The sequence below is a fragment of the Aquila chrysaetos genome, chromosome 6 (genome assembly GCF_900496995.4).
Source record: "Aquila chrysaetos chrysaetos chromosome 6, bAquChr1.4, whole genome shotgun sequence".
NCBI classification, from domain to species: domain Eukaryota; kingdom Metazoa; phylum Chordata; class Aves; order Accipitriformes; family Accipitridae; genus Aquila; species Aquila chrysaetos.
Genome location: NC_044009.1, coordinates 35,471,255 through 35,708,814, shown reverse-complemented (window position 1 = coordinate 35,708,814; position 237,560 = coordinate 35,471,255). Strand labels below are relative to the sequence as shown.

The 237,560-nt window shown below is 62.7% G+C and overlaps 12 protein-coding genes across 29 annotated transcripts; 7 read left to right on the top strand and 5 right to left on the bottom strand.

Moving 5' to 3' along the window:
- The first annotated feature begins 1,749 nt into the window (after positions 1 to 1,749).
- On the top strand, positions 1,750 to 41,765 carry SPEG (striated muscle enriched protein kinase). 6 transcript variants are annotated; one of them, XM_030017933.2, is made up of 43 exons: positions 10,178 to 10,458; positions 13,665 to 13,704; positions 15,047 to 15,076; positions 15,508 to 15,597; positions 15,852 to 16,233; positions 17,346 to 18,877; positions 19,899 to 20,042; positions 20,764 to 20,946; positions 22,619 to 22,830; positions 23,109 to 23,197; positions 23,398 to 23,579; positions 25,720 to 25,980; positions 27,297 to 27,455; positions 27,604 to 27,793; positions 27,940 to 28,169; positions 28,350 to 28,469; positions 28,886 to 28,990; positions 29,091 to 29,297; positions 29,431 to 29,554; positions 29,964 to 30,136; positions 30,939 to 31,051; positions 31,262 to 31,430; positions 31,514 to 31,607; positions 31,945 to 32,145; positions 32,305 to 32,365; positions 32,565 to 32,642; positions 32,780 to 32,952; positions 33,057 to 33,083; positions 33,326 to 33,478; positions 33,693 to 33,735; positions 33,831 to 33,899; positions 34,032 to 36,216; positions 36,328 to 36,480; positions 36,554 to 36,670; positions 36,752 to 36,919; positions 37,200 to 37,322; positions 37,516 to 37,680; positions 37,858 to 38,536; positions 38,629 to 38,868; positions 38,941 to 39,164; positions 39,602 to 39,677; positions 39,931 to 40,080; positions 40,382 to 41,765. In XM_030017933.2, the coding sequence occupies exons 1-43, from the start codon at positions 10,426 to 10,428 to the stop codon at positions 40,587 to 40,589; spliced, it is 10,155 nt and encodes a 3,384-aa protein (XP_029873793.1). In that variant the 5' UTR covers positions 10,178 to 10,425; the 3' UTR covers positions 40,590 to 41,765. The 6 variants fall into 6 exon arrangements, with proteins under 6 accessions (XP_029873792.1, XP_029873790.1, XP_029873789.1 ...); XM_030017934.2 differs by having other exon boundaries at positions 15,042 to 15,076; XM_030017932.2 differs by lacking the exons at positions 10,178 to 10,458; positions 13,665 to 13,704; positions 15,047 to 15,076 and adding an exon at positions 1,750 to 2,601 and having other exon boundaries at positions 15,852 to 16,047; positions 17,349 to 18,877.
- A 935-nt stretch (positions 41,766 to 42,700) lies between these two features.
- GMPPA (GDP-mannose pyrophosphorylase A) lies at positions 42,701 to 47,508 on the top strand. Of its 4 annotated transcripts, XM_030018991.2 has the most exons (14): positions 42,701 to 42,815; positions 42,887 to 42,984; positions 43,096 to 43,199; positions 43,599 to 43,791; positions 43,962 to 44,021; positions 44,171 to 44,301; positions 44,438 to 44,452; positions 45,039 to 45,173; positions 45,351 to 45,448; positions 45,562 to 45,608; positions 45,706 to 45,798; positions 45,890 to 46,058; positions 46,149 to 46,245; positions 47,188 to 47,508. In XM_030018991.2, the coding sequence occupies exons 1-14, from the start codon at positions 42,773 to 42,775 to the stop codon at positions 47,285 to 47,287; spliced, it is 1,383 nt and encodes a 460-aa protein (XP_029874851.1). In that variant the 5' UTR covers positions 42,701 to 42,772; the 3' UTR covers positions 47,288 to 47,508. The 4 variants fall into 4 exon arrangements, with proteins under 4 accessions (XP_029874851.1, XP_029874852.1, XP_029874853.1 ...); XM_030018992.2 differs by lacking the exon at positions 44,438 to 44,452; XM_030018993.2 differs by having other exon boundaries at positions 46,149 to 47,508.
- Positions 47,509 to 48,365: 857 nt separating this feature from the next.
- Positions 48,366 to 53,090, bottom strand: LOC115342945 (rac GTPase-activating protein 1-like). Of its 3 annotated transcripts, none has more exons than XM_030018221.1 (16): positions 53,006 to 53,090; positions 52,689 to 52,891; positions 52,466 to 52,602; positions 52,163 to 52,241; positions 51,912 to 51,965; positions 51,220 to 51,297; positions 50,803 to 50,923; positions 50,372 to 50,532; positions 49,983 to 50,144; positions 49,740 to 49,835; positions 49,466 to 49,667; positions 49,285 to 49,390; positions 48,992 to 49,124; positions 48,814 to 48,916; positions 48,590 to 48,707; positions 48,366 to 48,514 (listed from the first exon to the last, which is right to left on the bottom strand). In XM_030018221.1, the coding sequence occupies exons 1-16, from the start codon at positions 53,088 to 53,090 to the stop codon at positions 48,460 to 48,462; spliced, it is 1,893 nt and encodes a 630-aa protein (XP_029874081.1). In that variant the 3' UTR covers positions 48,366 to 48,459. The 3 variants fall into 3 exon arrangements, with proteins under 3 accessions (XP_029874081.1, XP_029874082.1, XP_029874080.1); XM_030018222.1 differs by having other exon boundaries at positions 48,814 to 49,124; positions 49,466 to 49,472; positions 49,554 to 49,667; XM_030018220.1 differs by having other exon boundaries at positions 48,814 to 49,124.
- Positions 53,091 to 61,140: 8,050 nt separating this feature from the next.
- ASIC4 (acid sensing ion channel subunit family member 4) lies at positions 61,141 to 127,052 on the top strand. 2 transcript variants are annotated; one of them, XM_030018628.2, is made up of 10 exons: positions 61,141 to 61,810; positions 121,825 to 121,969; positions 122,171 to 122,298; positions 122,390 to 122,549; positions 122,964 to 123,020; positions 123,125 to 123,278; positions 123,671 to 123,762; positions 124,081 to 124,160; positions 124,503 to 124,607; positions 124,848 to 127,052. In XM_030018628.2, the coding sequence occupies exons 1-10, from the start codon at positions 61,157 to 61,159 to the stop codon at positions 124,965 to 124,967; spliced, it is 1,695 nt and encodes a 564-aa protein (XP_029874488.1). In that variant the 5' UTR covers positions 61,141 to 61,156; the 3' UTR covers positions 124,968 to 127,052. The 2 variants fall into 2 exon arrangements, with proteins under 2 accessions (XP_029874488.1, XP_029874489.1); XM_030018629.2 differs by lacking the exon at positions 61,141 to 61,810 and adding an exon at positions 96,699 to 98,036.
- On the top strand, positions 120,963 to 121,817 carry LOC121233401 (acid-sensing ion channel 1C-like). Its single transcript, XM_041124524.1, has one exon. It carries the CDS (start codon positions 120,963 to 120,965, stop codon positions 121,674 to 121,676), a length of 714 nt encoding a protein of 237 aa, XP_040980458.1. The 3' UTR covers positions 121,677 to 121,817.
- A 4,613-nt stretch (positions 127,053 to 131,665) lies between the features above and the next one.
- On the bottom strand, positions 131,666 to 138,458 carry CHPF (chondroitin polymerizing factor). Its single transcript, XM_030018939.1, has 4 exons — positions 138,050 to 138,458; positions 136,248 to 136,812; positions 135,869 to 136,051; positions 131,666 to 135,364 (listed from the first exon to the last, which is right to left on the bottom strand). The coding sequence occupies exons 1-4, from the start codon at positions 138,358 to 138,360 to the stop codon at positions 134,102 to 134,104; spliced, it is 2,322 nt and encodes a 773-aa protein (XP_029874799.1). The 5' UTR covers positions 138,361 to 138,458; the 3' UTR covers positions 131,666 to 134,101.
- A 2,920-nt stretch (positions 138,459 to 141,378) lies between these two features.
- Positions 141,379 to 146,890, top strand: TMEM198 (transmembrane protein 198). 2 transcript variants are annotated; one of them, XM_030018679.1, is made up of 5 exons: positions 141,379 to 141,425; positions 143,638 to 143,888; positions 143,996 to 144,571; positions 144,808 to 144,998; positions 145,471 to 146,890. In XM_030018679.1, the coding sequence occupies exons 2-5, from the start codon at positions 143,726 to 143,728 to the stop codon at positions 145,615 to 145,617; spliced, it is 1,077 nt and encodes a 358-aa protein (XP_029874539.1). In that variant the 5' UTR covers positions 141,379 to 141,425; positions 143,638 to 143,725; the 3' UTR covers positions 145,618 to 146,890. The 2 variants fall into 2 exon arrangements, with proteins under 2 accessions (XP_029874539.1, XP_029874540.1); XM_030018680.1 differs by lacking the exon at positions 141,379 to 141,425 and adding an exon at positions 142,593 to 142,862.
- A 10-nt stretch (positions 146,891 to 146,900) lies between these two features.
- Positions 146,901 to 163,835, bottom strand: OBSL1 (obscurin like cytoskeletal adaptor 1). 2 transcript variants are annotated; one of them, XM_030018671.2, is made up of 27 exons: positions 163,748 to 163,835; positions 161,449 to 162,549; positions 160,416 to 160,685; positions 159,938 to 160,198; positions 159,309 to 159,614; positions 158,929 to 159,210; positions 158,560 to 158,835; positions 158,152 to 158,424; positions 155,352 to 155,624; positions 154,719 to 154,994; positions 154,361 to 154,636; positions 153,745 to 154,020; positions 153,239 to 153,514; positions 152,874 to 153,149; positions 152,324 to 152,605; positions 151,293 to 151,568; positions 150,875 to 151,150; positions 150,506 to 150,772; positions 150,073 to 150,342; positions 149,724 to 149,990; positions 149,156 to 149,422; positions 148,686 to 148,798; positions 148,366 to 148,519; positions 148,102 to 148,263; positions 147,843 to 147,947; positions 147,447 to 147,713; positions 146,902 to 147,202 (listed from the first exon to the last, which is right to left on the bottom strand). In XM_030018671.2, the coding sequence occupies exons 2-27, from the start codon at positions 162,488 to 162,490 to the stop codon at positions 147,195 to 147,197; spliced, it is 7,077 nt and encodes a 2,358-aa protein (XP_029874531.1). In that variant the 5' UTR covers positions 162,491 to 162,549; positions 163,748 to 163,835; the 3' UTR covers positions 146,902 to 147,194. The 2 variants fall into 2 exon arrangements, with proteins under 2 accessions (XP_029874532.1, XP_029874531.1); XM_030018672.2 differs by lacking the exon at positions 154,719 to 154,994 and having other exon boundaries at positions 146,901 to 147,202.
- LOC115343123 (gap junction gamma-1 protein-like) lies at positions 155,677 to 179,617 on the bottom strand. Of its 5 annotated transcripts, none has more exons than XM_030018677.2 (3): positions 172,792 to 172,915; positions 169,198 to 170,399; positions 155,677 to 155,693 (listed from the first exon to the last, which is right to left on the bottom strand). In XM_030018677.2, exons 2-3 carry the CDS (start codon positions 170,372 to 170,374, stop codon positions 155,686 to 155,688), a joined length of 1,185 nt encoding a protein of 394 aa, XP_029874537.1. In that variant the 5' UTR covers positions 170,375 to 170,399; positions 172,792 to 172,915; the 3' UTR covers positions 155,677 to 155,685. The 5 variants fall into 5 exon arrangements, with proteins under 5 accessions (XP_029874537.1, XP_040980311.1, XP_029874535.1 ...); XM_041124377.1 differs by lacking the exons at positions 155,677 to 155,693; positions 172,792 to 172,915 and adding exons at positions 168,066 to 169,070; positions 178,281 to 179,617; XM_030018675.2 differs by lacking the exons at positions 155,677 to 155,693; positions 172,792 to 172,915 and adding exons at positions 168,066 to 169,070; positions 173,211 to 173,233.
- On the top strand, positions 165,160 to 167,521 carry INHA (inhibin subunit alpha). Its single transcript, XM_030018678.1, has 2 exons — positions 165,160 to 165,530; positions 166,242 to 167,521. The coding sequence occupies exons 1-2, from the start codon at positions 165,164 to 165,166 to the stop codon at positions 166,973 to 166,975; spliced, it is 1,101 nt and encodes a 366-aa protein (XP_029874538.1). The 5' UTR covers positions 165,160 to 165,163; the 3' UTR covers positions 166,976 to 167,521.
- A 97-nt stretch (positions 179,618 to 179,714) lies between the features above and the next one.
- LOC115343133 (serine/threonine kinase 11 interacting protein) lies at positions 179,715 to 199,638 on the bottom strand. Its single transcript, XM_030018702.2, is given in 25 exon segments — positions 179,715 to 180,620; positions 180,622 to 180,699; positions 181,018 to 181,244; positions 182,756 to 182,838; positions 183,330 to 183,414; positions 183,716 to 183,894; positions 184,086 to 184,183; positions 184,375 to 184,490; positions 185,998 to 186,492; positions 188,005 to 188,200; positions 188,988 to 189,098; positions 190,042 to 190,232; positions 190,414 to 190,779; positions 190,888 to 190,969; positions 191,274 to 191,441; positions 191,949 to 191,990; positions 193,043 to 193,132; positions 193,773 to 193,876; positions 194,061 to 194,190; positions 195,180 to 195,251; positions 195,459 to 195,566; positions 196,513 to 196,608; positions 196,924 to 196,998; positions 199,067 to 199,269; positions 199,392 to 199,638. Coding segments are annotated over 25 exon segments (3,513 nt in total). The 5' UTR covers positions 199,447 to 199,638; the 3' UTR covers positions 179,715 to 180,557.
- A 285-nt stretch (positions 199,639 to 199,923) lies between these two features.
- Positions 199,924 to 233,290, top strand: SLC4A3 (solute carrier family 4 member 3). Its single transcript, XM_030018513.2, has 23 exons — positions 199,924 to 199,978; positions 205,257 to 205,397; positions 206,615 to 206,771; positions 210,330 to 210,664; positions 211,115 to 211,257; positions 211,840 to 212,051; positions 217,993 to 218,144; positions 218,783 to 218,963; positions 219,517 to 219,652; positions 219,756 to 219,930; positions 220,343 to 220,439; positions 222,209 to 222,393; positions 224,496 to 224,709; positions 225,037 to 225,258; positions 225,589 to 225,737; positions 227,191 to 227,385; positions 227,833 to 228,039; positions 228,698 to 228,787; positions 230,372 to 230,538; positions 230,908 to 231,161; positions 231,489 to 231,658; positions 232,141 to 232,314; positions 233,101 to 233,290. The coding sequence occupies exons 2-23, from the start codon at positions 205,344 to 205,346 to the stop codon at positions 233,176 to 233,178; spliced, it is 3,747 nt and encodes a 1,248-aa protein (XP_029874373.1). The 5' UTR covers positions 199,924 to 199,978; positions 205,257 to 205,343; the 3' UTR covers positions 233,179 to 233,290.
- The last annotated feature ends 4,270 nt before the right edge of the window (positions 233,291 to 237,560 follow it).

Below are 237,560 nucleotides of genomic sequence, written 5' to 3'. Positions count from 1 at the left end.
CCCCACAGCTGTCCCCTTTCTGCCCTCAGCCGGGCCAGTCCTGCCACAGACCCACACCCGCCTGGGACCTCATCAAGCCCCCCCATTGCCACTGACCTGCAAGCAGAGCCCCCCTCATCCCAAATCTACCTCCTCCCCAGTACCCCGTGGGCATCAGCCCCACCACCCCACACCTGCCCCCACCCCACACTCAACCCCTAGCCTCAACCTGGCCCCTACACCCTCTCCTCCCCAACACACGTGCCCCCCTCCCTGTGGTCGGGGTGTGGGGGTCTTGGCTTCGTCTCCTTCGCCCCAGCGATGGGCGATGCAGCAGGGGAACCCAGGGTCGAGCATCCCACAGGAGAGAGAGATTCAGGGCTGCTCTGCCCGGGGAGGCGTTGGAGGGTCCGTCCCCCCGGCAGGCAGCAGAGCCCTGGGAGGGCTTGGCGGGGGGGGCGTTTTAGGGACAGGGCGGGTGCTGCTGCCAGCAGTGGGGTAGGGGCTGGGGAGTCCCTGATGGAAAGGCCAGCGTGGCGAACCCCAGTTTTGGCTGCGGGGCCGGCCAGGGCCGGGGGGGTGTCGGATCTCAAGGGCTGTCTCCAGCAGGTGGCCCTGTGACATCGAGGATGGTCCCCAGGGCCGCCCTGGGGAGGGATGACACCTCCCTCCCTGTCCGGCCCGGGCTGGCTGGGCCAGGGCTCTGCCCCTGGGGCGGGGGGCAAAGGGGGGACAGGCAGGGGACAGGGCAGCCCTTTGCCCGCCGGGCAGCGCAAGCAGGGGAGAGCCCCCCAAGCCTCTCGCAGGCTTCTCCTCCAGCCCCCGGAGACCCTGGGGCTTGCTCAGCTGCTCTGCAGCCGGGCCGTGGGTCTGGCAGGGCATCCCGCTCCGGCTTACCCCAGCCACCCAAGCTGCGGGGATCCTGGGATCTTCTCCTCGCCAGTGATGCTCCACTGATGCCAGCACCCTTGGGCTGGTGACAACGGGCTGTGCCAAAGCCGGCGGGGCTGGCCTGCAGCTGAGAAGCGGCTTGCCCTGTCGCTCGCGTCCTGCTCACCCAGATTTACGGCCCCCGGCGAGGGCGGCCAGGGCCAGGTGCCCAGACGTGTGCCATCGCGCCGGGAGCTGGGGAAGCCCTGCCTTGCCCGGGGGTGGCGAGGCAGCGCATGACACAGGCAGTCCCTGGTCGCTCGCCGCCTGGAGCACAGCATGTGGGAGCTCTCGTGGGGCACCCCAAACCCCAACAGCGAGGTGGTCCTGCTCTAAGCAGGGCTTGAATGGGGGCTGGCCGGGACCCACACTGCCCGGGGCAGTGAGGCGGGGGCTCGGTGAGAGAAATGGGGTTTTGTTGTGCTTGCGGCCTCCTGGCAGGTTGGATTTGGGGTGAGCAGGGATGCAGGGATCCCTCTGTCCGCTGCCTGCTGGGGATGGGGCAAAGGGGCCCCGTGGGGCTGGCTCCTGCCCGGGGTCTCGCGTTGCAGGAAGCACGACGGTGTCCTTTCCCTCCACATGCCACCAGGGTCTCTCTGTCCTGATCCGGTGACACCGTCGGAGAAGGGGAAGGGGGGGAGGAAGGCTGGGTCCCCCCCGAGTCTCGCTGCTAATATGGAAAGGCGCTGGCCCCTTTCTATCTTTGCAAGCGGAGCTGGGCTGCAGGGCCCGGGCGGCGGGTGCGGAGAGGGGGAGCCCGGCCAAGGAATGTGACATATCAGAGGCAGCTGCCACTTCAGGAGAGGGGGCAGAGGGAGCGCAGCTCGCCGGGGGCCGCGCGGGACGGGACGGGCGAGGGGGGGGACGCCACGGCCCCAGTGGCGGGACAGCTCAGGGAGCAGCCGGCTCCCGCAGGACTCGCACCCAGGCCGGCGGAGGAGCAGGTGCCGAGGCGCTGGGCGGGCTCGGGGTCGCAGCGGAACATGGGGTGTGGGTGCTGCGCCGCACCGGGTGCTCGGTGAGCGGTGGCTCGGTGAGCGGCAACCCGAGCCCCCGCCTAAAAATAGCCCCTCACTTGCCCACGGCGCTGCGACCTTCGGGGCTGCAGCCGGTGGGGGGGAGGCACCGAACCGGAGGGCACCTGGACCGGGGGGCTGCCTCTGCCCCGGCACCCCTGGCAGGCACCCAGCACCCCCAGGCTGCAGGCAGGGGGAGAAGAGGGGCACGGCGCTGCTGGCTCGGGGCAGCGGGGGTGGCGGGCAGGGGTAGGGGAGCTGCAGACCATGCACCGGGCACAGGGACGCGGTGGCACGAGTAGGGCCGGTGGGGAGCCCCGGGCGGCCCCGCCGAGCCCCGGCATCCCCCCGAAGCGCGCCAAGGTCACGGCGGAGCCGGGGGCGCCCGAGGAGGGCCCGGCTCGCCCGGCGGCACCGTTTTTTGCGCGGAAGCTGAAGAACGCGGCGATCGGCACCGGCTGCGACATCCGGCTGCGGGTGGTGGCTGTGGGCAACCCCCGGCCCAGCCTCCGCTGGTACCGAAATGAGGAGCTGCTGGCCCCACGCGAGGAGGAGTACGGCACCCTCTGGATCCGGGACAGCAAGAAGGAGGATGCCGGCGTGTACACCTGCATCGCCGAGAACGAGAGGGGAGAGGCCATGACGAGTGCCGTGCTGGCCATCATTGACATGGAAGGTAAGGGCGGCTTGGCCGCTGTCACGGCTGTGCTGGCACAGCCACGGGCGCGAGTTCGCCGAGGGTGGCAGCGGTGCTTTGCAGGCTCCTGCCTCAGTGCATGCCTGGGGCCGGCCAGGGCTGAGCTTTGCTGTGCCTGCCGTGCTGCAGGCTGGGGTGAGCATGTGGCTGCTGTACCTGCTGCCAGGCCAGGCAGGGTGCCAGGGCCGGGCACTGAAGTGTCAGGAACATGTGATGCCAAGCCTGCTCGGGGCAGGAGGAGAGAGAGAGACGTGGCTCGGGTGCACGTCACCGGTGGTGCCACCTCCGCAGCCACCGACACGGTCCCCGGTACCCCCCGGTGCCCCTGCACAAGCCACTCGTGCGCCAGATGCCTGCGGGCAGAGCTGCCCGTGGCATCGCCATCACAGCTGTACCAGGCACTGGGACTGCACTGGGAGAACTGGGACCCTCCGGGGGTGGGGCCGGGGGGAGGAGCCTAACACTGCAGGAGGCGGGGCTGTCAAGTAGGTGGGGCCTGTGCCCTGCAGTGGGCGGGGCCTGATGGTTAATTAGCAGGGGTGGAGCTAGCTTTTGCCGGCCCCTTAGAGCCATACGGCTGCCCCTCGGCTCATCGCTCCTGGGTGCAGCAGCCAGGCATCCTTGTCTGGTGCACAGGGAGTGTATGGGGGCTGCTGTGGGCCCTTGCATGGGTGGGCCTCATCCTGCACAGGAGCCAGGCAGGTTTGGGGCTCGGCCTCTCTGCCCCAGGATGGATGCCACCTCCCTGGGGTGTTGCAGACCTGAATGTTGGGGAGCGTGTGGTGCTGGCTGGTGGCACAGCTCTGGGATGTGAGCTGTGCCATCTGCGTGGGCACGGCGAGGGCAGGGAGTGAGGGAGGTGGTGCTGGGCTCTGGGGAAGGAGCTGCACCTGGGGCTTTGTAGCGCAGGAGGCGAGCTGGAGATGCTGCACCTTGAGGTGGGAACAGGGTGGCGGTGGGGGGGGGCAGAACGAGCCTTCGCGGTGCTGAGGGGAGCAATGGAGGAAGAGGAGGAGTTGCTTTGTGTGAGCCAGGAGGCTGGTGGAGCAGTGTCTGGAGGATGGAGGAAGTTGTATGTGCTGCTCATGGGCCTGAAGGGAGGGCAGGGGAAGCGGAGAAGTGTGCAGGAGGGGTCCTGCCCTATGGTGGGTCTGTGCAAGGTCACCGTGCATCACGCTTTGGGGACCATGGCACTGTGCAGTCGGACGCGTGGCACTATGTGTGCAGAGAGAGTGGGAGACGTGCACAGCCCCACAGGGTGCGAGCAGCCTGTCCCGAGGTGGGGGAGGTCACCCTGTTCTCACACTCTGGTGTACAGCTGCACCTCTCCATGGCACTGCCGGCCCAGACCCCCCTGCCTCTGCCCAAGGGCGCAGCGCTGCCTGATTTCCCCAGGTGCCCGTTCCCGTTGTGCTGACGCACTTGTCCCTGCTCCCGATTCCCAGCCACTGGCCCTCGCTGCTGCCTTTCTGGAGCAGCTGAGGGAGGGATGGCACAGCCAGGACTGCCTAACACACGGGGTGAATGTCACCCCGCTCCAGGCGCTCCTCCCGGCTGGCCGTGGGTGCACAAAGCCAGCCCTGGGGCAGAGATGCCTCCGGAGCCACGCAGGCTCCAGGGCACCGGGCTGGGCAAGGAGCGTGGCAGCCTCCAGTGTGGTTTTTGCCCCTGCCCTGGGGCAGAACAATCTCTGAGGTGTGCTGTGGCAGCGCCCGGGGCGCACCAAGTCCTGCCGGGTGCTGGAGAGGGGTGCTGGTGTGGAGGTGATGGGATGTGGTAGAAGGTCCAGCCCTATTGCCTGGCCCCGTTGCAGGGCGCAGGCACTCAGCGTGTTGTTCCCCTGAGGCCATTTTCTCCATGCCGGCAGCGGAGTGGTGAGATGGGTCATCGTGTGAAATGGAGGAGCCGTGCCACCGCTCTGCACCCGCCTGCCCTGACACCCTGCCAGGTTGTGTGCTGTGGCTCACTGGCCTCTAGCATGGAGGCCCCTGCTGCTCAGGGGCTCCCCACGCTCCCTGCTGAGACGCAGCTCTCTGAGGACTGTGGAAGTTCCACTGGTGGCTGCACTGTCCCTGTGCTGGGCAGGGACACCCCGTCCTTGTTCCCTGGAGGGGCCCTGTGAGATGGGTTATCAGCCAGTTATGGGGTAAGGGGGACGGGTGCAAGGTGCCCTGGGCAGGATGAGGTCTTTCTCTGTGTTCGGGGTCCTGGCCCCCTGTGTCTGGACGTATTGGGATGCCCTTGCTCCATTTGTCTCTGCTGGGTCACGGTCTCCAGTGGGCACGGAACCTGGTCCTCCACCTTCTTTCCCCGGCATGCGGGCCAGACTGCAGCTCTCTGTGGGGCCAGCATCAGCTCTCCCCAAGGTGGCTCAGGTCACTGCTGGTGGTGTGGGGGGGCTCTGTGCTGCCCAGCTCCATGCGCAGCCCCGGCAGCTCCTCCTGCACTAGCTCAGCATTCCCTCTTGCTTGCACAAGCCTGATTTAGCTCCTCTAATCCCTTGCCCTGAATCTGTCGCTCCACCCCACTAATGATTTTCTCCTGCTCTTCTCCCAGGTCCCCCGTGCGCGTCAGTGCCTGGCATGGGGAGCGCACGTGTGGGGCTGGCTGGGCAGCCAGCCGCAGAGGCTCCCAGGGGCACACCATCCCCGCTGTGTCCCACTGCTCTGCCCCACTCCTGCTGCAGGTTCGCCCTCATGCTCTGGCTCCTCAGGCGCAGGTGGGGTGCGTTGGCCCTCCTCACACCAGCACCAGGCTGGTCCAGGGGCTTCCCAGGTCCATCCAGACACCATCCAGACCCTTCCAGCCAGCCCTGGTTCCCACTGTGGCTCCATCGCCCCCAGGCTCACTAAAGCCTCTATCACCTCTCAGCTGCATCTCCTGATTTTTTTCCCTGTAAACCAGATTAAATCACCTCTTAAGAACCCAAGCTAATCTCCTTTTAGATCCCAGCCCTCCCTCGCCATGCTGGCGCTGCCTGGTTCTCCCTGCCGGGACTGCCTCTTGTTTCAAGGTTGCATGTGTCCGTCTTGGGTTCCCAGCACAGGGTCTTGCTCCACCCGCCTCCACCTGCACTCAGCAATCAAACTGCCTTGGAACTATTCCTCTGCCCAGGGAACAGCCTGCACCCGCCTGGATTTGGGGGGCAGGGAAGGGGGCAGGAGCTGCCTGTGCATGGCGGCACTGCACGGCCCCTTTCCATCCAGCCCAGAGTTACAGCGGGACAGCGTGGGCATGCTTTTGCAGCTGGTGGTGCGTGGCGACAGCAATGGCACCCTGGTGGGGATGGCTGCACTGACGGTGTCCCTGGTGGCCCAGCACCTCTGGCCGTTTCACTCAGCGCCTAATTTTAGTCCCTTACTTTGCAGCGCAGCGCCCATGATTAATGCCAACTGCCCCTTCCCTCTGGAGCCCCTGCCAGCCCTGCTCGGGGACCGAATGGGACCTAAAGCCTCCCTTTGCCATCTCCTCCCTCCTGTGGGTCTCTCTGGGGCTGCCTCAGTCTCCCCTTGCTGTCCCCAGCTCTCGCCCCAGCCCCAGGGCACAGCAGCGTGTAGCATCTCAGAGGAGCCTGGGATGCAGCAAGGCTCCAGCCCAGGCTGCCATGCCCCACCGTGGGGTGGGCACCATGCCCAGCAGTGCCAGCGCAGGGGCTGCCTCTGCAGAGCTGGGGTGCCACCCCAGGTGCTGGTCTCAGCTGGTGCAGGGACAGGTCCCTCGGGCTGGGCAGCGCAGGGGGGGACAGGGCTGGCCCTGGCCCTCAGGATGCCCGCAGCCAGCAGGGCCGGCGGCTGGACCGGCTGTGCCGCCGCCAGTCCCCAAGCACAGCCGGGCGCCCTGGGACTGTGCCCGTTCCCTGGCCCTGGGGGTGGCACCGGGGCCAGCCCATGGGCAGCTGCCGGAGACCTGGGCTTTCAGCTCTGCCCCCAGCCACCTGGGCAGGGGGCCGGTGCGGTGGCCATGTGTGCCAGCTCCCCGTCCCGGGGCACTGCGGACCGGGAGGGCTGCTCCCTGGGGAGCGGAGCGGAGGGTGCAGCTGTCCAGTCAGTCACCTCCACCCCTGCCCTCTCGCCCGCTGCCGGGGGGTTATTTTTGCCACGGAATGTGCCGTCCCCTTGGATTCTGGCGGGCTGCAGGGCTTGTGTTACAGGCGAGAGGCTGAGACCCAGGCCTGCGGGTAGGTAAATATAGCACCGCCGCTCGGGGCTGTGTGATGGGGCAACGGCCTCTTCCTCCTCCCAGGGCTGCCCAGCGCTCCCAGTGCTCCTCCTGCCTCCTGACACCAGGTTGCTGGCTTGTGCCTTGACTCAGTGGCACTGGGAAGGGGCTAAGGGGCTAGCTGCTTCTACCCTGCTGCCCACCATCCCGCTCCATGCCCAGGCACCCGGAGCCAAGGTCACGTTGCTGTCCTGCATCCCCGTGTCCTCCACCTGCAGCGGGCACCGTGTGCTTGGGCATCCTTCTAGTGGTGGCAAGGGGAGGTGATGGTGGGGAGGGCACCTGGGGTGTCCCTGGCCCTTGGGAGAGGGGTCACAGCAGACCATTGCTCTTCCCCAGAACCAGAAAGCTGCTGCGGTGCTGCCCTGCCCTGTGATGAGGGCCATCCCGCTGCATTTATTTCCCCCTGGGGACAGGGCTGGGGATGGTCCCCACCTCCCCAGGCTCCCAGCACATCCCCATGTCCTGCAGACCCTCCCCAGCAGCTCCAGGAGTCGCAAACACATGAAAGATTCATGCCCAGACCTCCTGCTACCCGAGATGGCTGCACACACCCGCTGCCATCAATTATTCAAGCGCCGAGACAAGGGGGCTGGTGGCTGGGGCCGGGTGGCCAGTGCCCAGCTGGTGCTGCAGTGCAGGGGCAGGATCCGTGCAGAGCTGCCGGGGACGCCCAGCAAGGTGTGGGGAGCCGAGGCTCTCTGAGCAGCGTAATTAATGCTGCATTTTGAGCAAGTGTTTGCTATCTGCTTCGCTCGGGGCCAGTGCGTGTCCAGCAGGCAAAGCTGGAGCTGGGTGGCAATGAGGCCACCTGGTCTGGCTCTGCCCCTTGTCCATGGCGTGGCTGCGCTGGCCCCCCTCCCCTGCCCTGTGTCCATGTCCTGCAGTGGAGCAGGGCAGTGCCCAGGCTGCCCCCGGGCTAGGGCATGGCAGAGGGGCTGCGCTGGGTGCAGACTGCCATCACCTCCCACCGGACGCCTTCTGCAGGGACTCCGGCTTTGCCCTTGCGGGGGGATTTGCAGGTGCTGCTGCCTCTGGAAAGGATTTTTGGGCGCCACTGCAGCCACAGCCCCTCAGAGGTGACCCAGCTGCTTCCAGGGGTACGGCATCTCTGGGGCAACCCACAGCCACTTCTGGGGCTTTCGCTGAGGGATAGCCGAGCAGCAGAGCCACAGTTGCTGGGAAGGGCTGTGTGCCCCGCCAGCCAGGAGCCGTGGCCAAGGGGGCAGCAGACATGGCAGTCGGAGGATACCCAAATGACTGCGTTTTGGCTGGGCACTTGTGGTCCCTCCCTGGGGCCAGCCCTGGGGCTGTCCCTGCAGGTGCTGCGGTGGCAGCACCCTTGCCCTGGCACCACTGTGTGCCAAGCCCAAGCCTCAGTGCTCCTTCCCGGCATCCCTGACCAGGCTTTTATCCCACTTGATTGTGAAAAAAAAGGCACAGGCTATGCAGGTCTGCGGCAGGACCACAGGCATGCACAGCCTGGGTGAGAGCACCTGGCAGGGAGACCCTGGGTGCTGGGACCCTGGCAGACATGAGCCCCACAGCCCAGCCCTTTACCCATCCCTGGCTCAGGGGTACCCATCTCTGTCCCCACTCAGGGCTGGGGGGGGGGCCCAGCAGAGTCCTCTGGCTCTGACAGGAGATTCCCTTAGTGCCAGCTCTGGCATTTGTGGGACTCGCTTGACGTGCAGGGTCTCCACGGAAACCCCGCAGCATCACTCAAATTGTGGGACTGTCAGAAATGTTGTATAAACAGCTCCTTTTGTACTGGGTAATTTGCAAGTTATTATGGAGCCATGAAAAGCCTCACGTTGGGAGTCATGGGCTGGGAGGGGAAGCGGAGAAAAGCTGCTGGAGCTGCCAGGCGTCGTGGGGAGCGTGATGCCTGTGTGCAGCCCCGCATGGGGTGACCGGCTCCCCAGGGGACAGGTGAGCAGCACAGGGACACGCGCTGGGTGGGGAGGCTTCCAGCAGCGTCCCTACGGATGCTCTGCAGTGGGAGGGGGCAGCGCAGACAGCCGGTGGGCCTGGGACCTTGGCAGCCTCTCCAGGAGCCTGGAAAGGGGGCTGATGGGTGCCGTGGGGCTCAAAGGCTTGGTGAGCTGGCGATGCAGGGTACCGAGAGCTATGGGAGCATGGCAGGCAGGAAAGGCCCCATTGAGGCTGTGGGGCTGGGACTGCCCCTCTGGCTTATCTGCAGCGTCACCCAGAGAACAGGGACAGGCCAGCAGGGCTGGGGACGCTCGGCTGGGGAAGGCTCGTGCCAGCACCCCGGAGCACTAATAGGTCTTTATGGCCCTGACCAGCCTCACCGGGGATCCCCAACCACAGCTTCTGCCCACGACCCGGGAACCCCATCGCAGCTCAGTTCTGGGCACCCAGTCCTGCCCTGAGCTGTGCCGTGGGTCCTCACCCCAGCACGACGGGAGGTCTTGTGTGTGTCATGCAACATGGACGGGGACAACGGCCTACCTCCCCCGGTCAAACCTGCGTCCCCACCAGCCACAAAGCATTGATGCTAGCCCAGGGCTGACCAGTCCAGCCCTGCCATCCCACGTGGGTCCTGAGGCACCCGAGGAGTGGGGTGCAAGGTCTGCCTTAGGGCACTGGGTGCCTGGGGCTGGAGGCTGCGTGGTTTGCAAGGGGGGCTCATGCCGTGGCGCGTGCTGTGCTGGGCCAGGGCGGTTGCTGTGAAAGACTGTGCCTGTATTAGCTCTCGTTCGTGTGCAGGCAGGTTAGCAGCGCTCGGACCCACACCCGTGTCTTGGTAAGGGAACCTTTCTGCATTGCCGATGGCTGGAGGATGTGGGGGACTGAGCGGAGGCTGGCAGAGTGCTGGTGAGCCTGGGTCTTGGCTGGGCCGTGCCATGGCACACCATGCGGCTGTGCTGCTGTGTGCGGGGTTCTGGCAGCTGTGGCTGTGGAGCTGCCCCATTCAGGGGCACTTTGGGGGCAGCGCGTGGAGGGCAGTCGCGTGCAGCGCTGGCGTGGTGTGTTGTGTTATTCTTGTCCCCGTCGGGTTGCGTGTGGGAGCCGCGGTGGTGGGCTGTGCCCCACGGTGCTGAGCACGGGAGAGAAGAGCGGCCCCCGGCCCAGGCGGTGGGGCAGGATGGACGGATGGCAGGGGACAGTGGTACAGCCGCGTTGCCGGGCAGGGGGCTCGCACCCCTGGGTGCCGTGGAGCCAAAGCCGGCGGGGGGGGAGGACGTGTGCCCGCCCCAGCCGCGCCCCCCCCCCGCCCCGCGGCTGCCCTCGCCCCCCGCCACCTGTGCCCTGCCCGTCCCCCGCCGCTGTCACTGTGTGCCAGGGCTGGCGGGGAGGCGGAGGCGGAGGCAGGCGGGGGAAGGATGGAGGGAGGAGCACTCCAGTGATGCTTCATGCTCACAGCTCCAGCCCTCCCGAGAGCCCAACCTGGCGAGCCCCTTCCTCTCCCCTCCGCCGTCCCCGGCTGCCGGCGGTGGAGGATGCTCGGAGCATCGCTTGCCCCCCCGGCGTGCTGACAGCGGGGACCCCGCCGGGAGCGGGCTGGCGTCCTGCCGGGCCTGAGCCGGTGTGACCGGGCCAGCGGGGCTCTGCAGAAGCATGAAGAAGATCTGGGTGAAGAAGCGTTTCCAGGTAAGGGCTTCGGCGGGTGCCGGGAGGAGGGGGCAGTGCCGGGAGCCGGAGGGCATCGGGATGGGGATGGGGATGGGGGTGTCCCTCCGGCCCTGCCGCTGCCGCCCGGGGCTTCCCAAGGCTTTGCCCGTCACCGGCTCCAGCCCCGCTCGCAGAGCCGCCAGCTGCCTGTCTGTCCTCGCCAGCCCGGCCAGGAGGGGCAGAGGGCAGGTGCTCAGCACCGCCTGTGCCAGCAGCCGGGCTGGGACCCCCGCCGGGGCCTTCCCCCCACGCCACCCTCTCCCCTCTCTGCCCTCCGGAGCCGGGGCAGCAAATGGAGGCTGCTTCATGGCTCCCCCCGGCCCCGCTGCCGGTGGTCACGGAGCTGGAGACGAGGCTTTGCATGCGTCATCCCCTCCGCGTCAGGAGCATGCCTGGCACAGGCAAGGCTCCTCCGCGGGCCCCGCCGCACGCTCCGCCGCCGAGCAAGGAACAAGGACGTCACTTGGCCTCGGCGGAGGGGGGGACGATGGGGGGCATCCTTCCAGGAAGGCCCCCACCCCCCGGCTCCCCTGGGTGCACAAGCCCACCCCGCTGGGCGCTGGGCCCCTGGCCTCCCCGCTGTCACCCTGTCTGGTGGCCCAGCAGGGGCCCGGGAGGGGCTGTCACCCCCCCCGCCCCTTCCCAGGGGTGCGGGATGCTTTGGGGGACACAGGTCCCCAGGGATGCTGGGAGCCGGGCGTGGTGGGGGGTCCCTCCGGGGCAGGGTGGATTGCATTGCCCGGCTGCCCCTTCTGCCCTTGGGGGCAGCAAGGCCAGGGGCTTGCCTGCGTGGTGGGGCAAGGTCCTGCAGCGCTGCCCGAGCACCGGGGGTATCAGGACACCCACAGCAGCTGTCCCTCTGCGTCAGGCAAGCCACCCACTGCCTCCCCACCACACACCATCCCTGCTCCCTGTCTGCCTGTCTCACACCAGTGGCACCAGTGCCGTGTGGTGCTGGGCTCCACGTGCCAGGCCGTGGCAGGCTGCAAGGGCTGTGCTCCATGGTCCCAGGAGCCCCTTTTTCCCCCTGACTCCCCTTGGCCCCGTGGCCGTGGTTAGGGATGGCCAGGGCAGGACCCCAGCCTGGGCAGGGAGGATCTGTGCCTGGCACAGGGGAAGGAGGCAGCACCAGGTCTCACCCTGCTGCCCCATGGGTGCTGATCCCAGCCAGCCTTTCTCCCCGCCCCGGGCTGGCTGGGCACAGAGCGGGGTCCTGGGGCTCCCCTACCCCTTTTCCCAGGGTGCAAATGAAATCCAGGCAGGGAGCACACCCCCAACTCTCCGGCTGGCCCCTTCGCCCAGAGCCCAGCCCCGCAGCGAGCCCTGAGCTGCTCCTGCCCCCTTTCCACCTCCTGGTTCGGAGTGACCCTGCATCACCCAGCACTTGCTCCCTGATGAGCTGCGGGTGGGTGCTGCGCCCGAGGGGGGTCAAGGCTGTGGGGTGCCCCGATCCCGCAGGGACCTGTTGCGAGGCAGAGGGGAGGGGGCTCAGCCACCCCGTAGCTCTGGGCGATGGAGCCCGGCCCAGGCCCGCTGGGTGCAGTCACCATATTTGATGGGGAGCTGATGGCGCCAGTCCCTGGGGAAGCCACAAGAGCACCCGATAATGGCACTCAATTGCATTTTCATTTTTTAATGGGGGAATTATCCGCCGATGGTGCAGTTAATCACTCATCTATCTTTCCCTGGCCTGGAAGACGGGCTGCCAGCCAGAACCAGCACAGTCAGCCGAGGAGGGGAGGTGAAGCCTGGCTCAGCCTGAATACAAATGTGTCTCGTGCAGCCACTGCCCTCCGGCCAGCACCGCATGCAGGCAGGGGGCTGGTGGGAGCCCCCAGGCGTTGCCCATGAGCAGGGGCTACCGCTGCAGTGGCAGCAGCTTTGGGGCACGCAAAATGATCCAGTGGCTCTTCCAAGGGCAGCTAACTGCTGGCCACGCTTGGCTGGCTGTCCCTGGGGGCTGGCTGTCTGTGACCCTGCTTGGATGCTGTGGGGAGGCAGGACAGGCTGGCAAAGCCAAGGGTTTCAAGAAAGCTGGGTGTCCAGCCCTGGGCTGCACACTGGGGAGATAGCACATGGGGCGTCAGTGTCCTGGGGAGACCCTGTCACCCAGACTGGCTGGGAAGGATGCTCAGTCCTGGCAGCCCAACCCTGCCTGTCTGCACGCCGCATCCCTGCTCCTGCCTGCCTTGGAGATCACCCCATCCCTCTGCTTTCCTGGGCAGCGGTGGCATTGGTGCACGCCGGGCCTGGCAGCCGGGTCGCTCTCAGCTGGTCCCTCCCTTGGCAAGCGGGTGCCCGGCCCTGGGCTGCAGCGTAGAGGGCAGCCAAGCTGGCAGGGAGCTCCCCGCGCCTCTGCCGGTGCTCGGGTCCCTCCTGCCTGCCTAGACGGCGCGGGCGAGTGCAGCCCCCACGCCTCCAGCCCCGCACAGACGGGCCGGTCCCATGCCGCTTGTGCCAGGCAGCCTCTCTCGCAGCTGGCACGGCCTCCGCCGGGGATGGGGGATGCTGTCCCCGCGCTGGGCCGGTGCCCATGGTGGCGTCTCGGCCAGCGCCTGGAAGACGCTTTGCTGGCCCCATCCCCACGCTGGCGTGGTTGGTGGCTTCGAAGAGGCTGTGGAGCATTTGGGCACCTGCCCGGGCAAAGAACTTGCTGCAGGCGGTGCTGGCTGCAGGCAGTGGTGCCGGGGCAGCCAGGCTGCCCAGGGCTGTCACTCCCCAGGCACGGGCAGTGGCATAGGACTGGGGGGCACAGTGTCACCCCCCCTGGCACAGGTTGGGGTGCACAGCACCATCACCACGGGGGGGGGGGGGGGTGTGCACAGGTGTGTGTGAGTGTGTGTGTGCATGGCTGGGCATGCGCTACACGTGTCCACCTACACCCATCCCTGTCTGCGTGCGCGGGGGTGTGTGCCTGTGGGTACCCCGTGGGTGTGCAGCCGGGGGATGTGTGTGTGTGAGTGTGCGTGTGAGCGGTGCCGGGTGTGCCCTGCCAGCGGGAGGGTGTGAGCGGCACCACGTGTGCCGTGCCAGTGTGCTCGTGTGAGCCATTGTGGGTGTGAGCGGGGCTGCATGTGCCATGATGGGGTGTGTGCGTGCGGGTGTGCCGTGCCAGCAGTGTGCGTGCGTGAGCAGGCGCGTAGCGCCATGCCATGGGTAACACTCTCTTCTCTTTTCCTTTGCAGAAGACCGGCCACTCGCGGCGCTTCGGGCGCTTCACGCATGGTGCGTTGAGTTACCAGGACCCGGCTCCCCCCGCCGCCCCAAGTGCGCGGAGACGGGGTCCAGCCCCACCGCTGTGCCGCGGGAGGGCAGCGAGCAGAGGCTGGGCAGGGCTGGGCTGCATCTCGCCAGCCCCGAATGGGGTCCCGGTCAGCCAGGGGTTCCCAGTGTCCCCCGCGAGGCTGGGCTGCTCCTGGCCCTGCAGCTCCGGTTCTTCAGGGGCTGCCAGCTGTCGTGGCCGGGCTGGGGACCCTGGTGCGGTGGCAGTGCCCGGGGCAGCTGGCAGTGTGCCGGGCTGCGGAGGGGTGGCTTGGGGTTGAGGGGAGCCGCGTGGCCCCCCCACCGCCCCATGGCAGTGCAGTGGAGGGGAGCGGTGGTGGGCAGGGGACACGTCCCTTGCCGCAGGAGTCTGTTGCAGCAGCTTGCGAGGGCTCGGGCAGCGGCGGGGAGGAAAGTCTGGCCCTCTCTGGCTGCGCAGCGTCGGCTTTCCGGGGATGGGACGTTAGGGTGGCACTGATCTGGCCTGGCTGCATCCTGTGTGTGGGGAGGCTCTCACTCATGCCCTGCCCTGAGCATCCCTGCTTTATCAACCGGGGCCGTGCTGTGGGGCATGGCCATATCATGCAGCACTTGCCAGCGATGGAGTAGGGGATGCACTTGTACATGCCAGAGAGAGGGTGCTTGCACATGGACTCATGTGTCCGTGTGCCCCAGCACCCCCAGGAGCACCCAGCTGGGGCACGGGCTGAGGGGTCCAGCCCCGAGCTGCAGTGCCCTGCGGAGCACGTGGATGTGTGGATGCTACAATGGTGATGCCATCCTGCGGGGCAGCTCCAGCAGCTCCGGGGACAGGAGGTGGCTGTCCTGCCGGGCAGGATGTGGCCATGGCATGGGGAGGGGATGGTGCCATTCACTGCGCAGGTGGGACAGTGTGTGGGTGAGGAGGGTCTGTGTGCAGCGCTGGAGTGGCGTGCAGTGAACATGGGTGTGGAGTGGAGATGTGGTAGGGAAGTCTGGGGGTGCCAAACCTGTTTCTACACTCTGTGGGTGCTTGGCCCCTGCCATGGGGCTGGGCAGGGCATGGGGTGCTCCTTGTGGAGTCCTGAGATGGGCAAACGCCCAATCCTGGACCCATCCCTGGACCTGAAGCCTGGCACAGGGTGCCAGGCTCTCCGTGCTGGCATGGCCCACACAGGTGCTGCCCTGGCAGGTCCCTGCCCCATGGCAGCGTGGGGAGATGCTGGGGACAAGGTCCCGCCCCGCTGCCCCCCCGCGTCTCTGCAGGCCGGGCAGATAACCGGGTGTTGATGTCTCTCTCTCTCTTGCTGCCCCTATGGAAGCGAAGTTTTCCGCTCCTGCAGGAAACAAAGCTACGGTAGGAAGACCTCTGCCCAATGCCAGCCCCATCCCCAGAGCGGGCCCTGTGCCCCAGCCTGCTACCCTGCCCCATCACTGCCACCGTCCCCAGCCCTGCCTCCCCATCCCCTCGCCGCCTCTGCCAGCCACATTCCCACTGCCGGCACCATCTCCCTTCCTCCCATCATCTAACGCTGCTCCTGCCCGCTTTGCCTGCCCTCCCCTGCCTGCCCTTGCCCTGCTGGACTTTCCCACCTCTGCCTTTCCCTGCTGGCAGCTTGTCCCTACAGGTCACAGTCATGCCCCCTGCCCCGGCGCTGCCTCCTCCCGGAGCTGCCCGGGAACTGCTCTCCTGCCCCTGGAGCCGGTGGGTCTGCAAGGGGCAGCACCAGCCTGGCCTGTTGTCCCCGTGTCCCCTCACCCCCTGCTCTCCCCCCCCCACCCCCCCAGACTCGGAGACGGGCGAGGATGAGCCCAGCGACCCCCAGGTGACGCAGCGCAGCGAGCTCCAGGATGAGACGGCCTTCAGCACCCCCACGGGTGAGCAGGGGGCACCCGGCTGGCACCGAGCCCCGGCACCAGCTGCTGGGCATGGCCCCCCCGCAAGGGCTCTGCTGGCCCAGCCTTGGGGGTCTCCACTGCGGGGGGAGCTGTGATCCGCCCGTGCAAAGGGGAGAGGGCTTGGGGCAGCAGGGTGCTGCTCGGGACACCCCGTGGTGGCTCAGCCCTCTCCGAGCAGGGTGCTGGGCTCATCCCCGCAGGCACCCCGTGTCGGCTCACCCCTCTCCTTCCAGGTGGGTCCGACACCCTCGTGGACGCCTCCATGAACACGACGCCAACCTCGGTGCTGGCCCTGTCACAGGCGGAGGAGCGCTCCAGCTGGTCGGGCAGCCAGCAGACCGTGGTGGAGAAGGAGACGGATGCCAGCCTCCCCGCACGGGGACCCTACCTCCGCCCTGCTGCCTGGCAGCAGCCGCAGGGAACCCCAAGGCAAGCAAACGCGCCGGCCCCGCGCGGCGCCGAGGTCCGGCACCTGGGCGTGGAGCCGCTGGTGCGGGCATCACGGGCTAATCTGGTGGGCACGAGCTGGGGGTCAGAGGATAGCCTTTCGGTGGCCAGCGACCCGTACGGCAGCGCCTTCAGCCTGTACCGAGGACGGGCGCTCTCGCTCCACGTGTAAGTAGCCGGGGGAAGCACACGGAGGGGACATCGCGCTGGGGCCATCTCCTTCCAACCCCCGCAGCCATCTCCTCCCCTCCGCCTGGGCTTTCTTTGCCTTCGTCATGCCCGGATGAGGAACGGGGGCTCTGAGCAGTAGGCAGCCTGTTACCTGGTGAGGAGGTGGGAGCAACCCGGGCCAGGGGGGCAGGCCTTTGTGTGAGGCAGGGGACATGGAGTGGGGTCCCTTCCTGCTGTGGCCAGTTTGGGGCTGGGGGTAACCCCTGTGCCGCTGCACTAGCTGCAGCATCCCACCCGCAGGCTGTGCCATGGGTGTCCCCCCGTCCCGCCCAGCCGTGGGGGCTCTGCGCAGCCCAGGCTGTGGGGATGTGGGGGTCCGCAGCCGCCTGGGACACCCGCTGGCAAGGCTCTGCCACCCGTGGTCCGCACCGCACAGGGGTGGCAGCAGGGACCAGGGACATGCTGCCTCCCCAGCACCAGCTGACACGCTCAGAGCCCCCCTCCCTCCCCACCGCCTTTGGTCTCCATCCTCGCAGGCCTGCTTCCTTCGACCTCCATCCCGCCCCTTTTTTTGTTCGACAGCTGCTTCTTCCACCAGAACCTCATCTCCACCTTATGATTTTTGCACCGCGATTGCCGAGCCCCCCCGGGGGCAATGGGGTGGGGGGATGCAGCCACAGCACCATGTGCATGGGGAGGGCTTGTAGCATCTGGGACCCCCTCCGCCTTGCAGAAGAGCTGGCCTGTGCCATGCTGCCCCGGCACACCAGGACACCCTGGCAAACTGGGGCACCCACCCAGCTCCCGGTCCTGTCTGCATGGCAGCCCTGGGGAGGGGACTCGCTGGGTATCCCAGCATCATGCCACTGTCCCACACGGGTATCCCTGGGCAAGGGGACACCCCTGTGTCACAGCAGCCCAGGACTCTCACCCAACCCAGCCGGATTCACTCTCCGGGGCCCCTTGAGGCTCCCCAGTCCCGGGGCTGCCCTGGCCGCCTGCCCCCTTGCCGTGCCCCATTGGGCACCGTGGTGCGGGCTGGGAGCAGGGATGCAGCCAGGAGCTGAGGGTGGGCTCTGAACTGCGCTCCTCTGTCTCTCCCCTTGCAGCAGCATCCCCCAGGGGGGCTACCGGAGAGATGACCCCCACAGCGGCCCCGTCTCTCCGAAGCCTGGCGCCGAGGCCCCGAGGTCCCCCGCTGCCCTGCCACTGACCGCCAAGCCACCCATCCTCCGCTCGCCATCTCCCCGTGCCGGCCCGTGCCTGCCGCCACCCGCCGGCACCGCATCCCAACCTGTTGCCCGTGGCTCTGGCGTCCCCTCCTTCACGCCCGTGACCCCCCGCAAGAAGTCCTCGGTGCCGGCCGAGTACCAGGACACCGTCCCTGAGGAGTACGAGGAGAAGATCAAGAAGCCCAAGTCCTCGGGGTACTCGCAGGGCAGCACGCAAGAGTCCCGTCCCCAGACACCCATGAGCGACGCCTCCGGCCGCATCTCTGTCCGAGCATCCCCCAAGCTGGTGCGTGCTGGCTCCAAGATCTTCGAGAGGCTGCAGTACTTCGAGGAGCGGCGGAGGAGCCTGGAGCAGGCAGACAGCCCCTTCCCCGCACACTCCTGCCTGCCCTTGCGCAAGACGCGCTCCTTCGACCAGCCCGGCTCCGGCTCGCGCCGTGCCAGCATGCTGGGCGGCTCGCGGGAGGACGTGCGGGAAGGTGGACGCTGGGAGCCGGGTGACACGGCGGCATGCCGGCGTTTGGCTTTCCGGCAGAAAGCCGCATCCTTTGACGAGCGGGGCAAGTTTGCCGGCCGCGTCTACGCCATCGAGCACAAGTTTGCGGAGGAGCTGACCCGCATCAAGCGGACGGTCTCCAAGCAGCAGCTGCGGCGCTCCCAGGAGCTGTGCAAAGCCGGGCTGCCCCCGGCACCCTCGCCCCCGGCGGCCAGCGAGCCTGCCGCCCCCCGTGCCCCCCGCACCCCCTCCTCACAGGGCGCCGGCGGGCGCAAGGCGCTGCCGCCAAAGACCTTCCCACCGGCGGAGAGCACGCACGTCATCCAGCACCTGGCACTTTCCAGCGTGGCGCTGGTGGGACCCGACGGGGAGCTGGAGTCAGGGGGGCAGCGTGGGAGGAAAGCCCCGGCGTGGGGCGGCGTGGTGGCCGGTCAGCCCACCGAGGTGGAGGATGCGGGCGCCAGGAAGGGTCTGCAGCAAGAAGGCACTGGGGAAGTGAAGAAGAAGGAGCAGTGGCCGTTAGCACAAGCCACCCCACAGGGTCGGGTGGCCCTTTCACAGGCGGGTCCCGCCGAAGGCAGCCCGTGCCCGGACGGGGGCCCTGCCGGTGGAGCCCGTGCCCCCGGGGCGGTGAGCGAAGCCCTGGCCGCCCGGCTGGCCGTGCCCCACGGGTTGTACCGGCGGCCGGAGGCACCTGCGGAGGTGCGGTTCCTGCCCTGGGCGAAGCCGGGGATGGAGCAGGAGGCTCGCCTGGAGAGGAGCTCGGCAGGGCAGCACAGTGTGGGCAGGGAGGTGGAGAGAAGGCAGACGAAAGTGTCGGAGAAGAAAGAGAGTGGCCGGATGGCTCAAGAAGGCAGGAGCACGCGGAGCAAGGGGAAGGGGCGCCGAGCCAGGCCCACCTCTCCAGAGCTAGGTAGGGGTATGGCTTTCTGCTTTCCTGCAGGCACAGAGTTGGCCCGGCCAGCCCCTGAGTTGGATGGGGGACCCCCAGCCTGTCCCTGGGAGGGGTGGGGATCCCAGGCTGTACCAGAGAGCGCAGAGGTGGGGCAGGGGCACATGGTTCTGGAGGCTGGGGATGTTGGCACCAACCGGTGCCGTAGGACAGACCAGCCTGAGTACCAGTTTGCTGGGCCTTGAAGTCATGACACTTGCTGACGTCTCCGTCCCTCCTGCCTGGCACAGGAAGGACGCAGGGTGCTGACCTCTGGCACCCAGCCCTGGGCTGGTCCAGCCCCCCGGAGCACAGGGCAGCCATTGCAACTTGTCCCAGCTGGACTATGCTCGTTGCTCCAGGCAGGGTGTGCAGCTGAAGCATCCCCAGGGGATGCTGCAGTGGCTTGGCCATGGGAGAGGTGTCCCTGCCCATCCCAGCCCGCAGGGGTGAGACCAGACTGCACCTGGGCTGGGATCTCCTTCCAGGCTCTGCTCTGGCCGGGGCAGTGCCAGGCTCAGATGCCTGAGGCTCCTGGCGCAGCCCCAGGACCTTTGCCCATGTGCTGGGGCCATGGGAGGGGAGGGAGCTGGGATGCTGGTGCTGCTGTGGTGGAGCAAAGCAGCCAGCACCCCATGGGGGGCTGGGGGAAGCTCGGCGTGGAGGCTGTGGTGGGCTGTACAACCCTCCTCCTTCCACACCCTGCTGTTGCCTCATCCCTTATGGTGTATGGGGATGTACAGCAGGCTGTACGCTCCCTGCCCTGTGGTCCCCTGCCTCGTCCCACTGCAGGCACTGTGGCTTGTGGCCCCTGATGTGGCCCTTTCCTCCACTACATGGCCCGGGCACCTGCTAATGCCCCAGCGAGGGTGTGGGGCACCTGGTGGCAGGGATGGGCAGAGGGTTGCAAGGCCCCTGCTCTGCCTGCACGCAGGCTGGCGCGGCACAGGACCCGCTTGTTCCTCCCCGCTGACAGCCACGGGGTCTGTCTCTCCCTGTCCAGAGTCCTCTGATGACTCCTATGTCTCAGCGGGTGAAGACCCACTGGAAGCCCCCATCTTTGAGATCCCCATCCAGGACATGGCGGTGGCCGTGGGGGCAGAGGTGCTGCTCAAGTGCATTGTCACAGCCAACCCCCAGCCAGAAGGTGAGTGATCGCAGGGCTGGGGGGTCGGGGGTGCGAGCATGGCGGAGAGGCTCTCTGCACGTCCACTTCCCTCTCGCTGAGCCGTCCCTTGGGGCCACCTGAGCTGTGCGGAGTGGGACACGCAGCCCGGAGCTGGGTGTCTCAGGGAGGTGATGTGCCCACCCCGGGAGCACCCCTTTCACCCCGCCTCCTGCCAGGCAGGAGTGAAGTGCTCGGGCACTGCCTGCCGGGGCAGGGCGCAGGCAGGGTGTCTGCCCTTCCCCCGTGCTGGGCTGGGCTGTTGGGAGAGCGGGACAAGGGCCGCTGAGCACTGCGCGGGCAGGGACGGGTGATGCTCTGGGCTGCCCTTGGGACAGTTCAGGTGGTTTCCCGGGAGCAGAGCCCGGCTCAGGGCCGATGGGCTCCGGGCATGCTGTAGGCAGGACGTGGGCAGGGGCGGCTGGGCAGCAGGAGCCGGTACCAGGCGCCAGAGCCGGACAGAAGCGAAGCGGCATCGATTCCCTTCTCCAGCCTCCACTGGAGGGCAGGAGGATGCCAGGAATCAGGCAGCGGCCAGCCCCGCTCTTTCCCTCAGGGGCCGTGGGAACCCGGGGCTGCTCCCCGTGGCAAAGGGGTCCCCGGGCCGGGCAGGGGAGCGCCTGGCCTCACCGGGACCCTGCACGGACCCCCGGGGGAGCTTGGGCTCTCCTGCCCCACGAGTGACCCTCGCCTCTGCCGGCAGTGTCCTGGAGGAAGGACGGGGTCCCGCTGCGGAGCAGCACGACGCGGCCCATCAAGGCGGAGGGCGAGCGTCATACCCTGCTGGTCAGGAGCGCCCGGGTAGCCGACGCTGGCCTCTACACCGTCACCGCGGCCAACGAGGTGGGGGCGACCTGCTGCAGTGCCATCCTCAGCGTGCGGCCCGGTGAGTGCCGGCGGCGGGAGGCCGGCGGGGAGGGCGGGAGGGCCGGCGCCGCGGCAGGCTGGCTGCCAGCTCCGGCCGCTGCTGTCACTGGGAAGAAACCGGCTTCCTTACCCTACAAGGCTCTGTCTGAACCAAAGCAGCTGACGTGCTCCCGGCAAGCACGGAGGGATCCTGCCGGGGGGGGGGGGGGGGGGAGCGGGGTGAGGCTGTGAGCATCCCCCGGCACCCCGCGAACAGCCCGGTGTCCGGCCTCCCCCACACCTGCCCTGCGCCCCGCTAGCCATGGGGATACCCCAGCCTGCCCTCCAACCCGCGAACCGTGGGGGCACCCCTGCCCTCCAGCCTCCTAGCCCTGGGGATACCACCGCCCCGCAAGCTCTTCGCTGTGGGGACACCCAGCCTGCCCACCAAGCTGCTAGCCGCGGGGTACCCAGCCTGCCCCCCGCCCCGCCGGCCGTGGGGATGCCCAGCCCGCCGCAGCCCCTAGGCGCTCCCCATCCCGAGAGCGTCCCTGGGGAGCGAGCAGCGGCTCAGAGCTGCCCTGGGGGCTGGAAGCACCCCAAAAACCCCCACCCGCTCCGCGGTGCAGCGGGGCCGTACACCCAGGGGCAGCGGGGGCCGGGCAGGGCCAGCCGAGGGCACAGCGGCGGGGGGCCGGGCCGGGGCCCGGCAGCCCCCGGCCCCGCGGCGGGCCCTCCCCCGCTCTGCTGGCCCAGCCCCATGGGCCGGCCGGCGCTGGGGCGGGGAGGGCTCAGCGGGCCGCCGGCTCTGGGGGCTGGAGGCGCGCACGGCACCGCCGCACCGGCCCCGGCACCGGCCCCGGCCCCGGCAGCGGCGGCTCGGCGGTGCGGTGCGGCCCGGCCCGGCCCGGCCCGGCCCGGCAGCCGCCGGGCCCGCGCCCCGCGGTGAGTTCGGGGAGCGGCGGGGGGATTCGGGAGGGCGGACGGGGGGGGGGAGCCGGGGGTCGGGCCCTCCGCCGCAGCTCTCCGCCCTGGGGCTGCCCGCGGGCAGCGCGGGGACGCGGGGGGGGGGCGCAGCCCTCGCCCTGCACCGGGCAGCCCGCCCGCCTCCCCCCGGTAAGGGGAGGGGGGAGGGCGCTCCGGCAGCCGGGCTGGAGGGGGGCCAGCACCCCCAGCGCGGCGGCCGGGTTCTCCCAGCACCCCGCGCCGCTCGCCGCTCCCCACCTCGCACCACTCACCCCCGGCCCCCGCACGCATCCCGCGCCCCGCGGGTCCCCCAGCCCGGCCGCGGGTGGGCTCCCCACGCAGGCGGGTCCGGCCCCCCGGGGAGCGGGCAGGCGGCCGGCCGGGCTGCTGGGGGAGCGCAGCTGCCAATGTCACCTTCAGCCCTCGGCGGCTCGGGGCAGGGGCAGCCATCCCGGGAATCCGGGCGGCTTAAGGATGGGAGCGCGGGCTGCTGCGTAAGAGCCACTTGAGCCCTGCTGTCGCCTTGCGGGATATCGCGTCCCCTTATCGTCCCGTGGAGTGCTTCTCACCCCCTCCCCCGGCGCGGCCCCGCACCCCTTCGCTGCTGGCTGCTGCCGAGCTGGGATGTGCCGTGGGACGGCTGTGCCCGGGCACCCCTGGGGTGCAGGGTGGCGGGGAGGGGTGTCCTGACCCGCCCGCCCGGCTCTGGCTGCTGCTGGCTCCTTATCCAGCCTCTCCTGTGCTAGCCCCCGCCGTGGAGCGGCATGGGAACTTGGCACCCCCCCTCGGCCAGGCCAGCCCCATCACCTCGGACGAGGAGTACCTGAGCCCCCTGGAAGAGTTCCCCGAGTCCGGCACCCCCCAGCACCGACCGGCCATGAAGCTGCAGCCTAGAGCCGAGCATGGGGCTGCCCGCGGCTCCCCGGAGAGCACCTTCAAGGCTGCACCCACCTTTGAGGTGAGCCGACACCCCCCCCCCCGGGACCTGGCAGAGGGGGAGCAGTGCCCTGTGACCACAGCCCTGTGGTCCCCAGTGCCAGGAGGTGCCCCGTCAGGCTTTCCTACCCCCTGATCTGGGGTGCCCCTGGCACCTGGGCAGCCTCCACCCCACCAGCTCCCCTGGTTCTCCAGGGCTGCTGTTGTGATGGGGGACGCGTAGCCCTGGGTGCAGTGGTGGGCATACATGGCCCTGGGTGCAGGTGGGTGCTCACTGCTCTCTGACCCCTGCTTCCCCAGGTGTCCCTGTCGGACCAGTCGGTGCTGGAGGGACAGGATGTCAGCATGAGTGTCCGCGTCCGTGGGGAGCCCAAGCCTATCATTTACTGGTAAGTCCCGGTGCTCGCTGGGTCACAGCTGGGCAGGGAAGGAGGGGACAGGCACAGTGACCTCCCCGTTTGGGGATGGCCAGCTCGGATCTCTGGTCCTTAGCAGGGTTGGGAGTGGAAGAGAGGGGTCCTTTGGGGACGGCCAGGCTGGACATACAGGGCCAGGCGTGACCATGCTGTTCTGCCTGTGTCCCGAGCAGGCTGAGGAACAGGCAGCCAGTGAAGTATGGCCGCCGGCACCATGCAGAGGAGGCGGAGGGGGCGCGGGGGCTCTTCACGCTGCACATCCTGGCAGCGGAGCGCACAGACACTGGCTTCTACACCTGCAAGGCCGTCAACGAGTATGGCACCAAGCAGTGCGAGGCCAAGCTGGAGGTCAGAGGTAAAGCTCCCCGAGCGCGTCTCCCCCGGCCCTGAGGGGCCAGCTGTCTCCAGTACCCTGCATGAGCTGTGTGGGGAAGGGGCTGCTGAAGACCCCCCCCTTGGTGGTGCTGCAGGAGAAGGCAACAAGCCAGCCTGCCCTTCCCTGCTGCAGCGCAGGCGGGCGCAAGCCAGGAGCAGGAAAGTGAAGCTGCGTGCCTGGGTCTGCCCGCAGAGGCTGGCCCTGCAGCGGAAGGCAGGCTGCACTGCTGCCCCATCCAGATGTGCGGCCCCACAGCCCAGGGTCCCACCACCCAACTGTGCCAGGGCCCCCAATGGCCTGACCCAGAGCCCGCTGCTCCCCGCAGCCCAGCTTCTCCCCACATTCCCCTGTCTCCCCATGTACCCACTGGTGGGGCCGGTTGCTGCCCCTGGCTGTGCAGGGAGGGCTTTTGCCCTTGGTGACCCTGCAGGGGACATGTCCCCCTGCCCTGCCGTGCCAACAGCTCCTTCCCTCCCCATCCCAGGCAGCCTGCAAGCTGTGTGCCAGGCACAGGGCAGCTTGGAGAGGTACCCCCCTGCCCGTTTCTAGCAATAGCCTTATGCATGGGACTGGGCTGTCCAGCCCCCATCCCTTGCCGTTCCTCCCCAGCCCTGCTGTGGTCCTCCTAGGACCCCAATATATGTGTGCAAATGGGGGAGGAGAGCTCAGGACTGATAGCCAGGCTCTGCCTGGCATCTCCCGAGGCCAGGGAAGAAGCCTGCGGGAACGAGTGATGCTGCCTCCCTCCTCTTGCCCTTTGCTGTGTGTCCCTGCTCCCCCCCCAGCCCTCCCTGCTGACGGCTGCCTGAGCCCCCCGGGCTGCGCCCATCCCGCCCCGGCCTTGGCTGCACTGCTTGTACCCTGCCGGGACCCCGCTCCCAGCCTCCGGCAAAGCGCGGCGGCACTGGGGTGGGAGTGGGAGCCAGCCCCGTGCCCCACGGCCAGCAGGAGCTGGGCTGCGGGGGTGACGGCCCAAGCCCCGGCCCCTCTCGGGGGGCTCGGCGGGTGGCTCCGTGCCTTGGTGCGCACTCGCACCCTTCGTGCCGGCGCTGGCGTGTGCGTGCGTGCGTGCCGGCCCCGTTGCTGCTGCACTAACCCTTCCGCTTGCTGACTGCGGTTTTTGTCTGTACGCAGGGGGAGTACGATAAGGGGGTGCATCTCTCAGAGCCGCGGCCGCGGGGCTCTTAGTTGGACACCTCTTAGGCAGTGGACCTCACCTTGTGTTATTACCTTCTGCTCCATCCGCCGCCTCGTCCTGGATGCACCGCGGGGACGTGCGGGCCCTCGACTCCGGGCAGGGGCTCGCCGGATGGCCGGGGGAGGCGTAACCGAGGCGGGGTGGGGGGAGCGGCAGGGGAGCACCAGGCACCCCCTCAGCCGGGCCAGGGCGGCCATATGATGCTGTCTTGTCTCTTGCTCCGTCCGTCTGTCGCTGTCTGCGTGTCCTGCCGCTCCTCTCCTTGCTGCCCAGGGAAGGGGAGCAGGGAGCTGAGCCCACGGTCGCCGCCGTGCCGGCCGGGGCTGTAGGGAAGGGGCTGCGGCATGGTGGCAGCTCTGCAACAGTCACCTCGGAGCACGGGGGACAGGAGACCCCCGGGACCCCTGCGGGGGAGCACCCTGCCCCAGCCGCAGCAGGGAGGGAGAGCATCTGCCCCTTTGGCCCGCAGGCAGCCGCCCGGGTGCCGGCCTGGTCACCTTGAGATGTCCCTCGCAGCCCCAGGGCTCGGGGTCCGCCCGGAGCACCCCCCAGCTCTGGGTCTCTTCTCCCCGGGGAGGGGGCTTGGCGGGGGGGCGGGCTGCGAGGCCGTGACCCTTTTTTTGTAGCTCTAATAAAATCTGTTTGGTAAAGCGCTGTGTGGTGTGTTCCTGGCACGGACACCTCCCCTCACCCCCGGCCCCCTCCCTGGCTCAGCTCCGCTTTCCACATCTCGCCCCCTCTTCCCACCCTTCCCCGCTGCACTCCCTGCCCGCCGCGCCGGGCCCCCTCCCCGCATGTCCCCCCCCCCGCCCCGCACGTTCCCCCCCCCGCCAGCTCCATCCCTGCCACCTCTCATGGTTGCTTTTCAGTTGCTGAGACGCGTCTCTCTTTCTTTCTCTCTCTCCCCCCCTTCCCGGGCAGCTCGCCCCGAGTGCCAGTCCCTGGCCATCGTGGTTCCCCTGCAGGACGTGGTGGTCGGGGCGGGGGAGCTGGCACTCTTTGAGTGCCTGGTGGCTGGCCCGCCAGACATGGACGTGGACTGGCTGTCCCGGGGCCGGCTGCTCCAGCCCGCCCTGCTCAAATGCAAGATGCATTTTGACGGGCGCAAGTGCAAGCTGCTGCTCACCTCCGTGCATGAGGACGACAGCGGGATCTACACCTGCAAGCTCAGCACCGCCAAAGGTAAGCGGCGGTCACGCAGCTCCCCGGGGGGGCGGGTATCTCTCGGGGCTTGGCCCAAGGGGGGTGCTGGGGGGTGGGCAGCCCCCCCCCCGTCCCTGGGTTCGGGGCTCTGGTCCCCCTGGGATGTAGCTGTGAGTGCTGGAGGTGGGGACCAGGGGGCCAGGGAGTGGTTGCTGCTCCAGGAGCTGGGGAGCTTTCCCCAGCTGGGAAAACTGGGGGGCATCAGTCCTCAGGCTCCAGCACCCTGAGCCCTGCAGCCCTGTCCCACCCCACTCAGCTCCTCTGCCGGCATGCATGCAGCTCCCAGGAATGTGGGGAGATGCATTCGCACTGTGGCTGCACTGGCTGGATGCAGCCCTGGAGCACAGCTGTGCCTGTTCCCTGGCTCCAGAGCCTCTGGGCACCCGGCTCCGGTACCCACCTGTCCCTGCTGGCCTGGGAGGTGGCAGGGGCAATGGGCAGGTTGGTCAGGGCCACCCACCCTCTCCCACCGAGCCATCACTGGTGGCATCTGAGGAAGTGCAACAGGACACGGCCTCTGTCCCATGGCTCTGACACCCCCCTGTGCCTGTGCATGCTGCACACAGCCTCTGTCCCCCGCAGTGGGGCAGGGACAAGGGTCCCTTTCAAATTCCCCAGCCCGCCTGGGCAGCCCCTCAGCAGTAACCCGGGCTGCGGTGGGTGCAGGGGACAGCGGCATTCCCGGCACCCTGTGGCTGGTGCCTGGGCATCCCTCCATGGAGGAGGCTGTACGCTTGCAGGGATTTGAGGGCAGCAGCAGTTTTGGGTGCAGGTAGGTGAGCATGGTGTCAATCCCTGCCCGGGATGGGTGACGACACCATCGTTGCGAAGCGGTCTCTGCTGCAAACCCCTCATCTGGAGCATCCAGCCTGTGCCTGTCCCCATGCTGCCCCTGGGTGCTGCATGTGCTGGTGCTGCCTGCTTCAGCATCGCCTCCCCGTCCCCAAGGCGCTAGGCCAGCTGTGACCCCCTGCCCTATGGGAAGGAGAGAGCATTCTCCCGCCCCACCGCTGCTGGCATCTGTACCGCTGTGAGGGGAGGAAAGAGGCACCCCGCTGCCCGCAGAGTACCAGCCCTGGGCATAGGGACCTCACACACACTTGTACCCCCCCTGCCCCATGCAGGGACAGAGCTTGGCACCCAGCACACCCGGGCTTAGCCCCCACCAGGCGTGGGGTACGCTCAGCTACAACCACGTTGGCTGCTGGGGCTGCAGGTGGGGGGGTGGCAGGCTGCCTCCTGCCCTGCACGCAGGCGTGCTGCGTGGGGCCCACTCCTACCTCCTCTCCTTGCAGACGAGCTGACCTGCAGTGCCCGGCTGACGGTGCAGCCCTCTGTGCAGCCACTCTTCACCCGCAAGCTGGAGGACGTGGACGTGGTGGAAGGGCGGACGGCGCGTTTTGACTGCATGATCAGTGGGACTCCCCCCCCGGCGGTCACCTGGACCCATTTTGGTAACCCCCAAGCCCAGAGAGCTTGCCCAAGGCCCTGCAGGGAAACCTCTCCCCATCCCCTTGGGGGCTGCATCCAAGGGCTCGTGCCCAGCTGGGGCTGGGAGGGGTGCTGATACTGATGCTGATGCTGGTGTGTGTCTCCGTGCAGGCCAGCCGGTGCAGGAGGGGGAGAACGTGCGGATTCAGCGGGATGGTGGGCTGCACTCTCTGGTCATCGTGCACGTGGGCAGCGAGGATGAGGGGCAGTATGCGGTGACAGCCAGGAATGCCCACGGCCACGTGGAATGTTCTGCCGAGCTCTACGTGGAGGAGCCGCGGCCGTCTGCTGCCTCCCAGATGTGAGAGCCAGGGGTCTCTGGGGTTTGCATCCCCCCTGCTTGCTTCCCCCTGGGATCTGGGGGACAACGAGTTTGTGCAAAGCCTGGGGTCAGGGATGGGCTGGGGGCACTGTATTCCCGCTGCAAGTGTGCGTGGGCTCTTGCAGCTCCAAGCTGGAGAAGATGCCATCCATCCCGGAGGAGCCAGAGCAGGCAGAGACGGAGGCAGAGTGCTTCACCATGCCTGATTTCCTGAAGCCGCTGCACAACCTGGACGTGGTGGAGTCAAAGGAGGCCGTGCTGGAGTGCCAGGTGGCCGGGCTGCCCTACCCCTCCATCACCTGGTTCCACAACGGCTCCCGCATCGACAGCACAGATGACCGCAAGATGATGCAGTGTAGGGCTCCTTGCCGCCCTCCTCTCACCCTTGGGGTCCCTCCAACTGGGGCAGAGGAAGGGGGGACACCCCGGGAGGAAGCATCATCCCCCAGACCTTCATGCCCCATGAGGCAGGGAGGGGAGCCCTGCGCGGCTTGGCTGTCGGTGTCTTACCCGTGTGTCCCTGTTCCCCCCTCAGATAAGGATGTCCATCGCCTGGTGTTCACGGCCGTCAGCCATGCACACGCTGGTGTCTATAAAAGTGTCATCGCCAACAAAGTGGGGAAGGCCACGTGCTACGCGCACCTCTACGTCACTGGTAAGCAGCAGTGGGCACCACCGGGGATGTGCGGCCACTCGCTGCCACCCTGCTGGGCTGTGGCCCGGGGCTGGGGGTCGGTGGCCCTGTGTAGCGAGGTCCTACATTGATAGGATCACAGGGCAGTTCAGGTTGGAGGGGAGCTCAGGTCTCTAATCCAACCTAAAAGCGGGGTCAGCTGTGCAGTCCTCACCTTGCGGGGTCAGGGCCCATCCCTGGACCCCCAGATCCCACGTGGGACTTGCTGGCAGCACCAGCCCTGCAGGGGCTGCCAGGCTGAGCCCCCGCCAGAGAACCAGTGAGGGTTGCTGGCCCCATCCATGCCCTGCAGCCCGCGTCTCCCGGGTCGCGAGGCAGATGCCCTGAGGAGCTGTGGCAGAGGCCATGCTCACACCCCTGCCCTCCTCCCCACACAGACGTGGTGCCGACCCCCCCGGATGGGCCCCCCACCGTGGCCTCGGTGACCGGCAGAGCCATCACGTTGACCTGGAACAAGCCCAGGTGGCTGGACACCGCCATAGGTGAGGAGGCTGGGGCTGGGCAGGGGGTGGGCAATGCCGTGATGGGGCACAGGGGCCAGCCCGATGCCGGGGGCTCTGCACCGACCCTCTCCCCCTGCAGACCCCAACTCGGTGACCTACGTGGTGCAAATGCAAGTGCTGGGCACAACACAGTGGCTGGTGCTGGTGGCCGGCGTGCGGGACACAACCTACACGGTGCATGGGCTGACCAAGGGTGCCCAGTACCTCTTCCGCGTCATCACCGCCACCCCCAAGACCAACAGCAAGCCCTGCCCACCTGTGGGGCCCGTGCAGCTCCTGGACCGGGGTGAGAGGGGCAGCGGGGAGGGGACGGGTGGCTGGGGTGGAGGGGTCTCTGTCCTCTATGGGGTGGTGAGCTGCCCAGGGCTGGGCGACGTGGGGTCCGGAGGTGGTGGTGGTGATGATGATGCGTGTGGCAGGTCCCTACCTGGAAGAGGCCCCGGTCATCCTGGACAAGCCAGATGTGGTGTACGTGGTGGAGGGTCAGCCAGCCTCCATCACCATCACCATCAACCACGTGGAGGCCACTGTCACCTGGAAGAGGTAGGACATGGCGCTGTGCCTGTTGCCTGCCCCATGCCCAGCAGCGCCCCACAGGGTGCACAGAGAGGGGCTCCTGCACCAGCTCCCCGTGGTGGGTGGGGGTCCTTCCTTGGGGCTGAGCTGGGCATGCACCCAAGGTTGATGTCCAGGGCTGTGCAGAGCTGCATGCGGGGGGGAGCTTTTTTTTGGGGGGGGTGCTGTTTGTGGGGTGCTAAGGGTTGGGAGCCAGTCAGGAGGCAGAGCTAGCAATGGGGTGCGAGCTGTTTGCGGGGGCTGTGGGGTGGGAGCCGGGGCCAGGGGTGTCTGTGGGTCAGGAGGTGGCCATGGGGCTGTGAGGTGGGAGCTATCGATGGGGCAGTGGGTCTGGGGCTGCCTGTGGGCCGTGATGCGGCAGCTGGTGTTCCCGCAGGAGCGGGCAGGTGCTGGGGGAGCAGGAAGGCACGTGCGAGGTGGTGATGCCGGACGACGACCAGCACTGCCTGCGGCTGCTGCGTGTGGGCCGGGGGGCGGCGGGGCCGCTGGCCTGCGAGGTGAGCAACCGCCACGGCACTGCCCGCTGCACCCTCCGCCTCCGCCTTGCAGGTAGGTGCGCCCGCGCCGGGGGGCCGTGCCCCTCTGCCGAGGGGTGGCGTCGCCCTGTGGTGCTCCAAGCCCGTGTGCCATGGAAGGGGGGGGGGGGACATTGCCCCGCAGGGTGGCACTGCTCCACGGTGCTCACGTGCCATGGGGGCACTGCCCCATAGCATGGCACTGCTCCTCAGTGCTCCGTACTTGTATGCCATAGGGATGCTGCTCTATAGGGTGACAATACCCCACGGGGCTGAAAAGCCATGAACCATGCGTTGATAGTGCTGCCCGGTGTCCCATACCCATATCTGACTTGGGTAAAAGTGTCCCATGTGCCCCATGACCATGTGCATGGGGTGGCACTGCCCCACGGTGTCCCTCAGCCATGTGCCACGAGTGGCACTGCTGCAGGGTGTCCTATATAAGTGTATAATGGGGTGGCACTGCCCCACAGTGCCCTATGGCCAAGAGCCATGGGACACACCTCCACAATGCCCCCCAGAGGTGTCATGGGTGGCACTGCCCTACAGTACCCCATATGCATATGTAGCGGGGAGATGCAAACCCACAGTGGCACTGCCCCGTGGTGCTCCACACCAGTGGGTGACTGCCCCACGGTGCTGCAGGCACATGCCAGTGGTGGCCTGCCCCGTAGTGTCCCGCTCCCGTGTCCGTTGGGGTGGCACTGCCCCATGGCACTTCATGCCCCTATACCATGGGCTGGCACTTCCTCGCAGTGCCCCACAGCCGCACACCCCATGCCAGTGGCAGGGGGTTGGCACTGCCCCATGGTGCCCCGTGCCCCGACTCTTGGCAGAGGCACCGCGCTTTGAGTCCATCATGGAGGACATCGATGCCCAGGAAGGGGAGACGCCGCGCTTCGCCGTGGTGGTGGAGGGGAAACCGCTGCCAGACATCATGTGGTACAAGGTGGGCTGGGACCCTCCACCCCCTTCCTGACCCACAGCCCCCCCAGACTCACGCCCTCCACAGCCTCACCTGGGTTGCTGTGTTGGGGCTTTGGGGTTGTGTTCACCCCCGATGACGCGGGATGCGCCCCGTGCCCCATCCACGGGGAAGGGGTGGCAGGAGCTGTTCAGGGATGGGACGACACCCCCCTGACGCCCCTGCCACCCCCAGGATGGGGAGCTGCTGGAGGAGAGCAGCCACCTGAGCTTCGTATATGAGGACAACGAGTGCTCGCTGGTGGTGCTGGGCGCCGCCGAGCCCGACAGTGGCGTCTACACCTGCACGGCCAAGAACCTGGCCGGGGAGGTCTCCTGCAAGGCGGAGCTGGTGGTGAGGGCAGGTACGGCCGGCCGGCCCCCCGGCCCCGGGGGACAGAGCCCGGGTGCCCGGCTTGCCCCCCGCCAGCGCCTTTCCTTCCCCCAGCCCAGCCCGCTGCCGATGCTGCCATGGAGGAGGATGCGCTGCACAAGGCGCGACGCCTGACCGACTACTACGACGTGCACGAGGAGATTGGGAGGTACGGAGCCGCCGCCACGGTGGGCAGCGGGGCACCCTGGGCACCACAGGGACAGGGGTGCTGGAGCCAGGCTGCACCGTGGGGCTCTGTCCCTCGGGACTGAGATCCTGATGTGCTGGGGCTGCTCTCAGCCATGGTTGGATGCCCTGGTGCCGGCTCAGGGTGGGGAGCCGGGGCAAAGCCAGGCCTGAGCTCTCTCCATGGATGGTCCTGGAAGGCTGCTGGGGCTGCGGGCAGCTCCCTGCAGAGCAGACGCCTGCCCCAGCTGCTCAGGGAAGGGGAGGTCTCCTGCTCCCCCACCTTCTTAGCCCCCCTCGCCCCCATTGCTGAATTGCAGGGGGGCTTTCTCCTACCTGCGGAGGGTGACGGAGAAGAGCAGCCGGCTGGACTTTGCCGCCAAGTTCGTCCCCGGGAGGACCAAGGCCAAGCAGTCGGCACGGCGGGAGCTGCACATCCTCTCGCAGCTGGACCACGAGCGCATCGTCTTCTTCCATGATGCCTTCGAGAAGAAGAACGCCGTCATCATGGTCATGGAGCTGTATCCTCCGGGTGCTGCTCTGGGAGCGCGTGGCACGGGGGATGAGGGGAGGCTTTTGGGGGGGGGGGGGGGCAGAGCAGGTGCGGACGAGCTGTGTGCCCAGGAAGGTGCAGGACACATCAGGGCATGGAGTTTCTGTGCTCCTTGACTGGGGCCCAGCTGCGCCGAGGAAGAGCTGCTGGACAGGATGGCGAGGAAGCCCTCGGTGTGCGAGTCTGAGGTGGGTGAACCCTGAGGGGGGCAAAGTGATGGGGGAGGGAGGGAGTCTGGGGACATCGGGGTCTGTCCCAGCCCAGAGACGTGCAACACTCATTGTATCAGCCTAAAAAGGGGGCTACAGCCCACACCTTCCTCTGCACAGGGCCAGCATGGGGCTGACCCGTGCTCAGGGTGCCCACCCTCCCTCTGCTCTCTCGCAGGTCCGGTCCTACATGCGGCAGGTCCTGGAGGGGATCTGCTACCTGCACCAGCACAGCATCCTGCACCTGGACATCAAAGTGAGTGGGGGGCTTTCTGGCCCCCTCCCTCCTGCCGTGCTGCCGGGGGGCTCAGTCCTGCTGACGGGGGACATCCCTTCCCTGGGGGGAGCCCCTGCCTCCTGCCAAGCTCCCCTCCGCCCCGCACTGTCTTGTAGCCAGAAAACCTCCTGATGGCAGATTCGAGCAGCGAGCAGGTCCGGATCTGCGACTTCGGCAATGCACAGGAGCTGACGCCCGAGGAGCCGCAGTACTGCAAGTATGGCACCCCTGAGTTTGTGGGCCCCGAGATCGTCAACCAGAGCCCCGTCTCCAGCGTCACCGACATCTGGTAAGGGTGGCCCCGGGGTGGATGGTGGGCTCCCCGCTATGCCGGGAGAGACTGGGCGCCTCGGAGGCTCATGCTGTGCAGTAACCGCAGTCTCCTCTCCGCAGGCCTGTGGGGGTCATCGCCTACCTCTGGTAAGTGCCCCGGTGGGCCCCCACGGGAGGGACACCCTTCCCACCCCCTTACCACTTGCAGCGCTGGGGCTGTGGCCATGCACATTGCTCCTTGCAGACTCAGCCTCCTCCCCAGCTGCTCTTGCCTCTACCCTCCCCATGGCACTGGGGCTGGGGTCCAGGGTCTTGTTCTTGGTCCCCTGTATTTGCCATGCTGTTCCCCATGTCCCCACGGCCCGATGACAATGTCTCTTCCTCGGCAGTCTGACGGGGATCTCCCCCTTCGTGGGCGAGAATGACAAGACAACGCTGATGAACATCCGCAACTACAACGTGGCCTTTGAGGAGAGGATGTTCCAGGGGCTCACCCGGGAGGCCAAGGGCTTCGTCATCAAAGTGCTGGTCAATGACAGGCTGTGAGTGCTGTGGGGTCCCCGGCCCCTGTGCCGCTGGTGTGAGCCTTGTGGTCAAGGGAGGGTGGGGACCCCCGTGCATCGGGGTGCCCGAGGGCAGGCTGGCTGCACAGCCCTGCTGGGGTGCAACACGGGCAGCCAGACCCTCCTGCCTTTCCCCCGGCTGGCCAAAGCCCCCCAGCCCGGGCGGTTCTTACCTGGTGGTGTCGGTTCACAGGAGACCCAACGCGGAGCAGACCCTGGAGCATCCCTGGTTCAAGGTGAGCCTCAGCAGGGACCCAGTGCCCGGCGGCAGCGGGGTTCCGCTGAGCCTGCTATAGGCTCTGTGGGACACCGCTGTCCCCTCGCCCCACAGACGCTGGCCAAGGGGAAGGTCATCAGCACCGACCACCTAAAGCTCTTCCTCTCCCGTCGGAAATGGCAGGTGAAGGCAGGAGCTGGGGAGGGAGGGGGGCAGGCAGGGCTGTGTGCTGGGCAGGATGGGGTGATGTGCACTGGGCAGGATGATGCCGTGCCACCCGCCCGGGCCTGATCCAGCCCTCTCCGCCGGCTGCAGCGCTCGCAGATCAGCTACAAGTGCAACATGGTGCTGCGGCCGATCCCGGAGCTGCTGGAGGACACGTCCAACCACCTCTCCATCGCCGTGCCCCGGCACCTCAAGGAGTCACCGGCGCTGTCATCCTCCTCGGACTCGGATGACCTGGACGAGCTGCCCTTCATCCCCATGCCGCACCAGGTGGAGTTCTCTGGCTCCCGCATGTCGCTCAATGAGATCCCCACAGACGACGAGGCCATGGGGCCGTCCGAGGGGCCGCGGCTGGAGGGGGTCACGTCGGGGGACGTCTCCGCCATGGAGTGGCAGAGCCAGGGCACGGGGAAGCCCGGGGTGGCCTTGGGGAAGCGGCCGAGGGGCGCCGGGCCACGGCGGCCATGCGCAGATGTGGAGGCACCCGGCTCCTCCGACGAAGAAGCCCCTGAAGCCCAGAAGCGGCCGGAATACCCCCGCAAAGCCATGAGGAAGGGCTCCAGCCTGGAGTCCCCGGGAAGTGCCCGGCGGGGAGAGCTGAAGAGGGGTGGTTCAGCCGACAGCGCCCTGCTGCTCCACCAGCCTCCGGGGGCCGAGGAGGGGGCCGAGGCGGGACGGGACCCCCGCCGGGCCCTGGCCAAGGCGGCCTCCATGGAGCTGCCGCGGCGGAAGGGGACCTGGGGGGAGGACGATCATGCCCAGCGCCTGGAGCTGATGCGCCAGCGGCTGCTGCGGGGCAGCTCCGGGGACGGCAAGGTCAGCGGTCTGCGGGGTCCCCTCCTGGAGACCCTGGGGGTCGGCCCAGACAAGAAGGTCCCGCGGCCGACCCGGTTGGAGCCGCCGGCGCCGGCGGTGCCACGGCTTGTGCGGGCGGCCTCCAGCGAGGCCACCTCGCCGCGCCTCCTCCCTGCTGAGCATCAGCTGCAGAAGAGCAGCTCCTTCAGCCACGGGGACGCCGAGCCTGTCGTCCGGCACCGCCGCTCCGGCGCACCCCTGGAGATCCCGGTGGCCCGCCTGGAGGCCCAGCGGCTCAAAGAGTCCCCATCGCTCTCAGCCCTCTCTGATGCCCGGCCCCCGGCGCCGCCGGATGCCCCTGGCCCGCTGACACCCCCCGTGGTAGAGGTTGCCGTCCCCCGGGCTCCCGCCGCCAAGGTTGCCTTGGGGAGGAGGCGCGTCCCTGAGGAGCGCAGCCAGCCCGGGGCCAGCACGGCCACCACCACCATGGGGAAGAAGCCCATGGCCAGGGGGCAGGAGGAGAAGATGCCCACCAAGGCCACTGGAGCCAGTGGGGAGGGAGCTGCCAGGACGGGAGCACCTGCCCCACCGCAGCCCCCAGTCCCCGGTGCCCAAGCCCCCAAAACGTCTTCCTACGCTAAGGTCATGCAAGCCATGGGAGCTGTGCAAGGTGGGGAGCCAGCTACCGAGGAACCCCCCCGGCCCCTGCTGGCCACCCCCACCGAGCCCCGCACGCCGGCACCAGCACCAGCATTGAGGAGGGAGGCGAAGCCCACCGGCTCCTCCAGTTCCCTGCTCATCCAGGACATCGACTCGGAGGAGGTCTTCGAGGCCAAGTTCAAGCGGGGCCGGGAGTCGTCGCTCAGCCGAGGGCTGAAGCTCCTCACCCGCTCTCGCTCCGAGGACCGGCACCTGGCCAGCCTCCCGGCCCCCGACGAGGGCATCTACCGTCCAACGCCGGCCGGCGTGCCCCTGGAGCTGCGCAGGGACCGTGCCACCGGGCTGGCAGCCAAGTCCAAGTCAGTGCAGGACCTGCACGAGGTGGAGAAGGACCGGGGCTTCCTCCGGAGGATGTCCGTGCTCCTCAAGCGGACCCCGCCTGCCGAGAGGAAGAAGAACAGGGGGGAGGATGGGGGCAGCGAGACCCCATCCAGCAGGCGCCGCTTCTCCTGGAGCCTGGCCCTGGGTGGCTCCAAGGAGCGGAGGGACTCGGAGAGCCTCAAGTCGGAGCCGGGGGGCGGCGGGGAGAGCGAGTCGCCCGTGGTGGCCGTGCGGAGGAAGATCAGTGCCACGGTGGAGCGGGTCTCTGCGCGGCTGCGCAGCCTGTCGGACGAGCGGCCGGAGGGCGAGGGGCCCGGGGAGCTCCGCCGTGCCAGCTCTGAAGGGGAGAGCCTGCAGCCGGGGCCCCCCCCGGCACCCGCGCCCTCCTCTGAGTCCCTGCGCTCGGAGGGCAGCACCCGCTCCTCTGCCTCCACCAAAGGTGAGCGACGAGGGGGGGTCCCACCGGCACCCCGTGGCCCAAACACCCTGGGCATGGCAGGCATGGCCATCCCGGCTTGGCCCTGCTCTCAGTCACCTTGGGTGCCCGCAGGTGGGGGTGAGAGCCAGAAGCGGTCCCGCTGGGAGCGCTGGGGGCTCTCGCGGGGCAAGAAGGAGAAGATGGCCTCGCAGCCCAGCATCCCCTCCAGCCTGCTGTGGGAGGAGGGACCCGCCACCGGCCGGCCACATGCACCCAGTGAGTCGGGTAGGTGCAGCCCCCAGGATGGGATGGCGGCTGTGTGTCACTGCCCCAGCCTGACCCCACCTCTGCTTTCCAGATTTCCCCCCTGTTTTCCACATCAAGCTGAAGGACCAGGTGCTGCTGGAGGGCGAGGCGCTGACCCTCTGCTGCCTGCCTGCCGGCAGCCCGACCCCCAGGATCCTCTGGATGAAAGGTGGGGGGCTGCCCGCGCTGCCTCGGTGAGTGGGCGCCGGGGGAACACTGTAGCATCCCTCTCCTCTGCTCCCCCCTGCAGACAAGAGGTCCCTGCAGCCAGACAGCGCACTGAACGTCATCTCCTGCAAGGACGGCCGGCAGATGCTCACGATCACCAAGGTCTCCAGGAAGGACGCGGGGCTGTATGAATGTGCAGCCGCCAACACCCTGGGCACGGCCATCAGCTCCTGCACACTGGCTGTGGCACGTAAGGAGGCGGGAGGGGGACCTCGGGGGACAGAGGTGCTGCCCCACGGGGAGAGAGCACGTGCCAGGCACAGAGCCCGGGGCTGGGGACCGGTCGGAGCAGGTTATTTGAGCTCCGCTCTCCACATCTACAAGAGACTGGGACTTTTGAGGGGGGACAGGCTAGTTTTGCATGGGCACTTCCAGCATCTCTGAGCCCACGTGTTGCGCTGCCCTCACGCCGCAGCAGCTCTGCCCTGTCCCTGACTGGTCACCCAGCCCACGCTGCCTGTCCCTCGCAGGGCTCCCCGGGCGGCCGGGCACCCCAGAGATCCCCCAGAAGTACAAGAACACGGTGCTGGTGCTGTGGAAGCCCGCGGAGAGCAAAGCCCCCTGCACCTACACACTGGAGCGCAGGCTGGAGGGTACGTGGGGCTGCCTCCCATCCCCCCGGGGGCCGCAGCCGGAAAGATGGGCTCACACGGGAACACCAATCCAGGACAAAAGTGCCCAATGTCCTTGCTGTCCCCTGGGGCTTGGTGGGGTCCCGGGTCAGGGGTGGGGGACAGGGGGCTGCCCCAGGTCTGCTCTCGCCTCACCTTGCTCCGGTGCTGGCAGGGGAGCACGAGTGGAAGATCGTCAGCACTGGCATCGCCGACTGCTACTTCAACGTGACGGAGCTGCCCCCCGGGAGCGCCGCCAAGTTTCGGGTGGCCTGTGTCAACAAGGCCGGGCAGGGGCCCTACAGCAACCCCTCGGGGAAGGTGCACCTCGAGGCAGCGGGTGAGCAAGCCCTGTCCCGCGGGCGTGGGGCAGCTGTGGGGCTGAGGCCTCTGGGGTGCTCTGGGGGTCCTTGAGTCCTGGGGGTCTTCTCCCCAGGGCTTTGGGGAACAGGGCACCACTTGCACCCCACTCCTGGCTTACCCCCACCTGGCTCATACCTCCCTTTGCTCCCCACAGATGCCCGAGCTGCCCCAGCCAAGGACATCGCTGTCGCTGTCCCTCTCCCCGAGAAGGTGGCTTCCAGCCGGTCAACCCAGACGCCCGTGGGGCAGCTGGAGCCGCTGGCCACGGGGGCCCCCCCCACACCGCCGCTCCACAAGCACAAGGGAGTGGTGCAGAAGGCAGACGGGGCAGCGCAGGCGGACGTCCCCCCGGGGGTCCTCCAGCCCCCTGCACCGTGCGAGGAGGGGCCGCGGCCAGACCCCGAACTCCCACCCAACATCACAGTTTGCGTGCCCCCCGAGCTGATGTTCACCCCACCTCGGACTGTCACCTCGCCCCACACAGACACTCCCACCCAAGGCTCCCCCGCGCCCCCCACGGACACGTCCCCCCCACCCCAGGCTCCATCTCCTTCCAAGTTCTCCCCCACTTCCCCAGTGTCAACCACCCCCAGCTCAGCCCCCACGCTGTCTCCCACCCACAACGCCGCGCCCACGCGGAAGATGCCCCCCTACATGGTCACCTCCTTCGTCTCCATGCCCCCCGCATCGCCCCTCGCACAGGAGTCGTCCCACCCCACCCCGTCCTCCAAGGAGCCACCAGCTGAGAGTGGGGTCCCGGGGGCAAAAGACAGCACGGCGCTGAGGCAGGGCGTCCCCCAGAAGCCATACACCTTCCTGGATGAGAAGGCGAGGTGAGTAGCAGTGGGACGGGATGCTCTGCCGGGGGTGTCGTCCCCCCCCAGCACCCCACACTGGGGATGCTGAGCGCCGCCCTGTGCCGCAGGGGCCGTTTTGGGGTGATCCGGCTGTGCAAGGAGAACGCCACGGGGAAGCACTTCATGGCCAAGATCGTGCCCTACGAGGCGGAGCGGAAGCAGAGCGTGCTGCAGGAGTACGAGATCCTCAAGGCGCTGCACCATGAGCGCATCATGGCCCTGCACGAGGCGTACATCACCCCCCGCTACCTGGTGCTCATCTGCGAAAACTGCGCCGGCAAAGAGATCCTCTACAGCATTGTGGACAGGTACGGGCAGGCGCAGGGCCGCCGGAGACAGCTGCCGGCACGGGGCCGCCCACTGATGCCACTTGCCCCCAGGTTTCGCTACTCGGAGGACGACGTGGTGAGCTACGTGCTGCAGCTCCTGCAGGGCCTTGAGTACCTGCACAGCCGCCGCATCGTGCACCTCGACATCAAGCCGGACAACGTCGTCATCTCAGGCGTGAACGCCCTCAAGATCATCGATTTCGGCAGTGCCCAGACCTACAACCCCCTCGTGCTGCGGCAGCTGGGGCGGCGTGTCGGCACCCTGGAGTACATGTGTGCGTGGGGCACTGGGGGTGTGGTGGCATGGGGACGGGGACAGGGGCAGATCTGGGGCACGCTTGTGCCAGAGGTGTGCATGCGTGCCTGTGCAGCTGGGGGCTTGGGAATGGGGAGGATTTGAGATGTCCTTTGGGAAGCTGGGCGGGTCTTTTGGGTGCTGGGGGTGTCTGCTGAGGGTTTCTGTAGGGTTGCTGGGCTCAGTGGGAGAGTTTGGGTGCTGTGGGGCAGTTGGGGTATCCTTGGAAGTGCTGTGGTCTGTCAGGGTATTGGGGTGTCAGGGAGGGGTGCTGGAGGGTGCAATGGTGCAGTTCTGTGGCTGGTGGGGGTGCTGTGGGTGCTGGGGATACTGTGGGTTCTGGAGGTGCTGGGAGTGCCGTGGGTGCTGGGGCTGGGCCCCCCGGTGCGTATGACAGACCTGCTTCCCTGCCCACAGCACCAGAGGTGGTGAAGGGGGACCCGGTGGGCTCCGCAGCAGATGTCTGGGGTGTTGGCGTCCTCACCTACATCATGTAAGAGAAGGGGCCGGGTGGAACAGCACCCTGAGGTGTAGTCAGCCCCACCGAGGGCTCGGTGCCATGGGGGACACCAGGCTGGTGGTGGGCTGGGGGATGCTGTATCCCTGCAGACCCTTCCCAGCTGGACACGAGGATCGAGACACCCTGGCAGCTGTGGCTGTCCCAAACCAGGGATGGGCGGGTAGGGGGTGCTGGGTGCCCTCCCACCGCTGCACCCCAGCCTGTGCCACCCCCTCCACCCTTGCAGGCTCAGTGGGCGGTCGCCGTTCTTCGAACTGGACCCCGTCGAGACAGAGAACCGCATCCTGGCAGGGCGCTTTGATGCCTTCAAGCTGTACCCCAATGTCTCGCAGAGTGCTGCCCTCTTCATCCGCAAGGTCCTCGCTGTCCACCCCTGGTAAGTGCCCAGCCCAGCCAGGGAGGACACATGGCCCCAGACTGCGCCTGCGACCGGGCCAGGCAGGCAGCTGCCTGCCCCACGGGGCCCCTCCAGACATCATCAGTGGGACCCCAGGGCCCATCCCTGCTCCTGGAGAGGGCTGGGATCTCCTGAGCTCAGGGCCCTGGGATCCATCCCTGTTCTTGGAGAGGTCTGGGACCCCCCTGGGTCTTGCAGGGGAGGGGTGGTGGCCAGGTTTGGGAGGTGCAGCAGCGGCAGGCACCCTACGGTCCCTGACGCGGCGCTGCCCCTGCCCCAGGAGCCGCCCCACGGTGAAGGACTGCTTTGCCAACGCCTGGCTCCAGGACGCCTACCTGATGAAGCTGCGCCGCCAGACCCTGACCTTCACCACCAACCGCCTCAAGGAGTTCCTGGTGGAGCACCAGCGGCGCCGTGGCGAGGCCGTCACCAAGCACAAGGTCTTACTCCGCTCCTACCAGGGCAGCCAGCCGCCGGGGATGCAGTAGCTGGTGCCTCGGCCGCGGCCGCAAGAGGCCGAGGAGCCAGAGGAACATTCCAGGGGCCGCAGGACGGGGCGGCCGAGGAGGAGCCGGGACGTGCCGGGATGAGCCCACGGACCTCACGCGCCGCAGCCGGGGATGCTGGCGGCTGGCATCATTTTGGTGGTGCCGACAGAGAGGGGAGGTGCTGCCCCAGCCGGCCCGGCGGTGGGGTCCGGCAGCAGGCGGGCGGCAGGAAGCCTTGTTGCGAGGAACTGAGAATGTGGCAGAGGGTCAGGAGAAGGATGGGATGGGGACAGGGGGCCAAGGGAAGCCCCAGGAAGGAGAGGGAGAGACACCAGCACGCCAGCCAGCCCTGGCCACACGGGTCTTGTCAGCCGTGTGCCTTACGCCGCAGCCTGCAGCTGCCCCCGGCCACGGCGCGGGGGGTCCCCGCGCCCCCTCCAGTTTGCACGCCACCGCCCGAGGACTGAGGCTGCTCCAGTGGTTCCTGCAGAGAGGGGCCCGCTCGCAGCCCCCTGCCCCCCCCTGCCAGCCGGCACAGCCCTGGTCCTCACGGCTGGGAGTGGGGGCCACTAGCCCCCCACCTTCCACTCCTCCCAGCCCCGGTCCTGGCAAGCGGGTTTGCGACCCCAGGACCGATGCCGGTGCCTTCCCCGGGGCTGTCGGTTGTGCCCCACGTGGGAGCGGGGGGCTGGCCGGCATCCCTCCTTTTGCAGGGGGGGCACCCACGTGCCACGCACACCTCCTGCGCCTGCTCAGGCCGACGCTGCTCACGCTCTGCCTGCCCAGCTCTGGCCCTCGCCCTGTGCCCCGCTGCCTGTCCCCAGCCCTCCCCCTTCCCTGCACCCCTTCCCACCCGACCCCCCGGTGCCACGGCACAGCCCCGGAGGTGCTTTGCTGAGCCCCGCACCCCTCTGCACCCCCTCCCCGGCTGGCAGCAGGATGCTCCAGCGTGGCCGGGGTGCCCTGGGCAGGGGGGGACGGGATGGGGGCAGCCGTTGGGCACCCACCTTCCAGATGCTGCTGTAGCAATAGGGCTTTATTTATTGACTTTGGGGAGAAGGCGTCTGCCCGTCCCCATCCCCGTCCCCTCCTCTCTGCCGGGCTCCGGAGCCGCCAACGTCCCCACGGTTTGGAGCAAGCAACGCGCCAGAGCAGCAATAAAGACCCTGAGCAGCCGGTCCCGTCTCCGTGCCTCGCTGGGAGGTGGGGGGGGACGGGACACGGCAGAGCAGCCCCCGCCCGCCACCCAGGGCTTCGCGCCTCGGGAGGGTCCCGTCCCAAAATCCAGGGACCCGAAGCCAGTAAGACTTCCAGGTGGGGCCGGGCTGGGAAGGGTGTCGGAAACTTGGGGAAGGAGCCAGGAAAGCTGCGAAGCGCCGGGGCGGGGGCGGGGTGGCGGGGTGGGTGGGCTGGCTCACGGGGTGCTCACGTCATGGAGCGAAAATACCGGGTGCTGGAGGGGCCGGCGGCGGCGCGGGGCAGCCGGAGCCGGGCCCCTGCTGGGGACACGGCGGGTGCAGGTGAGGGGCACCCCGCGGCGGGGACCCGCCCCCCCCCCGCGCTATAAATACCCGCTGCCCATATGAGGCCGGGCCGGCCGCGCTGGCGGGGGCTGCTCCGGTTACAGCCCGGCCTGACCCCCCCCTGTCCCCCCCCCGGCTGCACCCACGGGCTCCTCGGTGCGCACACGCACCCCCGCGCCCGCAGCGCGTGCCTGCGCGGGTGGGCGCGGCCACACGCGTAAAGGCTTGTGCCCACGGACCGTCACGCTCTCACCCTGACACGCGCGCGCGCCTCTGCCGGCACGCGGCCCCCCCGCCCCGCCCCGCCCCGGCACCGTGCCGCCCGTCGCCCGCCCACGCAGAGGCACGACAGCCCGCGGTGCCGCCCACGGCTGCACGCGCCCCCCGCCTGCGCGCCCACGGCCGGCCCCCTTTGCCCAGGCCGGCGGGCACGCGCCCGCGCGTTCCCCTCCTCCCGCCGCTGCGGCGCCCCCTGGCGGTCGGCGGGGCGTCCCCCGGTAGCGCCGCCCGGCGCGGTGACGCTGGGGGGGGGGGGGCGAGAGCCCTGCGCGCTGACGTGTCGCAGCCACGTGTGCGGAAGCGGCGGGCGGGCCGGGGGAGGTGGGAGCGGCGGTGGAGGGGACGGGGCTGCGGGGGCCGCCGGAGCGGAGCGGGGTCGAGATGCCGCTGAAGGCGGTAATCCTCATCGGGGGCCCGCAGAAGGGTAAGTGCGCCGGGCCCGCGGGGCGTCCCGCCGGCGCCGGGCCCCGCCGACCCCCTCCCTCTGCTCCGCAGGGACCCGGTTCCGGCCGCTGTCCTTCGAGGTGCCCAAGCCGCTCTTCCCCGTGGCCGGGGTGCCCATGGTGCAGCACCACATCGAGGCCTGCGCCAAGGTACGGGGGGCCTGGGGTGGCTCGGGGGGGGGGGGGCGGCGGGGCTGGGGGGGGCCAGGGCCGCCCTCCCCACGGCCGCCCTCCCCACTCTGCCCCCTCTCCCCCCTCAAGGTGCCCGGCATGAAGGAGATCCTGCTGATGGGCTTCTATCAGCCCCACGAGGCCCTCAGCCGCTTCCTGGTGTCGGCGCAGCAGGAGTTCAAGATCCCCATCAGGTGGGCAGGAGACCTCCCACCCCCTCCATGGTGGCACAGGCTGGCTCAGCCCCTCACCCGCCTCCCCCGGGGTGGCAGCCCCCAGCCAGCACCCGGGCGTTGGGCAGGTGGGCACTGTCCCACCACAGATGGGCACAGCTGGCCTCCCGCATCAGTCTTGCCAAATTTCCCTTGCCCTGGGCCCTGCCCTGGCTGGTTCCTGCTCCAAAGATGCCTCTCCAGCACAGCTCCAAGCTGCCGCAGCCTCCTTACCCTGTGCCAACGTCCACGTGAGCCCCACTGCTGCACGGCAGGATAATGTCTCCAGCCCCTGCCAGCCCATCTCTCTGCCCTGCTGCTGGTTGGTGCTAACAGACACCCGCTTCCCTAAGCCCTCGCTTTTCCCTGCTTGGCTCGCAGGTATCTCCAGGAGTACGCAGCGCTGGGCACGGGTGGTGGCATCTATCACTTCCGAGACCAGATCCTGTCAGGTGGTGCTGAGGCCTTCTTTGTCCTCAACGCGGACGTGTGCTCAGAGTTCCCCTTGCAGGAGATGCTGGAGTTCCGGCAGCAGCACGGGGACGCGCACAGCTTTGTCATTCTGGGTACCACAGTGAGTGGCAGTGCTGGGGAGCAGAGGAACAGCAGTGCTCTGCCGTGGGCTTGTCTAGAAGCCAGCGGCTCCTGCGGTGGATGAGTCCCTGGGTGTGAGCTCTGGGTTTCATCTGCTCTGCATTCGCATGCCCACTGCTCCACCATTGCTAACACGTCCTTGCTTCGCAGGCCAACAGGACGCAGGCGCTGAATTATGGCTGTATCGTGGCAAACACAGACACGCAGGAGGTACTGGAGGGCCTTGGGGAGCCGGGCACAGTGTGGGCAGTGGGTGCTGCGCTGCCTGTGTGGGCGCATGTTCCCAGCGTGCCACAGCAGGCATGATGCCAGGTGCAGGGGCTGCATCCCGGGACTCACATATTTTCTTTTGCCTCCAGGTCCAGCACTACGTGGAGAAGCCCAGCACATTTGTCAGTGAGATCATTAACTGTGGCATCTACCTGTTCACGCCTGCCATATTCCAACACATCGGTGAGGTCTTCCAGAGGAACCAGCAGGAGCTAGTGCTGTGAGTGCCTCTCTCTGCCCCGCGTCCTTCCCACCCCACTGCTTCCCAGGGCTGCAGCGGCACGCTCATCCTCCATTCTTTCTCTATCTTCTCTCTTCCTCTGCCATCACTTACTTGTTTCCTGGTCCTGCACCAGCTGTCCTTACCTTGGGTAAGTCTCCCTCTGTGTGTGCACTGGCTGCTCTCCAGGCTGGATCGTCCCTAGTGGTAATGCGTGCTTTCCTCCCTGCTCTAGGCTGCTTTGCAAGGCTGCTCTTTCCTCTGCTCGTCTCCTGGCCAGCTTGAGACTCCCCCTCTCCCTTCCTCTCCTCCCACCCCATCCTCATTCAGCTCCAGACAAGGGGCTGAGCAAGCCTGGGAATGCTCCGCTCCCTGCTCCGGCTCTTTGCACTAGTCAGCCTGTCACCTGACATCTCTGCCACCACCCAAGCAAAAATCCAGCTGGGCAGAGCTCTGGAACAGGGCCAGGATCTGTCACTCATACACCCATCTGGACTGGGCAGGGCTCTTGCACCATCAACTTCTGGCTCAGAGCTTATTTCAGCTGGCAGAGCCCCCTCCCTCTGGGGCTCAGTGGGGCTGGGCAGGCCTAGCCTGACAGCTGGGGCTGTCCCCACCTTTGGGGAGAAATCCATGTTTAGGTAGGAGTCTAGGATCACCGTAGCCCCCAGATTTGGGGGAGGTAGCTCTTGGGGTCCCTGGCTGAGGCAGGTGTCTAACGGGCCTCTCGCTTGCAGAGAGGAGAGCTCCAACGGCTGGCAGCGTGCTGAAGTGATCCGGCTAGAGCAGGACGTTTTCACGGCGCTGGCTGGGAGTGGCAAACTCTATGTCTACAAAACTGATGGCTTCTGGAGCCAGATCAAATCAGCAGGGTAAGGTCTAGAGCTAGAGCTGGTGCAGCAGGCGCATCAAGCAGTCCGTACCAGAGATGGGAGAGGAGGGCGCCCAGGCAGGGCCCTGGGGGTGGGTGGGGTGCGCTGAATTCAGAGCCTCCTCTGCCCTGGTAGTGCTGGAGAGATAATAACAATCATTTGCTTTTCCTCCCCCAGCTCTGCTATCTATGCCAGTCGCCTTTACCTGAACCAGTACAGCAAAAGCCACCCAGAGAGGCTGGCCCAGAACAAGGCTGGAGGCCCTATCATCCGAGGTACCCCTCTGATGCACCCCACTGCCTTGAGGGCTGCCCCAGGACCTCCCCTGATCTGAGAGGTGGGTGCTTCTGTGAGCTGCCTCCCCTAATGCAGCTGCCTTGTGTTGCAGGGAATGTGTACATCCACCCAACAGCCTCCATCGACAGCACTGCAGTGGTGAGTGCAGGCCTGGGGGACCCCGTGGCAGGGCGATGCTCGGGGGTGCTGAGGGTGCCGTTGTCCTCAACCCCATCACCTCCCTCTGTCCTCACAGCTGGGCCCCAACGTCTCCATTGGGGAGGGGGTGACGGTGGGAGCTGGTGTGCGAGTGCGAGAGTCCATTGTCCTGCACGGCGCCTCACTCCACGTAAGTAGGGTTTGCCTGCGAGTGTGGGTGTCAACCCCCACCCCTTCCAGGGAGGCAGCAGCACCCTTCACCCCCCTCTTCTTCACCCTAGGACCATACCTGTGTCCTCAATACTATCGTGGGCTGGGACAGCACCATCGGGCGCTGGGCCCGGGTTGAAGGAACACCCAGTGACCCCAACCCCAATGATCCCTATGCCAAGATTGACAGCGAGACCCTCTTCCGGGACGGGCGCCTCACGCCATCCATTACAATCCTGGGTACATCCTACCCGCACCCAGATGCCCTGGCCCTGCGCAGTGGCGCAGAGTCTCTCCCCTCCTACTAACCCACTCGCACTCTCCTTGCAGGCTGCAGTGTCACCATCCCTGCTGAGGTCGTTATTCTCAACTCCATCGTCCTTCCTCACAAAGAGCTGAGCCGCAGCTACAAGAACCAGATTATCCTGTGAGTCAGCTGCTCGCTGGGTTGGGAGGGGGCCAGTGCCAGCCCCCCACTCCCTGCTGTGCCCCACCACAAGAGCCTGTGCTGGGGCTTCACCTCCTGGGAGGTTCCCAGTACCCCCAGAGATAGGTGCAGGCCAGGAGCCCTGCAAGTGCCTGACTCCTTCTCCAGACAGACATTAAAGCTGGTGAGCATCAGCCTCGTGTGCTGCTTCTCTTGCAGCCCAGGGACCAGCCCTGGGGCAGGGTGAAGGCTTCAGGGACAGCATGTGGCCCTGGCACCAGGCTGCATGCCTATGCAGAGGCTGTTGAGGGAGCACTTGCTGCCTGCAGCATCTCAGGTGCTGAGCTTTGGGTGTTTCTCCACCAAAGGGCACTACCAGCACGGTCTTGCCACCCCTCACCAGGCTCTCCCCTGCTCTGCAGAAGCTGCTGTCTGCAACTCCCTGGAAGGTCTTGGCCCATCTCACAGGCTGGGGAGCTTTGAACGTGCCCATCTTGGATAGGCAACCCGTCCTGCAGGAGCCAGTTGTGAGGATCTCAATTTCAGCACTGTGATTTGGAACAGCCTGAGCTGGGCTCCTGCCTACTCCTGGGAAAACAGAGCAGCACCAGGCTGTCCTAAGGGCATTGGCGCACAAGGGCTGGGTTGGACAGGCAGGCTGCTGGCCCTGGAGGGAGCTGTAAAAGCACCCCTTCCCCCAGCACCACCTCCACCCCCAAGGGCTCTGTATGAGCTAGGAGAGCTCCTGTCAGGCTGAGACCTGCACAGGCTGCCTAGGTAGGGCTAAGGGTGATGGCAGCAGGCTGCACCAGCATGAGCGTAGCTTGGGGGGTTCACTGCATGTCTCCCCTTGCACCAGCCACATCCACAGGGCACCTCTGTGCAGGTGGCAGAGATCTACCACCTCGCTCTGTCTCAAAATTCTGTTTTTATTGAAAGCAGCTTCCTGCTGATCCTGGCAGCATTTGTCTACAGTAACCAACACTGCCCTTTATCCACTTACCTCCCTGTCTTCGCCTCTGGTTTTGGAGCTCTGTGCTAAAGCCCTGCACTCCACTGAGGGCCCCATCACGCCTCTCACCTTAAGCAAGGCACCGCATTAGGGATTCTCCATCTATCCAGTACCACCCCAGCTCGATGGATTTGCAGTAAATCCTTGCTCCCAGCCCTGTGCCTTCCTGTACCAGTTCTCCTGTGGTCCTGGGCGAGGATTAGCTGTTCCCTGGCTTTAAGCACATTAAACTCCTTCAGTTTTGCCTCTGCCTTGGATGTGCTAATTTCCTTGCCTGCTGGTGAACACCCCTGCGCTGGGGGAAACTGAGCCAAAGTACTTGCTTTCAGGATTGTACATGAATTTTCTCCCGTGTCCCACATCTGGCCTGGCTTTTAGTACAGACAAAGGTTTCTCAGCTGCTGGACGTGGCCCTAGGGCAGTTCTCAGCCCTGTTGTGCAATGCCCCTTTTCCCCAAGTTCCCCTTGTAGTGGCTGTCCCCTGTGCAGAGTTATCTGGGTGACAAGCCCTTCCTGAGCCCTTGCTCCATTACAGCTTCATCCAGCTTCCCCCTCTTGGAGAGAGCGAGCTGTGCATCCCAGCCCTGCTTGGACTTTGCAGCTCCAGCGGTGGGGCTGGAGGGAAGGAAGGAGTTAAAGGGGCCTCTGCTGAGGTGCCAGGAAGTCTGGAAATGCTTTAAGGTTGTCCTGCCCTGAGCAGCAGCAGCTCTGATTACTTGAGGCCAACATCTGGGCTGAAAGAGGGGCCTCCCGCATCCTGGGCTCCAGGGCAGGGAGAGCAGGGCTTCAGCTAGGGCAGAAGGGGGCTCTGCCTGCCCTCCCCGCCCAGCAAAAGCAGAGTGTTTGGGGAGCACTGCTAACCCTTGCTGTCAGTACAGCTCTTGTCCACTGCACAGCCAGGCTCCATCATGCCAGTGAACCCCGAACGCTGGGACCTGGCAGCAGCAGGGAGGGACAGACAGCAGCCACAGCCAGGCTCGTTTTGCTGCAAACATTTAATACAAACCTGCCCCTAAGTACAGCACTGGGGCAGTGTCCCCACCACCACAGCTGGGCAGAGCCAGCCCTGCTCCCCAGTCCCCAGGGAAGCAGAGCAGGGCCTGGAGCTCGGCACCACCGGCCCACAGGCAGCTGCCTGGTCCCGCGAGCTTTGTTCCTCCTCCAGTGCCAGCTCTGTGCCCCCAGGGAGCCGCTGCCGCAGGCTACAAGGGAGAAGGGAAGAACCGGCCCACCACCTTCCTCGGGGCCGGCCCCTGCCTGCGTGGGGAGAGATGAGTCAGGGGTGCAAAGCGAGCTCCCTCGGGCCCCCCACCCACCCGCGGCAGCACTCACGGGGGCCGGGTGGCTGTGCCCACGCAGCTCCGCAGGGTGCTGGGGAGGCAGCAGGTGCCAGCTGGGCTCAGCTGGCCCGGCTTGGGCTCCGGGGAGGCGATGGGATGGAAGAACGGCTCTGCAGGACAGAGAGGGGGACACCTATTGTACCCCAGCCCAGCCAAAGGCACCCTTCAGCAGCCACAGGGCAAGGGCAGGGAGGGGCCAGGGCTCCCATGCCTCACCACGTTCACCTCCTGGGGCTGGTGTTGGCACCAGGTTCTCCTGCTCTGTCCCCACGAAGCCTCTCCAGAAGTCAGGTGGCAGCGAGAGGAGCCGAGCCACCACCTGGGCAGGGAGGGATGGAGTATGGGGATGCTGGCAGCACCCAGGGTACACCCCACGGCCCAGGGATGCCCTCACCTTGGACTGCCGCGGTGTGTCCTCCATGATGGCGAGCGGCGTGGGGTTGGCCGAGCTGTGTCCCACCAGTGTCGGACCAAACACACGGGACAGGTTGAGCACGTCCATCTTGCAGTCGGGGCTGCGCGACACCCTGCGAGGAGGGACAGACAGTGTGAGCACACTGCCTGGCCAAGGGGCCTTTCATCCTCAGCCCGGGTTCCCCACTGTGGGGCATGGAGCCTGGATGAGGGGCAGAGAGCCAGGAGATGGGGACAGGCCCAAGAGAGCCCCTGCCAGGATGAGCCCCTCACCTGAGCAGATGCAGCATGAGGAAGGCCAGGGTGTCCCTGTTGGCTGGGGGCAGCTTGCTCACCACGTGGCACAGGGCTGTGCTGCAGGCGGCATCGTCTGGGATGTCTGTAGTGGCACCGTGGAGCAGTGTTAGGGGAGAAGCAGCCCCTTCCCTTCCCAGCTTGGGACCCCCCCACTCACCAGCAGCCTGCAGAAAGGCAGGGTGGAGGCTGAAGGTGACCAGTGGTTCCTTGAGCCCCCGCAGAAAATCCTTGAGCACCCCACACACCACATGGATGTCAGCCACGCTGCTGAGGGCAGGCAGCGCACCTCCAGCCCGCAGCAGCCTCCGCTTCCACTCCCGCACCAGCTGCTCCGCACCCGGCACCCGATACAGCCCTGTCTGGGGCACAGGGAGAAGGGCTCAGCCCCGTGGGGACCATGGCATCACTGCCTCCACCGCCCCGGCCCCTACCTCTGTCAAACCTCGCGTCTCCACCTCGGTCACACACTGCACCACCAGCGCGGGCACCAGGGGCGGCGTGGGGGGGGCGAAGTCAGCCAGCACGCCCTGGGGAGGACAATGCCGACTCCCGCTCTGTACCTGCCACCCAGCCCTGTGGCCGGGGCAGACAGAGCCCCAGCGTCCCAGGGCCAGCAGCCCAGCAGCCCCACAGGGACACAGAGCAGCCCCCGAGCACTACCATGCCCCCCTCACCTCACGGGGCCAGGCGTGGCGGTGAGGCCGGGGCGTGCAGAGGCTGGGGCACTGCTCCCGGCACTTGGGGTGCAGCAGCAGCTGGCACTGGCGGCACTTGACGGCAGCCTTCCCGAAGCGGATGCGGGAGCCACAGACGCTGCACGGCTCAGGGCGGATCACCTGGAGAGAGGGGAGCAGGATCAGGGCCCCCACTTCTTGCAGATACCCAGTACCACTCCTTCATCCCTCCCAAACCAGCCCCCACCACCTCCATCCATCTCTTGTGCGTGCAGAGCTGGGGTGGGGAGGATGGCGGAGAGCTTTGCCCCCCTCCCCAGACCTGGTCCCCCTACCCAGCTCCTTTCTCCATAGCAGCCAAGAGGAGGGAGAGAGGCTGAGACACACACCGTTTTGGAGGTGAACTGGTGCTGGAGTGGTGGGAAGCCCTGTGGAGGCGAGGGGAAGGCATCTGGCGCTGGCTGCCCCACGGAGCTGCCCTCGGTATGGCTCTCCTGCCCCAGAGCACGGCAGCCTGGATCCTCACTGGTGCCCCACACTGTGGTCAGCTCTGCAGAGAGAGGAGGCAGTGGAGGGGGCCCCAAAAGACAAACCACCCCAGCTCCCAGCTGGGATGTGGGGAGGCTTCCCACCTGCCAGGGAGCCCCTGCAGCACCCCAGCTTCCCTGGGACAGTGGCATCTGGCATGTCTCGAGGACCCCAGTACTCCCATGGTAGAGACAAGCATCCCCCAGCAGATCCCCTCCCTCCCCTGTAATGGAAGCACCCTGAAGCTGGTCCCACACCACCCATGAGTCCCCTCCCTAGCCCTTCCCGTGACCTGCACGCGTGGAGACACGATGACCCTGGCGAGAGCGGCGTCGCGGCACCAGAACAGCAGGCAGGAGGCTGCCAGCAGGGCCTGGAACCTCTGCAGGAGGGGGCACGGAGGGGACACTCGCCTGCTGAGGTGGGGGGCAGTGAGAACATGCCTGGCTGCAGCCGCACAGTGCTCCAGCATCTCCCCATGAGCTCTGCTGTGCCTGCTCTCTGGCCCTGCTGTCCTGCACAGCCAGGGATGCCATCACCATGGGTACAGGGGGATACAGGTTGCAGGGCACAGGCACCCAGAGAGGACAGCTGAGCACCCCCAGACCCCACAGCACCCACAGGACTGAAGGTTGCGGCATTGCCGTCTGGCACTGGGGCAGCCCACACACCCCATCCCCACCCAGGGCGCACTGGGGTCCCTACTCACGGTGTGGTGGGGTGCCACAGAAGAACGGTGCCGCTTCGCCACCACCACGGGGCCGATCTGAGGGGCCAGGGACACGCGCTGGGGACAGAGCAGATGGGGTGAAGGGTAGGCAGGGACCCCCTCCCTGAGTCTGCTCCCCGCCCCAGAGCACCCGAGCCAAGTGGTCTCAGCCCCACAGAAGGTCTCAGTCTCACCCTGCCCCACAGCATTGCCTGCCCTACACCAGGCATCACGGGGACCCAGGCCCCCCACCTGGGTTGGAGCCAGCCCAGGGGCTGGGGGAAGCCAGGCCAGGCCTGCAATGCAGAGGTGTGAGCAGAGCGGGGTGTGGGATGCCCGCACGTGGGGATGAATTATTGAAGAGTCCGGCTGGGCCACAGTGGAGGGTAATGGAGTTTCTATTGATCGCAGGAGGTTTGCTGAGAGACAGCACTCCTAGCCCAGCATCCATAAATTAAACCCCCTGCCAGGCTCCTTGCAGCCTCCTGTGCTGGGATGGAGAAGTATCTGGGTGCACTAACCCTGCATGGGCCAGGGCCAGCACCCCAGCCCAGGCCGCTGACCTGTATGGGTAGAGGGTCCCAGGGGCAAAGTGCAGAGCAGAGCCGGGGGATCCTCACCCATGCAGAGGCGCAGACCCCACCTCCACACTAGGCCCCACGGGCTGCCACATCCCAGCATTTCCCTCGTACCTGCCTCTCCTGGGCTTTGCGTTTCAGGGTCCGCACCACGGTCATATCAACATCCTGAAAGGCAGCGGGGAAGCTGAGGGCTGGCAGGGCTGCACGGGGCCAGATACACCCCCAGGATCCAGCTCCAATGGCAGCCTGCCCCTAACCATGGCCATGCAAAGGGGCTGCCCCACTGCAGGAGCGGGACAAAACTACGCCCTCACTGCTGGGGAGAAGCTGAACCTGGGGACTTGCATCGGGTTGCTCCTTACCACATCATCCTCGGTGCGGTCGTAGCTGATGTCCGAGTGGGACAGGAGGGACTGGCATGACTCGTCCACTGCAGACGACCTGTGGAGCAAGCTGGGTGTCAGTCCAGCTGGGGCAACCCCCCCCCCCAGCCAGCACTTACTCATACAGCTACTCCTGCGAGCCCATGGGTGATGCCTCTGCAGAGCCCAAGCACCCCCCTGCCCAGCTAGCCCCTCGAGCCCAGCAGAGGTGAGGGGGAGAGGGGCACAGCCAAGCCCAGGGCTGCCCGAGGGGCTGGGGCGAGGACCACCAGCCCTGCTCACCTCCTGCCCGATGCCAGGGCTGTCCCGAGGCGGTGGCCAGCCAGGGCCCTGAGGACAGAGCACTGCTCCCGGCTCAGCACCCCGCTGCCCCATGGCTCCCGCATCAGGGACTCGAAGACCAGCTGAAGTTTGCGCTCCTGCGAGCGAAATGAGGTGGCAGTGAGCTGGCTGAGGTCCCCAAAGCCAGCCCCACGCAGGGTACCCCTACGGCCAGCTCCCAGACCTGCTTCTCCAGCTCAGCCTCTGCCCGGTGCCGCTTCTTCATCTCCACCTCCACCTGGTTGCGGGCGTGCTTGAGCTTCACCTCCAGCGCTGCCCGCTCGGCCTCCACACGAGCCAGCTGCTCGCGGGCCCACCGTCCATCCTGCTCCAGGCGGCAGCATCTCTGGCGCGTCGCTTCGAAGCACTGAGCAATCTGGATGTAGTCTGGGGGCAACACAAGCGGGTGGCCAGCCGGGATGGGGGCCGGTCCCCAGCCCCCGCTGGCCGCAGAGCCGGGGGTCCCTGGGTGCCCCAGGCCGAGGGGCTGCGCGCACCCACCTTCCTCCACGCTACCGCCGAGCTCCAGCAGCTGCAGCGCCCGCTCCAGCCGGGCCAGGAGCCGCCCGCAGCGCTGCCGCAGCATCCCGCCGCCCTAGGACGGGGTGAGACACCCCCCCCCCCCCCGCAGCCAGGCAGCACGACCCCCCCTTCCCAGCCCGCCCGGGGATTCGCTCCCCAGCCCCCGGAGCTCCTGCCCCGCGCTCTCCTCCGGCCGCCGGGATCCGCCGTACGCCCCCGGGACGGCGCAGGCTCCGGGGGCGAGGGGCCCTCCCGGCCGGCCTATGTGGGCCGGGGGCCGGGGTGGAGCCCGTCCCGGCTCCGCCTCCGCCTCCCGCCGCCACCGGGGCCCCGACCCGCCGCCCCGACGGCTGCCGGCTCGGGGGAGCCCTCCCGGGAGCCTTGGGCGTGGGGTGGCCCGGGGTGCGGGGCGAGAGCCCTGGGCAGGACGAGGGTGCCGGGTGGGGGTCGCCTTTGAGGGAGGGTGGGTGCCCGGGCACCGGGCGTACCTGACGAGAGCACCTGAGGGGTGCAGGCGCAGCGGGTGCGGGGCGCTCTGGGGGTGCAGGGGCGTCGGGCGGGAGCACCGGGCGTGGGGTGCGCTGGGGGGGTGTAGGGTGGGGTGCGGGAGGGGGGCTGGCTCCCGGCACCGCTTCCCCCAGTCCCGCTTCCCGGGAGCGGCGCGGGTGGGAGCCGGAGGGGCCGGTGTCCTTGTCCGCTGTCCCCCGCCGCTGTGCCCCGCATGCAAACCGGCGGGCGGGGGCGGTGGGGACCCCCCAGCACCGGGGCTCCCGGCCGGGGCCGTGTCCTGCAGATGGAGCCACCTCCCCGCCTCAAAGCCCAGCCGCTGCCCGGCGCTGCGAGGGTGCTGTGCCCCCCGGGGTCCCGCGTCCAGGGGCTCCCCGGAGCAGCCCCCAGCCCCGGGCCCCCTCCCTGCCGCAGCCGCCAGGTCCTGGTGGCCCTGCGTTCTGGCGGGGGCTCCGGGCGGGGTTGCGGGGGGCCCCGGTGAATGGCAGCTCCCCCTCCTCGGTGCCTGTCCCGACCTGCTGCGAATACCGGGAATAGCAGTGGGGCTGGCGGCAGGGCTGGGCGTGCAAGCCCGTGCACACACACACACACACGCACACACGCACACACGCTCGCAGGCCCCTCGCATGCCTTCACACCTCCCCGGCTGCCTCTGACCTCGAGAAGTGGTTTTGTACCCCATGGGCATGCAGCAGCAGGTCCCCCCAGCACCCCGATGCCTCTCGGGGGTGGCTGCAGATTCAACAGGCTCCTTTCCCCATGCCAAGTGACAGCAAGGGGCACGGGAGAGCACCCCCACATCCCAGGGATGTGTCTGAGGCACTTGGTGAGAAAATAGCCTGCGTTCATCCCGGGCTATAGGATCCAGGTGGCACGGACCCCACCCCAAGGGCTGAACCTCATCAGGGCTGATGGGGTGCTGCTGCCCTGGGCACCAGGCAGTCCCAAGGCAGGGTCCCCTTGGGGACAGAGCCTGGCAGGGAGCTGGGATGGCCTGGCAGCAACCCGGCAGGCTGAGCTCTACGCTGTGCCAGCACACGGGGAGCCGAGGGTGTTTCTCAGAGAAGCTCCTTCCTCCCAAGGTTGAATATGAGTCAGGTTTTGGAGCGACTTTAATTACTGCTGGATCAATAGGCTCGGCACGGCCAAGCAAAATCCGATTGCAGCCCTGGGGGCCTCCCTGCTCAGCCCTCCACTGCCTGTCTCTGGGGAGACATGCGCTCCCTGGCTGCGGGTGCTCCCCAGCACCTGCCGGCCCAGCACCCAGCCCCAGGAGGTGGGACCCCATTCTGCACATGGAGCCAGTCCCCCACTTGCTCAGCCCTAGCAAGGGACACACATCCCCGCAGGGCAGGGCAGCAGACGGAGATGCCCCAGCCTTGCAGGGCATGGCATGAAGTGCTGCCCGGGGGACCCCACGCACCCCTGAGGACCTTCCCTCACCCAATGCATGGAGCAGGTCTGTGGTCCCCAGACCCGCCATGCACCCTGGGCACAAGCCTGGGAGCCCCCAGTAGGGCAGAGTGGCCATGGCAGCGTGCAGGCAGCCCCTCTCATGCCCGGGGATGGGAGGGGGGCACTCGCCACCCCACCCTGTGCCCCCCCCCCCGTCTGCTCCCCCCCTCCCAAGCCACCCTGGCTTGGCCAGGCGCTGCATAAATAGCTGTTTGTGTCTCCGCTCGGCCCCTGCGTGGGAAATAATATCGGCTGATGGAACATAATGCCCTGCTTCACATGTTCAATTTTATCATTTTCCGAGGCAGGCAATCTTCGTTTAAAGCTGAATGGGCTGGGGAATGTTAATGAAGCGCCGGCGCTGCTCTGCACCGCGCTTTATCTCTTTGAGAATAATTTGGGTGAGCTCGGAAATAGAGTTCCCAGTCCCAATTCAAGCGGCGGCAGCACCGCATGCCGATAAAAGTGTAATTCCTGGCCAGCGCGTGGCCCTGAATACATGACAACTTAACCCTTGGGGCCCCGCTGGGGTGGTGCTGTCCGCAGCTGCCTGCCTGCCTGCATCGGGCCCAGCTGCCCTGTATGCCCAGCACCAGACTTGGTGCTCAGCCCGGGCAGGATGGGGTCTATCGCTCCCGCTCGCCAGGGCTGTGGAGCGAGGCGTGCAGCCCGGGGAGGAGAGATAAGAGGGCAGGAGCAGAGCTGGAGGAAATCAGTCTCCCTGGACAGACAGGACCCCACAGGCGGATCTGCGGCAGCACCAGCCCACAGGGTGCCCGGGGATGGGCACTCTGCTGGGAGAGGCATGCCCCAGATCCAGGGATGCCCAGGCACAGGGATCAGGGAGGGATGGGGAGAGGGAAGGGGGTAGGGGCTGGGCTGGGGGACCAGGCTGGAGGGAGACGGCAGGGGAGATGGGTTCAAGAGAGCAGCCCAATGCATGAGCATCCCATCCCAGAGAGACTGGCAGAGCGGGGTTGGGCACCCATGGGCTGAAGGCACACGCCTGCCCCGACGGCTGAGTGAGGGGCTCCCCCAGGAAGGCACTGGGCCCCGGTGGTGACAGAGGGCAGCGAGGTGAATTTGCAGGAGGTGTTTGCTGGTCCATGGGAGGAGAAATGCAGGTCAACAGTAGCAGGCAGCTTGAGCCCCAAGAAGAAAGCCTTTGGTGGTCTGCCTGCTCCTGCCCTGAGTCTGTCCACAGGGCTGACTCCAGCTCCCGCCAGCTGTGCTCTTGCAGTGGGTCCCTGCACGGGTGACCCTGGGGCCCTGCCCTCCCTGTCCTGCGTGCAGCTCCCTTGGGCTCCAGATGCAGTGGATGGGTGTTGGTGTTCTCAGGGCAGCACAGCACCCTCCAAGTGATGGTCCCCATGTCCTGGACCACCCCACCCTGAAGATGCTGGGCAGGGGATGCCTTGGCCCGTCGAGGGGTCAGCAGAGCACCTCGGGCACCAGCCCGGACCCCCTCCAGCGGGGCAGCGAGTGGGTGCCAGGACAGACCCTTCCCCTGGGAATGAGCAGGGCGGGCAGGTTTCCAGCGCCGTTAATCAAGGTTGCGAGAGCCGGGATTAATGCGCACTCCAAGGCTCTCCAGTCCCAGCTGTGATCCAGCCCTCTGCTCTCAGCCAGAGCCGCCTCCACGCACTGAATTATCAGCCTGAGTAATTAAGTGGAGAGCTTTGTTTTAATGCAGACATCTGATGCCTTCGCACCGAGGAGCACAACAACTGTCGCGGGTGTTTATGCTCCGTGCAACACATCTGGCTCACAGGGAGAAAATCCATCTCTGCTGCTGTGTGAGATTAAAGGGAATGCGGCCCGGGTGCGGAGAGAGGAGGGATGGCTCGGCAGCCAGCGTGGCAGGCAGGATTCATCCCCGAGCATCGCCCCACCGGCTCCTTGAACCCTGCCAGCAGGAGCCTGTGGTCCAGGGCTGCCCAGCAAAGCACACATCCCCTCTGCTCCTCAGAGCGCAAGGCAGCACAACATGTTGTGAGAAGAGGGATAATTACAGGCTCAGAGATAAATGGAAGTAGGGCAAAATAAAACATAGGTTTATCAGAGGTAGATGGTGCATGGCTCACCTGATACCTGCTGCTGATAAGGGAGCTGGCTTTTGGGGGAGGAGGGATGCAGATCTCAAACCAGCTGCTGTGCCATGCAGAAAATTGTTGCTTTGCACAGATTAGGGATTAGCACCAGCACGAGGAGCTGGAAGGAGGCTGGTGTGGGAAGGAGCAGGCTGCGGGGAGAGAGGAGATAGCAGAAAGGGAAGAGGCTGCTGCTGGGACCACTGCAGATGTGCCTCATTTGATAGCTTCTTCTGTCACCCCAAAAGTGGGGGGCGTGGGAGGGATCTGCTGATGCCACAAAAACAGAGCTTTTCTCTCTGCTCGGCCCCTGAACCACTGGTGCTCTGCTGATCACACCCACCTGGGATGTCTGAATGCTCTCACGGATCGTTAGTGCCTTTCTTATGGAGCAGCTTAGCTGGGCAGGCGCTGGGGTGAGCTGTGCCTTCACAAGCCCCTTCCCCACTGGCTTCTCCTGGTATCTCGCAGCTCCCGGGGACCCCATCACTTTGTGGGTGTTGGCAGCGGCAGGACTCCCTCACTTGCTGCCCCATGGCAGGGCTGTTTCCATGAGAGAGCCTGCCATCACCTCCAGCACCTCCAGCCCCCGGCTCCTTGGCACACCGGGGACGGGGAAGGGGCTGTCGAGGCCGAAGGGGACGGCAAGAAGGACTCCTGGGTGAGGGGAAAGGAGGCTCCAGCTGGGAGTGTAACTGCTGCGTGCGGTGCTCCCAGCATGAGCATCAAAGGAACCCCATCGGGAGAAACTGTTTTCAAGGAGAAACTCTCCAGGTGGTTTCCAGCAAAAACCACACTCTGGGCTGCTCCCCCGCTAAGCAAAACATGTCGGTATTTGGCCTGGGACCTCTGACCCTGTGCTGATCTGGCCAAGGAGCAAATGCCGTTGCGGTTGAGCGAAGTTGCCTTGCCGAGGCTCGTCCGGCTCCCCGCGGTGTCGAGCAGCCAGGGCTGGTGCAGCTCTGCTCCCCAGCAGGGCTGCCCACGGGGACTGGGTGCTGGGAGATGCTGCTCTTGGGCACGGGGACATTCGAGAGCCTTTGTCAAAATCTGGTGACAGAAACGGAGCTGGGGGAGTTCGGATGAGCGGCACAAAACTAGCCAGCTCTCAGGCAACCCCGGGGTAATTTGAGACTGGGAAATTCGAGCTGAAGCTGCAGGGGCCGCACAGCCACCTCCAGGCAAGCAGGCTGATTTATTGCCTGTATGAGCCGAAATTGCCGCCCATGCTGGGCAGAGAGGCAGGACCAGATCCCCTGCCTGGAGACGCTCATGGCAGAAGATCAGAAATGCCGTGCAAAGGAGACGTACAGGAATGGCTTGAGACGTGCCAGCCAGTCGTGCCTGGCTGGGCATGACCGCTGCCCACGCTCGATGCCACTTCCCAGCCAGAGCTCTGCAGGTAGAGCCCATGGCAGGAGCAGAAGAGCCCAGAAGCTGCAGGATGGCCCTGGGCACATGGAGGTGGTGGCCCCAAATGGGTGCAGTGGGGCACCAGGCTGGCTACGGGCGCTGCCCCATGGGGACTGGAGCTGCGGCCTGTTCACCTGGGATGGGAGAAGAGGGGCTGCCACCACCAGCGCTGCGTACACCAGTGTCACACGGTGCCACCATGCTCCCCTTGTGTCCCCAGCCTGCCCCATCACGCTTGCCTCCTTGGCTGCACCCAGTGTGGGCGGGGGACAGCTGTCCCTGCCAACTGGAATTAATTCCCTGAGATGCTATATCAAATGCTTTAATAAAAGCCTGATACATCACACCTCTTGTCTCCTCTCCATCAATTCATTTAGCAATTTTACCCAAAAAAGGCAATCAAGTCGGACTGGGCAGATTTATTCTGTGTGAGCTCCGAGCACATATTTATTGCTCCCCATTCCCCTGCCCTCGAGGTCCTCAGAAACATTTTTCTCTTAATATTTGTTCTATTATTTTACTAGGGATGAAGCTCTGTTGATGGGCAGTAATTGCCTGAACTGCCCTGCCTTCCCATGATGGAGATTGGTACCTTACCGGTGGCTGCCTCCTGCTACCCTGCTCTCCTGTCCTTCCTCAGCAACATTATTGACAAGGAAACTTCATTAACAAGCCCCTTAATGACTTCAGCCACGCCAGCCCAGCCCACAACGCTAACCTCTCCCGTGGTTTCCCTTGGTGGCTGCTTGCAAGAGGAGACATCGCAGGGTGTTTTCTGCATCTCCAGAGCCGCATGGGTGCCCAAGCCACTTCTAAAACCCTGCTGACTCCCCTCGCTAGCAGATGCTGCCCCTGCATGGGCTCTCATCCCCCCTGTTTTGGGGGAACGACCCCTCCGGGCAGGCTGTGTTGGCCAGGCGGTGCAGGGGAGGTCTGGGTCACCAGTGGTGGAGAGCTTTTGGGGGATCCTGGGAGCATCCCTGAGGCCACCTCCCCCCCTGGCAGGGCTCCCCCGTGCCGGTGTTTGCTCTGCTGCCTGCCATCCCGGTGCCGGCAGCCTTGTGAGCCAGGCTGGCGCCGAGCCAAGCGCGATGCCGGGATTAGGCACTGCCTCCTACAAATGAGCTGTTAATTATCATAATCTGGTAATTGAGAAAAATCTAATTATGCAAAGCTAATGGATTTAGAGCTGTGCTGGGGAGCACAGGCCAGGGGAGCGCAGCTGGGCAGGGCCAGCGTTGCCGGCCTGTGGCTGCAGACACCACGGGGCCTTGCAGCGCCTTTTGCTCCACTCCGGGCCCCACGGGGTGCCCGGCCAGATCCGAGCATCCTCAGGAGAGAGCCCAGCTCTCCCACGCCCCCTCCAGCCCCACTGGGCCTGGGCACCACCTCCTTCTTGTGCCCGGGCATCCTCGCCTCTGATTTCCCCATCCTCCCTCCCGGGAGGCTCCTGTGCCCAATGTGGGGAGCAGAGTGGGGGAACGCAGGCCCCCTCCCAGCTTGGGCATCCTCCCCCACCCTGACCTGTCCTCCCCAGCCCCATGGATGCGGCTCTGCTCTATATCTCCATTCTGCTCCCACTGCCAGCGAAACAACGCTGCGGGATCTGCCCGGGTAGGTGCATGCGTGGCAAGGCTGGTAGGGAAAGGCAATACCTTTTACTAGACCAACTGAGATGGTTCAGAAAAGGGGATAAGCTTTTGGGTACACAGGTTCTCAGTACTCACAAGCAACTGTTTTCCTCAGCTATAACGCTGGCTCATAAAAGATTTTGCTTCTTCCTGCGCACCTCGAGGGTGAGGGATGCTGAGCTGTGCCGGCCCCAGCACCGCGCCAGAGCTCCTGGCCTCAAGGTAGCGCCACACCGGAGAGCCTGCCAGCATCCCCGATGGCATGCAGGTGGTACCAGCACCTGGTGCTCCCCTGGGGTCTGTGTCACTGCCCCCCCCGGGTGCCCTGCCACCCCCTATCCTTGCCCTGTGCTGGCGGGAGCCTGCCACCTCGCAGCTTTTGGGGAGCCCAGAGGAGGTGCTTGAGCCCAAGGGTGCAGGAGCTGTGACAAGAATGACACTCGGCACCTCGGCTCCTTGGCCAGCCTGATGTCTCCGAGCTGCGCTCCTGCAAGGCTGGTGCAGAGCTTGGGGGCCCACCACATCCCCGTGGCCAAAGAGCCGTTGCCCCCCAAGACACAGCTGCCCACGTACCTCCCCTGAGCCCGGGGCCATGCAGCCCTGCCCCGGGCGGCTTCTATATGCCCTGGCAGGGGGATGTGAGGATTTTGCCTGCCTCTCCCTCCCGGGGGAGCCCACGCTAAGTGCACAGAGATGGTTGAAGTAGAGCAGGACTCCAGCTAATTGCCTGCACCCCCAGGGGACAGGCGCTGAGAACGCCCGGAGCTTTCCAGGATGTTTCAGCCTCTGGCTCCGGTTCCTGCAGGATGCGGCAATCACTAAGTACGTCTGTGGTCTCGGCACTCAGCGAGCTTCCCGCTTGGGGCAGGGTGCAGGCAGCACCGTGCCGCACCAGTCCCACCCCGGCACTGGCGCACGCTGCCTGGCGCACAGCCCAGCCCGCCTGCCCGCCCGTTGGCCGTGCTGGTCATCCACTCCTCAAACCTCCTCCAGCACCTTGGGCTTAGCAGGGAGAGGCAGAGCCGTCTGGCAGCATGTGGCTGGAGGAAGACCGGAGGACCCCCCCATGCCCCTGGGGTCCGCCCCAGCCCTTGGCATCCCTTCCTGCGGGGGGCTGCCCCGACGAGCACCCAATATGCGATGCTCCGGCCCCGCAGCGGCGCCCGTGCAGCCTGGAGGAGTTTGCCGGCCGCTCCACCCTCCATGGCATCCAGCACATCTTCCGGCACCGACGCTACACTGCCCGAAACCTGCTGTGGTTGCTGGCCTTCCTGGGCTCGCTGGCCCTCCTCATCCACGCCTATGCCAAGTGCGTGGGCTTCTACTTCCAGTACCCCCACAGCACCCAGCTGGAGGAGGAGACGGCGCGCAACAAGACCTTCCCCGCTGTCACACTCTGCAACCTCAACCCTGCCCGCTTCTCGCAGCTCTCTGGCCATGACCTGTATTGGGCAGGGGAGATGCTGGGTCTCCTGGATGGGGCTGGCCAGCCCCTGGTGCCGGAGAGCCCAGAGAAGAGCAGATTGGAGGCTCTGCTGGGGACGCTGGCCATGAGCGAGGAGGAGAAGAGCCGACCCTTCGACCTGGAGGAGTTTTATGGGCGCGCGGGCCACCAGCTGGACCTGGGCGAGATGCTTGTCCACTGTATGTTCGGTGATGAGGAGTGCAACGGCAGCGACTTCCAGACAGTGAGTGCCCAGTGGCAGGACATCCCGGGGGGGGCAGGGAGGGCTGGGCACGGCCCCTGTGCCGGCAACCGCAGCCTGGGGCACTGCTGGCGTGCTGACAAGGGGATCCTAGCCCCCAGTGACCGGGGATCAGGGGTGGGGAAAGCTGCCAGGGGCTGGTTTTTGCAGGCTGTAAGGCTGCCTGGTTTGATGTGGGGTTTGTGGGGCTGGGGCAGAGCCTGTGCAGAGCAGGGGTGCGCTGGGCTGGGCTGGGGGTGCTCTGGCAGGGCTTGTGCTGTGAAGCCAAGCTGAGAGGCACAGGGAAAGGGTGGGTTGGGGAGCCCAGCCCTGGGACTTGCCCAGCCTGGATCAGCCCCAGCAGAGGCAGGCTGTGACCCGCAGACTTGCTCCAGCCCAACCGGGAAGCCTGGCTCCTTACCCTTCCCGTGGGCTCTGGGGGAGAGCCAGGCTCTGGAGGGCTTGCGGAGGGAGGGAAGGTAGATCCCTGCCTGGAGGGCTTTGGAAGGGAGCAAAGCATATCCCGTCCTAGCAGAGCAGGGGCCAGGGGATGGGCTGCATCTAGGCAGTAGGGTAAATGAGTGGATGGAGGCATAATCCTGCCCTCCCGGCCAGCATGGGGATATGCCTGTGGGCACCAGCACAGGGAGGTGGCTGAGCTCTAGTGTTATCGGAGCTGGAAGAATTACAAAAGCTCATGAAAGTCCCGGTGATGGATGGCACGCAAGCGCCCTTGCCTCAGATGCTCGGCACAGGTTTGCACAGTCCCAGTTTGGCTAAGGGTGAGGGAGAGCCACAGCCCTTGCGTAGGGGTCCAGGGAGCCACCCGTGCCCCGCTGGGGTGGGGAGAGCCAACCCACGGGGGCAGGCAGGGCTGTGCAAGGACAATGCCCCACGCCGGGAGCTGGCACCCCAACCCTGCCATGCCACTGGCTGGCGGGCAGCCTGGGGGGCTGCCTAACCCTGCCTGCAGCCTCCCTGGGGCACCGAGCGGGTGCCCACCGCTGCTACGCTGGGCTCTCCTGGCTGGCAGCCGCCGCTGGCTGGCAGATGCAGAGCTGCGAGTCGGGAGGGTCCCTAATTTAGCGTGACGGCTCCGCTCATCGCACTAATAGAGAACAAAGCAGGTCTGCCGCGCGGGGCCCTGCGACCAGGTGTCAGGCAGCTGGCAGGAGGCACAGCCGCGTGCCGGGAGAGCGCCGACGGCGAGCGGGGACCCGCAGCCGCCTGCGTGGGCCAGCTCATGCAGGGCCGTGGCCACCGCTAGAGCCAGGCTCCTGCCGCCCTCCATCATCTTCCCACCGGCCACAGAGCCGCCGGTGCCCAGCCGGGTGCCGCAGGGCTTGGGTGCATGTCACCCTGGTGCGCCGGAGCCAGGCGGGCATTGCGTGGGGATGCGGGCAGGGCAGAGGTGATGCCCAAGAGGGAGCCACCACCTCCCCTCCTCTCTTCTTTGCTCCTGAGTCAACAGCTGAGGATTACAGGGCTGTAAACAAGGGGATCAATGGTGCTGATGGGAACATTTCCTGGTAATAGCTCCGGCCTGTAAAACACAGCGCAGGGGGAGGAAGGGGAGGCTCTGCTCTGAGAGCTGTTAACCCTTCCCACTCGCAGCCTTGCGCTGGCTTCTTGGTGGTGAGGGCTCGGACTTGGGCTTGCTGGCGCCAGGCAGGTTGCCCCAGGCCGGGTGCCCCAGGCCAGGCAAGGGCTGGGTGCTGGTGGGGTAGAGGCTGTGCCCCGAGGGCAGCAGTGCTAGCGGCTCAAGGGGCTATCGCAGCCCTGGGGACTTGGGTGACCAGCCGTGGGTCAGGCTGCTGTGCCTCGGCTTGGGCAGGCACCCTGAGCAGAGCCGAGGTGATGTGCAGCAGTGTGCCTGGCCGCTGGGCACGCAGCAAGGTCAGCGTTTGTCGGCAGTGGGATGCCGAGCTGGTGATGCTGGAGGAGGTGTGCCGACCTCTGTGGCTGCGGGGTGGCTGGCCTGCACTGCTCGGAGATGGCAAGTGTCATCCCAAGAAGGAGCTGCCAGCACTGACGGGAAATGTTCATGTCATCGTAGAAGGATGCTCAGCCCTGGTCTGTGGTGCATGGGAAGACAGGGGCTGCTGCGGGCAGATGGGACCAGCCGCTGCGGCATCCCCTGGCTCCTGAGCAGGGCAGAGGGTGCCGCCAGCCCTGCCCGGCAGCCTGGGCTGCAGGGCTTCAGACAGGTGAAGAGGCCTCTTTCTTCTGTTTGCAGGGGATGGTGCCCAGGCGGGTTTCATTCACCTTCCTCAGGCACCTCCCAGGGCACCTCTACCAGGGATCCCAGCCTGTTCTCTTCACTACCATCCCCCTGGGAGGAACAAGTACCCCAGCAGGCTCCAGGCTCGGGCACCAGCCCTGCCCCTAACTCTCACCCCTGCCCATGCCACAGCTGCTCACCTCACTGCCAGCCACCTTGCTGCTCACCTCCACGCACAGGCTGCCCTGAGCATGCCACAGGCCCTGCACACACACCTGGCTGTCCCATCACCCCAGCATCGATGCCTGCTTGTGCACTCCTCCGCAGGACTCCCCATCACCGGTGCCACCCCAGGACACTGCCCTGCAGCCACACAGCCACACCGCTGCATGCTGTACGCTGTCCCTACCGCCTGAGCAGGACAGCGGGTGGTGAGTGCTTGGCACTCGAGTGGATGCCTTCATCCCTCGGTGGACATGGCCTGGCCACGGTGCCCTCCACTCACCCTGCTTGGGGCTGGCAGGTAAATGTCAGCCTATTTTTATCTGGTCCCTCGCGGGGCGGCTGTTCCTTCCATTCGGATGAGCAGATGTACCTCCATTTCTCATCCCGCTGGGGACCAGGGTTAATCTCCCTGAAATTCACCTTCCCTACTTCCCAGAGCCACCCTCCCCGGGGCTGGGCAGTGGGAGATCACAGACTAATCCTCCCAAAATGAGCCGGGCTGCGGTGGGCTCTCCACGTCACACCGTGGCTCCCGAGAGCATCACCTGCGGGCGGGGAGGGCCAGCTCCCCCCTCCAGGCTGGCAGGGGCTGCCTCCTGCCAGCGGCTCAGCGAGGCTGCATGGGGCCAGGCTGGCTGTGGAGGATGGAGAAGGCGCTGGGGTGGAGCGGGGATGTGCCACGGGGTTTGCTTCCTGGTGGCTCGCTGTGGGGCTGGGGACACGGGACTTGGAGGACGACCCAGGCAGCATTGAACAGCATCGGTGCAATGTGTAGCCAGAAGCACAGGTAATGGGGATGCAGCCAAAATACCCTTGGTGAGCACCGCCTGTGTAATTATACCTGTTTCCCGTGGTTTTCCCAGCCAGTGCAGACCAAGGCACCGCCGAGGGGCTGGCATGGCGGCCACGGTCACGCACTGAGTGATGGTGTGTGTAATAGCAGGGCTGGCGGGTAATAGCAGCCTTGGAGTCCATCAATAACCCCGCTCCCTGATGTATGCCTCCCTCCCCTCTCCTGGCACAGCCGGCAATTCGTTACAGCAATGCTTGCCACTCTCCCCACCGCATCGGCACCGGTAGCGCCAGGGCTTTTGGCAGGGCGTGGAGGTAGCTGTGCAGGTCATCCAGGCACCCTCACCTTCACTCCCACCCTCGTGCCTCAGACAACAGCAGATATTTTAATCTTCTATTAATAGTTTTACCCCCTTAAATTATTGATCTGAATTTACAGCCAGAGCTGCCAGCTTCACAACAGGCTTTCTCAGGAATCAATCTGGGATGCTGCACAGGAGATTGGGGGCAGAGGGGAGGGTGGGGGGTGAGCCAGCCAGGCTTGGGGCATGGCGCAGGGCTGGGCATGGGGGGCAGGACGGTGAGGGGCTCCCTGGGCACCCTGCTCACCTCCCGCCTCTGCTGAGCTGCCTCAGGAAGATGCTCTCGGTGCTTTTCCTTTGTGAATGCTGAGCCCAGGCCCTTTCTTCCCGGCTGGCAGGTGCCAGCAAGCCCTGGGCAGCCGGCGGGGACGGCACTGCTATCTCTGCCGCCCAGCCGCTGCCTGCCTGCTCGCACCCAGCTGCCTACGGGAGCATCTGTGCTCGAGCTCACCTCCCTGAATTATTTAAAGCTTCCCTGGGTGCCGCGGGAAGATGATAACGTCGGAACCAGGGATGGATGGGGAGCTGGGGCAGCCAGTGGGGAGCTGCTCCTGCCCGTGCTCGGGGTCTGTGCCACCCCCCGGACGGGTCCCTCTGCAGCCAGGCTGGCTTTGGGGACAGGGCTGACCCCCCCAGAGGAGCCGGCATGGGGCTGTGACCCTGCGGCTGGTGGAGGAGACGTCACTGACACGGGAGACGAATGTGTTGCCCCTCCCGCGAGCACCCAGGATTGTCCCCAAGGGTGCAGGCGGGCAGGTCACGCCGGCAGGCAGGGAGCCGAGGCAGGCAGAGGCGGCAGGGCCAGGCAAGGTGCCCCGGCGCGGGGGTGGCGTGGCGGCGGGGAGGGCAGGAGGGGGTGCGCAGGTGGGGGAGCCCCCGGCCCTCTCGAGGCTGATTGCGGATCCGCCTGGCAGGGGATGCGGAACCTGCCGAAACGGCGGATTTAATTATCTCCGCGGAGCAGCGGGAAACCAGCAAGCGGGGAGGGGGTGGTGGGTACGCGGGGCTGGGGCGTCTCGCAGGGGGGACAGCGAGGACTTGATCTAGCAGGGCTGTGCCCCCCACAGCCTCCAGCCCCACGGCAGCCACCCGCTGCTCCCATGCCGAGAGCCCCCCCCTCCCGCCTCCCCTGCAGGAGGGGCACAGCCCCACGCTGAGTCAGGGTCCCCATGTGGTGCTGGGGACCCCCTCGGCCACGCACCCCCTCGCAGCCCCCTCCCCGGCCCCAGCACTGCTCAGTATGCTGCACGCTCCCTCTGGGCACTGGGCAGGAACTCTTCATTTCACACATCGTTTCCTGCTGCTGCTGCAGAGCCACCCGCAGTCCCATCCCCGTCCCCCCTCGGCTGCCCCTATCCCCGTCCCCTCGGCGTCAGCCCCTCGGCTGGCGCCGGGACTGCTCGGCGCACGCTGCTGTCCATGTGCCCTCGGCACCGCCCGTGGCCATCACACCCTGTCCCCTGGGCACTGTCCCTTTGTCACCACCTGCCAGCCCCGTACACTCAGCACTAATCCCTGGCACCATGCCCCATTCCCTCCACCCTGTCCCCTTATCACTGCTTGCCATCCCTGTCCCCTTGGCTCTTCCAGTCCCGCCCTTGGCCCCTCTCCTTGCCAAGGGGCGCTCCCCACTGCCAGCCCAGCCAAACTACCCCTGCCTGCTCTGCTCTGCGCCTCGGCGGGGGAAAACCCTGCTATTCTCCCGAGAGGTGGGCCCTGGCATCCCAGCCAGCCTGGACCTGGGGTGCTCCTTGTTGCCCCAGCTGCTGCAGCACAGAGGGGTGCCTGGCCCCGGCGGTCCCCAGGTGTGGAAGAGTTAACAGGCAGGGCCGGTTTGCCCGCCTCACCAGGCAGGAGGGGCTGGGAGATGAGGGAGCAGCAGGAGAAACCAGGAGTGATCAATACCGTGTGCTGGAGCTGTGCACAAATCGCAGCTCGGAACCATAAATCTCCCTCCCATCACAGGCGATGAGGATGAGAGAGGAGCTTATCTCCCGGCTGCGGCGCTGCCAGCCGCTCCTCCTACACGCGCCCCGCCACACGCCGCCATGGGACTGCGCCAAGCCAGCCGGGAGCTGCAGCCCCCCATCCTGCCGGGCACCCCACGGCCTCCGCAGGGCAGGTGGTGGGTCAGTGGTGGGGAGGCTGGCAGCTCCCGGGCATGTATATAGCTGGGCTGCATCCGAGAGGTGCAGGCGCATGGGTTCAGCCAAGGGCTGGAGGCCAGGGTGATGGGCTGGCTCTGGGCAAGACATCCTGGCCCGGCTGAAGCCGCTCTGGCTCTCTGGCTGCTCCTGCCAGCCGCCTGAGATGAATCATCCCGGGCGAGTGAGTCAGCTGCCGGCCCCCCGGCCCCGGCTACCTTGGCAGCAGGGCTCGGCAACAGCATCCGCTGCTCTTCCTCACCCACCCCTCGGCACAACGGCGGGGCTGTCGCTGCTCGGCTTTCTGCAAGGGAAGAGCAGCGTGGGGGACATCCAAAGGCTTGGGGAGGGACAGACAGCATGAGGGACTCGTCAGGGTCCCCAGGAGTGACTCCAGCGCTTGGCATGTCCCTTCCCAAGCCAGAAGCCGGCTGACCCCTGTCTGAGCACCAAATGCTCCAGGCAGGCTCGGACCACGGGCACGTGGCAAGCAGCCTATCACTGGTGTCTGGCCAGGATCAATTTAATCCGTCCAACCCAAGGAAATCCAACTCAGCCTGTTCTGGAAAGCACCAGCAGCAGGCAGGCAGGCAGGCAGACAGGCAGGCTATGCTTGCGACCCCGTCCCATGGCCCTGGCGAGCCTCCAGCTGCCCCGGTACAGCATGACTGGTCACTTGCCAGAGTTGGGGCGAGGCCAGGGCTGCTCTGGCTGCATCCAGCTCACCACCGGCTCTGTGCCGGCAGGCTGCTGCCCAGAGCATCCCCCAGCTGAGCCAACCAACATCCCCGCACCCAGAGGAAGGCACACACGCTGCCACTTGCGCTGCTGCATGCGAGCCTGGGGGCTCCTGCCAGAAAAAGCCCAGCCCTGTGCAGGCAGCGCTGGGCCGTGGTGCCCTGGTCAGGGGAGGACCAGGACCCATCTCTGGGCGCTGCCCGGACCCAAGCAGGAGGCAGTCCTGGCTGCCAAGGGCTGGCAGCTGCCACCATCATGCCCAAGAGCCCGGGCTGGCATGGGTGAGGTGACACTAGCCCAGTGTGGCATCGGCCATGAGCTGAGCCCCCGAAGCAGGCAGGGGTGGATGCTGGGACCCTGGGCCTCCCTGGGATCTCCCAACCAAGCCTGCTCCAGAGCAAATGGCTGTGCAGTCAGCAGCTGAGCCGGGATGGATTTATTGATCCAGCATCCACAGGGGCGGGAGCTGGGAGGGGCTCGGGCTTTGATCAGCCTCCCGCAGATGAGGCAGACATCAAAGGCTGGTGCGTGGGCAGTGGTGGCCTCTTTCCGGGACAGCAGGGAAATCTGGCTGCTGTCCTGCTGGGCATGGCCTGGCCTGGGAGCCTGGCTGCCCACGGGGACCTGGGGCTGGGCTTGGGCAGCCAGAACTGGCATCCCCACCCTTTCTGGTGGTGCTGGGGAAGGGAAAGGGCTGGCAGGGGCCAGGGCATCCCTGGATGAGGCTTATCCCCGGGGAGGCAGGGGGTGCCACGATGATGGGCAGCCAGCCTCCCTCTCTGTGCTGCCAGCATGCTGGGGCATCCACCATCCCTGGGAAAAGCAGCACGCCAGGCTGCAGCTGCGTCCCAGGGGATCACGGGCAGCGGTGTGGGGCAGGGTTGGCCCCACGGCTGTGCCCAGCTCTGCCCCAAGGGTGGAGGAGTGGGAGAGGTGAAGGGAGCAGGGCAGATGTTAGTGCAGCTGCTAAGCAGGGGTGACAGGTGGGATAAATGAGCCCGGGCTCTCCAGGGGCCAGTAGATTAGAATCAATAGGAAGCAGGAATAATTTATTTGTTTGATATCGCCTGTTAATTAACTGGGCTGATGTGTGTGATGGGGAGCGGCAGGAACCCCTCCACCTGCTCAGCTGGTGCCTCTCCGTGGGGGCTAAGAATGGCGTGGGGAGTCCCGTCCCCACCGGCGCAGCACCCATCCCTGCTCTCAGCACCGGGGCGGGAGGGGACGGGACGGCATGCGAGAGCTCCCGCAATGGCTTGACCACCTGCAGCGGGGCACGAGGCAGGGAAGGGGCGTGCATGGGGATGCTGCATGGCTGGAGGGCCAGCAGTGCGCACGGTCCCCTGGCTCAGCATCCCCTCCCTGCCCTGGGAGGCTGCAGGGAACAGGGGGTTGGGGCTGCGGGCACCACCAGACCTCATCCTGCGCCTCCCCGGCTGCTGCGGCACCGGTGCGGGCCACGTGCCCATTCCACCAGCCGAGCGTGCCTCTGACCGGGGCCACATCTGAGGGCTGCCTCCACCTCCTCCCGTATCTGCTCTGTCCCCAGGGCGGCTGGCTGCGGGCTCGCGCACGTGTCGCCCACACTCCTGGCACGCGTCCTTGGCCCTGCTTCGCCTGCATCCCGCCGGGCTCGCCCGCGTCCTTGGCAGCTCCGGTGGGAAGGGCTGCGAGCGCAGCTGGCTGGAGACTTGCCCCAAGGCAGCGGCACCCTTGCCGGGGTGCGGGCACAGAGCCGTCCCCAGGCCCCCGCCGGCGGGGTGCTATGCTGCCCTGGCTTCACGGCCCTGCCTCAGCCCCCTGGCCCCAGGCAGCACCATCACCTTCCTCTGTTTTTTTTTTAAAGAATAACATTTCTGCTAAATACTTTAATCAGATTAGTAGCAGTGTGTCTGCAGTGCTGTTAAATCAATGCTCCCCAACACATCTCGGCGGCTAGAAATCAATTACTGTTTAAGCCGTGCCTTGGTCCCTGGCCTGCGATCAATATGGGAGATGTATTACTCTCCCGGAGTCTTTCCCACTAAAAACCTTTCATTTGTATAACAGGAGCTCAGGCAAAGTACCGGTGCCCTCCCCTCCCGCCTGCTCCCTGGGGACTAGACAGCCCCATCCCAGCCCGGCGCTGGGCAGCTGCTGGGGATTAGCTGGCTCGGGAGCTGTGTGCCACTGGGTTAGGACAGTCCTTGCTCCATGGGGAGATGTGCAAGACTGGGTCAGCACAAAGGGGTCCCCCGCACACTGGGGTGGCAGGTTGGAGACCCATGGGCAGGGGTGCCTGGAGCCCCCGGGGCTGCCTGGCCCCTGCTCCAGTGTGGCTGGATCCCCTGCCTGCCCCAGTGCCAACTGCCCCAGCTTCTGCCCATCACTGCATCCCCGACCAGGGCACTGCCGGACCCAGGCACCTCACAGGGAGGGCACCACCACTCCCCCTCCTGCCCCGGCCCCAGAGCTTTGCCCCTCTTCAGCCCCCTCTCCCCACAGGGCTTTTTACTCCCTCCTCCATCCTTGTCCCATAATTTGGAGAGTGAGCTCCATTATTCATGATAAGGATCTTTAATTAGCTGTGAATATTAATGACTTACTCTGTAATTAATCATGCTTTGCATGCTGTGGAGGGGGTAGCTCCCACCACCACCATGGCTAAGTATGGGTGGGGAGACCCGCTCCAGCGGCAGGGGCAGCCCCAGGGTCTCACCCCATCCCGGGTGAGATGCGGGGCCCGGGGTGAGGTTGCATGGGGTGCTGAGCTGAGACCCTGTGCGTGGGGCAGGTGCCACCAGCCAGTCCTACTGCTTTGGGGTCAGCACTCCCACCCGCCCATGGGAAGAAACTGGCCCTCCACAAATACACCAGCAGCTTCCCAGCAGGAGGGTCCAGCCTCCCGCCCCCAGACCGGGGCTGAGGGGTGCTGTGAGGCACAGCAGGGTGCTGCTTTCACCCTGCTCCCTGCCCTGGTCCTGCTTCAAGAGCTGGGGGCAACCTGGGCTGTGCTGGCATCATATCCCCCCACCCAGCTCCTGGGAGTGCCTGGCGAGGGACAAAAAGTGGCTTTCAAGACATCCACATTCTCTTCTGTCCCATGCAGTAGGCTCCAGGCTGGGTTCTGCCTGGGGGCTGCCGGGCCAAAGCACCTGCCTGCGCAGGGCAGGTCTGCATTTGCCGAATCCCAGTGTCACCCCTACGCAGCTGCGGGTGCCCTGCCTGAAGCAGGCAGGAATCATCCTGCCCACAGCTCCCTGCACTCTGCTCGCCTGCCTACACATTGCCTCTTGGCTCCTCCTGGCAGGGAATTTGCACAGTCCCAAATCCTGCCTCGTTTCCCCAAATGTGGCTTTCACCTTCCCTGCACCGAGAGGAAACTGAGGCACCAGGGCTTGCAGTGCAGGGAGAGCCCCCACGCTGGTGTCACACGCTTGTCCCCATCCTGGCACGATGGGGACGTCCCACGTGCCGGGCGGGAGCGCCAGGGCTGGGTGCCCCGGCTGCCGCGGCGGGTGGTGAGCAGAGGCGCCCGCTGCCCTCCGGAGTCCCCCCCGCCTGCCCGCGCCAAGGGCTCCCGTGAGGGCAGAGTTTGCTTAAACAGAGACAGATTTAACTATTTCCATTACAGCGAAATGATGAGGCCCATAAACTTTATGGCTCCGTGCGCGCGAGAGCGGCTCTAATGGCCTTCGCCATCTGGAGGAGACGGCTCCGTGGGGGACCCGCCGCCCGCCTGCCCGCCCGCCGCCAGGACCCGTGCGCCGAGCCAGCACCTTCCCGGCACCAGCACCGGCGCGGGGCTGCCAGCACCTGCGGGTGGTACGGTGCCACCGGCTCCCCGTGCGGGCTGTGTTTGACCCCAGTGTGATCCTGCCGTGGAGCAGGTGAGCTGGACGTGGAGGTAGCCCGGCTAACGCTAGCGCTCGTGGGGATCCGCAGCCCTGCCTGCACCCACACTGCAGCGGGGTGATAGGAGGGCACCCCTGGGTGCCTCTTCCTCCCATCTTCTGCTCCCCTGCTCCACAGGGGTGGCCTGGGCGTAGGTAGTCGCTTTGGTCCTGCCTGCGTCTCCAAATGCCGTGGCCTCTAGCATGCTCCCCGCCACTTCTCCGCTGGTGCCGTGCTGCAGGATCCGTCCCTGGCAGGAGCAGGCAGGCTACCCGGCGAGGCCATGCTCTGCACGCCTGACTGCCCCTGAATAGCCCCTGCCTGATGCCTGGTGGCTTCTGATTGTGGCAGGTATGCGGGGGGGGGGCTGTGGGCCGCCAGCACCAATTAGCCCCTACAAAGGTATCGCTGCGATCCATGCAGGGATGCTGCCGGGCTGGTGGTCCAGGCAGGGTGCTGCGGGCACAGCTCTCTCCTCTGGAGGGGTGGAGGGACGGATGGGTGCAGGTGAGGACACACAAACCGTCACCTCTGTGCTGCTAACCCCTGACTTTTGTGGCTCCCGTGGCAGCACCCCCATGGCACCGAGCATCCCCCCATAATCATGGGCCAGGCTTAGCGTGGGGGAGCAGGAGCGATAGGTAGGCGGCTGCATGGCCACCGTCAGCCAGGGCAGGAAGGCTCCGGGGCTGGCAGCTGCCGGCCCCGCGCTGTGAGCGAGGGCTGCTGGCACGGTGCTGCAGCAGAGGATTAGGTTTGGTGCAGGAGAGCCAGGCGAGATGCTTTGAAGTCTCATGAATATGAATCAGTGGCTTGGGGCGGGAGCGGAGGGTCTGTGGCTAATCTCTCCCTTGCCATGGTGACAGGTGTGACAAACAGCGTGGGGGCCGCGAGGCGAGGGCAGGGAGCAGGCAGGGGACAAGGGATGGGGCTGCCCTGCCTGCACAAAGGGCAGCCCTGGCAAAGGGGGGCAGGCGGTTGGGGTGTGCTGGCGTGCTGCACCCGGGGCTCTGCAGTGCACCCCAGGGAGCCTCTCCCATCCTTGTGCCCACCCGAGGTCCCCGTCCCCCCATCCCGGCAGGGTCCTGTCCCCATACATGCTGGCACCCTGCCAGGCTGCGGGCCCAAGGGCAGAGGCAGCGTCGCGGCCGCCGGCAGTGCCCGGCTGGCACAGCACTGAGGGTGCCCGAGCTTGCCGCCGGCGGCCAGGCAGGGAGTGCAATGCAGGCAGGATGTGGCCCTTCGGGGCCAGCCGTGCAGGCAGCGGGCAGGCAGCAGGCAGCCACCTCGGCTCAGCCCTGCTGGGTGCTGGGGCAGGGGTGCAGGCGCAGCTGGGGCTGGAGGGACCACAGCTGGGGAAGGGACCCACCCCTGTCCCCCGCTCATCCCACCGCCAGCCCAGCCCTGTAGGAGCTGTTAGAGCCCCCGCGGGGCCCAGCCGGGTCCCATCGATCCAGGTCCCGGTGCCATCTGCTCGGCGGCGCTGTGGCCCTGCCTGCCGTACCCCAGGCTCCATGGAGATGTCATGTTTGGGTCTGCTCCTCCTGTGACAGCCTGAAGCCCTCGGTGCTCTCCTAGGAGACAGTAACTAGAGCGGACGCTTGCTCCTAGCAGGACGTGACTGGGGCTTGCAGAAGAGTCTCACAGATCAATTTGGAGGTTGTTTTGATGCTCTCCTGGTTGCAGGATGGCGGTGGCAGCTGCTTGCTCAGCCCAGGGGACCACGCATGGACAAGCATTGGCTGGCAATGCATGGTGGGGCTCAGTGAAACTGTTTGGGCTCGTACGAGCCACAGGGCAGGCTGTCGGCTTCACAGCCCCACGAAGGCTGCGGGTACTGGCAGCAAAGCTGTGTTTGCTCTGAGGGGTGCCCAGAGCTGCCCTCTCTCTCCCAGCACCCATGGCCCAGGATGCTGTGCCTCCGGGCTGGGTCAGAGCGCTGAGCAGGGGATGCTGTCCCGGTCTGGAGTACTTTCCGGAGGACAGGGAAGGGAAAGCGAGGGCTGGAGCGACATCGCGGCAGGAAGACAGACAAATGCAGAGCAGATGTTTAATTATCAGCACAGCGTTCTCGGATCCCTGGAAATCTCTGCATCCAAATGTAGATCTTTTACGAGAGCATACGCTTCTGCTGAGAGCTGGAGCTGTAACACAGTGCCCACAAGCCGGTCACCCCACCTTCCCATGGACCGTGTATCGCCAGGACTGGCACGGTTTGCCTCTGCTGTTGATGGAGCACCCGTGGGGTTGAAGCTGGGCTGGAGAGAGCCACCAGGAACCGTGTGCAGCTCTCGGGGATGAAGCTCTGCTGCAGGCTTGCAGCCCCGGAGGCAGGGCCCGCCGTCCATCCTGCTGCATCCCGCTCTGCAGGGACACGCTGGGATGCAGCAACTGGCCCCGGTGCCCAGCTGCGAGCCTGGCCAAGAACAGGGGCAGGCAGGGGCTGGAAACTGCCTTCTCCTTCCATCCATCACCTCTGAGAGCTGGTCCCTACTGGCCCAAGCAACTCGTAGACATTTCTTAAAGTCCTTTGAGACCTTTGAGGTCTCTGTTTTATACTGTAAGAATCGCTGGGTGTAGGCGTGCGTGGCATCCCTGCGGACAGGCGGTCTCTCCTGTATCTCACATCCCTCCCGTGGCCCTTGGCTGTTCTCTGGCACTCCTCGGGGACGTGGAGGGCTCTGCCATCAGCAGAGCAGGAGCTGGGGGAGGCGCAGGCAGGGCTGGCAGCGGAGCCACCCAGGGCTCTACGCTGGCCCGAGCTTTGCGCACTGCTTGCCTCTTGGCTGCTGGAGGATTTGGAAAGGCTGCCTGCCCTGCTGTGGGCCACATGCCGCTGTAGGTCCCTTGAGACAGGGATGTGCTGTAGGCCCCTTGAGACACCCCAGCGCGAGGCTGCAGCCAGATGTGGGCCTTGTCTCCAGCACAGAGCCCAGTGCCGTGTCTCTGTAGTAGCATCATTCAGGCAAGGGCCCGCTGAGGGCAGCCCCGGTCTCCCTGCCTGAGCACTCGGGCACGGTGAACCCGGCTGCGCTGAATAAAGGAGTCAGCAAGAAGTGAGTCCAGGCTCATCCTCACCCATGGACAAGAGTGAAGGGCACCAGGGCAGAAAGCATTGAAGACCCTTCTCCAGCATCACCGCGAGAGACCTCTGCACCCCGGGGGAGCCCCCCCATGCCAGGGCTTTGCCGCAGGAGCGGGTTCAGCATGGGGGCACTGGGCTTCCCTGAATCCCCCCCCGCTGATCCCACGCTGCTGCTGGGGAGATGCCCATGCCGAGGGAGGGATTTCCAACGGCACATCAGGGATGCCGGTGGTCTCTCCCCGGCTTGTCCGGCTCGTCCCTGGCAGCCCAGCCTGCCTTCCCTGCTCTGCAGTCACCGCGTCCCTTGAGGCTGTAAACATTGTGGATTCCCTGCCTCGCCTGCTCAGGCACCTTGCAGATTCAGGACATGTTGCTGTCTTAAAACCTATCAGGTTTCCTGTCACCTCCCGGGGCCCATGAATCTGCGGGCTGCTGGTGGAGCTAGGACTGAAATGACCCTGTGGGGGAACGGCTCTGCGCACCCCTCGCACCACCTCCAGCTCCCAGCGTGGCTCCTCAGCCCGCAGGTTTATAATTGCCCCCAACCCACGGGAAACTGCTCCAGCCCCGCAGAGGGGAGAGCAGTCCCTGGCATACTGGAACAGGCTGCTCCTCCCCAGCTCAGCCGGAGCTCCCAGGGACAGCCCAGGCATCGGGTACCACCTCCAGCCATGGCCGGTGCTGTGCCCTGGCTGCCAGCTCTGCCGGTGGGCTCAGAGCTGGGGCAGGCAAAGGGCCCGTCATTCCTGCCAGCCTAATAAGCCAGGACTTAGAGGCCGTGACATTTTTCTTACCGCTGTCACGCTGCTTGGACATGCCGGCTGTATCCCTTCCCCCGGGGAGGGGGGAATTAGTGATGCCGTGAGTGCCGGAGCCCCGCGGGGCAGCGGCGAATGCGGGCTACACGTGCAGTCGACAGCCACAAACTCTCATAAATCTCCCTCGCATGGCCCATGGCTCACCTAAGTAGATTTGATTTGTCAAACATTAAAATTAATTTAGGATTGAGTGGTGGCCTGTGTGCGCACCCTGCTCTCCTGCTTTCCCCCCGCTGCCACCTCTGCTCCTGCCCAATGCATCATCTCCGGCCCCGCACTCTCGCCCCAGCCTGGGTGCCGGGAGCCGGGATAAATCATCCTGCAGCCGCGCTCAAAGACGAGCCGATTGCTTGCTCGGCGGCAGGGGATCACAGGGGAAATCACACCGCGTGCCGCCCGCTCCGTGCTGGGGGCGGGGGAGACGCCACGCTTAGGCAGAGATTTATTTATTTGCTTTTACTGGGCTGGGATCTTTTTTTTTTTTTTTTTTTTTTCATCTCTCAAACGCCCACCAGGGAATTGCAGCCCCTGGAATATTAATGCCACGCAGGACGCCGGCTCGTTAAAATGTCACCTGGCTGTAATTTCTCCTGCGCTTATTATTCCCTAGGGAGCGCGAGCTCCCATCCCTCCCTGCCCACAGCGGTCCCGGCACGCGGGGCAGCCCTGCCCATCCCCTTTGCCGCAGCACGAGCGCTCCTCCATCACGTCGCCCAAAATGTTCCTGGCCCTCTTCCACCACCGCAGAGGTGGGCTGCACCGCTTCCGGCATCTCTGCTGAGCTGAGCCCCAGGGACCGATGCTGGGAGAGCCCTGTGCCACCGGCCAGCACCGGCGTGGTGCAAACCCAGCCTGGCCGACGCGATGGATGAGGGGTGCTGGCGTGGGCAAGGGGGGAATGGGCAGGGGGTCGGCCAGCGGACAGTGCCGGCGTGGGCTGGGGGCAGGGTGGCACAGGGAACAGCTGCCTTAAGGAAACTTTGGCTCAGTTCCTGCAAATTAATGTTTTTTTCCCAAACAGTTTCCTGGCGCTAAGCGCGACGCGGGGAGCAATTATCTTTAGTGTCGATGTTATTACCATAAAAATTGCATTGAGGACTTTTCTCCTCCGATTAGAAAGTTAACGATCATCACTGCCTTCATTGTTCCCCGCACCGTGCTCGCTCTAATAAAGAGTCTGTGCACTTTACTTTTCACTTAGCATGAAAATTACCCAGCTGCTGCTGTGCACGGCTGTGCAGCCCCCGCGCTCACCTCCCAGCGACGGGCCCCTGGCAGGTACCGGTGGGGAGCAGCCGCCGGCACGCCGGGGACGGACGGGCTGCCCTGCGGGCTTCCCTGCGCGGCGGGAGCCGGGGGTCAGCTCGGGGCAGGGGATGCCAGCAGCGGGGCTGCCTGCCCCACGTGTGCGCCGTGGGAGTACCTGAGGGATGCTTTTCCACGCGCTCTCCTCCAGGGATGTGCCGTCAGCGGTCTCTGCCCATGCCCATCCGCCGGGTGTCCCCGGCCCCCCAAAACCCCAGTGCGTGGGGGATCACCCCTGCTCCCCTTGCAGAGGGCTGGGAGCAGCTGGGATGGGTCCAGCCTTGCCGCGGTGGCTGCACTCCTGGCGTGAGCCTCCGCCGTGGCTCTCCATGCATGGCTGAGCTGGGGGTCCCGCCTGGCCACGCTCCCGTTACCTCTCGTGGGCAGGGGGTGAGGGGTGAGCCCTGCTGCTGCCAGCTGTTTGCCTGCCCTGGCATGCAGGCAGCACGGCATCACTGCTCACAGCCAGCCGGTGCCGTGCCTGCCTGTGGACGTCCAGGCTCCGGCACTTGCCGTCGGTCCACCGCCTGTGATTTTCACAGGGAATATTTGTATCGTTTAGCTCGATACTGGCATTGCTCTTTAAATTCTCCAAGTGCTGTAAAAATCTTAGCTAATCTTCAGAGAGCTTTTTTTTTTCCGAAGCTCTTCATTACTCCCTAATTGTTCAAACTTCTCTTCTTTTCCTTCTGATTAAAAGCAGATTTCAAAAGTGCATTTCAGTTTCTCAGCTATTTTCAAGTCAAATGGATTCCATCCCCCTCTCCATGTATTAATAACCTGTTCTCGTGCATCCCCCAGTGAGCCAGTAAAAGCCCTTCTGAGCAGAGACAAGGTGACAGCAGCGCTCCAGAGGGAGCGATTGGAAGGGGGTTACAGCTTGGAGGGAGAGAGATCCATCCATCCAGCTATCTATCATCCACCCCGCTATCATCCATCTACTGGAGAAATAACATTTGCAATTCCGCTTTAGCTCTTCCTAATAATCATTAATAAATTTTTTTTTTTTTTACCTTTCCAACCAGTAGCAGGAGGAGACTCAAGGGTTTGGGGCACAGGCAGCATCGCAGGGCTTGGGGGGTGTGATAGGAGGTGGGGGTATGGTGGGGTAGTGGGATGGGGTGCGGAGGCTGGTGTGTCTGCGTGCTGGTGCACGGGATGGCTGCGCTGCTAGGTAGCTGGAAGAGGGGAAAGCAGGAGAACACAGCACTGGTCCCCAGCACATCCCGCAGCAGGAGGGAGTGTGTGCCGGGCTGGAGAAGCATCTTTCCAAGGGGATTGTGGGATGTGGGGACTCTGGGGGTGAAGAGCAGGTGCCGTGCTGCCCCGGGCTCTGCCCCTGCCCAGCCGAGTGAGCCTGGTGCTGGTCCCAGGTGCAAATGGTGCAGCGCAGTCACAGACAGCACCCAAGGGTGCAGCGTGCATCATCCTCTCACCATCCCCTGGGACCGGCCCCAAGGATTCCCATTCCTTCCGGCAGAGCCCCGGCTGGCCTGCGGCAAGAAACAGGACAGTGATGGATTGTAGCACATACACATCTTCCCAGGGAGGAAATGCCAGGTCCTGCAGGGCTCCGTCAGCTGTCAGCAGCAGGCAGGGCAGGACCGCGGCCATGCCAGGGAGCGGGTGCCGATTTCCAATGAGCGATGCAGAGGCAGGAGAGGAAATCCCGGGTGCCACCACCCAGCCCAAGCGCTTCTTCCCTCTTTTGGGCACCTTCCCTCCTTTTAGTTACCGCCACACAACCTGCCTCAGGCAAGGGCAATGGCCCCATAAAGCACCCATGCTCACCTGGAGGTGCCTGGAGGAGACCCCAGCACAACCCAGGGGATGAGACACTGCGGTTAACGGTCCCGCTCTCCAGTGGGCTTCAGACCTGCCCCCAGGTTGGCCTGCACCATCTTCGAGCCACTTGCTGCTCTTAGACCATCACCTGCCAGTGCCAGTGATGATAAAACTTTTAGAGCTTGTGAGCCATCTCTTTGGTCACCAGGGTTCCTCAAACCCAGGCTAAGACACTCCTCTGCAGCTCTGAGCTTCGGTGTCCTCCTGGATGGGCACACAGCAGCCCCGGGCCCCCCGCCACATCCATGGCAAGTCCAAGGTGTCACCTGTGCCCCGCCGGAGAGATCTCATCTTCAAGGGTCTCCTCATCCCTCTGGATGGCTTAGGTCACCCATCACGCTTCCCATGGAGCAGCGTGGGGCAACAACAGGGAGCTGATGGGGCTGGGAGGTGGGAGAGCCAGGGGAGGTACCAGGGGCTGGCACCGGCAGCTGGGAAAAGCTGCAGGCAGGGTCCCTCACACCAGGCTCAAACCTTCAGGAGATGCCAGCATGTCATGGCTGTGTCCATGCCATGGGTGGAGGGATGCTGGTGGCCCAGGCACGGGGAGAGACACTGTGTGCTGGGGTGCCGGCATCCCCTCGGCTGGCCTGTCCCGGCAGATGGCAGCAGGGACGCATTGCAGCCTGGCAGCGCATGGGGACCTGCCTCACGCCCCGACCTTGGAATAATCTTCAGTAGGATTAAGAGCTTAAACGTATCCGTGTAATTGCCAGGCCCCTGCTGAGCTGGAAAGAGTGTGAGTGCCAGCACAGGGAGGCAGTGCCCAGGCGTGCCTCGCTCCCTCCCACTGCCTGCCGCTGCCTGCTGCCACTGCCACCACCGTGGGCACCACTGGGAGCCACCACCCTGAGCAGGGACAGCTGGGAGCAGGCGGGTGGCTCAAGAGGAGAGGGTGCTTGGTGTGGAAAGGGATGGTGCCCGGGCACCACCAGGGAATGGGCCCCGCAGTGGGCTCCAAAGGAGGATGTCAAGTGTGCAGGGCCCTGGGTGTGTTGTCCACACCTCCCCGGTACGGCCTCGGTCCTCCCGGGCACCCCTCTGGGCACCCACCTCCTCTGGCACCCCTCTGGCACCCACCAGCTCTGCACCCAGGAAAGGACATGGAGCTGTTCCTGTGCGTGCCTTGAGGAATAAGGAGGGTTGGCCGGGATGCCAAGGGCTGGGGGACTGTGTCCTGCCAGGCTGAGCCTGCCTGGGTGGATGATCCAGAAGGATTTGTTCCCCTGCCCAGGGGGAGCGGGGCGCCTGGCTGGTGGTGTCAGGATCTGTAGGGTGCTCAGTGTGGGTTTTCAGAACCCATCAGCAATCAGAAGACATTCAGGGTTGGCAGACGTGCCAGGGGGTCTCAGACACCCCCAAGGAGCACCCAGGCGCTGGGCTAGGGACACCCAGAGCACCAGTGTGGCCCCTGCCCAGCCGTGCCAGGGTGGTGCCAGCACCCTGGTCCCGGCCCGTCCGGCTGGTGCGGTGCTTGGCACGGAGCGGGGAGCTGCCATCCCAGCCCCCTCCCTGTCTGCCTAATGGTCCCTGACATTTAAATGAGATTTAGTGCTCAGCCCGATGCTGAATATTCATGAGCCCATGCGGCCCTGACAGCCCGGCTGGGGCTGCTCTCATGATTAATAATTTGTTTTTCCCTTTACTGTAAACCTCACCTGCACTCGCTGCTTGCTCTGGCACCACCAGCCCCGTCGCTGCCAGGGAGCATCCATACCCTCGCCTGGCGGGTCCTTCACCTCCCTGTTTGCTGTGGGACACCCACTGCAGGGCCAGGCAGCCCCCCAGGAGCCAAGCCAGGGGGTGAGCGGCACCTGCCAAGCACCAGGAACCTCTTCATTGCTCCGAGTGGGCCAAGCCCTGTGCAAGGGGAGCAAGCGTCCCGCCCGCTCCTGACGCAGAAGCAGACCTGGACGCCCGGCCTCTGCAAAGGAGCCCTGGGGATTCTGTGTGGGCCGCCCCAGGAAGGGGTCTGCAGCCCACAGCAGTGCTGTCCCTTGCCCTCTCCCTGTGCCCCGGGCTGGGTGCCAGCGCAAGCCCATGATGGTGGGTCCTGGAGTAATTCCAGTTGCCCCCAAATAAAGACGCCCTGGAGAGATGCAGCCAAGTCCTCCTGCTGCTTGCGCGCTGGGCTCCATCTCTGTTGGCACCAGCCCAGGCGGTGCCGAGGCTGCCGGGCTCTCCCAGGTGGACAGACAGCGGGCAGGCAGTCCCTAGCCACAGCACAGCCAGCAGCCCATGAGCCCAGCATCTGGGACCCGCTTTTGGTGCTATTTGCGTGGTTTGTGGCTGGTGCAGATGTTCCCACTGGAAACCCAACATAGCAGTGCCCAGCCCTGCCTCGGACACTGTGCCCTCCCTTGCATCTGTCCCCAGGGTCACTGCTCCCAGGACCCTCGCTTCCCATCTCGCTGCCTGCCGGCTGCGGTGTAGAGGTGTGTGCCGCAGCACGGCCGAGCAGGACCAGCCCTGGGGAGGTCCCGTGAGACCTGGGGGGAGCCAGGGGGCCAGGCTGCCATCTCCCCTCCGGCTCGGCAGCTCGGCTCCAGCAGCTCTGCGCAAATTGCATAAATATTCATGGCAAACTGAAGGAAATGTGACTGTCCCGGCTGATTACACGCGCCTGTCCTGAAGGCTGCGGCTGCTCCCCAGGTACTGCCGGCCGAGGACCCGCCTCATGGCGAGAGGCGGCGAGGGCACCCCGTGCTGCCCACCTGCAGCATGGCATGGGGCAAAAAGCTGCTGGGACCCCACATGGGGCTGGAACAAGAGCTGTATGCTGGGGACACGCTTGTTCCCAGCCCTTCTGCAAGCTCAACCCAAGGATGAGGCTTTTCCAGAAAAGGTCCCGAGATGCCCAGGGCTTTCTCAGGGTGTCCCACCAGCCTCACCACCAGCCTCAGGGAGTGTGCTGAGTGCAGTCGTGGGATGCCCGCTCCCCAGTGACATGTCACACCTGCTTTGGTGACCCTGGCACGTTCAGCGCTGCCTCCACTCCCCAGTGCTTTGGGCAGATGCAGGCAGGGAGTGGGACAGAGCTCCCGGGAGGAGCCCAGGAAGGCAGCCCGGCTGGGATCCCCGCACGCTGGAGAGATTAATCCCCTGCAGACCTGAGCAAGGTGCTGGGCTAATAGCCTGATTTATTCTTTCCCGTCTCTCCGGAGCACACGAGGTTCCCCACTGTGTCCTGAACGACCTCATGCATAATACCATGCACAATCCTATTAACGCCGCCCCGCCATGCGCTCCCTGCTTAGCGCCGCCACTCGCCAATGCAATTTCCCCATGATATATGGGAAAAATAATTGAACTATATTTGAAAATATATTGAGAATTACGGCTCGCACCCGGCGGGATTTATAGGGGCCATATTTCACAAAACCACAGCCCTGCACACCAAGGCGCCCGGTGCTCCCGGGGAGAGACCTGTGGTCACGGTGGGTGCGTGACCAGGGCCGGCAGTGGGGGAATGGGTCCCACCGCCTTCGTTGGGCTCAGTGTGTGCCCATGGGAGTCGGTGCAGGGCAGAGGGGGGTCTGGCACAGCCCTGTGCCCCGGGAGCAGGGTGGAAGTGCCATGGGAGAGGGCGGTGGGTGCAGCAGGCACGGAGCACCCAGCTGCGCCGGGAGCAGAGGCGGCAGCTGCAGCCGCGGGTGCAGCCGTGTGGGCACGGCTGCTGCCAGCCAGAGCCGGGCTGAGCTTAATCCCCTCCGGGTGGGAGGGAGGAAATGCTCCTGGCATCACGCTGCCTGCTCAGCTGCGCTGCTCCTCTCGCCATGCCAGGCGGCCAGTTAGCCGGGTGCTGGCATCCCCTGGCCTGCTGTGGGGTGTCCCCTTGAGGCGCTGGTGGCTCCCCTGCCAGGCCAAACCCTGTGCTGAAGGAGGCAGGGAAGGGGCTGAGGGCTCTGCGCAGGGCTTTGACACCCGTGACCCTCCACGGCCACCGCTCTAGCCCCTTCGGCCCCGGCGCTGCCCTGCCTGCAGGGTGGCATTTCCTTGCCTGGCTCTGGATGCCCGATGCGGTGACGGTGGCTCGGTGCCCAGGGGACGCGTCCCTTCCCTCCTCATCCCCACCTCTGCCTCCCACAGAGCCCCCCTCCTTCCTGCCCACACGCCCCGGGGTACCCCTGCCCCGGCCCCCCCCCCAGCCTAGGTTGCCATGCCAGGCACGTCCTCGGCACTGTGGGTGCTGCTGGCACAGGTGCTGCAGGGAACATTAATCTTTAATTTCCTGTCAAAGCCTCTCGCCGGAGAGAGCAGCGCCTGGCATGGGGGTGCAGCAGATGCCGGCTGCGACCGGGGGGACGGGAGGCAGGCCGCCCTGGGGTGCGGGAGGCTCGGCTGGGGCGCCCAGCCCTCCGCCGCGTCCCACGGCTGCGCAGCCCCGCGCCCGAGGCGGGCAGGGGAGCGGCGGCGGCAGATGTGCGCCCGTCCGTGGGGAGGAAGAGGAGAGAGGCAGCAACGCTGCCCAGATGGAGAAGCTCCCCCAGGGCCACTGGCTGCCCAGGTTGGGCAGGGAGCCGATGCCGGGGGGGGGAGCCCACCCTCTCCCTGGCCCTGGCTGACCCAGCTGCCCTCGTAGCTGCCCCTGCAGAGGGAGCGTGCAGGGATGGGGCATTTTTGCGAGCAGCTCCCAGGGCCGCAGGGCCAGAGAGCCTTCATCCCTGCGGCCCATTGAAGGGATCCCAGGGCATCGCCGTCTGGAGGAAACTCCCGGCGTGCCCTGGGGAAGGGGAGCTATAAATAGCCACCCAGCGCGGGGTGGAGGGGGACTGTTTGGGAAGCAGCTTTGTGATCAGGACAAAGAAGAGGCGTCTTTGCACTTGCTCTTCATTAGCTGCCTTCCTCTGGCTGGCCGGGCCAGGATGCGCTCGCATCGAACGACAGCAGGATGTAGCTGCCGGTGTCAAGGACGTGAACAATAAGGGCTTTAAATAGCAGCGCTGCCTTTGAAACTCGCTTGCCTGCGCCGCAGACGGAGCCCGGGAAAATTGTGCGGCGCGAGAAGCTGAGGGACGTGGGAGCGGGGGTGCCCTCGTCCCCAGGAAGGGCCCCCCCAGTCCCACGGCTGCTGCCCGTGGGCAGGCAGTGCTGTGGCCAGGACACACGGACCCCTGTCCGGGAGCAGTCTGGGATGCCAGGGCAGACCCGTCCCGGCCCCTCCGGCAGCTCCTACAGTGGCAGAGTTCAAAGCTCCCCCTGCACGGTCCCCTGCAGCCCTGGGCATGCGGTTAATTAGCAGCACCTCCCCACGCTGTCAGAAAGGTGCCCCTTGGTTGCCGTCTGCTTTCCTCTCCCTCTGGCTCCAGGACTCTGATCTCCTCCCACCTTCCTCCAGGACATGAAAGAGCCTCGCGGGGGCTGCCGGCGGTGCCCCCCGCCATGTGAGGCACGGAGGCACCTCTTCACCTCCGCCAGGATGAGCCAAACAGCCGAGCGGCGTCCGGCGGTGCCAGCAGGGAGCCGGTGGCACGTGAGATGGAGAAAGAAGGTGCTCTGCTGTCTTGGGGAGCCCAGCTCCGTGCTGTGCCAGTGCAGGACGGCCCAGGCCCTGGTTGGACATGGGGTTGGGCACCCAGGGGCTGCACATCAGGCTGATGGAGAGAGATTGGAGCCGGCGAGCCACGTGCGGGCACGTGCATGTGCACGGGGAGGGGGGGCCCGGCTGCGCGTATTAGCAGGCCCTTAAATCAACACAGCACTTCAGACAGGAAGGAAATAGGCTTTGCCGACGGCAGGAGCGGCACTTGCTTTGTGCACATTACAGAACATCAGGAAAATGTCAAATTTACATAAAAATGATACAAACTCATTGGAAGAAACATGCATCCAATTATCGGCCCCAGCGCTGGCACGGCTCCGCAGCCAGAGGCTGGCCGGCCGGCTGGCTGCAAGGGACCCAGCCCCGGGGCGCGCATTTCATCTCTGGGTGTTTAACATCAAAGCAACAAACAGCCTCGGCTCTGCTGGCCGCCCCGCTCGCCCGCTCCCTCCCGCCGGCTGCCCGCCGCACCACTGCCGCACAGCCCGGGCACGCTGGGTGCAGGGCAGGGGGTGGCAGTGCCCGACCGCGGCTGGGCAGGGGTTTTGTCCTGCTCCTGCCCGGGCACGGTAGGGAAGGGGCCACACAGCTGCAGCACCCCTGAATGGCAGGGGCATTGGGGGAAGGTGGGGGCACCGCTGAGCAGCCCGGAGTAGCAGGGGTGGAGAGGTTTTGCTCATGCAAAACCCTTTGGAGATTTTGCCGGCGCCAGGTTGGGACCCCGTTCCTGGCTCTGTGCCAGGCTGTCCCGGTGGCCCCTTCCCTCCTTCCTGCTCCCACCTTTCCCAGAGAATGGCCACCGGCACCCCCAGGGCAGGGAGAAGCCATATCTGCCACGTCCTTCCTGGTGTGGGCTGGGCACAACAGCCTGCATTCGCCCTGGGGCTGGGGGCACCCAGGGGGACGTGGGCTGGACATGGGAACACGGGCAGGGGTGTCCCCAGTGGGTACCCTCCAGCCGCGCCCGCTCGCTGCCTGTGCTGGCATTCCACCCCGCTGCCCAGGATTGATGGCCCATCCTGCAGCCCCTTCCCGGCACGCTGAACGCTACGTTTCCATCCCCGCTGCCCGCCGGGATTGATGTCTCACTGAGCGCAGGCAGCGGCCATAACTCACGCCCAGGAGCCGGGCTCCCGGCTCGTTACTCACTGGGCACCGTCACCCCATGAGTTATGGCTCTGCCTTGTGCCGGGACACCTCAGCAGCAAGGGATCGGGGTGGGGGGGACACACGGCTGAGGCAGGGCTGGGACAGGGGACACACCTCTCTCTCCAAGCACCCCGTGGGCTGGCAACCCCGGCGTACCCATGTGCGACCCACCGGCTGCCTCCGTCCCTGGCAGAGGGGTGGGAGGTGGGGCACACGCGGCCCCCGAGGAGGGACGCTGGGGTCCCGGCCGGGGGCGGAGGGTGGCACCGCAGCTGGGATTCCCCGCGCCGCACCAGCCAGCTGGTGCCCAGGCTGCAGCGCGCGGGGGAGGCTGACGAGCTGTTAATTACAGGTGCTGCTTGGCTGGTGCAGCGCGTCTCTGCTGCTCGGCTGGCAGAGCCGTGCGGCGGGTGACACACTCCATGATAAATTGATATCCCGTTTAGCATCAATTTTCCCTTCTCTGGTGGCAGACAGCTGTGCTAATGGGATGGGACAAGTGAAAATGAAATAACAGGCCCTGAGCACACCGGCACGCGCCGCACCACCGGCCCTCCTGCACGGCTGTCGCTCCCCGAGAGACAGGCGGGACCCCACGCACCCGGGGGTGGGGGATACGTGGGGCCGGCAGGGCTGCCTTCATCCCCCTTGCAGCGTGCTCAGCGCCGGCCGCAAGCAGCTTGCTGGGTTGCTGTCACACAGCCGGGGCAGGTTTGTGACACGCGGCGTGCCAGCGTTTGGTGCCGCCACCAAGTCTCGTGTGTGCAGAGCACGCGGTGCCTGAGGGGAGCTGCTCTTTGCAGCGGGCTTTGAGGTAGGCGTTGGAAGAGGGCCGGTTGCAGCATGCCCAGCTCTCGGTGGTCAGCATGGGGGTGCCTGGCGCCTGCGTCCATTTGGTGCTTGCAATGCATTTAGAGGGTGGTGCCTTGGCACATTTCCTATTTATAGCGCAGCACATCATAACAAGGAGCCAGAGAAGCATGTGGTTGGCATTCAGCGCCCATGCTATGTTGGGTATTTGCAACGCACACAATGTCGGAGCTGATGTATGCAGCATTTCCAGTGCCCGTGCCAGGTTTGGTGTGTGCAATAGCCTGTGGCACTCTGTACCCACACTCGCACGCTCTTTTCGGCATGCTCAGCACCAGCCACATGCTTGTTATCAGGAGCGTATTTGTCAAATTGGTGCCTGCAGTGTGTTTGCAGTCGTGGTGTGTGCAGCACTTGATGCCCACAGTTTGCTTGATAATTGCAGAGTGCTCAGCACTTAATACCTGTGGCATCGCTGTTATTTGCACAGTGCTCGCACTCAGTGTCTGCAGCCCTCGGCACACACAGTGTGCTCCAGGTGTGGGACCCGCCACTGCTGATGTTTGCAGCGCCTTCAGCATTTGGTGTCAGCTGTGGTTTCGTGTTTGCCAAACACTCAGCAATCTCCGCAGGCAGCGTTTCGTATTCAAGGTGTGCCCGGCGCCTGTTAAATTTGGCATTTGCAGCGTAGTCAGTGCTCGCACCGGCCCGTTCTCTGTGGTGTGCTCAGTGTTTTGGTTCCTGTGGTGTGATCAGTGTTCACAGCAGACTTCTGGCACTGCGGCCGGTGCTCAGCACCAGTGCGGCATGCAGTGCTTGCAGTGGGCTCAGCCTGCAGCACCCGCAGCATGCTCCCTGTGCCCGCGCACTCCATGCTCGCTCCCGCAGGTGTGCATGCTTGCTGCTTGCCCTGCATCCAGCCCCCAGTGCCTGATGCGCTGCTTGCTGTGTGCTTTGCGATGGCAGCCCATGGTGTGGTTGGTACAAGCTTCCTGATGCTTTTGCTATTTGCAGAGCTTGCTGCACAGCATTAGTCGTTTTTCTGCTATTTAGCCTGCACTCAGTGCCAGATGCCAGCCCGCTTTGGAGTTGCAGCATGCTCTGTGTGCACTGCTAGCAGCGGCTCTCGCATTAGCAGTGCCATCAGTCCGTGCTTTCCCCGCCGAGGCTCGCTCGGCAGCACACTCAGCACTCGCAGCCTGCTGCGCATCCCATGTTCACAGCACAGTTTTCAGTGCCTGTGGCACATGTGGCCCTGTCAGTGCCCTCAGTGCTCAGCATCGGCCGCCTGCCTGCAGGGAGCTGGCGCTTGGTGCCTGGAAGTGTTGCGTTTGCAATGGCACAGCTCACATTTGGGGTCGACGCTTCCAGGACGCTGAGCAGTTGGGCGCTTGCCCTACTCGCAGCGTGCTCAGGATGAAGCCCAGCGAGGTGTTAGGTGTTTGCAGCATGCTCCGCACGCGGTGCCAGCGGCGTGCCTGGCGTTCGCAGCACACGGGGAGCTGAAGGTGCCCAGCTCCGCGGCGGCTGGCATGGCACACGCGGCGTGTTTGTTGTTAGCCATGTGCTCCGCAGCAGGCGGTACCCGCCGTGCCGTCAGCACTCGCGGCCCATGCTGGGCCTGATTGATGCGGTGTGCTTGGCGGCCAGCTGTGCGCCGTGCCCACGGTGCGCTCGGCCCCGGGCCCTGCCGCCGGGCTGGATCCCAGCCCCAGGAGCGGGGCCGTGGGGCTTGCATTGGGACTTCCCAGCGGCCTCCTCCAAATTACTGCTCCCCGCTGCGGACCCAGTCCGGCCACCGCCTCTCCACCACCCACCAAAGGGCAGGGGCAGTCCTGGGCTTGGCTCCCAGCCCCTTCGCCCGGCAGCCGGGGGGAGCAGGCAGGGTGCCCCCGCCGCACATGCCGTTGGTGGGGCCGTGGCATTAAGGTTGTGGTTTTAATCACGCAGATGTCAGAAAATGGGGAGCGATGGTTCCCATGGCAACGCTAACTCTGCCCCTTGCCCACGGCACGACGGCTGTGCACGCACGGGGCCGTCATGGGCACCATGCGGCTGAGCTACAGCTGCTCGGGGACCCATAACTTCCAATCTCCTGACTTGGGTGCATTTAAAACCTCAGCCCTATTGCTGCGCTGAGGCAGCTCTGCCGGCAGTTTATGGCTCTGTTGTTTTTAGGAAAGGCAAGGGGGAGGCAGGAGCCGCCTGGGCAAAGCGCTGCGGATGGGGCAGGAGGAGCGGTCCAGGGCCGGGAGGAGCAGGAGGGCACTGCCTGGGCACCGGGTGCCGGTGGCTGCAGGGGATGGAGCAGGACAGGGCCTGCAGGCACAGCTGAGCGTGAGGGAGCAGCTGAGCGATGTCTCTCGGAGCATGAAGAGCGGATCCACACGCTCCGCTGGCTGGGCATGCTCCCATCTGGCTCCTCGCATCCCTTGGGGCCAGGGCCAAGATGGAGGGGCCGTGGTGGGTGGGTACCAGCCCTGCTGCCTGGTGCAGGTGCTGCTGGGGTGCCAGCATTACCCGTGCCCTGCGCTGGGGCTACTCACAGGCTGCACCTCTCCAGAGGTGCCTAGAGAGCCTGGTGATGGGCTCCCTGCCGCTGTTGCGCCGGTCTCCAGCCCTGCAGCATCCAACACCTTTCTGCTCCCATGCCAGCGCAGGAGAGACGTGCTCCTTGGTGCAGGACCAGGTCTGTTTGGCGTGGGATGGGGGTCTCATCCTCCCCGTGCACCGCAGCAAGGCTGCACCCATCTGCACCCTGCCTCTCTGGGGTAGCACAGCTCTGGGCATGTCCCCTGGGCTATGAGATGCTCCCCCAGCTGTGCCAGCTGTGCCTGTACAGCTGTGTTCAAGAGCACCCCTACCCACACATGCAGCTGTGCGCACCGGCACGCCAGCCCTGACGGGTGTGTGCCGGGGCTGGCGCTGTCCAGGCAGGACAGGGACACCCGGCCGGTGCTCAGGGGCTGCACACGGTGTCCAGGGCTCACCCCAGCAAGGAGCCCAGTGCTGTGGGGACCTCCCAATGCTGGAAGTAGGGGGGACCCCCAGGCTCAGCCCAGTTCGTCCATCCGAGCATCCCCTGCCCATGAGTCAGAAACTGGTGGTAGGCTGCCTTAGGGGCTCGTGTTCCCCCCAACTCCTTTTCCCCTGGAGGTCTCCTGGCCTGGCTTATGATCAGGGAGGACTGTGGCCAAGGTGGGCTGCCCACCCTCTGGTCGCCTTTGCTCGGTTGTCGCTTGGGAGGGAGCGAAGCAGGCGGTGCCCTGCTCACGGGGGCCAGGGGAGGCTTGACCGTCTCCCGCAGTGCTGGCCGGAGCATCTCCCAGCCCCAATGCTGCCCTCCCTGCCTATCTGCTGCAGCTCCCATAATGTATTCATCCCAGGGTGCCCCGGTGCAGCTGCAATATCATTATTGGAGTTTATTACACCATTAGCTTTAAAGTTTTATAAACCACCAGGCAGGTGACAAGTGGTGGAGGGGGGGGGACTCATGCTGCGGGCAGAGGGGCTATGCGGGGATAGCACTGGGGAATGTCCCAGCAGGGTGCTGTGCCCAGTTTCCCTGCCATGCTGGTGCTTTCACTAGTGGTGCAAGCCCAGCAGCACCCGAGGCATGTGCCCTGCCGCCGAGCTGCTCGGCACAGCACGGCCACCGTGCCAGCCTGCCCGGCTGCCCTCCTCAAGATGGCAGAGACCAGGGAGGATCAACCAGCTGCAGCAATAAAAGGCTATAAAACCAAACGAGTGTCTCTGCACGCTGCAGCGATGGCTCCCAGGACGCCTTCCCCTTCCCAACAGCGCTGAGGACAGGAAGGACTGTGCTCACCCCAGCGCCCCGTGCTCAGAGCCTGGGCTGCTGCTGCCACACAGCCACTCTCTGGTCACGTCTGCGACGGCCTTTCCAGCCGCAGGGGATGCTCTGAGGGCGGTAAGGCCATTTCCTCCGCTCCTCCCGCTCAGGACTGGAGGGCAGCATTAGCTGAGCCTGACCTCCTGCCGATCATGGGCCAGCGAGCACTGCCGGACCCAGAGCCTCGAGATAGGTGCTGGGCTGAGCATCCTCCTGGGGTGCTGAACACCCTCTGTGCTGAAACGTGCACCCATCCTGCTGGGAAGGGGGCTCTGCTTTGCTCTTCTCCATGGATTTGGGAGGCTTTTAGATGTGTTTCCTCTCCACAAGGATGTTTGTGTGGTGCAATCAAGTGGATGGCTCAGTTTAGGTGTCGTTTGTACTGACAGGGTCAGAGCAGAACACGGACAGGGGATGCCAGTCGCTGCTGCTCCTCTTGCTTTCCGCCTGGCAGAGCCAAGGCAGTGCAAATCCATGGTACATCAGGTGTCTCAGTTGGAGACCAGGAGCAGGGGCTGCTGTGCACGGGTGGGCAGCCCATGCCTTTCCTCGGGCAGGGGGCCTGGGGCTGGCTGGGATGGGGGCACAGCTGAGCATCTCTGAGTGGAGGAAGTCAGGAGGGCAACCAGCAAGGTCTCAGCTGCTCCCTGGGGTTAAATACCATGGAATCAGCCCGGGCCCAGCACAGACCCTTTTCTCCTATGAACCAGGCTGGGATTTGACCCATTATCCCATTGAGAGTCCATGGGATCTAACCCGGCTCTGATGCAGGCAGATATTGTCCTCTCAGCCATGGCGGATGCTCCGACACCCAGATTCTACTGAAACCCAGTCCTTAAATTCCTGGAGGTAGGACCCCAAAAGCCACATAAGCCCAGCATTGTTTTTGTTTTTCTGGCAACAGCAAAAGGTGTCCAGGGCACCTTGTGCGAGCTCATGCACACAGCTTACAAAAGAGACTGTAATTGAGGTTTTGCGCTTAATGAAGGAATAAATTGAATGGGAGTGTTGTCCTTAATTGGGGTGTTGCATTAATTAAGGTATTGCACTTAATTGGGGTAAAGCATTTAATAAGGTATTGTGTTTAATGGGGGTAGTTTACGTAAATGGGGTCAGTGCGTTAATGGGGTGCTGCATCGCCAATGCATCTGCCGGCCCTGGCAGACGTGTCATCTGCCGCCGGGGGCTAAACTGGGGAGCGGCTCCCCGCACGTGGGAGAGCCCAGCCACTGCCTGCCCAGGCGACCAGGGCCACCAGCGAGGCTGGTCTGCGGTGCCGGAGCTGCCATCCTCCCCATCCCAGCACCACGTGGCTGGTAACGGTGTTCGTAGTGATGGCTCCGCTCCCTGCCCTGGTGCATACGGCTCCCTGCCCGCCGTTCCCAGCCCCGCCGCTCCCCGCAGGCACAGGAGGATGGTGTGGAGGTTTCGGTGAGTGGGGCGCAAGCGACATTACTGCCTCCGTGGCCGCCCCACGGCCGGCTTCACGGTGGGGGGTAATGCCCGGCATGCTCATCACACCGTTGCCAGCCCTGCTCTCCCGTAATTGGAGTGGACATCTTGTCATCCCACATCTCCCCACAGCCGAGGCACTCGCTGTGGAGCCCAACCTGCCAGGCAGGCGCCGGCAGCGTGCCGGGGAGGCCGGGGAAGGAGGCTGCGCTTGTTAAGCCGACGTGTTTGCAAAGGTCTCGGAGGATCCGACTGGTGCGAGGCAGAGTCGAGCTCTGCGGCCAGCTGGGCTCCGCAGTCACGTTTCCTTCAATTAGATCAAAATTAATGATCGCCCCAGATCCACTTCCCTCCGGGCACAGGGCTGCAGCCAGCGCTGGCTCTGGAGCACGTGGAGCTGGCGAGGAAGGCACGGCAGCCAGCTTATGGGCTTGGGCTGGTGGCAGAACTGCCCAGCAAGCAGGATCTGGGTCCTGGACTAGCAGGGCATCAGGTGGGGACTGCGTGCTGGGGGTCTCCCCTCGGGCAGGTGCCCGCTACTTGCCCCGGGCTGCAACTGTCCCGTCACCTGTGTCCCCCACCCGGCCGGGCTGCCCTGGCCACGGCACCTTTTGGTGCCCTCGGGCTGATCCCTTGTGCCCGTGCTGAGGAGCTGCAGCCCCGCAGGGTGGCCAGGAGGGTGGGCTCACTGCCGCGGCACAACTCCGGTGCCGGAGCGTGGTGGGAGGTCGGGTGCTGGTACAGCGAAGAGTCGATCCATTGGCTCCGTGGCAAGACAGGGAAATGGTAACCAAACCCTCACCCGGATCGGCCTGAGAATAGAAACAGGCAGTGTCTGTGTCTTGGAGGGATGAATCATCACGAGGTTGCTGGAGGGCACCATGGCAGAATCAGTCCCACCAAGCACCCCTCCAGCCTGTGGGCCAGCTTCTCCTCCGTGGAGGCTCCACCTAACCCCTGCTGTCTTCCATGGTGTGTCAGGGCCCTGATGCTCTAGAAAGCCCCCTCCTTCTGTGCTCACAGCAGTTATTTTGTCTACGGATGCAGCCTTTTAGCCTCCTCTGCTCTCACCCAAACCTCCAGTGCCTCCAGCCAGTCTCCAGCACTGCTCCCTGTTATTGCCAACCTCTCTACTCTTTCCAATTAGTCCGGATTTTTCTTGACGTTTGGTCCCAGACCAGGCACAGGGCTCCCGCCGAGGCCTCGCTGCCAGCAAGTAGTTCAGATGCCTGGTGAATGATGCTCCTTCTCACACAGCCCTGAGCAACGTCCTCCTTTCCACCAAGCTCAGTGCAGTTGCGGGGCAGCCAGACATCCCATATTACGCTGGCAGATCCCATATCCCGGATGAAGGAGGCTTCTGTTTTTTCCTAGCTCCTGGCTGCTGTGCACCTGGAAGTGCAGCTTCTGCAAGCACAGATAACCTCACCTGCACAGCGTGTCCTGCCTGGGTTTCCGACCCTCTGCATGCCTTGTTTATCTGCCTGGGACTGTCCTGGGTTTCAGTGTTAAACTCGGACAAGCCGACGCTGCTGCCCGCTCCTGAGCCGGGGCTCTGCCCTGCCCTCCTGCCCGCTCGGCAGCCCTGCCCTCCAGCCGCTTGCCCTCTGCTCGCTGGGCAGATTTGCTTCCCGCCCAAGCCCAGCTCTTGGCGCTTGTCCTTTTGAATTGGATCTGATTGTTTTCAGGCCATTTCTCCGATTTGTCAACATCATTTCGAATTCCAGTCCTGTCTTCCCCGGCGCTCGCAGCCTCCCCCCATCATCTGAGCGTAGCACGTGGGCCCTGCGCCAAGCCCCCGCCGCTCAGCTTCCCCCCGGGCTGGGGGCGCGGGGGCGAGCAGGGGGGACCCCCATTTCCCGATCTGCCGCCGAGCCCTCAGCTGGGTCTCCTGTCCTGCACGGTGGCTAGTGAAGTCAGCACTCTGGAGCCCAGGGCATCGGGCTTCTCCCGGTCGTTAGCTTCAAACCCAAGGGCTGGCTGTGGGAGCATCAGCGGGCAGACGGGCTCTGCAGCTGCTCGTGGCCGGGCGGAGGGGCAGGCAAGCCCCGCTGCATGCTGCAGTCCCTCCTCGTGGCCTCGTGCCCCCTGTGCGCAGGCGTGCCGTGCTCAGCCACAGGTGGGAGGCTCCGGTGCAGAACACTGAGCTGCAGACATGCTGCCAAGTGGCAGCACTGGCCCTTCCCAGCTGGTGCTATGCTCGCTGCCTTGTCTGGTCCCAGGAGAAAGCAGTCCCCGAGCCCTGCTGCCTCCCATCCCAGCCATGCTGCTTCCCTGCTCCCTGCCCCTCCGGCCCAGCGTCTCTCCTGGTGTGCCTTCTCCCCGGGTGCTGGTGGCCATGAAGCCACAGCCCTCCCTGCTCTGTGGCTTGCAGGAGGCCTGCAGCTGCAGCTGGGGTTGGGGCTTGTGCCTTGGGTGCCGCTCACTTGGGCAGAGCTTGATCCCAATCCAGCCTGGCTGCACTTCAGCTCCGTGCCTTGGGTGATCCTGCAAGGGGATGAGCCCCCAGCACCCATCTGCCCTTGCTGGGTGGCCAGGCAGGACCAGGGCACAGCAGGGGAGAGGCAGGAGAGAAGGGAGGAGAGGACCCATCCATCTCTTCAGTGGCACAGGAGGGGACCATGCTGTGGGGAGGGTGCCAAGAGGTGTCCCCAGCCCAGGTGGCAGTTGCTAATGGAGCAGGAGATGCCCAGAGAGAGCAGAGGTCTATGGTCCCCGTGGTGTGGGGGCCATGCAGGGAGCTGAGAGGTAGTCCTGCTCCCGTGCCATGACTGTCCAGCACGCAGAGGACATGGGGCTCCTGCCGGTCTCACACTCACAACAGCTCAGTTTGCCCCGTACCTCAGGATCTGCGCTTACGGGGTGGACTTGCCTGGCAGATCCTCTGTGCCCTCGTGCTCCTCGCCACCATGGCACTGAGACGCAGGCAGGGACTCCGTACCAGGCTCTGCAGACCAAAGACCGAATGCCGGCCACTGTCTTGCACCCCAGAACCTCCTTGCCATGGGTCAGGCCCTTGCTGCCCACAGTCTTTCCAGGGCCAAGCATCCCCTGCAGGGCCAAGCAGCCCCGCGGAAGCAGCCTGGGGCTTGTGGCTGTGTGGCTGGGGCCACCCGTGGTGACGGTGGCGCTCGGACCACCTGCCCAGCCCGCTCCCCGCCGTGTCTCTCCGAGCCGGGGATGCGGGGCTGGCACACGCATGCTGCATCCCCTGGGCAGGGAGAAGCGGGTAGCTGGGACCGTGCGTGCTCCCTGCCGGAGGCAGCCTATCATGCCGTATTGACCCACACAGAGGCAGGAACATGTGTGCCATGCACAGATCGATGGGAAGATTGAAGATGTGTGTGCGCTTGCCGGACGACTGGGGAAAGCTTTGCCGTTGGCATCGGCAGCACAGTGAAGGTCACGCTGACCTGCGGCGCAGTCCCCGGGGAGAGGCGAGGCCTCTTGTCGAGCTCATGGGCGGCTGTCTCATCACTTGTCCTCCAGGGACCCCGGCTTCCCAGCCAGGCACGCACCTCCCCAGCAGAGCCACATCTCCGGGGGGAGGTAGGGGGGGTGCCTGGTGCTGGGCTTGTTCTGGAGGCAGGGAGCTGGTGTTTCCCCCACCACTGTGCCACTGGGCAGGGTCGCAGAGGGTTGCTTGACTTGTGGGTGAGGGGTCGGGCTCGGCCTTTCTAGCATCGCTAACCCTCTGTCACCAGCTGGGGAAACTGAGGCAGGGAGCTGGGAGAGATCATGACTTGCTGGCAGAAGGTGCTGTGCGTGGGGAGCGGCCAGATCCAGGCGGCGAGTGGCTCTGTGGTCGGTGCCGCAGGGTGAACCCATAACCTCATCACAGCTCTGATCCCGCTGAGCAATGAAGGCAGAGCCCCGCTGCTGTGGGCAGGATGGGGCAGGAGGACACCCTGCTTCCCCCAGTGCTGCCACGGGAGCCGAGTCCGGCGTGGGGCTGTGCACAGGGGTGGGTGCGAGCGTGCCGTGGAGGGAGCAGAGCCAGACCCGAGGAGGGGCAGGGGCTCAGCAGGGCAGGAGAGGGTGAGGGTGACCCCGGCTCAGCCTTTCTATCAGAGCCGGTCACTGCCTGCGGTGACCCCCACTTCTCGCGCGCTGCCGTGGGGAAACGCGGAGCCCAGCGCGCAGCACAAAGCGGGGTGGGGGGCAGAAATGAAGAAGCTGGGGGAGCCCAGCCCGGGCGCACAGCAAGCGCAGCGGGGAAGGGGGCGGCGGACACGGAGGGGTGGCTGGCGGTGCTGCCGCCCTCCCGGCTCCGGGGCACCGAGGGAGCACGGGGCCCCCCATGCACCCCCGGCGCCCCGTCTTCAGCCCCGCTCCGGCGGCGGCTTGTCGGCCGGGTCTCGGCGGGGCCGGGGCCGGGACCGGCACCGGGACCGCGACCGCGACCGACGGGGCTCGGCGCCCGCCGACTTAGGGCGCGGCGGGCCGTGGCAGGGAGGCGGTTAACGGCCAGGGAGCCGCCGAGGCAGGAGGAGTCCGCAGGCGGGCGAGCAGGAGGGGGCCGCCGGGCGAGCTGCCCGCAGGCTGCCCGCCCCCGCCGAGCCGCGCCGCGCCGCGCCGAGCCGAGCCGCGCTCTGCCCCGGGGCGCACGGGCCGGCGGGGCACGGCGGGGCGAGGCGGCCAGCGCGGCGGCGGCGGCGGCGGCGGCGGCGGCGGCGGCGGCGGCGGCGGCGGCGGCGGGGGGCAGGCTCCGTGCCCCGCCCGCTTCGGCACGGCACGGCACGGCACGGCTCGGCTCGGCTCGGCTCGGCTCGGCTCAGCATCGCACGGCGGGGCGCGGAGCAGAGCGGCGCGGCTCGGCATCGCACGGCGCGGCTCGGCGCGGCTCCGTTCCGCTCGGCACGGCACGGCACGGCTCGGTACGGCCCCGGCAGCTCCCGAGCCATTCAAACAAGTGGCTCCGGCAGCACTTGGGAGCCGGGGCTGGGGAGAGGGCACAGCGCGGCTCCCTGCCCCGGAGGCGCCGGGGCCCTTCACGCTGCCTCTTTTCTCTGGCGCTCGCTCTTTATTTGACGATGAAATAATGTTGACATGTCTTGAATTATTAAGTATTCCCTGGATTTTATTAGCACATGATGCCTAAATGCTGCCTGTATCTGCTGGGGTCTTAACCAGAGAGGAGCGAAGGAGAGAGGCAGAGAGACAGAGCGAGGGAGAGGAGAGAGAGGGGTTTTTGACAGCTGTATTTGTGCTGATAAGCGAAGGCACAAGGAGACGATCGACTAGTGAGACAAGAGGGAAGCGGCGGCTCGGAGCTGCTGAGAGGGGCTGCGCTTCCCTCCCGAGACGGCTCGGCCCTCCCGGCGCCGTGCTGGGGCTTGGGGGGGACCCGAGCCCCCTCCCAGCGCCTGGCCGGGCTCTCGGCCGGTGCCCGTGCCGGGGGGCAGCTCGCTGGCTGGGCACGCCGGCCGCGCGGGGCAGATGCCGATTGAGATCGTGTGTAAAATCAAATTTGCCGAGGAGGATGAGAAGCAGAAGGAGAAAGAAGAAGGGGATAAGGAGAGCCTGATCGAGGAGCCCGCCCGGCCCCGCTCCCGGGACCTGGCCGCCTTCGCCAGCGCCAGCACGCTGCACGGCCTGGGACACATCTGCCGGTCGGGGCGGCTGGGCGTTCGCCAGACCCTCTGGGCGTTCGCCTTCCTGGCCTCGCTCGCCTTCTTCCTCTACCAGGCGGCCAAGTCGGCGCTGCTCTACCTGGAGCACCCCCACGTCATGGCCCTGGACGAGGAGGCCATCCGCGAGATGGTCTTCCCCGCCATCACCATCTGCAACATCAACCGCTACCGCCATTCGGCGCTCACCGACGCTGACATCTTCCACTTGGCCAACATGACCGGGCTGCCCCCCAAGGACCGGGACGGCCACAAGGCCACAGACCTCCTCTACCCCGACCCCGACATGGCTGACATCGTCAACCGCACCGGCCACCAGCTTGACGACATGCTCAAGAGCTGCAACTTCAGCGGCGAGAACTGCTCATCCCGCGATTTCACTGTGGTGAGTGCACGCCTGGCTCAGCTTCCCTGGGGGCCCCAGCTGGCATGGGGGGCACCCACCTGGCCGTGCCTTGCCAGAGCAGGGCTCCTGGCTCGCTCCGGCTGCTGAAGTTTGCATCTCTCTCTGTTTGAGTTTCCCTCCAAGTTTCACACGGAGAGAGAGAGAGGATCCTGCATGGGAGCTCTTGGTAGGGCTCTGCACCGCAGAACCGGGCTGCCAGCAGGTCCGTGCCGGAGAGGCTCGCAGGCAGGAGCCAGAGCTGGGGGGGAGCGGGGTTCGGCGGTCCCCAGGGTGGGTGTGCAGTGGGCAGGGGGAAAGCCGTGGTGTAGAGCCCTGCTCCAGCCTGGGCTTCCCCCTGGGTTGAAGTGCTCTGTCACAGGGTGCTTTGCACAGCAAGAGTGGCCGGAGGAACGGGCAGAGACCCCTCTGCACGCAGGGGAGCCTTCCTGCGTTTGGGGGGGTTGGCGCTGGGATGTGTGTGAATCCGGAGGCTGCCAGCATTGCACACGCACATGTGTGCACGCACACATGCCGAGCGGCTCCACTCTGGAGGCACGGCCACAGCTGGGCGAGCGGGGGGCTGCCGGGGGCTGCCCGCTCGCTGCCCGGGGCTTGCCGTCAGGGCCTCCTCGCCAGCAGCTCCCTGCCTGCCCAGGCAGCGAGCTCCCGGCCGGGTGCCTCCAGCGTGCAGCTCTTACTAATATTGAGCCTGGAATCACAAATCCTCGCTGTGGTTTGGGAAAATAAATGTGCTGAACGGGCGGAATACCTGATGGGACCCTTTTCAGACCGTAATGACTCTGGAAATGAGCCGCCTCTCTCCTACGGCTGCCAGGGGCTACTGCTCGGCTGGCTTGATGCGCTCCCAGGAGCAGTGCTGCCAGCCGGAGCCTGCTCTGCGCTGGGGAGGGGGATGCGATGCCATGGGCTGTGCGGGATGCTGGGGGGGGAGTAGAGAAGGCTCCGTGGGGCTAGAAATGGCTGATGCAGCATGTCCTGTTTCACTTTGTGCCCATCGATACAATGCCTGCTCGCCGCGCAGGGTGATGCTGTCCCTGGGAAAGCATCGTTTCGGAGGGGGGGCTGCCCTGGGCGGGGGGCTAGCATGGGGCACTGCAACGGAGTGGGAAGGAGCAGGGGGCAGTGGGGGGGCAACCCCACTCCTCCTGGGGTTTTGCTGGGCTTTGTGCCTGCTTTACGCCAGCTGCCTGAGTTTGCCGGGGAGAAGTGCGGTTCAGCAGGGCTGGGAGCAGGGAGCTTTGGTGCTGGACAGTCCTGCACGTGGCTCAGCCACGCTGGGTCCAGCCCCGGGGTCCTCCTGGGGGAGCCTGCACAGCTTTGGCTTGTGGGGGAGGCAGCGAGCCCAGCCTTGTGCCGGGCAGTGGCACGGCATGGCAATGGGATTTGACGTGTGCTGAGCTGCGCTGCGAGGCTGGCAGGGTAGAGCTCAGGCGAATGGAGCTGGGTACAAGCTTCCCGCAGCGTGGACATGGTGTGTGGTGTGCGCCGTGCTGCGTGGCAGCAGAGGGTGACTGCCAGGACAGTCACCGGGACCCGGTTTCTCAGCGGGTGGCCGTGCAGGACTAGCTGACCTGCCTGCCTCAGCTGCTTACGGGTCTGCCCTGGGGATGCTCAGGCAGCTGGGCTCCGGTGTGCCGGCACCCTGCACTGGAGCAGTCTTCAGGCGTGAGGATGGTTAGTGCCAGCTGACCCCCGGCTCACGGCCCAAAGAAGGGGAGCCCAAGACTCCTGCAGCCTGCCCCCGCCCCGTCCACAGCTCAGCCCTCCAGCCTGGCCTTTGAGGCATCAGGGGCTGTCAGCAGAAAGGGGCATCCCTGTCACCTCTCACTTGCATGGAGCAAAGGGGTGAACCTGGGGCAGGAAAGGCTGCAGGATGTGGGTGTGGGGAGGGATGGGGGAAGATGTGACCTCTCTCTGTCACATACCATGTCCCAAAGCCTTGCCAGGCAGCAGTGGGACTTGTCGAGGCATCACACTGTTTGCAGCTGGAGCCTCCTACTCCCGTTCCAGGAGCCGAATCGGTCCCTCGTGCCTCCTGGGAATGACTGAAACACAGAGTGAGCTGCTTGGCAGGCAGGGTGAGTCCCAGCTGTGATGTGTGGGCCTGGGCGCTCCCATGCCTTCCAGCTGTGGGCCCGATGCAGGAGCACCCGGGCTGCCCTGCACCCAGCCATCATGCAGCGGGGACCTCCAGGCTTCATCGGTCCCAGTCCTGGGTCCCCATGTGTGCCTTTATGTTCAGAAAGCTCTGGTACCCAAGCTGCAGTGGGCGGATACGTGAATCACAGTATGTCCCAGCACTGATGGAGGGCTCCCAGACTGCTGCACATCCCCGTGGGTCAAATGGCCTGGGGTCCCAGGGCTCCCAGCCCATGGCGAGCAGCCCCTGGAGCAGAGGTCGCATCCCCAGGGATGCCATAGAAGGGAAGGAGTTTTTCCTGCAGCCGTGCTTGCAGGAGTGCTGGAGTCCTTCCTTCCCTCTGAGCACGAGGTGGATTTCCTCCAGATGCTGGAAGTTTTACAGCACGAGGGTGGCCAAGCTGTGGGGTCACCGGTGGCTGGCTGCCTGTTCGGGAGCAGGAGCAGTGCCGAGACTGGAGCGTGTCCCCTCGCGCTGCCGCTTGTAGCCTGTGCTCACACGATAAATAACCCGTGCGGATCCTTTAAGTAAGAGCCATGAGTGGTAAATGATCTTCCCCTATTTAACGTCACAAATCCACATTCTTTATGGGATAGCAAATTAAGAAACTGTGGGGAAAAAAAAAAAAATCCCCAGCGTAAGCATCTTCCGTGTAATAAAGCCCGGCTGGGCTGTAAATCTCCCCAGGCGGCGGGGACAGCCCTGAGCCGCAGCAAGGCTCCCCTGCAGCCCGGCTGACAAATGTGCCCCCTGCGTCGGCTGCCGGAGGACCGTGCCAGAGCCCCGGCAAAGCGTCTTGCGACCCCCCCGATTCGTGCCGTGCTCCACAGCCCCCCAGTCCTCGCTCTGCGTGGGGGCGAGGGGCTGGGCAGCCCCTGCTGCTGCCCGGTGCCCGCCGGCACGCTGCCCCATGCCTCGGCGAGGGCGGCGGGTGCGGAGCCCTGCCGGCTGGGCGAGCACAGCTGCGGTGCCAAGGGTGCGAAGCCCGCGGTGCCGGCACGGGAAATCAATAGTGGTTTTTACGTGCCGTTGAGCGGGAGGTTGGGAAGCGACCCCGCGGGGCTGGGGCTCAGCTGTGGCAGGTGGCTCGTGCCGGCCCTTGCCCCCGCGCCTGGCACCCCGGTATGGCCACAGCCCGAGGCCGGTGCTGGCCACGTCACGGGGCACTGTGGGAAAGGAGAGCCCTCCCAGCGGTGCTTTAGGGACCGGGGGGACGGGCAGCTGGGGTGCGCAGGGGTCTGGGGGGTACGGCAGGCGGTGCGTGGCAGTGAACCCCCCCCCGGCTGGCAGCAGTATCCCGCCTGCTCGCTGGCAGCGGCTGTGGCAGGAGGCTCCGTTCGTGGCCGGGCGAGAGCCCGGTGCCTTTCTCAAAACCGCGTCCCCTGTCAAAAGCCTTTTGTTTGTGATGTGTGGCTGCCGAAGCCAGTCCTGCCAGGGCTGGAGGTTGGGGGGGAGTGGGGAGGTTGCTGACAGCTGGCAGCGCCTCTCGGAGATGGCACCGGCCCCGGCTCTCCAGGCAGGGCCTCCCGCCTACCCGGGACGTGGGTGGTGCGGGGCGTCTCCCCAGCACCCCATGCAGACCCTGGAGGGGGAAGCCCCTGTGCTGAGACAGGGGAAGCATCCTCGGCTACATCCCACATGCACTCCGAGAGGTCCTGGCTGGGGGGGTGGGCAGGGGGCAGCAGGCTGTCGCCCCTGCCTCCTCCCAGCAAGGCTCGGCCGCCGTTGCCCCTGCAACCTGCACCGCTCCCGACGCAGGGACTCTCTCTGACCTTTCCGCCAGAACTGTACTTAATAAATGTCACATTTTCAGCCTATTTTTAGGCTCTATCAGAGCTGGACTCGTTGCTCCTCACCTGCCCTGCCCCACCTGATGCCTGCTCAGCCCCTGGCATTCGCCCACCCCATTTCGCCTCTCCCCCTCTGCAGGGCTGAGTGTGACCCGGGGCGTGGGGGGCTTGCCGGGGACCCCTCAGCAGCTCACTGGGCTCCAGGCACTGCAGGACCTGCCCTGGCTGGGGCACAGAGGGGCTCTGGGGCCAGGCAGTGCCATACGGGTCCCAACACAGTGTCATCCCCACTGGAGGGTGGCACGGCTGCGGCTGTGGTAGGTGTCCTGGAGGGACTGGATGGGCTGGGGCTGGTGGTGTCGGTGCCTAGGAGAGCCTGGAGCATCCCTCGCCGATCCTATGCCTGTGAGCTGCTCGGCCGAGCCCAGCCGTGCCCATCTGGGTCACTGCACTCCGCTCACTGGATCCATGTCCTGCAGCCCCAGCCCAGCACCTGAGCCATCTCCCCGGGGGCTCGCAGCCCATCCCAAGTTCCCCATCCTCACAGCCTGGCCACCGTGCTTGCGCATCCCCAGGTCTGTGTCCCAGGTGGTGCAGACACGCCGCAGGTTGGTTGCGCTCCTGTCCAGAGCGGCGGCGGCAGCAGCTCCAGTGCTGTTACACATGAGCCACCCGGGCACAGCTCGAGGCACTGCTTGTGCCAGAAAACGGGGGACTTTAATGCAATTCGTTGCCATTTAATTTTACACAATTCCTGCTGCTTAATCCACTGAGAAATGCTAATTTATACAATTCACGTCTAAAAATAAATGTCAGTCCAGCAGCTCCCAGCAGCGGGTAGTTGCTCCCACCAGCCCCCACCGGAGCCTTGTGCGGGGACCCCAGCCCAGAGCCCACCCTGCTCCTGGCCAGCCAGGCTGCTGCTCCTCGCCCCATGGTGCCCAGGCTGCAGCAGCGTGTAGGTGGATGTGGGGGTAATGAGGATTTGGGGTACCATGGTGGGACAGCGAGGGGTTGGCTGCACCTAGGGGTGTCACTGCAAAGCCCCTCATCACGGTGGGTCTCAGGGCACCGTGGCAAGGAGACACTGGGTGTCTCGGCAATCTGGCTGTCTTTCAGATGGCTGGGGAGGTGTGAGGGGCACGGGGCTCCCAAGGTGTCTTTGGGACCCCCGGTCCCCCATGGCTTCCCCCAGAAAGACAGGCTCAGCCCTGTGTGCAGCTGCACCCTAGGCTGCAGCTGGGGTGCACGGGACGAGAGGGGGGTCCCGGTGCAAAGAGCTGGCGTGGGGCCACCTGGCCTGCACGAGGGGTCCAGCCGTGGGTCAGGGCAGCCTCTGCCTGGCTGGCAGGTATTAATTGGTCACAAAGTGCCATTAATGAGTATGGGAGGGGAGGGAAGTGCGCACCCCTCCTGCCTGGGGAGTGGGGATGCATCATTAGGCCGTAAGGAGGCTGCTCTGCAGGGGACAGGAAGCAGGTCGGATCCTGCACGGATGGGGACCCGTGTCCGGGAAGAGCCTGTGCTCAGCTCCCCAGACCCCTGGCTCTTGCCCCCAGGCATCTCTATACCCCACTACCCTCCTTCCCAACCCTGCCGGCCCTTGCACCTCGCCCCCGTCACATCCCGTCTCCCACCCCTTTGCTAGGCAGACCCCCATGCCACCCCCATCCAAGTGGGGTGGCACCGGCACCAGCAGCAACACCGGGGAGGGGGTGCCGGGGCAGCAGGGTGGGTGGCGAGGGCCGTGGCCCTGGGTGCTGGCTCCCTGCCAGAGGGGGCCGAGGCGGGGGAACAGGGGGGTGCGGAGGCGACGCGGCGGGGGAGCGGAGATGCTGGAGGAGCCGGCGGCTTTCCCACCGTCTCCCTGATTGAGATCAGATCACCGTGAGCATAAAAAAGCTCTCTTCATAATTATATTTAATGAATTGACTTTAAAAGCTCTTATGCTCTTATCTGGGTAATTTAATATCACACACTTAATAAGCCTGTCTCTGATACGGGGGGGAGCCAGCGGCCAGGACGCCCGCGCCTGGTGTGGCTCCCCAGGGACACGGGACGTGCCACGAGGCTGGTGCCACGTGCCAGGCTGGGCGGATCGGGGGCACCACCGTCCCTCAGGGCCAGGGCACCCGTGGGGTGTCTGTGGGGCGGTGCCCCCGCAGCATTCCTGGCTGCAGAGTAGGGTGGGCACCTTGGGCAGCTGTGGGAGGGATGGGGCCAGGGCACCCATGGGGGCTTGGCCCCAGGAGTGGGTGCTTGCTGATGCATGGGGCTGCAGGGCTGTGGGGCCATGGGGCGGTGGGGACACAGGGCTGTGGGGCTGACAGAGTGTAGGGTGACTGGCTGGGTGACAGGGAGGTTCATGGGGTGCAGTGCGGCTGGCTGGGCACGGAGGCTCTGGGCACGGGGCAGGGCTGGCTGGGGTGCAGGTGCCCTGTGCCGGCGACGTGGTTGGATGCCCTGTGGCTGGCAGGGCATCGCTGTGACAGCCGTGGCAGGGGTCCCACGGCCAGGCGGCACTGGCGGGCAGCCACAGGGCAGGGTGCACCACGGCTCCCAGTGCCACGATGCCGTTGGCTCCCCGTGTCCCTCCAGCTCCGGCCACCTGCCCACCTGGGGTAGCCGGCTGGGGTGGCATGGGGATAAACGAAGGCTTGTCACCATGGTCTCTGCAGCTCTGCCCCCCCCCAGCTCCTGCGCTGCCAGCCAGGGTGCCGGCTGCCTCCCCGCATGCAGTCATTGCTGCAGCCCCAGCAGGAGTCCTTGGCCCCCCCCCCGCGACCCATCGGTGCGTGCAGGCGGGCGCCTGCGGCGAGCCGGAGGGGCAGGCTCTGCCATATGGAGCCGGGGGCCCTGGGGACCGCGGGAGCCTGTGCAGGGTCTGGGGCTGGGACCCGTGCCCCGTGGCCGTTGGGGCAGCCCCTGGCATCGCCCGCACCAGGCACTCGTTTGGCAGCGGGGCGGAAAGCCACCGGCCGGGCTCGTGTCCGCACACATCAGACCGGCCGGTCCCCCCAGCCTGGCACCACGTCCCCGGTCACCCTGTGCCCTCCGGTCCCCGATTTCCAAGTGACGGAGGACGGAGTGGCACCTCCCAGCACCCCTGCCTGCGCTGCCCCAGGACCGCAGCAGGGATGGGGAGGGTGACGAGGGCAGGGTGCGCGGTGCTGGCCCACGGCCGGCCTTCCCCCGCGGGTGCCGGGGTGCCTGGCGGTGCCGGCTGCCATGCCGGCGCTCGGTGCCAAGGCCGGGAGGGCTGGAAGGGAGGCGCGTGCCAAGGCGGCGGAGCGGGGGGACGAGGATGCAGCTGCCACCTGGCCCTGCGGGGGGGGGGCAGCCCCGGGCGGAGCGGGGACCCCGGGCTCCCCGCCGGCGGCGTGGGGCACCGGGTCTCCCTTCGCAGGGGAGCGGCTGGAGCAGGAGGTTTACGGAGCTGCACTAAGTGACGCAAATGGTTTGAAGCCCATAAAGAGAGACGGTTTTATGTAAGACGACTATATAAAGCTCTGCTGTTCTGCCATTGATGAGATATAGGCCTTTATTTATAGAAGGCAATGTTTGCGGTGCGAGCGCTGAAAGCCAGCCAGGGACCCGCAGATAGGGCGTCGAGTCATTTCACATGCAGCTGCCGTCGACACTGTTCACACATTAAAGAAAAAAATTAACAAGTTTGCAGCCAGTCAGGTGGAAAAAACAATAATTGTCAAAAACCGTATTTCCCCCCTTTTCCAATAACAAATAGCTGGAACGCTGCTGGGGAGGTTTGGGCTTGTTCTGGGAAAGGACGGCTGGGAAAGGAGGCTCTGGCCAGGCTGGGGGATGGAGCAGGCGGCGGGAGGCAGCCAGGGGTGGGAGGAGAGCCCAGGCAGGGGATGCAGGCAGGGGCTGCTGCCAGCACCCAGGCACATGGCAGGGGGTGGATGCCCCTGCCTGGGCTTTTATATGGCCAGGACTGGAATAACAGGGCCTGCGGGCAGGCACGATGGTGCTGGCAGAGCAGCATGGCAGACCAGCACGGCCATGTGTGCGCTGGGGGCTGGGGAGAGGGGCAAACACCAGGAGCTGAAGGTGCTCGTTGCGCGGGGGGCCGCGGACCAAGCCCCCCTGGGTTTTCCTGCCTGGCCCGGCATCGCCTCTCCCCGCCTGCGCACACAGGGATGCTGTGAGGTTATTTCTTTGCCAGATGTGGCTGGGTTTTTACTGGAGAGCAAGCAGCGAGTCCCTGTGGTCAGAGCGCCCTGCCAAATTTCGTTTCATGCACGAAAGGAGGAAAAACTTCTCATGATTAATTGTGCAATAGGGGAGAACATGCATCTCTCTAACCTGCTCGTTGCCGGCCTTTTCTCCCAGGCGCTGCCCTGACATCGAGCCCAGGAGGAGACGGCGAGCTGATCCCGTGGGGACAGGGTGCACGGCAAGGGTGCGAGGGCGGGAGGGTGCCGACACCTCCGCCACATCCTAACTCTGCAAGGGCCGTGAAGGGGAAGAAAGCCAGCCAGGGCTTCACAACAGGGGAGCAGAGTCTGGCTCGTGCTTGAGCTGCTTCCCTGCAGCTCCCTGCGCCTTTCTGCGGGTGGCTGCCCCCTGCTTACGCTGCAAAACCATCCCACTGCGCTCTGAGCCATGCCCCGGCGTGCTGCGCCAGCAGCGGTTACAGGCAGGGTGCTGCCAGCCCCATCCGTTCGCGGCTGCGTCGCCGTGCCGGCAGAAAACAGAAGGCGAGGACGGCCCTGCCGCTGAGCCGGGACGTGTGGCACCGTGCTGCTGGTCTCGGGTGGGGGGCCTGGGCCTGCACCCCGACCTGCTGGGACTTGTGGCTCCCACATGTGCCTGTCCTGTGCCCAGGAGGCATCGCTGCCTGCCCAGCCACCCTCACAGAGGTGGGGAGGGCCCCTCGGCGGAGGCACCTCCGGCTTGCCGTGCCCCTCTCTGGGCGCAGATGCAAGCCGGAGCATGCTTTGCACCTAAACGGCTGTTAAGCTCGGCTGGAGTCAACAGGTTTTCTTCCAGTAGAACAAAAGGTTTCCTCCTGATTGCAGCGCCGGGAAGGCGAGCGCAGGAGAAGGTGGGGAGGCAGGAAAGCCAGAGGCTGGGAGGACCTGCAGGTGCTGTGTCCCGGTGGCACAGGGGTCGGTCGGGGACCCCTCTCTGTGTTGGGGAGCTGAGGTGGGCTGGAGAGCCGGGCTGGCCCCTGCCCATGGTGGCAGGGCAGGCAGGGAGCAGGGGCTGGGGGGACCCACTGGCCCGCTGCCGGGTGCCAGCCCCTGGGATGTGCAGGGCGTGAAGGGAGAGGAGACACAAGCCTGGTCAGAGCAGAGCCCCTGATTAATCACTAGCTGCCGGCCCTCCAGCCAGCAGCTCATTAGCTGTTTAATTCCCGGTGCCCGGGGTGCTGGAGGGCTACGCGGCCCTGATTGAGGTGGCCGCACTCGTCTGGGCAACTGCAATCAGACCGTGGCTCCCCGGCCCCGGGCACAGGCACAATTAGTGGCCATGTCCTCCGTGCTCCCGGGGTGGGTTGGGCAGTGGGTGCTGCAGGTACTCTGGGTGATGCGAGTGCTGCAGGTGCCGCAGGCACTGCAGTCGCTGCAGGTGCTGCGGTCAGGCACGGGTGAGGCACATCAGTGACAGTGGCTGCGGAGGGCCAGCGGGCATCCCCGGGGTCAGGAGACATGCCTGTCTCCTCCTGTATCCAGCTGTACCCCGCATGTGCCCGGAGCGTCGCGGTCCCCGTGGTGTCACGGGGCTGGGAGCGGCTGTCAGCGGTGTCGGCGGCCGTGGCGAGGCACTGCGCTCGGCTGCACAGGGATATTTTGCCAGGCTGTCATTGCCGAGGGGCAGCGGCCCTGGCACCCCGCGCATCCCCGTGCTGTCTCATCCCTCCGCCACCTGCACCTGCACCCACAGGGCTGCAAGGCGAGGGCTGCAGGTGGCACCCATGTCCCTGCCTGCACCCTCGTGTCCCTGCCTGCACCCTCGTGTCCCTGCTACTACCCCAGGATCTTTCCTGCCCCGGCTCTTCTTCCTCCCAGGCTGGGGCTCAGCCTGGGCGACCCCTCCGGGGATGGGCTGGGGGTGCTCACCGGGGCCAGGGGAGCAGGGCAGGGGCAGGAGGGAGCTGGGTGCCCCCAGAGAGCAAGGCACCGGCCGTGCATGCTGCCCATAAACCTCATACCCCATCCTGGGCATGCGGAGGTGGGCACCGCTGTGCCTCCTGGCTGCAGGGGGGTGTTTGCAGCTCGGCTGCCCCCCATTGCCCTCCAAACCCTGCCGTGCCCTTCAATCCCAAGCTGCCGTCCCTACTATTTCCTTGCAGGCTCGGGAGGGAGGGAGGGACCGAGCCGCAGAGGGAAGCGTCTCCATCTGTCTTCAATGCTCCAGCGGCTGGAGCGGGGCAGGGCGGGAGCCTGCGGGTGTCCCTGCTGCGGGGGGCGGTGGGGCGAGCAGGGATGGGGTGCGTGTGGGGGCAAGCTGGGAGCCTCACTGGGGCTGTGACCCCCGCAGAAGAGGCAGGGCCAGCCCAGCATCTGCTGCTGCTGCCCCTGGGAAGGGCACAGAGCAGCCTGCCTTCCCAGGCAGCGTGTGACTGAGGGCACTATGCAAATCCAGCTGAGATTGATGCAAGTATTAATTATGTCCCAGTGGCTCAGCTCCCACCCAGCCAGGCAGGGCACAGGGTGCCACGGCTGCTCATGCAGGAGAGCCGGGTTTGCGCTGGCAGTGTCCCCTACACGTGTCCCCTGGGTCCCCAGCCTGCTCCATCATCCCGCTGCGCACTGTGCTGTTCCATGCCAGGCCAGCCCTGCTCTCCCAGCCCCGTGGCACTGCCTGGCCCGGGGGGCGAAGCCATCACTGAACTGGGAGGCGAACGGTCCGAGACAGGAACAGCGTTAGTGCTGTCAAGCAGCCTGGTGTGCCCAGCTCTGAGGTCCTGCTAATCAGAGAGTGTCTGCAATTACATGTGCTAATTACAGGCAGAGGTTCACAGAGATTCCTGCCCTGCTGGCACTGCGCTGGTCTCACCGGGTTGTGTTGCTCCTGCGCGAGGACAGGAGCGGATAACCAGGGCTGCTCAGCCCGCTCTCCCTGCCCAGGCATGGTATATGACAACCAGGCCCCCTGCCCAGCCCCATCCCATCCCATATCAATCTCCATCCCATCCTATCGCCGTCTCAATCTCCATTCCATTCCATCCCATCCCCTTCCCATCTCGATGTCCATCCCATCCCATTGCATCTCAATCTCCATCCCACCCCATCCCGTGCTGGGCATGGTGTGTGGTGCCGTCCTCAGAGACACCACACATGTGGCTGTGACAGCCACTCCGTCCCTGAGCACCTGGCTGATCCCATCTCGGTGGAGTTGCTTTTCAGAGGGAGTTTTTCAGGCTCTGACCCCCCTGCGCTGCTGCCGCTCTGACATCCTGTTTCCTTATCGCCTGACATGACCTTAATTAACTCCCCAGGCTGATAACACTCTGGGCTTCTCCTCCAGGAGCTGTATCTCGGCGTTGTGTCCTGCCTCACCCGCTCAGGGACCGCTGCAGAGACTGCACAGACAGTCTGGAGCAAGGGAGAGAGGGGACTGCATGGTGCAGGCAGGGCAGGGCAGTGATAGCTGGGGACACTGGGGTGACATGGAGGGGATGGGGCAGTACTGGAGGGGGTGGGTTGGTGCTGCGTTGAGGGTTGCAGGGGAGATGCTGACCAGGTGGAGATGGCTGTCCTGGTGCAGAGGTGGGGGCGCGGGCAGGAGCGGGGGCTGTGCCGATGCCCAGGGCAGGGTGGTGCTGGCAGCGGTGCCCGTGGCAGGAGCATCTGTCCCAGGCAGGCAGAGGTGCTGTGCAGCAGCGTGGAGGGGTCCTGGCTCTCCTCGTGCTGCTGCAGGCAGGGCACAGGGGCTGCTCAGCTGGCCGGAGCCGGGAGCTGGGGTGGGGGGCTCGGGAGGCTGAGCCATCCCACCCAGCCGCCCCTCTGCCTCTAGCCCGGGCAGATTGAAATGCCGGCACCGATGACTTTTGTAGCCACTTTATCTCTCACACTCGGCAAATATTGGCAGAGGGGAGATGATTCAATAGCGAGGTTTGCAGATGGGAATCTTGGTGTGTGATCCCACCGGCTCCGTGCTGTGCAGCAGCCCGGCTGCCTTTGCAGCAGCTGCCGCTCTCTGGGGTCGAGCCTGGCACGGGCACAGCCCGGGGCCAGCAGGGCTGCTCCCAGCACCTTCTCCCCACGGACTGGTTCCCAGCAAGGCACTGGTCTGAGCTTCACTGTGCTGCAGCTTATGTCTCATGCTTCAGCACAGGCAGCTCGGGCCCTGGAGCAGCGTCCCTGCTGGGGGGTCCTGTCACTCAAATGCCACCAAACCTGTAGGCAGCTCTGCCCTGGCAGCATCCGGGGCGATGCCATGAGCCCTGCAAAAAGCAAAGGGTGCAAAATGCCCTCGGCCAGTCTCCTCCTGGCTTGCAGCCACATAACCCTCCTCCCCACAGCTCCTAGTCCCCAAAACCTTAGTCCTGCCCGTCTCAGGTGCTCAGCTCCCATCCCCAGACCCCCAGCCCAGGCAGCAGGTAGGATGGAGGGCCAGTTGTTCCTGGGGCATCTGTGGCCAGGGTTCAGTTCATCCCCTCTGCTAATGCTGCCTGCAGATGCAGTGGGAATTGCATTTTCCTGAAGCTGGGCATGCAGTGGAGACCGCGGGCATTATGGAAAGTGTGTACAGATACTGCTGCTCACAGCATGTGACGTATGGGCTGCTGCAGACAGCACACGGTCGTGGGAACGCGGCACTGGCTCCGATCAGGGGGAAGGGGAGATGGTCTGAAGGACAGAGGAGTTGGGAGCTACCAGTGCTGCTGCCCAGTGTGTGGGAGGCAAAGGGGGAAGGAGTCCTCCAGCTGCAGGGGCAGGTTGTCCCATCCCATCCCATCCCATCCCATCCCATCCCATCCCATCCCATCCCTGCCAGGACATGTCCCTGCTCCCATAGCAAGCCCTGGGAGCTGGAAGGAGCCAGGGGGGACTGGGGAGCTCCTACAGATGCTGAGGACGAGCACAAAGGCAATGTGGCCCAAGCATCCAGGAGGGGCAGATAGCCCTGGAGTCCTGAGCTCCCCCAGCCTATTGCCGCCTGCATGGCGAGCAGAGGATGGGGATACAGGGATATGGGGATACAGGGATATGGGGATACGGGCCGTGGGGTTGTCCCTGCCCGCCGATGCCCATGCCTCCTCCCCTACCTGGCAGCCCCAAGGAGGGAGCCACTGCCAACGCTGGGGCACGGGGGCTCTGTCGATCAGCCCCTCCGCCCAGGAGCGCGCAGGCTGGGGAAAGCCAACCCCTATCATGTTTGTTCCATTGATTTAGCGCCGCGGAGAGGGTTTAATCAGCCTTTAGCCTGCACGCTCCGGCATTAAGAACAAATCCATTAGCCACGAGATAACCACAAAGGGTTGCGCTGAGGCTGGATGAGGTCCCAGCGCCTTCAAGATGCAAATTGGCAATCAAAGATCAAAGCCGCGCAGCTCCCTAATCTCTACTAAAAGGGCTCAGCTATTAACGAGCCCTTTCCCGCTGGGCTGTGATCACCCCACTTCACTCGGGCTCCCAATGTGCTGGCGGGTTACACCATCACCCCGGCCAGCCCCCCAGTGCCTGTGGCCCCCTGAGCTGGCCCTGGGGAGGAGGGTGCAGCCAGGGTTCAGGCTGTTTGCATGTTGTTTCCTTCAGTTCTCACATGCTGGGGTCAAATTTGTGTTGGCAGAGAGAGCAGAGCCCCCAGCATCATCTGGGGGTCAGCGGCTGGAGGGGAGGAGAAGGGGAAGAGGCGGGAGCCAGGGTCAGCAGGGTGGTGGTGGAGCTGTGCAGGGCTTATGCGGTGACTTTGGGGACAAGGGGGGATGCTGGCAGGTGGCTCCCCTCCCACTGCTCAGGGATTTAGCCTGGTTCAGCCCCTGGCTGGCTGCACCAGGTGGCTCAGGGCAATCCCTGCTGGCCCCAGGGAAATCAGTGCTGGGGAGCGCGGCGTGGGGGGGGGGGCAGGCAGCAGGGTGTGGGTGAGGGACCAGGGTAGAGCAGGGTGCCTTGGAGCCAAATTCCCCTCTTGGGGGTATTCCTGCCCACCCCATGTCACCCTGGGGTGGGGGGTGCACAAAGCCCCGGCTCCCATAGCTGCCGTGCCAGCTCCCGCATGGCGCTGGGGGTCAGTCTGCAGGTTGAGGGGCTTCCCCCTGCTCCCTGCCCAGGCCATCCCACCTGCAGAGGCTCCACGCACCGCCGCCCCGGCAGCCCCTGGAGTCCCTGCCACCCTGCACCACACAGGAGAGCCGTGAAACCGCCGAGCTGTGACAGGAGCCGTGTTGCCAGCACCGTCAGCAAATCTCTGGCAGCACAGATGTGTGCTCCGGTCGGCCTGGTCTGGCTCGGGGACCAGCATCCCCCTGCATCCCGCTGCGAGGGTGAGGGACAGGGGGGCAGGGGACCCACCAGCCCAGGCAGCGGGGAGCAGAGGGTCATGTCCGGCTCTCCTCTGTCCGGGGACGTGCTCTGCCGGTGGCCGCTTGGCGAGGTGCCGCTCGTGGCTCTCACGGCACCCCCAGGCAGGCAGCACAGCCTTGCAAGAGGAACAGGCAGTGAGGCGCTGGCAGCACCTCAGCCAGGGTGACAATAAATCTTATCGGTGTAAACCCATCTGTAGGCAGCAGGATAACCCCCGTGACAACCCGGCTAGCGCGGAGGCTTCATCTGCACCGTGTCAGTGCTGCGGATTTGCAGATAAATGCCACGGCTGGAGGGACCGTGTCTGTGCCGGCACCTGCTGGCTCCCGGGAGGCGGCCCCCCCCTCCCCTCCTGCCCACCCCTGCCCTGCGGCTGCGGGAGCTGCCCGGGACAGGCCGGGGGTGGCCCAGCAACATTGGCCACGGTGTGCCTGGTGGGATGAGGAGACAGGGCGGAGCTGGTTTGGCATCTGGCAGGGGAGCTCCCGGATAGGCGAGGATGGAGGGAGGGGGACACGCAGGACGAGGCGGCATTGCCCTGCCTGCTGTCCTGGCCCTGCCGTGTCGTACAGGCACCATCCCACAGAGCCCCGCATCCTCCATCCACCCGTGGGGACGCGGGCATTGCGCAGGCTGGACCGCCAGAGCACGCGTCCGCGGGGGCAAAGACCAGGAAAAGCGCGTGTGCACGCGTGACCCTGGCAGCGTGTCCCCGAGGCCGCGCGACAGCGCCAGGCGTGAGACGCCACGCTCCGTGGGTGCGGTCTGCATCCCTCCACGCGTGTGTCCCCGGGCAGCCGCCCCGCTGGAGGAGGGGGGGATGCGTGTGTGCCAGGCGTGGGGTGCCGGGCTGTGCCCGCCGGCGCAGCGGGCCCGGCGGAGGCTGCCGAGCGAGACGGGCTGGCAGCAGCCGCTGCCCCAGGCCTGCGCTCCCCGGCTCAGCTCTTACATCTCCTGGCGGCGCGGCCCGCGCAGCCGTGGGAGCAGTAATGAGATGGAGCAGCAGAAGGACGGCGAGATAAGGCTGCCTGCGCTGCCCCAGCAGATTAAACGCTGGGATTAAGCAGGCGGTGCCAGCTCTGCTGCCTTTTTATCTCGCTGCTTCTCCCCTCTTATTCTCCCGCAGTCGATAGTGAACGGTCTCCGAGCTGTCAGCAAAGGAAATTGCTTGTTAACCCTTTGGGGACGGGAGGCGCAGCGCTGCCTGCTTTCAAAGAGAAGCGGTCCCCGGGGACGGCGCTGCCTGGGGAGCCCTGCCCGCGCCGGGCAGGAGAGCGGCGGGGACTGCGGTGCTGGGCGCTGCCCCCACGCAGTGCCCCCGCACGCGAAGGGGAGCGAGGCAGGGCCGGGGGCACCCGGGCTCCGCTGCCGCCCCTCGGCCAAAACCCACCGGCATCCAACCAGCGCCGGGCGGGGGCACCGGTGTACCTGCGAGGCAGGGGACGTAGTGCCGGGCTGGGGTCCCTGCGGGGTGACGGCAGGCAGAGAGCGGAGGCCGCCCGAGCTCCACAAAGGAGCCCCCGGGACCCTGCGTACCCCGCTTTCGGGTATCCTCGACGTTCCCTGTTGCCTCCAGCCTGCAGGACGGATGGGCTCAGCGCCACATCTCTGCGTGAAACCACAGGGCTGGGGATCCTTCCCTGGTCCTGGGGCCAAGTGCCGCTGACCAGCTGTGTCTGCGCACCACCGCGCGTGGTGCTGGGTCTCCTCGGCTGCCGAGAGGAGCCCGCTACCCAAAACCATAATTATTGCTCTCTGTGTATGTATGTGTTTTGTTGGATTTGCAGAAGCGAGGCTGAGCTGCAGCCCATCCCAACGCTTATCCGTAGTGTGCTGTGCTGCGTGCCCGGGGGCAGCGTGCCCGGCGTGGGGGGTGTCTGAGGATGGGAAGCCGGCTGGAGAGCGCCGGCGGGTGCACAGAGTGATGGCAGGATTGCTGCTCAGCACAGTCAAAACCCAGGCCACGGAGCATGTTAGCAGCTTGGCAAGTTCATGCTGGCATGTTTGGGGGTGCAGCTTTGGTGCACCTTTCCCATGAGGACCCTGAGCGCCTCCTGGCTCTGCCCCACAGCTTTCCTCATCTCCCTCCCAGGGGAAGCAGGAGGCGGAAACATGGGGCAGAAGCCTTCCGCAGCCCCAGCACCCGACCCACGACCCACGTGCTCAGCAAGAGACCAGGGTAAGCAGGCAGCACGCTTAACATCTCAGAGAGGTTTGGTGGCTGCTGACAGGCTGAAGTGGGCTTCCCCAGCTCCTGCCCCCCTGCCTCTCTGCAGCCTTGCCCTGCACTACAGCACGCCTCCCCCCTCTACCAGCAGCCCTGGCACTTCATCTTCTGAAATTAATTCCCTTGGTGTTGGCTCCTTCACCTGCCCAGGTGACCCTTTTGGTGGATGCTTTTAAGTGCTTAGTGCAAGCAAACCGTACGAAAGCACAAGCCACCAGGAGATCTGCAGGGAGCAGGTTAGCCCCAGCCAGGGCAGTGGTCCTGACCTGGGTGGGACGCTGCCCCGCGGCTGCTGTGGGATGGAGAGGGCAGAGTCACACGTCTGTGTGGGCCGGGCATCTCGCCGGAGCATTGTGCGAGCCCTGGGCAGCTGGGGCTGAGGACGCTGCTGGGGAGCTGGAGCAGATGCCGTGCCAGGCAGCCGGGCTGCGCAGGCGAGCAAAGCCTGAATCGGGAGAGGAAACCAGAAGCGATTGGCACGTGTGGGCTGGCAGGCTGGAGGCTGCGAGGGGATGGGATTGCTGTTTATAAATACATCAAGGGAGTAAACACAAGGGAGGGAAGAGAGCTATTTAAGCTAAGGGACAATGCTGGCACGAGAACAAATGGTACAAACTGGCCGTGAATAAATTTAGGTTGGAAATGAGAAGCTGGGTGAGATTCTGGGATGAATTCCCCCCAGGAGCAGCAGAAGGGGAAAGCACAACTTTGCAATGGAACTTGCTCTGCTACCAGAGGAAGCTGTGTGCTGCTGTGCCTGCGCCGTGGGGTCAAGAGGTCAGGACCTGGGATCCCCAGCCCCTCGCCTCTGTGTCACAGCTACCCTGGCTCCATGTGGCACCCACGGCACAGCCTCCTCCGGCTCCTGGCTTGGCCAATGCAGGACTCCTGAAGCAATGGCTTGCAGGGAGAGCTCCTTCCCTGGCACACAAGTTTGGGTGTGCTGTCACAGATGCTGCTCCTGAAAGCAGGATGGTGCCAATGTCCCCCTGCTTTACTGATGTCACTGGCAGCGCTGGGGCAGATGCGCTGGGAAGGTGTCCTGGCCCATGCGCGTGGTGCATCCCTCTGCCATGCATTGTATCCCCATGCTCCTGACCACCAGGAGCAGAGCGCCCTGGTCCGGATCCCGCCCGCTCCTGGGGGGTCACTGGGCTGCACACTGGCACCAGTGCAGCATCCTGGTGGTGACCTGCTCACCCTGCCCAGCGCTGGGGCGCGGGTGCCTCTCGCCGCTCTGCCCGGCTGGCGGCGCAGCCCGCAGCGCAGCTGAGCACTTGGTATTCCGGCAGCGAGCCTGCTTGGCATGAGAGGGGTTCTGCCAGCCCCGTGTGCCCACGTCTCCGCTGCTGGCTCAGGCCTGGCCAAGGGGGCTCAGCTGGCACAGACTGCCCTGTGGCACAGCGAGAGGCACATCTGCGGTGGCAGGAGGGGTCCTGGCCTCTCTGGAATGTGCCTGCAGCATCCCTCGCCCCCCCTGCCACCCTGCTGCTCTCCCTCCTCCTAGGAAAGCAGGTCAGGGCACCACAGAGGATGCTCCAGAGCTTGGCCCTTCATGGACAGGGGAAGCAAGGAGCCCAGCCCAGTGCTGGCATGGCCTGCTTGGGGATGAAGGTGCCCTGCTCTGCCAGGACTGAGGCTGCAGAGCCCGGTGCTCCATGGAGGCAGGAGCCCCAGCCCCCACAAGCAAGGCTGCATCCCGCAGGAGCCATCCGGGCAGCTCTGCATGGCGCAGGGGGCTGCGCCAGGGGGCTGTGCCAAGGGGCTGCTGGTGTGGGTGATGGTTGTGCCACCACCGGACCTGGGGTCGAGCCAAATTGGCACCATTCCCCAACCCCTCCTGGGAGCAAGGAAGGGAAATGGTGCGACTGTGCGTGAGAGGGGATGTTTGCAGAGGCGAAAACATCCCACTGGCTCAGAAAATTGCTGCAGAATCGGGCTTGAAATGAGTTGAAATTGCTGAATCCAAGCGGATCTCATATCCTGGCCAGTTGCAATGCTGGCGTCAGCGCTGCGGCTTCCCTCCGGGGGCACCCAGGCAGGGCCTGACCATGCCGCACAGGGGGAGCAGGCTGCTGGGGACGTGGGGGGGGGCTGCCATGGGGGGGACAGGGGCATGGTGAGGGGCTCTGGCAGAGCTGGGATCCAGGGCCAGGATAGCTGCAGCGGGGGGCAGGAGCAGAGCAGGGGACAGCTTACGTGGTTGTGCCGTTGCCCCAGCTCTACTAGTGTAGTCCCAGTTTGGCCCCAGCTCCTGTGCCATGTTTCCTGGCCAGGCGCATCCCTGTGCCTCCAGCTGCCTGCGCTCACTCAGGAAGCAGCGTTTCCAATTTTGGAGGCTGCTTTCCTTTATACCACAGCCCTGCCCATGCTAATTTGCTCTCTGGGCTGGGGTACCTGGACATCACCCTCAAGGTTACCCCTGGACTGGCATCCCCGCCAAGCCCAGTGTGGGCACCACTCCAGTGTCTTCCCATCCCCCTCATGCCCTAGTGATGACTGTTCTCAGGGGTGTCTCTATGCTGGGGTGCTTGCTCCTGCATGGTGTGCCCATGCCCAGGGCCTGCCTGCCAGCTGCGTGTCCCAGTGGGGACATGGGAGCAGGGCTGGGTGCCCCGGGTGGGCGGGTACTGGAGCAGGACCCGCCGGCGCCGCACGTGCCACAGCTCGTTTCCCTCACATGAAAATGTTTGGCTGGAAGCTTAGAGCGGCCTCTTGTCTCCTCGGAGCAATCAGGATTTGTCGCTGCTTGCAATGTTTAACGTCGTCTTCCAGAGGCTAAATACCGTGGGGAGCCGTGTAAGCCGCAGAAATACCTGCGTGAGCTGGGATCAGCCGGAGGCTGGCACAATGGGCTGGCAGTAGCAGGGATGGGGGACCGGGAGTGTGTGGGGCTGGTCCTCGTGCCCCCAGTGCTTGCGGGTGGGCTGGCATGAGCCAGGGTGAGGATTCTGGCAGCCAGCACTTTGCTCCCACGGGGCTCCCCGCAGCAGGGGGGCAGGACGGCAAGCCTGAGGGGTGTGGAGGGGACTTGGGGGGGCCCCGGAGCTCTGTGAGATTGGGAGGAGGATGCCAGGGCCCCCAGTGATCTCTGGCTGGGATCCGCCTGCCGAGGCACAAGCAGCTATTTCTGTCAAGGTCAGCGTGTCTCCACGGCAGAGAGCAGGGAAATGAGGAATCGTGTCGAGAAATTACCTCCCTAATGGGGTCTCCCCTGCACGTGAGCGCGGCGCGGGGATGCCAGCATGCAGCAGCTGAGTGGGGAGACGGGCATGCGGTGCGGGAATCCTGCCACCCCAGCCCCAAGGCTACGGCACCCATGGGTGCCCAGCGAGCGGAGCAGGGTGCCCGGGGCCCTGTGCCCCAGGCGCCGTCCCCAGCTGGAGACATGTGTTCCAGCCCTGCAAGGTGCTTTTCTGGGTCAGCTGCAGGGAGGAAATAATTTTCCTGGTGCAGGCAGGCTCTCCTCTGTCCTTCCTCCTCCTCCTCCTACTCACGCGCTCCTGTTACCTAATTGGGTTTGTCATGCTGGAAAGGCAAAGCCCTTCAGGACTGTGCTGTTCTCTCGCCAGCGCGATTTCACAGCTGGCCTCGGCACCCGGGCAGCCGACAAGTGAGTAACTCAGCTGGGCGCCACGGGCACCCCTGCCCACCCCACGTGTCCCTGCAGCCATGCCTGCCTGCCTGGGGCAGCAGGGGACGGGGGACAAGGCCACCGCCGGACCTTCTCCTCCAGCCATGCCCAACATTGGTCCTTGTCCCCAAGCTGCCTGTCCCCACATGCCCCAGCCTCTACATCCCATCCCCATCCCTCGCCCCGCTCCAGGGAGATTGCGATGCTGCCCGGAGATGTCTGAAGCGACACGAGATGGAAGCGTTCAGAGAAATGACATTTCCTCCAGCCTGGGAAGCTCATCCTCCGTTTAAAGAAAACTAATATAAAAGCTGCCCTGGTGTGCGAGGGGCTGATAGTATCAGGCTGGCAGCCTCCGGCTCTTGGAGCCACAATAAATCTCAGCAAGGAGCCGAGCCAGCTCGAGCAGCCCCACGCAGACGCGCCGGCACGGAGCGGGGGGGCTGAGCCGTGTCCCGGGGACGGTGCAGGGACACCCAGGCCGGAAGGGGACAGCTCAGCGTGGGGTGGGGTGACCCACTGCGCTGGTCCCGAGGGTGCAGAGAGCAGGGAGCCCGCGGCGGTGCTCCTGCCCGCTCACGCCGGCATTGTGCCGTGGCGGGGATGGTGCCAGCACCGGTGACGGCTCTGGGGCGTGGGGCCACGTGGGCGGCGAGGGCTGCCCCGCAGCCTTGGCTTTGTGTCCCCAGGGAGCTGGGCTCTGTCCCGGGGAAGCGCTGCGGCCCCGCCAGAGCGTTCGCTCCTCCAGCAAAGCAAGCAGCAGCGCTGGCATCCCGTGGCGGGTGGGATGGGGACCGTCCATCCCCGGGGCACACCGTGCCGTGGGGCCGGCTGCTCCCCACGGCCGCCTGGCCAACGCTGCCGTCGGCGGGGCTGGGACGCTGCCCCCCCCCCCCCCCCCGCCGCCCCCCCAGCCCCCGCCCCGGGGGGATAGGAGCCAGGGCGCGGAGCTGGGGGGGGCCCCAATCCTGCCCGGCCCTGTTCTGCCGTAGGGCTGACCGGGCCGGGCCGGGCCGGGCCGGGCCGGGCGAACGGATGCCGCTGGGGAGGGCGGGGGGGGCCCGGCGGGGCTGGCGCCGCGCACCCTCCGCCGCCCAAACGCGGGGCCCTGCTGCCCCCTGCCGGAGCCCGGCCCCTGCGGGCCGCCCGGCCTGCGGCTGCCGGGAGCCGGGGGCTGGCCCCGGCCGGGGCCGGTAAGGGCCAGAGCTGGCACCGCGGGCGACCTTTGGGCTGGGCTTCGCCCCGCTGCGGGGCAGGGAGTGCGATGGAGGTGGGGCGGGAGGGAAGCGCCCTGCCGCCCCTGGGCACCGGAGATGCCGCCCGCTGCCTCCGCTCACCTCCCTCGGCGCCCGTCCCGTTCCCTGAGGCCAAGACCCCCGTTCCTGACCTGACCGGCGTCCTCCTGCGCCTGTCGCCAAGCTGCCAGCTTGGATCCCGGCCGGGCCCCCGGGATGGCTACGGAGTCATGCCTTGCCCAGGCGGCAGGGCCGGCAGCATGGACGGTGCTAGGAGTCACGGCCGAGGCGAGCGGCAGCTCCCCTCTTTCTGGTCCCCCCTTTCACCGCTGCCCTCCTCCTGCCCCAGCTGCCGTGGAGCAGCAGGGATGCTGCCCTTCACCGGGGGCACGGTGGCCCTGGCTCGTCCTGGGGCTGCAGGACCCCCGGGGCCAGCCCGCGCCTCGGCGGGGCTGGTGCCGACGACGGCGGGTGCCTGGGAGCGGCGGCAGCGGGAGATGAGAGGCTGCCGGGGAGCGTGTTGCCGAGCTTTGAAGGCACCCTGACAGGCTGTCGGGGCCCCGCCAGCCGCGCTGACAGGCTGGTGCAGAGACACCCCCCCCGCCACCGCCACGCTCTGATCACAGCCTCGCCCGTCACTTCAAAGCACCCGCCGGGCTCAGGTGGGCTCCCACGCAGCCTCCTGCCCCACGGCTCCATTCCTCCTGCCCCACAGCCCTGCTTCTCCCACCTCACGGGGTCCAGATCCACTGGGGTCCCCAGCTCCAGGGTGGGGGATACCAGGATGTGGCATTGGGGACCAAGGTACACATATGGTCCCGAGCAGCGCTGGCAGGAGGCAATTGCCCCCCAGGCCTGGCACTGTCCTGCCTCTGTGGGGCAGGGCCCCCAGCCCCAGAGCAGCCGTGGTTGGGGAGCCAGCGGGTCCAGGCAGGGACCCAGCGGAGACTGCAGTGCCAGGGCAGGGGATGAGCTGGGGTCCAGCATCCCTGGGCATGGGGCTCACACAGGGTGGCTGGGACAGGACATCACCCTCTGGACACTGGTGCCCACCATGCTGGGGCACTGGGGGCTGCCGGTTCACCCTGCCTGGGGTAACGCAACACACCCCCCCGCCCCGTCCCAGCCTGGCTCAGGGAGGAATTTTCCATTCCCGAATGGAGGTTAGGGGAAGGCGTGTGTTTGCAGCAGCCCCCTCCTCTCCCTCCCCTTGCCCGTCACCGGAGCAGCTCGGGAAGGCGCCTGCCACGTTCGCCTTCAGGAAGGCGCAGAGCAAAAGCCTCCCAGGAGGAAGAGCTCCCTGGAAGGGACCGGGGACCCCGGGCAGCCTCGGGGGCAGCCTGCACCCCACTTCCCAGAGGAGCCACCCTGCCTGCAGCCATGCCGCTGCCCCTTGCCTGCTGCCAGGACAGGGAAGCCCTGGCGGTGGCTCGGGACGGCGGCGCTGCCCAGCTCACCGTTGGCATCCTGCGGGCCACCAGGATCCCCGGGCTGCACTACATGTGCACCCGGCCGCAGTCCCGCCTGCGCCGCCTGCTCTGGAGCCTGGCCTTCCTGGCCTCCGCCGGGCTGCTGGCCACCGGCGCCACTGACCGCCTGCACCACCTGCTCTCGCACCCCGTGCACACCCGTGCACGCCTCGCCTGGGCCTCCCAGCTCCGCTTCCCGGCCGTCACCCTCTGCAACCCCAACCGGGCACGCTTCCTGCACCTCACCAGGCCCGACCTCTACTCGGTGGGGCAGTGGCTGGGGCTGGCCCAGGAGAACCGCTCGCTGGTGCCCGAGATGCTGGCCGTGCTGGGGGAGGACCGGCGCGCGTGGCTGACGCGTCTTGCCAACTATTCGCGCTTCTTGCCGCCCCGCCGCTCTGAGCGCACCATGCAGAGCTTCTTCCACCGCCTGGGCCACCAGATCGAGGACATGCTGGTGGAGTGCCGCTTTCAGGGAGAGCGCTGTGGCCCCCAGCACTTTGACCCCGTGAGACCCCACCTGGCAGGGGCCGGACAGCTGGGCTGCCCTATGAGTGCTGGGAGCGATGCCTCACACCCCCCCAGCAAGGGTGGAGGGGTGGCAGTGTGTGTGTGGGAGGCTTAGATGAGCCCTTCCAAGGGCCATGTGAGACTGTTTCCGCCCCCAGTGCCTCCATGGGATTGGAGAGGGGTCCCTGGACCTCATCCTGCTTGCAGAATGCCCTGCCAGATCCCTGCCTGCTCCCTCACCGCCCCGCTTTCTCCATCCCCAGGTCTACACACGCTACGGTAAGTGCTACACCTTCAATGGGGACCGGAGGAACCCGCGGGTGACCCGCCAGGGTGGCATGGGCAACGGGCTGGAGATCATGCTGGACATCCAGCAGGAAGAGTACCTGCCCATCTGGAGAGAGACCAGTGAGTGGGGCCGTGCTACGGGCGAGGGGTGCTGGGAGGGAGGGTTGCTGGGCAAACAGGGCACCCTGGCGTGGGCTATGGCGTAAGCGGGGCACTGGAGGGGTGCTGGGCTCCAGGGTGCAGGTCCTGGTTGGGTACCGGGGCAAGGCTGAGGGCTGTCCCCATGGGCAGGCGTGCAGCCCCCGTGTCCTTCTCGCGCAGACGAGACGTCATTTGAAGCTGGCATCCGGGTCCAGATCCACAGCCAGGATGAGCCGCCCTACATCCATCAGCTGGGCTTTGGTGTCTCGCCCGGCTTCCAGACCTTTGTGTCCTGCCAGGAGCAGCGGGTAAGGCAGGATGCCCCACAGCCCCTGGGGAGGTGCCCGCGGGCACCCAGCCCGGCACGGCCCTGCAGCGATGCCCCTCTCGCCCTGGCAGCTCACCTACCTGCCGCAGCCGTGGGGGAACTGCCGGGCCAGCGTGCAGGGGGAGCAGATGCTGCCCGGCTACGACACCTACAGCATTGCTGCCTGCCGCCTGCAGTGCGAGAAGGAGGCCGTGGTGCGGAGCTGCCACTGCCGCATGGTCCACATGCCAGGTGAGGGGTGCGTGTGATGGCATGGGGGCACCCCGCTGCCCCGATGGTCCTGCACGGGGGTGCCCTGGCCCCCTCCAGCCTGCACCCAAGGACCACCCCCACCCCATCCCTCTGCGCCCAAGGGGCCCCCCTGCCCCATCCCGCTCCACCCAGGGACCTCCCCATCCTCTCCGCATGCTGGGTCAGTCCCTGTCCTACGCTCCTTACACCCCAGGCCAGCCTCTCCCCTGTCCGCCTTGTACCCAGGGGCCACCCCTGCCCCAGCCAGCCTGCAGCCGAGGGCCACCCGTCCCCATCCCCTCCGCACCCAGGGGCCACCCCTGCCCCATTGCCTTTAGGGGAGTGAGTCAAGGGGGGGGGGGGGGGAGAAGCGGGCCAGACTCCCACCCCCCCTGACCAGATGCTTCTCCGCAGGCAACGAGTCCATCTGCTCCCCCAACGTGTACATTGAGTGTGCTGACCACACGCTGGGTAGGTGCGGTGGCGGGCAGGAGGCTGGGGGCCAGCCGGGTGCCCCCGGGGAGGGGGCCGGGGGGGAGTACAGCCACGCTGACGGGACGGGTGCGTGCCCCCAGACACGGCGGTGGAGGACAGCCAGGAGCGCTGCAGCTGCCCCACGCCATGCAACCTGACGCGCTACGGCAAGGAGATCTCCATGGTGCGCATCCCCAACAAGGGCTCGGCACGCTACCTCGCCCGCAAGTACAACAAGAACGAGACCTACATCCGGTGAGTTGCTGGTGTTGGGGTGTGCCGGGGGGGTGAGCAGGGGGCTGGGGACCTGGGGAACCCCCACCCCACTCCTGGCAGCGTGGCAGGAGCAGGTCCTGGCACGGACGGTCCCTGCAGCATCCTCTGCTTAGGGGTGGCTGCCACTAGAGCACCTCCCTGACCCATCCGTGTCCTCCCAGCTCTCCTGTTGGCATCTCCCCACCCCACAGTCCCTCCTGGCCTGGGACATGCCCCTTCTGTGTCCCCACCGCACCAGCCTGAATATCTCACAAGGGCCCTGGGAGCACTTGGGAGCTGGAGGGCTGGGGGACACGGGAGGTTTGGGGGGCAGTGGGGGTGGAAGGGTCCGTGACCAGCCCTCCTTGCTGAGCACTATGGTGTCCCCACAGGGAGAACTTCCTAGTGCTGGATATCTTCTTCGAGGCGCTCAACTACGAGGCCATTGAGCAGAAGAAAGCCTACGACATTGCTGGGCTTCTCGGTGACTCCCCCCACCTTCCCATGGGATCCTGAGGCGCAGAGCTCTGGGTCCCAGCCCCAGGAGGACATGGGGCTGCCCAGGGAGGGACCACACAGGGCAAGAGCCGGCCACACGCTGGCTGAAGGGTGGCATGCTGCTGGCCGTCCCCTGTCCCGCATGTCCCCTGCTCCCTCCATCCTGCCACCCCTGCCCCTGTGACCACGCTGTCCCCCTCTGTCTGGCAGCCCTGGCACTGCCTGCAGTCCTGCTGGCCCACCCAAGGCTCCCAGCGGGCTGCACAGCATCTCCCGGTGACCATCTCCCCCTCTTCTTCCCCAGGGGACATCGGGGGCCAGATGGGCCTGTTTATCGGTGCCAGCATCCTCACCATCCTGGAGATCCTGGACTATGTCTACGAGGTGCGCTGAGCCTTCAGGGCTGTGTCTCGGCTGTGGGAGCAGGCGAGGTGCAGAGTGGGGAGTCAGGCTCCCCGGGGAGGGAGTGCCATGCATGGCCACTCCAGAGGGCTATTACAGCCCCCAAATCGGAGAACACCCAGCGGGACGCAGTGGGGGGAGGACAGGTGCCCCCAGCATCCCTTGGTGACCCGAGGGTGGTGGGCAGAGGTGCTGTCCCCACTGTCAGCCCTGTCCCCCGCCGGCAGGCAGGGGAGCGGGCAGCAGGTCCGTGCAGACTGGGGTGCCCACACACGGAGTGCTGCCTGTGTGTGGGTCCGGGGCTGACCCCCCATCTGCACCCAGGTGATCCGGGACAGGGTGAGCCGGGTCCTGCGCCGCTCCAAGCCACCCCTGAAGAAGCCCTCGGGCAGCATCGCCACGCTGGGACTGGAGGAGCTCAAGGACCAGGTACCCCCGTGGGGGTGGGCAGCCCAGGGGGCTGCGAGGACAGGGCTTGGGCAGCGTCCGCCCCTGCCCCTGGGGGAAGGGGCATCGTCCCAAGAGCAAGGGACAGCACAGCTCTGCATTTGGTGCCCTCAGGCTGGGTGGCAGGGAGCTGGGTGCCCCCGGGGGGGCTCCTGGGGATGGGGGCGGGGGGGACAGGGTGCGTGGGGCCTGCACCCACCCCCCTGACTGCCATCCCCACAGAGCCCCTGTGAAACGCTGGGCCGGCACGTGGAGGGCACCTACAACGCGGGCATCCTGCCCAACCACCACCACCGCCACCACTACCCTCACCAGGGCGTCTTCGAGGACTTCGCCTGCTAGGACAGCTCGGGACTGGGGGGGGGGCAACCCCCCGCCACCCCCCTCCCCACCGTCCGCATGGAGAGGGACCGCAGCACCGGGCACGGTGGGCACAGGCCCCCGCCTCCCCCACCCCACTGCCAGGACCGGCCGGGCCGTTTGCCCCCAGGGATGCCGCCGGAGCTGCCTCGGCACCGGCACCGGCACCGGCACCGGCACCGGAGCGGCCCCCCCAGCCCTTTTGCCCGTCCTTTCCACTTGCCCCCAGCACGCGGGCTCAGCCCCGTCTCAAGCACACGGCGTGGAGGGGTCCGGGCACGCCGGGGGGTTCGGGGGAGCAGCGGGGTGCGGGGCAGAGCCGCCCTGGCAATGCAGAGCATGCGGGGGGTAAGCTGGGGTTCCCGTGAGCCCCTCCAAGCCCTCCCCTGCTGACCCCTCCTGGGTGAGGGTCTCTGCCCTGCACGGTCCCCACCGCCCCAGGAGAGGCGTTCCTGGAACAGCTTCCCCCCCCCCCCCCCCCCCGGCCCAGGGACAACCACCCTCCCACCTTCCTGCTGCGGGGCAGGGCAGCAGTGCAGGGCACCCCTCTGAGCAGCACGGCCCCCCCGGCCAGCCCAGGGACACCCCACCTGCAGCCACACCTGCATGGCACCACCCTGACCCCTGGCACCACCACCACTGTGACAGCCCCCCACAAACATCTGCCCCCCCTTCCCCGACCTCACGCAGCCTGCCATGGCTGCAGTCCCCTCCCCATTGCTGTTTCCAGCCAGACCCCTGCACTGTGACACCCCCCCCCTACAGTGTTGACCCCCGATAGCCCCCAGTCATTGCGGCACTGCAAACCTACTGCCTCCCCCATCTCCCGCCCCCAACCCACCGTGCCCCCCCAGCCCTCCCCGTCCTCTCCTTACCCAGGTATTGCCCAAAGCGGCTTGTCCCTTGGTGCAGCCGCCCGGCACAGCCCAGGCGGCGCGGGTTGGGGGTCCTGCCCTCGCTCCCTTGCCTGTCGCCACTCTTTTGCACCATGCACGTACCCCTTGCCACGCTCCCACCCCCGGGGTGCTGAGCACCCGCTGTGCCTCCCCCAGACTGTACACGGTTAGGAGGGTCCCCCGTGCCCAGCACCGCCCAGACAGCCACAGCCTGACCCGCCGGCCGGAGCCTTGGCCAGGACCAGCACCCACAGCCCTCCTGCCTGCCCTGAGATGGCAGGACCCACAGCAGGACCCACATCGCTCTCCCTGTCCTGTCGGACAGTGCCTCCTCCCCCTCCACTGTAGCAGACACCAGCGCAGGGCAAACTGCCCCAAAATATCTCAGGAGGGGGGGGCGGGCTGGCAAAGCCCCCCTCGACACAGACATGCGGCAGAGAGGGGGACTCCGGGGCAGGAATTTGGGACCTCTGGGGGAGGCTGGAGTTTAGCCAGACATCCCCTGGCCCTGCCGGTTTGGTCCCCATCCCCGGTGCCCGCAGACAGAACACGGCCATGCCACGCTGTGGCCAAAGCCATAGATGCAGGAGGGGCCATCATCTTTGCAGCACCCAAGGCTCCACACGTGGGTGACGCAGGGCAGGGACTGGAGTACCAGGTTGATGATGTGCCCGGCAGCCCTGGCTCTGGCTAACCACAGCCCAACAGCCCCCCAAAATATGCACCCAGGTGGAAACATGTTCCCTGTCAGTGCAAGCACCCAGCCGCATGGTGTCCCATGTCCCCCTGCATGGGGGGACACACAGCAAGCCTCCCAGCAGGGCAGGCACAGAGGTGCTCCTCGGGGACCCCCTCCAAGGCACCCCGTGTCAGCTCCCCATGGGGTCCCCCCCATCTGCAAGCAGGAGTGTCCCCGGAGGGGTGCCACGCATTAGCCCAGGGATGTGCCACGGCCACGCAAGTCAGCCCTACACCAAGGTCTCCTGCAGTGGGCAGGGGGGTGCAGGATGTGGCTCCCTCCCTGCCAGCGGGAGCAGCGAGCCCCGAGTGGGGTGGGCACGGGCACCACGGCGGGAGGGCTGGCGCGAATGCCCTCGTGCTGGTGAACGTGAGAGATGTGCGTCACTGTTTTATAAATGTACAAATGCTCCCTAATAAAGAGGCACAAGTAGGTCCGGAGCTGCCTGTGAGGGCTGGGGGCAGGAGGCAGGGCTGGGGGGGTGCAGAGAGGTGGGCAAGCTGGTCCCACCCCGGGGGGAGGTGGTGGTGGGACCCAGGGAGCACTTCACAGCCCTGCACCCACATGCTGGGCACTGCAAGAGCCAGCATGCTAGCTCGCCCAAAGGCGAGCATCTCTGCATCGCTGCCCGCAGAAAGCCTTGCCTGCTGCCCAGCTCTTTCAGCCCCAGCATGTGGCAGAGGTACGGTGGTTGCCAGCTGGGCACCAGCAGTGGGAACTGCCAGAGCCATACCCCAGTCCTCGAATCTTTCCCCAGGTGAGGGCAGGCACCCACCAGTGGCCCACCAGGCTCTATCGGTCCCCAGTAGGTGTTGAGGTGGGAAGGACAGGCTCCTGCCCCCCTGGGGGCTGCTGCAGGGTGGGGGGCAGATGGGAGGGCAGAAACATGGGCTGGGGGTGCTTTGGGGGTGCTCCACAGATGCCCCATGCTGGAGCAGCACCCCGCACCCCTGCCAACACCCAGGACCCCGTGCAGGACCCGCTTGCCTGTGGGACGCCCCCCTGCCATACCCACGGCCCCTCTGCTCCCATGCCTGTTACCAGCACCACGCACAGCCCAGTTAAAGCCCGGTGCTTATACTGGCACTGGCCTCGCACAGGATTACCAGCATGGTGCCAGCAGCTGCCTGCTCCTCCAGCACCCACTGTGGGCCATGAGCCCTGTCCCCCTGGCAGGGGGACACGGCGCAAGCGAGATCGCAGGGGTACCATCAGCTGTCCCACGGTGGGACCTCCAGCAGGACCTGCCCCCCCCCCCCCCCCGGGTGCCATGGGCAAGGGGTACAGGGTGAAACCAAAATGGGGCAGGTGGAGGATGGGTGGGGGCAAAGGGGGGCCCTGCTGGGGCAGGGCCCTGGGGCTTTCCCTGCCAGAGGTGCTCCTGATTTCTCCAGACCCTTCTCCATCTGCACCGGCCACCCTGCAGCACAGAGAAGGGACAAAGTGGGAGACAGGCGTTGGCCTCACGGTGGAGGCTGCCAGCACCGGGCACCGCAGGTTTCCCTCTAAACCAGTGAGGGCTGAAGATGCCCAGGTTAGCTGCGTGCAGCTGGGACACAGGATCCCATCCCACAGCTCACACCATGCCCTGCGAGGGGAGCACTGGGGTCAGGTCCTAAAGGGAAAAGCAGGGAAATAGCTACATCCTCCACATCTTTTCATCAGCCAGTAAGAGGATCAGGTCCTTTTGGGGTCCTTTGGGACAAGGCTGTCCCCGCCATCGGCCCTGACCCATCTGCCCCTCCAGGATGCCCTGCCACAAAGCCACCTTCATCTACACCAAGGCCGTGACTGGGAACTCGTGCTGCCTCCTGCTCCGCAGTGAAGACATGTTGGAGGAGCTGAGCGAGGAGGAGAGCAGGATCATGCAGCGAGTCCAGCGCCCAGCGCTGGAGGTGCTGGAGGACATGCTGAGGAAGGACCGGGTCCTGATACAAAACCCAAAGGTCGTGGTGGTGCTGGCCGGGGAGGGCAAGGGCTGGGTGTAGCTCACGGAGATGCTGCTCCGGTGCCTCATCTCCCAGATCCGGCAAGCGGCTTTCTGGAAAAAAAACTGCAAAGCCAGATCCTATGCCCACAGGAAAATAAAGGTGATTTTGGAGGAGCAGGAGTGAAGCATGGCTGAAGGAAAGGCTGAGTGGCCTCAGGATGGGTCCCAGGAGCCCTGTAGTGGTGACCTAGTGAAGACTTGATGTAAAGTTATTTTTATCAGTTGCTCTCAGCACCTCTGTTCTTTAATTTGGCAACTTCCTGGTGGCAGCTAGAGATGATACCTGTCTCCCACCACCTCCAAACAGGACGGGCAGGTGAGGTGAGTCCAGCATCCCCCCCTGCCTGTGCCATGCCTGATGTCCCAGTGCAGATGGTGCTGGGCTGGGGACGACCAGTGGGATGACCCAGATTTAGCACCCCAGGGCCAGACCCAAACCCCAGCGCGGTGGCCCCTGCGTGCCCCCTCCCACGCTGCATCCATCCAAGGGCCACCAGGTGTCTGCTCCTCCCCAGGGACGGGGCCACTGCCACCCAGGGCTCGCTGGGCTGAAAAGCGATGTCAGCCCAGCCCAACGCTGCTTGAATTGCCTGTAATGAGCCACATCAAATAATAGCTGGGGCATAATTAGAAGGGGATCCACTATAGTGAAGCGGACCCTTAATTTTAACGAGTGCGGCCCTCTGGACAAACGCCAGGCACCTGACTGTGGCAGGACCGGCTGTGCTGGCAATGGCTCCTGTCACCAGTGGAGTAGACAACCCCAGCAGACTCAGCTCCTGCGGGATGTGGTGCCGGAGCCAGGGAAGGGGCGCCAGGATGGAGCAGCTGGCGAAGATCCCTTCTGCCCATGGGATGGGCATCTCCTTGGGCACTTTCTGCCATGCCTCCGCTGCCACACACTGCAATTACAGCTGTTCCCAGGGAAAAGCTGCGTTTCAAAGAAAACAAACATCCAGCTTGGGAGTAGAGGGGCTGGAAGTGAGCCCCGGAGTGCAATGGGACATGTGGCCTCGCTGCTGTCACCTCCTCCCCAAGTGCCTCCTGCCCAGAGATGCTGGTGGTGACAGGCAATACCTGGAGAAAGGAGTGAACCTCAGTATCTCCTGATGACCTGAGTGTGCCAAGCTCGCTGCTTTGCTCCTGGCTGTTTCCCCATAACCTCCTTGCTGGGAAAATGGACCGGTGGTGCCCATCAGTGGGGCCAGGCAGGGGACAAACAGCCCTTGCTTTCCAGCGCTTTTCCGGCTCCTGACAGCAGGCAAGGAAGCTGGAAAAACCAACAAGGCAATTAAAATAAAAATCCAACTGAGCTGCCTGCCTCTCCCCCCAGCCCCAGAGACTGGGACTCCTGCAGTCTGCCTGTGCTGGGGCTGTGCGTCCCCGGAGGGGACGTCCCCGGGGAATAGCTGGGTGCGCTGTCACCCCAGTGCAGGGAAACCCCCGTGGGCAGGCACACACCGGCAGCAGCGCTGCCTGCACTTACAGCTACCAGCAGTTTCCCTCTTCATTGAAAGGCTCTGATTTCACCGAGCTTGGCCAGAAAAACCCCTGGCCAAAGTCCCCAGCACCCTCCAGAGGGGCTCGGCAGCGCATTGGGCTGTGACCCGGGGCATTGGGTGCAGGCAAAGCCCGGCATCTCCCTGCCTGCTCCTCCTTAAGCAGAGCAGTTTCTCCTGCCTTCGCTTGCAGCCGGGAGGAAATGTTTGCCGGGGTTGGGTCCCACCCTGCGGCTGGCAGAGCTGCTCCTGCGGGACAGGCAGCGGGGCACTGCTGGCCGCCTCCCAACGAAAGCACAGGGACAAAAGGGCACTACTGTGCTTCCCCTTGCCCTCCAGCCCTCTCCTGGCACTGCCGCGCTTCCTACATCCTCCCAAACATCAGCCATCGAGCTGATTAACGTTGCCAGGGCTGAAGTAACCGCCATGGGATTTAGCGCAGCCAGAAGTGACACAAGCAGGACTAGAGAAGCAGGTTTTGCCTTCCCTGCTCACAAGCTCACGGCTACATTTGCAGAGAGGTGCCTGCATGACTGCGCGGGGGAACAAATTTGCAGGGGGGCAGAACAGCAGAGCAGCAGCTTGGGTTTTCCCTAGTTTAAGTCCCTTTCCTTGCCATGGTGCAGGAAGGAGAGGGGAGGCAGGTGCCCACCCAGCCCCGGTGCACCCAGCCGGCCCCTCTCCTGTTTCAGAGTGCTTTGCTCTGAACTGGCCCTTCACACCCTCTTCCAAACAACTCCCCAAGAGGAACTTGCGTTATGCTTCTCGAAGGCCGTGGTGAGCCAGTAACGCTTTTAGAAAATTTTCTCGAGGGAAGCATAAGTCTATGGGCAGCAGTCACGTGTTTTCTCATGCCCCATTGGGAAAATTGCCCTTTCACTGCTCTGCCTCTGCAATTGCATCTGTGCAAAAATCCACACATTGTATGGAAGTACCAGTCAAATCTGAACAGGGACTGCAGAAAAGTCCCTGTCTGCTCAGCCGCCCACTTCAGTACCCAGGCTGCTCCTCCCTGCCTCTTTCAAGAGTGTCACCGTCCCAGTCCAGTGCCCTGCCTGCACCTGCCAGCCCTGCGTGGGCAGGAGGGGGGCAGAGCGCGGTTACACCCATGTCCCCATCGTCACACAGGTCTTTGCCATTGCCCAGCGAGCCCATTTACTTCACCCAGGCACAGGAAGGTTGTTCCGGGCCACGGCGAAGCAGGCTAGCCTGCTCCTGGCACCAAACCCCTTCCCGAAGCTTTGCGCATCCCTCCCCAGGGTTTCAGCATGCTTTGACGCTGCAAATAACCTGGCAAACACCAAAGCGGCTTCAAACCCTGACAGCTCCTTTTAAAAGGGAGCAATAACTGTGCTGGGAGAGCCATGAGCACTGTCATTTGCTTGTACGTACGTCGGAGCAGGGGGGGCTTCACCGGTGTTGATAGTGCGGAGCAGTAAGTATGCAAATAGCTCTAACTCAGTCTGGGCAAACAGCAATGAGGAGGCAAGAGCGACTCTATCTAGACCATCTTGCGACAATTAAATGACAATTCTGGGTTTCTTTTCACAGCCAACTTGATTTGAAGCCGGTTTGCTTTATTACCATTTGGATACTCATTTAACACCTAATCACAACCAACTCCTAGGTCTGCATTTCAGAGGAGAAATGTATCTGTAATGGACCTGCATCCACCTCACTCCCTGTCCCAGATTCACATTTAAAGGGAATTAAGGATGTGCTGAGAGAAGATCAAAAACAGAAATACTCAGAGCAAGCTAACAGTTATCATCTGTAATATAATAAAACTATATTTAAACAGATACACTCCTACGCCGTGGATATGAAGACTGGAGCAGGAATATATGAATGAGGTATCTTTGGGGAAGGCATGCCACAGCCCAGGGGCTTTCCACGAGTTTCGCTGAGCACTAACAGCCTTGATAACTACAGCAAGTAGGTTCAGCTAATTTTCTTGGGGATGTCTCTTTGATACATGTGTTTCGTGAACAAGTAAAACGTGATGACCAAAGGGCTAGTGGGAAGAGCATGCAGAGCCATGAAAATCATGCCTGGAGCAGACAGCACAGGCAGGGGACACAGTCCCTGCTATCTCATACTGCAAATAGGAGCTGTAGGTGGTGAAACAGTCCGGGGCGGGAGTATGCTGCTCCGCCTGACCCAGAACTGGAAACCACAAGATGCTGAGAAGCCCTGAGATGCAAAACAGCCCCCAAAAGGGTGAAACCAATGCAGAGAGGGCAGGTTCAGCCCTAATGATTCAACACAGTGCTCAGATATGGTTTCTGGTCCCGGAGTTTCCTTCAGAGCTGATCCCAGATGCTGGAAGGCAGAGCTCACCCCACTTGGGCACCCAACCTCTGCTCTGACATGGGCCAGGAGTTCCCCATTACCCACGTACGGCCCATGAAGGCTGTTATAGGGACAGCACATGTGGACATGGCTGCACCAGCTGCTCACTGCACTGCTTTTCCACCTGCAGCCAGGCCTGAGGAGGGCTGGAAACCTTGTCAGTGGGAGCATGAATTTATGGCACCAGGAAAGACAGGGCATTGCCCAGAGCTCAGCACACTGCACACGAGCACCTGGGGCTTCCCATGGCAAGAGGCTCAGCATCCTGCTGCACTACCAGTGACTGGTAACAGGTAGTGACAGCAGGATGGCCCCAGGGACAGCAGGCATCAGAGGAGGTCCAGGACTCCTGCTGCAAGCCCCCAGGGGTTCAAGCTGGTATTTCCAAGCGTCTGCTTGGCCTAGCGCCTGCCAGCCTGTCCATAAGCCGATAGGCTCCCCCAGGCCTCACTAAGGAGAGGCAGTCGTCTCCCAGCTCAGGTAGAGGATGCTGCAGCATCTCTGCGAGAAAGCAGTCCAGCCAGCTGCAGCCAGATTTTGTACAAGCAGCCAGCAGCTACCACCACAGAGACCCCCAGCGGGATACCCAGAGGTGCCCCAGGGAAGAACTAGCTAGACCCACTGGTTCATCTCTCTGTTTTATTAGTGTAAATGCACCCCCACCCCCCCCACTATTAAATACAAACCAGGAGCAGAGAGCGGCTCCTCAGTCGCTTTCTCCTTAGGAGATGCGCAGCCAAACCCTTTGCTGTGCCCACCAGCGCTGGGCACCGTGTCCCCCAACCCCGAGGGTGGCCCCGTGGTGGGGAGGGCTCTCACCTCTGTCTGGAGGCTCTCGTCTGAGGGCTGCGACCTCCGACGTCCTATCGATACTGCGAAGGCCAAAGCGGCCTGGGTCACGGTTCCCATGGGGAGCAGCTCATGGTATGTGAATACAGCAGGATCCCCTCCGGCACCCCCTGCGCCCACTGGCCCTGGGGGCCAAGTCCCCCCCACCCCGACCATCTGGGAGCACTCCGGCTCGCTGCCAAGTGGCAAAACCCTGAAACCAACCTCCTTATTGCTCTTTTGGGGTGGGACGTGCCCCATCCCGCTGTCCAAGCCTGTGGCAGGCACAGGGACATGGCCCTCCCTGCATGGCCGGGCTGATGCTCCAAAGGAGTGAGGGGCACAGCCCTGTCCCAGGGTACTGGGGGAACCATGAGGGATCACCCTCAGACCCATGGCAGTCACAGCCCTGCAGCAGGGGTGGGCTGGGTCTCTGTGTGCCCCCGGTCAAGGGGGGACAGCAAGGGACAGGGCAGGCCATCGCCTCCCCACTAGGCAGCGAGGCCAGGACAGAGGGATGGGGCCAGTGGCCAGCAGCTCTGGGGTGAGGAGCTGGGCATTCCATCTCACAGCTCGGTGACTCCAACCCCACCTTGCCCCGGGGTCTGCACAGCTGCAGCTGCTCCAGAAGGACCCGGGCACCCCAGGCTGGCAGACCCCGGCCCAGGCAGCCCCAGGGGGCCAAGTCACAAGCTCAGGCACCGGCGATCCCTGCGGCCACTGGGAGGAGGAAGACTGATTTGGGCAGCAGAAGAGGTGGGGTGGGCAGGCAGGCACGGCAGGGCAGGGCCAGCCCCTCCGTGCTCTGGGATTCAGGTACTGTTCCCCTGCTCCTGCTCGAAAAGCACCATGGCCAGCTGGGAGCGAGAGCCTACGCCCTCCAGGCTGCTCTGCACGCAGCGGTGGTAGATCTCCTCGCTGAGCCGGGGGTTGCAGGCCTGGTGTCGGTAGCGCTGCAGCAGGGCAGGCTCCACAGCCCGGAAGACGTGGAGGTTGGAGTACTTGATGAACATGTCGTAGATGTCCAGGGTCTCCAGGATGTCCTCATTCTCCTGCACATCACCCGCCATGCGGGTGCGTGCTGCCATGTAGTCAGCGTTGTAGAAGCAGGCTTCGTGGAAGACGTCACGGTCGAAGCGCCCCGCATCCCGCAGCAGGTCCAGCGTGGCAGGCGGCACCTGGTTGTGGTAAGCAATGGCGGGGTTGTAGCCCTGGAAGTGGATGGGGAAGAAGACCTGCCAGTTGTTGATGGTGTTCATTCGGCACCGATTCAAGAAGTCGACGGTGACCTCTGTCCCCACGCCGGCCACAAAGAAAAGCGTGTCCACAGGATGCTTCTTGGAGATGATGTCCATGACCTTGATTTGGGAGGGTGCGTCTGTCTTAACACTGATCCACGGGATCTTCACCTCTGCATACTTGCGCTCATACTCGGTGATCTGGGCCTTCACAGGGGCAAAGATGTCATTCTGGGTGACCTGCTGAGCCTCGAAAGGGTCATAGATGAAGAGGAAGGTGAGCACCGCGTTCTCGCTGCTCTCAAAGGCAGCCGCCGCATAAGCCTCCAAAAAGCGGGCAGCGTGATCCCGGTCGTGGGCCGTCAGCGGCAGTATGACATTGATGCGGCTGGCCTCCGTCACATAGGGCATGGGGATGATCTCCACCTCGCTGAGGGGCCGCACCAGGTGCACGCGCTTGGTGACAGAGCGGCTGTGCCCCTTCTGGGTGACCACCTCCACCTGGAGGTCCAGCGTGTACTCCATGCCACGCGTGGGGTCGAAGCGCCGGTACCCGTTCACCAGCTGCTGCTTGCGGACATGGAGCACCGGCTGGTACTTGCGGTTCAGCTCCTCCATGGCCATGGCCACCACGTCGGCCACGTCCGCCAGATCCACGCCACGCAGCTCGCACTTGGGGGAGCCATCCACACAGGCGTAGACCTGCTCCTCCGTGAAGTAGTCCCAACGCAGCACCTCGAAGCGGGTTTTGGGCTGGAAGGGGGGCGGGATGCCAACAGGCCACGTGGCACCGTGGTCCCCATCAGCAGACAGGCTGCTGGCGTTCTGGATCTCCAGCTGCAAGAGGAGAGATGGAGGAGTGAGAGCCAAGGCGAGCGAAAGTAGGTCTTCCAGCTCTGGCTGCAGGCAAGCTGACTCCTGATACTCAGAGATCAGCCACTCCTGGCCCAAAGAGCAGTGCCAGAACAACTCTGCCTTCAGCCTGACTCCTGTCCAGCACCTCAGGTTTTCTAAAAACAGCACCCCGAATGTGGCACACCACCTCCATCAGCAGGACCCGCGTCCTCTCCCACCCTGCCTGGCCTTTGCTGGCGGACCTCAGCACCCTGCTGGCTCCATCACCTTGAACCACCACAGCAGCTGCAGGACCTGTCCAGGTCCAAAGCTGCTCTCCAGCCAACACTGCTGCCCCTGCAGCCACACGGGCTCAGCTAATCCCATCCCCACAGCAGGTTCAGGTAAGAAACCCTCATACTAAGGTGGAGAGGTGACACAGAGCAACCAGAAAGCCCACAGGGAGGCCAGAGTAGCCCAGACCCTCCCCGCCAAGCCAGATCTCACCTGGAGCTGCTGGATCTCCTGGTAGGTCCTCTCGAGCTCCACCTGTGCGAAGTACTTGTGCAGCCGGTACATCTGGAGGGGATCCAGCACGGGGTGGACAGTAAAGGCGCTCTGGAAACGGAGGTCGGTCTCCCGCTCGGGGTCCGCATTCTTCCCCAGCTCAAAATAGTGGTAACGCAAGCCCTGCGCCAGGCAGGAGAGATGGGTCACGGCCAGCCCCGACCCGTGCTCCCACCCCAGCAGCTGCCAGCACAGCAAGCTCAAAGGACGACAGGGCGCAAGGGCTGGTCCCCCCAGGACCTGGGAGCCCACAGGGAGGCGGGCAAACACACCAGGCCAGGATCAGGCTCTCGGAGGCCATTTCCGCTGCAGAACCTACCTCGTGCTCCTCGGCACAGTTGACAGCTGTGTAGTCGATGATGCAGCGGCCCAGCCACTCGTCAGGCCGGGCGCTGAGGATGTCATTGCGGCAGCTCTCCAGGTGCTGCTGCAGGAGCAGGAGGAGGCTGCGGGACAGCAGGTAGCCAAACCCCCCGTAGCAGTAGCGTCCCTCAGTGTCCCCGCCAATGAACTCCTCGGGACGGCCCAGGTAGAGGTGGGTGTCGATGCTCAGGTGGGCGACCAGGCGGTTGATGCGGTGCGCCTCCGTGTAGGTATCATCCTGCACCAGGAAGAACCAGTCGAAGTCGTTCACATAGTGGTCCAGAAGGTACCTGATGGTCTGGTACATGTTCCAGATGGGCCGCTCATCACTGTGCGTCACCACCGTCATGCCGTGGGGCACCTTGCGGCCCCGCGTGCCTGTGAAGTACACCAGGCGCTCCAGGCGGTGGGCCAGCGTGCGGTTGACAGCCACCCCCAGCGTGTTCAGCGTGCTCTTGGAGGTCAGCACACCCACGAAGAGCCGCTGCCGCATCCCCAGTTCTGTGCTGATGTACCGGGTCCTGCAGGAGGAAGAGAACATCTGGCCCCAGGGCACTGCACCCCACCCGCACCCTCCCTGTCCTCCCCAACAGTGCCGACTTCGGTTCCTCTGCAGGAACTGCTCCCAGGCTTCAACCACACATGCAAGACACCCCGGCGGCACTGGCTGCTGCTATGCTTGGGCCAGAGGCACAGCAGAGCGCTCTGCTGAGGTCCCCCCCAACCTGAGACCCTCCGCTCCCATGAGCCAGCCAGCCTGGCTCAAACCAGAGGCTCGCAAAAGGCTGAGCACAGCTAAAAGAGGGAAACAGGGCTGCACACCCAGCTCTAGTGGGGACACGACCCACCAGGCACCCCACCACGCTGCCAGCCCCAGCCAGGACAGCCGAGCTGGGAAGCACCTTCCCGCCGCCCCTGCCAGACGCGCCGCTCTCAAGCAGGCAGGCAGGCAGGCAGGCGAGCTCACGCTGCCCTCCCCGGGGAAGCCAGGCCCCGCTGGGCTGGCTGCGTCCCCCTCCCCACCATGGCCCCCAGCTGCCCCACTCACAAAGACTTTCAGGTTTCATTCTCCCAGCCCGGCGCAGCGGCAGGAAGCGACAACCCCCCCCCCCAACCCCCCGGCCCCCAGCCGCCTCCTGGCGCACACTGGCCCCATTCAGCCCCCTCCATCCGCCCACCGCCTCGCCGGGACAAGGAGGCCCTTTCACTGCCTGCTCCCCGTCATCCCGGGGACGCCAGGACAGGCCGCAGCCAGCCCCGGAGCAGGCTGGAGTTTGCGGCGCTGGGTGGGGACGGGCCACCGCGGGAGGGGTCCCTGCTAGGGCAGGGCAGGGAGCCTGGCAGCACCTGCTGCAACAGGCGACCTCTGCACAGCGGGCAGCAGGGCGGGCAGGAGGCTCTTCGGGCGCTCCTGCGGCGGGCAGGGGGGTAAGAAGAAGCGGGGGGGGGGGCAGAGGCAAGGAAGGGAAGCAGCAGGGAAAGGCACCTGCAGTGAGAAAGGTCCGGCTGCGGCCCCGGGTGGCTGCAGGGAGCGGGGGGAAGCACAGCGCCGGGTCACCTGTAAAGCCCCCCCCGGCACCGGCCCGGCAGGCAGGGGCGGGCAGGCAGCCCCCCAGCACCGGGCCGGCAGACACACGCCCACACCCGGGCACCCCGGGCTCGGCCGCAGCTACTCCCCTCTAAAGCCCGGTTAGCGCCGGCCGGCCGGCCGCCCTCCGCCGGGGCCCCGCTCCCCCAGCCCGCCCCGGCCCCCCGCACCTGACGGCCTTCTTGGCGGCCCTGCCGGGGCTGGGCGGGCGGTAGGGCACGACGCGGGGCTCCCAGCTGTCGGCGCCCAGCCCGGCGGGCACGGCGTTGGGCCTGCGCGCCGCGTTGCCGTTGGTGTTGCCGGGGCCGGGGGGCGGCGCGGGGCCGCCGTCGGGGCGCGGGCGGGCGGCGGGGCGCGGCGGCGGCCCGCAGGGCTCCTCCACCCAGGTGACGCTGAGCAGGCTGAGGGTGAAGCCCAGCGAGACGCCGATGGCCACCGGCCCGGCGGGCCGCAGCACCGACAGCACCAGCGACAGCCGCATGGCCGGGACGGGACCGGGGGCGGGGGCGGCTCCGGCTGCCGCTGCCGCTGCCGCTCCCGCTGGCGGCGCCGCCGTCCGACGTGTCACCCCCTGGCCCCGCCCCGCCGCACGTCACCGCGGGCGGCCCGCCCCGGCCAATGGGCCGCGCTCCCACCGCCGCGTCACGGGGCGGGGCGGGGAGAAGCGGAGGGGGAGCAGGGGGCGGCTTGGGGGCGGGGCGAGGTTGCTAGGAGACCGGCCCCCCCCCCCCCCGCCGCCGCCGCCGCCGCCCCTTCCCCGTGGGGCCGGGCCGTGGGGCCGGGCAGGGGCAGGCGTCGCAGCGGGGCTGCCCGGTGGTTCCCCGGGCCACGGGGTTCGCCCCCGGCGCTGTGGGGCGGCGGGGCAGCGCCCCCGGCCCTGGCCGCCCGCTCTGAAAGCGCCCTCCGGCTCAGAAAGCACATTTGCCCGGGCCGCGGCGTGGCGGGGGCCGGGACACGGCGCCTGAGCCGGCTTAAGGGGCGGATTTCCCCGGGCGGGTGCCGCGGGGCTGGGGCACAGCCGGCCCTTTGTTCCCGGGGCTGGGAGCGCGGAGGGGCCCGGCCGGGCACAGCCGCTGCGTCCCTGTCCCTGTCCCCGTCCCCCACCCGGGACAGCCCAACCCACGCTACTGGCGAATTCGTGCTGGTCTTGAAGCACGATGTTCGCCTTCTCAGATCGCTGCCTGGGGGTCTTCCAGAAAGCGTGGGCAGCGGCCGCTGGAGTCTTCCTGGGTGTCCCCAGGAGGTGACCGGTGGTCGTGGGTGGGTAGGTGGGTGGGTGGGGGTGGATGGGTCTGAGGCCAGGAGCAGCAAAGCACGGCCCAAGGGCTGCAGAAGACAGCTGGGCATGGTGGGTGCCCGGGGAGCAGGCGTGCAGGAGGACAAGCGGCAGCTGGAAGACCTTTGGATGCAGAGCAGCAAACCGTCCTGGGGCAGAAGGAGGGCGGGCAGAGCAGCAGGAGATCCCAGCGAGTCAAAACGGGACCAAAGGAGGTGGGATCCGCCAGCCGGGGCCAGGTCACGGTCCCACTACGAGCTGTCTGTGGCACACAGCCATCGTCCCGCCGGCCGCCGGAGAGAGCCGCCGGGCGGACAGAGCTGGAGGAACAGGCTCAGGGCAGAGTTTGCCGCACATGCGGAGCCTCCGGCACGGGAATGATCCAAACCAGAAGCTGCAAGGCCAGCAGCCCTACACGGCCGCTCAGCGCCAGGCATTGCTGAATAAGGACAAGGAGGAAGACGCGGCCTTTCCGCCCATTCCCAGCCCGTGGCTCTGCTTCCAGCAGCCTCGCAGACGTCGGGGCTCTCAAGTGCCTCTGGATTTACCCTGGCTGGTGGGGAGCCCATCCCACCCTCCCCATGAAACACAGCCCGCCTGCCCCGGGGAGCGCCGGCAGCCGCAGAGCATGGCAGGCCACTGAGGGCAGGCGGGAGCCCGCTCAGCTCCAGGGTCTCTTTCATTTTCTGGAACAAAGCAGCCTGTTTTCATCAGGAAGCGGTTGGCAGCATCCCACCCCCCAGAGATACGGGACCATCATCCAAGCTTGGCTCATTTTCATAGGCCTTTTTCTCCTGAATAGGCCAAGACAAGCAATAGGCAAAGGCGGTCACGTGGACGGCAGTTTAATGAAGAACATATAAAAACTAGAAACCAAGGGAATGCGATGGGACGAGGAGATGCCAGAAGGGAAAAGATGCAGAAGTAAGAAATGAGCAGAGATTTTCCATGGACGAAGGCCAAAAAGCAGGCATGATCATAAACAACCGAAGTCGCCTGTTTTCTGTACACAGAGAAACATGTTAGAAATAGGTATATTTGATTTCCTTTACAGGTTGGAATATTTAATATTGGTCACCTTATACAAACCCAGATAAATTTACATGAGTGGTAAGAGAGGTTTCATTCTGAAACGGCCCTGTTGATCTGAGCTTGTGTTTAGATACAGGTGCAGATCGGAGAAAGCACTGAAGTTTTCAGAAGTGAGCCCCCCGAGCTCAGGAAAACTGCATGGAGACGAAGCTGCGGGCAGAGCAAACACCTCCCCAGGGCTCGCCTGGGCAGTGGCTGAGCCCAGGGCCCCCGTGCCCGGCCCCAGATCCCGCGGGGGAAGCAGCCGGCGGGCAGCGGCGCCGTGCCTCCGGCAGCCCCTTCGCAGCCCCCCGCCAGCTGCAGCTCCTGCCTTTGTCTCCCCCGGCGTTGGCGTGGGGCTGGGAAGGGGCTGCCAGGGGAACGGCCGCTGCTGCCAAGAGACTTCTCCCTGCCAGCATTTCCCGGGGGTCTCTGGGCGCCGCGGCCGGGAGGTGCCAGCTCCAGGGAGCTCTGCTGCTGCAGAGCTCCCATGTCCTCACACCTCCCCGCCGCGCCTGCGCCTCCCGGCCGCTCGCAGGGGCACGGGCGGGCAGCCTCTATCGGTGCCCCCCTACGTGCGTGTTTTGCCCCCTCCGAACTCGGGCGCCGCAGTCTCAGTGGCCCTGGCGCAGACCCCTCGCAGGCTGCACGGCCCTCTGCGCGCTCCGCCGCCCGCAGCGGCGGCGGGTCCCGCCCGGCACGGCCCTGCCCGCGCCTGACACGAGGCTCTCCCGCGGTCCTCACACCCACGCCCGTCCCGCACGCCCGTCCCGCCCCGGCACCCCTACCCGTCTCCTCCCCTTCCGCCTCTCCCAGTTCCCCCTCCTCCTCTCTTCGCTGCTCTCCACGCTGGCCCCATTCGGCCAGCTCCTCTCCCCCCACCCCTTCTCGCTCCCCATGCTCCTCACCATCCCTCGTCCCTGCTCTCTCTCCCCCTCCCTCGCCGCCCCCCCTCTCTCTTCTCCCGCCCGCCCTTCGCCCTTCCCTCCCCCTCCCCCCCCGCCCCCCCCGCCCCCGCCTCCCGGAGAGGCCCCGCCCCCTCCCGGGCCGGCGCCGTGACGCGGCGCGGTGACGTCAGGCGGAGCTGTCCGCTCAGCACCGCGCGGCGGGCCGCGCCGCCAGCATGCGCGGGGCCGGGGCCGGGCCGGAGCGCCGGGCGCCGCGGGGCCGCCGCCGCCGCTGCGGGGCCGGGAGCGCAGGTGGGAGCGGGCGGGGCGGGGCGGGGCCGCAGGGGGTGGGGGGCAGCACGTGGGGGTCCGGCGGGCGGGGGGGGGGGCGCGCCGGGCCCCTCGGGGGAAGGGCTCGGGCACCGGGGCTCCCGGCCCCCCCCGTCCCGGGGAGAGAGCGCGGGGCCCGGGATGGGCGCGCGCGGGGCCCGGCGGAGCGCCCCCGGGACCCCCGCCCCGAACAAAGAGAGGGGCGGAGCGGCCCCGCGCCCCGGCGGCCCTTGCGGCCGTCGCTTAGCAACGCCGCGCCCGCCCCGCCGGCCCGGGGCCCGGCAGCCCGGCGGGGGGCAGCGGGGCCGGCCGGGGGGCGGCGGGAGCGGGGGGGGGGGGCGGGAAGCACCGCGGCGGGGCCGTGCACCCCCCCCGCTCCCCCCCCCCCCCCGAGCGCTGCTCCGGGGCCCCCGCCACGCCGTGCCCTCCGGGACAGGGAGGGGAGGGCGGGGGGCCCGGGGCAGGCCGCGGCGGGGAGCCCGGGGCTGCGGGGAGGGCGGCAGCAGGTGGGTGAGTCCCGGCGCCAATGAGCAGGCGCTGGGCTCCCCTAGCAACAGTGCCCGCGCCAATGGGCGCCGGGAGCTGCCTGCAAGGCTGCCCGCAACCCTGCCGGAGACGGGTTTTCCCAGGCGACCCTTCCCCGCTGTCCTGGCCCCGGCCTGGCGTGGGCTGCGGGGCAGAGAGCAGCACCTCGCTGCCCTCCCTCTGCTTTGCCGGCCGGGCCGAGCCGTGCCACGCCGTGCCGAGCCATGCCACGCTGTGCCTTACCGTACCACACCATGCGTTGCCGTACCACGCCATGCCATGCCATGCCATGCCATGCCCGCGCCGGCCGGCCGTGCCGTGCCCCATCCCCAGCCCCCCGGGCACCGCCGGCCAGCAGAGCCCTGCTTTCACACCCCACGCGGCATCGCCCGTCCCCGCCGGGGCAGCCAGGGCCGGCGCGTCGCTCCTGTGCTCTGCGGTTAAAGTCCAATCCTGCTTAGCATCCCTCCCGGGGGCTCAGGCAGGGTGGGCAGGGGCCCAGTGCTGGGCTGCCCGCTCCCTGCCCGTCTGCTTCCCCAGGATTAGGCACCCTGCTCGGCTTCCCCAGGGGGATTTGCCCTGGCTGGTGTTTCCTTCCCCAGCCGGAGGGAGGGAGGAGGCCGCTGGCATGGCGGGGGAAGAGATGCCTGTGGAGCCCGGCCTGGGCAGCGGCGAGGTGCCGAGCAATGGGGAGCCATGACTGCAGCCTCTGCCCCCTTCCCTGCCCCTTCTCGGTGCGCTGGTTTTGTGAGCCGCCCTGAGCCAGCTGCTTTAACGTGGCACTTGGAAGGACTGGCGCTGGCCCGGGGACAACTGGTGACAATAAACCCATCCTAAACCAACCGAGCCTGGAAGGGGACCAGGGGAGCACAGGGATGCTGGAACTGGCTCCAGGTGGGAGCAGGCAGACGGCCACTCTAATTAGGTTTAAGCTGGAGCTGGATCAGTCTTTGCAGGGGATTATGACCCCTCCGTCTGCGTAGGCGCTGCGGGGGACCCGGCGACCGCCTGCTCGGTGTCCGGGCATGGCCACGGCATTATGGGTGAGCCCTCGGGTAAGGGGCAGCACCAGCCAGGGCCAGTCCCCCTCTGGCCCCGTGGGTCAGCGTGGGAAGGCTGGATCCAGTGTGGGGGCCCGCTTTGTTTTTACAAGGACACTAGGAGCTGGAGCAGGGATGAAAAATAGCCAGAAATATGATTAGAGGATTGGAGAAAATGCCTTGGAGTACAAGCTTTAAGAGCTCAATCTGTTTAGCCTATAAAAATAGAAGACTGAGGGGTGACTTAATTACCGAGCATAATTACTTCACAGGCAGAAAATACCAGGTAGTGGAAGTCTCCCTTTAATCGAGCAGGAAAAGGGTGCCAGAGAGCCAGGGGCAGGAAATTGAAGCCACAGACAAATTATAAAGCACCGCGTCCCGGCAGTGAAGCTCCCCGGGGGTGCGGGCAGCCTCCCTGGGGATGGCACATCCTTGCAGTCACCCGTTGGGTGATGGTCTGCGCCCCCGCAGCCCCCGCAGATGAAGCTGTTCCCTCGTTCCCTTCCTTCCCACCCAGACAGAGAGGGGCTGGAGCAGGTTTTCTGGCGGCTGGGTGCCGAGTGGTGGGCATCGCCGTCGGACACGTGCTGGCGGTGCCTCCATCTCCCTTCTCTTTCTCTCACCAGCTGGGGCGGGTGCCAGGGCGCAGTTTTGCCGGCAAGCCATGGGGCAGGAGCGGAGATTTTGAGGCCTCTCCCGGGAGTCCCCAGAGCCATGACTGCAACTGTGCAGACGCTGCGGTTCAAGCTGCTGCCGCACGAGCCGGGCCAGGAGTGGGGGCACAGCTGCCAGCAGGAAATCGAGCGTCGCTACCAGGTGGTGCCCTCGGTGGTGTGTGCCATGTGCTGCCTCTTCGGCATCATCTACTGCTTCTTCGGTGAGCCAGGCCAGCCCGGCGGCTGGCGGGGCAAGTGGGGAGAAGGGCAGGGGGGAGCTGGGGGGATGCTGGCCATCCACCCCCTGACTGCAGTGGTCTCTCCACAGGCTACCGCTGCTTCAAGGCCGTCATGTTCCTGACGGGGCTGATGTTCGGCTCCATCATCATTTTCATGCTGTGCTACAAGGAGCGGGTGCTGGACACGCAGCTGAGCGTGGAGGCCTCGGTGGGCATCGGGCTGGGCATCGGGGTCCTGTGCGGCCTGGTCACCATGCTGGTGCGCAGCGTCGGCCTCTTCATGGTGGGGCTGCTCCTGGGGCTGCTGCTGGCGGTGGCCACGCTGGTGGTGATGGAGCAGTTCTACCACCCACCAACGGTGTGGATCCCCATTGCACTCCTCCTGGGTGTGGGGATGCTCTTCGCCGTCCTCACGCTGCAGTGGCAGCGCTTCTTCACCACCCTCTCCACCGCCGTCTTCGGCAGCGCCATCATGACCGTCACCGTCGACTACTTCATCGAGCTCTTCCTCCTGGTGCAGTACATCTACGAGCGCATCAAGGTGGCCCCTGCTCGCCCCGTGTGCTGGTACAGCTGGGTCATCCTGGGCGTCTGGCCACTCCTCACCGTGCTGGGCGTCCTGGTCCAGTGGAAGGTCACGGCCGAGGGCTACTCCCACACAGAAGGTGTGTGGGGGCTGGGGGAGATGGACGTGGCCCAGGGTGGGTGCAGGAGCTTGGGGGGCCCGGGGACCGGGGTGGAGGTTCCCGGCACCTGGTTTGCATGCACAAATAAGGGGTTTGGGACTCTACGGGGGCACAGCACTCAAGGGGAGGCCTGGGTGCACAAAGCTGGGGCTGGTTTGTGTCCGGGGCTGGTTTGGGTGTGCTCCCCAGCGCTCACAGGCCCATCTGCCCCGCAGTGATCATCAGCCGGCAGCAGCGCCGCGTGCAGCTGATGCGCATCAAGCAGCGGGAGGACCGAAAGGAGAAGAAGAAGAAGCGGAGACCCCACCACCCGCCGCCCCACCAGCACAAAGCCCACCCGCCCGAGCCCGCCTACCGCCGCAAGCCCAACCCTGTGCGCCGCTTCGATGGGGACGTGCTCTCCCCCGTGAGTCCCGCACCCAGGGTAGAGATCTCCCCCGGCCTCCGCGGCCCTTCCTTCTCCATGTAGGTGGGCTTGGGGCAGAGAGGGGAGAGGTGCCCGGGGGCCAGCCAGCATCCGAGCTCCTCGACGGACGAGGCCGGGGCATCCCGGGGATGGGGCAGCTCAGGAGGGGCTGGGATGTGCCCACCACGGAGCACGTCGGCCTTTGCAAGCAAATGTAAACTGGTGGCCAAAAGCGCTGCGGCCGCAGTAGAAACAGGTGTCGGGCAAGGTGTGAAGCGTGTGCCCAGGGAAGGGACGGGGCTGTGCACCCTGCTGCGGCCAGCCCCTGGAGGGCCCAATTGCTGGGGTGGGTGGGATTGCACAGGCCTGGGTCTGGGGGGCTGCTGCAGAGCTTAGGGTGGGGTGGGGTGGGATGGAGTGGGCCAGGATCAGAGCCCCCCTCACTTTCCGTCCGCCCCCCTCTCTCGAGCAGAGCTACATCCAGAGTTTCCGAGAGCGGCAGACGGGGCCGTCCCTGAACAGCCTCATCACCAGCTCCCACGCCGTGGTGGACCTGGACTATGACTGCAGCTCCACCGTGCCCCTCACCACGGGCTCTGGCCCCGCCGTGAGGGTATAAGCCAACCCAGTGACCTCGAGCGACACCAGCACCCCAGCCTGCTCCGACAGACCCCCTGGGACAGGTGGGGCTGTGCCCTCGGCCCCGGGTGGCCACGTGCAGCTTGGGGCTGCAGATGGAGACCCTTCCTGGGGACGCATGGGACTTGGCTGGGCAAGCCCTGGCTGCCCGCGGGGCCTGGAGGTGCTGGGGGAGCCCTCCGGCAGGGACTCAGCCCAAGGACCGGTGACACCAGCACCCGTGGATGTGCGGTGCGAGCGGCTCTGCTGGGGCGAGGGTTCCCTGAGCCCCCGCTGCTGCGTGTTTCCCCACGGCCCGGGCATGCTCATCCTGCATCCCAACATTGCCCTCCCCATATTTGAGCCCCCCTTCCCCGAGAGCAGCTCCCCATGCCTGCCCCCACCCCGTTGCGCCCCCCAGCAACTCCCCAAGTGCCTGTGCCCTACGTCCCTTCCTCAAAGAGCAGGTCCCACAACCCTTGCCCCCCAGGGACTCCCCCGAGCATGTGCGCCCCATCCCACCCTGGCCCCAAGAGCAGCTCCCAGGCAGCGCTTCCCAAAACCTGCCTCCTCAGAAGGTCCCCCTGCCCTAGCCACCCTCCCTGCCCCCCAGAGCAGCTCGCCTCCCCCCCTTTTCCCGAGCTGGACCGGGATGGTCCTGGGGCAGAGGTTGCCAGGGCCACGTGGTCCCCGGGGTGATGCTGGCAAGTGGTGCCTGTCCAGCAGGAGCTGCGCTGGTGGGATGCACCGCGTGCATCCCCCTCCAAAATGTTTTGATGGGAGACAGGACACTGGATCCAGCCTTTGGGCAGAGGCTGGGCTGCCTCAGGGACGCGGGGACCCCTGCAGAGGCCGTCGCTGTTTTGCTGGCGACTGGATTTTATAGTGGCCGGGGGGTGGCCCTGGGGTCGGGCTGAGCCTCCGGCTGGGGCATGGCAGGGCGGGAGCCCCTGCCCAGAGCGCCGCTGCGGGCAGAGGCTCCCGCCTTGTATATATTTCTCTTGCTGTGATTTGTATTAATTTATTACGGAGTGAGCCAGGACTTCCCCACGGCCAGGCAGGCAAGGTGGTGGCGAGACTGGACCGGGGTGCCCCCCCTGCTTTGGGAGCCCCCTCCAGCCCGGACCGGCTGGCCCCGCTGCCCCAGGAACTGCATGTTTCTGCCAGGCACCCCCGTCCCCGCAGCGCCACGCCGCCGTCCCCCTTTTCAGTCTCTTTTGTAAATGTGCCAAATGCTGCTGAGGCCACGGCCGCACAGTAAAGAGCCTTTCGGAGCCTGGTGTGTGGGGCTGGGGGCTGCGCCGAGGGCAGGGGCAAAGGGGGTCCCAAGGGCTGGGCTCCGCAGGGATGCTGGGCGGGATGCAGAGGGGTGCCACTGCCCCTTCTCCTAACAGGACCCTGGCTCGCTGGGGTGGAAGAAGCCATGTCAGAAAAAAATGTTTAATGCAGAGCCCTGAGGGCAGAGCAGGCTGGGGATGGTGTCTGTGTGTCCGTACATTCCGGGGGGAGCGTGACCCCATCTCCCAGCAGTGGTGTCCGTCTGTCTGTGTGCAGCCCCTGAGTGCCGCATCCTGGCTTCTAGCTCCCTGTGGGGACAATGGGAGTCAGGGAGAGCTGCAGCATCCCCGGACCTGCGTGGGGCACCCAAAAGAGGTGTCCCAGACAAGGTGGGCACCAACCCCTGGTCCCATATCCAGCCTGCTCCCCCCACCCCAGCGCTCAGACCCTTGCAAGCAGTGGGGCGTGGGGACAGGGACCCTGGTGTCCCTCTGCTGCGAGGCATGGTGCCACCACCAGCCCCCCGTGGTGCTCCTCAGGGTGCCCCCTCACCCTCCACGAGGAGCCGGGCAGTGGAGCGGTCATCGAAGGCGTCACAGGTGTATGAGTCCTCGTCCTCGGGGCCCACGCGGTGGATGATGAGCGTGCGGTAGCAGTCCAGATTGCAGATCTCGTACTTGTCACCGGCAAAGATCTCGGTGTCCCCGCGGAGCCAGCGCACCCGGCCCCGGGCGTGGGACACGGTGCACTCCAGTGTTGCCTTGTGCCGCGCCAGCACTGTCTTGTCCCGCAGCGGCTTCACGATCCGGATGGGCAGCGCTGGCGGGCAGGGGGGAGCCGTCAGCATCATGGGGTGAGCGGGCTCCCGTGGGGACCCCACGAGCTGACCCTGGTGCACCCCAGCCCTGGTGCTGGAGCCCAGCCAGCTCTCGCACCCCGTGCCAGTACCTTCCACCCGCAGGCTGGCCTCCGAGACGGCCATCCCAGCTGCGAAGCGGATGAGTCCCGCATCCTCAGGGCGCACGCCGCAGAGCAGCAAGAAATGCCGGGTCCCTGGGGAGGGAGAGGCTGGCTCAAGGGGATGGTGATGGGCGCCCATGGCAGGCGGGGTGCAGAGACCCCCCCCCTTTGTCCACACAAACTCCCCTTTGCTTGAATTCACCCCCTCCCAGCCCCAAACCAGGTGTGGGGCTGCCTGCACCCCCACCTTCTTGCCGTATCTTCACAGTGCCGGAGACCTTGATTTTCTCCCCGTCCCGGAACCACTCGCCCTTCACGTCCCCGTGCGATGCCTCACAGGTGAAGACGGCGTTGTCACCCTCCCGCACCTGGGTGTCCTGCAGGTCCTGCACGATGCGGACCTGGCGCTCTGTGGGCGAGGGGCAGGGTGCCAGGGCGGCCAAGGGCGAGGGGGAGCGGGTGGCGCAGGGTTTGGGGGGTGCGCGTGCCCCCGGGAGCTGGGTGGCTGTACCCTGGACGTGCAGCGTGGCGGAGGCCCGGCAGTCGCCCGCGTCGCAGGTGTAGATGCCGGCGTCGGCCAGCTCGCAGCGGCTCAGCTGCAGGACGCGGCGCCGACCCGCTGAGTAGATGCGGCAGTTGGGCCCCGGCCGCAGCTCCTGCCCGTCCTGCCCGGGGAGAGCATGCTCAGGGGTGCGAGCAGGCAGCACGCCACTGCTTTGCCCCCCGTTCCGCTGCCTGCAGCCCCAGCAGGGACGGCAGCAGCCGGGGGGGGTGAAACGGGGAGGAGGATGCGGCTGGGCACTGCTGGAGGCAATTGGGGCGAACCCTCACCTTGAACCACTTCACCTCCGCACTGGGGCGAGACAGCTCGCACTCAAAGCTGGCGACCCCCGTCTCCGGAACCCCCAGGTCCCGCGGGACCCTCACCATAGTGACTGGAGGCTCTGCGGGGGGAGGACAGAGGGCAGGAAGGTTTGGTAGGAGAAAGACGTGGGCTTGGGGCTGCGGCGATGGGGAGCTGTGCCCAGGGCATCTCAGCATGGGGCAAGGGTGGCAGTTCCCGGGGCACCACCATGGGCAAGCACTCATCGCGGGTGTCCCAGCTGGTTCTGCACCCAGACCCTGGCCGGGGGCTCCCCACTGCTCAGCTCACATCTCCTCCCAGGGGACAGGGGGACACTTGCCAGCACGTGCCTGGAGTGGCCCAGCTGAGCCCTGGCATCTCCCCTGGGACTGAATGGCTGCAGAAGAGGCAGCACTGGTGCCATGTACCCCCCCCCGAGCCTGCCTGGTGACCGTACCCCGCACAAGCAGGCGGGCACTGCAGCGCAGGTTGTCAGTGGTGAAGGTGACGGTGCCTGAGTCCTCCAGTGCCAGCCCCTCCAGCGTCAGGCTGTGCCCGCAGCCCGTGGCACTGATCCGGCATGTGCTGCTGGGCTTCACCCGGATGCCATCCCGTGTCCAGACCCCGGGCACACCAGGGTGAGACAGCTCCAGGTGGAAGGTGGCCGTCTCCTTCTCAAAGGTCTCCACATCTGCCAGCGGTGTCCGGATCGACACCTTCCGGGCTGCAAGGGACCCATGTCCGCGAGTGGGTGCCTGCTCCACCTCACAGCCCCCGGCTCCCCAGTCTGTGCTTGCTGAAGTGATCCCCTAAATCCAGCCCTTTTTACCAGGCTCCCACCCCTGCCCATCCCTGACCCCCACGCTCACCCCTCTGCTCGACCACCCCTTCCAGCCAAGTACCAGCTCTGCCCACGCTCCCTCCTCCAGCCTGCAGCACGGTTGCAGCAGGCAGGTGCCCTCCCCGTCCCCATCCCCATCCCCATCCCTTCCCATCCCCGTTCCTGTCCCCAGCACGGTACTCACGCTCCACACAGAGTTTGGCCTGAGTGCGGTCGTGCAGGCTCTCGCAGCGGTAGGTGCCGCGGTCGCCGGGGCCGAGGCAGTGGATGGTGAGGGTGCGCCGGCACCCTGACTCCTGCAGCTGGTACTTGCTGCCCGGCTGGAGGAGGACGCCCTGCTTCAGCCACTGCACCTCGGCGGCCTCGTGGCTCACCTCCACCTCCAGGCACACGTCCCCCTGCTCCTCCGCCACCACGTCCCGCAGCTTCCGCACAAACAGCACCTGCGCCTCTGCGCGGCCCGTGTGCCGGGTCAGTGGCCGGCCCCAGGGCTGCGCCCTGGGCTGCGCCCCGGCCGGCTCCTTCCCCCTCACCTTGCACGCTCAGCCGGGCCGCGCTCACCAGCCCCTCGGCGTTGGCCGTCACGGTGCCCGCGTCGCCCAGCTGGCACTGCTGGAGGGTAAGGCTGTGGCACAGCCCGCTCCTCGTCACCAGCAGCCGCTTGCCAGGGACCGTGGGCTGGCCGTTCAGCTGCCAGGTCACGGCCACATCCTCGGGGGACACCAGGCACTTGAAGGTGGCGTCCTCGCCCTCCAGCACCGTCAGGCTCTGCAGCTCCGTGATGATCTCCACCACCCTGGGGACTACAACCGGGGCATCAGGGCACAGCGCTGGGGACCTCCCGTCCTGCAGAGCCGCTGAGCGTCCCCGCGCCGCCCCCCCCCGCCACCGCCATGCCCAACTTCCCCACCGCCCTTGTGGCACAGGGCTCCCCGGGGAGGCGGCCGAGCCTCGGGCACAGCTCACCCTGCACCGTCAGCATCGCCAGCGTCTTGTCGTCGTTGGACTCGCAGCAGTACTCGCCGGCGTCCTCGGGCTCCACGCGGCTCAGCACCAGCGAGCGCTCTCGCCCCTCCGCCATCATCTGCCGGCGGGGGCCGGGCACCAGCACCCGCCCGTCCTTCCGCCACACCACGTCGCCCCGCGCCTTGCAGAGCTCGCACCACAGCACCGCCCGCTCGCCCTGCCGCGCACGCACGTCCGACAGCCCGCGCAGGAACTTCACCCGCAGCTCTGCACGGCCAAACCCCCCGTGTCGGCACCCACCGCCGCCACGGGGGGGGGGGACACGTCCCAGGCACCCCCACTGCCCCCCCCGCCCCCCCCGCCACCCACCTCGGACGCTCACGTCGAACTGCATCTGGTCGTGGGGGGAGAGGCAGGTGTAGACGCCGGCGTCCTCCTTGGCCGCGTTGCAGAGGACGAGGCTGTGCACGCGGCCGTCCCGCCGCAGCTCGCAGCGCTCGCCGGCCACCGCCGCCTGCCGCGGGCCCAGCCAGGTGACGTCGGCTCGCTCCGTGGAGGCGACGGCGGACAGCACGGCGCTGCCACCCTCCAGCACCAGCAGCTTCTCCCGCTCCTCCCGTTTGTTCACGAACAGCACGGGCGCCTCTGTGCCGGGGAAGAACCGGGCTCAGCCGTGTCCCCTCCGGCGGCACCAGCGTGGGATGGGGGCGTGAAGCATCCCAGCGCGGGGCAGGGGACAGCTCCCGTCCCCCCCCCCGGCATGGGTGAGGGACACCTCCAGGCTCACCTTTCACGTGCAGCGTGAAATGCACCTCATCGTCACCAGCATCGCAGAGGAAGATGCCGCCGTCACCCAGCTCCGCTTGCTTGATGGTGAGGCTGCGCACGGGGCCCTCGCTGCACACCAGCAGCCGCCCGCCCGAGCGCAGCGTCTGTCCGTCCTTCTGCCACTGCACGGCTGCCGTCTCCGGGGACAGCCGGGCCACCAGCGTCACGCTGTCCCCCTCCAGCACCTCCAGCGGGCTCTGCGCTTCCTCCTTGTTGACAATGCGCACGGGCTGGGCTGGGGGGCGCGGGACACAAGGCAGGGCTCAGGGGTGTCCCCGTGGTGCGGGGCAGCGCAGGGACGGGACCGCTGCGAGCGGAGAGGTGGCAATGCCCACGGTGAGTCACCACGGGGCAGGAGGGCTGTGCGGTTGGCTGGGGGTCACGGTGGGACCAGCTGGGGGTCCCGGTGGGACCAGCCTGGGGTCCCGGAGGGGCAGGTGTGCCGGCTGGCGGCATCTGGCAGCTCAGGGTCCCCTCGGGAAAGGGGCCCAAGTCAGGGATGGCGGCAGAGCCCGTCGCTCCTGCATCCCTCCCTGCACAGGCAGCTCAGCTGCCAGGTTGGGGCCCTTAATTTTGGTGCGTCCCCCATACCGAGCACCTTGCTGGGGAGCTGGAACACCTGCCTGTGCCAGGCCCTCTCCCACCCTGCCCCAGCCCTCCATCTTCAGCTGATAAGGGTCCAGGCTGAGCTCAGCCCTTGGCAGCCAAAGCAGGAGGAGCGGCGCCTGGGAGCCAGCCAAGGCTAAATTTAACCAGCCCCTGGCTGGGGGAGGCGGGAGGGACATATCTCACCATGACCCTGACATGTCCCTTTCCGACCAACGGCTCCTGCGGGGTCGGGGACAGGGGTCCCGACCTCCGCTGCCACGCTGCCACCCTGGCCTTGGCCATCAGCGGGGTCACAGAGACGTCCCCTCCCCCCGCCCAGGGCTGTGGCACGATCCCACCGTGCTGGGGGGTCCCTGGGGCACTGAGCTCCTGCTAGCTCACCCGACACCTCCACATTCATCACCACGCGGTCGCTGGCGGCGTCGCAGATGTAGCACCCCGAGTCGCTGGGCTGCACTCCACGGACGGTGAGCTGCCGCAGCACGCCACGGGCCTCGACCTGCACCCGCTCACCCGGCTGCACCTCCTGGCCGTCCCGGAGCCAGCGCACAGTGGCGTCGGGACGGGAGAGCTCATAAGCCAGCACCAGGTCCTCCCCGGCCACCAAGTATTGATGCTCCGCGGCGCCCATGCTGCCCACGATGGTCACCGGTGGCTCTGGGACTGGAGAGGCAGGCTGTCACCACGAGAGCAGCAGCCTATGCTGGATGCTGCAACGGCCAGATCTGCCTGGACCTCCTCTGGCTGCGGCCAGGCAGCGCAGGGGTTTCCACAGAGCGCCTGCGTGGGTGCAGCCCGCTCCCCGCGTCTCCCCCACCAGCCTCCTCGTGCCCACTGCCACCCAGCCCAGCGCCACACCAGCCTGGCAGCAGCCAGGGACCCACCTCGGCCCTCGCCCTGCTGGCTGTCCCCCCCGGGACCTCCCGCTCACCTTCCACGGTGACGAAGAAGACGATGCTGTCGTCGCCGGTGTCGCAGAGATACTCCCCTGCGTCCCTGCCCGTGGCGCCCAGGATGACGAGGGAGCGGCGCGCCCCGTCCTCCTCCAGGCGCACGCGCCCCGTGTCCTGCAGCTTCTCCCCGTCCTTGTACCACTTCACCTCCCCGTGGGCGTGCGAGAGGTGCACCTCCAGCACCAGGTCCTCCATGGCCCAGCAATGCCGGCGGGTCGGCAGGACGTCCCTCTCCAGGATCCTGACCGGCGGGTCTGCAGCACCCAACACCAAAGGAGCTGGGGTCTCTGGGGTCCGTGCATCCAGTATCCCCCACCAGGCTCTCCCCCAGCCTCTTGCTCACCCAACACTTGGACGGTGAAGGTCACCGTGTCATCGGCGGCATCGCAGATGTATTTTCCGGAGTGCTCGGCTCGGGCCGCGGGGATGAGCAGGCGGCGGTGGGCACCCTCCTCCTCCAGGACCAGGCTGCCCCCAGCCTCCAGCCTGACACCCTCCTTGGCCCAGCGCACAGGCGCATCCGCGCGGGACAGCTCGCAGCCCAGCGTCACCGTCTCCCCCGGGGACACCGTCACGACAGGAGGAGGTCTGCGGGGCTGCAGGATCCGCACCGGCGGCTCTGCGAGGACGGTGTGGCCGTGACGCAAAGCAGCGCGGGGACAACACGGCCCCGGGGACGCCTCTGCTGCCAGCCTCAGGCGAGCACCCGCGCTGGGTGGCCCGGCACCTGGGGGGTGGGAACCCACCGGCTCCGCCACTACAGAGGAGCCGGTCCCCCTCGCCCAGGCTGGGAAAGACCCCGTGGCCGGAGCCCTGTCAGTGTGTCCCCGCTCCTGAGTCCCCACTGACCTGACACCTTGACGTCAAAGGAGACGGCCTCATCCTTGCTCTCGCAGATGTACTCGCCTGTGTCCTCTGCGCTGCTCCGGGGGATGAGGAGGCAGCGCCAGGCCCCCTCCGCCAGCAGCAGCAGGTTGTCGGTCTCGTCCACCTCCAGCCCGTCCTTGAACCAGCGCACGGGAGCCTCTGGCACAGAGAGCTCGCACCGCAGCTCCACGCGCCCTGGTGCCTGCACCGGCAGCTCCAGCGAGCGCTGCGGAGGGTGCAGGATCCTCACTGGTGGCTCTGCCGGGGATGTGGAGGAAGAGCGTGAGACCTGCTCTCTGCACCGCTCCTGGCTCTGCTGTCCCTGCTTACAGTCACCTGTGTCCCTGTCCCCGTGGGGCTGCACAGATGCTACAGCCTCTCACCCCAGTGCAAAGGGGCAGGAGCTGCTTGAGGGCAGGGGCGGCGGGCGCGCAGTCCCAGCCCAGCATGGCTGGAGGGGGGCACCCACCAGCCCCAGGGTGATGCAGCCACACTCCCTCCTCTGCGATGCTGAGGGCAGGGAGCAGGGCTGGGGACACCACGGCACAGAGCCAGGGCAGCGCTGCCCTTCCAAGGGCACCCCTGCTGTGCCACCAACCTGCCACCACGACGTGGTAAGAGACAGACGCATCCCTGGCATCACAGATGAACTCCCCCGCGTCCTGCAGCCGGGCACAGGGCAGCACCAGCTGGCGCCACGGCCCCTCCTGCTCCAGCACCAGGCTCTCGCCCGCCTCCACCTCCTCCCCGTCCTTGTACCAGCGCACCGGGGCCGCCGGGTGGGACAGCTGGCACCACAGCTCCACGCGCTGCCCGGCCACTACGTAGGCATGGGGGGCTTCCTCGTTCGAGCTGACGATCCTCACCGGTGCCTCTGCCGGGGGACACATGGCAGGGGCTCAGCTGCTGTACTAGGTGAGCCCCACATGAGGACAGGCAACCCCCGGGCAGCTCACCGCTGACGGTCACCCTGAAGCTGGTGGCATGGTCCCCGGCATCGCAGGTGTACATCCCCGAGTCGGATGCCGCGGCTGCGGGGATGCGCAGCCTCCGCGAGCATCCCTCTGAGTGGATGGCCAGGACCTCGGTCGGGACCACGGCCTCGCCGTCCTTCAGCCAGCGGACAGGGGCGTCTGGGGGGGACACCTGGCACTCCAGCAGCACAGTCAGCCCCACCAGCACCTCCCGGAGCTGCTGTGCTTTGGGCACCGGGGCAATGCGGACCTGCGGGGCTGAGAGGACCAAGACCCTGTGTCGCTTGGCCTCCATCCTACCTGCCCTGGGGCTGCGGCCGGGATCGTCCCAGCCCTGCAGCGCTGGTAGCCGAAAGGCGAGGGAGCACCAGGGCTGGGGTGTGAGGTGGCATAACCCATGGGCAGGCAGCGTGGCACAGGGCTCCAGGAGGAGACAGAGCAGCTGACCTGCCCCTGCCCGCATCCCCCTCCAGCCCAGGGGCACGGGCAAGGAGCCGCTCACGAGGAGGCGAGGGGCAGCTGAGGTGCTGCAGCTGCCTGTGGAACGGCAGCGTGAGCAGGGAGCCAGGACAGAGGGAGAAGGGGCAGAGGGCCGTCGCTGTGCTTTGCACCCACCTGCCACAGTGACGGTGTAGAAGACGGAGTCCCCTCCGGCATCGCAGACAAACTCTCCCGCGTCCTGCGGCCGGGCACAGGGCAGCACCAGCCGGCGCCACGGCCCCTCCTGCTCCAGCACCAGGCTCTCGCCCGCCTCCACCTCCTCCCCGTCCTTGTACCAGCGCACCGGGGCCGCCGGGCGGGACAGCTGGCACCACAGCTCCACGCGCTGCCCGGCCGCGTAGGCATGGGGGGTTTCCTCGTTCGAGCTGACGATCCTCACCGGTGCCTCTGCTGGGAGAGACACGGGACTCAGCCGGGATGTAAAGACCAGAGTAGGTGATGGTGGCAGTCACAGCCCTGCGTAGAGCGATGGCTTCACCGGCTCGTTGGCTTTAAGGTTGGAAGGCACCACCTCATCCACACCCCGCATAGCACAAGCGGCTGGGCTGCCCTGGCTGGGGCTCCCTCTTCTCACCCATCGCACCCAGGAGGACCATCCGGCTTCCAGCTGGCCGTAAATTGGTGCCGTCCCCTCGCTCCCACGGTACCTGCCCTGCTCTGCCCCAGGACAGAGCTGAGCGATGTGGAGGGGGGATGCGAGCAGGCAAGTGCCTTGTTAGCAAGCCCCAGCACTGCCAATTGCCGTCTGTGGTGCCAGCACCAGCCCCTGTGGCTGCCCTACCAGAGGATGCCCACCCCTCTGCCTGTCTCCCCATTTCGGAGGCCACCGGGTTCCAGCTGGTGCTTCTGTCTCAGCTCAGCCTTGGCATTTACCAACACTGTGGCACAGGCGTGTGGCTCGCTTGCAGCCAGCGGCCCCATCCCTCCAGCTCACGGGGACCCGGGACCCCATGCCAGATTGCAGTGCTCGCTAAATGCCACCGTTAATGGGTTACATACGAAATGTGTGGCACTGCTCACATCTCCCCCCCTGACTTGAATGGAATCTCTAAAGGCAGAGGGGCTCCCAGTACAAGCTATAGGTGACCAACCCTCCTGTCTCCTGGAAGAAGGTCAGGATGTGGCCCCTGCCTGCAGCAGCCAACACCGCCTGCCCGGCCACGCACATTGCAGCGGGCCGTAGCTGGCCTGGACTCTGCCATGGGTGCTCAGCAAGCCCGCGGCTCCAGGCGGGCACAGGGCACAGCCGGCACCAGAGCACGCTGGAGGCCAAGCAGCGACCTGCCCTTCTCACGGCCCGCAGCTGCCCCGTGCTGGGCATCCGGACTGCAAACTTCCCAGACAGTTTCCAGCCGCGATGCCCAGGCTCAGCAGCACACCGCAGCCCTGCAGCGCACGAAAGCGGCACGGAGCCAGTTTGCAGCATTCAACCTGCACCACGCTGAGCCTGCATCCGCCCGGCTCCCTGATCAAACGCTCGGCGGCTGCCTGTCTCCCTGGGCCTGCTAAAAGCAATCACATCGCTGAAGTACAGCTGGAGATGTTGAACGGCACTGAAGCGAGGAGGGGGCGATGTGCCAGCCCTCGGCGGGCAGCACCGCTCTGGCCCCAGCCCCGCCGCCGGCTCCGAGGGAGCCCCGGCGTTCGGCAGCTGCCGGAAAACCCAGAGGCACGCGGGGGTGGCCGGGCTTCAGGCAGGAGGGCTCCGTGCCGCAGCAGTCCATGGGGGATAGCTGGGATGCCTCGGGGAAACCCAGGCGTGCCACACCAGCGCTGACTGCAGCAGCCAGCCCGGCACTCATGCCGGAGAGGTGCCAGCCTGAGCCTCCCGGCACCCACCCCCAGCCCTGCCGGTGACACCGATGGCCAAATCCTGATCGCACTGAGCCAGCCTCTCTAAGACCCTTCTGCCGAAGTGATGCAAAGCTGCTCAGCCGAAAGGCTGAGCTTCAGCAGATGGTGTTCCCCCCTCCCACCCTAGGGAAGCCAAGCTCTCCATGCCCCGCACCCCTGCAGGGCGGACGATGCCTCCTGCCTCTGCCCAAAGCCCACGCTGCATGTCCTTCTCACTGGCAATTTTGCCTTTATCACACAAAACCCCCTCCCTTCTTCACCCTCCCAGCAGTCACCACTTCACTGACTTCCAGCATCTCTTAGCACTCATCCCATCTTCATTCCTACATCCTCTGCCATCGACTCTGGCCCTTTGCCACGTATTAACATCGTGGAGAGGCTTTACTGCTGTGGTCACGGAGCCTTTTAACCAGGCTTTAGCTCTGCCCCCGGTCGCCTTCCTGTGGTTGCGGGATTGTGGGTTTCGGGGCCAGCAAGGGGAAGTCTTTCACTTGCTTTCAGCTTTCATTATCCTCTGCCGGCTGGAGACGCCAGCAGCCGCTCCATGGCTGGGGCAGCCACCATGGGATGCCGTCCCCCGCTCGCACCCAGCAAACACCACCCAATCGTCGGTATCCAGGCAACTGCTAATTTTCAGGTCAGCAGTTAACACCGTCCCTCAGAGTGATGTCCAACCGTGAGTCACCCCACGCCAGGTGCTGGGCACTCGTACCCACTATTTTTAGGAACTCAGAGGAGGGCTTGTTTACTGATCGTGGGAGAGCTCCAGCAAACACCCGGTGTGGGGGTGCTGGGTGCCAGCCCTTGGGCACCCAAGCGTTTCAGACCAGCAGAGTGAGCTGTCCCCTTTGCCAGTCAGTCTGCGTGGTTTTGCGCACCAGAGCTGCTGCAAAGACCCCACCTGCCCGACCTGCTGTGATGAGGACCTGCCAAGAGCATCTCTGAGGAGCATCCCCAACCCCAGAGCAGCAAGTGACAGCGACACATGCTGTGGCACCCTGCACCACCAAAGAAAGCCCCCCAAGATTTGACCCCGCCAACCCGCCTGCATCGCGCCCACCTGCCACAGTGACGGTGTAGAAGACGGAGTCCCCTCCGGCATCGCAGACAAACTCTCCCGCGTCCTGCGGCCGGGCACAGGGCAGCACCAGCCGGCGCCACGGCCCCTCCTGCTCCAGCACCAGGCTCTCGCCCGCCTCCACCTCCTCCCCGTCCTTGTACCAGCGCACCGGGGCCGCCGGGCGGGACAGCTGGCACCACAGCTCCACGCGCTGCCCTGCCGCGTAGGCATGGGGGGCTTCCTCGTTCGAGCTGACGATCCTCACCGGTGCCTCTGCCAGGGATAACGCGGGGCTCAGCACAGGCACCCGACTGACAGCAGCTGTCAGCCCCATAATGGGGCAAGAAGAGGGTCAGGAGCACTGTCAGGAGGTGGGGTCCAGGCTCCCGCACACAGTCCCCAGCTCACCGGTCACGGTCACCACAAAGCTCACAGCATCATCCCCAGCATCACAGGTGTACACGCCGGTGTCCGAGGGACCTGCCGAGCGGAGGAGCAGCCTCCGCACGCAGCCCTCCGCCTGCAGTGCAATAACATCGTCCGGGGGCACGGCCTCGCCATCCTTCAGCCAGCAGACGGAGGCACCCGGGGGGGACACCTGGCACTCCAGCAGTACGGGCAGCCCCTCTGGCACCTCCCGGAGCCGCTCGGCCTCGGGCACCGGGGCAATGCAGACCTGAGGAGCTGGGAGACATCGTGGAGGGGTGAGAAGCATCCCCCAGCATGAGAGCCCCTGCTGCTCTTCTGGCAGGACCTCTGGGCGAGCGCCCCACTCACCTTGCACGTGCAGCGTGGCCGAGTCCCGCACGCCACCGGACACGAAGGTGACCTGGGCCCCGCTGTCGGCCAGCCGCACTCCCCGGATCAGCAGCGAGTGCTCCGTCCCGTGGCGCCGCACGCTGCACCGGCCGCCCGCCTCCTCCTCCTCCTCGCCCAGCCTGGCACCGTTGAAGATCCAGGTGCCATGCACCGCAGCCGACAGCTCCAGGGAGAACCGCGCGTCCTCACCATCCCGCACCCGTGCATCCTGCAGACCCCTCTCCAGGCGAGCTGCCGGGGCTGGAGCACAGCCGGACTCAGTGCCGTGGCGCGACGTCCTGGCTGGCCTCTGGGGACAGCCGGCTTCCAGGTGGGGGTCCCCGGCTCGGCACCCTCACCGAGATGCACGGAGCCGGGGAACTCCACGGGGCTGCTCCTGCCGTGCTCGTTGGCGGCGCAGACGCGGAAGCAGTAGTCGGCCTCGCGGGGCACGCTGTCGCCCAGCACCCGCACGCGGCCGGGCAGGTCGGTGGCGAGGCACTGCACCCACTCGCCCCCCGCCGCCTCTCGCCGCTCCAGCAGGTAGCGGCTGGGGGGGCGGAGGTGGGCATCGGGCGCGGGGCACCAGGTCAGCAGGGCCGCGTTGCTCTCCGCCACGCTCATCTCGGCTGCCACCGGCGCGCTCGGGGGGTCACGCTTCACACCTGCAAGTCACAGCCCGTGTTGCCTGCTCGGGGATGGCAGTGAGGCTCCTGGCGGGGTGGCAGAAGGGCTGAGTGTGTCTCTGGGGAGCCTCTCTCTGATGGAGAGGATGGTCTTGCTCCCGTGTAGCATGGTGCTGGTTACAGGGATTTGTGAGTGCCAGCAAGGCTGGGGCCCTGGAGCCCTGCTAAAAGCCCCCCTCCCCAAAAAGCCACCGTAGCGTCACGTCCCCAGCATAGTGGGTGCCCATCCCATCTCTCCCCCGTGTCACCCCCATGAATGGGCAGGATGGAGGATGTGGGGCCCCTCTGAGCCTGGGGCTTACACTTGACCCGGAGCTGGGAGGACGTCTGTGACTCCCCGACAGCGAAGGAGATGATGCCCGCATCCTGGCGGGTGACGTGCACCAGCACCAGGAGGTGCGTCCTGCCGAAGCTCTTCAGCACGATGTGGGGTGACTCTCGCAGCTGCAGCCCGTCCCGGCTCCAGCAGGTCCCCTCCACCACCTCCTGCGTCTCCACACAGAAAACCGCATTCTCCCCCTCCATCACGTCCAGCTTCCGCGGCAGCCGCTTCGCGATCACCCCTGTGGGAAGAGATGCATGAGGGCCAAGGAGGGATGCTGAGGAGCAGGGTGGGCTCCCTGGGGTGGGAGAGGGGAGGAGGATGAGGTTGAGGAGGGGCAGCAGCAGGCACCATGGCCAAACGGTGGGAAGACTGACGCAGCGGGCTGATGCAGTGCCGAGCCTGGCAAGGAGGGGGAGAGGAAGGCAAAGCCACGCCGCCAGAGACCTGACCCTCACCTCTGACGGAGACCTCGGCGATGCTGCGCCCCTTGTCCTTCATCTGGCAGAGGTAGATGCCATCGTCGTCGGTGCGGGCGTCGCGGATGGTCAGGCGCCGCACCACGCCTTGCTCCTCCATCACATACTTGTGGCTGGGCTGCAGCTCCCTGTCCTCCAGGTACCAGGCGGTGGGGATGGTCTCCAGCGGCACCTGGCACTCCAGCACGGCGTCCTCCCGCTCCGCCACCTCCACGTCTGTCAGCTGCACCTGGAACCGCAGCCGGTGCTCTGCCGCCGGGAGAGACGGGCGCTGAGGGTGTGCAGGGCACAGCATCCGCCAGCAGCCCTTCGCTCAGGGCGTTCCCAGCTCGCAAAGAGCACCGAGCCCTTGGCCCTTCTCTGCCCCTCTCCGACCTGCGTGTGACAGGCGCTGCCCCGGGAAGCACATCCCCCAGAGTGGAGAGAAACAGGGCACGGGCTGGGGAGACCCAGCAATGCCCCCAGCATCTCAGCAGGGAGTTTTGGGGGACGCAGGAGCATGCACGCTAGCAGGCGGGGGCAGGCACCTCAGCAGAGGGGAGGCGGGGTGCAGGCGGGGGATGCGCCAGGTGCCGGGTCACCCCAGCCACGGGCTGTCCCCAGCTGGCAGGGCGGCTCTGCGGGACGGGGCTGCCACCAGCGCAGACGCTTGGAGCCGTGCCCTGCGGGGCTGCCCGCCAAAACCACTCAGCACTTCCAGGGGAATTTGTCACCAAGGCACTGTCGCCCCTCCCCGCTCGCGGCTGGACACCCGCAGACCTCCAGAGATGCCACCTCTCTGTTTGCAAGGAGAGAGGGGCACGGAGGGGGACACAGCTCCCCGGAGGAGCCCAGCATCCCCTGCTTCCAGCCCGCAGCTCTGCCCAGAGGAGCCTGGGGTGACCCCAGCCGCACGGGGCAGGAGGGAGCCCAGGGATGCTGGGCTCACACACAGATGTATCCCTGCCAGACGAAAAGCCCTGGACCCCACCAGCGCCCGTCCGCCCCAGGCAGCTCTTGGGCACGCTCTTACCTTTCACCTGGAGCTGCACTGCACTGAGGGTCTGGCCGGCAGTGTTGGACGCAGTGCAGACATACAGCCCCTGGTCCTGGGGTTTGCAGTACAGCACCTTGAGGATGAAGTAGCCCTCCCGGTCCTCGTAGATGAGGTGCCTGCGGCCAGGGGCGAGGGGCTCACCGTCCTTCTGCCAGACGATCTCTGGCTTGGGCTTGCCGGTAACGTAGCAGCGAAACTTGGCGTGCTTCCCCACGCTCACGGCGAACGCCTTGGCCCTCGGCACCCCGGCCGGCACCACACCATTGGGCACCCAGGTCTCTGGTCCCGCGCGATGTCCCGCTGCGTGCCGCCGTCGCCGCTGCTGCCACTCCGCCGGTGGCTCGGGGCCGTCAGCAGGAGAGCCATTGGGGAGCCTGTCCGGCAGCACCTGGGGTTCGACCAGGAGCACGGCAGCAGCCAGGGCTTCCCGCGAGCCACTGCGTGCCCGGCACACGTACACCCCCCCGTCCGGGGGTCGGGCACTGAACAGCTTCAGGAAGTGCCAGTCCTCCGGTTCCTGCCCCATGGCGAAGTGGCTGCTCTCAAAGATGTCAGAGAGCTTGTGCCCATCCTTCTCCCATTCTAGCACCGGGCAGGGCTGCCCGGACACCCTGCAGGTGAACATCACGTCTTCTCCCCGGCACACCCGTGTGGATGAGGGGGCAACGAGGAAGGCAGGCACCTCACCGCCCGAGCATCCCTCCTCCTCTTGGGGCTCCCCCTCCTCCACCTTGAGTGTGGCAGCGGCGTAGGTCGCGCCAACGCTGTTCTTGGCCTTGCAGACGTAGAGCCCGCTGTCCTGAGGGGTGGCACGGGACACCAGCAGGCTGTACAGGTCCCCCTTGGCCTCCACATGGATGCGGCCTGAGGGCTCAATTGGGGTCTTGTCCTTCTCCCAGAGGATGCTCGGCCGGGGGTCACCTGTGATCTGGCAGCTCAGGACCGCGTCAGTGCCGCTTCGCACCGTGAAGGCACGCGGGTAGGCCAGGAACCTGGGGGCTCCCCCGAACCCCTCCATCACCACTTCCCCAGGGTCACGGCAGGCGGCTGGCTGGAGCAGCAGTGGGGATCATCAGCCTGGGGGGATGCACAGACGGACCGGGGTGGGGGCTCAGGCTTCAGCAAAGGGACCGGTGTGGAGCACCACCAGGAGGGACCCGTGCCCACAGCGATGGACCCCATGCTGCAGAAGCACCACCCTCGCTCTGAGCACCCCAGCCCTACTGGATACTCTCCTGTCTCAGCCTGAATCACCCATTTCCCAGCCCAGCAGCAATAGAAGAGGGAACAAAAGGCGGCTCTTTGCACCCCAAGGGGCCTGGGCACCCACAGCCTGCCCCAGGGTCGCAGAGGGGACCCCAGCTCCGGGGGCGGGGGACCCCTGCCTAGACGGGGAGTGCAGGCAGCTGCTTGCCGGGTGCTGGGGATGGTGGAGGCAGGATGGGCCCCAGTCTGCCCCTTCCCCACCCGCGGGGCATTCCTGCAGTATCGGGTGGTGGCAGAGCCGCATTCCTGCAGCATCTGGGCTGGCTCAGCAGGCAGGTGCTGATACGGGGCTGCCGCGGGCGGGAGGCACCCGGCCGGACCTGGGTGCTTCCCCCCCGGGCTCAGAGGGGCAGGGGACCCCCCTGCGCCCGGCGGTCACCCTGCAGGGCCGTGCCCTGGGGCAAAGGGGGGCTGCCCCTGGAGCAGGTCCCCCCTCCAGAGTGTGGTCCCACAGGCAGGGTCCGGCCCTTGGGTATTGAAAGCCACGGCTGGAAATAATCAGCCCCAGGGGGCAGAGGGAAGGCTGGGGAGATGGGTCCTGCTTTCGGAGGGCACTGCCTCCATCCCCGGTGCTGCGGGTAACCGTGCCCACCAGCACGGGCGGGAGTGGGGCAGGGTGCTCCATGCCTCCCCTGAGCGAGTGCACCCCAGCCTCTGCCCGCACCGTGGCTGGGGCGGAGGCATCTCTGCCTCCCTCAGGCAGGGGGAAGAGAAATAAAAATACTCCCTGAATGAGCCAGAGGGGACAGTGGGAGAGGGCTGGTCCCCAAGGAGCGGCAGGGACCAGGGCCAGCTTCACCCAGACCCCTACCCCTGCGACGGTGCATCCATTCAGAGCCACCTCCCCGGCCACGCACTCCCCTGACCCACAGGCCACCCCACAGCAGCGCCTGCTGACACGCACAGCCCTGATGGCTCGGCCACCCAGCTGCCCCCTCTAACCACCCCCTTCCCCAATTGCCCTGCCCCACGCAGCCCCACAGCTCGGTCCCCTGCCCCACACACGCACCTCGCTCCGCCGCCTCTCCCCCGTGTCTCCCAGTGCCGGCACCCAGCTCCTGCTGCTTCCCCCAGCTCCGCTCCCGGGTGTCAGCGCGCAGGGACCAAACGTTACAAATGCCTGCAGCTGCTGTCCCCAAAAATACCCTCTGATGACATGCTGGGTTGATAAGACTGAGCCTGCTCCATTCAGCGCCTCGCCGGGGCAGGGCTGGCCTACCTATGTATAGCAGCCCGGCGGGAGCCAGCCGGCCCGGAGCAGGCAGGCAGCACCCCCCTCTAGAGATCTGGGGTGCCACAAACGCGGCTGTGCCTTGGTGCTGGGTCAGCCAGCAGCAGGAGGCAACGCGCTGTGCAGGGTGCACAGCATGGGGTGCGTGGCGTGGGACGCCAGGCTGCAACGGGACGGGACATGCCACGGAGGACATGCTGCATGGGGTGGGATGTGCTGCACTGGATGCTGCGTGAGATGCCAGGCTGCAGGGGATGGGATGTGCCGTACGGGCCACGCTATGTGGGACACTGGGCTGCAGGAGGAGCGGAGGGGGTGCGGAAGCTGCCCACCACCCCGCAGGGCAGGCAGGGCTCCTGGATGGGGGATGCCTGGCACTGTCCCCGCAGGCAGCAGTGGGAGGAAGGGTAGGACATGCCGGGTCCCCTTGCAGCCTGCGCCCCTCCTGCACCTCCCACCCCAGGAGCCAGCCAGCCCAAACAGCACCTCAGGATCCTTCTCCCGGCACTACTGCAGGGTCTTCAGCTGGCCTGGCTCTGCCTCACCTCTTCTCCCCCTGAAGCTGGCCGAGCCTTCTCCAGCCCCAGGCAGCGCGGGGACCTCTTGCCATCCCTCCTGCTTCATGTCTCCAGGACCTCACCAGCTTCCAGGCTGCCCTGGAGATGCCACAGCACCCTCACCCCCCAGCCTGCCCTCCTCAGGGCCCGGTCCTCACATCCCCACTGCCCTGTCACCCTGAGGTGTCCCAGCCATCCCTGGCAGGAGGGTGCCCAGTATGCCACCTCCAACGTGCCCCCCCCCCCACGCCGGGGCCTCACAGGGCTCTGGACCCCATCAGGTTCCTGCCCATATGTCCCTGCTGTGCACAGCTGCTGCCACCTCCCACTGTCCCCCCAGAAGGCCCAAATCTGCAGCTCCTCCACCATGGGGGGCACCCAGCACTGGCAAAGCTCGCCCTGGATTCCCCACCAGCGCAGGAAATCCCTCCTGGGAGCACCCTGCCGGCAGCCCAGCCTCCCCAGCCCCACGCACCAGCCACCCCCAGCAGCACCCCCCCCCCCTTGCCCAGGCGCCGTCCCCCCCCAGACCACACTGTCCTTGCAGTCCTTGCATTCCAGACGTCTCAGTGCTTTCGCTGCCCAGAGATAATATTCACGGCGAGCAGACGTTTGCGTCAGTGTCAGATAGGTCTCAATGCCACCCTGTCCTGGGGGGAGCGCAGCAGGCAGACGGGCCGGGCAGGCAGGCAGGAGCCCGTGGCAGAGCCCCCTGAGCCGCCAGACCACCGCACACCCCACGGTCATGCTGCTCCTCCTGCACCTGCTGCCTGCAATGCTGCCCACCGCCGCCCTGGCCAGCTGCACCGGGGCTGGTGTCGACCGGCAGCTCATCCTGGCCAAGGTGCGGGCTCGGGTGCTGGAGCATCTGAGCCCCCCAGTTCTCCAGGAGGAGCCCCAGGAGGAAGCAAAGAGGGTGCACCGGAGAGACATCCTTGAAAACACTGAAGTTGAGCCGGAGGAGCTGGAGGATACCTCCCAGGTGATCCTCTTCCCTTCCACAGGTGAGAACATCCTGGTGGGATGGAGAGGGCAAAGGGGTGAAGCAGGGTGGGGGCTCAGGGCAACACGGCTGCAGCAGGGCAGAAGGGCTGCTGCGGTGGTCTGCAGGAGAAGAGAAAGAGGGTACGCCAGGCTGGGGCACGGGCACGGGTGAGGTTTGGTGGAGACCCAGGAGGTGAAAGGTATGGCAGGTGGGGACAGGCAGAGCAGCCCAGGACACAGGCAGGGAGAAGGGCAGGCGGCACAAGAGTGTGCTGAGAGGCTGGGGAACGGCTAGGTCAGGCAGGATGCGGACAGATGGCAAGGGCTGAGGAGCAGGCAGGGTGGGATAGGGTGGGATGCTAGGGAACGGGGCAGGATGCTGGGAAATGGGATGGGATACCAAGGGACAGGACAGGATGCTGTGGGACAGGGCAGGATGACCAGCTGTGGGGCAGGACGCTGGGAGATGGGGCAGGATGCTGGGGAACGGGGGCAGCAGTAATGGACCAGCCTAGGGCACAGCAGGGCTCAGCTGCAGGGTGCAGTGCAGTGGCTGCTGCGTAGCATTAGACATCAGCTCCCCTGCACCCTGCCACAGCCTGTGCCGGCAGCCAGGCCCCCTGCCAGCACCCCAGTGACCCTCTGCAACATCCCACCTCCCACCCGGCAGCAGGGACCCTCCCGGGGTTTAGGCACGCACCCTGAGCATCTTTCCCCCCCCCCCGCTGCAGACGTGCCTTGTGAGCCCACGCAGCCGGATGAGCTGCTGGAGGAAGAAGGGATTTTCACCTACCTCTTCCAGCCCTCGGCGCACACCCTGACCCGCACGGTGACCTCCGCCCAGCTCTGGTTTTACACCGGCCCCTCAGCCGCCCGTAACCACTCGGCCCCTGACGTGCTGACCCTGTCGCCGCAGGGCCGCGTGCCGCTGACGGCCATGGCAGTGCGGACGCCCGAGCACTGGACGGTGTTTCACTTCGCCCCGGGGCTGCTGCCCCAGCTCTCACAGCCGCTCTTCGTGCTCCTAGTGCGCTGCCCTGGCTGCCCCTGCCTGGCCGAGGGGGACAAGATGCCCTTCTTGGTGGCCACCACCCGGGCCAAGGGCAGCGAGAGGGCTCGTCGCTCCGCCGTGCCCTGGTCCCCGGCCGCCCTGAGCCTGCTGCAGCGCCCGTCTGAGGACCTGGCCGCCCATACCAACTGCCGCCGGGCTTCCCTCAACATCTCCTTTGAGGAGCTCGGCTGGGACAAGTGGATCGTGCATCCCAGCAGCTTCGTTTTCCACTACTGCCACGGGAGCTGCGCCGAGGGCCACGGGCTGAGCCACCGCCTGGGCGTGCAGCTCTGCTGCGCTGCCCTGCCCGGCACCATGCGCTCCCTGCGCGTCCGCACCACCTCCGACGGCGGGTACTCCTTCAAGTACGAGACGGTGCCCAACATCCTGGCCCAGGACTGCACCTGCGTCTAGGGCATCCTGCAGCCCGGCCCTGGACCGTGACCCTGCCCAGGAGGAGTCGGTCGCCCAGAGGACCCCTGGCCCCACGCCACAGGGACCAGAGGGACCCGGGGGGGGGGGCAGTGCCACCCTCCCCTGCACAAGCTGGAGTTTCGGGCTGCCCTGAGCATGGTCACGCTGCCAGACCTGCCCCAGGGCCGGTCCCAGTCTGGAGCAAGCCGGGGCATGGTGGGGCAGGGACAGGCACAGCCTCTGGCAGAGGCTGCCGAAGCCAGCCTGCTGCCTGCAACCAGCTCAGCCCCCGTTTCTCCCCACCCGCTCCTTCCTAGCAATTCCTGCCCCCCCCCAAAGACTGGGGTCCCACTCCTGCTGCAGAGTGCAACAGCCTCCCTGTGCTCCCAGGCAGGGCCAGGCTGCGGCAGCAGGGATCGGGATGTGCCAGGGCAACTCCATGCCAGGACGTCGCAACGGTGGCAAGGCTGGTGGCACACGTGGCACTGCAAGCGAGCCCTCTCCCGGCAGCACAGCCTGTTGGAAAGCTTAACAGAATGAGTGAAATAAAGCTGTTCCTTTTACTAAAACAGCCTGGAAACGCCAGCTTCAGAGGCAGAGGCAGCTCCAGAAGCAGCCACAGAGGTGGCACACGGTCCTGCGGTGGGATGCAAGCTCCCCAGGGGTTTTGGCTGGAGGAGGGAGGGGATGGGCAAGCGCTGCAAGAGGCGTCCAGCTCTGACCCGGGGTCCCAGAGGGAACTGGGGTGTGCTGGCCAAAATCGGCACGATGTGGCTGGGTTTGATCCAGCCCCGGGGCAGGGGAGTGCAGGGCAGGACAGCATCCCTCCTGCTCCCTGCTGCAGCGGGATGGGGAGGCACAGGGAAGCCCCTCACCAGGCCCCTCGCCAGGGACAGGACCACATAGGAGCGTGGCCGGAGCAATCCCGCTCCGCCAGGCCGATGGAGGCTGCCCCGGCCGCAGCCGCCTCCGCACGGCAGGAACGACTGAGTCACCCCGGGTGAGCGGGGAGGTCCCGGGGCAGGCGGGCGGCACTGCCTGCGCAGGATTCCCTTCCCACCCCTTCCTCCCGAAGGACCGGATGCAGCAGTTCAGTACAAAACGTCTCCAGCCTTTACTAATATAGATATAAAAAAAAAGAAGGAAGAAAAAACAGTGACAATCATTTCTGAGTAAAAAACAACGCTACAAAAATCCACGTGTGACCCAGGCTGAGATGATGAGAAATGCCCCACTGGTTCCCGGCCGAGCCCGACTCAGGGCACTGCGTCCCCCCACCATGGGACCAGAGTCCGGCCCCGCGCAGGGGGTCCCAGCCCCACGGCCTGAGTGGGAGGGGATGGGCTTTGGTCCAAGGACGGCCGGCCGGGAACGGGGCGGAGGTGGCGGGAAGGACAGCCCCTGCCCTCTGCACAGACATTTCTGAGCAGACCAGCCCCGCAGCTCACAATTCCGTGCCAGGACGCCACGCAGCATGGCCCCCCCGGCCACACCGGCACTTTCCGGCAGCAGTGCCGCCAGGACCCCTTCCGTCCCCTCCGCTTCAAGTGCGGTGCCAGTCCAGCGCCCTGCCCCACGGTTCGGCCCAGCCAGCCGGACCCCCATGCTCGGCACCCCTAAACCCCCACGCCACGGGGGCAATACCGGCATCGCCAGCGTGGCCCGCACGTGCACAGCACCGGCTGGTGCAGCGGCGGGTGGCAGCGGGCACGGGAGGGCACGGGTAGGTGTGAGGAGAAGATGCTGCAGGAAACGGGTGCGGGAGGAGGACAAGGGGGTGAAACGGGAGACGGTGGGGGGGGTGCAGGCTCAGAGCAGAGATTGGGAGCGGAATATAAAAATGCCAGGGTGCACACGCTGACGAGTTTATAAAAACGTACAAAAATAAGATATTCCCTTTTTGAAAATGAAGTAGGAATGTCCCCCAAGGCCCCCGACCCTGCCGCTGCCCACCGGGACAGGGCTGCCCGGCCAGCCCCGCCGGGCAGGCATGCGGCACCCTCCACCCCGCGCTCCTGGCAGGCTGCTCGTCCCGCGGTGGCGGCGGCAGCCGCTCCGGCAGACACCGCCGTCGTCCCTGCTGGCGCTCACAGCCCTGCGGGGAGCGAGCAGCAGGTTAGCACCCGCCCTGGGGAAACGACATCCCCTCCCCAGGGGAGTCCGGGGGCAGCCCCCCGTGCCCCCACCCCGGTCGGCCGGATCCATCCCCCTCCCCAGCTCACCCGTGGTCCTGTCGCAGGCGGCGGTCCCCTTCTCGTGGGCGAGGTTGAGGCGGTTCTGCTCGGCGGCGATGCCGTTGGCCTCGGGGCTGCTGCTGCGGGCAGGGCTGGGGGGCCGCGGGGGGGGCTGGAGGTGGAAGGCCACCTCCAGGTGCTCCTGGGCCAGACGCAGGTGCTCACGCAGCCGGTCCAGCTCGTGCGCCGGGGGAGCCCCGGCCAGGGCGAAGCGCCCCGCCGCCTGGGCCAGGCTCTCCCGGTAGTCCAGCTTGCCGTCAGGCAGCGGGGCTCGCGGCGGCTCCTTCTTCAGCGAGTGGTAGGTGGGGGGTGCGCCGGGGGCTTTCTTGGGGTACTGCGGCGTGGGGCTGCCGCCGGCGGGGAGCGGAGGGCTGTCGGGCTGGCTCAGGGCGTCCCGGATGCGCCCCACGCCGAGGTGCACGAGCTCGCAGAGGTTGAGGAAGAGGCAGAGCCCGCTGACGGCGTACATGACGAGGAGGAAGATCGTCTTCTCCGTGGGGCGGGAGACAAAGCAGTCGACGGTGTGCGGGCAGGGGCTGCGGCTACAGACGTAGGAGGGGCTCACCTCGAAGCGGTACAGCAGGTACTGCCCAAAGAGGAAAGCCGTCTCCAGCAGCGAGCGGCACAGCAAGTGCAGGACGTAGGCGCGCATCAGCCCGTCCTGCTTGATGCGGCGCCGGCCGTCATGCTTCTCGCCGCCCTCTGGGCTCTTCTCCTTCTCCACCTCGATCTCCTCAAAGATCATGGGGTCTTCTTCGTTATCGTCCTCCGCCTCCTCGTAGTCCCGCCCGGCTCCTCGGCGCACCACCGGCATGCGTGCCCGCCGGGCTGCCGGTGCCCGGCGCCGTGAGGACTCGGGCATGCGGGCGATGCGGTGCATGGCGAAGCCCAGGTAGAGCACCGATGGTGTGGCCACCATAATGATCTGGAAGATCCAGAAGCGGACATGGGAGAGCGGGGCAAAGGCGTCGTAGCAGACGTTCTCGCAGCCGGGCTGCTGCGTGTTGCAGACAAACTTGCTCTGCTCGTCGTAGTAGATGGACTCGCCCCCCACGGCCGTCAGCACGATGCGGAAGACAATGAGGACGGTCAGCCAGATCTTGCCCACGAAGGTCGAGTGGTTGTTGATCTCCTCCAGGAGCCGCGTCAGGAAACTCCAGCTCATCCTGGCCAGGCAGTTGGCTCAAACCCTGCAGTGAAGGGGCAGGCAAACAGGCACTGAGCAAACCCGCGTGCACCTCACTGGGCCCCCCCAAACCACCAGCCGCCACCCCAGCTCTGCCCCTCTCCCTCTCCCAGCACCCAATGTCCCTTCCCTTACCCACAGGTCCACAAACACAGCCACGCGTGGGCACCCATCTCCCCAAAACCACGTCCCCTGCCCAGCACCGCCTCCCCGGACACATCCTGCTCCCGCCCCGCCACCGGCCAGGTGGTTGGGGAGGACCCAGAGAGCAGGGGAAAGGCTGGGACGTCCCCGTCCCCTGCAGGACACATCTAGGGGAAGAGTCAGCACAGCCAGGGTAAACACGGCAGCACGGGGCAGTGCCAGCTGGGGATTGTGAGGGGACAGGCAGGGGACAGAACCGCCTCCTCCACCCAAGGTGCCATGGCGCCTGTTTGCCACCTGGTCCGGGGCAGGTCCCCAACCAGCGCCGCACCCTGCACCAGCACTCACACCCTCCCACGGGGGTCCACAGGCCTCTGGAGGAAGGCAACACGCGGCAGCCCCTCTGGCCCGCTTCAGCTGCCAGCCCCGAGCCCCGGCCGAGGGGGTCTTCCCCGAGCAGCATCCCCCACCACATGCCCGCGAGCCAGGTCCTCCGCACCCCGCAGAGCTCTCCCTCAAGGGCCAGCAGAGATGTTTGCCCCCACCAAACCTCTGTGCTGTGCCCTCTCTCCTGCCTGACCCCCATTCCCAATCCTTACGAGTCCCCGAAGCCTGCAGCGGCCAGCGCTCAGAGCACCCCACAGACCGACGGCAAGGGCTGGTGGAGGGAGCGGAGCGGGAGGCAGAAGAGCGGTGGCGAGGGGCAGCGCGGGGCGGCCAAGGAATTGCACAAAGTCCCAGCAAAGCAGCTGACACCGGAGATCGGGGAGGAAATTACGAGGACCGTGCCGCAGCTCCCGGCCAAAGGAGAAGACGTAAGAGGAGACACCCCACCGCCACCCCCGGTTTCAGCAGCTTGCGCACAAGCTGATGCAAGGGCAGCAGGTGGCAGGATTGCCTGGGGAGAGCAGAGGGGACCTGTCCCCACAAAGCCCCCAGCCTCCCCCACGCCTCGCCTGCCCTCCGGCCAACCCTGTCCCACTGCCTCCGGCCAGGGCACATCCCTGCCTCCGGCCAGGGCACATCCCTGTGGACGATGGCTCCCGCTGCACTCACGCCACCATTGTCCAGAGTAAGACGGTCTTTTTGGCTTAGCTCAGCCTGCCTCCCGAGCAACCTCGCCTAAACAGAAAAGCCCCTCCAGCACAAGCACCCATGCGAGCGACACGCTCACTGATGGCCTGGTGCTCGGCAGAGCCTGCTGAGCTGCGGGAGGTGGCACGGACTGGCACCAGGGACCCAAACGCAGCCCATCAGGGCCACCATCCTCCTGTGGTCGAGCACCTTGCAGGGTCTCGCTGCTGCCCTGTCTCCCCGGTGCAAAGCCCTCTCCCCCCCCACCCCACTGGGAGGAGGATGCTTTGTGTCCGCGTTTGGCCCTTGCCTGGCAGCGGCACGCCGCCCTGGCCCCAGGGTGAGGCGCTGGGGCAGGGGACAAGGTAAGGGGACCAGGCAGGAGGGCAGCCCCGGGAGCTGGCAAGCCTAAGGAAAGCGAAAGCACACACGTGGGCACTGCCGTGGTGGCCAAGGAGAGGTGACACGGGGACTGACCGCACCGTGGGTCAGGAGCCGCAGCGGTCACGGCTGGGGCAGAACAGAGCTCCCCACACCCTTTCCCCCGGCCCGGGGAGGGCACCCCCGGGGCAGGTAGCCCGAGCCCAGCTCTCTGCCGAAGGGGCCAAGCCACCCACCGCCTCCCGGCCGCGCCGCCAGGACCAGCACCACGTGCCTCGGCCAGGCCCTACCCGTACACCCCCCGCCCTACCGACCCCAGGTGCCGCTGCCTGGAGCCCCCCGGCCCCCCCTGCCCCAGCCTGCCCTGCCCAGGGACCCCATCTCCCCAAGCCACACCAGGCCCCCCCACGCCCCAGCCCCGGGCAGCCCACCCCGAGGCTCGCCAGCCCCTGCCCGCCCGGGGACCCCTGTCCCACTGACCCCGGCCAGCCCACGCTACGGCCCGCTGACCCCTGCCAGCCCGGACCCTGCCCCCCAACCCCAGCCTTCCCGGGGTCCCCAGCCCCACCGACGCCAGCCCACCGGGGACCTCCAGCCCCGCTGAGCCCAGCCTGCCCGAAATCCCCAGCCCCCCCCCCGCGATCCCCCCTGCCTGCGGCCCCCCAGCCTCCCTGACCGCAGCCCACGCCTGGGGCCGCCCCCAGCCCTCCCGGGGTACCGCCGCCCGCCCCGCTTGCCTCCCCCAGCCCCACCGACCCGCGCCCACCCGCAGCCTCCCGCTCCCCGGCCCCACTCACGGCGCGCCGGGACGAGCGGCTCCCGCCGGCAGCGGCGGACAAAGCGGCGGGGCGGCGCGCCGCCGCCTCCCGCCGAACAAAGGGGCCCGGGGCCGCCCCGCCCCGCGCCCGCCCGCCGGTGCGCACCGACCGCCCCGCACCGACCGGCGGCCGCGCCGCTTGGCGCGGAGCTGCGCCCCGCTCCCCCCCCCCGGCCCCCCCCGTCCCCCCCGGTCCCGCGCCCCGTTCTCCCCGTCGCTTACCGCTCGCCGCCCCGCCCGCCCCCGCCCCCGGCCCCGGCCCCGGCCCCCTCCTCGCCCGCGGCCCGGGAGGCCGCGCAGGGCTGCGGGCTGGGGCCGGCCCCGGCCGAAACTCGCCCGAGCATCGCGCCGACATCAGCCGCGGCAAACCCCGCTTTCCAGGCAGGCGCCGAAACCCACCCGTCGCCCGGAGGCTGCTCCCAGCCCCGGCAGCCCTATCCAGCCCCCGGTGGGCCGGCTCTCCCCCTCCGCCCTTTGCCCCCCCCCCCCCGGGAGCTCGTTGGCTCCTGGGCTGCCGCTCCCGCCCAGGTGCGAAGCTGAGGCTTCCAGCTCGTTGCAGGGAAACGCTCCAAAGCGCTGGGGCAGCTGCAGCCTCGGGGGCCCAGGCTCGGGCCGCGGGGTGCTCGGGGGTGAGCAACACCTTCCGAAGGAGCACCGGGGAGCCTGGCCACGGGGGCAGAGGAGGGAGCCGGCGCTCCAGCCCTGAGTCTCCTGCACAGTAACCCCCTGCCCCTCCTAACAGCAAATTCTTCCTCTCCCAGTGAAGAGAGAGGATGGAAGAAAGGAGAGCCCTGGTGGCCCCAGACACGGTGGGAATGTGGAGCAAAATGTGCCTGCGCGGTAGGAATGTGCTTCAGATCTTTTGAAGCCTGTGCTGCTTCTCATGCCCCGGGCCAGGTCCCTGCAGCAGGGCCAGGGCTGAGTACGCAGCACCTCCAGATGTGCCCTTAGAGTCACCACTGCTCATCCTAGGCAATAGCACCGCTCTCCCAAGGCCAGAGCGATGGCAGCAGTGGCTTTGAGTCACCACCCTGGAGCCATGAGCTGTCCCTCCACCAAAGCATGCCAGCCACTCACTTTCTGCACTGCTAAAATTGGCTCTGGGGGCGGTTGTCAGGGCTGAGTCCCCACATTGGGCCAACCACACCCATGACATCCCGGGCAGAGCACCCTGTCCTTGCACCCTTGTGTGGGGATGGGGAGGGATGCTGGGCTGCCTTGTGCAACCCGAATAGTTGGGGGGAAGCTGGTGTGTGCGTAAGCTCATGAAACGTTGCTTCTCCCCACTGAAACATGCGCTGCCTTCTGTGGAAGGGTTTCCATGAGCAAGCCCTAGTGGGTGCAGCACTTCCACCCACCTCCCGTGGGCAGTGCCGGGGGCCGGCTGCAGGAGGGCTGAGGCCAGGTGGCTGGGGCAAGGAGCAGGGTGAGAGGCATGGCCGCCACTTCTGGTGTGGGTTTTTGGTTATTCTGGGCTCACTAACAGCCCTCCCACTTCCCTAAGCCAGCAAGAGCCGCCATGGCGCTGTCCCAGTGCTTGCACAGCCGGGGCATGGGCTCGGTGGTCTCCCATGGGAGGGAGACTGGAGCCCCCCTGGAGCGGCGTGCTGCACCCCGACATGGGCACAGGTGTGTGCACAGGAGGACGGGGGAAAGGGCCCCACTTCGGGCTCTTTTGCTCAATCCTTCCTTCCCCCTGCTCATGGACGGGTCCTTCCCAGGTGACAGTTTCAGCTGTATGGAGGGAAGGCTGCAGCAGAAGGAAGGGGATTTGACCTGGCCATTAAGAAACACTTTGCACTGAATCCCCCCCCACACACGACTGTGGCATTAACATTTCTGGAAGGGCAAATGCCTGTTGCAGATCCAGCAACAGATGCTCTAGGAGCAACCCCCGGGCACAGTCTCCATCCCAGGCCAGGATCCACAGGTGGAGGTGGATGGAGGGAGACAGCAAGCCGAGCACAGAAAGTCAAGCTTTTGGAAGGATGCAGGGAAGCATTCGGGGCTGGAGAGGGGGCCAGGAGCTGCAGCCTGGCATGGAGAGGTGGGAGTGGGGTGTGCAGAGCAGGGGACTGCTGGCACGAGGGCCGCATCCTGGCAGGCTGGGGAGGGCAAGCTGCATGCAGCCTATGTTGAACCTCCTGCTCTTGCCAGGCGGTTAAAGTGGCTTGGGGTTTTCTTTCCCCACAGTCACCACGAGTTTTCAGGCGCTCCCAAGTCTCGCCTCCAGCCTGGCTTCACCCCCAGGCAGCTGATCAGTTTGCCAGGGGTAAGGGACCTATGTGACCCTTCAACTCTGGTGCTCAGCATGTTAAGAACAAGCCCCCATAGCACCAGCCTCACATTAAACTGGGGAGCGTGACCTGCTGAGGCACTGCAAACCGAGGCCATTGCACCCAGAACGAAGCCTGTTGTTGGGCTGGGGCCAGGTACAGCTGCTGCAACGGCAGCATTTTTGCACAGCTCAGCCCATGCCTGGGCTGCAAGGCAGAGCTTGCCTCGGGAGGCCAGGCCCAGAGGCTGGTGTCAGACACCCCCGTGGACGGGCGTTACGGTGCTTCCCAGCATCGGGCCATTGGTGTCAGAGCCCTCCCGTTTCCCCCCGTGACGGTGCCCTGCGTGTTCCGGGGCTCTACCCTCATCCTGAGCTTGCAACACTCAAGTGCCTGCAGAGGCATCACCCCTTCAGCCTGAGGCAGAGGGCAAACCCACAACAGCTGGAAAAGGAAGGCAGAGGGCGAAGGGTGTCGCCCACCCTCATTCGTCCCCACATCAGCTGAGGCTGACAGAGCCCGCACCCATCGTGGGCAGGAAGGATGTGCAAGACAAGCAGCCTTGTGGGGTCCGGCTCGGAGATGAGCTTTGCAGAGGAAACAGGGGCACCGTCACCAACCGCAAAAACCAGGATCAGCCACAAACTGCTAAGTCTGTGGGTCAGAGCCCAGAGCTGGAGCAGGCGTGTGGAGCATGGCAGGGCAGCAAGCCCAGAGCTGGAGCAGGCATGTGGAGCATGGCCCGACAAGAGCAAGGGGAGCCAGTAATTGAGGAGATAGTGGCTGAGGGGGAGCGTAAGCACAGGGATAAGGAGAACATGCACTTTAGGGACAAGCGCTACAGCTCAGGAGGAACGTGGCAAGACCTCCCGTGAGCAGTCCTTCCTCGCTGCTCAGCCACGGCGTCACGACGGAGGCACCCTCCGGGACTCCACCGCCAGACCCTGCCTCGGCTGCCAGACACAGGGTGCCCGGGTGAGCATGGGGCCCAGCGCGGCTCTCGATAGCAGTCTCGGTTCCTGCTGTGATCAATAGGGCAGGACAGGCCGGGCCCTGCTACGACTGCCTCTACTTCCGGGGAAGGTGGCAGCACGGCAGATGGCCGGGCTGCGCACCCCAGGCGTGTTTGCTGTGGGGTGGTGTGGACCCTGCCCGGCTGGCGCTCGGCGACGGGGCGAGGAAGGGGCGAGGAAGCCAGCTCCACCCTCCCGGAGCTGGGCCGCAGGCGGGCAGCGCTGCAGGCAGTGCTGCAGGTGGGCAGCGTGCGACCTCGGCAGCAAACAGACTCTTCCCAGATTAAACAACTCATCTGGCACTGGGACAGGGAGCAGACGGCTCTATTAGGGACTGTTTGTCCTGATACAGGACAGCTCCACAACTAGCTCAATAACCTTCTGATAACAGGCAGAGGCACGCTCCGTTGCAGGAGCACAAAGGGCAATGACCGTCCTCTGTTAAACATTCCCCTCCCCTTTCCCCCCTGCTTGATTATGAAGTACAGTGGGGGGGGTACATGGCACAGCCCCTGCTCACCTCCCTCCTGCTAGGGTCTCCTTCCCAGTTTGTGGGTGCTGACTTCTGCCAGCACCCCAGTACCATGCGTGGCACTCAAGCCCAGCCTGCGGGTCGGTGCCCTTTGCCTGCCAGGCAAGCCGGAGGGCAGCCCTCAGGGAAGGGGTTTACCCTGCCCCAGGCCATTGCTCTGTAAGGTGGGTAAGGAGCGCTGGCACCCCCAGGGGGGATGAAGCTGGCCAGGCAGGTCCGCGAGCCATGGGGAACATGTGCCCTTTGCTGCTACATCTCCAGTCCCCTTGGGATGAGGCCAGCAGGGATTTTCTGCTAGAAGTAAACAACCAGTCCCTCCAGTTACCCAGTTTGACTAGAAACAAGGCTTTGTTAGTTAGACATCCTGCAAGGGGGCTGACAGCTAACCCACAGGCCACGTATGCTCAAGGCAGTACTGATTTAGAGGGCAGAGACACAGAGTAGGATGCACTGAAATAGCCAAACCCACAACTGAGGCATCATTTTCATTGATGAGTTGAACAGCAAAGTCAGGCAGCGCTGGTATGTGCCCGTGGAAAAGTGGTGGTAGCTTCAGGCTCATGGCAATGGCCAGCCTGAAGCCTGAGCCCATGGCTGCCTGCAGCCTGTCTCCAGAGCCCTATGGCTGCCACAGGCCTGGGCATTCCTCCAGCTACACACACCCCGAGAAGAGCCTGCTCCAGGCAGATGCAGGCAGGGAAATGCTGAGATTCAGACCAGCCTTGCTCCATGCTAGCAGCTGAGCACTGGAGCCAAGTGCACCCAGAAAACAAGAAGGGAAAGAAGGGGGAAATCAAGAGTGCCCAAGAGCACAGCTGGAGGACTGCATGTTCGGGGTTATGACAGGCAGAAGACATCTGCGGCCGGTTCAACAGATGTCACACCTTTCCGCAAACCCTGGCTCTCCTACGCAACCCCTGTTCCTGCACAGCCATCAGTCAGGGCTGCCTGCAGTTCTGGAGTGGAGGAGCATGTCGGGGAAGCCCTTGCACACGCCCAGCTGATGCAATGAGACCAGTTAATCCTATCGCTACGCCTAGCGCAAGGAGCCCCACAGCAAAGCGTTCACAATCACGAATTAACCACAAAGGGGTTAATCTGGTAACAACCAGGACAAAACCCTAAGGGAAAACAAAGCAAGTGTTTCATGAAGAGGCAGGAGACAGGTTGTGGCAGCACTCCCACGTGAGCTTCCCTGTCAGTGGCTGGAGGAATGCAGAAGAGCAGGGAGCTTTAACGGGACTAAGAGGCTAATGCTGAGCTGAGGGCACAGACATTCAGAGACGTGGCAAGGAGCAGAAGCAAATGAGTAGTCACTTCTGCAGTAAAAACTGGGAAGAGCTTAAGAAGAGCTATGACAGGCACACAGCTGAAACCTTTGGTTCTGGCAGTCCACACTTTGTTGGGCCCCTCAACACATAACCAGACATGCATGGCAGAGCAAAGGTGGAGCTCGACTGAGATGTCAAAAGCAAGCTCCAGGGATGGGCTTTCTCAGGGGATCAGCTTATGCAGAAGAGACATCAATGAGCTGGTCCAATAAGTCCAATTTTGACCCTTGCCCTTTGTGAAAAATGCAGCTATAGAAGATGAAGACAGAACTTACACGAGCTCCTTAAATGGCAAGATGAAGACAGAAAACCCTTACTGGTCTTTACTGGCTGAGGTCTCAGACTCCTTCTCCCAGACAAAGCGCTAGGTGCTGGCAGCACTTCCACTGAGCTCACTCTCACTTGCGGTCTGAGATCGCTCCAAAGGAACGGAGAGCAGCAGCCATATGCCCATTTAGGAAGAGGGGAGAAAGTGGAATCCATTGTGACATCTGCCTCAAGACAGTATAGATCTTGTCAATCAAGTCTATAGAAGGCTAGATAAAAATATCAGCCACTGCGGGCCTTCAGCAATTCAACTGCTTCTGGAAGTGACAGGAGAAAAGTCTAATCGTACAGTGATTCCAAGGAAGCATCTAACAGTGTGCTGCGAGGTGGCATTCAGACCACTACAAAGTATGGAAACTGAACTTCCCGCTCTCCTAAGGCTATGAGGATGGCATAGCTGGGTTTGAGCAGGGAGAGAAACTTTCTCTCATCTGTCCAGGTGAAACTGGAGCAGCGGGATGCTGCAGGACCCAGTCACTGCTGTTTTCTAGCTGACAGAAACTGAAGCCACAGACACCAACTTTGGGTATGTGGAAAGTTTGGATGTTGTACAGACTGTTGCAAAGAGCTGCCATACTCAGTATCCAGAGAAAACAGGCATCAGGTCACTGAATGACAAATACGTGTCTTTAAAGAAATGAAGATCACCTCGACATGAAATAGAGGTTTTGTCACTAAGGATTCAGCAGTCAGAAAACTTGCCCTGAAACTGTGGGTTGAACACTCATACCAAGACAGAGACACTGCTCTGGGAAAAGCAACCATCAGTAAAAGTCCCTGCTTGGGGTATCAGATCCCACCTGGCAGCACCTTAATGTAACAGTTCCATTTCTGCTCACCCCCACAGGGAGCTTCAGCTGCATCAAAACACCACACACAGCACCTCCAGTTGCTCCTCACCGGGCAGAGACAGTGTGCAGAGACCCCGTGACACGGCAAGCCCAGGCCAGGCAACAGCATTTTCTGAGCTGCATTTAACTCTGTGCAGGAGAAGTTGAGACAAGGTAAAGCTTGGTACAGGGAAGAACCTAAGGGCCAGTATTCCCACCTCCACAGCCACAGCAGCCACAGCTCCTCTGAGAGGCATGCCTCTGAGGACCTGTACAGCCAGTAAGCAACTTGCTGGGGCTGGAAGCCCACAGGATGCTCACCTGAGGGCAACTGTCACAGGAGAACACCACAACCAGTACCTGCTGTCAGTCTAATCCTGTTTGGGCCTTGTTCCTTGGTTGCTGCTTGGGAGCCAGCCAGGTGGAGAAGATTAGTCTAGCAGCCCATCAGCACCCACCCGGAACAGGAGGGGGAGAATGGTTCAAAACTTGTGAGATGTTGGGGAACCCTTGAGGCTGCTGCAAAGCTAGTATGCAAGACCTTACAAAGACATTACAGCAGTGCAAGAGGATGAAACAAGGAAAATGTGACAATTCAATAAATATAAGCTTTTATTACAATAGAAAATAGTAAAACTTATGTTAAAATAGACTCTTGCTTTTGGACTGCTCAGAAAAGCCTAAGCCTCACTTCTACTTACCAGTGCCCACCCAGGGTCCCGACCCCTAAGTGATGAGCAACACATTTCTGTGCTAAGACCCTCACAGCTCCTCCCTCCCCAGTGACAGTGAAAGACTACAGCAGCAGACTGAGCCATGTCCCACCAGGCAGGTGGGTAAGGGCTCTCTGTGGGCTTATTAGTACAACATGCCTCATCCCCTTGTGCAATCAGGCTCCTGTTTGAAGCAGGCAGCTTTAGGGAAGCCGTGGACAAGAGGGAGGGGGAGGAAAAGAAAAAAAAAAATCAGCAGCAGATAATGGCAGCTGTTCTGAGACAGCTATGAAGGCAGCAAATACACCTGCAAGAAAGACCACAGCACCCAACTGCCTCTGGCCTGCTGTTTGCCTAGTACCACTGCATGTCCCACTGAACATGCTCTCGTCTGGTTCCCTTCTTCCTTCAGTGACACTCCATATGACCCTGAAGGATACTAGCAGACACTGCCAAGTTAAAACTCTGTGTAGCTTATGCAGTATTACAGGGAATACCCTCCACCTCCTCCTTCCATGGCCAGCCCAGTGCAAGTGACTGACTGTGCAGTCTGGACCACCGTGTGCTCCCCTCCTCCTCACCAAAAAGGGCCAGGGGCAAGAGTAGAGTAGAAAGCAGAGGCCACAGGACAGCAAGGTCAGATGGGAGTGGGAAACACTTGTGCATCACTGCCAGCACAGCAGCACTCTCGACTCCCAGTTCTGCCTGCCTACAGCTGGCAAGCTCACTCCAGTCCCTCGTACACAGCCTTCCGTAGCTCGATCGAGAACATCTCCTCCCAGGGCCCCACGGATCCACTCCACCAGCTCTACCAGGAGCTCAGGGCATTCTGTACGGATGTGCCAAGTGCTCTCCACCTTCAGCACCTGGGAGGGAGGAAAGAGAGGGAGGTGGATGAGCAGAGCCTAGCCCGAAAGGCACTGATCAGCCCTGAGCTGCTATTCCCCAGTGCAGCTGCCAGCTCCTCCCAATTCCTAAGTGCCATCCCTCTCTGCTGCCAGCCGTGGAAGTGTCCCTGCATGACTTTTGTACAGCAGCAATTCACTGTGCTCCCCTGCCTCTGTAGTGCAAGGCCCCAGGTTAGGATGGGAGATGACAGCCCCAAGACACTCTTGGCAGGAACAGGATCTGAGCACAATGCAGCCCCCAGCATCTTGTGTGCCCCATGACCACCTCCTGGTTACCTCATCATAAAGCATCAGCTTGATGTCACAAGGACAGAGGCGATAGGTTATGACATTGCTAATACTGCTGATCGGCTGCTTCTCCTTCAACTGGATGTTGCTCCTAGGAGGCGTTTCTGCCTCATGGTCTGCATCCAAGGAGGGCTGCACCTGCCACTGGTGATTCTCCTCCAGCAGAAACAGCATGCTTCGGGTGCTCAGCAGGGTCACAGGGAAAGCAGATGCCCCTAAAAGGATACGAGGGAATAGGAGAGGCTTTGCTGAGAGCCTGAGTCACCACAGAACCAGCTTTACTTTCCATTCCTCCCCTAGGGAAATCCTTTCAGCAACAGTAACTGGGTGAACAGCCTTATCCAGCTTCCTGACTGAAGAGGTGGAGCAGGGTAGCTAAATGTGGCTGGCCTTGACCAGTTTATCCAAGTTCACTGCAGGAGCATGTGTATGAAAGACCACCACCCAGCAGGCCTTGTCCAGCCTATGTCCTCATGTGAAGCAGGAAAAGACACTTGAGTCCTTGGACCTCTTAAACAACACTTTACTACTCCTTAGTTAAAAGTCAGCAGCTCCAGCTAAAAGGCTGCCTTTTTTGGCCTCAATTCATCTGGCTGCAGATATCTGATGGCTGGAACAGAGATCACACACATAAAGTTTAATACCAAGTTGGGATGCGTTGTAAGCATGGCAGGAAGCAAATTAGGTTTGATAAACTGTAGGGACCATAAATATCATCCAGCTGATTTCAGTGGATGCAAATGAAAAACACTAGAACTTGGGAATAAGTCAGATGCACAGAAATAGGGAACAACTAGCAGAACTGGCTGAGGTCACTAGGGATCGCAAGCTGCTACAGCAACACGTTGCTTTTCTCGTCACATCTCACTCTTGGGAATTAGTAGGAATATCAGAAATGGGATGTTTAATTAGTCCTGTCTACTTGGCAACGAGGCCTCAGCTGGAACTGTGTCCAGTTTTGGGCACCATACTCTAAAAAAGGAGAAAACTGTAGAGTAAGAAAAACTCATCCGAAGTTCTCCCTCCCACAGACTATTTGTTCAGCTCGAGGAGACCAATAAACATACTTCCCACAGATTCCTTCTGATTCTCGTTCTCTCATACCTCCACAATGGCCAATGGTGAACAAGGGTGCAAAAGCAGTAACAAATTGGTCAGAATTTGATGAACAGCTAGGTTGATTTTTTTCTGTGTCCCAAGCCAAGATGACACTGGAATCATTAACTGAAGACTCAAATCCCAGGTTTAGTACATTTGGCCCTCAGCAAGCCCTGGAACAGAACTTGATGGGCTCCAGCAGGCTGCTCCTGTCCTACTGCCTTGGGTTCCAGACACCTGCTTCTGTTTTCCCAAACCGAGAAGCCTTTCAGCTCCTCACACAAACCAGCTGTGGGTATGACTCCTCAGCTCAGGGCAATGATCCAGCCCTTAGATAATCTCCAGCTTCTCAGAAACTGTTCTGAATTGTCACCAAACTTTGGGTGAAAGACCAACTGCTCCCTAGAGTCTGGACTTCCATGTAGAAAAGGGCTGGGAGACTCACTTCCTATACAGGAAGAAGCATGCTGCTATTCTACACATCTCAATGCTAAAAAAAGAGCCCTCACCCATGCCCCTGGACGGACCAATGGCCCAGCTCTTCTCCCACAGACTGTACGCTAAAAACGCCAGCACGTAAGCAGACAGCACAAGGTGTGGGACACCTGGCCACTGAGATCTCCTGTACCTTGGATCAGGTAGGCCAGCAGGTAGAAGAAACAAGTGTCATCTGCAGCTGCAGAATCTGTGGTCTTGGAGTCCAGCAGAGGCCTGGAGGAGATACAACAGTGGGCTGATCAAGGAAGCACTCTGTTTGCAGTCTAGGTTTGCTGTGCGCTAGCTACTGTTCACTTCCTCTTGGGGAAGGGAGGGACCCATCTCTTCCAGATGTTGCAAAATCCCTCTCTCTCCTGTTACTCTACCTACCACCTTGCCAGTTAGGAACCAAATGTTTCTTGCAAGGGAGGAGGCTGCCCTATGCCTCCCCCTTTTCCTCCCTCCATTATATTCCGCTCAGTCTCCTCCAGCAGAGCTGGAGTTGCCCTGCCTGGCTCAGTCCATGACACCCCTTTGCCTGCTCACCCCTTGTGCACCAGGCACCTGAGCCAGCTGCCTTAAACTTGTAATGTAGGCCTGGCTGCTGCTCCAATAGTGCCTCCTCCTGTGCTGCCCCATTTTGAGCACTACGCTTCCCAGGCACTGCTGGACAAGCACACATCCTCTTCTATCTGAAACCCCAATGCCTCAGAAGCTGTTCTTACCATAGCCAATGTTGTGGATTCATTTCCACAGTGGGGATTTCCTTCACCTTACTCCTGTGCTTAGCAGGTAGCTCTTGCATGAGATCTAAAGAGGGGGAGAAGGTAGACATCTTTTATTACAAGCCCAAGGGCAGTACGTTCTCTAGTCTACAGAGAGGCACTGGAAGTTATGATGCCAGTGGGGTTCTACCCCAACTTTTTTCTGAGTGGCAAGAAGAGAATTTCCAACATACTGAGACAAGGGGAGTCAAAAGAATCTCAGTAGACATAATAAAGGGGGATGAAAGATGATGTTTACATCCAACTACAGCTCTTCTGGTAGCTCTCCAAGATCTAATCTTCCAAAATCCTCTTCCCCCCGGCCCCCGCCACAGGTCTACTCTTACATGTCAGGGTCTGCAGGAACTGGTCACAGCAGCTTTGGTTCCGGATCAGCAGATTGTAGGAGGCTTTTGGGTTCTCAAACTCCATTCGCAAGCTCTGGTGGCAGAGTCCCACTTCCAGATGGGAAATATCAGACAGGTAGTGAGAGTCATTCTTCTTCAGCCAGCCTGCAGGTTGTCCCCTAATCACAGAGCACAGTCCTCAGCTGCAGCAGGCTGCCCCATCTCCTCTCCCACATCAGACTGCAGCAGGGGGGTTTGCCAGAAGAGCCTTTGCATGTCACCACACCTCCAGGGTAAGGCTAGCACAGGCTGGCACTACCCAGTGCTCACAGCCTTGCTGCAGGGTCTCACTTGCTACCATTCTCCTCACCTGATAGCCCCAGTGACTTCCAGCACATAAATCTTGAGATCAGAGGCGACCAGGATTGAGAGGAACTCTCCTTGACGGCCAAACTTCACCATGACCACCTAGAGCACAGAGAGGGTGGGTCATAGCACTGGCCTGCCTCTTGCCAGCCCACCCATGGAAAGGACTGACTCAAACACACTTCAGCTCCCTTCACACCCCACAGTCTCTGGGATGCCACCCCAGAGCAGAACTTGAAGGGTGGCAAGAAGGATAGCCAAGGAGCTGTAGGAGTGGTGCTGTGGGAGCTCACCTTGAGGAAGCACTGGAATTCCTCAGCATTCTCCTCAAAAACCTCCATATCCAGATACAGCTTCAGGCGATGATCCACGGAACGGAAGTCCCTCATGTTCAGGATGCTGTTTACAGCTGAGGAGAGCCAAGGGTGGGATTAGCATTCTGCCCACTGACCAGATGCTGCCTAAGCATGCAGACTGGCACCAGCGCAGCAGTGTCACCCCCTCTGCACACCTGCTTCCATCAAGTCTCTCCTCAAGAAAAAGGGCCAAAGTCAGGGCTTTCCAGGCCACAGGTCTCAATTTGGAGACTCCATGAGGGGACTCCATCACTCCAACACTTGCTTCTTCAGATATACAAAGTTTTGGTCTAGCCCATCTTCAACTTATGCTCAGCTGTTTAGTCACAGGAGGACACTGCTTTGCTGCCAGATTTGGCAGGAGGGCAGTTCTTTATCACAAAGCCAAAAATACATTTCTCATTTCAGCTGGTGTCAGCTCAGGTCAACTGTTTAAACTCTTGACTTCGACTGTGGTGAGGCTAAAGGGGACTGAGGAAGACACCAATAAAACTGCTTAAGAACATAATTAGGTTTGTCATGCAATTATATGACTAAGTAATTTATACAGTAGCCATGATACTGCCCGAGAGTACACACTCCCCAGTGGAGCCTGTTTTCCACCAGAAACACTACACTAGTCAACTTCTTAGCAGGAACTTTTTCATGGGCTCAGTTTTAAATTGGGACCTTGCGATATAACCCAAAAGAACAGATGGCTTTATTTCTCACACTTCAAGTGTACAAGACTGAACATGGCAATCCTAAACACTGGTCCTATACCAACTCCTCTTCAGAGGCACAGCAGTATCAAAAGGCTAGGGGAGATCTCTATAGATTGAGAAGCTGATGGGTTTGCAAATCAGGACTAGACTGCAGTTGCAGTAGAGTCACCTGGTGGACTGGACCAGATAACCTCCGTAGCTCCTGTCCAACTTCAGTTATTCTGTAAATCACAAGCTGATGCCCAAGAAAAGGCAGTCTGCTACATCAGAAATCCAAGGCCCTTCACAAAAAGCATTTGTGGACATCCTAGTAACTGCTATCTTGCACAACAGCCCTCACAGCCAGCACACAGTCTCTTCTTTCGGACTGGCTTTGTCATCTGAAGCTCACAAAGACCACTGAGGAAAGCACAAGTAACTCTAGATCCACTAACCACAGCCTCCTACAAACACACCAGCCTCACACTGCACTTAAGCCAGAGAATAAATACAGAGAAATTGTGCATGCTATTCTCCAAAGGTAACACTCCGGCTGGCAGCTCACTGGTGCCACAGGAACCCAGTGTGCCTGTAACTGAGCAGTGCAGCTCCCAGAACAAGACGCTATTACTCAGAGTCTGAGCAATACTAGGCATTAGGAGCTGACTCAGTTTTTCCCTACCTTCAGGTGTGAGGATTGAACAGAGAGGGGAATGAAAAAACTCTGCTCACAAGAACAGTGGTCACTGCTGCTCGTGCTTGATGACCCCCTCCCTCCCCATTAAACAGGAGGCAGTGCACCCTGCAAGCACCAGTGATAAAGCCCAACACCAAGCTGTGCAGACCCCTAAACCCTGCACAGCTCCTACATACTCACAGGGACTGAGATTCCATGTTTCCTCAGACTCAGAGTTCAGAGAGAGCTGGGATGGAGTGGGCCCACGAGAAACACTGTAACGGTAGCTCCCCATCAAGCTGCCCCCATTGGTGTCTGTGTGGCTGAGGGACAAGTACTGGCTCTTCATGCCCAGCTCCTTCTTCCCGCAGCCCCCATCTGAACTGCGGGAGCTGGAATGGAGAGTGCCGTCATGCTCGCCACTCAGCTCCGGGGTCCTGGTGCTGTTGCTGGTATCCATCTCCGAGCTGTCCTCCCCGCCGATGTAAAACTTCCCACTCTCACTGGCCAGGGCAGGTGTTTCCTCTGGGCCCTCCTGCTGGCTGCCTCCCTCCAGGACAGAGTCTGACAGGTCCTCACTCGTGCTGTCGGGGCCAGGTGGCAAAGGTGTGCTGGAGCATGCCTCTGAAGGCAAGATGACCACATGGTCACTGGAACAACTGGGACAGGCTATGGGCTCACCGTCTGCTGCAGCATCTGTGGAAGATTTCGTTAGGGATAAAGAAAAACTAGAACAGCTCTCCCCCAACAAGATTCTACTTCTGTTTTTTTTTCCCCCTCTGCAAACCACAAACCATCCCTTTCAAAGTAGACAATATTTATAGTCCGACTTGAGCAGCTTGCTGAGCAACTCTGTTCAGAATCATATCCTACACACCTCCTCTCACGAATCAATGAGAAATTCTGGATCAGTGCCAACATCCACCCTAAATAGCTCTGCTCAGATTTAGGGTGACCAGTGTGTGCTGTAGTTGCAACCAAAACTACATCAGGGCTTTGGCTCATGACTTCCCTCCACTTCGTGTCCACAAGCGCTCACCTAACCTTTGAAGCCTAAGCTCATGACCAGTCTATCCAACCTTCCTTAGCCACCTCCATCCCCAGCTTGGTTTATCCTCCAGCCAGCCAAACCACAAGCATGCCGTGTTCCTTCTCCAGGTGTCCTCATCCCTCCTGACCCCAATTCCTGATGCTCCACCCACACCTCAGCAGACTCCCAGCTGGATCTTGGGACTCCCACTTACCCTGGCAGAGGGGAGAAAGTGTCTCGGGGTGGAAAAAAATGCTGCAGCCAGGACAGCACCTCTGCCCTCACTGTAGTACTTTGATCCCAGGATACTTCATCAAATGAGCAGCATCTTCCGAGCTAAGGCTGGGCACTCCCCACTTCAAATATAAACTGAGCTTTGAAAAACTTAGGAATCATAAGACACCTATTCAGCACTAGCCATGTCTCAGCCAAAATACCACATCTAGTTTCAGACACCCAAAGAAAAATGTGGACAAATGGGAAAGAGTACAAAGGAGACCAGCAAGAATAACTGCATTGTATGAGATATGACTGACAAGCAAATTATCTAGGGAGTTGAGCTTATTTAGTCTAGAGGACAGAAGACAGGACTAGTCATGGGGGGACGACAATGGCCCTCAAGTACAAAGAAAGGAATAAATCTTTCCCCAAAAGGGAAGCAAGAGTGGGCTTAAGACGACAGCAAGTGAGACTTAGGTTAGGGTTCTGGTGGTCTTTCTGGTGTCTAACAGCCCAAGTTTTACCTGAAATACTGGAGAAGATTCCCCAGAAGCCTCTGTTAGCAAAAGCCCTTTAGAACAAATCCGTCTCTGTGGCAGAACTGACCACAGTTTCAACAGAAGAGACTACATGACCTTTAATGCCTCTCCCAGACTTCAGATTTCTGTGGATGATCTGCAGTTTTCAACACCCCTATGTTCTCCTAGACCCCAGGCCACCCACAACAGGGGTGCTGTTTGCTTAACATTGAAACAGTGGCTTATTCCTGCCAGTGAACAAGGCAGGTTCTTCCCAGTCCAAGTGGGCCAAGTGAGAGTACATACCACGACAGGTTTAAATTCCAGTACAGCCAAGGCATCACCCTCTCCTATACATTCCACGCTCTGCACCACAGTTGCAATTCCGGCAGTCTGCCTGGGGCATTAGAAAGCATCCTTTTTCTGGGCACTACATCCTACCTTGACTTGAGGCAACTAAGGTCTCCAGGATTTTGGCATCTCCAACCTCTGAAGGATAGGGAACTTGATGCCAGGGAGCCAGGGACTGCGAAAACTCCTGCTTGCATTTCAGGCACTGAAGCTTCGTGGATCCCTTTTCCTGGTCCTGATTTCGCCGATTCTCCTCAACAGCTGGGGACAACACTTCAAGGACACACTAGAAGTAGCAACACAGGGAAAAGAGTGCTAGCAGGCAGCTATAACCATCCTAATTAAAAGCAAGCCTCTGACATCAGCAAGTCTCCTCACATGCCTCATTACAGCATTTCAGAGTGCAAGGGGTGCAGGGCCACTTCCCAGCTAACAGAGTACCACAGCCAGTCTGTGCAAGACTTGCCAAGGGCACGGAGCTTCACTGCAGAAGACCAAGAGAACCTGTTTTGGCAGGTTTGTGCCTTGTATCTACATATTGACAGGCTCTCCCTGGAACTCTGGTCTCAGAGTGCCTTCTCTGTAACACAACTTGTTTAAATGTACTTAAACAACAGTACCTCAAGAAAAATACTTGGATTTGAGACTAGAGTCACTACAGCAGCTGCGCAGACCAGAGTTGCCACTGATGCTCTCACTGTCCAGAGGCCAAGTACAGGCTAGCGCATCACTCAGCACCCAGGAAACATTATGTTGCACATGCACAACAAGTAAGGATTGCTAACTTGGCTACTAACTTTTCTTCCCAAGACGGAGAAAACTGCAGGACTTTCTCCTTGAGAGCACCCTTTATGTTCCAGGAGCTCCACTGCCCATGGACATGCTCACGGGGCCCTCCACAGGTCATCTGTGGAGCAGCATAAATCCTGAGCTTACAAGCCAGACATGGGCTGCCACAGAGCAGCAGATGGGCATGTGCTCTGAGAACAGGGGCCCAGTGCTGGCTGGAAGAATTCAGTGTCTTCCAGTAACACTGCCCCCCTCCCCAGGCTTCCCCCTCTAGCCTCCCCTACCTGTAGACACTGCTCCGGGCAGTCGTCGAGCACCACATATTTGCGCTTCTGCCGGTCCTTGCGAATGTAGCTGAAGTGCAATGTGAGGACAGGGAAAACTCGCTCCAAGTCCTGCAGGAGAGAGAAAACACCAGTTCTAGAAAGAAGGTGCAGCATCAGTATACAGACTGCATTTGTTCACAACTGGCTGAAACATGGCCACACAAGCACTTAATTTAGTAAGCCCCGAGTAGCCCTCCATAGCTGATAGCATTTGGGAGCCTGGTAAAATGGGCATAAACAAATAAATAAATAAAAATAAGCTCATAAGTGCTGAGGACAACAGTAAGTTTCGAGGCCCAGAACAAAGCATTTCAAACAAAACACCTTTTCATGAAGGTATTACAGAAGAATATCAAGCCACAAACATTCAAGAGGTACAAGGGCAGGAAGAAAAAATGAACTGGAGCTTTTGGGGAAAACAATATTAGAGAAGACAGTGAACATGTCCATCCACACACTGAACGTTAAAATCCTACCATGAAGAGATTTCCAAACTCCCTTTCTAAAGAACCACAAAAGCAAAATAGGGCTGGGAATGCTACAGCATGCACCTAGAGCAGATGGAAAACCACCCACTGAGCTACCAGTAGCTTTCTAAACATCACACTAGGCTCAGTGCTGCACTGCCTAAGAAAAAGTGCAATCCGCAAACAGTCCTCCAAGGCCAGGGCGATATCCCAGTAAGGAATGGATGGGAAGGAGGTCTCCGTTTCATTTAGGCTCCTCTTGAGAAGTCTCTCATTTCTGTGCACTGGAACAAGTCCAGTCACTGTCTTTTTCACTCCAGCTTTGGAACAGAATTGGTGCTGGCTTCTGCTGCAGTATCACAGGTACTCTAAGCAATACAGATGCTGTTAGATACACATGCATCGGGTGGAAGAGATGCTCAATCAATCAGGCTTTGCGGGAGGTAGGAAAAGACCTGCAGGGTACTCTGACAGAAGCCCAAATCCAGAATGCTGGCCCACACAGCGAGTAAGATGCCAAAGGCTCACACAGAGGCATAACTCACCATCCTCTTCCAGCTCATCTCGGAGGTCTCCACCTTCTGCAGGCACTTCAGCTCCAGCCTGTGGAGGACTCTGGCAGCCTTCAGTTCCACCTCAATCACATGCTTAGCTGTGACTCGCAGGAAGATCCAGTCTGGCTCTGGGTCCCCTTCATCTTCTATTTGGCTCACCAGCACTGGCTGGCAAAGGTCCACTGCCGAACAAGACACAGTACAGGTCAGTACACACAGCAGGCCTTCAGGCCTGCTTGGCCCAAGTCCTTAGAATTCCCACAATACTGGGCAGGACGATAAAACTTCAGGGATATCACTTCTGATCTACCTATTCTATCATCACCCAAGCCCTCAAACATAACAGTGAAAGGACCTGTTTACCTTCTGGCTTCTCCTCTTCTTCCTCCCCCAGCATTAGCTCATCTGCCTGCTCTTCTCCTCTCTGTTCTCCTTCCACAGGCTCATCCAGCTGCACTTCAGGCTCTTTCTCCTTCTCAGTATCATCCAAAGGAGGAGAGGACTCCTTCTGGCATACTTGGGGTTTTACTTGCTCTGGGTCAGAGCTCTCACTCTGCAAGTCCATTGCAGCAGGTCTGCCTGCTATGTCATCTGCAGAACGGCTACGGCAGATGACAGGCACTTGGTCATGCTCCTCCAGGTGTCTCTTGTACTGCAGCCAGTCAACACCAAAGCGATCTCTGAAGCTGTCCAAGCGCTTCATCTCCTTCTGATGCTGTAGGACCAGACCTGCAGAGAGAAAACTTGGGAAGTATGAAAATAGTCACCACGCCAGAGCACTCCTCTGACTGTGGGCAGTTCAGCTGCTGTGTTACTGAGGAAGACGACAAGCCTCACCAGCAGAGAGAGGTAAAGTCTGGGCCTCACGTTCTGTGTCACTGGGCTCTGAAATGCTCGCTCTGCGCACTTTGACTTTTCCCTGGAACAAATACAATAAGAATAGTTGGGAGGCACCAGAACAACCAAAACAGCATCTGATGAGAGGCTCTGCCAAGCTGAAGGGTTCATAGCTGTTACAGTGCAGAAGCACGCTATGAAACATTTGTCACCATGTATCAAGACTGACGTTAAGCCCAGCTCCTTCCCAACACACTGCAGCGTAGAGGCTCACTACCACACAGTCAGTACAAGACCACGTCCCACTGCACGAGGCTTTCACATCAAGGCAGCCCCTTCACCCAACATGCCAGCTATGTGGTTAAGAAGCTATCTCAGTCACAGACCTTGCTTTTCTTCCGAGGGAGCCTGACAGCCACATTCTCCGCTGGTGACTGACTGTCGCTGAAGTCTGCAGCACAGGAACTGTCCAGAGCACTGCGGTCCAGTGCAGTCTTCTCTGAGGTAGAAGTGTGGATGGACTGTGACACACTTTGCACAAGTCTTGGCAGGTGCTAAAGCCAGAAAAAGAGAACGCTGCCAGCTGAGTGCAAAGGGGAGACAAGGTAACCAAGCCACAACTCAGGCTGACAACATCCCTGCCCCTCACCCCAAACCTTCACCATTTCAGTCGAAGTGGTGACAACAGAACCTGCCTGTTTGACTAAGTTGTTTGTCATGACCACTCCGATTTAACTCAATCTCTGCCTTTCTTAAAAACAGCTAATGGGAAACTGATAACTGTTTGTTTTGCTGAGATGTAATTCAAGCGTCAAATACCAGATAGTACCTGAAGAGGAAACAGGCAAGGCTCCAAGTTCTTCAAGGCTGCACAGGACAGAATAAGTTACACTGGCCAGTCCCAACAATTACTAGGAATCAGCATGGACTGAGCCAAAATGAACTGTATCAAAGAGTCAAGGCAGTCCATACAGATTTAATGGGACACATGACAATGCAAAAACCTGTCAGAGCTCCCACTCCCAAAGCCAGTAAGATCAGTTTACAGCAATTGTACTTACCATTAGGTCCGAGGAAGAGAGTGGCTCCCCGTCCAAGAGGAACTGTAATTAGAGACCCATTTGCAATCAAATTCCATTTGGCTGGCACATACTCAGGACAATATCTGCTGACTCCTATTCCCCTTCAGGCCACCCTAGGGTTGGGATCCCTGGCACAAAACTGAAAAGACTACCAGAAACAACTCTGTTCCTGCCTATCCATCACTCCTCTAGCTGTAGCTACCTGACCTAATAGCATATAAGGCCAGAAGGGACCATTGTGGTTTTCCTGTTTACAGACTTTATGACTGCCAGAAACATATCCAAGACAGTTCACGGAAGAGATACAATAGATTATTCTGCAACAACCCATGAATTGTTTTGAGAGGTCCTTACTTTCACCTCAAAGCTTGTACCCTACTTTTAGCTTGAGTCTACCTAGCTTCCAGTAACTTGAGCTCAGTGAAAGCTTGTTCCAAGATGCAGTTTGAAAACAATGAATCCAGCCATTTGCCACTAATATGAAGGGCAGACCAGCTCCGGAACACCTCTGACCCTCAGCAAGCAAGTTTACTTTGCTAAATTGCCAGAACGCTGTCTTTGCCGTCTTCTTTATTTAAAATCAGATTACCAAGAATTGACCTAAGAGTGCAAGGAAAACAGTGATGACACCTAGCTGAGAGCAGAGTCATGGGGAGAAAGAGGTGGCCATGGCTGCCAAAGTAGTATGCAATTAGGCAAGGTGGGCCAAGACAGTGAGTTCCTTCTTTGCAAAGTCCAGCTACATAGTCACTATCTAGCAGGAACAGAGTAAAGTTTTGGGACCATCACTGAGCAAAACTAATGAAGTAGACAGTGAAGACATATTAAGATCTGAGGTCTTGCAAACCTGTGACCAGTATTCAACTCTCTCTGTCCTGGCCAGCACACCACATAAAAATTTAAGGATAAACTACTCTACCTGAAAAAAAAACCCAACCCACAAAACAATCACCACTTATACCACTGGAATAAATGTTTAGGCTTATTAAATTCTTTCCCCACATTTGCCCCTGAGTGTCAGAACACCTTACACCTTCGACAGCAGGGGCAGAAGGCACACAGCTAATACTCACATTGGAGGAGGCTGCCCTGGGAGACAGATGCACAAGGGTTGCAGATCGGTGGTTTTGGTGGAACCATAATGGATTTCCCTCTAAATGCAGCTGGGTGGGGGAAATAGAGAAATTGTTATTAGAAGCAATATTCTATACCCCAACCTAATCTGCCTGCAGGCTCCAGGCTTTCTTCTTGCCTCAGGAAATTTCCTTGCAGTGGAACGGTGATCAAGCCAGGAGAGGACTAAGCTTTTACAATGCTTCCTGAAATTTGTTCAGCAAATAGGGAAGGAAATTAAAGTACTTCCTACTCATGCCCCTAAATCATTAGGAGCTTTTTCAGTACTGACTCTGAGAAGTGTTGAGAGAACAGTCCTTTGCAGGCTACCTTCCTTCACAAGCACTATAGTGACTGTGGTTATCCTGCTTCAGACTTCGCTGAACACACAAATCCACAACAGGATCAGGGGAGGATCTTTACTGAACTTGGCAGTGTTAAAATTGGAAAGGGGGAGCAAGGAGGTGGGGATGAACATATGGAACAAGGTTAGCTTGAGCAGGGGTCACCGAAAATGAAGGCTGAAATACAGGTGTCTCTCCAAGGCTCCCCCATCAGCTTCCCACATTAAAATTAAAGGCTCAAGAGTTGAGTTGATCTTTCAAAACTCTCTTCTTACCACGCAGTCTCCACCTTGCACTGCTGACCATGAGATCTCTAACCTACCAACCCATCAGCCTTTGTGCTTACTTTTTTTATACAGTGCAGAGTGGACAATGGTGCCAACTGGGTATGTTCCAGCAGGAGGTTATAGGCCACATCCAGGTGCTGCAGATTCACTAGCTGTTCAACTCCTGCAAACAAAGCAAGAAGCCATCAGCACACTAGAAGACATAACTCTGGAACCTCCCACCTACCCCTCTCCCCCAAAATTGAACCCTAGTAAAAATAGCTGTGTCCAAGATTTCAAGTTCTGTTCTTCCTTGAGGAAGAGAGAAAGGCCTCAAACTCAGAAACGCTCCTCGCTTGTGGGCTCACCATTAATGCTGTCAAGCTCATTGCTGCGCAGGATCAGAGTCACCAGCTTGGATCGGCTGAAGATGCCAAGGTTTGGCACCTTGGACAGGAAGTTATAAGCCAGATTGAGGTACTCTAGTTCTGTAAGGGTCTGTTCAGAGAGAAGAGCAGCACCAGATCAATTGGGACCTTAGCTCAAAGCCTGACCCTGAACTCAAGACAGGGCACTAGCCCCTACCATTTTTTCCAACCCACCAAGGTCAACCAACAAGTGAATTTAAGACTATTTCTGCAGCAAGACTTTGATGTTCACATTTGGCGTGGTTTGTCTAGGGGCACTAAGCATGATCTAACTGCTTCACAAAACTTGCTAGGAGCAGCTTTCTCCTTCCTCATCAACTTCAATGCAACACAGGAAGGGACTGGATCTCCTGCCTCAGCAAAAGGACTGAACTACCAAAAGAAGCCCTTTCTTACTTTTGCAAAGATGATGGTGAATGATACACTGTGAGCCCCACCAAATCCATGAAAAGCTGTTTCAGAGCTTCTCTTGAAAGAAGCAGATCCAGCCCAGCAGAGCATGGATTTTATTGCCATTCCCCAGAGACCCACACGCCACTGTGACGGACTACCACCTTTCTAAAATAACTGACAGGGGATTTCTGAGTGAGAAAGAAATGCTACTGGCAGTCTGAACAAACCGAACAGCAAGTCTCTACAGCCCCATGCCTGGCTACATAATGCCCACCTGTTACACAGATTACAGCGAAGTTTTGGCCACAATGGAATGCATACTGCATGTGCGACTGTATGTACAGTGTACACTGTACGTATCGCTGTATTTATCACTTGGCCACACTGGAGTGCCAAGTGATACATACAGTGACACATAAAGCTAACTTTCCTGTCTTAGAGTGGATGAGGAACACTGCCTTCTCTGCCTCAGTGGCACAGGGACTGCACGTACAGGACAACAGTTTCAAGGCTGCAAGCACTAGCTCTAAATCACATGCCTGCTGGGCTATGTCTCCAATTTCTTTTGTTATACTTCACCTAGCAGGCACATGGTCAATGAAAACAGCACTTTAGCAGGGTCCTCTCCATACAAGGAAACTCCGGTGCTCAGCCCAAGATACTCACCGTTAAATAGTGCTCACAATCCTGGATCTTGTTGTGACTCAAATCCAAGATTCTCAGAGCATTCAGTAATTGCTGAAGGACAAAAAGATACTAGATCAGATCCTACAAATGTCTCCACCGCAGCATGGAAACCCTGTCCTGTTGGGAGAGGCCAGCAAAATTAACACTGCCTACTCCCTCCCACCCAGACCTAGCAGCATCAGTAAAGGAGTGCCCAGTTCCTGGCCGTGACCATCTCCTCTCTTCCCCTCAGTCACACAGGAAGGATGCCCAACTCACCAGTGAGTCATCCAAGGCAGTGATCGAGTTATAGCTGAAGTTCACAGTCTGCAATTCCAACCACGGGAGAGCACAGCTCAGATCTCCACCACATGCTGAAATGATTTCCTAGGAAGAAGTGAGGAACCATTCCTTGATGAGTACTAGCTGTTACAGTAACAGCAGATGAACACAGGAGAACAGCTAGTCTAGAACAACGTTGGCATATTGTGCCTTACAGACCCTGCCTTGCCTAGACTGTCAATGACTTTCAGGTCACTGATTCAAGTATTTGGAGATGGTGGGAATTCCACAGCTAGATATTTAGAAAGAAGGGGAGATGCTTTTGCTTCCTACACTCAAGTGGCAATAGTTAACCTAACATGTTACAATTTGTAGGCTCTGAACACTAAGCACAAAGATTCATGCTACCAAAACCTTTTTCAAACCTCTATCAAACCAGAAGATACACATGCCCTGGCCAAACAATGTGTGCTCTGGCAGACAAAAGCAGCTTCAAAGCACTCTCTACCATCAGCCCGTTCCCCAGCAGGCAGTTGCTTCTGTGCCACAGGCAGAAGTCCAGAGCCCCATGCCTAGCACAGCCCACGCTACTCAGTTCTCCGCAGCTGGAGCTTGCCTTCATGTCTCAGAAACCCGCTGGGCACCAGTGCAGGTAAGACACTGGGGCACAGCATTCCCTCTGACAGTCAGTTCTAATTTAAGGCTGCTGAGGTACGATGAAATAAACCTTGATCAGCTGCAGGTCTTTGAACACAGAAACAGCCAGACACACAGAACAGTCAGACCTAGCTGGTACAAATATTGGCTGGAGACAGAATTTCTCAAGCAACTAACAAGGAGACTACAGAGCACACGTGTATCCAGCCAGGGAATACTTCAACTGTGAGTCAGGAGTAGGATCCCAGAACAGGGAAGGGAGAAAATGCCATATAAAATATGGATTGATAAGATGGTTAATGCTGTCTCCTACATCTTCCCTGTGTGAAGGGCTGTAGTATCAAGACAGCCTTTCTCCTGCAATTTTCCCCACAAGCTGTGTAGAGACACTCACCTCCAGTGTACTGATACATTTGCAACAGGTTAGAGATTCCAGCTGAGAATAGACAAATCGCAGTCCCCGGAGGCAGTGTGGAGGGACAGACCTCAACTGCAGCAGTGAGAAGAAAGTAAGGACAACATACATCAAAATATTACAGTGTAAGAGCAGCTGCCATCCCAAGCCCATCTCTGCAAGGGATCTCCCATTTCCCTGCTGGAGCCTGCCTCCCTCCCTAACACTCCAGCCTTTGCTCATATCCAAGCTTCACCTCAAGCAAGTGTTGCAGGAGTTTAGACTTAGCCTTCTAGTGAAGCCACAAGAGCCTACCCAGGTTTTAGGAGAAGAGGCATTCTGCAACCACAAAACTAAGTCAAGAAAAGCCAAACAGCAAGACTCAAAGTCAGTTCTGCCTCCTATACTTACTTCCAGATGCCGGAGGGACTTGAAAGGGAAGATCTTCACAGCAGATTGCAAAACACAGTTTGGAACATGAATGAGCTAGAGAAATCAGAAAAGAAGTCTCATGTCAAGCTCGATTTGTGCTGCAGTACTGCCCTCCGGATGCACCAACTGCAGCACCTTGAACAGGCCCGCCCCTCCAGCTTGGGTGTTCACTAACAAGCTCTTCCCTGATGCTGGTATCAGCACCATCTCCTGGCCCTGTAGTTCAATAAAGGTCAAACAGAAAAGCATGTTAGCTAGCACAAGACCACGGTCTGCCAGACCATAGAGCTCCTTTTCTTCTCCCCTGCCGACGTGGCTTCACCACTTTCAGAACCACAGTGAGGTCTGACAGCTGGATTCCTCATCAGCCACCACTAACAAATCTACTAAATAAAAACAAATCTAACTGCTGGAGCTATGTTTATGGAGCAACTGAGCTGAACTAGCACACTGGTGGGAGGTGTGCATGTGCATTTCACTAGAACAGGCCAAATAAGGCAAATCACAAGCAGATACAATGGAAAACAGAGTTGGTCTCCAAGACACTGTCAGCATTAGACTGAGGTACCTGCAAACCTCCTCTTTGCATTCTGTAGTTCAGCCACAGGCTCTTTCGCCACAGGGTAGTTAGGCTGTGTTCATGTACCACAAAGCAGCTTATTAAACCCAGCTTCTTATGCTTTCTACGGACAGTGCATAAACAGTATTTCAGCCAAAGTGAGTAATGAAGTAGTTAACGTTTCCACTGCAGACATCGGAGTACAACTGCAGAGACCATCTCTGCCAGCTACATCCACGTTCACGCAGAAGTGACTCATCAGGTGCAGAACAGACATCCCAAGGCCTCATCACCACTACTGCTTCCACAGTTACAGCCCTGGCAGTGATGAATCACTGCCCACTGCCTGCCAGCACTAATGCAGCATGTTGAACAGGACCATTTGTAGGGGAAGCTTGCACTGGGAAGCTCTGATGATCAGTTTTAGCAAAGTTTATTTCAGATGCCATCCTTGCTCTGTGCCCTGACTGTCTCCTCTCCCTCCACTGTCTTAAGTATCTCATCGGGCTGATATAAATTATTAATTTCTCCAAGCAAACCAGTTACCGCACCACAATGGGTAGCTTCTTCTTTACAGGCTTGTTACAGAAAGAGCCCATTTTTTGGGTAACACAAGCACTCACCACAACATCCTCCTGACAGCGGCATCCCTCCCCAGCTCCTCCTGCCAGGGGACCCGTGTTTCTCCACAGGCACTGGGCCCCACTCCAATCTCCACCTTCAGCACACTGCTACGAGACCCTCCCAACAACATTCAGATGATCTCTCCAATCAGTCTCATACAGAAAACACTTTATAAGGCATCACAGGCTGTAGTGCTCAGCCACAACACCTCCTGAGCACCACTGCGGAACCTAAGAACAGCTTGCTAATTCCCCTTCCCCTTTCAGGCCCATTTCACCTCTACCACCCCCCCAGCAGTGCCAAGTATAATCACGTGCAGCCTTATAACACATGCAACCTTTCAAAAAGCCCTCTGATGAATCCCTAGCTCTGTACTTTATTACAGCCTCCTCAAAATTAATGAGGACATGTTACTAGCAGCATCCCATGCTGTGAAACAGATCAACCAGAACCACTGCCCAGGCAGGAGCACGTAAAACTCAGAAATAAGAAGCAGAAGGGCTCAGAGTAGTGGGTGTAAATACCCCGGCTCTGCTGCCTTGTGCAGATCAATCATCATTACTCAAGGAGCACTCAGCTGCCAGATACTGCCTGAATTGCTCAAGCATTTCAGGAAATAATCATTTTCCCAACAATGTCAACACCTTACCAAGGTCAGAACATAATTAACCCCTGCTGCCCCTGTTTTCAGCTCTGAAAAACTTTCCGCTGAGTTGCATGGCTGATCCTAGATGAAGTAGCTACACAGTATTGTGCTGAACTACGACTCCATGCAACAGCCCCGTGAGAGCTATCCGACCCACGGAGCATGCACACAAGGCAGGGTCAATTGGCACCAAAGGAGGCCACTCTGGAGCAGGGAGCTGCGCCTGCCACCTCCACTGGCCGGCCTTGCAGTACCCCCGGCCTCTCGCCCCCCCAGCCACGGCAGGTACGGACCTTCAGGGAGTGAGTCTTCTGCAGGACGTCGAAGAGGAACTGTGCCTGGAGGATAGCAGCGGTCTCGGCAGGGTGCGAGGGTAGGGCCACGAAACCCCGGTTCTGGTTGCGGGAGCCCAGGTGCTGCTCGAAGACCTGCGTGAGGTGCTGCAGGGTGGGGGTGAGCAGCGTCAGCGTACTGGAGCCGTCCAGGACGAGGTCCCCTGCAGACAAGGGGAAGGACGGGACGGGCCGTGAGCGCTGCTCCCCCCTCCGCCGGAGCCTTCACTCCGGCCCGGCCCGGCCCGGCCCGGCCCGGCCCGGCCCAGCGGGGCCCGCCACTCACCCGCGTCCTGCAGCAGCCGCGCCAGGCCGCGCACCAGCGTCTCCGCCGCCGCCATCTGCAGGGGGAGAAGGCCGAGGCGGCGGAGGCCGAGGTGACCGCGGCCCGGCCCGGGCCGGCTCGGCTGGTCCGGTCCCGTCCCGTCCCGTCCCGTACTGCCGCCGGCCCCTCGCACTTCCGCGTTACCACAGAGACGCGCCCTTCCGCCGCACCAGCGAGGCGGCCGCCGCGTCTAGAGCGCCACCGCTTACATCCGGTTGCCATGGAGCCCGCCCCAGCGTCCCCCTCCCGCCCGGCGGGGCCCGCGCCCCCCCGCCCCGCCGCCCCGCGCCGCCGGGGGAGCGCCCCGCGCCGCCGCCCCGCAGCCCCACCGGTAAGCGGGGGCGGCCCGGGAGGGGCGGCGGGCCCGCGCCGCGCCCTGCGCAGGGCCGGCGGGAGGCCGGGCCCGCAGCGCCGCCCGCCGCCGGCGCGACGCGACGCGGCACGGCGCGGCACGGCACGGCACGGCACGGCACGTGTCGGGCGGAGCGCGGTGGCGGGGCCGGGGCGCGGCGCGGCGGCGGGCGGCTCTCCTTCTCCGGCGGTGCGAGGTACGGGCCGGGCGGGGGCCGGGGCGGGCGGGGGGGGGGGCGGTGGCGGGTCCCGGCGCTCGCCTCCTCCGCTGCCCCGGCTGCAGCAGCCCGCGGACACGCGTGGCGGGCGCCGCTACCCCGTAGAGCCCGGGCAGCCCGCCTGGCCGCCCTCCCCCGGACCGCCGTGTGCGGGGCGCGGCGTGCGCAGGGCGCTCCGGTGCTGCGCGGTGCAGGGCGCTGCATGGTGCATGGCACGGCGTGGTGCATGGCACGGCATGGTGCATGCAGGGCGGTGCATGGCACGGGGCACGGCACGGCACGGCACGCAGCAGGGTGCCGGGCACGGCGCAGTGCCCGGTGCTGGATGCTGCACGGCGTGGTGTGGTCCAGCGCACCGCACCGCACCGCACCGTACCGTACCGTACCATACCGTAGGGGTTGCACGGCACGGCACGGTAAGGTGGTGCAGCGCATCCCCTGTGCCTGCCTGCGTCCCTGCGCTCCCCCGGCTGTACGTGTGTCTGTCTGTCAGAGCCGTCTGTACGTCCAGTGGAGGGCTGTCTCCTTGTCGCTGTCTGGTGCTGGTACTTCGTTCTGGAGTGGGTTTTGTTCCCGTGTGTCCGTGTATGTGTCTGTCGGCCGTGGGAGCTCCGTCCCGTCCGGTACCTCCGTGGGGGGCCTGGGAAGGGAGAGTCAGGGAACGGAGCAGGTGCTTCAGAAATGAATGGCTACGGTGGTTTATCCAGGCTAGTTCAGCACGGTGTAGGATTCATTGACGTATTTAAGCCTTACCAAATACTTCTGTCTTCTTAGTTTCAGCGTAGCCATGTGGCAGAGAGATCCACAGGTTAAGCCCTTCATGCCTGAAAACTTTGTGTGTTTACTGTCTTGTGTGTTGCCTTTTCATTCTGGCGTGTGTCCCCCTTCCTCCACCGTGGCAGGACAGAAGTAGGGGCCACGCAGCCCACTCCCGTTTCATTCGGCTCGGAGGCTGTGACTGTCGCAGCAGCATTCAAGTGCTTCGGTGTACGCAGCAGCACTCCTCCTGCTCCTGTCCTACATGGACAGGCTCATCAGTATGTCTTCCCGGGAAAATCTTCCCAGGCCTCTAATCCTTCTCCTTTTCGAGCTCTTCCCGTCTATGTCTATCAGCCAGAGTCTCTTTTCCTCCTCTATCCCCAAACCAGCTTTGCCCCTCTGGCTTTATCCCTATCTTAACATCCACTCCTTGTCTAGACACTCCACGGCTAAATTATTCTCGGCCCGATGGCCAGGGGATTAGGGAGGAGCTGAGGAGATGGATGCGGGGCCTGATGGCTGTCTCCATGCAGCCCCTTGCCCACGGAGCTGGGGCAGCCTGCTGTAGCCCTCCCGGCTCATCTTTATTGCAAAGGGGCAGTGTGAACTGCTCGCCTCTGCCCCTCGAAGACATGCCAGATGCGTTTTTCTCAGCAAAGCAGGAAAGCTCCTGCACTGGCACTGTGAAGCAGCCTTTGGGGGTTGGGGGAAGCCCTGTTAGCAACATGTGGGAGATGCCATAGCTGCCAGCATCGCAGGAGCACGCCTGCTCGCTTTCCTTCAGCATTCATTTAGCCTGGGTGGTCTGTACAAGGTATGGTGATTTGGGTGAGCCAGTTCTGTTTACTCACGCACTTGCGGAGGGAGCAGGGAGGTGTGAGTGCACACAGGTCGGCAGGCTGTGGATTTTTCTGGCCTTCCTTTGAATCTGGCCTGCTGGCATGATGCTTCTATTACTGAAAATTACTTCTAGTGAGAATGCTGAATCACGTACTCCCGACAACCAGGAGGTACAGTAGGATGAAGGTATCATTCATTCAGTTTTCTATACTGGGCTTTTTTTTTTTCTTTCCCCTTTTGTCTTGTGTTCTTCTTACGGCAGCCAAGGCAGTGATGCCAGCAGCCTGGGCACTTCAGTCTGATGCTCATTAGCAGAATTCTCCCTGATACTCATTTTAAGTTTCTCTTTTAAATTTTAACCCATTTCTAAGGCCCTTTGTGCAGAGCCGCCTGAAAAAAAAATCTTTAATCGTGTTTTACACCCTTGAGATCTTTCCAGACTGCTGGCTTGTCCCCTCCCCATCTTAGTCATCCTATATTGCGCTAGACAAATTTAGCTCCTAACCTTTCCTTATAAATCAATCCCTCTGGCCTAGTGGCAATATTTTGTTGCTTTTCTCTGAACTCCATCTGTTGTGGGTACTAGAAAAGCCAGGCCAGATCCAAGTAGGTGTCCATCCAGCCTTTCTCCCAGAGGTTGCACAGACTAAGGGGTAAGTGGCCTCTAGTGGCCAGCCATCAATTAACGCACCAAAAAGGCGCACCAGTGCTCCCAGGCCACTAGCTCTCCCTTCTCGAGAAGGCAGGAGAGTTGGTAGGGTTAGGTTCGGAGAACGTGCCTCCCATCCTCGCTCCTCTCTTGGCCCCAAAGCGGCAGACCCCTCCAGCAGCTCTGCCCCCAAGCCCCGCCAGCTCGCAGAGCATCGCATCCCGCTTTCACAGGGTGATGAGCAGGGGATTGACGGAAACCCTGCGGGCACCTTGCAATCCCTCTGAAATTTCAAAGCACGTCCCAAGGGCTTTCTTACTTTACTGCTAGTACAACTGTCTTGCTTTTAGCTGTTCAGCAGTGTCATTAGAGTGACATATTTTCAGCATATTTCAGAATACGCTGCTTCAGTGGGTAAAGAAAGACTAAGTGCTGGATTTTCCCTCCCTTTTAACTTCGTTTAGGCAGTCAGGCTGTAGTTTTAGACTCAGTGTAACATCTTGCAAAGCTGGAGCCAGCAGAGTTCGTTTCATCCAGCAGTTCTCCCGGCCGTGGGTTTCCTCCTGCCCGGAGCACGAATGCCCCTGCGAGCCTCTGCCCAGCTCCATACAAACCTGAGCTTGACCTGAAACAAAGCACATTGTTTCACAACATTGCTGATAGTTTGCAGTTTCCTTTGGAGGCCCCACAAGGCACATTAGTGGCACAGAGGTGGAGCTGAGCATTGGCTTTTTTTTTTGTTAAATTACCTTTACCATTTCGCTAGTTTTCAGGGATTCTGCCACTATAGGAGCTGCCGTCCAAAGACCCGTTGTCATTTTATTGACTGAAGTAGTAGTGCTTGCAACACATTTTTGCTGGCAGTGTGTATCTGTGGATGTTATGTTCCTTACAAATACCCAATCCTTTCTTTAACAGTCGTGATGCTGTGGCCCTGCAGGACTGCAGAGCCAGGTTCCCCTGCTCACTCTTCCCGCTGGAATAAAGCATTCCCTGCCTTCAGTTTCAAATGTACTGCAGTTTGCTTTCATGGAATGATATCCATGATATAACTCTTCTTGAGTTAAACGCGAAAGGAAATAAAAGCCGTGTATTACCCTGTTCTCTATCATGTCTCCTACTAAAAAGCAGCTCAGTCTCTGCTTACAGATGATTTCCAGACCTTTCTCCTTTTTTCTGCTTTCTCTCTTAGAACTGTTTTGCTTTATCTTTCTTGGAAAACAGGGTGTCAAGTTGTAGATCTTAAGCTGTAATCTTCAGAGTGGAGTGGGTATTTTCATTCTTTTCTATCCTGTTCGTTATGGCCTGGACTTTGCATTTGCTTATTAGATGTCTGCCTTGGCAGCATATTTCTCTTGAGCTGTTCAGGTTTCATCGAGGGATTCAATTACTGAAGAGTCCAATGAGGTGTGTTTGAGGAGTTTCTTCCATTAAGTTTTGCCTTGTTCCTGATAATTAGAAGGGTGGACCAAGGGAGCATGCTTCATCAGTGGTCAGATTAGCTCCTCAAAAACTTGCCTTTTGGATGGCCTTGGGATTTTTGGTTTGAATAAGCTAATTTTTTGGTTTGAATAAGCCCTTCAGGTAGGCAGGGTAAGGAGAGACTGGAGTAGCACTTTTTGGAGATCTTCAAAGATGGAAGAAGGGATGATCAAGTGGCCTTACTGGTGTCACCTTTAGACCATCTGTTTTAGTGGCCTGTCTTGAGCAGTGGCCCATACTAAGTACTTCAGATGAGATAGTAAGAAACCCCTCAGCAGATCACCAGGGTAGAACCTATAATACTCCTTCCAAAGCTTTCATAGCTGGAGAATAGCTTGTTCTGAAAGATGGGCTTAACTTCTTGTAATTTTCTTTGTCACAAATGTGACAACTTGTTACCTGGAGAGATGGCCAAGCTATCCTCTGACTTTGCAGTTTTTTCCTCCTCCGTGATATCACTGAAAAAAATGTTTTATTTTGCCAGTTTTGAATTAATTTGTATTCTACCCTTGTAGTTTTAACGAATGTCCCTTTTCTTGTGCTGTGAGATGAGAACACTTCGCTTATCCCTGTGTCCAAAGCACTGTGCATGTTCATGTGCTTACACCTTCTCTCCTTCTCTGTATGAGTTCAGATGAGTTTTTGGAGGTCGGTATCTCCCCGGTGCCAGTCTCTGTGCCATCTCCAGTTCTTCCTGGGGTGCAGCCCATGCTGAGATCAGCCTGCGCTGTTGCTGTAGATGATATGACTACAGCTGTTTCTGTGTTAGTCTCCATCCTACTCCTTGTCAACCGTGGCACCTCATTGCCGCCTTCACTTGCAGTCGCATATTGAGCAGAGTGCTCCCTCGGGCTGCCCGCAGGGTCTTCTGCATCCCTCAGCCATGCCGGTGCGGACAGGGCACAGTTCTGCAGTCTGAAGGTTGGCCTCTTTCCCTGTAACGTGTTGTTTTGTGTTTGGTGTTTGAATGCTGAACTGTTTGTCCTTGTGCCATCTCTCTGAGCTGCACAGATCTCTCTGAGGTTCCTTCTGGCCGTTTTGGGATCTGCCCAATTAAAGCTAGGTGGCGGAGGACCACTCTGCTGCCTGCTCCGGGCATGCCTTCCCAGCACCCGATCTCTCCAGCTTTATCCTTCCCCGGCGGTCAGTCGCGCCCCGGCTTCGCACAGATGTGCTGGTGGAGAGGTGGCTGAGCAGGAAGCCGTTCCTTCTCTCGCACAGCCCGTGCAGGAGCTATGCGTAGCTGCTGTCTCGGTCGGTCCCTGCACCCTCCACGCAGCAGGTCGTTCGGAGGAGGACAGGGTCCCACCTGCCCTTGAATGGTGGGAGCCGGTGCACAAAGCAGCGCAGGCTGGGCCATCCTCGCCCCCTCGCTGCAGTGTGCCAGGGGACAGGCCTGTCCTAGTGATGCCGGGGACGTTCCCCGAGGGCCGGTGAGGTGACCTCTCTGGGTTAGGAGCCAGGGGGGTTGAGGGCAGTGGCCAGCAGTCTCCCACGACATTCCCTTGTCCTGCCCTCTCTCCACAGGTTATGCCACTCTCCAGGTTTGCTGGGTGCCTGCCGGTGAAAGAGAAGGGTTGATATTTTGCCCAGGCCCTTAGGTCCTGAACCAAAATGGCAGCTGGAGAGTCCCCTCCCGTAGGAGATGTCTTCATCGACCTGCAGCAGGTGAGGTGGGAATCCAGCAGCAGCGGGGCCGTCTCTTCCCCGGGGACTGTGCTCCTGCCGGGCTGAGTGCGGGACCCGCGTCCTGGCAGCCTGCTGCAGTAGGAGACGCAGCCTCCGTTCACTAGGGACAGGTCTGTGCGAAGGGTGCCCCAAGGCTGCCCACGAGCCCACATCCACTCTCCGTGCAGACAGCAAACTGTGGTCCAGAAAAGGCCAGAGGTTGCTCTGTGGGGTCCCTGTGCCTTCACGTGCCGTTGGGTGGGGTAGGCAAGCGCAGGAGGAGCTGGGCAGCTTGCAATTAGACTCTCCCCATTTAGGCTGGGCTTGGGACACCCATGCTAAGGTGAGAGGAGAAGCGGTCTCACCCACAGATACAAAGCCGTTCCCAGGGCACGGCTGGGAACAGCCGGGGGATGCGAGGAGAGGCACAACTCGGCTAAAGGCGCCTTGCTCCCTCTTTCCGCCCAGCACAGACAGATTTGTCACAGTTGGGCCTCCTCCTGTTTCCATGGAAACACGGGAGTCCACAACAGCTCCACACTGGCATTTCGGCTATATTGACGGAAAATTTTACCAGCTGCAGCTGCTCGGGAGACAGAAAGGACAGGAGTCACCTGGTGATGCTCTTCTCGGAGCGTCTCCACCAGCAAAAGGCAGAGAAGTGCCCATAGCCTGAGATGGGAGGAAAATGGGCAGAAAAGCCTGAAGAAAGCATGCCAAGGGGAACAGGAGGCCCCTAGGAGTGCGGAGGGGAGGTGGGAAGGCACAGGGTGGTCACTGACCCAAGGGCAGCTCACCAGAGCAGGGATGCTGTTTCCCAGGGGGAAATACAGAGGAGGTCTAAGAAAGGGAGGGATGGCAGACTGGGCAAAGGAAGGGCCAGAGGGCAGCAGTTAGATGTGAGGAGAGAGAAATTCCAGCTAAACAAAAGCTACGTATCTCCCCTAGTAGGAAAGACAGGCACTGACATAGTCCCTTGATACCTGCCACTCACAGGAGATGTGGAGGACTGCTAAGGTATCTCTGCAGAGTGTGGCTTGGAGGCTTGCTGATCTGTTCTGGCTCTTGGTTTTGCCTCTAAGTGAGAAACTATGCCCAGCCCTGTTGTGTGGAGCCTGCTGCTCCTCAGCAAGCCCAGCACCATTTGCAGGGCAGGAAGATCCAGAGGGCTGTAGAGGTCTGCAGTGTTTGATTCTTGTCTGGCGATTTCTGTGCAGGGCAGAGATCGCGCAGAGAAAGCCTCTCCTGGTGCCGAGGACGATGAGGACTTGGATAAGACTTTGTCAATCGAGAGATTTGGGGACCTGATAAGCAAGTCAGCATCAAGCAATCTGGAGAAGCAAAGACGCAGCTACAGTGAGAGAGATTTTGAATGTATGTAGGTTTGAACCGTTGTACCCACTTCCACCCTCGCCGCCAACCCTCGCTCAGCCCCACGTGCTCTGCAGCCTTGTGCCAGGACCCTGCAGATCGTGTTAGCCTGCTATTCACTTCCTCCCTTCAGAGCATTCCCAAAGTGCTACTTACACCCAGTTTAGCAGCAATGCCCATGGCCTCTTCCCAGTCTGTTACCTGTTTTCCCTGTCCCTGCAGGTGTAGCTACTGCCCAGTCCATGTGGCGGCATAGCTCAGCCCAGGGTGTTCGCTCACCTCCTCACCCAGTGTCGGGGGCCTCTGCAGCCACTTCCCCCATGTTGAAATTTCCAGTTTGAAACTGTTTTTCTTCCATATGGCTGCAAAGAAACATCCAAATATGGACAGAAGCCAGGCTGTCCTCCCTAGTTTGAAAGCAGATGGCTCCAGTCAGACATGCCTGTGTATTTCTAAATAGCAACCATGAAACTATCAGGCCTATCTGCTCAAAGAAAGGACTGCAAAATAAAAATGGTGTGTGAATTTAAAATGCTGTAGCTATATCACCTGAACTCCTCTGATCAGCATATTTATTCCTCTAATTGCCCTTCCATGATGAAGGCAACCAGTCTGCCCAAACTCACTGTGGCTGTAAAATAAGAGTGTGCCCACAAGAGTGGCCATAAGCTATTGCCTGGAGTAGGTGGGTCGCGTTAGCTTGTAGTGACGACAGCGAAGGGCAGGAAGAAGAGGCCCCCACCCAGCAGCCTGCTTGTGTGGCAGACAAGTAGCAATGGCTGGGAGAGTTTCCCACTCTCTGGCTCTCCACAGTCAGATACTGCTTATTTTCCAGTTTTGCTTTGATGGGATACAACCTCAGGAACATTATGTTCCAAGTACATCACCAGGCTGTTTTCTGCTTGGCCACTCATTTCCAATGGCTGTTGTAAAAGTTTGCTGGTAAAAGTCCATTATTGTAGTGCACCCCAGCTGCTACTTTCTGCTTGTGTCATTTCTCTACAGAGGCTCCATGCAAATAACACTTTCCACCTGAGCACACAGTCACTCACGCACATGGCTGCAAGGTGCTAATAGCTTTGCTGTGGATTGAATACCTGTCCTGTGCCCGTAGGACTTACCTGCTCAGAAGCTCTGCCTGTGTGCACAGGTGCGCGGGTTGGCTTGGAGGACATGGATAATCTGCTTGAGCATGCATGGCAGAAGCTTCTTTGAAAATTTGACTAGAGATTTGTACTGTTCGGGGTTTTTTTCTTCTTGATAGGAGAGTCCTTCTTTCTTTGTCAGAATCAAGCTTGTTTTCCTCTGACCTCCTGATGTATCCCTGTTATCTAGGACTACATCAACCCTGGTTATCAGAAGTTCTGTGCAGTTTGTATTCATAAAGCTGGAAGATCTGGTTAGGTCATTAGACTTTGAAAGATAACATACCAGCCCATGGAGGTGAATGCTCTCTGGGTTTAGAAAAGTTTCCTGCCCTATTCAAAGCCAGAAATTCCTAATATGTAGGCTCTTCCTTCTGGGCTCCCTATGCAAATTACTTTTTCATATCTCTTGCATCAAGTTCACTGAGAAGTGTAATCAAACATCTGGGACGCTGGTTTGGCAATAACTTTCCATACAGGCAGGCAGTGCAAGGAGGGGAGCAGGGAAGGAGGGCAGGGGCTGGACACACAGGATTTGCAGGAGGACAGGGAGGAAGAAGAGGGAGGCATGAAGACTTTTGTGTTTGGGAGAGGTATGTTTTTCCCACCTCCAGGCCACCTCTGTGGAGATGTGATCAGTTGACACGAGGAGGGCTGAGTGCAGGGGTGAAGAGCAGTGCTCCCCTCTTCTGTGCCAGATCAGTCACTTACCATCACTGCCCTTTCCTGCAGCCCAAGGCTTCGGTTTCCTTCTGATCTGAAATGTAAATGTTTCTGTCTTGGGTTGATGTGAACGAGCCAGGAGGGAAAGATGGGCTGTGTCCTCACCAGCAGTTTTGTGCTGTAGAAGGAGCAACGTGTGTACAGTTGGGGCCTTCCTTGCTTCTTCTTACATTAGAAATTCATGCCTGACCTATCTGTGGCATGCAGACCAGTCCTACAGGAGTGCAGCAGTGGGACAGGAGGGTCTTTCTGCCAAAACCTGTGAGTGGAATGGGGTACATCTAGTCAAGTCAAAGAAGAGAACACTTTGGAGGAAAAGGTGTTTATAAAGAGCCCAAACTCTTCCCGATTTGCAGATATCTGACCATTTCCAATCTGCTCTAATCTTGCCACAAGCCTCTCCTGCTGAACCGGGGGGTGTGTGAAATATCCCTGCTGTTCCCAAGGGGGGAAACAAGGGAGAAAAGACTTGAGAAACCAAAGGAAAGGAAACATGACAGCAGAACAATGAACCTGCCTGGCTCTCCCAGGGAGAAGGTTACAGCTTCCATTGAAAATGTCCTTTGAAGGTAGTTTTCACTATAAACAGATTTTGCTGCCATGTCACAGGAAAGCTGGGAAGGAACCAAGTCAAAACAGACTGGAAACAATTCCTCAGGAAGGGCTGCTGAGCAAAGCCCCCTTGCGAAGTGGCTGGTGCCCCCGTGATTTCAGCTGCTCCGGGTGCAGCCCCAGGATCTGTGCATCCTGCAGACTGTCTATGGAAGGCTTTGTGCCTGCAGATAGACCTGGCAGAAATGGCTTTCCTCTCTCTCGCAGGGAGATGCTGAACTTACCCTTTTCCCTGCCTAGTGCATTATCATTGTTTTTGAGTGAAGGCTCAGAAATGCCATTAATTTCTTCTCACTCTGTAATTCCCACGACACCCAGGTCAAGCCTGTATGAATTTCTCTTTGTAGATTAGTTTAAAGAAAAGTCCTTCTGCCCTGTTTTTTACCCTGGTTTTTAAAAGACAGCCTCCTAATTGAACCTGCATTTCAGAGGCTGGTAGACACAAGCCCTCACAGTACCTGGGATGTGGACTTAGATTGCATCTGCACTAAAAGGCTTGGTCTGTGGTTTCTGTGGGTATGCAGGAAGGACTTTCTGTCAAAGCCTGGGGGATAAATAAGGTGCATCTATTTAACTCAAAGTATGCAGGAAAGAAAATCATAGAATCATTTAGGTTGGAAAAGACCTTTAAGATCATTAAGTCCAACCGTAAACCTAACACTAAGTCCACCATTAAGCCGTGTCTTTAGAACGTTTGTAAAGGGCCCAAATCATGCTTGTTTGAGAACATGAGGAATGTTTCCCCATGTTTAGGAAGGGGATGGTGCCTCTGGCAGGTCACCACAGCTCTGCATAGCCGTGCAAATGGCTTTTGGCAACACTGGGAGAGGACTCCTACCTTCCTCAGGGCAGTGGAGCTGCGTTGGGGTGGTTTGGCACTGCATGAGGGCTGACTCCCCAGCCACCCCAGGCTGGGCGCAGCCTGCCGCATCACTGAAAGAGCTTTGCTATGTCCCTGCGGGCTGGTGGCTCTCCTTGCCCTTCCTGGCCCTTGATCTCCAGACCATGCTGTTTCCTGGAGGGGCGCCTGGCAGGTTCCTCCCAGCCTCTTCCTGCCCCTGACTCTCTTTTTCTCTCTCAGTCCACCGCCAAACCTCGCACCACATCCATCATCCCCTTTCCACTCACCTCCCTTCTGCCCTCAAGTTCCAAAAGAGGCCACCCCGTGCCAGCAGGAGGAAAAAAAGGAGGAGGAAAAAGAAGAAAACCTCGGTACCCCCCTCGGAGGTCACCCCCACCATCCAGGAAGAGGACGAGGAGGGGGGAGAAGAGGAGGAAGAAGAGGAAGAAGAAGAAGAGGAAGAAGGAGAATCTGAGGCAGAGGAGGCCCAGGAGAAAGAGATCTCTGCAGAGTCTGAGGGTGAAGCTCGTGGGAAGGACACGTCCCCTAAGCTGGAGCCCCCAAGCAAACCAAAGGCAAGGCTAGGGCATCCCTACCTGGATGGGGCTCAGAGGCTGGGGGGAGGTGGAGGGAGGGTCAATGTCGGGAGGGTGCCAGGGTGCATGGTCAAGGGAGTGTGCTGCTCAGGGGGAAGAGGTTGTAGGAAGAGTGGTTTTGTCCCTGCCTAGCAGAGATGGGCGCTAGGGGACAGTGATAGATAAACCATTGCTTGGGGTCAATGCTGGGGAGGGTGTGCATGACCATTTTGGGGGTGTAAGACCCATGGGGGAAGATCAATGTGTCTGTTCTTAGGGTTTATAGGATATGGGGGGGCTGAATATGGCCAGTCCCAGGATATGGGGTATGTGGGGGAAGTCGGTGTGGCCCATTCTAGGAGATGCGGACATGGGGAGGATCTGCGTGCCAGGGATTGGGGCAAAGGCTGCCTGCCCTGGCTCTTGCTGTCAGGACTGTCATCTCTGCAGTTCACCATCGGCAGTGATGAGGAGGAGTCCAGCAGTGCTCTGGCCCCCGCGCAGTTCCATGTGGAGGAGGAGTGTGGCATCCTGTCCCCTGTGCCACGCTTCGCCGACCTGCTGCAGGACAAGGGCCCTGCCTCCCTCCGCAGGTAGGCGAGCGGTGCCGAGCTGCCTGCCGCTCTCCCTGCCTCGGGGTCGCCGCACAGACCTTGTCCCCGGGGGCAGCGGCTGTGCCCAACCTGAACTTGCCTGCTGAGCCAGAGGGGACATGGGGCCCGGAGGGAGAGCGGCTGTGAGCAACACGGCTGCTCTCCAGTGGACAGTTGCTCCCTGGGACTCCTGCGACCTCCTTGGGTCTGTGGGATCCCCGGGGTGTGGGTTTGGGGGCACTGGGCTGCACACCCGGAGTACTCTTCCTCCCAGCTAACTTGCGCTGTCGTGCTGACCTACAGGCTGGGAAGCCCCAGGAGGCTTGGCCGAGTCAGGGGACCGTGAGGCCATTGACTCAGAGGTGGGTCCCCAACACTGACCACAGGCTGATCCCACTCTGTGGTGGGGGAGAGGAGGAGCAGAAGGGGCAACCTTTAGGTTTGGGGATAGGTGACTCCTGGCTCTGCTCCTTCTCAGGGACTTATTGGTCAGGGCTGGGCCGAGGGACCTCAGCCCCTGAGGGGCCAGTGCCCATCCTCATTCACTCCTTTTGCTACCATCAGTCTCTTTGGTTCCTACAGCCTCCCCGCGCCTCGGGAACGTCTGTCTCGCGGGTGGGAGAAGCGCAAGCCCTGGGGCCAGGTGGCGAGCGGACAGCGGGTTACCTATGACTTGAAGGAGAGGATGTGCATCGGCAGCATGACCACGCTGGAGAGCGCGGCGTACCAGCGCGTCCCCACGGACGAGGCTGAGGCCCAGATGCTGGCGTCCGCTGACTTGGATGGCATGAAAAGTGAGGCTTTGCGACACTACCTACGTTACTAGTGCGCGTGTCCCTTGCTTCTCCCTGCTTTGCCCTCTTCCCTAGCAGCTCCAGGCATGGTCTTCAGCCTGCCGCAGGACCTGGTCCTCACCTCCCTGTCCCCCAGCCCCTGCTATTCCAGCCCTGGCTCCTCTCTGTCAGCTTTGCAATGTCCACAGCGCCGGCCCCCATGTTTCCAGCACCTCTACTCACACCCACTCCACGTACGCTTGCTCTTCCACCCGCCCCACTGCCCTCTCTGGTTCAGGGCTTCCTGCATTTCTCTGAGACCCAGCTCTCTCCTTTCCTGACACACTTTCCCAGCGATCAGCCCTCTGTGCGGCACGCCAGCTCTGGCATTGCAGAAAACCTGAGGTGAGGAGCCTCCCCTCTTCTCTGCTCTCCTGGTGGAGAGGCAGCTGCCCCCTCCAGAACGCCTCGGAGGGGGACTGCCCCTGTGCGCGGCGTGAGGGCAGACAGAAGAGACGTCATGGAAATGCACGCTCTGGGCCCGAGGACATGGAGAATTCAATAGGTTGCTCTGCAGGCTGGAGAGGGAGGGAGACACCAGAGGGGAGCGAGGGAGAGAAGCAGTGCTGCACACACAGCCTGGCTGTCCCTGGGCCGCGGGCGCTGCGTCCCCGGGCATCTGGCACGAGACCCCACGGCAGAGCGAGGACCCTGCTTCTGAGGAGCTGGTGGGGCAGCCCCCCACGAAAACAACCCTGGGTGGAGCCAGCCTTCCCAGGACCTCGTCAGTCCCAGGGGCTGCTGCAGCCGGCACCTTCATGCCCCGTGAGGAGGGGAGCGAGTCAACGGGGCTGGCCCCAGGGCTTCGGTGAAGCCCCCCCAGGGGGGTAGCTTGCTTTCCACACGTCAGTCTGGCTACTCCAGCCCCTCCTCTGAAGGCGAGTGGTTCATGGGACCTGACCCCTGACCTTCACAAGGACAAAATGACAACCCTTCGAGAGAGAGCGGAGGCAGCGAAGGAATCGGAAGGGGGCAGCAGCCCGGAGGTAGCGATAAGCACCTGTATTCGCAACTCGCTCAGCTATGAAGACTTTGATGAATTTGCCTTCAATTTTGAAGACTATGATTTATGGGAGGCCATCAGAAACCATCTGGGCTACCCAGGCGGGGAGCCCACCTGTAAGTACCGGAGCAGTGACCCCACAGTTGCAGCTGTAGATCAGAGCCCCCAGCTAAAGTGCGTATCCCCCCACCCTGTGTTTGCTGTCTGCCACCCTCTCTGTGTCAGGTTGGTCTCCTGGTTTAGAGGAGGTACAGTGTGCCCCACCGTGTGCCTGGGGACACTGGAGGAGCTTCCTGGTGTCTGTGTGTCCGTCTGAGGTCTTTGTACAGATCTGTGTTGTAGTGCTGAGGTGCTTCCCTGTGCGTGTCTCGCTCGAGCAGCTCCGGAGGCAGCTGCATCTTGCTGTTTGTGCTTATCAGGATGTGGCCCGTGCTGTGGCCAGAGAAAAAGCAGCTGCTCCGAGGTGTGTATAAGGACAGAGACATTTCCCCTTCCATCTGTGGCACAAGGTGACAGTGTGCTGCTGCTCTGTTTGCTGGAATTTGAGCCGAGCTGCGGATCCGACAGCAGAGGTGGGTATCAGGTTCTTGGCTCTGCACCGTAGCCTAATGCCCAGAGGAGAAAATAACCTAGTCCCTGTGTCTGCAGGCTTGAGTGTGGCTGTGATAGTAGTTAATGGCAGGCTGGCTGGGATGCCTGGAAGGGGGAAGAGAGGAAGGAAGCAAGAGTGGGAAAAGCAGGGAAGGAGAGAATAGGAATGCCGAGAGCGAAGAATGCCTTTCTGTTCTCCACATCTGTTTCTGTACCCGTGCATCCCTTGCGGAGAGCTGGATCTCTGAGCCGTCCCGGGAACTGTGCAGAAACCGGAGCCTCGCTCCCACCTCGCGCAGATGGTTCTTCCTTGGCTGATGGTGGTAACTCACAGTTAAAAGGTGGCTTTGTGTGTCACCTTGGGAGTGACACTGTTCATAGCCGTAGCTCTGTGGTGGTTGCCCTCATCCAGATCGTGTGTTAATTTTTCAAGGGATTTTAGGAGTGCACACAGGAGGGTGATGTGGTCCCAGAACTAGCCCGCTTGCTGGCTTTGCGTGCAGGAGTGGGGAGGCAGAGTGCTTGCAACAGGGACTCAGGACGCCTTGGTTCAGCTGACGCTGCCATAGCCTCTGTGCGATCTCAGGCAAAACACTTAACTTCCTCTGCCTCCCAGTCCCAGCATCGTGTTCTCTTTCTCAGCTGGCCCATCTTTACAAGCCTTCGGGGAAGAAATGTCTGCCTATGTGCTTCTGTAGGGACCAGCAAGAGGGGGTTTGCTTCTGGCTGGGTCTGCTACTTGTTACTGTAAATTGGTAGACAGTATAACAGCAAAGTTTGATATAGAATCCTGGAGCAAACTGGCTCCATCAGCTGTCCTGAGCTGAGCAAACCATACATTAAAAGTGTGAGAAATTGCCCCAAGTTCACCCGGGAAAGGATGGCTATTCTTGGGAAGGTAGAAGGGGCAGATCGCTTCTGCAAGGTGTGATATCCGTCACTTTTAAAGTGGGGAAGTTTGACTTGCTAGCAGTTAACTCATTCATTGATTGCTACAGCTAATACTGCAGGTGCTTGAAATAGGATGTGCTGTACAGTCAACTCTTAATTATTTCTGCACAATGAATCCACACTGTGGATTAATCCTGCAGAGAGATACGGCAGAGGCAGAGATGGCAGAGATGCAAGAGTCAGTTCTGTGCAGAGCCAGCTCATGTCCAGCCAGTGCCACTTGCCCAGCTATTTACTCCATGGCAGTACCTCTTCAGGACCCACTCAGATCCAGGAGGAATTTAATAGCTTTTGAGCAGAGTAGAGTCCTTGTTGGACCCGAGCTGGTCTCCTTGCACTGCTTTTAGTGTTCAGAGCATGGGGAGTGCTGTGCAGGGACACCTGGATGGCAGCAGGGATGAGCTGGGGTCCAGCTGTCCCCATCACATTGAACTCAGCATCAGCCAGGAGAGACTTGGGTTCTGTGCAGGGCAGGGCAGGGCAGTAGCTTTTTCCAGAAGCCAGCATAGGGTTGTGACTTGCTGTATGTTGAATAGCATTTTGTTTGGTCTAATTTTAAATATTCCAACAGATGGGGTTTCAATCTCTTTTTTCTTGCTGTAACTTAACCTCTGGGGTACATGGGAAGTGTGCACCATCGCTGTGATGCCGGCCTAGCAAGTTGCTCTCTAGTACTGATACAAATACTCTGATGCCTCTTTCTGGGCTTTGTGCTTGTGGATAGAGGGTGACGAAAGGAGGGAAGCAGGAGCTAACACACTAAGGCAATTGCCCACTGAGTTGCACTGACTAGCACAGGCACTCTGGGGGAAGACTTTAACCAGTGCAAAGTCATATTTGTCATCTTCAGATTTAAGCTGGTGGAAGAGGAACTTGGTCATCCCAAGAAATCTGACTGTGGAAGCCAACACAGAAGGTCTTCTGGAGGAGGCTGTAGGAGATGCTGTGTGGGAGGGTGACATCCCAGTTCGTTGTAGTGGAGCCACCATAGGAATCGCTCTCTGTCTTCGTACATTGTCACTGTCTCATGCTCTGCTCCTGGGGAGCACTGGAGAGAAGGTACAGCAAGAGCTGTCCTTGGCTGGTTCATCTCACCCTGGGGAGTTTGGCTTCAAGCAAGGAGGGCAGAGCTATGCCTTGGGCTCATCACCCTTTGGTCTCAGTCCAAGATCCTGTCCTGAGTAAGGACCCTGGACTTAGGTGCTCAGTTGAGCTTGACTTTCATTTGGGGAAGCACCAATCTGATGGGACACAGAAAGGCTCTCTGTAGAGCAGCCTGGAGCACCTCAGCTGGGCTCTGCATGGGACTCCCAAAGCGAGTGGCCTCTTCCTAAATTAAGCCCATGTGTCCACCCTGCTCTATGAGTTGTCTCCTCCATCTGGCATCTCAGTGACCACAAGCACTGCCAGGGGAGAGCGGCAAAGTGGATTGCTCCTTAGTCTTCAGTAGGACTCTGGAGGTGTGCCTTCACCAGCTCGCTCTGAGCCTGCAGCACTCCGGCTCCTGTCCCTGTCAATGAGTGTGGGAGTCACTGAAGATGCTGGCAGGAAACTTGGCTCCTTTCATTTTATCTGTCCTCCAGCCATTTGGTGGCTGAGACTGAACGCCTGTGTGTGCTTTCTAGGGCTGTTGCTGAAGAGCACTGCGTAGCAGGTTGTCATTGCCATGGGAGAGGCTTGCCGTGCTCTGGGTGAGCGCTCTGTCTTGCTGGGCAGAGCATCCTCCGGCCCTGGTCTTCCAGGGACATAGTGAGAATCAGAAGCTGCAGGGATTGGAGCAAAGCTGCCATATACCAAGATCCTGTGCCTGGTGGACTGTTTGTTTTATGCACGAACACACACTGAGTGCAATGAAGTGGCTGCCATGCACGCGGGAACTGAGAAATCCATGCAAAAGTCCAAGGAAGCCCCACATGTGCCCGGCTCTCAGAAACATTTGTAGTGGTGGGCAGTTATTGGCTCCTGTCAACATTGCAGTGCAGTAAGTGAAGCAGGGAGGAGTCCAGCCATCAGTGGAACATGGAGCAGCAGGGCAGCCAATGGGGAAAAATGCCCTGAGGCCCAGTATTGATTCATTTTATATTTAATTTAGCGACCCAGATTTCCAAGGAGCAAGGCCATGGTATGCCTGGCTGGATGCTGGGTGTGTCTTTCCATGCCAGAGATGCACAGATATTTTCCTGCAACATCAAAGAGACCACTTGGCCTTCAAACCCAGTGCTTTTTGCTATGCCTCATGCCCTGAGAGCTGCAGGTCTTGAAGCTAAGTGCAGAAAAGTACATGGAGACTGAACGTTCATCCCAGCCAACCAAGAGCTGCCCTCAGTCCCCCAGGGAGAAGACCTTCGCTTTGCCTTACAAGCAGGGTCAGCAAGCCGTGATGGACCGAAGCTGAGCAAAACCCCTGACTAAGTGATCTACCTGGGGGAGCCTGCCCATCCTGGAGCTGTGCTGTGAGGCTTCCCCATCCCCATGGGTTGTCTGTGCTGGGGAGGATACACTTGCTGTCTCTAGGTAGCGTCCAGGGAAGCTGCCCTCCATGGCAGGCTGTTGTCCAGGTGCTGTTTCTCTGGCATTGAGAAAGGGGCTGGCACGGTTGTGGCCAGGTTTTGGTGGGCGCTGGCTAGCCAACAGCACTGGTAGCTTGGTGGTGGGTCTTTACTGCAGCTTCAACAGCCTCTCTGGAGGCTTCAGGAGGCTTTGATTCAGCCAGCCAAACTCTGTAACGCAGACCTTTCAGAGGGCATTACAGCGGCACTGCGGATCATCTAGAAACAGCGATAGCTGGAGTTAACTGCCGAGCCTCCATGCCAGCCCCGGTCTGCACTGTTATCCTACAGTCTCATCGCACAATTAAATAAAACTGTCATTGATATTTCCATGTGTCTCCCAGACCAGCAGCTAAATATTCTTCCCCTTCACTGCCCTTTATGCTTGCTGAGCACCAGGCTTCCTCCAGTGGGAGAAATGAGCCCCAGCCAGGTGCCTGCCTGTGCTATCCAGGTACAGACAAGGCTTCAGGTTGCTTTTCGTTGAGGGAGTATGGGGAGGGTTCATGCACCACTTATTCGGGTACCTGGAATAAAAGCTTTTGCAATGGTGCTCCAGCGTGTGCACAGCCTGGGAGGAAGCCACCGCCTTGGAGGAATTAGCTCGCAGACGTCTGGAAGAGCTGAAAGTAGGCAGGTGAGGCAGGAAGGATCTTCAGAGGTCTGGAGGATGGTGGTAAGTGCTCCAGCTGCCAGGGCTTTGCTTGCGTAAGCTAATGAGAGAAGGGTGGGCTTAGATGTGTTTCCCTGCCAGATAGTGTTTCCACTAGACAAACTGGTGGTCTTTTTTCCTTTCCCATGTCTTCAGGCCACCGTTTTGAAGATAACCCCGGTGTGAGGAGGCATCTGATGAAAAAACCATCTCGGAGTCAGATCACCAGGACAAGCAAAAAATTAGCATCAACTCCATCTGTCAAGAAAAAGAAGAAGAAGAAGAAGTTGGATAGAAAGCCCCATGAGGTATCTGTGTGCTGTCCTCCCTCACTTGTTCAGAAGCCATAAATCAGGACTAGAAACAGGCACTCTATAAAGTGATAAATGTGGTTTCAATATAATTAATTCTTTACATGACCTTGGGGGTGAAATTTCAAGCTCTTATCCATTATCATGAGGGTTGAAAATATACTTTTCTCAATAAAAGCAGAGATTTCTCTGAAATGACAAAGCTTTGACCTTAGGAAAGACGTTAAAGTCACAGAAATGGGAGTGCTGTTGTGGAAGTTGGCAGCACAGTAATGTCACCATCTCTGGTAAGTGTGGGCAATTTTGGGGGAAACCAAGAAGCAGGCAGAGGACAAAATTGTCACAGCTTGGTAGAAAGGGATGCAGCATTGCATCATTCTCTCTCCCCTGCCCACGCCATCTGACTTGGAGCTTTCTGGTGCTTCATGTGCTGATGGAAGCTCCTGCCACGCTGCCAGTGATATTTGTCCTGGCTGCTTCTGTTCACTAAACCTCTGGTTAACTAAGGCAGGCTGGCTCAGGCAGCACTTTAGACCAAGCGGTGCCTTGAGAATAAACCTGAGGCTTTCCAGATATTGATGATAGAGCTGTATGCATCAGGGGAAGTCTCATGTCCTCGGTCTAATTTCCACTAGGTGTTTGTGGAGCTGAATGAGCTGGTGGTGGATAAGAACCAGGAGATGCACTGGAGGGAGACGGCCCGCTGGATCAAGTTTGAGGAGGATGTGGAGGAGGACACAGCAAGGTGGGGGAAACCCCACGTGGCTTCACTGTCCTTCCGCAGCCTGTTGGAACTTAGGAAGACGATTGCCCATGGTGAGTCAGGAACTGCAGGCCAGGGTTTGTGTCTTGCTCTGGGAGAGGTTTTGCTGGACAGCTTCTGTTGTGGTTTAGCCCCTCACTGGAGACACGCCAACAGTGTCTGTGTCCAGGCTCCACGTAGGGTCTGTGGAGACACACCATCCTGTAGCCTGTTTGCCAGGGTTTGCATTAGCCCAAGGGTGCCTGTATTGGTTCCTTGCTCTGCCTTGCTGCTCTCAGGCACGTGGCAACTGCAACACCCATCTGTGCCTGGGCCAGCAGGTCTTGGACCCATCTTTGGTGTGAAAAAGCAAGTTTGGTCAGAGTGGGAGACAAAAATGAGAGGGAGACACCAGAGCTACCAGTGCATCTTGGAGCTTCTGGGTTCTCTTGGGACAAGGGTTTACACAGTGGTCATGGGACACCTGGACTTGGGGCATTTCTCAGCTGAGAGTGTCTGTACCCCAACCAAAGCGTGGCTCCTGGTGGGACAGCTATGTCCTCAGAGTATGTGTGTGGCAGGGAGCGTTGCACACTAGGAGCAGGGCTCTTCCCCTCCTGCTGGCAGGTGCCGTCCTCCTTGACCTGGAGCAGACCACTCTGCCCGGCATTGCTCACCTCATGGTGGAGACCATGATCATCTCTGACCAGATCAGAGCAGAAGACCGAGCCAACGTGCTGCGCGCCCTGCTGCTGAAGCACAGGTGGGTGGCACGTGGCCGAGGGCTGCCGGGGCTCGGGGGTTATCTGCGAGCCCCAGATGGCAAGGGAGGCGGGTCCCCTCATGGCCACCACTCTTCCCCTCAGCCACCCCAATGATGAGAAAGAGGGCTTCTTCCCGAGGAACCACTCCAGCTCCAGCATGAACTCCATCGTGGGGAACCACCACCACAACCACACCACTGACACTTGTGTGCCCCTCATGGGGGAAGAGCGCATTGAGATGGCCGACCCCAAGGCCAATGAGACTGACTGCAAGGAGGTGAGGGTGACATGGGGGGTTAGTGCTTCTTTTTCCACACCCTGGGGATGACTGTTGGCTGGTGGTAGCCCTTGGCACCAACCTCTGGGCCCCTTCATGGGGGGCCTTGTACTTGCAAGGGCTGAGCTCCCCTGGATCACCTGGAGCACTGGAAATCAGGTCGCTGCATTATGATTTCAGGACATAATTTTAGCCTCACACTGCATGCAAACATCTCCTTGAGCGTGCAATGGCAGCAACAGCCGTGGCGCTTGCAGGGTGGCCTTTGCTGTGAGGGTGCCTTGCCTGCGAAGCAGGGTGTCGGGCGTGCAGCTGAGGCAAGCCTAGCTGCAGATATGTCGGTGGCAAGGCTGTGTAGGGAAACCAAGGCATGGGGACTTCGTCCTTACTTGTTTGTATTCTTCCCTGGCAGAAAAACCCTCATCTCCATAACTCTGAGGGCCACCGTAAATACCTGAAGCTGATGGAGAAGATCCCTGAAGATGCGGAGGCCACAGTGGTCCTTGTGGGTAAGAGGCAGCATGTAGAGTCCCTCAGAGCCCAAAGAGACTAGTGCAGATCCTGATCTGGCCTCAGCAGTCTGTGCCCTCCCTCCTGAGGTGTATTTGGTCATCTTGTACACGTTCCCAAAGTTCAACAGGGAAGGCAGCCTTTGTACGCTGTCTGGTGATGCTGCACGTTTTGTTTGTGGTAAACATATGGGGTGCCAGGATAGTTCTTTTCCTAGATTAAGAAAGAGGTTGATAGACACTGCTGCTGGGAGCTGGGGCCCAACTTAGAGGAGAAAGTCCTGCCAGGCTCACCAGAACATCCCATTTTGCAGCTCAGAAGTGGGTAAGTGGTGCCCGAGGTTCTGATGCCCAGGCACTGACTGCCCTTGAGCCTCACGCTGTCCTCGGACCATCGCTGCCCTCCGTCTGGCCTCTTCATGCCTTGCCAGCAGCTGGACCCTGCCCTGGCCAGTGTTGGTTGCTGGTTATGTGTGCCAGGGAGCTTTGATTTCATAGAAGCAGGGCCTGGCTGGTGGCAAGGTCTTGGGTATTGGCCGTAGCGCTGCCAGGAGATAATTCTCTGTACAAGAGGGCTGTGAGCAGACAGGCTCAAGCATCGGTGGGCTTGGTGCCTTCTGACCACAAGAGTAGTCCTCAGCACTTTGCTGGCATTAACATCTCGGCAAACGTAGCTATGCTACAAGCAAAGTAAATGTCATTGCCTATCCAGTAGATGAAAAGCTCAGGCAAAGAGGCTTGGCAGCTCAACCAAGCTGATACTTCACCGCGATGAGGCCAAATCAGCTTCACAAACGCACTTTGAATACTCAGATAACTAAACACTGGCCATTTCTGAGGTAAGGCTATGTCTTGGGATTCGCTTGGACAAAGATGGCCCAGATTTGCCAGTCTAACACAGAACACAGCTCTTTGCTGGACACAGATGGCAGAAGGATCAGTGATAATGCCAGAGAAATACAAGTATCCAATAAACATTTGTGTTCAGTATGGGAAGGAAGCGGCTGGTGTGCTGGAGGACGCAGGAGTATTTCCCAATCTGTTAGGAACCGAGGAGGCTGCCAAGCATTGATGAGATGCGGACATTGTAAAACAAACTGTGCAGTTTGCACCTATGAGTCTTTAGAGAACTGGCTCATTTTCATCTGAAAAAAAAAAAGTCTAGGAATACAGGGAACATACAAGAAAAAAGGAGAAAGCTTATAGCATCAGTGCTCAAGAAGGGAAGGACAGTGATCCAGTACCTATAGGTTGTTTAACCTGACATCCTTCCTGGCCAACATAATGGCAGAACTAATATGGGATTCAATTAATAAAGAGCTAAAGGATAAGAATGTAATTACTGCCAAGCAGTGAAGTTTATGGGAAATAGGTCATGTCCAGCAAACCTGATTTCATTCTTTGATGAGATTAGAAGTTTGATAAAAGTAACGTGTAAGAGACTTCCTTTCATAAGGCAGTGGCTTAGTGGGAAACAACCTTCTGATTTAAAATTAGACCCTTATAGTGTAAATAGAGCCCTTCTGTAAGAGATTAAGAATGGGCTAAATGGGAAGCTAAAGAAAGTAGCACTGCTGGGGAATGATCAGTGAACAGGGGACTTGGAGCAGTCCTCGGCATGAAGCTCAATGCTGTCTTAGTGGTCTGGAGACCAGTACAGGACTGCAGGGCTCGTGGGAACCCCCAAAATCTTTGTTTCCACTGTTAAAGGCAGCCCAGTACAGCTCACCCCAATGATTAACTCTGCTCAAAACATTGCCTCCTGGTAGGTTGTGTGCAGTTCCTGGAGCAGCCAACTATGGCCTTTGTCCGACTAAATGAGGCCGTCTTCCTGGAATCTGTCTTGGAGGTCCCGATTCCTGTCAGATTCATCTTTGTGCTGCTGGGACCAAGCCAGGCCAACATGGACTACCATGAAATTGGCCGCTCAATCTCCACCCTCATGTCCGACAAGGTGAGGAGCTGATGGGCGGTGATGCTGGCACACTCAAGGGAGCTTCAGTAGCTCCTCAGAAGTCAGTCCTGGGATGAGAGTGCTGAAAGATGCTGTGCAAAGGCCCAGGTGGGGCAGGCAGGTGTGAGCACCTGGGATTTTTAAGAGCAGCCTGCCCCGACCAAGGTAGGATGCTCCAGTACGGAGGGAAGAATAGGACAGACACTTGGCTGGGACAGAGAGTGCTAGGCTGAGTGAAGAAAGGGGCTGTATGTAAAAGCAGGAGCAAAAGACTGCTCAAGGTTAGAAGAGTTGTGTTCAGTTGATGTCTCACAAACAGAGAGTAGGGGAGGCTGAACGGTGTTTGTGACCATGACGCCTAGCCCAGGCCACACTAGCAAAAAGACCCAGCAATGCCTGGGGACTGTTGTCAGGTGTTTGGATGAAGCTTTCTAGCTGACCATCCACGCAGAGGAGCACATCCATGCAAGAGGAGAGATGAGGAGTCAGGAAGGTTTTTCTGCCAACGTGTGCACTGCTAGAAGTCCCCCATCTGGTTAGATGGCAGGAAAGTTAGGTTCATTATCCTGGTAAGGAATTTAAGGCAAAGAAAAGACAATCTGAGCATCTGCCACATACATCCAGGACAGGAGAATCAGAGGTTCAGAGTGTCCTCCTGGCTGGTGCCATGTAGCTATAGCTGAGTAACGAACCTGCCCGTCCTGCCACCAGTGTACAACTCTCCCTGAACTGAGGACTAAAAGGTCAACTTGGAGCAGGTGGGTTGTGGGCAACAATGGCTCCCAGCTGAAAGATCCCTTCCCAGGAGTTGCACAGGGCTCAGCTGAGGCTGTGTTTTTAGCCAGAAGATGTGAGGTGCCATATTCCAGGTTCAGCGCTGCGTTTGTGGGCTGATCTCACTCAATTGAGCCTCTGCTCCTCTGTTGCTGGAAGAGGGGAGCCAGCTCCCTCAGCCAGGGCTGGCCGTAGCAAGGTTACACAGTGGCTGGCGCCATGAAGAGAATATGGTATCATTTACAGTTTGAAGCTGTGGCTCCAGGGAGTCTGTGTGCTGCAGGGACCTTAGCTGTCTCCTACCTGGTTTACAGGCTATTCACTTCTTCATCTTCCTCCAGCCCTTTCTCTGCAGGCATGTTCCAGAGGCAATGCAGCACTTCTGCCTGTTTGCCAGCACCTCCCTACCTATCTGCAGTTGTGCTGTACTCTCATGGTCTCCATGGAGTCCTTCCTCAACATCCTGCCCTTGCTGTCAGGACCATCTTCCCTTTTCTGCCTGGTTTCCCTTGCATGGCTTTCCTCATGCTGTAGACTCCTATTTTCCCTCCCTCTCCCATGTGGAGACTCCCAAGAGTCTCTTATGCTCCCTGCTCAGGCCCTGGTTCTTGTGCTTTATCTATGGTACTTCAGGGCTCCACCAGCTTCTCCCTCAAAACAAACCCAAGACCAGACTAGAAGGACATCGGTCTATTGCAGAGTCCTAATTTTGAGCTGCAGGGTCCGGGAAGGTCTTTCATCTCTGTGGTGCCTGGCTTCTGGTACATCCCTGAGCTGGGCTCTAAATGAGAGCCCTGCAGGACCGAACAATGTCATGCAGAGCTTGTAAGGAGAAGGATCTTGGCCTGATGCAGCCACAGCGATCTGGTGTGAACAGAGGCATGGGCTGGCCAGGTGTTGCATCTAGCCTAGGGAATAAGAGGCACCAGGCTAGCCGGGAAGCACAGATCTGATTTTGATTTATGGAGAGGTCCCATGAGAGGCACCCTGTGGTCTGGCAGAGCATGCAGCTGGCAGAGATGCTGCATGATCTTGGGCAAGAGCAGTGGGGCTTGGGGGAGAAAAGCAGGAGCAAGGAGGTCACTGGAAAGGATGGATAGGGAAGGGAGGAGAGACATGGGATTACGTGAGGGGCATTGGGTAGAAGGACAGGGAGGAGGGATTTGGGAGTGTGGGTCATGGAGTGGCAGTAGTGAGAGAAGTAGCGGGTCGAGGGAGCAGGATGTTACTGTGTGGTCGCAGCAAGCGTTGTGTTTCCAGGCTGTAGGTAGCTGGGTGCAGTCTTGGTCTGAGCCTTCTCCCTCTTTCGTTTTCCCTGCCCCTCCCAGCACTTCCATGAGGCTGCATACATGGCAGATGACCGTCAAGACCTCCTCAATGCAATCAATGAGTTCTTGGACTGCAGCATTGTCATCCCCCCGTCGGAGGTGGAGGGGAAAGACTTGCTCAAATCCATTGCCACCTTCCAGAAGTTGCTGCTGAGGAAGAGGAAGGAGAGGGAGCAGAAGTCCATGAAGGAGGGGGCTGTCCAGGAAGCCAAAGGTCTCTCCACTCACATTTGGGCAAAAGAGTTTGTGCCTAGTGCCCTGGGTGCCCCAGTGAGCCCTTCCCTCACAGAGCCTGGCAGAGGGGTGAGCGGGGCCTGGCTCCTGCCATGGGCAGCAGGGAGGGTGGCAAGGGGAGGCAGGACAGTGGCTGTGGGCAGCTCCGGCAGCTGGGGGGAGCTGGAGGCAGCGGGATGTGCAGTCACAGGGGGCCCACCACGTTAGTGCTGCTGGAGGAAGGTCTTCACGGGGTATGGGGGAGAGGGACAGCCCAAGGGCACACTTGCATTCCCCTGCTCAAGCCCTGTCCTCCATGTACCTCCAGAGCTGTGTGAAGTGAAAGCTGAGGAAGAAGAGGAGGAAGCTGAGGACGACCCTTTGAAGCGGACCGGGATATTTTTTGGAGGTCTGGTTCGGGACATAAAGCGCAGGTACCCCAAATACCTCAGTGACATCAGAGACGCCTTGCACAGCCAGTGTCTCGCGGCCGTTCTCTTCATCTACTTTGCTGCTCTCTCTCCTGCCATCACCTTCGGGGGACTCCTAGGTAATGGGCCTGCTTTCTGGTCTGCTCTTTGCACGCTGGGACACTGGCTGTGTCTGTGTGATGCTGTGCTGGGGTGGGCTTCGGTGCTGCTCGCTCAGGGAGAGCAGCAGCACTGCACCTCGGCTGCTGCCTTGTCCCCTCCCTGCCGCTTGGCCTCTCCAGCCTCGGCTCCCTGGGCTCCCTCTGTGCTCCCTGCCCAAAGCAGGGAACCTCCAACTGATGGGACGGGGACCTGCCTCCTCCGTCTGGAGCTGTGTCTGCAGCCTGCCTGCCTGTGGTGACAGTGCCTGTGTCTGGGCTATAACACTCACACATTATTCTCTTTCCCAGGAGAGAAAACTGAGGGTCTCATGGGGGTCTCCGAGCTGATAATCTCCACCTCGGTTTTAGGGATCCTCTTCTCCCTGCTTGGAGCCCAGCCGCTCCTGGTCATTGGCTTCTCAGGGCCTCTGCTGGTGTTTGAAGAAGCTTTTTACAAGGTACATGTGAGGCAGTGTCCATGTTCGGCACTTGCTCGCTCTGCCCTTGCGCTGGAGAGGGCAGCTGGCATTTCTCAGCTCTCCAAAGGATCTTTGGTAGTGTAGACTCCTTGGGTCTTGCCAGGCTCCCCTCAGCTTGGCTGGGGCTGGCCCTGGCTCTACTGACCCTTTGCAGGTCACGCCATAGGGACTGCTGCCTCCTGTTGCTGTATCCCATGGGCTGACCCCCTTGAGGTGTGAGAGTGGTAACAGCACTCCTCTACCTGCTGACTGTGAGGGGAGCATTGTCCCCAGCCCTGTGCTCCAGCCCATCCTGGCACAATGAGCATTTGTAGCTGCATCCTAAAATGCTGGTCCATAATACTTTCTTGTTCTTGGGGCTTCCTTTGAAGACCATTTCACAACTTTTACCTGTGGCCAGGTTTCCTTGTATGGGAACCCAACAATGTTCAGTGTACCACCCATTTGGGATGTCTCACGTACATTACTCCCACCTCTCAGGATGAGCCCAAGGGTGTGTGCAGAGATACCCTGGCCAGCCAGGATGGACATGTCTCTTTCTCGAGTAGCATGACTTCTTCGCTGTTAAAAGCATCCATGTCACTGTACTCCCAAGCAGTGGGTCTAATCCTTCTCCTTTTTTCTGACTCCTAGCATGTCTGGGCTTTTAAAGCATGGTTTTTCCTACAGCTAGATTTTCACCTTGGTGTGTCAAGAGTTTGGAGCTGGTGATGCCACTGCACAGGGGGAATTTCTCTGCTCTCCTGTGACCACACTTCTCACTGACTGCTTTTGCTTTGCCCAGTCATTGTGCACAAAGGTGTTCCTCTGGGTGTGTGGTACTGTGTGAGGGCACTGTCTGTACTGGTACCGAGGAAGGCTGCAAAGGGAGGGATGTGATTTGTGTGGGAAGCGGTTGGTGTTGCTGTGTGTGGATGAGCAGAGGCAGTGGAGATGGTCTGGTCTGTGGTGACAGCCTGGGGGCTTTTCATCACACCCATACAACTGTGTGTATGCAGGGCGCCGTCTGGGATCATGCCCCAGCTAACGTAGCCTTTATGAAGTGGGACATAGCAGGCTGCTCAGGCTCTCCTTTGTGGGGAACAGGCTTGTGCTGTTGAGTGCATGGAGCAGTGGAGAGCTGTGTTTGAGTAAGGGCACCTCCATATGGGTGGGATGGGGAGCATCACGCAGGGGATGGTTTCAGCAGAGAGTGAAGGAGATACTGTTACAAAGACTGGAGCTGTGAACACCTGCTTGGTGTGAGCTGGCTGGTGTTAATGCAAACTCTGCAACTTTACCTGTGACTCCAGTCCTGAATTCACTATCTCTGTGCTGGATGCCTGAGCAGATGTAGATGCTTCTTTCCAGGAGAGTCGTTGATCTTAATGGGGAGCAGATGCAGCAGGCAGCCTGAGGAGCCATGAATAACTCCTGCCCCTTTCCATTTCAGTTCTGCCAGACACAAGGCATTGAATATCTGACAGGCAGAGTGTGGATTGGTTTGTGGCTCATCGTCTTCATCTTCATTATTGTGGCAGCTGAGGGAAGCTTCTTGGTGCGCTACATCTCACCCTTCACCCAGGAGATCTTTGCTTTCCTCATCTCTCTCATCTTTATCTACGAGACCTTCTACAAACTGTACAAGGTGAACCTTCCCCAGGGAGATGGGCTGCTGCATCTCTCGATCCCCCAGGAACCTGCTACTTTAGCGTACAGGAGGCAGGGGAACAGGGCCAGCTCAGCCACAGCTTTCCTAGGTGTTCTGCAGAGCAGTTCTTTGCTGGCCTCTCATGCCCCAGCCCAGCTGGCCCCTGTGCCACCACAGAGGCTGGCAGGATGAGCCCTAACGTCTGTCTCCCCTTCTCTTCCTGCAGGAGGCATTAAAGAGGGGCCACTTTTCTCTCCCCAGCCCTCTCCAGCTGGGTAGGTTGCGAGGCGAGGTGATGGATGCTGGGGTTGTCTGCGCCCACCATCTACCGCCCTCACCTCTCCACAGAGCAGGACACCTCCGCTTCCCCCTGCCCCCAGTAGTGACAGTGCCCCCTGCCCCTCCTTGCGGTGACAGTGCCCGCTGCTTCTCTCACCTGCCCAGGTGTTTGCAGAACATCCTCTGCTGAAGTTCTACCCACCAGACGTGCAGAGCGGCCTGAATGCCAGCATGCTCCCCGCGGATGCGATGTCGCTGGGAATCAGGATGCAGCCCAACACTGCTCTCCTCTCCCTCATCCTCATGCTAGGCACCTTCTTCATTGCCTTCTTTATGCGCAAGTTCAAGAACAGCCGTTTCTTAGGAGGAAAGGTGAGAAGTTTGTGGGACCCAGATGGTAAGAACAAGGGCTGTGCCAAACAAATAATGCTTCTTGCTTCAGACCTTTGTTCTCCAGAGTATTTGGACCATCCCCCAAAGAAACACCAGCAATCCCTTAAATACCATGCAGAAGGGATGGTAGCCTGGCCTAGGCTGCAGACCAGAGCTGGCTGTTGATGATGGTATCTGCACTGTCCTGCTCCAGTGAGCTTTGCTGGAAAGAGAGGACCCTCTGGACCAGAGGACTCTCTGAGTCCAGAGGACTCTCTGGACCTTGAGAAAGCTCCTTTGGCTGGATACAAGTCTGTTATGCTAGAATGTAGGAGGAAGAGCTTACAACTTGTTGCCTTTGGACAGCTCTGTACATGCAGGGCATCTGTGTAATAGCTGGAGCACCATCTGAATAGGCCAGTAGGAGCAATTAGCCAGTCACTTAAGAGTGGCTGGAGGACTGTGTGTTATTTGGGCAGTGGGATGCACAGCCCTATGGGTCAAGGCTGGGTTCCCTTGCCCTGCTCATCAGCAGTGCTCAGGTTTGCCGTGGTGCTTGGCCCCATCTGGGGCTTTGCTGTGCCACAGGCTCCCTGTAGCAGGGTGGGTGCACAGAGCTGGCCCATTCCCTTTGCCAGCGAGTGTGTTTGTTCTGCAGGCTCGGCGGATCATTGGAGACTTCGGGATCCCCATCTCCATCCTGGTCATGGTGCTGGTGGATTACACCATCACTGACACATACACACAGGTAGGTGCCGGCGCTGCCCTCAGAGCCCCTCCTGCAGCCCAGCAGCGGTCTCTGTGGCACCGTGGCCTGCTCTTGTGCAATGGGGGATTTGTATTTCCTGCCTCTTTAGTCATAACAGCACAAAGCAGACAGAGATGCTCCCCTCGTCCTTACTCCCAAACTGAAGGGAAGCTCCAAGGGTCTTGCTGAGACTGAAACCAGAGCTACAGAGACTTGAGTGCCCTCGTATCCCTCTGGTATTCCAGCTGTTAGTAGGGGAGGCTTTAGGGGACCAGAGAGATTCAGTGCAGTTAATTCCTTGTTTGTAACTCTAAAAACTTGCAGTCAATCAATAAGACATAAACTGGTTATGCACACTGAAGAGGGTGGCATACAGAGTGGTTTCAGTGGGGTAGTTGTCATGGGTTTAGTACTTAAATTTTTATACTCTCCTTGATCATAGGCTACTAAATATTTTGATCACTTTATCTCAAACACAATGATCTCTTTCCCAGTTTATGCACAAACTTAAATGTTATCAAACAAACCCATCTCACAGGTTTCCTTTTTTTCCTCCTTTTTTAGTAGATGTGTAGTTATATCATTTTGTTATGGTATTTTTTCCAACTAACATCGAGGAGAGGGTGAAAGGTAGTTCCTGTTCAGCAAGCTTTTTGTCAAGACAGCCCAAGGCTTCATGGAATCCAAATGCATTTTTATTCATTTAAATTTCAATGAAAAATCTGGTTTTATCAGACATTAGTAAAATCATGCTCTTTGTTACATTCTTTTCATACCCTTCTACAATTAATATCAAAAGCATTATCATTTCAGTATTAAGTCAGCATATGTACAAAGCTTTCCGAGAAAATGGTAGTTAGTTACACAGCTTAGCTCAAGTACAAGCATTCCAGGAATATTATTCATACTTACGCTGATTAACATAAATGCAAATCATAAACTCTTCCTGCAGTGCTCACACAGGCAGATAGCAAGAACTGCTGTAGAGCAGCGCAGAGCTGAAAGTTCAAATGCTGGTGAACGCAAGGTCAAGGCAATGTACAGCTAGGAGTCTGTGTGGTCTCTGATGGGAGCACAAACATGTATTCCCTCTGAACATGATCAGGGTGAGGTCATTTTGAGAGAATGTGGCCACTTCTGGTGTCCACACTGCAAAAACAATACTGAAAAATGTCTCAGAAAAGGCTTGGAAAGTCTGGAAAGCCACCTCAGAGAAGGGTAGGCAGTTCAGGACACTTGATTTGTCCAAGCAGAGGTCAAGGAGCATTTTAACCATGGTCTGCAAGCACTGACATGGGGGTGAGGTTCCTGAAAGAAGGTATTTCCTTGGTCTCTTGGACAAAAAACAAGGGAATTCCAATAGCTGAAAGGAAATGAGACAGGCCCATGTTAGGGGACATGGGATTTTTTGCACTGAAGGGGTTTATCCATGAGAAAGTCCTGCTCGGGTCAGGGTGGCTGTCCCATCATCTGAGGTGTTCAGACCAGGGAGACCAGGAGGATCAAGCAAGGCTAGTCCTGTGTGAGGCTGTGGGCACATGCGTATTGATGAGTAACTGCTGGGTTTTGTGGCTACACCACCAGAAGCTGAATGTCCCCTCTGGCCTGTCGGTCACATCTCCTCACAAGCGTGGCTGGTTCATTCACCCCATGGGCAGCAGTGGGACCTTTCCGATGTGGATGATGTTTGCCTCTGCCATCCCTGCCCTCCTGGTCTTCATTCTTATATTCATGGAGACACAGATCACTACGTGAGTACCTCCCCTGCCAACACCAACCACCACTAACCCCTGGGCAGGCAAGGCTGGGATGGGTGCTGGTGCCATTCATGTGGAGATGTGCCTGGCATCTCAGCGGGACAGCAAGGGCAGGATCCTGGTCATTTCAGACTGTACCTTCTTGGGTTCTCCCATCATCTCTTGGCTCCCCTCCTGGCATACAGTGTCATGGAGACCTGCCTCAGCCCAGCACAAGAGGAAACCTCTAACCTGAGGTTGACAGCCACCGCCCCTCTCCTCAGCCATCTCCTTGTCCCCATGTCTGCTCTCTCCAGGAAGTGAACGTTGTCCCCAGCCACAGTGCTGTCCCTGGGCACTGACCTGGACTCTTTTTCCTTCCAGGCTGATTGTGAGCAAGAAGGAGAGGAAGCTGCTGAAAGGCTCTGGCTTCCACCTGGACCTGCTGCTCATTGGCACTATGGGGGGGCTTTGTGCACTCTTTGGGCTGCCCTGGCTGACCGCGGCGACAGTGCGCTCCGTCACCCACGTCAATGCCCTGACGGTCATGAGCAAGGCCATCGCACCAGGAGAGAAGCCCAAGATTGAGGAGGTGAAGGAGCAGCGTGTGACCGGAGTGCTTATTGCTGCCCTCGTTGGTGAGCCTCTGCTCGGGTGAAGGAGTGCGGGGGGAGGTCAGGGCTGACCACTTGAGTCTCCTGGCAGTGTCCCTGCCCCACGGCCCAGCCTGCGCTCTGCCTGCTAGCTGCAGGACTGCCCCCACCTACACTCAGCTCTCCTCTGGCAGCCTTCAGTACCCCCCCATGGTCAGTCCATCTTTGCAAACCTTCCAGCTAGACCCCTCTTGAGCTTCCTTTCCCTTGCACCCCAGGACAGACAGAGAGGAGGGGGGAGAGGGACAGGCCGAGGTGCCTTGCAGAGGGGCTGGCGTGGGACACACCATGCCCTGAGCTCTGTCTGTGCAGGTCTGTCTATTGTGATGGGGAACATGCTGCGGCAGATCCCACTGGCTGTGCTCTTCGGCATCTTCCTCTACATGGGGGTTACGTCGCTCACTGGCATCCAGCTCTACGAGCGGCTGCTCCTGATCTTCATGCCATCCAAGCACCACCCTGACCACATCTATGTTGTCAAGGTGAGGAAGGCAGGTTGCGGGGAACAGGTAATGAGGAGCAGAGGAAGAAGAGGCAGGTGAGGGGAGATGGTGCTTTGCTAGGATGACGCTTGGCTTGGTGACCCACCCTTGGCTGCAAGTTTGTGCCGAGAAGTAAGTGCAAGCCATGCACAGAGATGATACAACGCTAGGATAGCATGCTGATAGGCTGCATACAGGAGTGAAATGCCAGGATATAGTATGGATGGACTATAGCTGATAGGAGTGATGCATTGCTTGAGTGGGTGTAGGGACACTGCACTGCCAGGTGGGTATGCTGCTAGGTTGCACAGAGGCTGATGTGTTACGGAGTTCTGCCTTGCTGTAGAGTACAGGCAGGTAGAGCATGCAGCAGTGTTGTGTTACTGTACTATGCTATGCAGAAGGATTATGTTTTGCCAGTTGGGTCTTCGTTAACCTGTGTGGAAGGATAATGTGTTCTTAGACTGGATTTACCTCCCTAGGTGAAGACCTGGAGAATGAATCTCTTCACCTGCATTCAACTGGCCTGCATTGTGCTGCTCTGGGTGGTGAAATCTACGGTGGCATCCCTGGCCTTCCCCTTTGTCCTGATCATGACAGTGCCATTGCGACGCTTCGTGCTGCCCCGCTTCTTCCATGACAGGGAGCTCAAAGCGGTAAGCAGATAACTGTCCTCACAGCCTAGCTTGCAACACTGGGGTGAGGTTGAGGAGATTTGGCAGACTGAAAGGCTGGGAGATCCTGGGCTGGCAAAGCCTTGGCTTTCCCTGCTGTTGTCTGGGGATCTTTGTTCAACAGCAGTAGGTGGGTGGATGGCTTCCTCAAAGCTTGTAGCCCTGGGAGTGCAGTGTGGGATGGATGGGCACCCTAGGGCAAGGAGACAGAGGATTTTACGACGCAGAGGCCTGGAATAAGGGTTTTCTTTTCCATCCTCCTCCCCATTTGTGGCTCATTCATCAAGAGATGCCCCATTTCCCCACTGAGACAGCCGCAAGGACAGCCCAGCAGCACAGCAGAGCCTGTGGCTGCTTGGCATAGGAGCATTTAACCACAGTGCTAGGGTGCTGGCAGCGCCTCGACTGCTGGCAGCTCCTCTGCTGCTGCCGACATCCTGAGCTCCTGTTGGAAAGCAACCTGGAGCAGCACCCAGAAGTGGGTGCTGCCAGCAGGGGGGAAGGGAGGAGCTGCTGTGCTCAACCAAAGCCCCAGTGATGGGGCACTGTCAAACAAGAGCAATTACAGGAAAGGGCATCAGGCTGGTGACATATGGATGGGCATGAGGGGCAAAAAAAGGAGCCCGTTGGCAGGGGAATGAGCAAGAGCTTTGCTTCCAAGTGCAGCCCAGCTGCCTGGCTTGCTGTGCGCTGATCCCTCTATGCCAGGCTTGACCCCATGCTGGGGGTGGCTGTGGCCTTCAGAGCCCGGTCTCTGCCTCTCCCCAGTTGGACTCGGAGGATGCGGAGCCAAATTTCGACGAGGATGGCCGGGACGAGTACAACGAGCTACACATGCCTGTGTGAGCTGGGAGCTGCCCTCCCCGCTCATGGGACAGGCCGCTTGCACCTGCTCATCCCTCCCAAGGACTAACTGGAGACTTGACGTGAGTCTCACAATCTCTTGCTTGGACCAACGAATGGCTGTTCCATAGCCCCGCAGGAGGCAGCCCCGGCTCCTGCTGCCCCATCGCTCGCTCAGCAGAGGCTGTGAGCCTCTCTCCTCTTGGACCTGGTGGGCTGAGAGATGCCTCTCACATCCTGAAGCTGCGTGGGTCCTGAGTGTCCGTGGGTCAGGGGTCTGCCCTCTCCCTGCTGGAGGAAGCCTGTGCCTGGTCTCCAGGTGGTGAAGGGGAGCCATGCCAGCTGGTGCCACTGTGTCCCCCTCCGCTACCATGAAGCTTGGGTGTCTCAGCACCATGTGCCACCGAGCAGTCACAGGGACGGGCTGTATGCTGCCTGCGGACGGCCAGTGGGCTTCTTCCAGGCCAGCAGCCTCCTTGCTCGGCTGGTGGATGCCTTGCTCCTGCTCCCTCTGGCCCCTTCTAGGAGCGCTCACGCTGGGCCTGTGCCACAGCCCCTGGCCCAAGGGGCTGCTGCAGCCTGGCGGATGGGCCAGAAGGGACCAGCACCCTGGTCCTGTCCTCCAGACCATCATCTGTCCAGTCACCCTCCCACAGGACTGTTTTCAGCTCTTGCTTGGCATAGGGGAGGCTGTTTGCTTTGTCCCAATTTTCCCAACGCTCTTCCAAAAGCAAAACTGCACAGGGAGGAGAGGCTGGGGACAAGCAGGTATCCTGAAGCCTCGAGTGCCTGCCCTCTTGCAGAGACTAAGAGGAGTCCTGTGCCATTCTGCACCTCCACAAAGGTTGCAGGGGTAAAAACTCATCACAGGGCTGTATCCCAGTTCCAGATCCCCAGGGCCCTGTCCCTGAGAACAAACCATATTTAAGAAACTATACAAGAGATGTGGTGCTGGAGCACAAAACAGTCCTTTGGGTCCCCTCCCTTTCCCTGTGCAGTGATCCACTGGGTCTGGCTCCCTGCAGCCCTACAAGGAAGTCACTGAGACTCCCCAGCCCCAATTCTGCCGTACCAGCGTGACCTTTCACGTCCAGGGGTGCCCTCCAAGTGGGAAGGAGCAGCATTCAGCATGCCCAGCGCTCAGCCCCCGTCACCTCTGGGCAGCTCCGAACACCTTTCTGCCTGGCAGGGCTGTCCCCTGGGGTGTCCCCAGGCTGGCAGCCCCCCATTCAGAGCTGCCTCAGAAACTGCTGACAGTGCCCTTGCTGCCCATGGCGGCTCTGAGGGCAGTGCCAGAGGAGACGGGCGCCCCAGCCTCTCCCTGATGGTCAGAGCTGGAGCGGCCTTGTGGAGGAGGCTGGGATGCTCGCTTCACCATTGGATTTGGGACAGGCTGCTGCCCCGGTTCCCACTTATCAGCCTGGCTCCTGCGAGAGATGGTGGGTGCTTCATTACTGGGACGGCCCGACGCCTTCCCCGGGAGGCTGCAGAAATATCCCACCAGAGAAAGAAACCTCCCCCCGTGGCAGGTTCCTGCCCCACAGCCTGGCCCCCTCCGCAGGGCCCGGGGTGGAGAGACAAGTGTCTCTGTGTGTCTGTGGCCGTGTGTGTCCTGTCCTCCCCATGTAGTGTAGGAGGCCTGTTGTCGCTGTGCATTGTGACTCCTCTGACTGTAGTGGAAACAGCTACACCAATAAACTCTTCACAGGAACCATGTCTGGCTCTCCGCTTTTGTTTATTAATTGGCAATAAATTAGATTAATTTAAATTCCCCAACACAAAACTGTTTCTTGCCCACAGCAGCAGCCAGCGAGGGAGCAAGCCCCAGCTGGAGTGGGGACTGTCACCATGTCACCTACTACCAGCACAGAGGTGGGCTCTCCACCACCATCACCAAGCAGGCTGGTTACTGTGGGCCCAGCTGGAGCCCCCATGCTGGCTGCTGAAAACAGGAGGCTGAGTGCCATATTTAACCAGAAACACGTACTTATGCCTGCTTGCATCCATACACGTGCGCATGAGTGTGCCTGCGTGCTCAGCAGCACTTGGTGCCCATCTCTTTACCCAGCCTGTAGCCACATGCCAAACAGCAGGGCCATGTGCCAAGCACGGAGGAAACATCTCATTAAACACACGTTCCTTCCATGCTTTCTTCACAGGCAGGAGCCAAGCCAGGTCCCCCTGCGCTGCTGGCTGCCCACAGCCCGCATGGTGATGGGTTGGATGTCCTCCAGTCGTGCTCTCCTGGGTGCTGCTGCTGGGAGTAGGTGGTGGTCCTACCTCCTGTGGTCAGGGTGGCTGGCTGCTGCCATGGGGCATGTGGCAGAGGGCTAAGCCTGCCCGGGCGCAGGGGTGGTGGCTGTCTTGCTTCTGAGGTGGGCCCGTCATGGGGTGGGCAGTGCCTGGCCTCGCAGCATCCTCTCTAGGTCCTGGCAGCGCTGCTGAACCTGTGGGAGAGGAGGCGGCGTGGGTGCCCGGCTCCTGAGCATCCAGGTGGGCTGGATGGAAGTATCCACGAATGTTTCCCGCAGGCTGCTCTGCCACATTAGGAAACACTCCCTCTCCCGTTCTCCACTCCAGGGCTCTCCTTCCTCACACCTGAATGCCCAGGGCTGCCCAGCGGGCCATCAGTTTGGACTGGAGAGGTTATGGCTCTACCCAGTCCCACCTGGATGTCCAACCCTTTCCATGCAGCTCACCTGCCCACAGCAGTGCCCCTGCTCTCGCCCTGGGACGCAGGGCAGGGAGCGCAAGCAGAGCCAGCGTGCTCCCCTTACCGCATCGATCCTCCGGATGAGGATGGGTCTGACCTCCAGCTCCAACAGCCAGTCAGCCTCCAGGATGCTGTGGTGGTACTCCTCCAGCTCCAGGCTCTTCTGCAGCTCCTCGGCCAGGGCAGCCTGGCGCCAGCGACCTCCCACACCCGTACCTGGGCTCTGCCGGGGCCCAGCCAGTTGCATCCCCTCGCCCCACTGCTGCAGGCGCAGGACGTGGATGCGCCGGGCGACGTGACGGACCTGGGCGTGCAGGGCGGCCGCCCGCTCCCCACGGTGCAGCAGGGCCAGCAGCTCCTCCCGGCTCTCCCGCAGCCGGGCTCGCAGCACCCCAACGCTGCCGCCTGCGCCCAAGGGCTGCAGCGGGACCAAGAGGTCGGGCAAGCCCAGGTGAGAGCCGGGCTGCTGCAGGGTCCTGCCATGCGGTGGGGGCTGCAGAGTGTTGGGAGCCAGCCCTGCTCTGTCCCACACTGGTGGCTGCTGTGGCATTGATGGTGATGGTGGCAGGGAGAGGCTGTACCTGCTGCGGTGGAGATGGACCCATTGCTGGGCGAGATCTGCTGCGGCCAAGCTCTGGTGAAAGACATCAGGGACCAGACGCAAGACCTTCACAAAGGGCCCCACATTGGCAAAGCCACGCAGGTCACGCAGGCTCCGGGGGCTGAAGACCCGCTCGCTGAGGGGCCCCCCCTGCAGCAGCAGCCCCCAGTTACGCCGGTGGGCGAAAAGCTGTGCGGCCAGGCGTGGGATGGATGTCGGGAGGGACCGCCGGGTGAGGTGGGCAGCCGGCTCCTCGTGCATATACAAGTTCTCGCAGAGTGGGACCACCACCCTGGTGTCGAACCTCTCCTTCAGCATGCTCAAGTGCTGCAGGTAGGAGGCCAGCCAGCCCACGTAGCTGGCCACGTCGTGTCTGGCCGAGCCAGGCCAGCGCTGGGCAAGCCTCTGCAGGTGCTGCCAGCTCTCCACCTCCCCCGAGGGGCTCTGCGGCAGCACCAGCAGCAGCACATGGTAGAGGCTGCGCAGGTCGAAGCCCTGCCAGCACTGCTGCACGTGCCTCACGAAGGCGCTGATCTCCCCTTCGAGGGCAGAGTAGAGGGCCTCCATGAGCAGCCACGGTGTTGGAGAAGAGGCAGCCAGGATCGCAGCTCACCCACACGGTCCTGCGCCCTGGATGCGCTGGAAAACGCACTGCACCAGGATGCGATGCACGGGCCGGTGCAGGCAGGATTACTGCGGGGGCTCTGGTTTGGGTCACGCGCGTAGGCTCATCCAGCAGACGGTGCTACCAAAGGCTGGCGTGCTGCTTCAAAGGATGGGACATCTGGCCAGTTTGGATGAGTCGGTCCTGGCTGCTCTGCTGGAGAGGAGACAACGGGTGGGTGGGGAGGAGGGCAACAGGGATGGGCTGGGATGGGAGGAGTGAGGGAGCTGCAAGGGGTGAGCTCAGTGGGGTACCCCCACTTTTGTGGCACCAGAGGAGAGAGGGGCTGCTGGGTGCTGCCACACTAGGGGCATGCTGCACCACAAAATGCCGGTCCAGTGCTGGGAGAGGAGCGAAGAGGCTGCCTGCAGCCCCAGGGGATGCTGCTGCGGGTGGGGGGAGAATAC

What these genes read in the sequence shown, in the direction of transcription:
- GMPPA (XM_030018991.2), top strand. Translation starts at nt 42,773, where the DNA reads ATGCCGCTGAAGGCGGTAATCCTCATCGGGGGCCCGCAGAAGG. An exon ending in GAGTTCAAGATCCCCATCAG is followed by an intron (nt 43,200 to 43,598) that starts GTGGGCAGGAGA and finishes CTTGGCTCGCAG; the next exon opens with GTATCTCCAGGAGTACGCAG. An exon ending in TGCACGGCGCCTCACTCCAC is followed by an intron (nt 45,799 to 45,889) that starts GTAAGTAGGGTT and finishes TCTTCACCCTAG; the next exon opens with GACCATACCTGTGTCCTCAA.
- LOC115342945 (XM_030018220.1), bottom strand. Translation starts at nt 53,090, where the DNA reads ATGCTGCGGCAGCGCTGCGGGCGGCTCCTGGCCCGGCTGGAGCGGGCG. An exon ending in TCGTGTCTCCACGCGTGCAG is followed by an intron (nt 50,533 to 50,802) that starts GTCACGGGAAGG and finishes CTCTCTCTGCAG; the next exon opens with AGCTGACCACAGTGTGGGGC. An exon ending in ACCAGTTCACCTCCAAAACG is followed by an intron (nt 50,145 to 50,371) that starts GTGTGTGTCTCA and finishes CCCTCTCTCCAG; the next exon opens with GTGATCCGCCCTGAGCCGTG.
- LOC121233401 (XM_041124524.1), top strand. Translation starts at nt 120,963, where the DNA reads ATGCCGCTGCCCCTTGCCTGCTGCCAGGACAGGGAAGCCCTGGCGGTG.
- ASIC4 (XM_030018628.2), top strand. Translation starts at nt 61,157, where the DNA reads ATGTGGCTGGAGGAAGACCGGAGGACCCCCCCATGCCCCTGGGGTCCG. An exon ending in CCGCATGGTCCACATGCCAG is followed by an intron (nt 122,550 to 122,963) that starts GTGAGGGGTGCG and finishes GCTTCTCCGCAG; the next exon opens with GCAACGAGTCCATCTGCTCC. An exon ending in GTGTGCTGACCACACGCTGG is followed by an intron (nt 123,021 to 123,124) that starts GTAGGTGCGGTG and finishes GCGTGCCCCCAG; the next exon opens with ACACGGCGGTGGAGGACAGC.
- OBSL1 (XM_030018671.2), bottom strand. Translation starts at nt 162,490, where the DNA reads ATGGAGGGGTTCGGGGGAGCCCCCAGGTTCCTGGCCTACCCGCGTGCC. An exon ending in CTACACCGTCACTGTGGCAG is followed by an intron (nt 154,995 to 155,351) that starts GTGGGTGCAAAG and finishes TGGTCCTCTCAG; the next exon opens with CCCCGCAGGTCCGCATTGCC. An exon ending in TGCCCGCCTGCTTGTGCGGG is followed by an intron (nt 148,799 to 149,155) that starts GTACGGTCACCA and finishes CTCCCCCCGCAG; the next exon opens with AGCCTCCAGTCACTATGGTG.
- INHA (XM_030018678.1), top strand. Translation starts at nt 165,164, where the DNA reads ATGCCACCCTGTCCTGGGGGGAGCGCAGCAGGCAGACGGGCCGGGCAG. An exon ending in GATCCTCTTCCCTTCCACAG is followed by an intron (nt 165,531 to 166,241) that starts GTGAGAACATCC and finishes CCCCCGCTGCAG; the next exon opens with ACGTGCCTTGTGAGCCCACG.
- TMEM198 (XM_030018679.1), top strand. Translation starts at nt 143,726, where the DNA reads ATGACTGCAACTGTGCAGACGCTGCGGTTCAAGCTGCTGCCGCACGAG. An exon ending in CATCATCTACTGCTTCTTCG is followed by an intron (nt 143,889 to 143,995) that starts GTGAGCCAGGCC and finishes GTCTCTCCACAG; the next exon opens with GCTACCGCTGCTTCAAGGCC. An exon ending in ATGGGGACGTGCTCTCCCCC is followed by an intron (nt 144,999 to 145,470) that starts GTGAGTCCCGCA and finishes TCTCTCGAGCAG; the next exon opens with AGCTACATCCAGAGTTTCCG.
- SPEG (XM_030017929.2), top strand. Translation starts at nt 2,193, where the DNA reads ATGCACCGGGCACAGGGACGCGGTGGCACGAGTAGGGCCGGTGGGGAG. An exon ending in GGCCAAGCTGGAGGTCAGAG is followed by an intron (nt 23,580 to 25,719) that starts GTAAAGCTCCCC and finishes CTTCCCGGGCAG; the next exon opens with CTCGCCCCGAGTGCCAGTCC. An exon ending in TTCCTGGATGAGAAGGCGAG is followed by an intron (nt 38,537 to 38,628) that starts GTGAGTAGCAGT and finishes CCTGTGCCGCAG; the next exon opens with GGGCCGTTTTGGGGTGATCC.
- LOC115343123 (XM_041124377.1), bottom strand. Translation starts at nt 170,374, where the DNA reads ATGAGCTGGAGTTTCCTGACGCGGCTCCTGGAGGAGATCAACAACCAC.
- CHPF (XM_030018939.1), bottom strand. Translation starts at nt 138,360, where the DNA reads ATGCGGCTGTCGCTGGTGCTGTCGGTGCTGCGGCCCGCCGGGCCGGTG. An exon ending in GCCGCCAAGAAGGCCGTCAG is followed by an intron (nt 136,813 to 138,049) that starts GTGCGGGGGGCC and finishes TTCCTCCTGCAG; the next exon opens with GACCCGGTACATCAGCACAG. An exon ending in ACTGTGCCGAGGAGCACGAG is followed by an intron (nt 136,052 to 136,247) that starts GTAGGTTCTGCA and finishes TGCCTGGCGCAG; the next exon opens with GGCTTGCGTTACCACTATTT.
- SLC4A3 (XM_030018513.2), top strand. Translation starts at nt 205,344, where the DNA reads ATGGCAGCTGGAGAGTCCCCTCCCGTAGGAGATGTCTTCATCGACCTG. An exon ending in GCCCTGCTGCTGAAGCACAG is followed by an intron (nt 219,653 to 219,755) that starts GTGGGTGGCACG and finishes TCTTCCCCTCAG; the next exon opens with CCACCCCAATGATGAGAAAG. An exon ending in ACCACATCTATGTTGTCAAG is followed by an intron (nt 231,659 to 232,140) that starts GTGAGGAAGGCA and finishes TTACCTCCCTAG; the next exon opens with GTGAAGACCTGGAGAATGAA.